Below are 288,358 nucleotides of genomic sequence, written 5' to 3'. Positions count from 1 at the left end.
TTCTGCTTTGGGTTAGTTTTTTTGGGGGGAAGCACTTTTTATCAGCTGAAGTTGTTTTGTTTTCTGTTTTCTCCTTATAATAGCTTTGTGTATATTTACTCTGTTTTCATCTATTCATTTCAAAGATTTTTGAATGGTTTATAAGATTTCAGGTTCAAGGGTGTCCTCTTCTGCAGTGAAATACTTTCTTAATGGATGATTCTTGTGCGTTTATGTGTATGTATGTATGTGTGTGTGTGAGTGATATGGGCTAAAGATTGCATATTTTCACAGCTTTGGATCTCGTTTTTCTTACTTGACCCTAAATTTCCTTTCACTTCTTTTCCTCTTCACCAAGTTCCAAAAGGTGCCTCTCCATTCCTTTTTTTCCCTTCGATACCAGAAGCAATGGTTTTCACACACTGTCACCTTGAATTATGTGCAGCTTTAATTTTTAAAAACACATAGTAAGTGCTTTGATCTACGAGGGTTCTTTACCAGTATTTTAGCACAAAAGCAGACTTTCTCTTTTTCGTGGTTATCTTAGATCAATCATAGGTCCACCAAGAGCCTTCTTCTTTTTTTGTGGCAGGAGAATGGGACACAGCTTGCCAAGATTTGGTTTTTATTTTTCTTCTTCCAGATAATTTGAAGTTTGGGCATTCTCTCTTAGTTATGCAGATGGCATGGGTTTTGTGCAGTTTTACTTGTTATCTATTCTGTATTCAGCTTTTTGGAGAATGATTTGGGAGATTCAGATTTACACTGTGATGGCTGCTATTATGTTAGCTACTCAGGAATTCCACCCCTAGTGTTATTTTGATGGAAAATAACACTCTGCAGAAGGAATTTTTAAAAGAAAAACAATGCAGCTCATCCAGGTTTTGTGAGTAAAGACGCAACCAAACACCTCATTCTCTTTCCAATACCTTGTCCTGGGTTGGAAGGAGGGGGCTGCTTATGGTTTGGGAATCTTTTCCTAAAGGATGAACATAAAGTTATTTACTCCTCCTCAATCATGACAAGTCTCTATCTTTCCCATTCCAGGAAGAACCAGAAGAGGAGGGTAGTCTTGAGTCTGATCAGGTCTATGACTCAGGCTCTGATTTATCTGGTGCTTCCTATCTCCCTTCCCCGCAAGCTCCTATGCATCAGAGTTAGGATTATCTTTTACTTCTGCGAGAGCTGGTGGAGGGAATAGTCACCCAAAGGCTTTCTTAATGCTTGGGTTCCTTATAAGACCTGTGCATTCACTCAGTTTACCATAGAATTGGGAGCAGCCAGAGGGTGAGGTGACCCGATACTACTGAGCTAAATACCTGGGTTTTGGCTTCAACTTTGCACTAATAGAACATTAGGACTGTTCTCATCATGGCTCGGATCCCTGTTTACCTTAATCACCCCAGTAGTTCCAAACCCTCAAGTTGTCCACTGTTATCTGGGGTCCTAGTCCCATATTGCCAGTATGTCTGCCCCTCTGAGCCAATCCCCCATTCTTCCTATTCCTCTCCAACACTTCCACTGAGCCCTTTAAAATTCCCTTTTTTAAATGTCCCATCTTTTTTTTAATGCACGTTCTCTGCTCCTAGAGGGCCTACTTACTTCCTCTGTAGTCTGTAGCCCCCTCAGGAAGTGACTACTTTTCCTTCCACTCCCCACATACTTCAGGGCCAGGGTTGGTGTCCTCTCTTCTCCCATCACTGTTAACAAACAATTTTTCCTCCTTCCTTTGTCTAAGCCCTAGCTGATCTGAACTGTAGCCATCTGGACACAGTATCTCTCTTTGTCTCCGCAATGTAGTCTGCTAAGATTCTTCTAATCATCCATTATTGATGACATTAGCTTCTGTTTCATCATCTTTCTCTCTACACCTGCTCCACTCTTGTGAACATTGCTATTTATGGGGAAACTCATCTAATAATAATCATTCCTTAAACTTCTCACCTCCATTAACTTTTCTTCCACCCCATCTCAGCCTGGAACCTTGGCATTATGGTCATTGAATGACCTCCAAAATCTTGAATTCAAGTGTGATATTCTTTGGCTACTGCCTCCAATTCTTCCAGCTCACTTACTCTTGTACTCCTATTTAAATAATTCCTCAATTTCTCTGAGTATCTCCAATCCATAAACTTCACTACTTTTTCACTATCCATCACCACTGTTATATAGTTATTTCCCTCCTTATCCAGCTTAGAGTCCATGGTCCTCCATGGGACTCAATCACTTACAAACATCCTCAACTCTCACCCCTCTCTCCTTGTATCACATCACTTGATTAAATCTCAACCTTAGCTGAGTCCAGTGATCTACTTCCTCAGCAGCACCTACACTGAAGCTGTTGAGTGTTGCTGGGTAAAAGTCACATAAATGGGATGACTAGTTTGCCATCCATGTATAATGATTACAATCTTCAAACAGGCTCTCATTCTCTCCGAGCAATCCTGTCATGTTTCTATAGAAAGTCTGCCCTTTCAATTTCTCAAGAAAAGTAATTCATACATTATCCTCCTTCCTCAAACCTCTTCCACCCCTCATCACCTTTACTCTTAGCCTCTGACCTTGCTTTAGACTTAATTGAGGAAGTAGAAGCCTTTCAATCAGAATTTCCTCATTTTCCCACTGTGAAATCTACCACTTTACCTGAACTGAAACCTATCTTGTCTGTTTTACCTCCTATCCCTGCTCTTGTCAAACAGAAATTCCTCATGCTCTGGCTCCAGGACGCTTTTGCCTTCTCAAGCATTTCATTCCCTCAGTTGTCCCCCCTTTTCCACTGCGTCACCAATCTCTACCTACCTATTGGATCATTTCCATCAGCATAGCCTGCTCTAGTGACTCTCATCCTAAAACTCCATCCCTTGACTTTGTCTCCCACCTCAACCACAGCCCTATTTCTCTCCTTCTCTTTCTTCTCTACAGAGTTATATCCAGTCTGCCATCTCACATTCACGCTTCAACCCACTTTCCTCTGGGCTTGCATCCTTATCACCGCACTGAAACTGCTCTTGTCAAGGTCACCAAGAACTCCTATATTATCATATCTGGTGGACTCTTGATCTCCTAGCAGCATTTGACATAAATGACACTTTACTTTCTTGGTTCCTGTAGCTTCATACTCTCCTGCTCTCTGGCTCTTTCTTCTAAGCCTGAAATCTAAGTATTGGAGTCAGTGTTCCATCCTATTTCTTCTTAATTACCTGCCCTTTATGTGGGTGACTTCATCCAGTTCCATGGCTTTAAATGCTGATGCCTTCCAAATTCACACCTTCAGCACCACCGTACTTCACTCCTGTGCTCCAGATTCATTCAATGGCTATTTGATCTCTTTGTAGGCCTGTTTAACATCTCAGTCTTTTTTTTTTTTTTTTCTTTTTTTAAAATATTTATTTATTTATTTATTTATGGCTGTGTTGGGTCTTCGTTTCTGTGCGAGGGCTTTCTCTAGTTGTGGCAAGTGGGGACCACTCTTCATCGCGGTGCGCAGGCCTCTCACTATCGCGGCCTCTCTTGTTGCGGAGCACAGGCTCCAGACGCGCAGGCTCAGTAATTGTGGCTCACGGGCCTAGTCGCTCCACGGCATGTGGAATCTTCCCAGACCAGGGCTCGAACCCGTGTCCCCTGCATTGGCAGGCAGATTCTCAACCACTGCGCCACCAGGGAAGCCCCTAACATCTCAGTCTTAATAGTCTAAAATACAGCTTCTGATCTCTCCCATAATTCACCATTTCAGTAAATGGCACCATCATTCAGCTGTTCAGCCAACAATTTACACGTAATCCTGCATTTCCCCTTTCCTTCATATGTGGCAGCCACGAAAACGTACCTCTCAGATGTCTGATTACAGGGAGCATTATTGACTGATGTACTCCACATACTGTGCTCTGAAATCTATCACCGTGTTCCAGGCTGCACTTCCCACTGACTGCTCCCAGCCAGTGACTGAGTGTGGCAGGGATACTAAGGCAGGCCTATTCCTAGGAGACATAAGACTCCTTTGATGAGGGACATTGGCTTGAAAACTCCTCATTGGCTTTCCTGAAACTTTCTTGAACTGCATCATATCCACTTTTCCTAATCTGCGTCTAGTCTAAAGGCTCTCTCAGTCCCCTTCAGATCCTTCCCTATTTTTTCCTCACAGGTGTCTCCCCCAATAAACTTTTTGCAGGTTTAATCTGATCTTCCTGTCCACTTCACAAAGAACCTGAACTAACACATCATAGTTGATCATCAGCAAATTTAATGTCGTTTCTATTTCCTAAATACATTTCTTGCACTCATCCACTTCTCTCTATCACCATCACCACTTGAGTAGAAGCTATGCCATTTGTCCCCTGGATTCCTGCAACAGCTGCCTACATTCATTTTATGCCTTTTCAATCCATTCTCATCACAGTAGCCAGAGTGAGTTTTTAAAAATATTAAATCGATCATGCCATTTCACTGCTTAAAACCTTTTAATGGTTTCCCATATGCTTAGAGTAAAATTTAAACTACTTATGCCACAAGGTGCTTTAAAAGCTGGTTCCTGCCTCTCTTCTCAGCTTCACCTCTTATCACCTTCCCCCTGGTTCCCATGCTCACCAAGCTCCAGATATACTAGTGTCCTTTCCCTTCCTACAAAATGTCAAGTCCTTTCCTGCCTCAGGGCCTTTCCACTTGGTCTCCCTTCTTCCTAAAATATGCTTCCCCCATCTCTTCGGAGGATAGGCTCATTCTCATCCTTAGTGCTCCACTTAAATGTCCCCTCATCAGTGAGAACTTCTCCCAAGCCATCATCTCCATCCAACATTATCCTATTTCCTCCCAAGTGGTTATCACTGTCTGTAACTATTTTGCTTAGTGTCTGTTTCTCCCACTTGAACAGGAGTAGGCAAATTATGATCCACGGGGGGCCCACGCTCTAAGAATGGTTTTTACATATTTAAGTGTTTGAAATATTTAAGAATATTTCATGACCCATGAAAATTATATGAAATTCAAATTTCAGTAATCCATAAATAAAGTTAGAACGTAGTCACTCTCATTCGTTTATGTATTATCTATGGCTGCTTTAACACTACAACAGCAAAGTTAAGTAGTTATGTATGGCCCACAAAGCCTAAAATATTTACAGACAAAGTCTTCTGACTGCTGCACTAGAATGGAAATGCCATGGGACATTAGGTCAGGGACATTGATTGTCTTGTTCAGTCCTCCACTCCCAGTGTCTGGTCCATAGCTAGTGCTCAATAATTGTAGGTTGAACAAACCTTCCTCCTCTCCTGGGTACTATCAATATCTGAGGGGGTAGGTGGGCTTACCTCTCATTGGCTTATTCCCTTCTAAGACACAGTGAGAAAAATTGGGAACCAATTATTATTGAGTCTGGGAGAGTACCTTGAGAATAGGACTGTGTTTTATTCATTTTGAAATACCTAGCAAAGTCTCTTGCACAAGGTAGGCTGCAGCTGGAAACCAAAAGAACTCTTGGGGTTACTGTTAAGAGGAAATTAGTGCACGCAAAGCATTTAGCAGAATCTCAGGGGTACAGAAGTATTCAATAAATGTTTGCTCCTGCCTCAATTTTCCCTGCTGTAACAGGAATGAAAATATAGGGCTGTCACACAGACTAAATAAAACGAGAATGCTCTGTGTGAAACAGCTTTGTAAGCCACAAACACTATCCAAATGCACAAACATTCAAGTGCAATATATGAATGACTCTTGGCATTGAGCAACCCAGTTTGGAGGGAAGGGTCCTCCCTCATCTAGAAGTGAAAAGACCTAACTGATCCTAACTCTTACCGCTTATTAACTGACCCTGGACGATCGCAACTTCGGTGTTGTTTTCTTCATGTGTAAAAGCCGCCTCTGAACGGACAAGACCGTCCCTCGGGGACCCAGCCTGCGTCTCTCTGCGTGACGTCTCCTTTCCCGGCATGGTACCGAGACTGCCAGACCTCGCGCCCTCCCCGAAGCAGGCGGCGGCGGCCGGAGGTGGGGGAACCAGCCCGTGGGCGGGGCTCTGGAGGGGCGTGTCCGAGGCGTGTCCGGGGTGGGGCCTTGCTCTCCCGGCTGTCGCCGCCAGCCTGAGACGCACGGGGGCGGTACTAGGGCCGCGCTGCTACACGAGTTGCCGAGCAGCCGGGGAAGCGCTCACTTCCGTGTCGGGCCCCGTGGCGTCCGGCGGCCTCGCCAAGGGCCGGGCGGGCCGCAGGTCAGTCGGGGAGGCCGCCTACCCCGCCCATCCCGTGCGGAGGAGTTGGGCGCTGGGTGGGCCGCGGGCCCGGGAGGCGGCAGGGCGCCCTGATGAAGGGCCCGGGCCGCGCTGATAACACGGGCGCCCGGGGCTGCAGGCTCGGGCTTCGGGCCGATTCGGGATCCCCGGACCGCGGGGAGACCCCCGCGGGGCTTTGTGGTGTCCCAGCCCCTCCCCTTTCGTCCCGCGTCGTGGGAGGAGGTCGAGTCCCTTGAGCGTTTCTCAAAGTAGGGCCCGCGGGGGGGACTCCCGACCCCACCTAAGACTTTCTGAATCGGAGTCTATGTCGTGGTCCGGGAATCTGCATTTTCAGCGAGTGTCCCTGATGGTTTTGATGCGGGTGGTCACGGAACCGCAGTCTGGGCACGCTACCTCAGAGGGCTGGGCACTTTCGACCCAGCAGGGAGTGCAAGTGGGTGCATTTGAAGGTGGGGCCCTGTGACGGGCCTTGAAATGGTGATGGTCCTCTGCCTTAGGGGTATCTCTTGAATCCTTGCGCCCAGGGTGCTGCTGTGTTCCTATTGCCATCCACAGGAGTCTTCAGACGGACAGACGCTTAGTGAGTGAAGTGCCCAGGTCAGGAGCCTCAGGAGAGAAACAGTGCTGAAGGAGTCGGTGTGGGGTGCAGCTGGAAGAACTTGGAGTTGGTCCTGCTGACCTGGATTGGGGCTGACTCCACCACTTACGGCAGGGCAGCCCTAGTGTAGACCCTGCACACATTACTATTTCTTTCTCCAGTGTCCTCACCTGTCAGTAGCTCCTACCCAGTAGGGCTTTTGTGTGAATGAGGTCATGTCTGTCAAGTGTCTCCTGCAGTGGCTGGCACGTAGCATTCAGTAAATGGGAATTGTTAAGGGGGATGCAGCTTATAGTCCCCCAACTAGGGATGAGTCAAGTGGAATAATATGTGGACAGGGGTACAAAGTATATCTGGGAGAACTGTGCAAGGATTCTAACTGGGGGTGCTTGGGAAGGTCACGTAAGCAGTGAGGTTTGCCTGCAGCTTTGAAGAATAGGTAGGATTCCAGGGAGCTGGTAACAGGGACAGCGTGAACCAGTTCCATTCCAGGCCTCAGAAGTGGTTCTTCCCCATGGTTCATTGTTGGGCTGCTCCTTGGACTTTTAGGCAGTGTAGGAAGTCACATGGATAAGTGGATGCTGAAGGCTGGACTGTTGGCCCATAATAGTTTCTGTCTACTGTGTTTCACACACATGGTGTTCCTCAGACTCTAATGGTCTCCTTCTCTTATTGGAAACTGGCTAAACTGAAGCATCTGTGAAAGGATGCTCAAAGTTGATGGCAAAGTGAATGGCCATGGATGTAGTTGAGCCTATTGGTAGCCATTTTACACTTGCTATGAAACGTGAAGATACATTGGGAGTACATTTTTCCTCAGGATATTGTCTTAGGTTCTGTAGCAGTGCCACAGTCAGCTGTGGTTCTTCTATCTCCAGAATGGATTAAGAAATAAAATCCTTAGAATGTCTCTAAAGTTTCAGCTATTTCAGAGGGAAGAAGCCAGATTATTTAGAGATGACATTTGTTGTTCTTCTGGACCAGTTTGGCTTTGGGTATACGTGGAATTCTGATCTCAGTTGATAAGTTATATATTCCTTAGTTACCTAACTTAAGAATTACAGTTACTGTTGTTAATAATTTCTGCTCTTATGTTTCCTTAAATCTCCAGAGCCAATATAAAGTCCTTCAGTATATACCCTCTTGTAAATTTTTATATTATTATAGGTAATATTTATCATTTATTGAGTACTTACTCTGAGCCAGAGACCGTTCTATATGCTTTTTATATTTTCTGTCAATTACTCCTCTGATAGTCCTTTGAGGTAGGCATCATCCTTCCCTCCAATTTAGAGATGGGGAAACAGGCAGAGGAGGATAAGTATTTGCCCAAGGTCCCAGGCTAGTAAGTGGTAGAGCCTAATAGCCTGATACCATGCTACATGCTGATCCCCTTTGCAAGTCTACACAGCTCCCTCAGACTTACTGTAGTTTAAAAAGATATGTGAATACTGAAGATCATAAGCACACCTCACCTTTGCTTTATATGTAACAGACAATGCATTATCTTGTTTAATTCTTTAAACAGTCATTTCAACAGCTCTGATTTGGTTGGTAATACTTCATTATCATTTACAAACCCTCTGAGCCAGAGTTTTCCAGCTTCTCAGCATATCTCAAACTTCTTTTGTGTTACATTAAATCCTTCGATTCAGTGTTGCCAGTGCTGAGGAATTTGTTTTAAGCCACTTTAGAATGTATTTATTTTTATTACCTATTTCATGTATTGTTGGAAATGTCAATGGTGATTGTCCTTTGTTTTTACAGAGGGGTACTGTGACCACCATTGTTTTGCAGTTTCTGAAAGTGTTTCAAGGCAAAACTTCAGGTGTTGGAGAGAACAATGGAAGGTCACAAGGCAGAAGAAGAGGTGTTGGATATTCTTCGACTGAACGTGGGTGGCTGTATTTACGCAGCCAGGCGGGAGTCCTTGTGCCGCTTTAAGGACTCAATGCTGGCATCCATGTTCAGTGGTCGTTTTCCTCTAAAAATAGATGAATCAGGTAAATATCTAAAGTCTGTAAGCATTATCATGAATATTCATTAAAATAGGAGTCTAGTTTAAATTCCCTTTCATTTTTCTAATTACAACAGAATGTATTAGCTTAGTATGTTAATTACTGAGATCATTGGGACTGTATGGAGATTCATTAAGTACATGGAGAAATTAAATACCAGTTTCTAGAACCTGTGATGCTGTCACTAAAAGTTGACAAAAAAGTGAATGTGTGTAAAGGCCAACCATCACCTAATTATGGGGATTAATCATATTTCGAAAGTTGTCCCATTCATACAACTCAATGGGTAAAGGTATTGAGCCTGATTAAAAATATTAGCTTCTCTCTGTGTTCTTCAAGTTAAAAAATGTATTTCTCTGGAGAAAGGAGCTGCCCTCATAGCTGACAGGGCAGGTACTGTCAGTGTAGAATTAGTGTTAAACTCACACCTAGTCCAGCTGCAGAGCCTTGTGTGGGCAGATGTGTATGCCTAAGAAAACATCAGTTGAGTGATACCGTCAGTCACCCAGGACTGAAAATTGGTGTTTCAGAAGAAACTGTAAAATACAAGGGTTAGGGTCCTGGGACCACTGTCTGCTTTGAGTGCTCTGGGGTTCACTGAACCTACTACTGGTGGTAAAGAAACTTCAGCAGAGCAAGTAAGGCTTTTTGTACATCTTAGGCGTTCTGGGGCTCGTAGAACCCACTCTTGCTTCTGTGTTAGAAAAAAGGGATTGAGGAGCTCAGAGCACGAGGGGCTGTTAGTAACCCCGGGTCTGGAGAGATTGCTTTGCCAGATGAATGGCAGTTGGAAGAATGGAAAACTCACTGATGTCTGGTGCCCAGGACTTGATGTCCATCTGGACAGAAAGTTTGTTGGTGTAAAGGTGGTAAGCAGGGACTGAGTTGTTTCCTCTGCCCCTAAGTTTTCACCTTCTTAATCCCTTCTTAAACTAATCAAGGGAGGAAGGAAATCATAGAGTAACCTCACACAGAAGTGTTTTTTTGTTTTTTTAATTCTGCTGAATTGTCTACAAAAAGTCTTTTATCATAAAGTAGTACCAGTATAGCATTTCTTTTCTAAAGTTTCATACAAAGGAACTAACCTAATATGTCTGAACAAATGGCATGCAGAGCTAGGAACCCAGGGTTTATTTGTTGGCAACACTACAGGTCGACTTGTAGGGTCACTGACATACAAATGCTGGACCCCATTATACCCTCATTAGGGAGGAACTCCATACACCTTTCCTGGCCCAGCTGGGTTGAGATTAAGGGTAAGCTTCTGTTTCTACCAGCAGTCTAAGGTGTCCATGGCTTTTGCAGAGGCCATAGTGGGAATATAGTCCTTGCATCCAAGATTTCTAATGGAACTCAGAATACGTTTTCCTTGTAGGTGAGAATACAGAGGCTCCCCAAATTTGACTAAACCTATTTGAACACTAGATATTAACTTTCTTTTGAGAAAGAAACATTTCTAATTGTAGAGGTCTTCAGTCTAATTCTAGTTTGACATGTTGAAATTTTACCGTGGTCATTTGTATCTATTCAATCATTTTTGAACTGAATATTTTCTAGGGGCTTGTGTTATTGACCGTGATGGACATCTATTTAAATACCTTTTGGATTATCTTCATGGAGAAGTTCACATTCCCACAGAGGAGCAAACCCTCATTGCTCTGCAGGAAGAGGCTGATTACTTTGGCATCCCTTATCCGTACAGCCTGTCTGACCACTTGGCCAATGAAATGGAGACATATTCTTTAAGGTCAAATATAGAACTTAAAAAGGTCTTGGCATTTTCTTAAGTTTTACAATATATGTATGAATGTTTATCTAATATTCATTTATTATACATTTATTATGCACAAAGCAATGTATGTTATTTTGTATAGCCCATGTTGTAACATAAACCAAAATGAGACAGTTTTACTTCTTACAATTTTTTTTAACGGTATTATATACCTTTATTTCTTTTGTTTTGTTTGTTTTGAATTTTTGAATTTTATTTTATTTTATTTTTTTATACAGCAGGTTCTTATTATTCATTTTATACATATTAGTGTATATATGTCAATCCCAATCTCCCAATTCATCCCACCACCACCACCACCCCCTGTCACTTTCCCCCCTTGGTGTCCATACGTTTGTTCTCTACATCTGTGTCTCTATTTCTGCCCTGCAGACCAGTTCATCTGTACCATTTTTCTAGGTTCCACGTATATGCGTTAATATATGATATTTGTTTTTCTCTTTCTGACTTACTTCACTCTGTATGACAGTCTCTAGATCCATCCACATCTCTACAAATGACTCAGTTTCGTTCCTTTTTATGGCTGAGTAATATTCCATTGTATATAAGTACCACATCTTCTTTATCCATTCGTCTGTCAATGGGCATTTCGGTTGCTTCCATGTCCTGGCTATTGTAAATAGTGCTGCAATGAACATTGGGGTGCATGTGTCTTTTTGAATTATGATTCTCTCTGGGTGTATGCCCAGTAGTGGATTGCTGGGTCATATGGTAGTTCTATTTTTAGTTCTTTAAGGAACCTCTATACTGCTCTCCATTGTGCCTGTATCAATTTACATTCCCACCAACAGTGCAAGAGGGTTCCCTTTTCTCCACACCCTCTCCAGCATCTGTTGTCTGTAGATTTTCTGATGATGCCCATTCTAACTGGTGTGAGGTGATACCTCATTGTATTTTTGATTTGCATTTCTCTAATAATTAGTGATGTTGAGCAGCTTTTCATGTGCTTCTTGGCCATCTGTATGTCTTCTCTGGAGAAATGTCTATTTAGGTCTTCTGCCATTTTTGGATTGGGTTGTTTGTTTTTATAATATTGAGCTGCACGAGCTGTTTGTATATTTTGGAGATTAATCCTTTGTCCGTTGATTCGTTTGCAAATACTCTCCCATTCTGAGGGTTGTCTTTTCGTCTTGTTTGTAGTTTCCTTTGTTGTGCAAAAGCTTTTAAGTTTCACTAGGTCCCATATGTTTGTTTTTGTTTTTATTTCCATTACTCTAGGAGGTGGATCAAAAAAGATCTTGCTGTGATTTATGTCAAAGAGTGTTCTTTCTATGTTTTCCTCTAAGGGTTTTATAGTCTTACATTTAGGTCTCTAATCCATTTTGAGTTTATTTTTGTGTATGATGTTAGGGAGTGTTCTAATTTCATTCTTTTACGTATAGCTGTCCAGTTTTCCCAGCACCACTTATTGAAGAGACTGTCTTTTCTCCATTGTATATCCTTGCCTCCTTTGTCATGGATGAGTTGACCATAGGTGCGTGGATTTATCTCTGGGCTTTCTATCCTGTTCCATTGATCTATATTTCCTTTTTTGTGTCAGTACCATATTGTCTTGATGACTGTAGCTTTGTAGTATAGTCTGAAGTCAGGGAGTCTGATTCCTCCAGCTCTGTTTTTTTCCCTCAAGACCGCTTTGGCTATTCGGGGTCTTTTGTGTCTCCATACAAATTTTAAGATTTTTTGTTCTAGTTCTATAAAAAATGCCATTGGTAATTTGATAGGGAATGCCTTGAGTCTGTAGATTGCTTTGGGTAATATAGTCATTTCCACAATATTGATTCTTCCAATCCAGGAACATGGTATATCTCTCCATCTGTTTATATCATCTTTAATTTCTTTTATCAGTGTCCCATAGTTTTCTGCATACAGGTCTTCGGCTCCCTAGGTAGGTTTATTCCTAGATATTTTATTCTTTCTGTTGCAGTGGTAAATGGGAGTGTTTCCTTAATTTCTCTTTCAGATTTTTCATCATTAGTGTATAGGAATGCAAGAGATTTCTGTGCATTAATATCGTATCCTGCAACATTACCAAATTCATTGATTAGCTCTAGTAGTTTTCTGGTGGCATCTTTAGGATTCTCTATGTATAGTATCATGTCATCTGTAAACAGTGACAGTTTTACTTCTTCTTTTCCAATTTGTATTCCTTTTATTTCTTTTTCTTCTCTGATTGCCATGGCTAGGACTTCCAAAACTATGTTGAATAATAGTGGTGAGCGTGGACATCCTTGTCTTGTTCCTGATCTTAGAGGAGATGCTTTCAGTTTTTCACCATTGAGAATGATGTTTGCTGTGGGTTTGTCGTATATGGCCTTTATTATGTTGAGGTAGGTTCCCTCTATGCCCACTTTCTGGAGAGTTTTTATCGTAAATGGGTGTTGAATTTTGTCAAAAGCTTTTTCTGCATCTATTGAGATGATCATATGGTTTTTATTCTTCAGTTTGTTAATATAGTGTATCACATTGATTGATTTACGTATATTGAAGAATCCTTGCATCCCTGGGATCAATCCCACTTGATCATGGTGTATGATCCTTTTAATGTGTTGTTGGATTCTGTTTGCTAGTATTTTGTTCAGGATTTTTGCATCTATATTCGTCGGTGATGTTGGTCTGTAGTTTTCTTTTTTTGTAGTATCTTTGTCTGGTTTTGGTATCAGGGTGATGGTGGCCTCATAGAATGAGTTTGGGAGTGTTCCTTCCTCCGCAATTGTTTGGAAGAGTTTGAGAAGGATGGGTGTTAGCTCTTCTCTAAATGTTTGATAGAATTCACCTGTGAAGCCATCTGGTCCTGGACTTTTGTTTGTTGGAAGATTTTTAATCACAGTTTCAATTTCATGACTTGTGATTGGTCTGTTCATATTTTCTATTTCTTCCTGGTTCAGTCTTGGAAGGTTATACCTTTCTAAGAATTTGTCCATTTCTTCCAGGTTATCCATTTTATTGGCATAAAGTTGCTTGTAGTAGTCTGTTAGGATGCTTTCTATTTCTGCAGTGTCTGTTGTAACTTCTTTTTCATTTCTAATTTTATTGATTTGAGTCCTCTCCCTCTTTTTCTTGATGAGTCTGGCTAAAGGTTTATCAATTTTGTTTATCTTCTCAAAGAACCAGCTTTTAGTTTTATTGATCTTTGCTATTGTTTTCTTTGTTTCTATTTCATTTATTTCTGCTCTGATCTTTATGATTTCTTTCCTTCTACTAACTTTGGGTTTTGTTTGTTCTTCTTTCTCTAGTTCCTTTAGGTGCAAGGTTAGATTGTTTATTTGAGATGTTTGTTGTTTCTTGATGTAGGATTGTACTGCTATAAATTCCCTCTTAGAACTGCTTTTGCTGCATCCCTAAGGTTTTGGATCATCATGTTTTCATTGTCATTTTTCTCTAGGTATTTTCTGATTTCCTCTTTGATTTCTTCAGTGATCTCTTGGTTACTTAGTAATGTGTTGTTACTTCTTACAGTTTTTGAAGACATGTTTCTTAATTACCACTACTCATTTTTTAAGGCCAAAATTCTATTCCAGGAAAGTGTATTACCATGCCACTCAAAAGTTTATGGAGTTTTTATTCCTCATTGAAGGTTTAATACTTTTTGATGGCTTTTTTAAATAGAACTCTTCTGCTCTTGAAGTTCTTCTTAAATTAAGAGTAGTACTGTAGTATGTGAGGGTATAGTGGGATTAATTCATTTACTGAAGTGATATTTTAAAAGGATGGTCATGATAAATAAAAGATTGTATAAAATCCCTTACCTGATTTAGTGAGTGTAGCAGTTTGTTACTAAGTTAAAACATCAGTTTGATTAGTTCACCTTGAGATCAGTAAATCTTTTTTTAAGATGCTTCTGTTTTAAATCACATTTGAAATGTCTGTACATGACTTGAACAGCTTCATCTGTTTTTGTCTTATTGATAAGTATATTTGCTATTAATTAGCACTTTTGAACATCTAAGAAAAATATTTTTCCTAGATAATTGTTCATAGTGAAAAGTGGTCTGAATTGGTTTGAATTCTTTGAGTTGGATGTCAGTGTTTAGGAGAGCAAGCTGACAGTATGGATATTAGGAGTGCAGCATGAAGAGAAAGTTGATTTGGTTCCAGATCCCCTTCGGGAATTCGCATGGTTGTATGGGTTCTGCTATTGGAATTATTTATAAACTGAGTTGTCAAACAGTCTTTTGGTGCTGTTTGCCGTATCTGCAGAGTGGGGCTAAAAAAGCCGAACTGGAAAGTTGGGACAGATTAACATTCACCTTTATAGTCTTTCATTCTTGGTTTGTATGCACGACAGACATAGCATGCAAACATTCATTCTGCCAGCCAACTCCTATTTATTTCAAATGTTTTTGACATACAGGACCCTGTTCTAGGGACTGTGTGGGACACAAAGAAATATGACATGCAGTTTTTGCCCTTGAATGGTTTATAATGTTGTTGGTGATTTTCATAGATGTGCAAGTGAAGATAAAAGCCAATACAGGAGTTAGATGGCAATATTAAATGAAAATGCAACACATGTTAGGGTCCTCTTTTCCTTCACTGAGTCAGTAAATATTAAGCATCTCCTTTGTATCAGGTACTTTTCTAGGCACTTAGGATACAAAACAAAACAGAAAAGAGTGCCTAGCCTCAGAGAGCTCACAGCAATAATGCCATTTCTCCCAGGGAAGGCCTGTACCACTCCACTGGGTGAAGCCCTCTTCCTCTGTGCCCCTTAGCACCTCGTAGGCTTACCTGGTACCACTTCTTACACTGTGTGCTGATGGCTTATTTAATGTCTGTCTTCTGCATCAGCTATAAACTCAAGGAGGGACTCTGTCTCCTGCTCACCATTATGTCTCCAAGGCCTTAGACAGTGCTTAGTATTCACACATAGGTACTTAGTATTCAAGTGATTGAGTGAATAGGTGGATAAATGCCAAATGAGTTCAGACTATATATATATATCGAGTTCATATATTCATATCTTTCAGTGTAAAAGAACAAGTTAAAAAAAAAAAAAGAACAAGTTAATCTGGTTAATCCATGATTGGATTTGGAGTTAAGAATAAGCATCAACCATGGGGCAAGTCATTAGGAGGTAAAAGGAAGATTGAGTCAAATGGAAAATCGGGGGGAAAAGAAAGAATTTTAACTTTTACTTATTATATGAAGATTTTAAAATGATGTTGGTAGTGAGTCTAAAGGAAGAGGAAGTAAAATATAATTTCCATGTGGAAAAAGATTCTCTAGCTGAAAAGGTTTTGGGTTTTTGGGTGGTGATTTGCCCCACCTCCCCCAATACCCCAAATTCAACAAATGGTTTGGTTTTTAAAGGCATAAACGGTAGGCTGAGATATATAATCTTTTTATTTCCCTTATGACTAACTGAAATTACAGCTTTACGTGAAAGTAATAGAGCAAATTCATTTTTACTTTACTCCAGAATTAAATTCAAATTTTATATATTTTTTTGCCCCAGGCTTTAACAGACTTCTGTGATTCGTATGGTTTAGTTTGCAATAAACCAACAGTTTGGGTTCTCCACTATCTTAACACATCTGGTGCAAGCTGTGAGAGTAGAATTATTGGTGTATATTCTACAAAAACTGATGGAACAGATGCAATTGATAAGCAGCTGGGAGGAAGAATTCACAGTAAAAGCATTTTTAAAAGGTATGTCTGTGTTTAAGTATGAAAAGGAACAACATAAAGTCTTGGTCTCTTCTAAGAGGTGTTATTGAATGGAATATGTGGTTGACTAGGAAAGAAGCCAGTACCTCTCAACAGACAGAGTGAATCTCATAGCTGTCGAGATAGGCCTGTTTCATGAGGAGGTTGTAATTCAGACCATTTCACATCTGTATAAGCAATAGGCCATCTACTTGGTCTAGTACAGTGGTTCTCAACTGGGAGTGGTCATCAGAATCCCCTGAGAGGCATTATAAAAAGAGAAAAGAAAGAAAGAAAAGAAAAGCCACATGCCTGGGTATCTCCCCTCCACTATAGTCCAGGGACAGAAGCCTGGCCTAGAAGTCAGCAGGCCCACTGAGGGACCCAGGACTGGCTTGTGTCTTGGTGTCCTGGTTTGAGAAATGCTGAAAGACTTTTCATCTGGTCCCTCCCAACTTTAAAATTCTATGCCTTGAACATGTTAAATTCTTAAGGGTTATTCTGTTAATATTTTCCCTGTAATCTCATTTATACTAGTCAATTCACTTAGCAAAATTTTTTTTGTAATTCTCTGAGAGATTGGATTGGGTCACATGTCAGTGACTAATGCACGACCACATGAGCTTGCTGTTTAGATAATTAATATGTTATCATTTTCTGAGTTCTTTACAGGCAGGGATGTTTGTATATGATATATAAGTGCCTGACAGTGCTAGGAAAGTTTTAGTCAAAGTTGAACCTTTTCTAACTTTACTGGAGTTAGGTGATTTTTTAAGAAAACTTATTTTAAAGATTTGTTGATTTGTCTGCACAGTTTATATTGTGGAATTAACAAATACTTTACCGCAGTAAAAAAGAGATCAAATGTAGGTTAGTACGTAAGTATAGTATATTACGCTCATCTAGTATGTCGTATATAGAATATATATATACATATATATATACATATATATACATATATATGCTTAAGGATCACAGAAGAACAACTACTCATTACCTACATATTTTTTTTCCTTAGTTAACAAGCACTTATTGAGTGTCTATTAGCTGTGTATATGTATACACATTCATACCTAGGTAGTATATTTTCATTACCTTTTGTAATATTTCTAGGGAGGCAGGAAATAATGTTCAGTATATTTGGAGCTATTATTCCGTAGCAGAATTGAAGAAAATGATGGATGCCTTTGATGCCTGGGAAGGAAAAGGTACAGTACAATTCTTTCATTTCATGGCGGAAGGTAGACTTTTCCTTAATAAGACAAAGCAAGTTCAAATACAGCATTTCTTTTTTTGAGAAAATGTTTTTGGTGTGGGTCCAGGTAGTTGTCACCTTATAGTAACACTGAGGCAGTTTACTAACAAATCTTTAACTCCATGAGTTGCTAGATATTATTAATAATCTATAATACAGTAACCTAAAATACACTGTTGTTAGTTATGCTTATTTAGTTCAATTTAAAAAGAGTTTCTGGGGCTTCCCTGGTGGCACAGTGGTTAAGAATCCGCCTGCCAATGCAGGGGACACGGGTTCGAGCCCTGGTCCAGGAAGATCCCACATGCCACAGAGCAACTAAGCCCGTGCGCCGCAACTACTGAGCCTGCGCTCTAGAGCCCGCGTGCCACAACTACTGAAGCCCACGAGCCTAGAGCCCGTGCTCTGCAACAAGAGAAGCCACTACAGTGAGAAACCCACGTACCACAACGAAGAGTAGCCCCCACTCGCTGCAACTAGAGAAAACCTGCGCGCAGCAACGAAGACCCAATGCAGCCAAAAATAATAAATAAATACAATAAATTTATTACAAAAAAAATAATAAAAAGAGTTTCTGTAGCACCTACTGTGTACCTAGCATTGTTCTAGGAAGTATACCTCTAAATTAAGCATAAAATGTGTAATCAAAAAAAAAAAGAGAGAGAAAATGAAAATAATACTGGGAAGATATCTAAAGAGCCCTTAGAAAACAAATATTCTTTAAATGCACACTTTGAAATTTGACTGTCTTTACCAAGCTGCTTATGTGAGTTGATAATAGTAATGCTGCTTGATATTCAGTGTGATATGTAGTTTACATTCAGTATCTCTTAGTCCTAAAACAACCCGGTATGCTGTTTACGATTTTATTGATGAGGAAAAGAAGTCTCAGAGAGACATGCCACTTGCTTAAAGATCACAGAGGGTTAACTGTTCTATGCCTAAGTATTTTTTTCTTAATTAACATGTATTGAGTGTCAATTAGGTGCAAGCACTATAATTAAGTCCTAAAATTGTCCAAAGAGAAATAAGACACATCTCAGTCTTCAAATGATCTTAAAAGCTGGTAGAGAGAGACATTGCAAGTCACGTAAGATTGAATAAGGAAAGGAAGAGGCTTTTTAAAACTCTCTATCAGCTGTTCCTCTTTCAGGCAGGATGCTAGTACCAATCCTTTTTTTCCTCAACTTTGCCCCACTCACTTTTCCTCCTTTTTCTTTTCATATCATGCCCCTCAAACAGATAGGATGAAGTGTGTTGAACAAAATGCTATTCTCTTTACGCTTATTACTTCAGATTTAATTGACTTCGAGACACTTGGGCTTAAGTTGAAGAACAACCCCCGTGGTGTTCTTGTCTCCTTCTGTGCCGCTGGACTAGCAGGCTGCCTGGGGAGCTTTGGGAGGGCCTGGCTGGGATTCTTCCTCCACTGACTCAGGAAGCTGGAGCAGAGAGCGGGGATCACTGACTTTAACAAAGCGTGTGACTGATTTTAACTTTTTAGAAAGCATGTAATAGAGTATCATTGTTATCTAACAAAGTTCTGGAAGGCCTGTGGAAAGCCATAATACAGGAAACAGAAGTAAGAGAAAGAACTATTGGGCTTCCCTGGTGGCGCAGTGGTTGAGAATCTGCCTGCCAATGCAGGGGACACGGGTTCGAGCCCTGGTCTGGGAAGATCCTACATGCTGCGGAGCGACTGGGCCCGTGAGCCACAACTACTGAGCCTGCGCGTCTGGAGCCTGTGCTCCGCAACAAGAGAGGCCACGATAGTGAGAGGCCCGCACACCTCGATGAAGAGTGGCCCCCACTTGCCGCAACTGGAGAGGGCCCTCGCACAGAAACGAAGACCCAACACAGTCAAAAATAAATAAATTAAAAAAAAAAAAAAAAAGAACTATTGACAGGAAGAAGACAGTTATAGTTATTTGTGGACAATATGTCTTTGTAGAAAACCCGAAAAGAATCAACTAAAGGTATTTCAAATGATGAGTTTAGTAGACTAAGCTACCTAGATACAATATAAAAAAAGATTAGCAGCTTACTTATGGTAAATTAATTAGAAATTATAGGAGAAAATCCCATTCACAATAGCAATAAACAAAATGAAATAACTAGGCTGCCCCACCAAGAAATGCTTGGGTCCTTTACGAATAAAACTGCTAAAATGTATTTATCTGTCCATCCATCCATCCATCCATCTATAAAAAAGAAGAGATGAAGATTACTGTGAGACATACCGTGATCCTGAAATCTGAATATTATAAAGATGTCAGTGTTTCTCAGATTAAATTATAGGTTTAACACAATTCCTACCAAAATACCAATGGACCTCTTTGAGAATCTTGAGGAGATGATTCTAAAATTCCTTTGAAAGAATAAACAGGTGAAATACCCAAAAACATTTTGGGAAGTAGAAGTCATTAGAGGGATGAGTTTAACTCTGTTTGATGGTAAAAATACTATATGTAGCTCTATACTAATAAAACCATGTCTTTCTGGTACAAGAATAGATGCAGAGATCAGGAGTAAAATCCATTAAATTTATAAGAATAAAATTACTATGTGATAAGAAAGCATTAAATACCAATAAAAAAAGATTATTTGAGAAATATGCTTGGGAGAAAAACAGAACTTGAACCTCACATCATTTATGAAAATAATCCCAGGTAGATTTATGAATGAAAAATGAAACTATTATAGACTATAATGAAATGTAAGCAAATAACTGATTTCTTAATAGGGAAAGAAATTATAAACTTAAATAAAACATAAAGACAAAGATAAATTTGATTACGTAATATTTAATGTATTAACTTTAAAACATAAAACATAAATAAAAATTAAAAACTAATAAAAAACTTGGATAAAAGTGTTGCATTAACTGGACAAAGATTATCCTTACAATAGAGAGTGTTTATTTAAATTGATTAGAAAACCAGCTCAGCCCTCCTACAAATAAATGTATAAGGTTCATGACCATAAAATTCCCAGAAAAGGAAATAAACGTGGCAGAGGTTCAAACTCATTATCAATGAACTATACATTAAATGAGAACTATTTTTTTATATACCACATTAGTAAAGATCTCATGCATTCTTGGCAGGAATAAAATTCATATTACTTTTTTTGGAAATAATTTATCAGTACGTATCAATAGCATCAAAATTGTTCATATTCTTTGAGCCAATAATTCTACTTCTAGAAATCTACCTTAAGGACATAATCAAATGCAGACAAAGGCTTATGAACAGAGATGTTCAACTAAACATTATTCATAATAGGGAAAAAATAAAAGCAATATAAATGTCTATAATACAGGGTTAAATACATATTGGCACATCCACAGGTTATAGATGAGATATAGCTATTAAAATTATTTTGAGGGAATTCCTGGGCAGTCTGTTGGTTAGGACTCCACGCAGCCACTGCAGGGGACACGGGTTCGATCCCTGGTTGGGGAACTAAGATCCCACATGCTGCGTGGCTGAAAAAATAATAATGATAAAATAAAATAAAATAAAATTATTTTGAATAACTTTTTATGTTGATGAGTGCCCATGATAAAGTAAGAAATGGTCAAAAGCAGGAAACAAAATTAAATATGTGTTTTCAATTATGTGCACATCATACGAATAGAAAAAAGACTGGAATGAGATACATCAAAATGTCATGAGCCATGATTCTTAGTTTTAGGATTAGAAGTGATTTTTATTTTTTTTTTATATATACTTTTCTATATTTTTCAAGTTTTGTACAATGAATGTGAATTATAGGCAGGAAAAAAATGAAAGTCTTAAAAACAAATTGCAGTATATCCATTTAATGGAATACTACTCAGAAATAAAAAGAGATGATTATTGATACATATATCAACATGGATGAATCTTCAAAACATCATGGTAAAGAAGCCAGACACAAAAGGCTATGTGGTGTATGATTCCATTTATATGATACTTTGGAAAAGGCAAAACTAAGGGATGGAGGGCAGGGCATCAACTGTAGAAGGGTAGGAGGGAACTTTTTGGGGATGATAGAAATGTTCTGTATCTTGATTGTGGCCATAGTTACATGACTGTATACATCTGTCAAAACTCAGTGTACTTAAAAAGAGTGAATTTTATTTTATGTAAATTATATCTCAATAAACCTGACTTAAAAATAAAAACTTAATGGATGAGATCTGGTGATGTTTTTGTAGCATAAGTAGGTTTGGGGGTATGATCAAGCAGTTCTAGAAACTTGTTATCTTAAAATGAGGTCCATAGACTTTGAGAATTTGGGCATGTCTATTATATATAATAATTTATGTGCCCAGCTTGCTAAGTTGGTTGTTATTACTAGCCCTTTAATGATTAAAAAAGAAGACACCAAGTTCCTTCTTGGGACTTAAAGGTTACTGTTGTTTTTAATACCAAGCAGTTTTTATTCAGCATCATTCTTTAAGCCTTTTTTAATGTGTCTATGTATAATTTTTATGGTTCTTTTTTTAAAAAATGAGGTGAAATTCACATAACATAGAATTAATTACAGTATACATTTCAGTGACATTTGCTACATTAACAGTGTGTGTAACCAGCACCTCTATTTAGTTCCAAAACATTTCTGTCACCCCAAAAGGAAACCCAGTATCCATTAAGCAGTTGCTCTGCATTCCCCTCTCCCCTCAGCCCCTGGCAACTACCAGTCTGCTCTCTGTCTCAGTGGATTTGTGTATTCTGGATATTTATATAAATGGAATCATACAATATATAACCTTTTGTGTCTGGCTTCTTTCACTTAGCATAAGGTTTTTAAGCTTCATAAGAATACATTTTCAGGGACTTCCCTGGTGGCGCAGTGGTTAAGAATCCGCCTGCCAATGCAGGGGACACAGGTTCGTTCCCCGGTCCGGGAAGATCCGACATGCCGCGGAGCAGCTAAGCCCGTGCGCCACAACTACTGAGCATGCGCTCTAGAGCCCGCGAGCCACAACTACTGAGCCCACGTGCCACAGATACTGCAGCCCGCGCGCCTAGAGCCCGTGCTCCACAACAAGAGAAGCCACCACACTGAGAAGCCTGCGCAGCACAACGAAGAGTAGCCCCCGCTCGCTGCAACCACAGAAAGCCTGCACACAGCAATGAAGACCCAACACAGCCAAAAATAAATAAATTTAAAAAAAAAAAGGAATACATTTTCAGCTTTCAATCAGAAACATATTAAACTATTATATATAGAATGGATAAACAACAAGGTCTTATTGTGTAGCACAGGGAACTGTATTCAGTATCCTGTGATAAACCATAATAGAAAAGAATATGAAAAAATATTTATATACACATACACATATGTATGTATGTATAACTGAATCACTTTGCTGTACAGCAGAAATTAACACAACATTGTAAGTCAACTATACTTCAATAGAATAAATTTAAAAAAAGAAACATATCAGATTTAAAAATTAAGTGAATTTGACTGGAATCTTGGCCTGCCACATGAACACAGATTATTCTCGTTTGAAAAGATGCCTATAAGGTATTGATACCTCATATTTGTATAGTGGTTGCCTCTTACAGAGTGGTTCACAAAATTTATCTGATTTGATGATTGCAGCAACCTGGTGAGGTAGACAGGGCAAGTGTTAGAACCCCTACTGTCCAATCCTTTCATATTACTACCAACACTATGACTTATAATAAAGGCACCTAACATCTCTTGAGTGCTAAGTCTGTGCCAGGCCCTGTTCTAGGCATTTTGTTTTTATTTTCTCATTTAATCATCACAGCAAGGTACTATTATTGTATTCTGTACTATTATGTATGTATTATGTATTATGTACTATTATTGTCATCATTTCACAGATGAGAACAATTTCCCAAGGTGATATGATTAGTGAATGACAGAAATGGGATCCAGGCCCAGGCAGTTTTGGCTCCAGTGCCTGTGCCCTTAATCAGCACACACTCAGTTGCCCAAGGTCTGTATAATGACCTGCTGGTTATCAGTGGCAGAGCTGGGGCGGCTGGTAGCCAGCTTTTTCTGGACCCGGGTCATGAGCTGTGCCACTATTGCCCTGGCTCTTCTTGGGAGCACTTCCTGCTTATACTTCTCTTCATCAAATGGGAGGCATGAACCTTAAACTGTTTCTGGCCGGTCTTATACAAAAGTGTTATTGAGCCTTTGGCAGTGGACAGTGGTTCTCTAAATTGTCTTTTTATCTTCCAGGTGTTAGCTACTGGCGGGTGCCTCATGAGCTGATAGAATGTTGGACTCTGGAAGAGCGGCCTTTACATGGAAGCCTGCGTCACATGGCCCCAATTCGAAAGAGGTTATCTGTCCTTTGTTGATTTTTTAAAAAATTAATCTATGACCTATATTTTTACTGCCTTTACTAGGGGAGTGAATAATGGTTCTTGACCTCATTGAGCTTATTAATTACCTAGGTGAATATTCTGCCTTACCATCAAAGTAAAAATCTTTATTTATTTATTTATTTTTGGCTGCATTGGGTCTTCATTGCTGAGTGCGGGCTTTCTCTAGTTGCAGTGAGCGGGGGCTACTCTTCGTTGTGGTGCACAGGCTTCTCTGCAGTGGCTTCTCTTGTTGCGGAGCACGGGCTCTAGGCGTGCGGGCTTCAGTAGTTGTGGCACACGGGCTCAGTAGCTGTGGCTCGCGGGCTCTAGAGCACAGGCTCAGTAGTTGTGGCACATGGGCCTAGTTGCTCCGCAGCATGTGGGATCTTCCCGGACCAGGGCTCGAACCTGTGTCCCCTGCATTGGCAGGTGGATTCTCAACCACTGCATCACCAGGGAAGCCCCAAAATGTAAATCTTGAGGGAATACCCTGGCAGTCAGTGGTTAGGACTCTGCGCTCTCACTGCCGAGGGCCCGGGTTCAATCCCTGGTGGGGGAACTAAAATCCCACAAGCCGTGTGGCATGGCCAAAAAAAAAAAAAAAAAAATGCAAAGTTACCAGAACTATGTAAAAAGTGGAAGTAATTCTTTAAAACTGAGTTATATGGTATGTTCTTTTTGGGAGAGTATGATTTTAAAAATACTACTGGACACAGTGGGAATGCTGTGGTAAGTATTTTTCCCCACTAAAGTGAAATCCCAGACTTTATTGGCAATAGTCAAGAAATCTATTAGACTTAATATTTGAAATTTCCTGTGACTTATTCTGAATCCCTTTCTCCTTCCTGTTACCACAAATAACATTTTTATTTAGTAGTATTATCTTGTGTTCTATGAAATCATTAGCACTGAATTCACTCCACATCTGTGTCTTTCACTGTGGTTTAAATACATTTAAAATTATATTTCCTTTTCATTATCTTGGGTAGTATTCATGACTTTCAGACATTCTGATTTCTTGATCATCTATTCTAGCATCTGATTCAGTGCCCGTATGAAATTTCAGACTGCTTTCTTACTTTTGCCCTCTGGACCTTTCACAGAGGTGCAGAGAATTTTATTCAGTTTTTAGTAGTAAATCATATGTTAAAACAGATCTTTTTGCTCATTTTATTATCATTATCTATTTTGGTGTTCGAACTTATAGTTAGCAAATATTATTTGGGTCTAGAGCAGTAGTTCTCCATTGGGGGTGGTTTTTTTCCCCAGGGGATATATATGGTAACGTTTGGGGACACTGTCGGGTGGGGGATGTTGCTGGCATCCAGAGGGTAGAGGCCAGGGTTGCTTCTAAACGTCCTAGAATGCAGAGGGCAGCCCCCCATGACAAAGAATTGTTGAACCCCAAATGGCAATAGTGCTCAGGTGGAGCAACCTTGGACTAGAGTCCAGTGGAAGATGTGTACAAAATATAAAGCAAGCAGAAATGGTTTCATGGAAACTCTCCTCTGTGTTAGTTGTCTTTTTCCTCTGGGATTTTATTAAGCATCATTTTTGATTCATGGACCAGGTAACGATGACTTAGAAGTACTTGTGAGATCCCAAAGAACCATTTCTCACCTACAAAATTTTAGTTATGTTCAGTAGAGTTTTGAGGTTGAATATATTATATTATATTGCAAATCACTACGCTATTATGATCCCATTTCCAAAAATCAGAGTTCAGTATCTTATATTTGCCTCTGAAGACACAACAGTGCTGAGTCAGAGGGAGAAGACTTGGAGGATTGCCATTACACATGTTCAGAAGGTGATCTTCATGAAGTGAAACTGATGGAAGCAGTGGAAGGAGCAGGCAGGCTTTTGACAGTGGTTGCTTGACAGTTTGACAGTTTTAAGGTCATTTAAAGTAATGTCCCCTGTGATTTTTTTCCTTCATTTTGTTGGTGTAGTGTATCATATTGACTGATTTGTGGATGTTGAACCATCTTTTCATCCCTGGAGTAAATCATCATGTGTGTTCCTTTTAATGTATTGTTGAATTCAGTTTGCTAGTATTTTTTTTGAGGACTTTTTGCATTTATGTTCATCAGGGATATTGGTGTGTAATTTTCCTGTGGCATCCTTGTCTGGTTTTGGTATCATGGTACTACTGGCCTTAATGAATTTGAAAGAGTTCCCTCCTCTTTTATTTTTTGGAAGTGTTTAAGAGGGACTGGTATTAATTCTTCGAAGAATTGGTTTGGTAGAATTCACCAGTGAAGCTGTCTGGTCCTGAACTTTTGTTTGTTAGGAGATTTCAATCTCCTTAGTAGTCATTGGTCTGTTCAGATTTTCTATTTCATCATGATTTAGTCTTGGTAGGTTGTATGTTTCTAGGAATTAATCCATTTCTTCTAGGTTGTCCAATTTGTTGGCATATAATTGTTCATAGTAGCCTCTTATGATCCTTTGTATGTCTATGGTATCAGTTTCAACATCTCCTCTTTCATTTCTGATTTTGAGTACTCTCTTTTTTTCTTGGTGAATCTAGCTAAAGGTTTGTCAGTTTTGTTTATCTTTTCAAAAAATCAGCTGTTAGTTTTATTGATCTTTCCTATTGTCTTTTTAGTCTCTATTTCATTCATTTCTATTCTAATCTTTGTTATTTCCTTCCTTCTACTAACTTTTGTTTGATCTTTTTCTAGTTCCTTGAGGTGTAAAGTTAGGTTGTTTATTTGAGATTTATCCTATTTCTTGAGGTAAACATTGCTATGAACTCTCTTAGAACTGCTTTCACTGCATCCCACAAATTTTGGTATGTTACATTTCCATTTTTATTTGTCTCAAGGTATTTTTTGATTTCTCTTTTGATTTCTTCTTTGACCCATTGGTTGTACAGTAACATGTTGTTTAATCTCTATGTATTTGTGAATTTTCCAGTTTTCTTTGTGTAATTAATTTCTAGTTTCATACCATTGTGATCAGAAAGGGAGCTTGATATGATTTCCGTTGTCTTAAACTTACTGAGACTCGTATTGTGGCCTAACACATGATCTATCATGGAAAATGTTCCCTGTGCACCTGAGAAGATTGTGTACTCTGTTATTTTTGGATGGAATGTTCTGTAAATATCTGTTAAGTCCATCTGGCCTAACATGTCATTTAAGGCCAATGTTTCCTGATTGATTTTCTATCTGTAGGATCTATCCATTGATGTAAGTGGGGTATTGAAGCTCCCCACTATTATCGTATTGCTCTCTGTTTCTTCCTTTAGTTCTGTTAATATTTGCTTTATTTTTTAGATGCTCCTATTTTGGGTGCATTAATATTTACAAATGTTATATCCTCTTGTTCGATTGACCTTTTTAAGATTATGTAATGCCCTTTTTTGTCTCTTATTACAGTCTTTGTTTTAAAGTCTATTTTATCTGATAAAAGTATAGCTACTCCAGCTTTCTTTTGGTTTCTTTTGGTTTGCATGGAATATCTTTTCCCATCCCTTCACTTTCAGTCTGTGTGTGTCCTTACGCTTAAGTGAGTCTTTTGTGGGCAGCATATAGATGGGTCTTATTTTTTGATCTATTCAGCCACTCTGTGAATTTAGTCCATTTGCATTTAAGGTAATTATTGATAGGTATGTACTTATTTCCATTTTGTTGATTGTTTTCTGATTGTTTTTATAGTTCCTCTCTGTTCCTTTCTTCTCCTGCTCTCTTCCTTTATGGTTTGATGACTTTTTTTAGTGGTATGATTATATTCCTTTCTCTTTATCTTTTGTGTATTTACTATAAGTTTTTGCTTTGTGGTTACCATGAGGCTTACATATAACAACTTATATCTATAACAGTCTGTTTTAAGTTGATAACAACTTAAGTTTGATTCCATTGTAAAGCTCAACATTATACTATCCCCTGCCACGTTTTAGGTTTTTGGTGTCATATTTTACATCATTTTATATTGTGTATTCCATAACTAATTATTGTAATCATAGTTATTTTTATTACTTTTTTCTTTTAACCTTTATACTAGCTTTATAAGTGATTAATATACTACCTTTACTATATATTTACCTTTCCAGTGAGATTTATTCTTTCATATGTGTTGTTACTAATTAGTGCCCTTTCTTTTCAGCTTAAAGAAGTCCCTTTAACATTTCTTGTAAGGCCAGTTTAGTGGTGATGAACTCCTTTAGCTTTTGTTTGTCTGGAAAACTCTTTATTATTCCTTCAATTCTGAATGGTAATTTTGCTGGGTAGAGTATTCTTGGTTGGATTTTTTTCTTTTACTACTTTGAATATATCATGCCACTCCTTTCTGGCCTGCAAAATTTCGCTGAAAATCTCCTGATAGTCTTATGGGGGTTCCTTTGTATATAACAAGTTATTTTTCTCTTGCTGTTTTTAAGATTTTCCCCTTGTCTTTCACTTTTGACATTTTAATTATAATGTGTCTTAGTGTGGGTCTCTTTGGGTTCATCTTTTTTGGAATTCTCTGGACTTCCTGTATCTGGATGTCTCTTTCCTTTCTCGGCTATAGTTTTCAGCTATTATTTATTCAAATAAGATTTCTTCTCCTTTCTCTCTCTCTTCTTCTGGGAGCCCTATAATGTGAATGTTAGTCCATTTGATGTTGTCCCATAAGTCCCTTAAATTATCTTCACTTTTTTTCCATTCTTTTTCTTTTTGCCTGCTCTGATTGGGTGAATTCCACTGCCCTGCCTTTGAGTTGACTGATCCTTTCTTCTGCTTCATCTGGTCTGCTGTTGAACCCCTCTAGTGTGTTTATCAGTTCAGTTATTGTATTCTACAGCTCTGTGACTTCTATTTGGTACTTTCTTATATTTTTCATCTCTTTGTTGAAGTTCTCACTGTGTTCATTCATTCTTCTCCCCAGTTTGGTGAGCATTTTTATGACCATTATTGAACTCCTTCTCAGCTAAATTACTTATCTATGTTTAATTAAGGTTTTTTCCTGAGATGTTATCTTGTTCTTTCATTTGGAACATATTCCTCAGTTTCTTCATTTTACTTGACTCTCTGTGTTGGTTTCTATACAGTAGATGAAACAACCACCTCACTCAGTTTTGAAAGAGTAGCCTTGTGCAGAGGATGAACCTTATTGTTTGGCCCTGCCCCAGCTCTTAGTTGACTCTCAAACCTTTGCGATTGTCCAAGCAGCCTATTATATGTTTAATAACTCCCAGTAGTTGAGGATGAGCCAAGACCTGTCAGTGTCCCAAAGGCGAGGATCTCATCACCTAGATTGAGGCTGCTTGGAAGCCAGATCCTCAGGCGGCAGCTTTTAGAGCTATACAAATATATACAGTCCTGTGGGACTGCAAGTGTAAGCTCTGCTGGCCAACAGAGCCAGGCAATCTGAAGGTGTCCCCTTGGTGGCAGCTGCAAAAATCGGGGCTCCAGCTGAGTGTATAAGCTCTTTTCAGAAAGATTCTGAGGAGCTGGAGCAAGGCAGAGAGAGAGAGCACCAAGATGGCATTCACAGCCTATGTTCCTTGAGAGCAGCTCTGTTTGGCAATACATGTGTGCCAAACCTGAGGCCTGCCCCTCAGGCCGAAGCACTAGGACAAGCAAAGAGGCCTCCTTTGCAGAAAGACTGGGGGATGTTCCTTAGTCTGTTGTCTGTGCAGTGTCCTGTAGATGTTAGCCTGCCAGGAACCATCTCTCTGATTGCCACAGTCCCATGGGACTCAGGAATGCAAGTCCCACCAGCCACCAGAGCCAGGGGATCAAGGGATCAAGGGGCATGCTGTGGGTGGCAAATACAAAAACCAGGGGACCAGATGCATGTAAATTTCCCCTTCAGGAGACACTGGCACTTTGGAGTGTGGCAGAAGGTGGGTGTGAAGATAGCACCCACCCTATGAGGTCTCTGGGAAAGATTATAGTCAGCCCCTAGATGCATGTTTAATTAGAAATCTGCCCCTCAGGCTGCAGTCATGATGATCAGCTAACAGACCTCCATCACGGAAAGACTGAGCTTCTGGGTCTGTTGCCTCTTGCTGCATCCTGGGGTGGTAGCTGTTTAAGAACTCTTTCTCCATTGGTTACAGTCCTGTGGGACCCACAAGCATAAGCCCTACTGGCCACCAGGGCCATGCAATGTAGAGGTGTCTCTTGGCAGCATTTGCAAAAATTGGGGTACCAGACAAGGCTATGAGCTCCTTTCTGGGTAACACCAATTGTTACAGTCCCATGGGACCAGGAATGCAAGCTCCACTGGCCTCCAGAACCAGGCAATCAGGAGGTGTCCCCTGGCTAAGAGCCATAAAAAGTGAGGGTTCCAGACGAGTATAAAAGCTCTCTTCCAGGAAATACTGGTGCTCTGGAGCACAGCAAAGGGAGAGCATGAAGATGGTACCTGCTAGTCTTCATTACCAGAGAGTGTTCCAGCAGGCTTCTAGATGTGTGTGTTAAATTAGACGCCTGCCCCTCAGGCCAGCACTTTTCTATCAGCAGGTGAGCTACTTTACTATTTAAGTCTGGGTGCAATTGGCCACCTTTGAACTGGGCCCTGGGGTGGGTGAATCTGAGCATGTGGACCCTGGAAGAGCTGTTTATCAGATTGCTATAGTTTGTGGGCCTTGGGACTTGAACCCTGTTGATTTTCAAAGTTAAATGTTTTGGGGGCTCATCTCTCAAGTGCATGTCTTAAAAACTGGGGAGCCCGATGTGGGGTTTGAATCTTTCCCTCCTCAGGGAGAAGATGCAGGTTTTGACTTTCTTCCTGGTTGCGGATTACTGCATTGGGGAACGGGTTTATGGCAAGATTGTGTTCCAGCTTCTCCTACCTGCTTCTATGTTGTTTTCTTCTCATTTGCCCAATATGTAGTTGTCACTCAGCCGGCCTTTAGGTTTTATTTAAGAGGAAATTGTTCCATATGTAGCTATAGACTCAGTGTGTCCATGGGAGGAGGTGAGTTCAGTATCTTCCTATGTTGTCATCTTGAACTGGAAACAATCTATCAAATGGTTTTTATATCATATAAAAAATCATATGATCATCTCAATAGACACAGAAGAGATATTTGACAAAATTCAGCATCCATTTATGATAAAAATTCTCAACAGAGCAGGTATAGTGAGGATGTACCTCAACATAATAAAGCCTTATATGACAAGCCTACAGCAAACATACTCAGTGGTGAGAAGCTCAAAGCATTTCCTCTAAGATCAGGAACAAGATAAGGACCCCCACTCTCACTACTTTTACTAAACATAGTATTGGAAGTCCCAGCCAGAGCAATTAGGCAAGAAAAATAAATTTAAAATATCCATATTGGAAAGGAAGAAGTAAAACTGTCACTATTTGCAGATGACATGATATTATATATAGAAAACCCTCAATACTCCATCAAAAAACTGTTAGAACTAATAAACAAAATCAATACACAAAAATCTGTTGCATTTCTATATGCTAGTAATGAACTATCAGAAAGAGAAATTAAGGAAATCCAGTTTATGGTTGCATCAAAAAGAATAAAATGCCTAGGAATAAATTTAACCAAGGAGATAATAAAAAACCTGTATGTTGAAAACTGTAAGTCGTTAATGAAAGCAATTGAAGAAGACACAAATAAATGGAAAGATAGTCCCTATTCATGAATTGGAAGAATTAATATTATTAAAATGCCTGTATTACCCAAAGCAATATACAGATTTAGTGCGATCCCTATCAAAATTCCCATGACATTGTTCACAGAAGTAGGACGAACAATCCTAAAATATGTATGGAACCACAAAAGACCCTAAATAGCCAAAGCAATCTTGAGAAAGAAGAACAAAGCTGAAGGCATCATGCTCCCTGATTTCAAACTATATTACAAAGCTATAGTAATTTAAATGGTATGGTATTGGCATAAAAACAGACACACAGATCAGTGGAACAGAAGAGAGAGACCAGAAATAAACCCATACATATAGGCCAACTGATTTACAACAAAGGAGCCAAAAATATACGATGGGGAAAGGTGTTTTCAATAAACAGTGTTGGGAAAATTGGATATCCACATGGTAAACTTTGGAGACGTTTTCATTAGTTATTAAACCAGTAGATGCTGGTTTACAGGACCAGCTGGTTGACAAGAACCTGCTTCTCTATTTACAGGCGACTGATAGCGCCCAATGAAGAGGAAGAAGAAGGCGTGAACTGTAAGACTGGTCCTAAGCCAGTCCGATTTTTGGGGCCTTCCACCAGCACCCAAATTAAAGTCAAGAACTCGGCTTCCGTCAGGGTGCCTCCGGCCAGTGCCCCGCAGCCCTGGTCCCGGGCATCCGTGAACCCGGCTGCAGGAGGAAGGGCAGCTCAGCGCTCTGCACCGTCGAAAGCCCCGTCCCCGGTGGGCACAGGGCTGCTCGGGCATCCCCAGGCTGCCCACGGGACCGGGGGTGCTGAGAACGGGGCCACGCACCCACCTCCAGCTAAGGTTCTGCTCTCCGACAAAAAGGCCACCCCGCACCGAGTGATAAAACTGAAGCGGACTCCCTTGTGTGCTGCGGGGCCTTCCCCGCCCGCCTGCCCCGCGGCCAGGCCGGCGGGGTCCCCAGAGCCGACCCCCGACGCCCCCAGCGCCCTGGGCGCGAGGACTGAGAACGGGCAGGGCCAGACCGATTGATGGAAACGGGGACTCAGGGTGTCCCGTTTGCCTCTCCGAGCTTACAGCCAGTTTAATACAAATAAGCGGCACTCTTTCCCGATGCAGTCGGGATGAAAGCTTGTTTCTTTCTATTTAGGGTGAATTGTGTGAAGTAGGAATGGAGGAGGGAGACTGTAAGTGGTTGGGCCTATATTTACTTCTCATTTTCCCAACGTTTAAATTATTTGTCTAGGGACGGTTTTTCAGGTTTTTTAATGTGTGTGGGCTTTTTTTTTTTAAATGTTTAATTGGTATTAAGGCAACAAAACAGTAGAGCAAAATCATCCCTAGCAAGTCCACTTTGTTGCTGAAATAATTATAGATTTTAGGCACTTATTTAATGTTACTCACAGCAGCCCAGGGGTAGGAGTGAGGTTTGGGCTTAGCTTTCAGTCTGGTGAAATAGAGAGGGTGATATTAGTGCTTCCCTGTGCTATGTCCCAGATGGGGGGAGATTTGAGAGAAATGTAGATCAAGGTGAACTCCCTGCAGGGCACGCTCAGTCTCAAAAGGTAGCATGAAAAGAAATGATGGGGAGGGGAAAAAAAAGACAGTAATTTGAGATCACACTTTGACTCTCACTTAATGGAACAATTTTCTTTCCTAGATTGGCTTTTCTTACTCTTTTCCGTTAACAGATTTATTTATACCTTGCCAGAAGATTTCTTGGAATAAGAACTATATAACATGTCATGGAATGAATTGTTAAAATATTTTATTTTTCATTTGAGTAGTGAAGTTTTGAAAGTACTTTGAAGAGAAATGTATTAACTTTTTAACTAAAGTTAATATTTTTTTTCAGAAATGACCATTAAAGAGTTATTCTGATTATACAATATGATTTTTTATGCATAAAATTTCCACATAACTTGAATTTAATATTTTAAAACAGAGTATTTTGATTAATCTATTTTTTCACAACTATTCAGTTGTATGTGTTTACACGTACATGTTATGTTTTATAATTGGATCACATATTTCTGTCTTCAGTGAGCAGTATGCCGTCAGTGTGTTAAAAATAAGTTCATAAAGCAGGGTACTTTTTACTCAGTGCTTATCATTGTACTTGTACTGGTTTAAAAGAGTAAAGTAAATATACTCAAAACATTACTTTTTACAAAATAAAAAAAACCTTTCCGTAAAAAGTGACATTTTTCTGTGACTGTACTTATTTTTAAGCCTTGGAGCCCTTTAGTAGTTTGAAAGCTTGTTCGTTTATATAGGTTATCTATTTCCGCTCACAAAATTGCTTTCTTGTCTAGTTAACGTATGAAATCGTTAAACCAATTTTGGATAGCTATCCAAATACCAGCAGCCTTTTTTAAATGAGTGGTTTATTTGGCTAGAAAAAGTGAATATTTAAAGCTAAAGATTCATGAATGATATTCCCCTGGGGAATATATAAAATATTCAGTCACCTTGAAAAATACTATTACATAGAATCCAGGTCTTCTGAAAATTAAAGATCATAGTGAGTTTGAGAACTTCCATTTAGGATATTATTGGCATTGCTTGATCTACAACATTTTGAATTGCTGATTCATGTAAGAAAATTTTATACTAATGTGTATTTTACACATAATAAACATTTGTCTGGAAAGGAAACATGTTGAAGGTTAATCATGGTTGATTCAGTCAACAGCCTGCATTTCTTTGCATCAAGTAGTTTAAGGGACATCTGTTGAGCACATTTGGCCTTTATAAGAGGAGAGTTTTTGGAATAACTATTGGGCCATGGTTCAGCTGAGGTGGAAAGGGACAAACCATCCCTTATGGGTATCAGGAGTCAAAATCAATTTCAGAATGCTCCAGTAACTTGAACATTACTTTATTTGGGTGTGGTTCCCTGGGGATTAGGTTCATTTTGCATGAAGACACATTTTTCCTAATACCAGACTCTGTGAACATTAAGAGTTGGTAACTCATCATAACCCATTGGTCTTCCTGGAAAATAAAAATTTTTTTAAAGGAAAGCATGCTTTATAAACAGTGATTCAGTGTCATTACTTTGGAAAAGTAGGTTTGTGCAGTTGTTGGATCAGAGGACGCAACAGAAATTCTGAATGGTGAGTAGAGTATTTAGGTATTGCTCATATAAAAAAAGATAACTGACTATGCCCTTCCAGGCAATCTGTGTTGAAAACTGGTTTGCCCTGGTTAAAACTGGTTAATTATAAGGTGGAGAGGCTAAGGCTGGCAGTAGGAATCTACTGAAGGATTTGTTTCATTTGTATTTTTAAATAATAAGTTTTTGTTTCAATATTGCTTTATGTTAGTTTATGAAGTATTTTCATATATTTTATTTCACTGTGTTCAGTTTGCTTTTTAGTTTCAGAACAACATAATGAAGGTAGTCTTTTCCAGTCCTTTAGAGGTCGAGAAAATGAGGTTCAGTAATGTAAAGGCTGTACAGTAATGACCGCTCCTCCACACACACACTTTAGCCACGTAATCTAATTTCACAGAATGCCACAGCAGCACTGATCAAAGGAAAAGCCAGAGGGAGGAAGTAGATGTCAAACTGTGGATTTGTTTAATATTTAAAGTTTTTGAACAGGAAGGTATTATGGTATTAGATCACATGTCTGCCTTCTACTAGAGAGCGACTCTGCCACCTCTGTACTTGCAATGCCTGGTATACAGTAGGCCTCCAGTAAATTGCTGACAGGGCAACGCCCCCTCCCCCAATCATTTTATAAACTGTATCTGGTAGCGGTCTTCGGGGGCGCAGAAACTGATTTCCAAGCTTGCAAAACTTATCCTGTCAGAACAAAGGAGATGCTGTCGGAAATCCCTTAATTTGGTGATTGTTGCTAATGACCACAATTACCGTTAGTAATGACCGTAACAGTTATATAACTTGTCAAGTTGTTTAAAGTAATTCAGAGACCTGGCTCATGAGACCCCAGAGAGGTCAGACAGATACTGCCTGACTTCTGAGAAAGGAAAAAAGCAGTCTGGCCCCTCTCCTCCTGCTTTACTGCCCCTGCTAGACTTGCTGATGCAATTTCTTTTTCATTCACAGACTGAATCCTATTGCTTCCTAAGCGAGTGCTAACATTGAAAAAACTGTTGATTCACTTCCCAATCTATGGTTAAATACAGTGTACTTATTATCAACTATACTTTGATTTCTAAAGAAGGAATTAATGTACAAGCATATTTGGCTTTCCCTGAGAAATTGTTCATAGAAGAATTTTTATTTAAATAGCATTTTGAATGTGCACAAAAATTTGTGGTAGTAAATTGTTCAGTAAAGGGAAAAATGCTAACATTTATATAAATATGAGGTGCCTTATAAAGGATTGCCTTATTTATACCTGCAATCCCTTTGAACAGCTTTAATCTACGTTTGGTAGGATGTTGGTTAGAAACTAAGTAGAAAATATGAACTTAATAAAATGAAGGGAAAGAGCTTTCACTATAGCAAATGAAAAATATTTTTAAATGATTTACATATGTGTATTCCTAAGTTGACCAGGAACTTTTTAATTATGGAAAATACTGTCATTTTCCCATATGCTGAAACTCTCCCTTGGAAACTGTCAACAAGTTGCTGAATTCCTCAGCCAGTGAGGAGTGGATGAGTGATTCTTTGTCGAGGGCTGCAGTTTTCACTCAGATGAAATCAAATGCAGGATTTGAAGCATGTAGTACAGCCAGAAAAGGAAACATCATGAATAACTAACAGAAAAAAAGATTGGTTTCCAGCTGTTTTCAGAATTTCATACCCACGGAATTTGGTTGGTGGAGCAGCCAAAGAACCGTTTTCACTTATAGTCCTGTCAGCCTCATGAGCTACACATGGTTTATATTGTTACAGAAAAGCTAATTTTTCTTTGTTCACATGTGTTGCCTCAGACAGCCCATACACATTTCATATTTTCTGGCTAGACACTTCCTGATGTAAGCTGTGGCTGAGACAAACAGAATTTTACAGTAACTGTCAATCAATATTCTGTCCTACTTGTTTATTTAGCAACTTTTCATTTTATAATGGTGCTTCTCATACTTTCTTTTACCCTAAAACCTTCATTACCTTAGTAAAATTGTGCTCAGCTACAGGAATGAATCTGAGGACCTGAAGCTTAGAAGAGAAACTTGTTTTAAACAGCACTTTATGGAAAGAAAGAGATTGGAAAAAGTTGGAAAGGTTGGCTAAAGTTGGAAAAAGACAAATATTGCTTCCTTCTGCCAAGATTTCTTAAAAATTTGGACATTCTGCTTCAATAGCAGCTCTTTCAAGAACTTATGCCCTAATTTCTTGGTTTGGAAGATGTGGGAACCCAGCTTCTATGTAGATGACATGAATAGCCCAAGGACATCAGAAATTGTACATTTAGACTCCAGCTGTGGGCCAGACAGTCTGGATTTGATGACATAGGCTGAACCAACCAGGAACCCAGCGTAGCTGGAGGAACAAGGCACAATGTCTCTGCTCATCCCCTGTTTCTGTTTTCTTTCTCCGAAGCCCCTGGACCCTCCAGATCAGGGTTTTTCAACTGTGACACTATTGGCAGTTTGGACTGGATAATTCTTTACTGAGGACGACTGTACTGTGCACTGTGGGATATCGAGCGACATCCCTGCCCCAGTTGTGACAATCAAAATGTCTCCAGACTTTTCCAAATGTCTCCTGGGGTTGTGGGGTGGACACAAAATCGATTACCCCCAGTTGAGAATCATTGCACTAGCTGGGTGACTTAACCTGAGCAAGATACTGGTAACTATTTCTCCTAACTGGGGGGTGTGGATGAGTAAGAGAACATTAGAGCTGTCAATCACAGGCAGGAGTGGAACCCTGGGAACTGAGGGGGAGGATGGTACTAAAGGAAGAATGTCTCAGGCCTGCCAATTAAAGAATTCGATCCTGTTAGCTCTCACTTACATTTCTGGTTTTGGTGTAATATTAGAAACATTTTTGTTTGCTGTTCTAACCAAGCAACTATCTAATAAAAACTAAGATGTACCCTTCTAAGCCCTTTATATGTTAACTTATTTAATACAGCAACCCTATAATGTAGGTATATTATTATTATCCCCATTTTGCAGATGGAGAAACTGAAGCACAGAGGGATTTGGTAAGCTGCCTTGCATCTAGTACGAGGCAAGGGCAGGATTCACGTGTATGTCATCTTCCTCGAGTCCAGGCCTTTAAGCACTATTTTAGGACCCTTCTTATAGGAGCTTTACATTCCTCCCAGAGATGAGCTAGCCAGGACTTAGAGCATTTGTGTGCCTCATAGCTATGACTTATTTATCAAATACTGTTCTAAGGGTATGCCAGATATCAACTCTTTGTCTCTTGGCTCCAAATCTACTCTCCACTGCCCTGCTGTGATCCTGGAGCTGGACCCCCTAAGCGCTTCCCTTTAGCCAGCTGGCTTTGTCACTGGAGGGACACTGCAGCAGGAGGGGGCTTTTTCCTGGTTCCGTGAGTGTCCCTGTGGTCTTGCTCCCGCAACGACTGCTTGGTTGGGGTGTGGGAACCCCAACGGGCCCAAGTTTCAGCAGCAGCAGCTCCCCGTCCCGTGGGTCTCCTGGCTGGCTCCCCAGATAATTCAACAACGCTCCTGCAGGAAGCTTCCTGGCAAGTTTTGCTGGCACCCCAGCAGGATTCCCAGTGGGTTCCGTGGCACCCCTGCAGGTGGCCCCCTGGTGAGTCGGTCAGCTCCTCCGGGGAAAGCTCCTCGGTTCTCCAGTGCCCTGGGGGACGGAGCTTCTCCCTTGCCAGTACTTCAGGGGGCTTCTTGGCCTCTACTGGGGCCACAGGGACACCCTCCCTCACAAGGTGAGAGTCTCAGCCTTGGGGGCAGGTGTGGGTGGGGGCAGGGAGTTCTCCCAAACTTGTTCTTTCCTCTACCTCAAGCTCTAGTAATAGCCATCCCAGTGCCTGTATTCCTGTTTTCTTTAGTAGCTAATCCCCTTACTAATTATTACTTCATATATACTTACATTTCTCTCTCTATAAAGCTTCCCCATATAAATTTATAAAGTGTCTCCACTCACATTACTCTGTGGCTACTATCTCCCTACAAAGTACCAGGCATTACTCCAAGTGCTTTGCAAAGATTAATTTATTCAATCCTTGTAACAATCCTTCAAGGTAGGTATGGTTATTTGTCCCATTTACCCATGGAGAAACGGAGGTATTGAGATGTTTAGAAACGCGTTTACACAGCCAGCAGGTGGTGAGGCCCATTGTGAATCCAGGCAGTCTGCACCAGGGTCGGAACTTTAGCTGCTGCTCTCTTCCCACCTTCTCTAGAATTGACGTACTGGATTATTTTTCATGAGCCACTTAGAGTCCAGAATTTTCTAGGGGTATTAGAGAAATACTAGGGGTCATTCTTTCATAGCTGCTCTCTCTTCCTTGTATTTACTGAGTACCTACTGTGTGTCAGGCATTAGCAGAGGGGTAATGACATTATTGGCCACCTTGATGACAATAATTTACAAAAAGTGTGTGTTCTCTCAAAAGGCTAGGAATACGTAAGTCTAACTCAAACTTGAGTGAAAAAAATAGAATAGTTTTCTGTTTTTGACAGGAAGTGCTTTTTTTTTGAAGCTGAAAAAGAATTTATTTAATTAATTGATTTATTTTTTTATTGGCAAAATTTTTTTTTATACAGCAGGTTCTTATTAGTCATCAATTTTATACACATCAGTGAATACATGTCAATCCCAATCGCCCAATTCATCACACCACCACCTCCACCCCCCTGCCACTTTCCCCCTTTGGTGTCCATACGTTTGTTCTCTACATTTGTGTCTCAATTTCTGCCCTGCACACCAGTTCATCTGTACCATTTTTCTAGGTTCCACATATATGCGTTAATATACGATATTTGTTTTTCTCTTTCTGACTTACTTCACTCTGTATGACAATCTCTAGATCCATCCACGTCTCAACAAATGACCCAATTTCGCTCCTTTTTATAGCTGAGTAATATTCCATTATATATATGTACCACATCTTCTTTATCCATTCGTCTGTCGATGGGCATTTAGGTTGCTTCCATGACCTAGCTATTGTAAATAGTGCTGCGATGAACATTGGGGTGCATGTGTCTTTTTGAATTATGGTTTTCCCTGGGTATATGCTCAGTAGTGGGATTGCTGGATCATATTGACAATTCTATTTTTAGTTTTTTAAGAAACCTCCATACTGTTCTCCACAGTGGCTGTATCAATTTACATTCTCACCAGCAGTGCAAGAGGGTTCCCTTTTCTCCACACCCTCTCCAGCATTTGTTGTCTGTAGATTTTCTGATGATGCCCATTCTAACTGGTGTGAGGTGATACCCTCATTGTAGTTTTGATTTTCATTTCTCTAATAATCAGTGATGTTGAGCAGCTTTTCATGTGCTTCTTGGCAATCTGTGTCTTCTCTGGAGAAATGTCTATTTAGGTCTTCTGCCATTTTTGGATTGGGTTGTTTGTTTTTTTAATATTGAGCTGCCTGAGCTGTTTATATATTTTGGAGATTAATCCTTTATCCGTTGATTCGTTTGCAAATACTTTCTCCCATTCTGAGGGTTGTCTTTTCGTCTTGTTTGTAGTTTCCTTTGCTGTGCTTTTAAGTTTCACTAGGTCCCATTTGTTTATTTTTGTTTTTATTTCCATTACTCTAGGAGGTGGATCAAAAAAGATCTTGCTGTGATTTATGTCAAAGAGTGTTCTTCCTATGTTTTCCTCTAAGAGTTTTATAGTGTCCAGTCTTACATTTAGGTCTCAAATCCATTTTGAGATTATTTTTGTGTATGGTGTTAGGGAGTGTTCTAATTTCATTCTTTTACATGTAGCTGTCCAGTTTTCCCAGCACCACTGATTGAAGAGACTGTCTTTTCTCCATTGTATATCCTTGCCTCCTTTGTCATAGATGAGTTGACCATAGGTGCGTGGGTTTATCTCTGGGCTTTCTATCCTGTTCCATTGATCTATATTTCTGTTTTTGTGCCAGTACCATATTGTCTTGATGACTGTAGCTTTGTAGTATAGTCTGAAGTCAGGGAGTCTGATTCCTCCAGCTCCGTTTTTTTCCCTCAAGACCGCTTTGGCTATTCGGGGTCTTTTGTGTCTCCATACAAATTTTAAGATTTTTTGTTCTACTTCTGTAAAAAATGCCATTGGTAATTTGATAGGGATTGCCTTGAATCTGTAGATTGCTTTGGGTAGTATAGTCATTTCCACAATATTGATTCTTCCAATCCAAGAGCATGGTATATCTCTCCATCTGTTTGTATCATCTTTAATTTCTTTCATCAGTGTCTTATAGTTTTCTGCATACAGGTCTTTTGTCTCCATAGGTAGGTCTATTCCTAGGTATTTTATTCTTTCTGTTGCAATGGTAAATGGGAGTGTTTCCTTAATTTCTCTTTCAGATTTTTCATCATTAGTGTATAGGAATGCAAGAGATTTCTGTGCATTAATTTTGTATCCTGCAACTTTACCAAATTCATTGATTAGTTCTAGTAGTTAAGGTGGCATCTTTAGGATTCTCTATTTATAGTATCATGTCATCTGCAAACAGTGACAGTTTTACTTCTTCTTTTCCAATTTGTATTCCTTTTATTTCTTTTTCTTCTCTGATTGCCATGGCTAGGACTTCCAAAACTATGTTGAATAAAAGTGGTGAGAGTGGACATCCTTGTCTTGTTCCTGATCTTAGAGGAGATGCTTTCAGTTTTTCACCATTGAGAATGATGTTTGCTGTGGGTTTGTTGTATATGGCCTTAATTATGTTGAGGTAGGTTCCCTCTATGCCCACTTTCTGGAGAGTTTTTATCATAAATGGCTGTTGAATTTTGTCAAAAGCTTTTTCTGCATCTATTGAGATGATCATTTGGTTTTTATCTTCAATTTGTTAATACGGTGTATCACATTGATTGATTTACGTATATTGAAGAATCCTTGCATCCCTGGGATCAATCCCGCTTGATCGTGGTGTATGATCCTTTTAATGTGTTGTTGGATTCTATTTGCTAGTATTTCGTCGAGGATTTTTGCATCTATATTCATCAGTGATACTGGTCTGTAATTTTCTTTTTTTACAGTATCTTTGTTTGGTTTTGGTATCAGGATGATGGTCGTCTCATAGAATGAGTTTGAGAGTGTTCCTTCCTCCGCAATTTTTTGGAAGAGTTTGAGATGGATGGGTGTTAGCTCTTTTCTAAATGTTTGATAGAATTCACCTGTGAAGCCATCTGGTCCTGGACTTTTGTTTGTTGGAAGATTTTTAACCACAGTTTCAATTTCATTACTTGTGATCGGTCTGTTCATATTTTCTATTTCTTCCTGGTTCAGTCTTAGAAGGTTATACCTTTCTAAGAATTTGTCCATTTCTTCCAGGTTATCCATTTTATTGGCATAGAGTTGCTTGTAGTAGTCTCTTAGGATGCTCTGTATTTCTGCAGTGTCTGTTGTAACTTCTCCTTTTTAATTTCTAATTTTATTGATTTGAGTCCTCTCCCTCTGTTTCTTGATGAGTCTGGCTAAAGGTTTATCAATTTTGTTTATCTTCTCAAAGAACCAGCTTTTAGTTTTATTGATCTTTGCTATTGTTTTCTTTGTTTCTATTTCATTTATTTCTGCTCTGATCTTTATGATTTCTTTCTTTCTACTAACTTTGGGTTTTGTTTGTTCTTCTTTCTCTAGTTTCTTTAGGTGTAAGTTTAGATTGTTTAGTTGAGATTTTTCTTGTTTCTTGAGGTAGGCTTGTATTGCTATAAACTTCCCTCTTAGAACTGCTTTTGCTGCATCCCATAGGTTTTGGATCATCGTGTTTTCATTGTCATTTGTCTCTAGGTATTTTTTGATTTCCTCTTTGATTTCTTCAGTGATCTCTTGGTTATTTAGTAATGTATTGTTTAGTCTCCATGTGTTTGTATTTTTTACGTTTTTTTCCCTGTAATTGATTTCTAATCTCATAGCATTGTGGTCAGAAAAGATGCTTGATATGATTTCAATTTTCTTAAATTTACTGAGGCTTGATTTGTGACCCAAGATGTGATCTATCCCGGAGAATGTTCTGTGCACACTTGAGAAGAAAGTGTAATCTGCTCTTTTTGGATGGCATGTCCTATAAATATCAATTAAATCTATCTGGTCTATTGTGTCATTTAAAGCTTGTGTTTTCTTATTAATTTTCTGTCTGGATGATCTGTCCATTGGTGTAAGTGAGGTGTTAAAGTCCCCTACTATTATTGTGTTACTGTCGATTTCCTCTTTTATAGCTGTTAGCAGTTGCCTTATGTTTTGAGGTGCTCCTGTGTTAGGTGCATATTTATAATTGTTATATCTTCTTCTTGGATTGATTCCTTGATCATTATGAAGTGCCCTCCTTGTCTCTTGTAACATTCTTTATTTTAAAGTCTATTTTGTCTGATATGAGTATTGCTACTCCAGCTTTCTTTTGATTTCCATTTGCATGGAATATCTTTCTCCATCCCCTCACTTTCAGTCTGTATGTGTCCCTAGGTCTGAAGTGGTTCTCTTGTAGACAGCATATATATGGGTCTTGTTTTTGTATCCATTCAGCAAGCCTGTGTCTTTTGGTTGGAGCATTTAATCCATTCACGTTTAAGGTAATTATCGATATGTATGTTCCTATGACCAGTTTCTTAATTGTTTTGGGTTTGTTTTTGTAGGTCCTTTTCTTCTCTTGTGTTTCCCACTTAGAGAAGTTCCTTTAGCATTTGTTGTAGAGCTCGTTTGGTGGTGATGAATTCTCTTAGCTTTTGCTTGTTTGTAAAGCTTTTGATTTCTCCAACGAATCTGAATGAGATCCTTGCTGGGTAGAGTAATCTTGGTTGTAGGTTCTTCCCTTTCATCACTTTAATTATATCATTCCACTCCCTTCTGGCTTGTAGAGTTTCTGCTGAGAAATCAGCTGTTAACCTTATGGGAGTTCCCTTGTATGTTATTTGTCGGTTTTCCCTGGATGCTTTCAATAATTTTTCTTTGTCTTTAATTTTTGTCAATTTGAATTCTATGTGTCTCAGCGTGTTTCTCCTTGGGTTTATCCTGTATGGGACTCTCTGCACTTCCTTGACTTGGGTGGCTACTTCCTTTCCCATGTTAGGGAAGTTTTGGACTATAATCTCTTCAAATATTTTCTCGGGTCCTTTCTCTCTCTCTTCTCCTTCTGGGACCCCTATAATGCGAATGTTGTTGTGTTTAATGTTGTCCCAGAGGTCTCTTAGGCTGTCTTCATTTCTTTTCTTTCTTTTTTCTTTATTCTGTTCCGCAGCAGTGAATTCCACCGTTCTGTCTTCCAGGTCACTTATCCGTTCTTCTGCCTCAGTTATTCTGCTATTGATTTCTTCTAGTGTATTTTTCATTTCAGTTATTGTATTGTTCATCTCTGTTAGTTTGTTCTCTAATTCTTCTAGGTCTTTGTTAAACATTTCTTGCATCTTCTTGATCTTTTCCTCCATTCTTTTTCCGAGGTCCTGGATCGTCTTCACTATCATTATTCTGAATTATTTTTCTGGAAGGTTTCCTATCTCCACATCATTTAGTTGTTTTTCTGGGGTTTTATCTTGTTCCTTCATCTGGTGCATAGCCCTCTGCCTTTTCATCTTGTCTATCTTTCTGTGAATGTGGTTTTTGTTCCACAGGCTGCAGGATTGTAGTTCTTGCTTCTGCTGTCTGCCTGGCCCGCGGTCCCCAGGACTGTCGTGGCTTTGGCTGCTGAGGCCCCTCCAGAGCCGGCAGCCTCAGTGAGGCTACCCTCCACTCAGGCTCCAGGGCAGTTCAGTGAAGAGACCCCGAGCCAGGAATTCCAACTCTGCGGAAACGCGGGCTCCATTCTGGGCGCAGGGGGTGGGACTGCTCCAGGAAGTGCTTTTTTACACTTACTTTCTGTACAGAGTCTTTGGTCCTGGTTGCAGTCATGGTTCTGAAATGTATATATATATATTTTTTGCCAGAATCTACATACTCTCTCAAGCAAATAAATTTGCCATTGAATTTATGTATTCTCTAAAAACTGTGTGCAGTAATTTCTCCTGTGAAACTTGAACTTAGTGGTAGCACTGAAAACTCTTCTGAGCTGTAGAGTTCACAAACAAGGGGGCTTCTGAAAATCCATCACCAAAAACAATTTGTGAGAAACTTGTGTGTTTCTCAGATAGCATGACTGGGTACAGATGGGAGTTCCTTTGCCTGAGGGGCTGCTGTAATGAGATTAAACTCTGGTTTGGGCTGATCTGCCTCCAAGGCTTGGGGACTTGGTTCTTGGAAACAAAGAACAGACAGAAAACTCCTTTAGGAGTTATAAAGGTTTGTTGGGAATAGGATGAAAAAAAAAATCCTTTTAACAGTTTGCAATGAATAGTATTAAAATTGTGCCTCAAATTCTTGAGCTAACAAGGGAAATCCTGGGACCTAGCCACTCTTCATATTTTTTCTCACCAAATTAGATCAGTTAAGATGGCTCAGTACTTTCAGGAAAATGTGAGAGCAATGTATTAATCTGTTGAATAATTATTATTTATTATTATTATCTTTTGCTATTTTATGGTTTGTTTAGGAAATTTGGGAGTGACTGTTTCTTTCTCCTTTGCTTCATTTTCTTGGCACCTGGGGGCAATCTGGAATCCTAGCCCACCTGTGCCTGAATTTTAGGTATAGGCTCTGAAGCAAGTGTGGTTAAAAAAAAGGTGCCATTACATATTTTATGGATGCTGCCACGAGAATGTCTGCTGAGAAATGAAAATGTTACCATCTCCAGACACAAGAGGGCACTCTAAACAGAGCGTAGGATACAGCATCAAAAGGGAGGGATGGAGGGAAGGAGGAAGCTTAGTCAGAGGTACTGTTGAATTCAGGCATCTCCCTAGCTGTCTCCATTGTTCTCCCTTCTCCCTGCCCCTCACCTCACCCCACCCCCGCCTTGCCCTAGGAAAAGAACTGTCCAGGCCTTGGATTCCCTCTTCTCATGGTTAAATCGAGATGGAGGCTTTCAGAGTCAGAATTCCCAAATCTCTGACTTCAGTAAAAATCTGCATGTCTAATCTGCATGTCTAAAAATCTGCAGCTATTCTGCAAAGCAGAGTTAGCTTTCCTCTGCTAACTTTCCCCACTAACCTCATTTGATGTTGCTTCCCTGATAATGTTAAATTAAAATCTCGTTTTCTGATGCCAGCAGAATTGAACTGAGCTCTAAATTGGATATAGTATGGGTTTCTTATTTCTTCCCCACAAACTCTTGTATGGCCTTTACTGTGGGTGAATTTTGCACCAACTTGTGTTTAACCTTCTGATCTTTGCTGGACTCAGCACCCCTAGAATAGGCTCAACGGCACAGAGCTGGAGTATGTAGAGATTCTCAAACGAAATGTAAATTTGGAATGTAATTGGGAACCCAACAGGGAGGTTTGCCTTTAACGGATGGAGTCTTGGTGGTACAATGTAGGTGAGTTTTGAAGTTATTCAATCTTCACAGGTCTCAAAATGGTTTAACCTCTACTAGAGAAGTGTTTAAGAGAAAAGAATCTATTCTTCTGGCTACTGTGCATTAAGTAGAGAGATTAGAGTGCCCATAGCCTGTGGATTTTTTTTTTGAAGAAGTTTAAAATATCTTAAAAGAATGGCAAAATTCAACCCAGATTTCTAGGATCACACCAATGATTCCATCAGAACAGATGAAGATATGTAATATAGTATTTCAATGGACTGACGCTGGCACTAAAACATTGAAATTACCTTTTCAAAGATGCACATTGTGAATGCTTACACGCCCAGGGTCTACAAGAAAGGCAAAAATCTAGGAAAAAAATGTAAACAGTTCTGAATATTTCTTAGCGTTCTTTTTTGTTTCTTTTCACTGACCCGGAGTGTTTGCTACGTGCTTAGGAATGTGGCTGAGCTTTCTTAACCCCAAGAACAGCATGATGGGTGCGTCAAGGTTGAGGGTGGAGGGTCCACCCTGACAAAGGCAGGTGTGCTCCTGACCTGGCAAACCCGTCATTTTCCTGTTGCAAGAATCATTTGACTCATCTTTAAAGCTGTTACATTTAAACTGACATTTTTCCGTGGTGAGCCAAATCTTGGTACACAAAATTTGTGCAAAGTCCTCCTGTCTTATAAAATATAAATCCAGGGCCTCAGATGGAATAAACGGAGATTGCAGTCGTGAACATTTATCTTTCTTATTTGAACGAACAAACCTTCCTTCCTTCCTGGAATGTGACTTAACATTTAAAATTCCTATTAAACCTAGAAAAATGGTACAGATGAACCGGTTTGCAGGGCAGAAATAGAGACACAGAAGTAGAGAACAAAGATATGGACACCAAGGGGGGAAAGTGGCCGGGGGGGTGGTGGTGTGATGAATTGGGAGATTGGGATTGACAGATATACACTAATATGTATAAAATAGATAACTAATAAGAACATGCTGTATAAAAAAAAATAAATTCAAAAATAAAATAGAATTCCTATTAAATCTCTGGGTACACCCAGAGACCTCAGAAGGTTCTCTCCAGAGACAGCAAACATCCTCCCTGCACTTGGCAAAAGAAGAAACGGACGCTTGCGTGGTGGGCAGGCTCAGGTGCTCGGGGCTGCTCTGTGGCAGAGAACCACTGAACCTGTAGCTGCCAGAAGAAATGTTAACTTTGAGTTGAAAATAAGCATTTGAACTTGAAAGAGGCCAACAAATCTGTAGGACACATGGAATTTCGATGGAAGCAGTGGCCAAACTGAGCTGCCTTGCCCTCCAAGACAGGGGACTTGGGGCTACTCGGGGTGTGGGCCCCCAGTATCCCTTCTCCCTTCCTCAGGTAACAGGAGCCCGGCTCCACACAGCCCCTTTGCTTCTGGGCAGCTGGCCATAAGCCAGCTTGGGGGTGGGCTCTGATTAGTCTATGCTAATTAGCACATGTCATTTGCTGATTGGTTGAGGGACAAGCCTACCAGCAGTCTGGGCCAATGATATGCAAGACCCTCGCTGGGACTTTTTTTTTTTTAATTAATTATTTATTTATTTATTTATTTATTTATGGCTGTGTTGGGTCTTCGTTTCTGTGCTAGGGCTTTCTCCAGTCGCGGCAAGCGGGGGCCACTCTTCATCGCGGTGCGCGGGCCTCTCACTATCGCGGCCTCTCTTGTTGCGGAGCACAGGCTCCAGACGCGCAGGCTCAGTAGTTGTGGCTCACGGGCCCATTTGCTCCGTGGCATGTGGGATCTTCCCAGACCAGGGCTCGAACCCGTGTACCCTGCATTGGCAGGCAGATTCTCAACCACTGCGCCACCAGGGAAGCCCCCGCTGGGACTTTTGAGAAAGACCCTTGCTCCACGTGGACGCTACCTGGAGAGCTTCTCTTTTCTTCCGGACAGTGTGGGGATGGACATGACTCTTAGGAGGCAGCTATTTGCCACCATTCTGAACACAGTGTCAGCCTAAGGAGGAAGGGAGAGCTGAGATAACCAGGAGAAAGGAGCTAGAGTCCTGATGCATTTGGACCCAAGGCATACTTTGATACTGGGCTTTTCAGCCACTAAACCAATACATTTGCTTTATTGTTTAAACGAGGCTAAGGTTTATATTACTTGCAACGAAGGTTTCCAAACTACCATGTTGTGTCTAAGATGATCGGGGTGCACATCCATCTATATGTGTGTAACGTACTGGCAGGGCCATTGTTTTTTCCAAAAGGTTACCCGTCCCGAGAGAAACAGTATTGTACAGAGCTCTGTGCCACAACTTCTAGTCTCTAAAGTTTTCTTGAAAGTACTACCTAGTACACTGGATGATAAAGTGGGCATAAATTAAAAAGAAGAAAAACAAGCCAGGTGTCAAATGCAGCATATTTTAATTTGTTTCAAATAAAGCAATATATGTATATATATTTTTTTCAGAAAAACACCAGATGTTAAACTCTAGAAAAGCGCATGTGTCTTCAGCAGATCATGTTTGTCTGATCAATAAGAACTTTGTTTTCAACATTAACTCTCTAAAGACGATCAATGGACTGACATCACTGCTACAACATAGGTTGCTACTGAGCCTCTGATCTTTAGCCACATCTTGATTTTCCTAACAAATGAGTAAATACCGCCTGGCTAAAATGCTGCAATGTCTGGATGAGAAAAAGCGCCAACAGATCAAGCAAAGCCATGAAAGTTATGAAGCAAGCTAGAGCTGATTACTAGAATTAGTAAAAATGATTAAGAGAGGATGACACAGCCGTACAGGGTTTGTATATTCGGATTGACTCTCTTTTGGCAGCGAATTGGGTCAGCACCTCGGGCAGGGAACCGAAACTGAATGAAAACAGCTTTTTTTTTTTTTTTTCTCTCCTAGCTCAGGCCACCAACGTCACAGCTGGGACGGAGAGAACCGCGGCATCTGTGGAAACTTCTATTCTCGTGGGGCAGAGATTGCACTGTGAAACCCTGGAGACGTTTCCCCGGAAAGGCCTGGCCTCCGAGTTGTCTGCAGCGTGCTGCCTTCGTCGGGGCTTTTCCGGATGGGCTGCGGCCTCGGGGGTCTTGGTTCCCAAAGAGGCCTCTTGGTTTTTGGCGCCGCCTTTGTTTTTGGGACGGAAGCCGTTGTGTGGCTGTCTTCTGTGTTCATGGCGGTTGTTGCCCTTCCCCATCGGATCCGCTTCGTTACCACTGCCCTGGGGCTTCGCAGACCCATTTAGCCTGTTGTTGTGATACTGCGGATTAAATCTTCGTCTTTGGCTAGAAGACCCATTCTACCAAAAAAAAAAAAAAAAAAAGAGGTAAGTATTAGATTCCAACAAACCTCAGATGACATCAGTAGACATCAGGGAAACCAAATCTCGAGGTCACAGGTAAGCTTTTTTACACCCCAGAAGAATGTGACAACATGCAAATGAGGTCAAGCTGCTAGAATCCTCGAGCTTAAAAGAACAGTGGACTGTCTTGTAAATGGAACTCCAAGAAAATAAAATCACTGATGTTAAAAGAGAGGTTACAGAAGTGTAAGAGAGACAATTCCAGAACCAGGCCAAATAAACCCCATAAAGTATGCCTGAAATAAAACAGAATGAAATGTAACACAGAGGCAGGGAAACGATGATTCTCTACCATAAACATTTCTGGGACATTCTCTATAGACTATGTATACGAATTCTCATGACATATATGAAGAAAAACATAAAATTCTGTTTGTCATTTTTCGTCTCTGAAGCAGCTTTTCTATTTCAAAACAAATACCATAGTTCAGAAATCTTATCTTGGGTAAATACAGGGATGGGGTGTCTCTGGTAGATCTTGGTGAGATGTAGAGGTGATGTGTATTTTCAAAGAGATAATTAGTTCTTTTTCTAAACTTTTTGCAGTTCTCAGCTAATGAATTTTGAAGCATCAGACTGCAAAACTGGCAACCCTCAACAAATCAGCAACAAAGAACATAAATGGATAAGTAAAAAGGAAGCAGTGGGTTAGCCTGTGTGTTTTCATACAAGGGAAAGATTTCTGAACTCCTTGAGGTCAATAACAGCCAACAGGTATGTAGTGCTTAAGTGTGCCAGGCACCAAACGAGGCACTTGACCTTGTGCCACCTCATCTGTCATTGCCACCACCTTTTAAGAGAGCTTCTATGATGCGCTTCATTTTATCAATGAAGATAAGGAGTTTAAGGGACTTGCCCAAGGTCTACAGTTAGAAAGTGGTGGAGCCATTCCCACTTCACATATTCCCTCCAGACAAGATTCATAAGCAGGTTGTTACATGAACACAGACCTTTTTTTGAAAATCAAACCTCTGTTACTAAAATGTGTAATTTTTTGAGTTACAAATATATCAAGTTCTTAATTTGTGCATTGTGACTGGACGGTATTGGTTTAGGGCAGACGGGCCCCTAGTAACTCAGGGCCCAGGGCAAGAGTACAAAGGCAGAGGCCCATGTACCATGTGTCTGAATATTGTCTCTTCCTACCTCTGGCTCCATCCCACATCGTGAGGGGCCGTGCCCACAGGAATGTGGACACTCCAGCCTGCTCACCTAAGCGGCGTCTCCACCTCCACAAATAATCGCCCTTTGGACCTAGGGGTGTGCAAACTGGTAGTGTGGTCAGCTCGGCCCTCAAGGTGACGCATCCAGGGAAGTAGTCCAAACAGACTCTGAGAGTAGGCTTGGGGCTATCTGGGAATGGAATTCCAGGATCTCGAGTATTTGGAGCACTTTCCAGAAGGGAGAGTGTAGATTCTGGGTAGTCACATCTTGGTAGGGAGGGCCGTGGGCCCCAGCCATGGCTGGGGTAGGGCCACGAGGGTTTACGCTAAAGCACAGGACCCAGCACAAGGGCCCTTCTCAGGCTCAGATATATGTTTAAGGTTAAACAGGCCATCACCTGAAATGCTTTGCTGAAAATGATGAAACAGTGAACTGAAGAAGTATCTATGTGGACAGCATTTAATCTGGCCCCCTTTGCTTTTAAAAAAATTGTGACAGAGAAATTCAGACTTAATTTTAGCAGGGGGTTTAATAACAAGCAAAGAAAAAAAGCTATGAAGCTGTATTTAGACAAGTGAAACAGATTTGATTATGATTTTGAATCTATGACTGTATGAAATACTCCTTGTCCAAGTGCTATTTTAAAGTTCATGAAGCCATCTGGGGCCAGAGAAATGCCTGTCAGAGTCACTAATGAGAATTCTAAAAGACCAAGACCACAAAATCCAACAGGGCACTTGTTAGAAAACCAGCATTTTGGAATGCTTAAAAAAAAAAAAGTCTCTTTATTCAAGCTCTCTTTCTGAGAGCTCATGAAAAATGTCTTTATAGCATTCCCAGCTTCTGAATCACCAAATCCCATTTCTTGGTCATTCTCTAATGATAAGGAGGAAATCACTTCTCAGGGATATAGTGGAGAAGCAGAAGGAGAGAAGACTGTCCTTTGGATACTTCTATTTTAAAGGGTCATAGTAGATAAGAATTAATAATGTCATTTTGAAATGTATTCTCTTTACTGAAAGCCCAAGAGAAGAAAGAGCAGTTTGAACTAACTTTGGCCTCTTACAGAAAAACTAGACATAAATGGGAGTTAAAGGATCATAAAAAACATGCTGGGGCTTCCCTGGTGGCGCAGTGGTTGAGAGTCTGCCTGCCAATGCAGGGGACACGGGTTCGAGCCCTGGTCTGGGAAGATCCCACATGCCGCGGAGCAACGAGGCCCGTGAGCCACAACTACTGAGCCTGCGCGTCTGGAGCCTGTGCTCCGCAACAAGAGAGGCCGCGATAGTGAGAGGCCCGCGCACCGCGATGAAGAGTGGCCCCGGCTCGCTGCAACTGGAGAAAGCCCTCGCACAGAAATGAAGACCCAACACAGCCATAAATAAATAAATAAATAAATAAATAAATAAATAAATAAAAATTAAAAACAAAAAACAAGCTGGATTTCTTCTCACTAATGGTGTCAGTGGCCAGGTTCTGAATCTTGTTCCCATGTCTGTGTGAGTCCCTTCCACATGCGGGCCAGTTACGAGGACCTGGGTGGCACTCAAGGCATGAGAAGCACCGGCTCATTTAGGTGGACTCTTTGCTGATGCTGTCAGGTGTGTGAAGACCACTTCCTCCACAGGGGACAGCGCCTATGAAATGGGGACCGGATGGACCGGGGGAGCTCTGGGAGGCCGGACAGGCAGATAGATGGAGGCTCTGGAGGTCGGGGTGCTGCTGGGGGCGGGCGGAGCCTGGGTGTGACCAGTGGTGGCTGTTTTCTTCCTCTGCAAGCGAGTGGTTTCTTGCCCAGGCAATGCACTAGGGTCTGCGGGACTCCTGGAAGCAGGGCAAGGTGGCATCCCTGGAGCAGTTTACCTGCTTATTAGCCGGCACAGCCTGGTGAGAGCTGTCAGCGGTGCTGGGAAGGTTGCTCGCCATTTTGGGGTTTGCTGCTTTACCCTCGGAGGGCTTGTTGTGATTGGATGATTTTCTGGTAAAGTTACTCTGTTTCCCAGAGGTGGTCGCGTGAGCGTTCAGCAGTGGCAGCAGGGAGCTGCAGGGAGTTCTTGAGGAATAGTTGTTCTTTGGATGTGTAACTGCAACAAGAAAGCACTTGGTGTTAGGGGCCGTGCCTCAGTAACCCATTAGAAGATGGAGAAGTTGGCAGGAGCTTCATAAAAACATTAAGTTTTTGGTTTTTTTTTTTTTGGAAAGGTATCGTTTGAAAAAGCACCTAGGTGCTTGGAGACCACCAGATGTCTTCTGTGAGAATCACTGAATAGCATAATCATTCAGGTTGGGAGACATTTGTAGGAAATGAGACAGATCTGAGCACCTCTAATATTATGCCTTAGGTCAAGAACCACCAAGGGAAGAGGGATAATGAAACCCCGAAGTGCCCTCTCAGCCCTGTCCACAAAGGTACTCTGCCTCTTGGGTTCCCCATTACCAAACCTGTTCTTGCCGTTCTTGTCATATCCCTAGACCAGCTGGTGTTGCAGAGATGCAGAAAAACCTAGAGGTACACGGACACTTGGCTGGTCAGAGCCACAATATTTTGAGAGCTTCAGAATGGGGTGATGCCAGGTGTCAGGAATTTTGTCACCCCGGGGTGGTATATATCCCCTGATCTTACGGCCAGGCCTGCCGGCCCAAAAGATGCCCCAAAGCATCTTCTATATTCCATTAGAGTTACATTATCTGGCCTTTTATCAACTCCATTTTCTACAGCCCCACTGCAAATCTGCAACAATTCCAGTGCTAAAGTCCACACAGGCTAATCAGACAGATCCCCGGCAGGGCTCGGACAGGTCTGTTCAATTTTTATTATCACCCTTCCCGCTGGTTTTGAAAGGGGTGGTTTTTGATGGGATGTTTCTGTGTGGTTATGCTGAATCAGGGCTGGAGGGAATCAACTGAAGGATATAATCATGACTTTCCTCTCATAGTTCACCAGAATTTGACTGCCAGTCTGGACAGCAAGACCTCTGAATCTTAAAAAATTGTCACCAGTTTTTAAAAGCAATTTTCTCTGCTACCTGTGTTGGATCAGACTTAATCCTAGCATTCTTCCTGAGGGTTTGGAGTGTGAGTAGGGATCACAGAACATTAGAAATGGAAAGGACAGGGATGTATCTCTAGTCCCTTCATTTTACAGGTAAGGTGTGATGGCACGTCGGGGACTGTCCAAACATGACGAGGGGATTTTAGTGGCTCTTTGCTAACTAGATTCACTTTCATAGGGGTCATTACTATTTCCAGTTCAGTAGCTGTGGGCTTTCCATGTGCTCTCAACAAAGCTGAGAAGAAAAGGGCCTTTCAAGGACTCTTGTCTCCAACAAGGGAGGCTGGCTTCCCATGTGGACACCTGGGATTTGGTAAGGGATGGTTCCTCCCACTAGATGGCACTGGAGTGCTCTGGAGGAGAGCAGGTGACGCTGCACCGCCCTCCCCTCCTCAGATGGTGGCAGAATCACTTGGCATCAGGGTCTTGCCCATTATCAGGCTGGAGTGGAAACTAGGATGGGCAGTTAAATTTCCAACTGTGAATCAGATAGTCTGGGTTTTTAGAGATGAGGCAAAATCTGGGGATGGAGAATGGCAAGTGGGGTAGATTCATAAGGGAGGGAGTGTACAGAAAAAAAATAATTTAAAAGAAATGCAGTCAAAAATTCAGATAATTGCCAAAGATATGTGAGCAAGGATGCTCACAGCAGTGTTATTTTAATGGTGAAAAACTGGAAGCAACCTAAATGTCCACAATCAAGGGACTGATTATGCCAATTATATTTAAATAAATTACGGGTTAAATATATTGACATGGAAAAATGTCAGCCCTATATTGTGAAATGATAAAAGCAAATTCTCTTACTATATATATGGTATAGTATAGTAAATGATGTAGTATAATTAAGTATACTATATAATTTACACAGTAGATTATATGTGCATAAAAAGTGTGATGGAGCCACAAAAGTAATGTCATGTTCTATTTTATATAGTTTGTAATTTTTAGACCAAGCTTATATTTTTTATACTCAGAAAAAAATGCAATTTCCACTTTGAAAAAAAAAAAAGTGAAGCCAAATCTCAATTTTTCAGCTCACTACGAGGCGGTAGATATTCCATGTCCTTCACCAGTCGTTCCTTCCTCCTTGTGGCATCCTTGAAGCCACTTTAGTGCTCATTCCCACCTCCCCTGGTGGGTGGGCTGGAGCAGGGGAAAAAGGACCAGCCAATTTTGTTGCATGTTAACTGCTCTAATTAAGGGAGAGGCTCAGTCAGGCACTGCTGGGCAGCGTGTGTGACACACACACACACACGCACACACACACACGCACGCGTGCACACACACACACACACACACACACACACACGACAGCTGGGCCCTTCACGACAGTAGCCCATTGTTCTCAGACTCGTTAGGGAGACTCCTATAACTCCTGTTACTCCTGTAACAGGTCTCTATAGAACCAGGCTGTTTGAAATCAGAGAGGCAGTTGATCTGGCAGTGCTTAAGAAAAGTGTGCAAAAGGTATAAACTAGTTGACCTGTTCTGTTCCGCTTAATAAATCCTGGGGATTTACTGATGGGCAGTGGCATTTGAAGACTCGAAGTTCAGATGTTGACATTTTTAGCGACTTGTGTCATGACCTTAGATCATTAAATCTCTTTAGACCTCACTTCAGCCCCCCTGGGGGACCGCACACCTGACATTTCTGATATCAACTCCAAATAGCACCAGGCTTATGCACACAGAATTATTTAGCAAGTATGCAAAACTCACTTTCTCCACAGAGCATGATTTGGGCCTTTAGCTGTTCAATGTCACAGGAGAACCGGGCAGCTTTCCCAAGCTCTTCATCATATTTGCGCTCGCTGACAAAGTGCTGTAGGGAAGAGACAGGAGCCCCATGATTACAGAGATGACTGAGGCACGCTGCTGACCCATTCTCTGCTCTCCCGCCACCACTGATGACGTGAAAGCATCCCCAGGTGGGGAAGCATGCCAGCTCTGTTCTGTCACTGGGAGGCTCTGTTAAAGCAGGCTTGGTTTTGACCTGCCTGGAGCACGATCACCTTCTTCTGGGAAACACGTGTGGGTCCTGTCTGTACAGGCAAAATGTGTGTCTGGACTCATCTACTTAAACCTTTTAGCACCCCACGCCCTCCTTCTAGCACTTTCTGTCCTATTGTAAGTTACGGGATTGCCTTCTGGCAGTCTTCCTAATCTGGCCAATGGCCTCCTAAGGTATCACTCCTCATGAGAAAGCATGTCATCCTTCCTAGACGTCCGTCTCCATTTTAATAGGGTACCAGGAAGTCCAAAAAGCCTTCAGTATCGTTAACTAGAAACCATTATCTTGAATGGTAGAACTTCAAGTGCTGTTAAAGGAAGTGGGAAAGAGATTATTATGCAGTTCATTTAAAATTAAGATCTATGGGTAGATGACAGAGTGAGCAATACAGAAATAACTATGAGTCAGTCCCTCTGTGATCTACCAGGGAGTTTACCACATGGCAAGAGAGACAGATACCACAAAATACAATATAACGTAGAATGTAGTAGGTGCTTTAGGAATATGAAAGCGGAAGAAATTATTTCCTACTGAGGGGAATGGGTAAAGAGTTATGTAAGAGGAAGCATTTGATCTGGAACATTAAAAAAATATTGAACACTTACCAGACATGGACCAAATTCTTAACAGATAATCTCATTTTCATCTGATCACATTATTATGAAGTCAGTACTATGATTAACTGTAATTTACAAAGGGGGAATCGAGGTTCTAAGAATCTAAGAGAATATGTAATTTATCCAAGGTTGCAAGAGCAGGACTGTTGCACTCCAAAGCCTGTGCTATCAACCATTTTACGAAGAGTGGGATTTTGCTAGGTAGAAGTGAAACTTGGAAGATGAGTGGATTTCAGTAGACCAGGAAGCTGGCAACTTCATATTTATCAAAACAAGTGTGTGTTTGTTTGTTTTGCTTTCCAGGATGTTTTTCTGGGTATCAAGATGGGTTCTGCCAACCAGCCCCATTCTCCATTCTAATCTCCTTTGGGACCAGGGAACATCTGTGACATCAGAAGTGCATCTGTGTCCACAAGATGAAGGGTTTTGTTCTACTGAAACTAATTAGCACTGGCCATAATAAATATATACTGGAGTCCAGTGGTGGATTTTAGTTTGAAGGGAAGAGGAGACCATAGTGGGGGAGACCAGACCTGCTCTAGTAACTCTGGTCTCAGGGTGAATGACCAGGCTGGAGGGAGACAGTGGATGCAGAAAGACTAGTCAGAAGGCCACTGCAATTGACTGGCTGGAGGCAACAAAGACCAGGAGAGCAGGTGAGAAGGGAAAGACCTCTAGAACTTCTCAGGACCTTCAGGGGAAGTCCTCATCCCCACGGGGCTCTCTTTTATGCCTAACCACAATGGAGGGGACCAAAGTCACTTGCCACTTTCTACCATACCCAACCAGTGTTATGCTGGGATGAGCAGACAATCCTACTTATAAAGCTAGCAACAAATATGACTTCAAAGTACGCTAGTTCCTTAGAAGTCGGTCAGAAGCTGGAGTGCGTGTGCATGTGTGTATGTTTAGTGTAGTGTATTGGGGAAAATGAGGAAAAGGGAAAATTTATAAACTGTAACTTCCTATTTTGTTGTAGATACTTGTTTTTGCCTTTTTGGTAACAATTTCTCCTTCTGGTAACTGTACCCCAATGCAGTTTCCAAGATTCACAGCGTTGGTGGGTCTTTCAATCAAGACCTCTCTTGGCCAAATGGTGGATGTGACCCAAGTGGAGGCCAATCAGAATCTCTCTGTTTGGGATTTGAATCCAGTGGGGTGGCCCAAGGGGTGATGACCTCTGGAGGTCACTCACTCTGATGGTGCCCTGAAGAGTGTCTGGTAATTACTGCTGCCAACATTTCTGCCCAATTATAACCTGGCGTCTTCAGAGCATACTCTGCTTTGGTGAGCTACCCTCATATCCTTTCCAATTCTCCTTGTTCTTGAGGTTAGCCAGGGTCAGCTTCTGTTGCGTGCAACTGAAGAAATCCACTAAATACGTATTTGTATGTGGTATTCTTAATAAAAGGGCAAGTAAGCTAGAAAAGGATATAGGAACGAAGTCTCCACATATTGTACATTCTTTAGAATCCCTACTGTTATACTAAGTTCATACTTAGTGTGTGTTCACATGTGTGTGTGTTTATATACATATGCATAAATTACATATGGTGAAAATAATGTCCCCCTTCCCAGCTATAATTTACGGTTGAATACATTTTATTTGGGTCAGTTCCACTGGCTAAAAAAAATAGCTTGTCCCTCTCCTCTGTAATGATATAGCCCTTCAACACATAGTATACTTAAATATAGTGATTAGGTGGTTCTTTAACCCTTCTGTATTCTCGATTTCAACCCTGTGAAAGACAGCTGGGTGTCTGATGTTAGGTCCTCAGAGAGCAGCGCTCTAAGGATGCAGAACAAACATAAAGGGGATCAGAACTCTGGCTCAGGGTTCAGGCTGTGATATTTTAGAACTGACCTTAATTTCTGCCCTGAGTTCGGCCAGCTGCATCTCTGCCATCTGACTGGCTAGATCAGTAAGTCTCTTTAGTTCTTCTGCTTTCTTTTGACGAGCAGTCAGGATTTCCACTGCCAGATAAGAAGGAATAATACATTAAGGCCAAAGATGTAAACATATTAAACGACCTAATTTCTTGGATCAGTTCTCTCTCCGCAGACTGATCGCTTCGTTGGGCCGTGGCTGTTTTCTGAGTTGGTCACTGAGGTGGGTTGGCCCTTGGTGCTCATCACCAACCACTCATTTCCTTATGTCTTTATCCACCAAGCCCCAAACCAAACACGGTCCTTTCTGAGTCACTGTACACCCACAATCTTCTTCATTTTCCCCACTGGCATCTGATCTCACTCACTTAGTTTGGACTTTTAGATTTGTGCATTACTCAGAGCAACTATCTCCAAGAAGAAAAAAAAAACATTAAAATCCTATCTGAATGATATTGCAAAGACACTGAGTCCACTAAGCAAAAACCATTATTCTGTATGTGCTGTACTATTAAATTCTAACAACATCAGACCCTCTGAACTTTAACACATATTCATTTAGGGCAACTAGCTGTGTTATTGAAAGGTGACATAAAAGTTTTCCTTTATTAGCTTTTTGTGAGCTAAAAAATGCCTGCTTTTGCTACTCTGCAGATATGTTTCCATTTTGCAACCAGAGAGAAGTTGTAGACCAGAGTTTTTGTTATAAGTGTCTACAATGGAAAAATTTCAAGGGTGAGTCAAAGCTTGCTTAAGCTGAATTCGTGTGCACTCTTTAGCATCTGCACATGCAGCGAAGTCACAAGGGAATTCTCGGCATCACATTTCACACACCTGTCAGATGAACTACTAAAGGTTCAAGTAGATGTAGGAGCCCACAGGTTAATTTGTGTGTGTGTGTGTGTGTGTGTGTGTTTCCCAAAAGACCATGGAGCTCAAAGGCAATGAATACAAATACATTGGGTGAGATTTAACCAAGAAGTTTGATTTTATAATAGATAAGATTTGTAGTTCTCTCATTCCAGTCACATATGAATTGCCTTCATTTCTTTTGGACAAAGATTTTGAGTTATAACAAAAGAAAAGTCCATCTAACTAATACGATATGCACATGGAATTCACATTCCATTCTTGGCTGAACAAGGGTCAACTGCTTTATTAGACCAGATTCACAGCACAATGCCCAAACAAGGTGCTTTCTGATTTTAAGAGTTCTTAATTTATAAATGTCAAAAATAGTCGCTTCAAAAGCCCCAAAAGAAGTTCAGCATCAATCAAGAGTTAAGATTTCCTGCAAACCATAAGCCATTCCTCAGACAGGATGAGAAATATCTTTCTGTGCTGATACCAATGTTGAGATGTCAATAAAATAACTAATCTATAACTCATAAAGCCTAACCATCTGCCAAACTACTCTAATCATGCTTTGATTATTTACCGGGACGCCCCTGCCTCCCATTTACAATTCCAGGTAGCTGGGCAGAGACTGAATTGTGCCTGGTAGCATTTCAGAGTACAGAGAAGCTAGTGAAAAACTTGTCCTGATGATGGGAGGGAAAGGAATTTTCATCTGAACATAGAAAATGTATTACTGAGTGATGTCCCAGGTTACCCAGTCAGACCAGAGGTCACATAAAGGTGGCCAGCTATCACTTTCAGTGACAGGGTACATATATTTTGTGTGGTCCACACATTACTTTTACAAATAATCACCCACACTTGAAAGTTAAGTGATTCCATTCAAAAGCCGGATTTCTGGTTACTCTTAAAATATTGTTACTTCTGGCTACAGCAGGCATCTCTAGTCCTGGCAAAAACTGCACATTTAATTCTTTGTGTCCAGGATACCTAGGGCCTGGTACACAGTGGGTGCCCAATATGTTTGCTGAATGAAGGATTCCAGCGAATGGATCAACGCATTACTTAAAAGGAATATGCAAAGAATGAATCAATGCATTACTGAAAAGGAATATGCAAAGAAAGGCAGAAGTTCCTTTTCTACAGGGGCCACTTGAGAATATCTAGGAGTCATACCTTTGACTGATTATTTATTTCCCATTATAATTCAATATATGGATGGGACTAAAGCCTGGAGAATGAGAACATGATTCTCGAGTAGGAAGATGAGATGAGGTACTTTCCTCTTGCAAAGTAAGATAAATAAGAATTCTGAGGGCCCGGCTTTGATGAGCAGCTAATCAAGGGGTCAACAGACCCTGAGTGATACATGGATAAACAGATCTGACTTTTCTTAACAGATCATTTGTGGGACTGGTGACAATTAGGGGTAATTGTTCTTTTTGATTAAGTAGAACTTGGGCATTCATACCAAACAAAAGATTTTGTAGAAACAGATATAAATGGGCCCTAAAATAGAAATGCAGGTGCAAGATCACCAATAAATTCTGAGTTTACAATCATGCAAATGTGCATGGGAATGAATACTTTGCATCAGCAAGTGTTGGGATGAGTTTTACATATAGTCTCATTAACATTTCAAAGACTTTCATTATGAAAAAGTCCTAAAACTTGAGATCAAAAGCCAATATTCTCTGGGGGGAAGCCAACATTTTCACCTCAGAAACATCAATCACAGAAACAGAAAGCAAAACCAAAACAGATCAGTTCCTAAAATTCATTGATCCTATAATTTAAAATAGAATAGTAAGTATGTTTTGAAAGCACCATCCTTTTGGAAATTTGTAGAGGGAGACAGTCCCATATGGCTTTAGATTTTCACTGCATTCAACACTCGATTAGTATTATTTATGTAGTTTTATAAACAGTATCTGGTATGCTGAAATCCATTCGCTCAGTAGGATTTATAATTTCCTTCAAGTTTCTGGAACACATTAGAAGCTTGCTCTTATTACTTGAACCATGGAAAATTTTAGGGCTTCTCGAATAATATGTCTTAGCAGAGGGTATACCTGAAATCCTGGGGGGTGGGGGGCCAGGAGCTGGGGCCCAAGTACCTCTTCAAGCACAAAGGTTCTTTAAAATCCTTTTAATTCCTTAAAAATTCTTGTGAATTTTGCATTTTACTTCATAATAGATCTATGTTCCTGTTAGTATAAAGTAATGTTTTTTTCCCACCTCTAGTAAATTTGACACTCCGAGAACACACCTGTCTAGGCCTCCCATTCCCTGGGCAGGCAAAGTTTGAGATCATAGCACGACAGCATCCTTACTTTCTTCATCTATAAAATGTAATAATCATATACCCCTCACAGGGTTATTGTGGAACAGAATGAAATAACCTATGTGAACTGTTTAGAATAGTACCCTAAAAAACCCTAACTACAAATACTATTATTTTTTTAAAATTAAAAAAAAAATTTATATATTTTATTTATTTTATTTTTGGCTGCACTGGGTCTTCGTTGCTGCGTGCGGGCCTTCTCTAGTTGCGACGAGCGGGGGCTACTCTTCCTTGCAGTGTGCGGGCTTCTCATCGTGGTGGCTTCTCTCGTTGTGGAGCACGGGCTCTAGGTGTGTGGGCTTCAGTAGTTGTGGCACGTGGACTCAGTAGTTGTGGCTCCCGGGCTCTAGAGCGCAGGCTCAGTAGTCGTGGCGCACAGACTTAGTTGCTCCGCGGCAGGTGGGATCTTCCCAGACCAGGGCTCGAACCCATGTCCCCCTGCATTGGCAGGTGGATTCTTAACCACTGCACCACCAGGGAAGCCCACAAATACTATTATTAAAGTGAGATATATTTATCTAGAATATACCTCCCTCTTGTTGCAATTACGTTCACGTTCACTAATATTGGATCCCACAGCCTGTAGATACTGAATTAATTACAATAATTCTTTTAAGAAATACAATGAAGTACCCACAATCTTCTCAGCTTTGTGTTAGGTGCCATGAGGGATATAGGAGCTTATGTTATAATTGGGGAAATATGGTTTATATCATGTGCAGGAAATGGAAAACGTGGAAAATACTATTGAGACCATAGATAAGGAAGCTCAAAATGGTGGTTGTAAAGACAGTTCAGCACTTTGTGGGGAGAAATTCAATGGTTCTTTCTATCGATGGAGAAGACTTATGGTTGACATAGGTGTGTCACCTGAGAGAGGCTGCATAACCCCTCTGACCTCTGTTTTCTGAGGGGTTGGACTAACCTCTCTACTCAGATGAGCTTTTCCCTTTTTATACACACCGTGTCAGGCACTGTGCTAATAAGTATTTGATATAGACACTCTTCTTATGCCCTCTTTGCTGATTAGGAACCTGACTTTGAGAAATTCACAAAATAGTTCAATGTCACACAGCCAGTAAATGGGTGGAACCTGGATTTGATTTCATTTCTGTTCACCTCCAAGGTAAGCAAATTGGTTTCCCCAGGGCACTGGGCAGTTCTAAACCAGGACCAATTCCTGAAGTTAGGGGAACCCTGTCAACCAAGCTAGCCGTTTCAGCTAGCCTGAAAGCTCCATGAGTGCAGGTCCCAGATTTATCTGTTTGCTGGTTTGTCCCTCTCTCTGCCAGTGCTTAGCACATAAGGAAGCACACAGTCAATGTTTACGGATTGAATGAGTTTTAAAAATGGGGATGCTCTCCAGAGATGCCCAAATTCCACAGGTCTTGGGACTGAATACTACTGTCCCAAGAAGGAAGAATGAGCACTTGAAATCTGAGGCCCTCTGTTAACCTCTGAGAAAGTGATGTGCTAGTAACTTTCTATTTGGTGCTAAAGAAACATTTGTGTTTGTGTTGGCTGTTAACATTTTTATCATTAGGATATGAAACTGAAAAGGGAAAATAAGCTGTACCTGAGAAACAGGGAAGATCCCAAGTCATGGGGTAATCTACTGCTACTGAAGAAATCAACAAATTTCAATAAAATAAAATAATTTCACAGTCAAAGGGATTGTGTTAACCATCTAAATATTCCACAGCTTAACCCTGGATCACATTTAGTTTTATTTAATAAAACCTGCTGTATTTTAGATTCTAAAACATTGTTTAAAATTATTTGGAAAAATTGTCTAACAAAAATAATGATAGGGCTTCCTTGGTGGAGCAGTGGTTGAGAGTCTGCCTGCTAATGCAGGGGACACGGGTTCGCGCCCTGGCCTGGGAAGATCCCACATGCCACGGAGCAACTAGGCCCGTGAGCCACAACTACTGAGCCTGCGCGTCTGGAGCCTGTGCTCTGCAACAAGAGAGGCCACAACAGTGAGAGGCCCGCGCACCGCGATGAAGAGTAGCCCCCGCTTGCCACAACTACAGGAAGCCCTAGCACAGAAACGAAGACCCAACATAGTAATCAATCAATCAATCAATAAATCTTTAAAAAAAAAAAAAATAATGATAGCTATTTTCCACAAAATAACTACTGAATTTATGGCCAAGGGCCAGGCAAGAACAATATTAAAAGAATGAAGAATCTGGTCTGATCCTTCACCGATAAAAAGGAAAGCACTGAAGTCAAAAGTAAAGGAATTTAGCTGAAACCTGGCTGGGGGTGCAGACTGCCATTTATCCAATTTATGAGATAAGATTTGGGTAAGGATGAAGAACTTAAAATGCCTAGGAGATACGGATTGTAAAACTAAATCCCAGCTGAAAAATATGCTCTTAGGGAAAAAAAAAGAAAAAAAAAAAAAAAGGTCTTAGGGCTCCCATTAACATAGCAAATGAGTTTAAAAATAAAAGAGGAATCAGCATGTACACTTGCGTTGAATCTGACTGAGCAATCGTGTCTCAGTTGAAATTTCCAACCCATGAACCTCAGCCTATGTGAGATGGCAAATCCACCCTAATGGCTGTTGGGTAACGTTACAGCAGTGGAAAGGTTTAGAAATAGGTATAAAAATAGTAAAATAAATCAAACCCAGAGTACTAATATTTTGTGTTAAATTCAGAAGAAGTTTTGCAATGATCAAGATTGTCTGCGTGTGTTCATTATTTAAATAGAGAGTATTCTGTATATTACGCAAGCTCACTTGTGATTTCAAACACGTAACTGGTTTTCTTCTGAGGTGTTAAGTTGGCAGGTGTTAGTGAATTTGGCAGAGTTTGTAAACAGAATTGGAGTGTTTTAAGAGAACTTCATTTAGTACATCTCTAAGTTTGAATTATTAATCTTATAAGAGTTGCTTAAGAGCTTGGAATACTTTGCTGGTTAGGTTTGTGAGTTTGCCTTGTCAGGTATCCGAAGTGCTTGAAAAAGATAAGATATATTAAATTTACAAATGTAATTCAAAATGTTAAGGGGAATTGAAGTAACTTTCAAATAGAACACATTTTTTCGGGGAACTTAATTTGGTAAACTTGAGTTAGTTGAAAGAACAAGTGAAAAGGATTGTATAAGTAGTATAGCAAGATTTGTAAGTTGCGAAGGCATAAAAACTTATGTTTTAAAATTTAATACTACATTCAATGTCATTTTAAACCCAATTAACTATAAGTAGTCCTCTATAGGCACAAAAGTCTCCCTGGACTTTAAATAAACTCAACTGGCACCTATTCTTTGCTGCATGCCTATTCTGCCCTCCGCTCAGTGGGTGCTACTACTCCATCCTTTTGGACCCCACTCAGAATCTATATCACTGTCAATCTGACCTATGGATTACTTCTGATTGGGAGGCTCCTAATCAAACAACCATGTGTCTACTTACTGGCTTCTTCTTTAACTTTATCCATTTCTGCCATTAATGAAACTTCTTTGTCAATGATGCTGGGGGAAAAAAACAAAAACAAAAGCAAAGAATGCTTAATCAAAGATAAACTTTTAATAAGCACTGGAAGTAAAAGAAAAATTATTTTCATTAAACAAAATACAAGATTACCATAAATATTTCTATGTTACATTGCCAGCAGCAGACTCTGCCTTTCCAAAAATGAGGCAACATGGAAGGGATGCTCTCAGTGTTACATAGTGACATCTGCTGATTAAATCATTGTCAGCAAATCTAAAAAAAAAAGGCTTTTCAGACTTTCAGAATTGCACTGCTTTGAATTTCAATTTGGGAGTATTTTTGCCCTATGAATTTTTGAAGTTCCAAAACAATGTAATAAGTATTTAAAAGGTGGCACCCAGGTTATCAAGGCCTGTAATTCTCAAATGTCTCTGTGCTTCACTCTCCCAGATTTGGGCTGGGAGGGAGAGAGGTGGGCCCAATGCTGATGCAGAGGGTCCTAGGACCCACTTTGAGAAATATGGTTCTGGGTCAATCCATCCACATGCTCTATAATGAGTCTATGCCTTCTCATTCCCCCAAATAAGCCTTTCAAGGTTAACTTTTTTCCCATTATATTTAATATATTTTTGGTTAGTCCTTTGAAAAGGTATTACCTGCAAAAGTAATAATTTTCTGTCCAAAAGTTCATTTCTCTCCCATCCTGACTCCTTGCTCCCCTTCCAGAATCAACACATAATCACAAATCCCTTATGTATCCTTTCACAGATTTTTATGTGTAAATAAGCACAGATGCCAGATTTTTAAAATTTTGATTTCAACCATAGTATTTCCATATAGGTATCTCAAAGATAAGGACTTTTGGGGAATATAACCATAGTATTACTATAATACCTAAAAAACATGAACAATAATTTAATGTTATCAGATATCTACTCAATATTCAAAATTTCCTAATTGCCCCATACATTTTTTTTAAACAGTTTGTTTGAACCAGGATCTAAATAAGGTCTGCTCGTGACAATTTGTTGACTGTCTCTTAAATCTGTTTTAATCTATACATTCCCTCCCATCTCTCTTTCTTCTTTTTCCTCCCTTGCAATTCCTTTGTTAAAGAAACCAGGTCCTGTAGAGTTGTCCAAGGTCTGAATTTTGCGACTCCACGGCCATGGTATTATTTAACCCATTCCTTTATATTTTCTATAAATTTGTTATGAGATACAGAAATTTGATTAAATTCAGATTTGTTTTTTATTTCAGGAGAAATTATGTTATGTACTTCCATCAGCAGACACATGACAGGACACACTTATAAATACTCCTCCTGAAAAAAAATTAAACCTGAAGGTACTCAACTTTATACATCTCAAAACACATGTACAGGAAATACAAAGAACATCTCTATTTTTCATGATATTAGCAGCTATGGTGATCACTGCCTAGATCAAGAGGGTTTGAGAAATGAGGATATTCAGATTCTCTCACTCCTTGGTTTATTTACTGAAAACTTCCATAAAAAGAAATTTTCCTTTATCAACTATTTGGTTATCATGAAGTACAGTTTGCATAGGCAGGGTAAATGCTTGGTTCTCTCTTTTTATTTATCAGTTTTCAAAACGATAGTTGGTTCCTCCAAAAGTAACCAATGAGATTTTTTTTTTGCTTGTTTGTATAGTTTAATTGTGAACTCATATTTAATGTGCTTCAATACACTGCAATTATTATCCTTAAAACATCCTTATTTATTACTACTCAGATTGTTCCAACAGATGTACATTTTTTTCTCCATCAGATGTATTCTTAAAATTTAAAGTGTGTTGAAAATCTATTTCCCCTTAAAAGGAAATATTTTGTAGTGTTTGTCAAGGTACGAAGTGGCTCCTGGGTGTATCTCTAGGAGTTTGGGCCTCCTCATCCAAATGATGTAACCTAAACGCTTGGAGAGTAAGGACTATGTGCTGAAGAGCTTGGCTCTTTCCAACCAGGAAATCCTAATGGAAAGAGCTGACGTGAACAAGGGACGGCAAATTCTCCAGAACTGGGCTCGAAGCCTAATCCATCAAGCAGAGACATCAGCTCTGCCCATGACGCATGTGGCTTTAGGTCACTGGCTATAACCACTTCGGTGTAACTGGCACATCAAGAGAATTGTACCTTATTTATTGACATTAAACACATATGATGTCAGTGTGTTTTAAACACAGGAAATACACGATACAGAAAGGTGTACAGCGAGAAGGAAGTCTTTATCCAAACTCTGTCCCAGTTTACTCAGTCCCCCTCCCTGGAGGTCTCCACTGTCACCAGCTTCTTGCGTTTTTTTCCAGAGATCATCTATTCATAAACCAGCATATATTCATTAATTGTACAAAACGCTGAGTTAAGTCAATAGGCTTGTGCTCCTGTGATTATGAGGTATACTTAGCTTTCCTGTCAAGTTCACAAACGTAGCCGCAAGCGATTGGAGAGGGCAGTTCTATGTTAGTTTAGAAAAACAAGTCTAATGGATAAGCTGGTGGGGAGATAAGGTGAGAACCTAGAGATTTGGAGTCAGGAGCCCAAATTATAACAACACGGCTAAGCTATTCTGCCTGAGAAAAATGTTTTGAATTTTTATTCCCTATAGAAAAGGAGGTGAAAAGAGAGAGAGTCAGCCAGAAGGCTGGGAGCCGTGTAGGGTGAAGAGGCTGGGAGAAATCACCAGTAGTGGGGTGAGCAAAGGAGCTTCCAGAAGCGGGAGGGCCACATATGCTACTGTGAGGTGTCCGCTGTCAGGCGTGTGATGTTGAGCCTTGCCTGGGACGTCCAGACCCTCACCACGCTTGGTGTGGACGGTCTGAATGTGTGTGGGTGCGCACACAGACACACACACACAGGGAGTGGCTGGGTTTCACGTCTGGGTCAGTGCAGGGCTGAGGAATGGGAAGAGCAACGGCCTGAAGGCAGAGTGAGCATGAGAATGCTGGGCGTCACCTGCCTCCCTGAACTGGCACAAATCTTAGAGAGGTCTTTTGACTTCCAGCGGACATGAAACGGGAGTCCAAGGGGCTGGGACTCCGCTGACTTATGGGCTACAGGTCAGGTGAGACTTGCTCCATTCTCTTAATCAACGGAGTGAAGCCGGGTTGCACAAGTGTGGGGTGACGGTACAGACTACGTCACGAAGAGCACTAGAAGACTCCAGTCTCTGGAGAGACTGACAAAACATTCATCCACTGGACAAATATTTGCTGAGTGCCTGCCACGTGCCAGGTGAGGGTGGAGCTGGGAATACAGCTGTGGATAAAAAAAAAAAAAAAAAGATTCCTGCCATCGGAGCCTCCATTCTTTTGGGTGAGCTGAGAGGAAGAGGGTGAGAGGACCTGCCGAACTTACTGGGGAAATAGTGTAAAACAGATGGAGAGGGAAGAAAATGATGACGGCAGGAGGAAGAAATTAGGATTCCCCACCCTCCATCAACCAGAAGGCTGTAATTAGAGTCTCCAGGATTTGAGAGCATGCAAGGTGCACAACCAAAGCAAACACATGCACGTGATACAAGATGGGGTATCTTTAGACTTCAGGGGGCAGGAGGGGACAGACCGCAGTGAGAGTGCCAAGACAGCCTCATGTAGTTCCCACGCCCTCAGTCCCCAAACAAGGCCACGGACCCTGCAGCCTGTGTGTGTGCTGGATGAGGAGGATGGTGTAGGAAGGGGCCTTTGCTCATTTCTTTACCAGCTACAAGATTATAGTGCATTTTTGTTGATTAAACTTGTTAATATAATTATGTGCCCAGAGAGTTTACAAGATGGACATTTGGGGTGCAATCCGTATCCCCAGGTCTAACACATTAAACATTGTGGCTATTCACACAATGGTTAGTTTCGGCCTCCTGGGCTAGCAACAGGAGGGATGAAGGCTATACACAATAAATTGTTAATCTGCTTAATGCCCACTGGAGGATGTGAAAAGCCTCTGAAGTTGGCATCAAACCATGCTTCCATTCCTCTGGGTATTTCAGCAAAAGACTGTCCTCAAGCATCTTAGTAATTCAAGCACTGCTATGTATGATTGCTTTCAAAACTGATGCATATAAGCAATCCAAGGGATCTCTGCTGAGTCAGGACCCTGCTCAGAACTCATGAACTGGATGCAAACCAGCATCAAGGTGCTAGCTCGAGGCAGTGCCCCAGGATCTCCCATGAGAATCTCAATAAGGTGCACCTCAGAGTTTCGCTGGATTTTTTTTTTTTCCTTTCAAGGCAGCAGGCTTGTGGAAGGGAATACTAAGGGAAGAGGATGTGGAAGATGAAGAGGATGAAGTAGCGGAGGCTGGCCGGTCCTCTGGCAGGCTGTCAGACAGTGAGGAACCAGCATCACAGCAAGCTGAGAGCCAGACCAAAGAAAGGTTCAAGAGGAAAGGCCGCATCTAACACCTTTTTGGGCCACACCGCGTGGCTTGCGAGATCTTAGTTCCCTGACCAAGGATCGAACATGTGCCCTCGGCAGTGAGAGCAGAGAGTCCTAACCTCTGTACCGCCAGGGAATTCCCTGTGTCTCACACCTTCTAAATGCCCACAGTGCCGGGGGTCACACCCAGCTTCCTGAGTAACTTCATCAGTGCCATTTACAAGTCCCACTGAATCTTCTTAAGAGACCCCAGGACAGAGATACGCACTGAAGTGCTGCCTGATGCAGAACAACTCTGCAGGCTGGATAAAAGAGGAGGGTGCTGGGCAAAACCCAGTAGGGAGTTAGCAGATATGGAGGGCAGGAGGGAGGAATGGCACAGAGGGAGGAGACGAGTCACAGAAAAATCACAGGCAGTGTCACTGTCCCCATTTCTACTGGAGAAGCAGAAAGGTCACATGCAGGCTTTTGAGATAGCACTGTGTAGACAGCCTCAAAATGAGAGCTGCTCGTAACTAACATCTCCTGAGTGCTTACTGTGCGAGGCCATCAGGGAGAGCACCAGTGCCTCACTGGAATGATCTCATTGAAGTTTCCCAACACCCCAGGAGGTATGAGCTCTAATTCCCCCTCACCACAGGGCCTTGGCACGTGCCCTTCCCACTGCTAGAGGGCAGCTCTCCTCCCCAGCCCTGCCTTTCTTCATCTCCTTCACTTTGAGGCTTCCTTCAGGTCTCTGCTTAATCATCCCTTCTTCAGAGAAGCTCTGACAGAGTTTTACAAAACTTCTGTTCAACGTTACGCTCTTCAACTATGGTGGGCTGCTCGACAAAAACTGCTTGACAGTGATGAATGGAAGGGAAGACAGCATATTTATTTTTCTGTGGCATAACAATAATGAAACTCCTTAATTGGTAAACTGTAGTGCTTGCATATAAATCATCTTTATGCAAAAATTTATATAACTTTTGTCACTGACAGAATCTAATCATTTGAGACATAAGCTTATGAATAAAAGTACAACGATATTCACTAAACCACACAGGGTTTGGCTCAGAATCAAGACACGTAGTTAACGATTCTGTTTGCAAATTGGGATGGTAATAAATTACTGAAATTTGTACTTTCCCCCACTAATCATCTGCAATTCAGGTTTGGGGCATTTTTGTTTTTCAACGGTGATCCTCTGTACTTGATAGAAACACAGAACTCTTTAATCGGCTTTTCGCTGACCACTGAAAGTTCTCTAAATGGCTGGATAAAGTCCTCAGGAGGGCAACAGACTGAAGACACATCAAACATGTTCTACATAAACTGAGCTCACATAAAACCCATGCTGACCTCACGTGTTTCAGATGTGCCCTTTATCCTTCCAAAAACACATCTTTTCATTTTATCTAAACTGCCTGGATAGTAAAATTTTATTCTCTTGCCATAAAAAAGCTTTTATTATTAAAGCAATAAGGTGCAAGGAGAGGGAGATGACCATGGCAGAGCCTTTACGGTTTATTATATTGTTAATCACAGAGATAAAGTGTCATTTTATAAAAATGTTTCCACTGTCTTGATTCCTTTCTATAGAGGACTAATAATAACAATAATCAGAAAGGCACTTTAGCAGGAATAGATTTATCATTTTCTGCTCTGTGAAAGACTCTTCTTTAAATGTGGAGACAAGACACTGAGAGACAAAATGGCTTCATTTGGCAGCTCGAAGGAGCCACGTCGAGTCTGGTGTGATTCATAAATAAAGATGCCGTGATGGGGAGCGGCCACAGGACTGTCAGTGGGTGAGAAGCTGGAGAGCAGAAGCTTCTGGCGGATACTGAGCAATGAAAGTAGGATTTCAATAGGAGCTGAACGAGATCAATCTGCAACAGCAGCCAGAGTCAGACGTTAGAGAGTTAAAACTAGGCTACATTTCATCTTCCTGAGCTGGCCTCGGGGAGGCCATAGTGAGAGAAACGGCCTGCGACTATCTGATCCCAGACGATTTTGCTTCAGGACCTTCTGGTGGACGAAGTGCTTCGGTGCGGAGCTTCCTTAACTCCTCGGCTGCCAAGCAGAACAAAGCAGGTGGAAAGCCTCAGGAAACAGACAGAGCCCCGCGCTTGCTGGCAGGACGATCACAGGGCAGAGCCTCCAGACCGCCGGCCCATTAGAGAGAAAGAGAATGTGGAGATTGCTGGGGAGGAAGGATTCTACCGAATGCCAAGGGGATGTTTCACCCCTCCTGGCCTGTAACAAACAGCTTAAAGCATGCGAATGAGGGCTTCCCTGGTGGCGCAGTGGTTAAGAAGCCGCTTGCCAATGCAGGGGACACGGGTTCGAGCCCTGGTCCGGGAAGATCCCACATGCCGCAGAGCAACTAAGCCCGTGCGCCACAACTACGGAGCCTGCACTCTAGAGCCCGTGAGCCACAACTACTGAGCCTGCGAGCCACAACTACTGAAGCCTGCATGCCTAGAGCCCGTGCTCTGCAACAAGAGAAGCCACCGCAATGAGAAGACTGCACACCGCAACGAAGAGAAGCCCCCACTCGTTGCAACTAGAGAAAGCCTGCGCACAGCAACGAAGACCCAACACAGCCAAAAATAAAAAAATTTAAAAAAAAAAGCATGCGAATGAGTGATAAGCCATAAAGCCAGACTTCCTGTTTAAAGAATTTCTATTTCTTTCACTAAAGAGAGAGGGTAATGTACAAACATTTCCCCCCACTGAGGGCTCTGCTCCTTACTACTGCATCAGGACTAAGAACTGTGACCATGGGAGGAATGCCAGCTGAACGCCTGGCAGCCTAGTAGCACCCAGGGGCCGCTATGTGGATCCTGAGCTGGGAGCGGGTACTGAAGGAAGAGGCCACTGGTACTGCCCAGGAGTTTAGGCATCTACATCCCTTGCCCTGGCTGAGAGGACTGTGCCCACCAGGTGGAGGGTAGAAAAACTCCCTTTATATACTTAGGGTGTACTCTACTGTTACCATGGGTACCATTTCTAGTCCAATCTCCCAAGTATTACCAGGAATTCTTGGGCCCAGGGCAAAACTAGTCAGGGGTTTCGGCCCACCCATTTCTCAACTATTGTTGCTGTCAACAAAGGTGTCCCTGGCATGACGGGCACAAATACATCAAGACTGTGTCTGGTTCTCTGTTCTTAGGGTCAGAAGGACAGGCAGCCCTAACACGACAGGTGCCTACAAATGGTGCCCATGCTCTTGCATGGCTGTCAATGCCCCGTTCCTCCTTTCTCTGTTCTGCTCCCTGAAGACTAGCAGAATACGCCACCCCAAATATGGCACTTTGGTATATTGATCATTGTGAGCTGTGGGCACGTGAAAAACAGCAAATGCAGGGACAGGCTTTCTCCGAACTCCCCTTTTCTGCTTAAAGACAGATTGTCTAAAAGGAACTCAGTTGTCATAAATTCCTTCTCCAGAAGTTTCACCAACCAGGGAGGATGTTGACTTTCGTCACAGGAGGGGAGACTAGAGAATGGACACCACACTCAGCCAACTCTGTCACAAGCTATCATACCTCCACCTGTTCTTCTAAGGACCCATTCATCTTTCCTAAAAGTCATTTACTCTCCCCTCAGAGGCCTACACCCCCTCTCCCCTTTCCCTATGAAGATGGTATTTAATCCTGAGTTCCAGGCCACCTTGGGGAGTTCTTCATTTTTCCCTGGGTCTCTCCCATGTGTACATGAGGCGTACATGTTAATCAACTTCTGTTTGTTTCTCTCTTGTTAACCTGTCTTTTATTACGGGGTCTCAGCCAAGAACCCAGAAGGGCAGAGGGAAAATATTCTTCCTCCCCCGTACGTCCATCCCGTCCCCACTCCTACGCCTGTCTGCTGGTTACTGCTCTCACTACCCACCAGTTTCCACGACTCCTCTTCCTTCACTTCCCACGTGATCACGTCCTCCCGAGTCTACCCCAGAAATCTCTCTCCTACCCAACTCCACTTGCCAATTTACCTCAGGCTCGTTATCAAGTAGCTGGCTATGCTCATTTATTTATGTTTTTTGCTGGGATTCCTGGGTCCGTTACCTTCTACTCTGTACACTTTTGCATTTCGGTTTCACAACAACTTGCGTTCTTCTTATAATTGGAATTCTTTTTCTGAATGCAGCAGTGATTGACAAATTGATCTAAAGATTTCTTGAATTCCATAGTGTTACGTGATAAACATATAAAACCCAACATACATGTCTACAGCCTGTCAGCTGGGGTTGGGACACAACTCTTTGAAGCTGCCTAGTAATCATGACTCTCAGGGTAACAGAGCGTCTCTAAGCATGAATCACCGTTAACATATACAGCAGAGTTACACCCCTCTGGCTGCCCGTGAATGTGGCAAGTGCACTCAATTTGCCAATCAGGTTGAGCCCATTTTCTCTCTATTTCTTTAATCAGAGGTAATATAACTTGTTAATGTTAATATCTCTTAGTCTGCATATTCTATATTGGAATTCGACATTGATTTAAATTACAGTTAATGAATATGTCATCACACTGTCCGAGGTGTGTTTCTGGAATGAGACACGAACAAATGTAGCATAAGGACTAACTCCCAACACTTGTAAAATCCTGGATTTCCTCACAGACGACACAGTTAATTGAAAAAACAAACAAACACAGACAGGGAGTCCTTTTTCTTCTTGGAATTTAAAAAAATGACATCACAGTTACAAAATCCTGCAAATTCTACAAATCCCACAACATCACATGTTCACCTGAAAAATCTGTATTCCTTGTATACCTCTATTTAGAATTTTACATATATTTTGCTTAATAATGTAATTTCTTATCTTTGCTGATTACTTTTTAGTTTTGTTTCTTTCCATGGAGATCACTATTCAGGGAAAGTAACTTACCTGTATTTCAGTTTCTATAGCTATAAAAGTGATATGACTTACCACCATCTCCTTTTTAAAAAAATAAAAAACCACCAAACTACATATACGGAAAGGAAAGCAAACTTCTACCTGTGGGTATTGACTGTCTTATAGCACAAGGGTACCAATGAAGGAAGTAACATTCTTCTCCATTTACCTCATTAAAAAACTGGGAAATGTAGAAATCAGGATAAAATAAAACAAATTTCAAAATAAAACAAGGCAAAATCTCTCTTTGTTTCATACCCAAAATAGAGACAACCACTCTGAACACTGTTGCCTTTCCCTCCAATTTTGGGTGATGGGGGGCGTCTATGCAGAAGCCATCATCGTGACTGAACCTGAATAACTTAGGAAAAGAAACTAGAGAAGACTGATGTGGCACAAAAAGTCATAGAAATGCCGGCCCACTTCCAACCCAAGGCAGCCAGGCCTAGCCTCCACTGCTCTGGCATCCTGGGGTCTCCTGAATTCCTTAGCTCTCCTGTGAAGAGGGGAGGGGAGAGAATGTGGACTTCTTGGTTTGGGCCAAAAGGCTCTCATCAGCCAGCATCTCCAGGCTCACTTGCTACCCCTCCTCTTTAGGACCTGACCTAGCCAGTGGCTTCCCAAATGGGGGGAACAAAGAAAACAGTAAACTGTATGTACTTACTTTTTTTTTTCTTTTGGCTGTGCCATGCGGCATGGGGGATCTTAGTTCCCCGACCAGGGATCGAACCCGTGCCCCCTGCATTGGGAGCGTGGAGTCTTAAATCACTGGACCACCAGGGAAGTCCCATGTACTTACTTTTTATTCTAAAAAGTAGACTTTCCTAATCTTTAGTACACAGATTAACCATAGCACACATATATGATTTATAAATAAGTTTTCTGGTTTGAGAGGGATGTGCTCAAAATTCATTTATTGATGGAGTAAGACCCAGGGAATGCACTCCTCCTAGAGCACGCTGTGGTCTGTCTTATTTCTGGTTCCTTGTGTTGTTTCTTCTGCATGGAATCCTTTCTCCTGTCTCAGGCTGACAAATTCCTAGTCTCCCTTCAAAGACCAGCTCAAATGTCACCTCTGCGGTGGACCCTTCCCTAACCAGCCAGCCAGTGTTGATTTCCCCTCCTCCACGCCCAGCTCCATTGCAGTATTTGCCATCGTGCATTACACACTTGTTTCTGTCTTCACCCACTAGCCCCAGGGCTCTATTGGGTGGATGAATGAAGAGAGGGGAAGGGAAGGTAGAGAGAAGGCATGGCAAGACGGGAAAGGGGAAAGAGGGCTGATGTGGTGACAACTGTGGCCATTCAGAATCAGGGGCCCCTTTGCCTTACTTCTCTCTTCATCAGGCAGTAAACAGTAAAAAGCTGTGATGAAATATCCATATCTTACAGCTGGCATCTACTGCATAACTAAATAAAAAGAAAGGTGGAACAGATTAACTTCCTCCCAGTGTCTTGGTAGAGAGGGAAAGACATTTACTAAATGCTTATCTGGAAGAGAAGAGAACCAGCCTAGATTGAACTTCTATCATGGGTCAGGCAAGAGATTTTCTAGAATAATCTGAGAAGTGCATATCTTGTCCATGAATCTTCACAAAACCCCTAGAAAGTGACAACAGTACACCTGTTTTGTAGCTGAGTAGAAGTTAAGAAACTCAACCATATTCAGAGCTAGAATACGTAGAGATGAGATTTAAACCCTATTCTGTCTAAATCTACACCCCATGCCTCCTAATTATGTTGTTAATAAACCTTGGAAAATGTCACTTTTGTCTGAATATGGCCTACTAAGAATCAAAGGTCACAGTCACTGGAAGGATAGTGTAACATACATATATGGAATTGGCTATTCTATTATATTGGCCTCAGGTACAGTTTTTGTACACTTTGTTTCTGTCCTAGCTGACAAATTGTCCAAAATTTCTCCTTGGTCTCACTCTAAGAGACTACAGAATCTCACACTGTACTAGTCTAATAAATAGAAATAAGCTCCAAGATCCATTCTGAAATTGTGATCTAGGATATTCTACTTTTCAAACTATAATGTATTTATATTTCTACTAATATATAGGAACAAATTTGTCTTATTTTCTCAGTGAAAATGGATTATACTGTAAATTCAAAACACACACACACAAATGATACATACTTTCCTTCTGGGATTGTGTAGTTAGAACAATTTGGTTAATTCCTTTTTATATTTCTGTTCTATGACGAAAACTAACAATTCCTATTCAGGAGCATGTTACAAAGCTGGTTTGACAGGTAGCCTTCATTTGCTGAAAAGATTCAGAAATCTTTTCAGATTTCAAGCTGAAATCAGAATCAACTTCTTATCCTCCAGCTCTTCTTGTGGGTTTATTACTCTGCAAGAAGGCTACAGTGAAGGAAAGCTGTCTCCCAACGCTAAGTGTACCACTGACATGACGTATACAGGTAATCACACATGGAGCTCAGAAAAGCTATTAATACAAGGCACTATTTATGCTAGTTTCCTGGGGACTGCACCAAACTGAAAAGGCCAGTTCTGTACTTTCTGTATTTATCAGCCTGCTCTTCCTTCATGTCGACTGATTCACTAGGTCCTTGCAGTGGCCCTGGGGGAACATCTAATGCAGAGAAAAACCTTGGGGAGGAAAGAAAATAGGAAAAGAGAAGCTTTCACCTCCAAAGAGCGAGTTACCCTTATTTAGAATGACACATAGTCACAAACAAGGCAAGATTTGAAATGCCCTGTACCATGGGGACTTGCCATAGACCCAAAGTCACAGGGACCTTGAGTTCCTCCTTGGCATAAGGTATTTACCCTTTTCATGATTTCAGAATGGGTCCTGGAGCTGATTTCTGTTTATTGGACTGGCGCAGAGTAAGGAAAAAGAGCCATTTTGGGTAGTTTGTCAGCTAGGACAGGGACCAAAACCCATACATATGGCTCTCTTGAGGCATAAATATATTTATTAGCCTCTTCTATTATTGTCTCTTGATATCCTTTGCAGGTGTATGTTCATTTCAATAATGTGTGTTCTTTTAATATGCTGGCATAATCTCCAATATTGGGTGTTGGGAGAAGGAATGGGTTTGTTTAATTTCTACTGTACAGTACAAGTCACTAGCAGGTGGGCACTTAGAAAAACCATCTGTTGAGAAGAAAAGAGATTAGTCAGAAAGTTCTGTTTGCAATAGGTTTTGATCAATGGGAAGTATGTATTCCTTTCCAGAGCAGAAGGACGTAGAGACCTTGTATTAAATTTCTTTTAAAAACCATAAAAAAGTGTAACGTTAAACTCTTGATTTTGCCTGCGTCTCGTGTATAGGCTAAGGAGCTGGCAAAATCTAGCAATCATTTAACACGTTGTTGATAATGTAATAGGGAACCGAAGTCCTGGTGAAGTTATCACATGACAATACTAAGTGGCTGCAAAGGTTCCTAACATCAGCTCTCCTACTGGTAATCCCGTGGTACACATCCCTTGTTGAATGGCACAGAGAAAAGCATCACTTTATTACTGGCCAACACACTGCTCCAGACACTCGATGCTCGTGGGCATGCTCAGAATGCTTATTGTTTCAGCCACGTGGTTTTACAAAGGAGGCTCAACTCATCACTCACGCTTACACCCACACCCTACACACACATGACTGAACTCAAAAACCCAGTTTGCTTGTTTTCACAGCACCTACTGTGTGACACAGATCTGATTCTAGGACCTGTTTCGCCTAATGCATATTTTCCCGGTACTTACCTATCAGAGTAGACAGACCGTCATAATTTCAATATTCTCCTAATTATGAGAGGGTAATTCAATGGTCAACAAGTATTTGCCCAACCACTACGGCCCCATAAGATTGCAAAAAGACCTTCTGTTGGGAACTCCCTGGCGGTCCAGTGGTTAGGACTCCACACTTCCACTGCAGGGGGCCTGGGTTCTATCTCTGGTCGGGGAACTAAGATCCTGCAAGTGGCACAGTATGGCCAAAACAAAATCAAAAACAGAAACAAAAACAAAAACCTTCTGTTGTCATTCAATTTAAATAGCACAAGGGCAGGCGCACCTGAAGATGTCACTGGCATCAGAGTAGGTGGATATATACCATGTATAGCCAGGAACACCAAGTAATACTGCTGCTTGACTAAAGCCCGAGGAAAATAATAATCCCCCAAAGAGACACTTAATGGAACAATTCCCCTCTGTATTTATCTTCACGTGCCTCAGATCTTCAACCTAATCCCAGTCCCCACTGTGATACCTGGTTTTATTGCAAAATGAGAAAAAAGACTCAGGTAGAGACAGAATGGTGAAGGAAAGTGATGGCCTATCACCAGCTATAGCCTTCAGTTCTTAATTTTTCCATTTTCTCCTAAGGACTGACTTGAATTCCATAATGAAAAATAGACAAAGAAGCAAAGCCCTCAATTTTCTACACTTCAGTGTAATTGTTTTTGCTGGTCTTAAGGAAACAAAAATGTAATTTGACCTTTAAAATGTGTAGCTAGAAGGTTTATGTTTCAGGAAGTATGGGAAAAAATATCTTGCGACTGCACTGATGTGAAAAGAGAAGACACTATGGCTGTGTTCTGGGGTACGTACCTGATCTGGGCATGTAAAGGAAATCTCCCCCCTCGGGTCTGCAGTGGTGCGTAGGAGGGCGGCTGGGGGAGGGGCAGAGAGGCACTCAGGTGTGTTGCAAAGGGAGGACTCTCCATCCTCTGCTCACGAGCTACAGCAGACCATGCAGAAGGGGCTGTGCAATCTTCCTCTCCCTTTCCTCTCACCCAGGCTTTCTCAGCCTTACCGATACCTTGGACCAGATCATTCTTTGTTGAGGGTGGTGGTGGAGCGGGGGATGCCGTCCTGTGCATACGAGGATAAGGAGTGGCACCCCTGGCCTCTGCCTACTATATGCCAGTAGCACTACCTCTCCACAGCTGTGATAACCCAAAATATTTCCAGACATGCCAACTGTCTCCTGGGGGGCAAATTCAGCTGGCTGCAAACACTGCTCTAGCTCCAGACATATCACCTCCTCTGCAGGATTCTCAATCCATGGTTTTCAACCGCAGATGCACAAGAGAATCACCTGGGGTTCTCTAAAAACAAAAAAACCCTCTTTCTGGGTTCACTTATGCCCAGTGAAATCAGCATCTCTCCGGGTGGTACCGAGGCAAAGGATGACCACAGAGCTCTGAGAGTGTGTAATTACAGTGCAGACACATACACTTTGGTATGGAGAGAAGTACATATTAATTTACAGACATCATCTTTCAGTCAACGTTCAGTTACTCATAAAGAGAACGAACAAAAAACCCAAAGAGCACAGAAAAACCAGGCTTTTAGCATTGTATGGAAAGCCAGGTATTAAAAAAAAAGCAGCTAAAGGTTTAGGGAATTTTGGGGGGAGGGAGGAAACAACCAACAAAGAAAGAATCCTGCTATGTGATCAATCTGCGAAAGTGAAGAAAAATGGTCTTATTTGGACTCAAACTGAAGTAGTTCCAAGGCTGCACGCTCCAAGAATTTGATATTATTTGGGTACCCAAGGAACAGTAAAGTGGGAATATGGGACAGATTGTTGCTTGGCTTGTTCTGAAATGCAAGAGCCCCACTGGCAATTTCTTCTTTGGGAGGTCTTCTCGAGTTTATATTCCAGAAAAAGACACAATATTTAAAATGTCACAGCAATGATATCTGGTCGGTGTGTGGCGCCACCCTGCTGACCACCCTGGTGGTCTGTGTGTGATTCTGCTTGGATACCAACAGGGCTTTAGTAGCAGATAAAGAGCCCTCCTCTGGAGTGGGATTTGAGGGATGCAGAAGAAGATATACTTATCTCAAAATTGCTTTTTCTTGAACCTGCAATTCTCACTTTTAGAGTTATTCTTTTGGCTGGTGGAGAGTCTCAACAGACTGTCAACTTTGGTTAACATGCAAATCTGTCACTTTGGGATGGATGACACATGGTCATCAAAAGGATGAGGTTACCATTACACGAAAACGAGTTTCAGTCGTTAAAAGGAAGGAAAGGAAAAGGATACAGGGAGTCTGCTACAAGGTCCTATGGCGTAGTGAGTGGGGTCACGGGGAGGAGCCCCTAGCCTGTAGGGGGCAGTAGGAGGCTCACCTGCCTTTGCTGGAAGGGAGGAAACTCCAAGATGGAGGGTAAGTCGGCAGAGAAAGGGGAGGTGGGGGAGGGCTTCGGGTCGGGAGAGCTGGGAAACTCCTGACCCACTTCCAATTTCCTGGCACTGCTTCAAGAGAAAATAAACACCGACCGGGTCCAGGAACACTTCTGGCCCCTTTTTTACAGAAGGCATGCTTTGACTGATGTCCCTTTCCTTTTTGAAAGCAAAGCAGCCTAAAAATATTATCCCCTCCAGCCCCCATTACCCCAGCACACACCCTAACCCTCTGGCTTGTTACCATCTTCTGTCTTCTTTAGGAGTGCTTTTAATTAGACGTTAAATTGACAATAGCACCTAACAATTTTTACAGCTCTATTTTGGAATCCTTTCTCCCCCAGCATATGGAAAAACTATCAAGTATTACTCTCCTTCCTCAATGTTTTTTGAATTTAATGTTTTATTGCTCATTTGAAGTCGTCAACATCAACTTGGCCATGCACACACACAGATTTGTGGTGAGAAGCTAGACTAGCTTGCACACAAAGCAATTAAACCTGGCAGCTATGATTCGAAAGGATGAATATTTTCCAGTTGTGGTAGGGGCCAATCATATAGGAAAGAAACCAGCTGTTTCATGTTAGTTCCTGATGTGACTTTTCACATAGACGCTCATGTTGCAAAATTTATTTTCTGTGAAGACATACTGTGAGGGCATTGTGTCATCTTTGTTCCCCTCTTAAATCCCCAGTTCTTTCTGGAAAAATGAGAAGGAGTCATCTAATGGTCATTTGGCCCTGTGTAACTGTGTCCTGGTTAAGTGCCAACTCTGATATTATAATTTAGCTACTTAATGGTTTTCTTCAGTAACATATTGAGCAAAATATTCTTCACAGCCAGATTAGGAAGGACAAGCATTTCCTTCATTTCACTCAGATATCCGCTCACTCAGTACTGAGCATATGCAAACAACGGCTTTCTCCCAACCTCACACAATCATCATTCCCATGAATTCCAGTGGGATCTGGGGGGAATTTAGTCACGCAGGATTCACCTCCTGAAGTTGGTGCTTTGGTAGCAAAGTGAATCTGGAGAATTTTTTTACCAAGAGTGTCTATATATCTAAACTACATGCACTGCCTATTGAGTGCTTAGGTGAGAGAATGGGGTGGCCCCGAGGAAAGGGAGGAGAACCTGCAGGGGGATGTATGCCACCTCCCTGTCGCCTGTGCACCAGATGAGTCAACATCTGCCTCAGAACCAGCACTCTTTCTGGAAATCTCCAGAGGACTCCACATCCTCCAAATCTGGATATACTTTACGATGTTACCCTGAGGTTTCCATTCTATTAAATGAATAGGGCTGTATTCAAAATTCTCTCTAGTGCCTAGAGTTTGTGATTTCACCACCACTGGGAAAGCTTCATTTTTTAAGCATTTAAGCTGCCTTCTTCGATTCCGTGACCCGCTCTTTTTCAAGAGCACCACAATCCCTAAAATCCATCCTTTGCTCCTCAGAAAATGAGAGAGAGGCTTAATTCAAGTACATCACGCTGTTGCCTGGGCTGCAGGCTTAATTGGAACAGAGGCAAAGTTTTTCCCTCTGGCATAAATGCATGTAAATGGTTGATAAAAAATAGTTTTATTTTTAAGTTAGCATTTATGTAATTATTTGGGGATCATTTTAATGAAGGGTTAGGTCAGAAAACAAGTGGTGGTGTTTTCTCATTTTGCAGCAATAGAATATAGCTGATCTAAATTTTTTCTTCTTCAGTTTGGAGGAAAAGTTCCATTCTGTCAAGTAGGTGACTTTTAAACAGCCGTATTGCTTGGCAGGGCTCATTCAGAAGTGATCCTTCACATCAGTTTAAAACACAAAATGAATTACAAGCAGAGACAAGATACACAACTTCCCTGGGTGCTGACCTTCCTGGCCTCACACTTCCAGCTCTTGAGGAGTAAAGCACTCAAAGAATCTGTTCTAAATCTCAAGATGTCTCGTGAGCCATGTGATGTTCATTTTACTAAGGAAATAAAATAAAATAAAAAAGTATTCAGAGCAGCTGGAGGAGAGAGGTAATTTGAGGTCATTGCTACACTTTGTCAATTAGTGTGTGAGTCACTCAGTTGGAAGGTATCATACAGGGGCCTCAGAGGAAGAGTTTATTCTAAAACGCCACACAGAAGGACAAGACAGAGTGGTCTTCTGTGAGCAGCTCACTAATGCCTCCAGACAGAGGCTGGCAAACTACGACCCCCATGAGCCAGAGATGGCCCACTGCCTCTCTGCACGATCTCTGGTTGCTACCATGCCACCACAGCAGGCCTGAGTAGGTGCACTCAGATCTTACCCCGTAAAGCTCAAGATTTTTGCGAGCTGGCCCTTTACAGGTGAAGTGGGCTGACTCTGGCTCTCGAGAACAGGCCTGGATGTTGAGTGTGCTTTTATATATTAGGGTAGCTTAAGGATAAATTGTAAAAGTCATGTAACGGTAAAATTTAAAAACCAATGATGATGATGATGATAATAACACCTTTTATTTGTATAGCATCTTTACCTTCTCCAAGTACTTTCAAACGCATTCTCGGAGTTTGCTTTGGACAATTAGTGAGGTTATAATCTGATCAAACAGAGAAGTGTTCCACGAAGGTTGAGATGGTGTGACTGGGTGGAGGGTAAATGATTCCTCACTGAATAACTGAAGGAGATGGCTTTCTTTCAAGTCCCTGGTGTCTTATGCACTCTTGGAATCTCACATTATATGTAGCAGATGGTTTAAAGTTCAAGAATTTTAGATTAGGTTAGCGCTCGGCGTAATCCTTAGTTTTACGCAACTCTACAATCAGCAAAAAAGCACATCAGTGTCAAGGAAAGGACTTAGAATGGGAAGAATATGCGGAAGATGTGATCAAATTCTAGAATCACAGGACGCCAGTATAGGGAACGTGTTATGTGAGCCTGGGCATTCTGGACATGTGTTTTCTTTGTTCTGTATTTTCTTCTTTAACACCATGTTTTCTCCCGGGAACCATGGCTCTTCAAGTCTCAGTTCATGGAGTTCATGAACTAACTAACTCTGTGGTAGGCACATGACTCCGGCCTGGCTAGTGGGAAACCTCTGTTGCTCTAGCCACAGGGATTGGTTTACTGACAGATACATGACCCAACCCAGCCAATGGGAATTAGGCCTTTTGGACTTTTTATTGGAACTACTGGAAACGAAGCCCTCTCTCAGATCACAGGGGCTAAAGATTATGAAAGCTTGGAGCTGCCAGCGTGTCATCTTGGCTGCTACATGGAGACAGTACCTAAGAATGAAGCCAAGAATAAGAAGAACCAGGAGATTGTGGGAGACATTGCAAGAGGAAAGGAGGCAGAGACAGAAAAATTGAATCCTGATAACATATTGGGCTTAGAACCAAATTTGCCTAAAGGAATCTCCTGGAATTTTCATGTACATCAGTCAATAAATCCTCTTTTCTCATTAACTAGTGTGACTTGAGTTTCTGTCACTTGAAAGTGAAAGCGTCCTGATGGATACACTGGTAACATTTTTCTGCTGATAATAACTTAACCTTTTTACTAAGAGGTGTTTCATTCCAGTTGTGGACATGAGCAAAAGCATAGGGCTGAAAGAAATGTCTCCCATCAAAATCCGTTGCAGAGCAGGGCAGGGCAGGACCAAAACCACACTGGTGTACCATTTCTTAATTCCAGTCTTAAAGATACCCAAGAATGGGGTTCTATCACTAAGCTTATGTAAGACGTTTCTCAGTTTTGTTAAGGGAGTTTTTCTTATTTTATGATGATATCAGGCTGGAAAGTATTTTCTTCTGAGTAGCATTCATGATGTTAACCTTCCAAAGATTTGTCAAAAATATCATTTTTGACGTTTTGTTCTTTGTTGAGGTTGTGTTCTACATCATTCATATACTTTTGGGCCAACTTCAAACTCCAATGAATTATGTCTATCGGGTGTCTCTTTACTCCAACATTTTCTCATCTTTTTTATTCCCAAGATATATGCATCTGTCTGCAGGGCTTAAGAAAATCTGCTGAAGTGTTGTTCTGTGATGTTTATGGATTAAATAAACAACATTTTCCATCTGATGTCTCTACCTATAGGAATAGCTGAAGTGCCATAAATTTATAGTTTCTAAGTCAAATTACTCACCAGTTGTGTAATTCGGCAAAGGCAGCTTTGATCTTCTTCACTGAACTATCCACTTCCTCCTTGATCATGACGCGATATCTAGTTAGAGACACAGTGCAGCGTTGCAAATCCTTCACCGATTTCTCAATATTTGGGCCTAAAATTAACGTCAAGAGAAAGCATGTTAAAGCGAGCACTTTATTTTTTCATTTTTGAGCTAAACAACAACAACAAAAGCAACTAACTCACCCCCTTCCAATAAAAAGAGAGAGATTTGTCTTTTGTTTTTCAATGGAAAGAAAAGTTCCTTTAAGAGAATGTTTATAACCCAGACTGGGTGGTGTGTGGCCCTTGAGACAGCTGGGATCTCACCAGTGGGCTCTCTGGATGGGCCATTTGGGGCACATGTGTCTCCTCTGCCCTTTGGAAAGAGGCTCTGATCATTATGTTCTATTGCAAACTGTAGTTTCGTAGAATCTGATACGTCTAAAGACCATTTGTGCTGCTGGCTCTCTCTATAGACACCACTCTGCGTGGTTTAAAGCCAGCAGGGCTTTTGGAAGAGGAAAATGACAGAGAGGTTGAGAGAGGTACAAATGAGCTAGAGAGAGGACAGAGCATCGCTGCCAGGTACCTGGCTCTGGCCCCATCAGTCCTGAGCCAGGCCTGTAATTATAGCAGCAGCACTTAAAGCAGCTCTGTGGGTGCCAATCTTGCCTGATTTCCTGAAACTGTCGCTAGGGTTTACAGACAGTGCAGAGCAAACAGGCAAATTGTACTTATCCCAACAAGGGCATGTTTCTTAGAAGAAAGAAATCTCTCTCAAGAAAAGTGAGAAGGTATAATCAAACCCAAGCCAAGGAAATCAGATGCAACTGAGGCTGAATGAGAAGAGTATTATTTAATCTTCTGGCAGTCAGAAAGGAAGTGATTTAGCCCCTTTCATTTTTAATACCAGTTATGTGTAAAGTATATCAAAGCTCAAAAAGTGATAAAAATATAATGTGTCAAATATAAAACCCTCTTTCAGTGTATACTGTCTGCAAGTCCTAATACAGAACTGAATTTACGTGAGGAAGGTCATATCAGAAGAAGACACAGCAGCCTCTAAACTCATCTTCATTCAGTGCAAGTTCAGCACTTACAAACTCACATATTGGGGAAACATTCAGCCTTCACATTGCTAAAAGAGTTCCTGCATTAACATTTGCTTTATAGGATGTAAGGGGAGAAAGTATTTGTGGTGCAAATTTATCCATGCCTACAAAGAGAAGAACGGCCACAGAGGGGCAGAAAAAGGGGACATAATTCCACTTAAACATTCAAGACCTTTAATTAACAATGAAGGAATCACATCTGGCTTTCAATCTATGTGGCTCACAGAAAGAAATGCAATTTCATGTGTATCTCTCTTCACTAAGCAGCATCTTTTGGAAAGTTCTGTCATTCGGGTACTCCTCTGTGTGTACAAAATATGTTGAATCATTTGTGCAAAAGAAATCACTTTACCTCTTTTCTTTGCCAACTCATCTGGCTTTATTTCAAGATGAGCTGCAGGGGCATTGGACTTAACAGGAGAAGTTTTTGCCTTAGGCTTGCTTGGGTTACAAGGCTGCTCAGCTGACCAGTGTAGGCCATCTGACCCCTCTGGTGTTCCATGTATAGGTTTGGGGTTCCCATCTAAGGATAGTTTCTGTTGCAGTGGTCTGTTGCCTTCTGTAAGAAAACACCAAATAATGACTGTGAAGTGATAAACTAAAAACACTGATGATAAAGTGATGGGGGATGCCGCGATTTTTGTTTTTGTTTACATGTTGGCAATAGTGCCTTTCACTGCAAAGTCAAGAAACTGTTTTAATAGATGCCCCAGGAGATGAAAGGATATACTGGAAAGAACCTTGTACTTGGAGTTACAAGAGCTGGGTGGGTGTTTTGGCTCCAGTAATTACTTGCAGAGTGACCCCAGACGAGCCACTTATCTCTGAGCCTTAGTTTCCTCACCCATAACCACCCAGGAAGGTCATTAGGAGCCTTACATGAGGTGAACAGTTTGTTTTCCCCCATTCAGTAAAGGCTTAGGCGTCTTTAAGTATGATTTCATATTGAGGCTATAAAAACATAGCCCTCCCATCTCCAAGTGCTACATCAATGTCTTGTGGTATTTTATTCAGAATTAATGAAGGCAGAAGAGTGACTGGAGATAGGGCAAGAATGTAGTGACAACAGGTTCTATGATCATTTCATCTAATTTATGGAAGGATTAAATCAGGAAACATCATCACAGTAACTCAACTATATTTAAAATCTAGGGAGTCAGATTCTCTCTGGAGCTTTAACAGATGTGGCAATAAATTAAGCAGCGCATTGCTTTCGGCGTCTTTTAAAGGTAGGTTCCTATTTAGTTATTGCTGGAGTGAATTAAATGGCACCTTAGTGGCCTGAAAAGGAAATGTATCACCATTAACATCTTACTCACAACCAAAGAGAGTTTTGGGTGTGAGAAAAGGGGAAGCCGGCATGCTTTTGCAGGTCAGGTTCTTAGAGAAAGCTGGGTGTAGTGGAAAGAGTGCAGGTTTGGGACCTTCTGATCTTCCCGATGTCTGGATGACCCTGTAGGAATGACTGCACTTCTCTAGCCAACTGCAGCTTATACCCAAACAGAGCACAATGTCATCTCTGTGACGCCCAGCCCCCTTTCAGATAGTCACCCTGCCTCACTTCTCTCTACTCCGTGGTGCCTCGTAAAAACTTAGTGCATTATACTCTAACACAGGGTTTCCATGTCTGTCCCTTCCTTGCAGAGGCTATGACACGCTTGAAGGCAGGTGCTAAAATCATATTCGTTTTTGAAGCTCCAGTACTTGTGTCTAGCTCAATAGCTATCTGTAGAATTGTGACTGAATTAAAGTACTCTTAAAATGATTTCATAGGAAAAAAACAAGAAACAAAGAATACCTTTCCTGACACTGTCACAAACATTACAGAGACTACACTTGGAAAGTACAAAAGAATACGATCTGGTCCTCTTCAATTTGATTTTAGACATTTGCCCATTTATGATGGGTAAATTTGACTTTAGTTGAATCCATCATTTACTACCTATATATCAAAAAGGCACAGCATATGTTTTTATGGGCTGAACACTGAGTGCCCTTTAAAATTTACTTAAAGGGACGTTACAGCATCCAATGAAATGTTCAGCCCAGGTGGTGAACAAAGTAAATAAGTACTGAAAACATCATTTCCTCCAGTAATAAAACATTTAAATGGTAGTATACAATTTTATCTTTAGTTATACTAAAGTTTGGAACTTCCCTGTAGAGCAGTAGTTGTCAAACTTTAGTGTGCATGAGTTTTCCCCTAGTACTTACTGCAAATGCAAATTCCCCAACACCTCCTCCAGAGATTTCGATTCAGAAGTAGATCCAGGATTCAACTTCCTAGGTATTTCTGTTGGGGTGGAGATGGGTGGTACCTAGGTAGTACCACCCACCAGGAGAAACTCTACTGTGAAAGATGAAAAAGTAATTTTTTTTTTTTTTTGGCCGTGCCCCGTGGCATGTGGAATCTTAGTTCCCTGACCAGGCATTGAAGCTGTGCCCCACTGCAGTGGAAACGTGCAGTCTTAACCACTGGACCATCAGGGAAGTCTCGAAAAACGAATTTTATGATGAATCTATAAATGTTTTGTTAAAAGTAATTAAGTATAGGCTGGTTCCACCTCACTCCCTCTCTAAATCATAGCTGAGATTCAGGCTTGATGAAATATTATAAATTGAGAATCTAAAATACAGCTCATTGTACATAGTATAGTAAATTACTGTTATTCTTGAAAGTAAGGGGATTTCTATTATAGCCTAGTGGAAATTATGACCTTAGAACAGAGGAAAATATTATTCTGTTGAATGCAAAAGCATTTTAAATGGAAGACAAGCACGCAAATGAGCTTGGGCTCATTAACCTAGAGCTGAAAATATTTTGTTTGTGTATCAGAGAACTGATATGTGGGTTACTGGTTCATTTCATCATTCATCCAAAAACTATTTATTGAGAAATTTGAGTAGTAGTATTTTTTTAGGTCCTGAAAAGCTGTCTCATTGGTGAGGTCATTGAATGCTGGAAAGATCTGACTTCTCAAAGACTACTTGGATATATTTGCACACTGGCTGTACAGATCGGTCTCCAAATACAGTAAAACTCTAGGACTCTTTCAGATGAAAATTGGTGGAGAGTTATAGAACCATAATAGAATTAGGTTCATCTTGACCACAAATCCGGATATTTCTAGCAACAGAATAACCAGCGTTCAGAGATATTTCTAGCAACAGAATAACCAGAGTTCTTTCCTGGATACAGTGATTTTCCTCTAACATTATGGGCTAGAAGTACCATCAGTTTTCTACCTTTCTGGAATCCACTTGTAAACTTCAATAGACTATAGTTGACTTGGAGTTGATTCATATCACTGTGCATTAAGGTAGCCACTAGCCACATGTGGCTGTTGAACACTCGAAATATGGCTTGTCTGAATCAAGTAAGTGTAAATTACACACTGAAATTTGAAGACTCAGTACAAAAAAAGAAGAATTAAAAATATTCCTTTGATAATTAAAAAAAAATTGATCACATGTCAAAATGATTTTGGGAATGTTGTTAGATAAGATATATTACTCAATTTAATTCACCTGCTTCTTTTTTACTTTTTTAATGTGTCTACTAGAAAATTTAAAATTACATATATAGCTCACATTATATTTCTATTGAAAAGCACTAATATATACCAAAAGAAGCACGAGATTGTTGGTCTCTCTAGACTAAGAGAGTATTGATTTTAGTGAAACCTTAAAATATCCTCTGCAATTTCTACATGAGAAAAGTAGAGACAGTGATGTATTATCTTGTTCATCATTACATGCTTGGTGCCTTGTGAGTATATGATGAATACTGAATGGATGCATGAATGATTGAATCAGCATTACTTTGGTACTGTGCATGCCTGGGGCCTTTCCAATTATAGGGAGCCTAGTTTGATATGAGTCTCTGGCTGTGTCTTTATCCTATAGTCATCAAATACTTGAACCAAAGTAGCTACATCTTGGAAAGAGAAGTTCTCTCTGGAAACACCCATCTGCCCAGATTTCAATAAAAATTGTATACATTCTAATTTAATCCTTGTCCATGTATTTAAAAAATTGCTCCTAGAAGCTTATGTGTTTTTGAATCTATTACCTAAGCCTTCCTTTTATTAAAAATACTTATCAAATCCCAATATTTATATAACTTCTTGAGTATGGTTCTGGTTTCTGATTCAATTTAACTCAACAGACCTGTATGGAGTGCCCACTCACTATGTGCTTGTCTTGGCTAATTCACAGGAGGTAAACGGGAGGAGGTAAACGGGACATAGTCTCTCTGCCCTTAACAACTATTATATAAAATTGAAAAAGTAATATAAGACTCCAGCATGATAAATCTGAGTTGACCTTTCCCCACTGTACTGTCTTGGCACCTTTGTTGAAAATCAATTGACCGTATATATGTATTCTATTTCTGAACTCTATTCTATTCCACTGATCTGTTTCTCCTCACCCCAATACCACACCACCTTATTTACTAGTTACTATATAATGAGTCTTAATATCAGGTAATGAATGTCCTCCAACTTTGCTCTTCTTTTTCAAGACTGTTTCAAGATCTTAGGCCCTTTGCATTTCAATATGTGTATTTCTACAAAAAAAATCTGATGAGATTTTGCATTGAATCTATAAATCAATTTAGAGGTAACTGGTATCTTAACAATCTTGCATCTTTTGATCACTGAACGTGATATATCTTCCCATTTTTTTAGGTTTTCTTTAATTTGTCTCAGCATTGTTTTAAAGTTTTTAGTGTCTTGTGCATCTTTAGTTAAATTTATTCCTAGGTATTTTAGATGACATGCAAAATGTCACTGCATATAATTTTTTTTAAATTTCATTTCCCAACTGCTGGTTGCTAGAATGCAGAAATACAAATTAACTTTTTATATATTTGAACTTGAACCTAAAACACCTTGCTACTTTCCTTATTCGTTTTTTGTTTTGTTTTGTTTTGTAGCTTTCTTAAAATTTTCTACATGGGCAATAATGACATCTGTAAATGAAGTTTAATTTCTTCCTTTCCAATCTTTCCTTGCCTTATTGGGCTGGGTAGGAATCCTAGTACATTGTCAAATAATCATCCTTGCATTGTTCTTGATCTTAGGAAAACTACATTCAATATTTTATTATCAAGTATTATATTAGCTGTATAGCATATTTTTCATATGTTTATCAGTAAATTCTCTTATATTCTGGGAGTTTTTATTTTGTCAAGTGATTTGAGATGATCATGCTGTTGTTCTCTTTGATTTGTTAATGCAGTAAATTACATTGATTGGTTTTTAAATGTTAAATCAATGTTGCATTCCTGGAAAAAAGTACCCTGGTCATGGTGTATTATCTTGGGTTTATATATTGCTTACTTCAGTTTGCTAATATTTTGTTGAGGATTTTGCTCTTTTACTCATGAGCAATATGGTTCCTAAATTTATCTTGTAATGATTTTTGTCAGGTTTTGATAAGGTTATGCTGGCCTCATTAAAAGAGCTGAAAAGTGCTCCCTTCCTTCTATTTCTAAACTATTTCAGAAAATAAAAATATGTTTAAGATTGCTATTATTGGGCTTCCCTGGTGGCGCAGTGGTTGAGAATCTGCCTGCCAATGCAGGGGACACGGGTTCGAGCCGTGGTCTGGGAAGATCCCACATGCCGCGGAGCAACTAGGCCCGTGAGCCACAACTACTGAGCCTGCGCGTCTGGAGCCTGTGCTCCGCAACAAGAGAGGCCGCGATAGTGAGAGGCCCGTGCACTGCGATGAAGAGTGGCCCCCACTTGCCACAACTAGAGAAAGCCCTCGCACAGAAACGAAGACCCAACACAGCCATAAATAAATAAATAAATAAATAAATAAATAAATAAAGACTAAAAAAAAAAAAAAAAAGATTGCTATTATTTCTTCCTTAAATGTTTTTAAGAGTTCACTGGTGAAGCAATCTGGGCCTGTAATTTTAATTACCAATTGCTTTGATAGGTTTCAGGTTATTCAAATTTTCTATTTCTTATGTACATTTTAGTAATTCGTATTTTTTTAAGAAATTTGTCCATTTCACTTTTTGGCATAAAGTTGCTTATAATATCCTGTTTGTTGTTAGTCTTTAAATGAATGAGGGGTCAGGGTCAATTTCATTACCGATATTGGTAATTGGGTTATTGTATTTTCATTATGATGTAGTTCAAAATATTTTCTAGTATCTCTTGTGAATTTTTTTCTTTGACCAATGGATTATTTATTTATTTTTATTTATTTATTTTGGCCGCACAGTGTAGCTTGAGGGATCTTAGTTCCCTGACCAGGGATTGAACCTGGGCCCTCAGCAATGAAAGCGGGAGTCCTAAGCACTGGACCGCCAAGGAATTCCTGACCAATGAATTATTTAGAAGGCTGATTAACTTCTGAATTTTTGGAAATTTTCTAGATATCTTATTGCTATTAATTGTTAATTTACTTCTATTTTTGGTCAAAGAGCATACTCTAAAGATTTCAATACTTAAATTTTGCTTTGAAACTTATTTTATGGTCCAGTGATTGGTCTATTTTGGTGAAAATGCCATGTACTCTTGAAGTTGTTGGGTGTAGTGTACTACAAATGTCAATTAGGTCAAGTTGGTTGATAATATTGTTCAAATCTTTTACACTCTTACTGATTTTTAATATACTTGCTCTATCAGTTGCGAAGAAAATGGTGATAAAACCCATAACTATTGTGGATTTCTCCCTTTCTTTAGTTCTATCAATTGCTGCTTCACGGGTCTGGAAGCTTTGTTGTTAGGTGCATGTAAAGTTAGGGTTGTATGTCTTACAAGGAATTGATCAATTTATTATTATGAAAAGATACTAATTATCTCTGGTAATATTCCTTGTATTGAAATCTTCTTTGGTGTTAATATAGCCTCACCAACTTTATTATGCTTACCTTTTGGATAGTATATCTTTTCCTTTCTCCTTTAACTTTTGGCCTGTCTCTCTTTCTATGTAAAGTGCATCTCTTGTAATCAGCATATAGTTGGGTCTTGCTATTTTATCCAGGCTGCCAATCTCTGCTTTTTAATTCGAGTTTTTAGTCCATCTCCATTTAATGTAATTTTTGGTATTACTGGGTTATGTTTACCATTTTGAGTTGTGTCTATTCTTTATTTCTTTGATCTTTTTCCTTACTTCTTTTGGGTGAATTTGTTTTCAAGTAATAGTTAGTCTTATCTTTTTTTGTGATACCTCTTCATTCTTTGTCTTTGGAGACTGTTCCAAGGATTACAGTATGTATCATTAATTTATTACAGTGTCCTTTGAATCAATATTATACTGCCTCATATGTAATGTAACAAACATACGATAGTATAATTCCACTTACCCACTCCTGTCAATTGTATATTTATAGTCATATATTTTACCTCTATATTTGTTGTAAACCTCACAATACATTGTTACTGTTTTTGCTTTACACAGTCAATTGTTTTTTTAAAAAAAAAAGAGGAAAAAAACCTTTTCTTTTTATCCATATATTTACCATTTTCAGTAGTTTTCATTTCTTCCAGCAGATCCAAATTTCAATCTGGTATCATTCACTTTCAGCCTGAAGAATATCTTTCAGCTTGTTTTGTAGTGCAAGTCTGCTGTTGATGAATTCTTTCAGCTTTTGTTTATCTGAAATTATCTTAGCTTTATCGTCCTTTTTGAAGGATATTTTCAGTAGATATACAATTCTGTATTGGCAGTTATTCCCATTACATTACAGATTTCATTCTAGAGTTTTCTGGCCCATATTGTTTCTGATGAGAAGTCAACCTTTATTCTTTTTGTTGTTTCCTGTTTGCAATGTGTCTTTTTTTCCCCTGGCTGCTTTTAAGATTTTTGTCTTCACTTTTGACTTTCAGCAGTTTGACTATGATATGCTTTGGTGTGATTTTCTATCATTTACTCTGCTTGGATTTTGCTGAGCTTTTTGGATATGTGGGTTGTTGTTTTATGCTGAGTTTGGAAAAACTGTGGCCATTGTTTCTTCATAAGCGGCCTCCCTCCATTCTCTTCTTTTTTTCTTCTGAGATTCCTATTGCATATCTGTGAGACTGCTTGATACTGTCCCTTCAGTCACCGAGGCTCTGCTTTTTGTTGCTGTTTTGTTTTTTCTTTTAATCTTTTTCTCTGTTCTTCCGTTTGTTTATTTTTATTTTTAATTAATTAATTAATTAATCTTAGTTCCCCGACCAGGGATCGAACCCATGTCCCATGCAGTGGAAGCGTGGAGTCTTAACCACTGGACCTCCAGGGAAGTCCCTGTTCTTCAGTTTGGATGATTTCTTCTGACTTGTCTTCAAGTTCACTGATCCTTTAGTCTTTATTGTCCAAATTGCTGCCAAAGGCATCTGATGACTTTCAAAAAAATTCAGTTATTGGGGCTTCCCTGGTGGCGCAGTGGTTGAGAGTCTGCCTGCTAATGCAGGGGACGCGGGTTCGAGCCCTGGTCTGGGAAGATCCCACATGCCACGGAGCGGCTGGGCCCGTGAGCCACAACTACTGAGCCTGCGCGTCTGGAGCCTGTGCCCCGCAACGGGAGGGGCCGCGATAGTGAAAGGCCCGCGCACCGCGATGAAGAGCGGTCCCCGCACCGCGATGAAGAGTGGCCCCCACTTGCCTCAACTAGAGAAAGCCCTCGCATGAACCGAAGACCCAACACAACCAAAAAAATAAAAAATAAAATAAATAAATAAAGTAGCTATAAAAAAGAAAAGTGCTTTAAAAAAAAAAAAAAATTCAGTTATTGTACTTTTTAGTTCTAGGATTTCCATTTTATTCTTTTTATCTCTCCTAAAATTCTCCTCTCTTCACCTTTTTTTGGTAAAATTTTAAAACATATTTATAATCCTTATCTGCTGATTCCAACATCTGGGTTGTCTATGGGTCTGCTTCTTATGACTAATCTTTTCCTTCACTATAGGTCACATTTTCTTCTTCCCATGTCTAGTAATTTTTTAAACTGGATACTGAATATTGTGGATGACACATTGAGAAACATTGGATTTTGTTATTTTCCTCTAAAGAGTTTTGTAGTTTGTTCTAATAAGTCATTAAAATACCAGCATATCACTCTCTGCTCCCCCCACCCTGCCTTTTGCCTTGAAGGCAAATGTTAGGCATCTTATAAAACAAGCTGGAATGGAAGTAGGTAAGGGGATAGTAGACTGTTCCTTAAAATACCTTTATTTAATTACCCTGTTTTATATTTCTTTTCTTAAGTTTGCCCCACATCCTATCTGCTGACTCCAAATCCAGAGTTTCCCCATTTTCTGACAGGCAGTCAGCCTCCTCCCTCCCAAAGCTCTCTCCCTCTGAATTCTATGCTGCAGCTTCCCATACTCTGCTTCATCAGTCAATCCTCTTCCACCTACTTTCCTTCCTCTAGAAATTGAGGCCCTCTTTTCCCTTTTCTTCATTATTGTGGATTTCTATATTTAAAAATCCTTTACTATAATTCAGTGGGGTTTATGATGAAGAAGATATAAATTCATGCCTTTCTTTTTCTTAAAAAATTCTTGATATGCTTTGCCAAATTATTTTCCAGTCACTTGGACCCACTGACATTCAGCTGTAATGCATGCAATTGTTCTCACACTTAACTCTTGCCAATACTGAGAACTATCAATTTTCCAGTTACTAAATCTCAGTATCAACTTACATATTGGACTTGTCCTTGCCTTGATTTATTTTGCAGAGCAAAACATGAACTGTGGTGGTTGTTTTTTGTTAACAGCACCAGAGAAAACAAATCTTCCTTTTGGGAGAAATACGTGAACTTAGATTCAAAGGTTTTCATAATATATGTACAGCCATGTATGTGTTCAATTTGAAAGTTTCTGAAAACTCCTTTTTCTCTTTAGCTTCTACTTTTTAGTGAAAGCCTCATGTACTTAAAAGTAGACTGAAGGAAGTATATGCAGAATTCAAATCTAAATTTAAAGGATGTCTTAAATACAGAGTAGTTCTAAAACAATTATTTTAACCCATTGAGTTAAGATGATTTCATAGTCTCCTATACAAATGTAATTTCAGTAAATCACATCATTTGATGACAATTAACTTAGTATTGTAAAGTAGTTCTATCTAGAAAAAACCGATAAACAAAAACTAATTTTGTTGTTATAAAATAATGCCTAAAATTGCTAATATCTGTGTTACTTAAAGCATTACCATTCTCTTAAAAGTATCAATACTTAAGTGAATTCAATAGTGTTTTATGATAACCAATAATAAAGTAATTGGTAGTTCTTTAATCATTGATCTTAGTGTTCTTAAATACTCACGAAAGAAGAAATGTAAATTAAACATCTTAAAAATGTTCCATCTTTCTACTAATCAGTTTTACAAATAAAAACAATGAGATTAGTGCAATCTTTCTGGACAGCAATATATTAAGCACTTAAAAAATATCCATATCCTTTGAGCTCAATAATTCCGCTTCTAAGAAAATATGCCAAGGAAATAATCATAATTGTTCATAAAGATTTATATACAAGAAATGTTTGCTACAGCATCGTTTATAATAGCAAACAAATGGAAACAATGCACATGGACAACATTTTGGGAATAATTAAAATAAACATGGCAAATTGCAGCCATTAAGGTCATGTTTTTAAAGAACATACAATGATGAGGTAATGTTTAGAATGTCATGTTAAGTAAAAAGCAGAATACAAAAGTTCACCCGCTATATAATATTTGTAAAAACAACCCCTATATATCTGTGCATTTAAAGCATTCTGAAATGGAATTTAACAGTATTTTTTTCTGGGAGGTAGAATATTTTTCCCCTTAAACCTTACTGCATTTTTCATATCTCTCCAATTAATATAAATGCCTTTTAAAACCAGAAATACAAAATCCATAATTATCTTTAAAAAGCAGCACAGCAACTTAAACTTTTTAATTAACCTACACTTATCCACATATTTTATCATTAATAATTCAATACAACCATGAAAAAGGCTTGTTTGAGTTCCTATCATGTCCAGTTATTGTTCTAGACGCCAAAAACACAACAGTGGTGAAAGACATTTGTGGTTCCAATCTTTATAGAACTTGCAGTCTCATAGGAAGACATATAAATCAAACCACCACACAAACAAATGTAGAATTACAGCTGTGTTAAGTGTTATGAAAGAAAAGTACACAGTATATGAAATCCTCAATTGGAGTATTTGACTTAGGGATATCAAGAATGAATTCTCCATGGAAGTAACAACTAAGCTCACCTGAAATTGCATGAAAAACTAATCAGATGAAGAGGGCAGGCAAGTACATTCCAGGCAGAGACAGTATTTGAGGCAGTTATCAAGTTATTGTCTCTCAACTCCAAATCCACTCTTCTTTGCCCTACTCTGTGATACTGGAGCTGGACCCTGTAAACAATTCTCTTTTGCCAACTGGCAGAATGTTAGCTTTGTCAGTAGAGGGCAACAAAGGGGCCCCGCAAGGCGATGAAGACAGAAATACACTTCCCGTCTAGGTTCTGGTCCTTCATTATTATTATTATTCACCACAGGAGCCAGCAGCCATGCAGAGGAGCTCCAGCTGCACTCTCATGCCATGTTCCCTGGCTCCCCCGCCCTGATGGTGGCTTTGCGCAGTTCCAGTCTATCTACACTCTATGGCAATGGTGGGCTTCTTCTACAGAACAGCTTGGGCCAGGCCCTATGCCAAGATTTCTTGCCACCGCAAGGCGGCATGTGTGTTCGTTCCTCTGGGTAGCCACACACCTTGTTTGATGAGGTCAGTCTCAGTTTTAGACTGGGGGACTCTCCCAGCCCTAGTTCCTTTATTGTCCAGCCTTCCTGGAGATAGTAACTGCTCTCTTGACACGTCTAGACCCCTGAGGGTCCTTACTTACCCCTTTTAGTAGTTAGCTACCTCCTACAGTTTTAGTTAGCAATTCTTCCTATTACATTCCTCCCATCCAAATAACCAGTGTGGCTTCTGTCTCCTGACTTGAACCTGACTGCTATACACGGCCAGTACATGGGACTCAGAGGAGACCAGTACGGCTGAAGCAGAGAGCAAGAATGAACATGCTGTGCAATGAGGCTGGAACGGGACACGGGGGCCAGAATACGCTGGGCTTGCAGGAGAGGGTAAGACTTTTGGTCTTTATCTTAAGAGTTCAAACATATGTTATCTGAAAAGATTACAGGATAGAGAATGATTTAGAGGGGAACAGAGTGAATGCCAGGAGATTAATGAGTGGACACCTAGGGCAGCAGAGGCCCCCAGGAAAACTCTTTTCACATTACAATTATTGTACACCTTAATTTGCATTTTTCATCATCCTTCTATCTCTACATGACAGGCTAATTAACAGCAATTCAGAGGAACCAATAACTTTGGAACAGAGACCAAAACAGGTTTATTCAGAAGACATAATGTCAGTCAGTTCTGCCTTTTCATAACTTCTTTATCAAATACAGATAGACTTTATTATTTTATTCACGTTCTATAAGACTTGATCAGCTCAGAGGGCATAAAAGCTGGAAACTTTCTAATTGGAAACCAATCTTTTAGTTTAATTTACATTGTCTTTACAAGGTCCCATACGTCATTAATACCTTTACAGGTTTATTTACATTAAAAGATAATAGATAACAAAGTCGATGGATTAATAAGCTGTCAATGACACAAGGTAGGCATGTTAACTTGATTTGTTTCGCAGACTTATTTCTCTGAAAAACAGGCTTAATTCTCATAGCATTTTGATAGAACAATTTAGATCTTTGTTCAAAATTAAGAAAAACAAAGGGAAGGCCTTTTATTCTTTGCAAGGAGTGCATTCCATTTAATTAAGTCTGTTTTTAACTGAAACTGCCGTAACAAGGTTTGAGTGGGAAGTTACGAAGGTATCAGCTATTCAGAGATGAGTAGGTTTGTGGTTTTGCTGTAAGGATGCAGCAAAAGTAGTTTTCAACTGAGAAAGAGAAGGGAGAGGGCTCTGGATTTCACCGTACCCAGGTAACAGAAAAACACCCGAGGGGTTTTAATATCCTGTGTCCTCGGGTCGATACATCCTATGTCTGTCTCCATCTCTTTCTGCTTTATCACACACACAGAAAGGAAGCAGAGGCCTAAGCCATTGAAAACACAATGTAAGGCCACCTCTAATACTACCTGAACAGTTCAGACACAGTGCTGCTGGAAGTAGATGTTGAGACTGAACAACACACAACTACAAACGAGAGTTAACACCAAGGATCTGATGCCAAAATAATAGAGTGAGAATAATGATAAATGTGCTCTAAAATATAAGCTTCAAAACGCCTGTTCACATGACAGTACTTAATGTCAGCTATATATACTAATAAAGTACTATATCTTTAATTAAAAACCAATGGTTATAACTCTACAAGGGCTTCAGCTAAAATAATCCTTAATTAAAGTTTAAATAAAACATTGGCTGTTCAGACCAAGATAGCGTGATGTGAGAGAATGTGAACAGGGGGCGTCCTCAGCCTCAATGTCTCAGCGTCCATGTCTCCTCTTCATTCACTCATGTCACGTATGGCCTTATCTGAAGTTGCTACCCACACTTCCCTTCCTGCCCCAGTCTTTCTCCTACTTGCTGCCTTCACAACATCTACTATAATCTATAATCATTCAGCTGTATTCTGCTTTACTATGCATCTCTCCATGAGGGCAAAAACTTTTAAATTTTGTTTACTTCCTCTAGAAGAATTCCTGGCGCATGTTAGATGCTTAAAATATTTCCTGGATAGATAAAGAAATGATTTGAGGGTTGACTTTGTGCCAGATGCTGTGCTGATCACTTTATGTATCTCATTTACTGCTCACCACAATCTTGTAAAGTAGAATATTTTGGAGGTGAAGATAGAGATGCAGAGTGGTCAGCTTGTCCAGGGTCACACACCTAGTAAGTGACAAGGCCAAGATTTGAATCCAAACATGTTTAATGCTAAAGCCCTGGTTCTTAGCTATGATATTATGTTGCTTCCATCTGAGAGCTGGCACGGCTGAAATCCTGGAATATACACGTTTGGCTTTTCTATTAATGTTCTCGGCAAGCTGCTTTCTTGTTGATCTTTTCTAATCCTCTGGTCCAATATAGGGTTTAGAAAAGCAGGGGAGATAATCTTGTAGCTAGGGCCAACAACAGCATTAAAAAATCTGCTTGGAAATCCTATAGGGAACCTCACACCATAAAAATATTGTAAAACAGTCTGTTGTTGTTGTTGCTTTTTAATAAGAAGCACAAATGAAGGACAAGCAGCCAACATTCTAAAATAACAGGACCCTTTCTCTCACATTTGGTTCAGTTCACCTAGAGAGTGAGAAAGCAGGTCTGTGCCAGAGGCGTGCCAAACACAGAATCTGCACTGCAAAGGTAAAACGATGGAGCTGCTCTTGTCCTCCAGTACAGGGCTGACGGCGAAGTCTGGTTTGTGGAGGTCAGTGAACACTGCCTGGGGCCTTCTGTTTGAGACAAGTAACAGGTAACAGAAGAGCTGGCTTCCCAGGACGCTTGACAAGATGAGAGGATATAAAGGAAGCCTGCTGGGAAGAGAAGCTGAAGACAAGGAAAGCCCCGCCCCCAAGTTTATCTCAACAGAGCCAGTTGGTGGCCCATAATCCTGCTCCTTTCCTATTGGATGGGAATTGTGTCCAGAGGGAGAAAGACAACACAGGAATCTGAATTCCTATTCTGGCCCGTACAGTGATAAGCACCTATACATTTCAGCAATCTGAGCCTTAAGAAAAATACAGCAGGGGCAATATTTAAGATGACTGAACCCTAAGGTTATAACGTGCTTTAGTCATTTAGATGGAGCCTTAGAAATAAAAATGATCCTTGGCATTACATTTGGTAAAACTAAATCTTGATCTACTCCTTGTCTGAGTTTGTACTTGGACGCAGATGATCTTGATTGGATTATGTAAAAGATCTAATTTGAGCTGTTATTAAAAATTCTGAAATACAGAAAAAACTACTCCAAGGCTTAAAAAAGTAATTTTGTACTAAGTTTAAATCAAACTCCCCAACTTCAAAGCTATATGCTGACATGCAGTGTTGTCCCACTCGACAGTACTATATATACAGCCTGAAACGATGATGCTTTGGGTGGTTATTTTTCATGTGGGAAGTCACACTAACACCCTGGAACCACCTGCATATATCTTAAAGCTAACTTTTCTCCTACCAGAAAATGATCCTTTTAAAACTTTTAAAAAGAGAGATCTTGAATGTCAAGGTGTTATAAAAAGATAAAACATGCATTCCACATGTTCACAGCCTGCTGCCCAGCTGGGCATTCAGAGCAGGCTTTCCTGAGGCAGTTTCATTATTGGAAAGCTTGATAAATGCTCCACCACTAGCAGACTGGAGATTTCTTTTAGGCTCATACTTCGAACTCACTCAAGTACAGAATATCATCTAGCTTTGTTATGATTACCTTTTCCTAATTTTTCAATTATACATCTTTTAGGAGTAAGGGAGCCTGTGGTTTTAGCAATAACTCTCGAACACGTGCATAAAATTGCATCGATTTGAGTCAGGCTTTTGCTAACCAAAGAGAGTTAGCCCCGGGTGTGGGTCTTCTCAGTTTCTCGACCCAAGGGCCTTGGTTTCCTCAGCTATAAAGTGAGGGGAGTAAGGAATCGTTCCCATCCTTTTCAGTTCCAAAGGTCTACTCAAAATGGGGTGTGGAATGCCCAAGGCCCAACACTCATCTGTGAAATGTCTAGCAGAGGTCTCAGGATTTCTGATAGACTGAATAAGCATTTCAGAGTCATTTGGCAGTTTTGGCATCAACTTCCTGATGAACCTTCATTATCTTTGGGAAGGAAACCTTGACTAGTTATAAACTCGTTTTAAAATTTATGATCACAGTAAGTGAGCTGCTGATGAATGGTCAACCAGGAGGATTCCCTTCCTTTTGCAAAAACATCTAATAATCTTCCATTATCATCATTTTATCCTTTAACAGAAAAATTTACATGAGTGATAGATTTGTATTATTAGTTATTAACAAACAATACTGACATACCTCGATGTCTTCATGCTAAGCTTATAAAACCAAAGGGATATTGGGATGGCTCTTTGTGCAATAAAGTATTCTTCACCAAAAGTTTCATGATAGGGTTCGCAAAAGCCCCCTGGTACAGAGAACTCGTCGGATGGGTACTTAACTTTCAAGGCAGCTATCCACTGTGAAGTGAAGCGGTTCAATACTGCATTTGCTCTAATGTCATATACTTGATAGAGTTAGTGAAGTTGTTTTAGGAAGAAGATATAAATTATAAGTAAATGAACAACTATATGTGCTGGGCTTTTAGTGTATGATTGATATCACAACAGCAACTTGAGTAATTAGATTTTGAAATAATTGGTGTGAAGGCAAATCACAAGCAAAGTTGGGAATGTGCCACTCGATTATTTAATTTCTTTCTCCTGCCCTGACTATAAATCAAAACATTCTCAAAATTGTGGCAGAGGAAAAGCTGAATTAAAAGATTACTGGAAAATCCAGATTCTAAATAGAAGTAGGTTATTTTCGTTGTTTGTTTTTAAGAAATCATTGTGTAGTAAGGATTATCTGAATTATAGCACTATTAATAGTGTTGTTAGGTAATGTGTTTATGGAAGAAAATTAGAGCTTTGTGAGCAATTAAAAAACTTCCTTGTGTGTCATATGGTGTCAGTTATTTAATGCTTCCTCATGGTATCCCTGATTCAATACTGGTTACCATGTGATTTTTCTGTTTGCACTTGTCTTTTCTGCTAGACTAAACTCTTCTCAAGTAGGGCCCCTGTCTTATTCATCCTTGGTTTTTCTTAGGAGGCATTTTGAAAAACAGGGCACTTTTAAAATTTATCTAAATGATTGTGTATAGGTGGGTGTTGGGGGCAGGATGCTAAATGACTCACAATCACAGGAATCCCACACAACGAAGAACTGCCCTGTGACCTGAACTTTCTCACATCCTCCTAGACACATGACATGTAAACCCAAGTATTTTTTGTACAGTTTTCCTATGTACTTCCAGGGTTTACTTGGATTTCTAGGGTTCAACTACTGTGGAAATTAAGAGAAAATTGTACTCTTTGGTGTTCAGAACTTTACCAAGAGTTTTTCACCATTTGGAAAATCCCGTGGCCAATCACATGGGCAGTCACATTATTTGAGTTGACAATCAGCACTTGTCAGTCTGTATTTGTAGCAGCTGAATTCACAGTGATCCCATGTCTACATAAAAATATACTTATTTAGTTCTTACTTCACATATCACATATAAAGAAACAGTGTTCATGTTACCCGGTTGACTACTGTTTCCCTTCTTTTAAGTGCAAAATGATTCATTATAATTGGGTGTGAACATCTGGTCACTTTATTAGGCCTTCTATTTTAGCTGTTCTTGAACTTCTTATGTTTTTATATTATTGACATTTTGTTTCTAGGTAGATTATATTATCTATGAATTTTATTTTAGTATTTGATATAAAAATGGAGCATTGGGTCAGACAGTACTGAAGACCACTGATTTAGTAGATTCCTGTACAGCTGTCTCATTTTGTAGAAAAGAAATGGGACACTAGAGATGAAATGATGCCCCCAAGGTCATACAGTTGATTAAGTAGTCTTTTGTTGAGTAATGAATATACAGCTATAGCACAAGTAATTAACATTCCAGATTCTAACACCCTGGGATATATATTCTATCACATAATACAAAATACCAGGAGTTAAAATAACTTGGCCTACACTTTAATAACATTTCCTTTGGTCACCAATTATCCCTCCCTTATCCCAGCAAAAGTGTCCACAAAGAAAATTTCTTTAAACTGGAATTTTCTTTTTCCTGATGATCCCAATACAGACTAGAACTATACTTTTTAGATAAAAAAAACCCTCTGACTTAGTGCAGGGCTAGATTGCACACTTCTTCTTTAGCCTTGTCACCTTCCTCCCCGCCCCCACCATCCTGCGAGAAGACCGCTTGAATCTGTGGACACCATAAAAGAACAATCTCTCCCTTCCAACAACATCAACAGTAGCAATGACTGTCCCAGTGGGTACCTTGGCATCCTTTTCTTCTATGTCTTCCTAAGCAACTTTACTTAAGAATAACTGACCTGTGACCCCGCGGAGTGCCTTTGAAGGTTCCTCGAGTATTGAGATCTTTTTCTCACGGGGGGCAAGGGCTGGTTTTTCACTGGCAGAATCAGTGGACGAGCTGTCCTTCTCACAGCCGTTCACGTGGCCGTTCTGTATCTCTGGCGGCGGTGGCGGCACTGGCCCTGCTTCGGGCCTCTCTGCCTTGTCTTTAGCATCTTTGTTGCCTTGATGCTGCTTCGACTTGCTTCTTTTTCTCTTATTGTTCTAGAATGAGAAACAAATGAGAAGATAAGATTATTCAGCTCACACCCTTGAAATAGAAGGTGAACCCAAGAGACCAAAATAAGATATGTTACCCCTTTTTTTGTTTTCTGGCTCTTCTAATAGAATGGGTGACAACACCTGTGTCTTTATTAACTGCCCAAGTTAATGTAAATATCTTCTTCCCTACAATGAGCTGTATAAACTTTTACCTCGTAAGCATAGTAAACAAAAAGTTTTCTTTAAAAGGAAAACAGCAGCAGGAAACGGCTTCAATAGCTGACACGTTATTTGAGCACCTTGAGTTGCTACATATCTGAATGGTCATACAGTAGAGTCTTGTGATAACTGCCCTGGAAGAACTTGAATTCAGTTATTGTGTTATTGGAGAAGAGGTCTCATTTCCTAAAGAGACGATGGCGGGGGGGCCTCAGGGAGGACACTAAGGTTCTGATCCTCTGGGGGGCGGGGAAGAGAGGCAGGGGGAGGCCTGGTACAAAAGAGGCAGGCAAGTCCCTGCAAAAGGAGGAAGTAGAGTCAGATCCCCAAAGTCCAGGTTGGGTCTAGGAAAAGGCACCAACCAACCAGGAGATCCCTGGCTTGCTGTCACTGTCCAGGAATCATCCCCATGAATACTTAAGCTGGAGTGGACAACTGCTACAAAGGAACGCCGAACCCACGTGGGTCCACCTGGATTCGCATCGTGCAGCTAGCTGTATCTGGATCTCTCGGCTGCTACCTGAACGGCATTACAAGACTTCAATTACATTTAGTTCAAAATAACACAACCCTGCATTCTAGATAATTGAAAATGTTTAGACCTTGGTGCAGGCCTCAGCCAATGAGAACAGACATGGGGCCCATCAGGGCAGACCCCGTCCCGCCTGTTGCATCAGTGTCCCACCAGCTAAACATCAGCCCGGCTTTGTTCTTCAACACATTTGGAAAAGAAGTAAAAAGAAACAGTTTTCTCTTGATTCTCCTCCCCACTCTCCTTCTTCTCCTTTGAAGCCACGATCATGCCCCTGAGTAAGGGCTCCTCCAGGGGAGAGAAGTGCACTGACTGAGTGAAGGAAGGCCCAGGGGCACTTATTCCCACACAAGCCCTGCGTCTCCCGGGCCGGGGAGAGTTTTCCCACTGAACCTCTAAGAGGGAGGCTTAGCAATGAGTTGGGTCTGCAGCTGCCATCTACTCTATTTTTCACATCAGAGAAATTTCATACCCAAACCACACATCTGAAATTCTTCCAGGTAAGTATAAATACTGCCTTTCAATCACCTGCAAATTGTCTTCATCTCACATAGAAGCCTGGGAAGCTATGATTAAAGACAAGCAGAGATTGTCAAAGACGGTGGCATACAAAGGTTAAAAAAATTTTTCATAATTCTTCCTATTCTCCATGAAGCTAGGAGGAGAAAAAGGAGGAAAGGATCATTCCAGTAATTTCAGTAATCTTGGGATTTTAGGAAAGCAGTACTGCTTTTTTGTGTTTGTTTAAACCCTGTGCCACAGGCCTGTGATCTTCCCTCAGTGGGAAGGGTATATCCTGGGATTCCCAAAACACAAGGCTTCTCTGGGAATAGTGGGAATGGGCGGGGCAGTTACTTTGAAAAGAGAAGCGGACTTTTTGTGAAAGTCACGAAACAGGTTACAGGCCAAGAACAAGAAGGAAGCAGCACCTCACTGGAGCTAGTGAGTGCCTGTAAACACTCACAAGACCAGAAAGGCATGTTCTGGAGACAGAGGCCAGTGTGTGTGCTGCATACCGCATGTGTGCCCAGAAGTCGAGACTGTGTGACTAGACAAGAAAGCAAAATAACTTCAGAGGGGCAGAGTAAAATCTCCGCTCTGTTCTCAAGGAGCAGTCAGTCTGTCAGGGTTCGAAAGAAGGGAAAACAGGTCCCTTACTTACTATGGCTTTAAGGCGCTTTCTTTTTTTCTTCCTCTATTAAATATCTAGCTTATTAGAACTCAGGAAAAAAGTATCTCGGGGCAGCCCTGGACAGATTCTCTCAGCTGGAAAAACATGTGACAATATATTTAGGGCTTTTCAAGTATCTTTAAAACACTCCTTAATTTTTTCCTTTGTGCTACAGGATACGTTCAGGCAAGTTAATGTCTAGAATCCTTTGAATTCTCCGGTTGGGCTCGCCTTAATACTTAAAAAGAAAACTCTGGGATTTCTAAAGCACACCTGGTGGTTAAAAACACTTGAACAGAAAACAAGGGCATTAGTAGGGAGGGTGGCTGGTAATGTAAGAGAGTCGTGAATCTGGAAGCTTCCTGGGTGTACATATTAACATATTCGAAAGAAGCACAAAATTGGCAGCCTTGTTAAAATGATAACAACCATGAAGGTTCTGATGGAAGATGTTACTAATGTACAATCAATATCAATCTTACCTTCTTTTTTCCTGTCATATTCCATTCTTTTAGAACTTGAATTGCACTGCCTAGACAAAGACAAAGAATCTTCAACATGCATTCACATAATAAAGCACCACACAAAATTCATCTCTGTCTTTCCATCTTGGTAGCGATTTTTTTTTCAGCTTTTTCATTTGTTTTGATACATCCTACCTTAATAAAAATGCCAGTTTCATTTTTTATTTCCAGATTTTCATTAAATTCACCGCATGACCTTGGTTTTATCAAAGTATTAAGCCCCACTACGTGAAGCTTACTTTGTTTTATCATTATGTTGTCTTAGAGAAAATGAAATATATCTTGAGAATTTTCTGATAGCTTCATTGCCATAGGTAGAATTAAAATTGTTCTTTTTGATATATGAATCAAAATACCTCTAATCTTCTGGGCTAAACATGAGATTTTGAATATTATTAACCATGTGAATCCTAACTTTTTGTTTGGCTATTCCTGCTCATTTTCTGCCTCTACTCATTATGTTCACAACCTGCAGGATGATAAGAAGGACAGATGATCTGATGTTAGCTTTGCTCTCATCACTGTGAATAGGGATGGGATGCAGTCTTTGCAAGGTTCCACTTTGAAACAAAAGAAGCTCATCAAATAAGTTGAGTCCTCGGTTCTGTCAATGCCATTCACATGCATACGTGGCATTGCTCAGATGCAGAGGAAAAGCCTAACTTGATTAAATTAGAAAACATTTTAAAAGAAATGCTTAACCACTGGTCAGCTACAATAAGTATCTTCATGTAGTCTAAGTAAGTTCTTCACTCATTCCAACTATGCTGGGGGTAATTTCAACAATAAGTTATTGGTAATGAGTAGACCAGTTGTTCTCATTTAAATAGGGGCTTCTAAAAGAGTGGCTCTTAAATGCATCCTTTTAACAATTTTAAGCATTCTCATACAGTCTCATTATACTAATAGTTCTCTACAATGAGTGTGTTGGCTAAACAAAGATAAACTTCAGGCCGGTCTTTATAACAAATTTCAAATTAGTAGGGCCCCAATTATTGAGTCTACTGTTACTGTTTGATAAGTAGAAGGCCATAGTGTTTGGACTAACGTTCAGAAAGGCTAATTATTCCTATCCATTCAGAATTTCCAGTTCAATGCCCCTCTTAGGCCTTTTGCGTTACATGTACTTGAAATAATAAGACTGCACTTAAAAGTAAGCTATAATTCAGTCTTTTTATTAACTGGGCTGGTCTTTTTCTAATTTGCCCAGAGAATTAATGTTTCACAGTATTTTCCTTTTGAAGAACTTTAGGAAGTCACTTTCACTAGGTTACTTCGTAAGTCACACCAGTGGCTAATAATCATTAGGGTAGTTCTTACTTATAGCTCAACTTCAGTTTTCCAGATAAAATTAAATTTAAAAAAATGTTAAATACTGTTCTTTTTAATCAGAGGAAGGAGGTGAGTTGCTTACTGCTTTCAACTGCAATATTCAATTATTCCTCTAATTTGCATAGTTTGACATAAATTCTATTTGCAATTTGCACAACAAGCTTTTACAGGGTAATTCTGAAGAAGAAATAACCATGTTTACAGACAGTTTTGGAATCGTTGTTATTAAACTTTAATTATACTGAAACTGCTTGAAGTTTTTAAAGCCGCTCAGAAAGAGTGCTTTTAGTGTGCCTCGTAAATGATTCTTAACAATTATTTCTGATTTTCAGTGATTTTTAAATAAGTTTTCTGAGTGGTCCCCATCCAAAGTGATATGAGGTTTCTCAGCAATCGATGAGTCTTTAAAAATGAGACCTCAATACCAACAAGGTGAAAATGTCAAGGACAAGCATGGTGCTCCATTTAAATATGATTGGATTTGATGACAGTCCCTCAGTTACTGAGTATCTGTGCAACTCATCAGGGGTCACTCTGTAATAAAAACTTTCACGATGGAGAATGTCGGGGCCTCAATCCAACTGAGGCTGGGGAGGCATGGGGATAATAACCTTTTTCCTTTCCTAAAGGTTTTTTCCATGTGAGTGATGTTGGCAAGTGAAACCTGAAAAGAGTTTATCTGAGCCAGGATATGCATGTTTCCCCCAATTTTTTCTTGAGACAAACTGCACTAAATGCTGCAAAGGTGGAGTAATAATCACATTCTCTGTATTTGTATCTGGTGAGTAAAGATTCTTGTACATGAAGCAGGAAAAACCGTCAGAAAAGTTATGCACCGTGGGTCTGCTTGCAGGTCTATTTTGAATGATAATCATTTTTAATTCAATTAGGACCCTAAACCCTGACTGCAGATATCAGAATATGAGTTTGTTGCCTGGTTCCAAGACCTTGCCTGAGATGCAACTGTACTATATGTAGGAACTTAGGAAGATTATTCTACTCCTAGGAAAGGAAGTACATCAAACTGTCCTTAACAAATAAAGTGTAACTAGGGTAAACCCAAGGAATGTGCTGATAGGTCTTCCCTGACCTTTCGGTCAGATTATGTTTAGTTAGTCCATACTGACAAAACAGAAACTAATGCTGGGACAGAAGACATATGATAACTAAGGACAGGTATGAGATCTCTGTTCATAAATGGAACTTTAATTTGAGTAGGAGAGAAGAATTTCCCATAATTTATAGGAAATCTAAAGCAGTAGGTTATACATTTATAGAATAAATACATTCCTGAGACTTTAGATTCTATACTGTCACTGGCAATGGGCTGTTCAAAAAAACAAATTTTTTTAGACAGCAAAAAGTTCTAGAGGTAGATAAGATGAACTGATATTCTGATTAATTAGGTAATCTCAAAATCATAAACTAAGGATATTAAAGACTAAACCAGTCCTCTCAGGCTACATAAGCATCAAGTTCAAGGATTCCAGTCGTAAGGCCAAGTAGAACTATGCTGGTTGAAGAGTTGAGAAGGCTTCCCAGATCAGGAGTAAAGTACATAATCCTCCATTAACAAGGGCACCATCAAATAAAGGACATGTTTAGTAACAAATTGGACAGACTGGTTGACAATTGAATTAGTAGCATTATAATAGGTATCCTTTGCAAACTCTCTACAGTCTGACTTTTTTTTTTTCCCCAATGAGGAAAAAAGAACTTCCAAATTCTGCTCTTAATATGTAGATGTGTTTTTAAAACCTAGCACATTTTAATGAAAATTAAAGTATTAGTGAATAATTGGTATTCAATGCATTCAAGGAAAAAGATACAGAATATATGGAATATCTAGTTCTAACATCTTCAGGTTCAGGGGACATGTATACTTACCATCCACGAAGGCCTGCACTGCTTTATCTACATTAAAATCAAACTGTTGTAGCACCAGAACTATTTCATTATTGCTTTTGTTGGGAACAACTGATCGAACCGCATAGATCTGCAAAGGAGAGGAAAAGAAAGAGAAAGGTAAACATTTTGAATATTTTTCATCCATATTATTCTCTCACTGGATAGAATAATAACTGTTAGAAAGGCCTTGAAAAGCCAACTAATCTACCTTCTTGCCATCAAGCATACTCAAGGCATTTCAGACCACTAAAAATTAATCCTGGTGATCACCTTGATAGCCTCGTTACCTGAATACACATTTCTACAGAGACGTCCTTGTTAGGACTGGAGTAGCACGTGGGAAAAGCCAACTCTGGTTTTGCAACCTACTCCCCCCACCAACCTACCCCCAAGACTCCAAATGCACCCAAGGTGTACTTTCAGTGAGGACACAGATAGTTTTCTGTCTCAGGCTCTCTTCTCCGTGGGCTCAGGGTGGATCTTTGGAAAATTTACAGAAATAGCCTCATGCCTCAGCTTCTCTGATCTGCACAGTGGAGACAGTCATAGTGAGGTTCACAGAAGCATGTTGTGAAACTCCATTAATTTTTATAGAGATATAAAACGTGGGGCATTGTATTTTTGAAATAGCAATCTTAGCCATAATACGGAAAACGTTCCCCAACACACTTCTGAAAATCAAACACTGAAAACAGTAAAAGTAAATACACATATGAGAGCTAAGGATTTCAACAGGTTAAGCTGATATTCAATTTTTAATGACCTATAAAATTCAAATTAATCAAATTTTGCACATGTTTGCACTCTTTCTTCTTGCCTAATAGAATTAATTGACCTTCATCTCACAGAACTTGCAATTACTACAGGACGCTCTATCCACTTCAGCAAAACCTGGCTCACCCAGCTTTCTCTCAAGGGGATGACTGCAGCCACTACTGACAAATATGAGAGTACTACATGGGGCCAAGGTGAGTAGCATCCATAACGACGACCACAAAAGCACTGCACAATCCTTACATGTTTTCATCAATGGTTAAATTGAGTTTTAGAGTTACATGCAATTTATTGTAATCAGATTCATGGACTATGGATATATGTGTATGATAATGTGTAATGTGATTCTATTGCCCAGAACACTCAATTAAGCAGCATAGCCTATTTCCTAATTATGTTAGAAAATAGACAGCCTACTCCATATCGATCTACATGTAAGAGTATTTAGATTATAATGAGAAAACAGCACAAGATATGGGTTTATAACTTGGAGAGGTTCTGACATTATAGAAAGCTGGCTTTGAATCTTGACATTCAGAAATGCTACATATGTAGGTATTGTCAAGGACTCCACACACACACACACACACACACACACACACACACACAGTTGTATATATGTGACAAGAGTCCTTTGATTTTTTTCTCTACTTTACGGTTCTTAGTTTTTCTAGCCTCTATTTTAAAAAATATTATTAACTTCTTCAAATCTAAGTTCTTTCTCACTTCTTCTCTTGCTCTGTTTAAAAATCCTTTCAGTGAATAATTTTTGAATGTCTATTGTGGCACCAAACTTCCTGTAACTTATAGACTAGAGGGGGATACACATATTGTTCAAATGATCACACAAATAAATACATACTTATATGCTGTGATAAATGCTATAAATCATAGGACAGGGAGACAACTATGTCAGGTATGCTGACATCTGAAGGATAGGGGAGAAGCGATGGGTGGGAGGTTAAGAGGAAATGCATCTTAGGCAGAAGGAACAGCATGAATGAGGAGCAAGTTACAGGTGAGGGAGTATAGAGGGAGGCAGAGGCTGAGGCTTCCAAAATACAAAGACGAGGCCAGAGGCGGGCAGGGACCAGATCACGCAGCCTACAAGGCTATGCAAAAGACTTAGGTCTTGTGAGCATCCCTCAACCATCCTTTTGTGTTGTCCTTTCTTATTCATTCATCATGTTAGAAAGATAGCTCTCTCTCTTTTCTCTCTCTCTCTCTAATTTATCCTTGTCATATACACATTTTATATGTAGATAAATGTATATTTATATATCATTATATTTAAGTTATATGTAAGTTAAGGTGTACAGTATGTTGATTTGATACATTTATATACTGCAAAATGATTACCACCATAGCATTAGCTAATACCTCCATCCCATTAGATAATTACCACTTCTTTTTTGTGGTGAGAACATTTAAGATCTACTCTCAAGTATATGATTCAGTATACAATCACCATACTGTGCATTAGATCCCCAGAACTTATTAATCTTGTAACTGAAAGTTTATACCCTTTGACCCAAATCTACCCATTTATCTTTTTTTTTTAAGAGAAGCCAAGATGGGGAGAAAAACAAGAACAAAAACACCTGCACTGACCCAGGAGAATCATTAACAGTGCATGTCCAAAACTAAATACAATTGGCCTAGCAGGCACCAGTGCGCTGGAGTTATGTATAAACATTACGTGTTGTCCTTCTAATGTAGTTCTTTTAAATAAAATTCTAGCATTTCAAGCCACTATGGTTGGTTAGTATTATATAAAATTTCTTAATAATAATTACCATCATTATTACCACATCAGTCATGCCCTTCTAAATATTAATTAACAGCAACATGGATGAACCTAGAGAATATTATGCTTAGTGAAACAAGTCAGACAGAGAACACATATGATATCACTTATATGTGGAATCTAAAAAATAAAACAAATGAATGTATATAGTAAAACAGAAACAGACTCACAGATATAGAAAACAAAATAGTGGTTACTGGTGGAGAGAGGGAAGCAGGGAGGGGCAAGATTGGGGCATGGAATTAAGAGATACAAACTACTATGAAAAAAATAGATAAGCAACAAGGATATATTGTACAGCACAGGGAATCATAGCCATTATCTTGTAATAACTTTTAATGGAGTATAATATGTAAAAATACTGAACACTATGCTGTGTATCTGAAACTAATATAACGCTGTAAATCAACTATATTTCAATTAAAAAAAAAAAAGTTTTCGATCCACCTACACAGTTGTGTGATCAGTAAAGACCTAGAAGTACGGAATAAACATAAAATAGCTGTTTGCCCTGTTTCCAGTCTCTCCTCTGCAAAACATAATTTATTTTATTATGTTAAGGCAAAATATAATATAAACCTGAGCTTACAGAGATACTTCTTCTTTAGATGTTTATACTACTCTTGCCTGTCCCTCTTTAAAAGAAAAAAAAAACAAAATCAACCACGGTAGGATATAGAAAACATCTATCCTTGTCACTTTATATACCCTAGCACTGAACATAATCCTTAGAAAATTGTCAATAACTGAGTTCTGATATCAAATATAACTATGAATATTGCATATAACTCCTGGAGGAAGACACAATTAAAACAGGAGTGTCGAGTTTTAAAGAAAAGAGAAAAAAAAAAGGAAAAAAATAATTTCTGCCTATTCTTAGATATTCCATACTAACGTTGAATTCTAGTGAATTTCTGGGCCAAGTTTCTGCTTTGATCACAGTACTTGGCTAATGTGAAGAGAGTAGTATTGTTTCTCCACCTTTTTATTTATAAATTCACTACATTTATTTTTCTATGAAAATGTGTTTGAGAAAGATGGAGAAACCCAGGCAATCATATGCACGCATAAAAATACAGGAACCTCACAGTGTCACTATTCAAGATGTAGCAGTCATAGGGGTCTAAGCATATAAATCTAAAAAAAACCTCCTTATGAAGGAGGTTTAAAATATAAGGAGTGGATGACAAAGGCAGTGTTATAGTGAGGTTGTGCTGAAAAGCTGCCTTTGCATTTGGAAATGAAGCTCCTGGAGCAATGGGATCAATCAATGCGTGACTAATGGTAGTTTGCATGCGGAGAACTCATAAAATTCACGCCTGCAGTGGCTGTTTTGCAGAGGCTGTCTTTGGTGGCGATGCTTCAGACACAAGGCCTTTACTTCACTGCCACAGCCCAAGCTGGTGAGTCTGTTGCTGCAGCTTCACCCCGAAGCCCACTTTTTGCAGCTGCACATGAGTGCATCCCTCAAGGGTTCTCATGCCATAAACAGGGCGTTCCAGTGGGGTCAACCAGGCAGTGGCGCAGGATGTCGGGTGACAATATGGCCCGCTAGTTAGTGGTTCATTTAGCAACTGCTTTACCTTTCCCAAATCACATTCCCCTGTTTTGCTTTTACTAATTTAAATCTAGTTTGGCAAATTCAATTTGCTATTGAGAAATCTTCCTTTTGCACATCAGAAGTTGTTTTGATTTTAAAAGTTTTTGCACAGCACAGGAAACCATTGATAAAATGAAAAGACAACCTACTGAATGGGAGAAAATATCAGCAAATGATATGACCAATAAGGGTTAATATTCAACATATATAAACAGCTTACACAACTCCAGAGAAAAACAAACAACCTGATTAAAAAATGGGCAGAAGAACTGAATAGACATTTTTCCAAAGAGGAAATGCAGATGGCCAACAGGCACATGAAGAGATGCTTAACATTCCTAATCATCAGGGAAATGCAAGTCAAAACCACAATGACATATCACCTCACACTTGTCAGAATGGCTATCATCAAAAAGAACACAAACAACAAATGTTGGCAAGGATGTGGAGAAAGGGGAACCCTCGTACACTGTTGGTGAGAATGTAAATTGGTGCATCCACTATGGAAAACAGTATGGAGGTTTCTCAAAAAACTAAAAACAGAATTATAATATGACCCAGTAATTCCACTCATGGGTATATATCCGAAAAAAACAAAAACACTAATTCGAAAAGAAAACATGTGCCCCAGTGTTCATAGAAGCATTTACAATTGCCAAGATATGGATACAACCTAAGTGTCCATCAGCAGATGAATGGATAAAGAAGATGTGAGATATACATATATACACATACACATATATATATAATGGGATACTACTGAGTCATAAAAAAGAATGTGATTTTGCCATTTGTAGCAACATGCATGGACTTGGAGGGTACAATGCCAAGTGAAATAAGTCAGACAGAGAAAGACAGATACTATATGATGTCACTTATATGTGGAATCTAAAAAATACAACAAATTAGTGAATATAACAAAAAAGAAGTGGACACAGATATAGAGAACAAACTAGTGGTTACCAGTGGGAAGAGGGAAGAGGGGAAGGGCAAGATAAGAGTAGGGGATTAAGAGGTACAAACCATTACGTATAAAATAAGCTACAAGGATATACTGTACAATGTGGGGAATATAGCCAATATTTTTTTAATAATTCTAAATGCAGTATAACCTTTAAAAATTGTGACTCACTGTATTTTACACCTGTAACTTATACTGTACATCAACTATACGTCAATAAAAAATAAACATTTAAAAAATTGTTTTGATTTAACGTCAGCATTCTAATCTCCCTTTCTCTCCTCTCTCTGGGGCTTTCTATCTGGCTTGGCAGGTTTTGCCCCATTCTGCCTCAGGCCCGCCCTGCTGGCATTTTGCCTGCACTAAGCAGCAAGGCAGTGTGGCTTTCACAGACGTTGTTTGATTTCAGCTTCCCACATTAACCTACCTCCCCTGGGCCTGACTTGTCTGGTTTAAGAGCTGTTAGATTTCCTCATTCACACTGCACATTTCTTGAGCCTGTCTATGATGACTCCTTAGAAATTCTTCTTGGCTTACTGATGAGTCACTTAGACTATGTCTGAGTTTCAAAAAATGGTTCTGACAGAAGTTTTCAATCCACCTACACAGCTGTGTGATCAGTAAAGACCCAGTATTATCAAATAAACAGAAAATAACAGCTCCCTCTGCTTCTGGTCTCTCCCCTGCAAATTCACCCCAAGGCTGTCGCCAGACTACTCTTCTTCAAGTATAATCATGACTATTTCCCCACCTTCCTTAAGAGTAAAGTTAAATGTCTACAACCTGGCATTCAAGGCCATCAACAACTGGGCACCCACTTGCTTTTCCAAGTGCCCCTCTTGCTCTGCCCTTTATACATAAGCACAAGCCCATTGTTGGCCCCCTACTTCTGTGTGAGCTTTGCCCTTGACCTGAGATGTGTGCACTTGCCCAAATCTTACACTCCAGCTGAAACGCCATGTGTTCCGTGAAGTCCGTCTCAACCATCCCTGCTGTAAGTCATCTCTGTCTCCTTTCAGTTCTCACAGACCTTATCAGTGGGTGTCTCCTAACCTTAGCATCTTCTACGTCACAGCCTAAGTGTCTGTGTAAGGTGTGTCTTCTAAATGGTGAGCAACATGTGGGCAAAACCCTCCTCTCAGTCATCTTTGCATTGTCACCATGCTCACCCCGAGTGACTAACAATGTGCACATAGTAGGTATTTAATAACTATTTGTTGAATGAGAGAATGCCAATTTGTACCTATACCAGGCTGCTCTTTATTTTTTGACATGTCATGCTAATATTTTTATTACTTTTCCATTAATTCATATGTGAAATTGTGCTACAGTGAGGTTTTGCTAATTGTATATAAATACGCTATAAAGCTCTCCTTCATTCTCTACCCTCTAAAACCATTTTTTTTTCATTGGAGTATAGTTGAGTTGATAACGTAGTGTTAGTTTCAGGTGTACAGCAAAGTGAATCAGTTATACATATATCCACTCTTTTTTAGATTCTTTTCCCATATATGCCATTACAGAGTATTGAGTAGAGTTCCCTGTGCTATACAGTAGGTCCTTATTCAGGCTGCTCTTTTGAGTCAAAGGAATATTCTGCCAGTGTTTGGACCATCCCATCACTCTGTATTTACCAACCACAATAACAGGCAGGTGAGTCTCTGTAGACTGTGATATGACCTAAACATTATATGGTTATGGAGAATAGACATATGTTCTTTAATTTTCAATAATAGAGATGGGAAGAATATTTATGAGACTTCTGTATAATAAGATACTCATGGTATTTTGTGGAGTTTTAAAAATACAAAATAGCATAGTAACTGCCTATCCTTCCAAAGCTCAGCCCAGCAGACAGGTATTGGTTGAGCCTCCACGAGGTAACAGGCACTGAGGACACAAAAGGGAGCCAGCTGCAGTCCCTGCCCTAAGACGGACAGTGTAGCAGTGGATCCAGAACTGTCTGTACCCGAAAGTATTTAAAACGCTGTGCTGCCTCTACGAAAAAGGCTGTAGTATCACAGAGAAGGGAGCAGTTAAGTTTGCCCAAGGAGGGGAGAATATAGAGGAAACAGCCAAATGTCGCAGAAGAAGCTTTGGAATTAAACAGACCTATTTTCTAATCTTGGTTCTGCTGTATGCTAGTTCTTTGACCTTGGATGAGCTGCTTAAATTGTTGAAACTTGGTTCTGTAGCTGTAAAATGAGGATTTGACCTGCTAGAGTCTCAGTAAAAATGAAAAGAGATGATGCATGTAAAGTGTCTGATATAGAATTTGGCATATATTAGCTGCTCAATAAATTTTAAAAAGGAAAGGGTGGGAGCATTTACATTGGGCCATGAAGGAGAAGGGTCTCTCTAGGTATAAAGGTTGGTGTGTCTTTGAAATGGAAAGAATGTATGTCTAGACTGTTGGCCAAGACTTATTTGGGGGAGATCCCCCATATACTTCCTCTCTTTAGAACCATCCTCCTCAGCCTTGCTGAGCAGTCAGTGGACCCAAGACTCTTTCTCTCCTGCAAGTTGAGTGGCACCACAAGGAAGCCCGTCACTAGGGTGGTTAACAGCACACGCTCCCAGACTCCCCCCACCCCACCCCCACCTCCTGCCCAAGTCTCATTCTTTCATTTATTTATTTACTAAATGCTTACTATGGTCAGGCACTGCACTAGTGCCTGGAGACAGCAGTAATAAAACAGACACAGTCACTACCAAACCTAGAGAGGAAAACAGATGTAAAATACACAAATGAAAAAAATATACAATTGCAACTCGTGCTAAGTGAGTGATATGAAGGAAGCAGAGTATAGTGACAATGATCGCAGCAGTCAGGTCTGAAAAGACAAAGTGGGCCAATCAGATTCTCTGCCTTGGCGTCTGGACTATTCCACACAAAGGGAGAGAAGCCAGAATGGAGATGAAGAGGGGCCATTTGGAGCTGCCTTACTTCCTGGCTTTCCTGCTTCTTTAACTTGTCCTGAAGTCCCGTGAGTCCCTACCACATCTTTAGAGTAACCTCTTTTTCACTTGCACTAGTCGGAGAGGTTTCATTTTCTAGAACAAGTAGCGAGTGCCTAGAGGCAACATTAGTAACTAAGGCTGAAAATAAAAGTAATAAAGCCAGATTACTAATCCAACTGGCAAAGGGGAAAAATGGGCGATTTTAAAGATAAATCCCGATAGAATGGGAATGACATTTCAGAGAAGAGAGGCCCACGAGCCTTGTTCACAGACCTCATCTAGCACTCATGTTGCCCTAATTATTTACTTATATGACTATCTGCCCCACTGGAATGTGAGCTTGTAAATGACAGGGATCATAGCTGTATATCCACGGGGCCTAGAACAATGGGTGGCATTCGGTAGATGATTCATAAATGTTCAGATAGATGAATGAACAAAAGGAAGTAGGGAGTCTAGTAAGATGATCATTGAAATATTACTTTTATTTATCCAGGGTTTTTTCCCAGTGCATCTCTGTAATGCAGCTTAACATATTATATGGTAGTAAAAAGTATTCAAGCCCAAATATGTATGAAGTGCCGCCTAGGTCCCAGGCACTGCTGGTCCCAGCCTTGAGGACCTTGTAATCTTGGAGGTGAGCTTAATCTTATCCCCTACAAGAAGGACAGCAGTCAAACAGCCTGCAACCTCCTTTTTGCACCAGTGAGAACCAGAGTTATTTATGGGTTGCCGTTCCTGCAGCTCTGAAAGGAATTTTATAATCAGCTTTGGTCACATTTCTCAAATGCTGAGCCGTTCAGAGATGCCTTAAAAACAGCTCATGTGTGTACGTTTCGCTTCGCTTGCTGGGCCACTAATATTATCTACACTCTAATGAAGGCAGTTCGCCTATGAATCTTCTTGGGGAAGAAAATATTCTTTGCAGACCAGTACCTTTGCATCATGGATAATTCTATAATTTAATTGCCTTTTCTAACATCTACTTTCTGCCAGTAAAAAATATGCAAGAAGTCTTGTCATGTTCTACTTGGCTGGCTTCTGGGGAATTAACACCAGGCATATAAATCAAAATTAACTTTTTTTTTTGGCAGGAAACCAGGATTAGAAGGAATAATGAAGATTTGAAGGTGGAAAAAAAATGCAGTTTTCACAGAATCGTGGGAAGTTTAAAGTTGAGAGAATCTTACAGATAGTCAAGTAGTGGCTCCTCAAACTTTAAAGTATATTCACCTGGGGATCTGATTAGAATGCAGATTCTGATTCAGAGGCTTGGGGTGGAGCCCGAGAGTGCATTTCTAATAAGTTACCAGGTGATGGAGACGTCGCTTGTCCAAGGATGTGGTGACAGAATAATAGCCCCCAAAGCCAACCACCCCCTAATCCCCAGGAACCTGTGAATATGTTAGGCTACTGGCAAATTAAGGCTGCAGATAGAATTAAGGTTGTTAATCAAATCACCTTGAGAAGGGGAGATTATCTGGATTATCTCAGTGGACCCAACATAATCATGAGGGTCCTTATAAGTAGAAGGAGGAAGAAGAGAGTGTCCGACTGACTCACTGTGAGAAAGACCTGACCAGCCATTGCTGGGTTTGAAGATGAAAGGGGGCCACGAGCCAAGAAATGCAGGCAGCTTCTAGAAGCTGGAAAAGGCAAGAAAACGAATTCTCCCCTAGAGCCTCCAGAAAGGAATGTAACCCTGCTGACACCTTGGTTTTAGCCCAATGAGACCCATTCAGACTTCTGATCTCCATAACTGTAAGATAGTAAATTTGTGGTATTTTAAGCCACTACGTTTGTGGCGATTTGTAATAGCAGATCCCATTTGTCACAGCAATGGGAAAATACTACAACAGACCACACATTGAGGAACAAAGTCTACTTTTTTCTTCCTCCTAATATGGAGCCATCTTTCCCTGTCTCAACAACTATCCTCTTTTTAAAAAAATATACCTTCCAGAGTGTGGCTCTCCCTCCCCCAAACTCCCCCTGACACACACATTTTGAGGGAATTCTAACCATTCATTCAAAGCCAGATTTCATGAGAGAAAGTGAGATGAATCTGTGAGATGAATCTGACACAGTATTTGCCCTCAAGGAGCTGACAAAACCATAGGAAAATAAGGCAACGTCATAAATAACAACTAACTCAAGGTCATTCTGACAACAAAATCCTCTCTGAGTCTCACCTGTTCTCTATTTTTTCTTTCACTACCCTGGACAGGTTCCCTTTGCCTTTCGCCTGGACTCTGGAAAAAGCCTTCTAATTGGACTCTCTGGCTTGGTTTCTGCTCTCTCCAATCCATCTTAAAACAATCATCACACAATTCGTCTCCACAAAGTGCCTGAGTGTGTTGACTGACGGGAGAATGGAGCTGGCAGTGAGAAAGAATTTGAAGAGAGGAAAGACAGGAGATAAATTATGAAACAAAGTCCCAGAGGAAATGAAAGAAAATGGTATCAAACTCCATGTGGAAAAGTAAGCTTTGGAAGGGAAGGCAGATTCTTTCTCTTTCTCAGAATTCTGAGGAAGGAAGAAAGGAGAGAAAGGAAGAGTGAAGATAGAGAAGAAATTTGAGATCGTGAGGAGGAAAATTGAAGGAAGGTATTTCCTCTGAGTGAGAGTTTTAGAGTTTGCCTTAGGGCTAAAATGTGGGAAAAGGTTTAGAGCTGCCTTATGGGAATGTGATAGGAAATGGCCTAGATGAATGAAAGAGGGCCGAGCTGGACTGAAGGGCCACTAATGCCGGATGGCACAGATTTGTCATGGAGCCAACTGGTGTGGCTTTCCTCAACAAGCCAGAGGTAGAAGCAGACAAAAGGAATGATCCAAGGTTATGAACTCTAAGAAACATTGTGGTAGATCCTAGGACTCGGGGATACGGCGGCTGAGAATCATAAGGTAGATGATCAAGGCATCTGTGGGCAAATGAAGGGGGATGATGAATTGGGAGACTAGGGAGAGACTAAGGGACGAGAGATCCTGTTGAGAACACAGAGCAGATGCTCAACAGAAGGAGAGAATAAGAGAGGTCAATGATAAGAAAGTGGCCAGAGAGAGGATGTTAGATGTTGCCAGTCCTTGGTCCTGGTTCTGCCTTCTGGTGTAATCTTTTCCCTAAAGACCAGCCCTTCATTTTTTGTTTTTTTCAAGGAACGAATGTGTTCCTCAAAATTCCATCTCCTACGGAGTAAAGTTATGCTCTTCTGTTTTTCATAAGCTGTGCTTCCCAAGCTTTCACCACCCTGGTCGAGCTCCTCTGAGTCCATCCTGGTGAAATGTGGTCCTATAAATGAAGTACATTGTTCCAGAGGTGTTTGGATCGGAGCAGAGGATTGTGGGACCTGCACCTGTTTTGGTGGGGCCCTACTTACCATTAAAGGAATCTAAGATGGCATTAGCACTTTCAGGGCCCTCATCAATTACCGGTTCAAACAGAGCTTACTATGTTAGTAACACACCCTGGATTGTTTCTGTGACAAGCGTCCCCCATCCTATACTTGTATAGTGACTAGAATGCAATGGTAGGATATTGCATTCACTTTTATTAAATTTCAGTCTGTAAGTTCTGACCTATCACTCCAGCCGCTGTTAGCTTTTAGAACCTTGCTTTCTGCCATCAAAAACAGGGAATGCATTAGTCATTCCTTCCAATTTTATATCATTTAAAACATTAGTTGCCATCATCGGTATCCTATCCAAATTGTTGATCTGAATTTAGATGGGCCAGAGGCCAGAGTATCACCACAAGAACTTCCCTCAGAGTTGGTACTGCTCTCTTAATCCACGTTCACTTGTTTATTCATTCATTCAGTCAGTCACAATGAACAGACTAGGCTAGAGGCTGGAGTGTAGCAGTGACAGATACATTCCCTGACCTGCTTTGGAGCTTATAGTCTAAGAAGGCAGATGTTTGATGAGTGTTACATAAGGGGAGGCAAAGATGAGTTGGTCACCTGTAACAGGGGGACCTATCCTAACCCAGAGAATCAGGGAAGCCCCATCTGAGGACGGAAGTTTGTTTACACTGAGAATGAAGGGTAATAAGACCAAGCCAGGAGAGGGAAAGGGGAGAGGAGATGGAGTATTCCAGGAAGAGTATACAGCATCTACTCACGGACAGGACTGAGTGACTGGAAGCACGTTCAAAGGAATGAAGACCCAGGATTGTTGGAGCATTAAATGTTAGAAGGAATGGGATTTCAGATGAAGCTCTATCAAAAAGGCATGAGGCAAAGTGTGCAAGGCTCTGCAAGCCATCTTATGATTCTGTGCCTTATCCTAAAGGTAGCCATTGGAGGGACCTACTCAGAGGAGGAGTGTGGTATTTGCGTATTTAAGAAGGTCACTGTGGTTTCTATGTGGATGAGTTGGAGGAGAGCGAATGGATGCCAGTTAGGATTCTAATACAGTATCGAGGGGAGAGAAAGTAGACCAAGATGGAGCAGTGGAGAGAATGACTCACAAATTACTTGGGGGGAAGTGACTGATTTGTGTTGCAAGGAATGAGGAAGATGGAAGATGAAGGAATCTGGATGACTCCCGGGTGTCTGGCTTGAGCATTTTTGTCGATAGTGGTGTCATTTCCTGAGAAAAGAAGTAGTGGTGAAAATGGAACCTTCTGCTTGAGGGGGCTGGGAGGCATCCACGTCCAGACATCTAGAGAACAGTCGAATCTATGAATCTGCAGCTCCAAGGAAGAACTGAGCCAGGGGTACAGAGTTGGGCATTGTCAGCATCTAACAGTGGTTCTCAGCCCTGGCTGCAAACTGGAAATCACCTGGTGAGTTTTAAAATGTACCTACATCCGGGTCCCACCTCAAACAATTAAATATGGGCCTGGACATTCACTATTTTTTCAAGTTTTCCTAGTGGTTCTAATGTCCACTCTGAATTGAAAACCGCAAGTGAGAGATATAAGGGAAGGCTTGGAAGCTAAGGGATAGTGTGGAAAGAAGAGAAAAGAAGGCGGCTACTAGGACAGACCTCTTTTTAGGTATAACTGCTCACCTATTAACTAATTTACCTGCATGTAAACATCCACGCCTCTGTATTATTTAGGCAACATCGTCATTTTAAAAATATCAGTTCTAGTTTGAACAGTTTTAATTTTTGAGAGGGTATTTCAGTTATTTATTGCTGCATAACAAGTCACCCCAAAACTCTGTGGCTTAAAACAACAATCAATTGTAATTTTTCAACGTTTCTGTGGGTCAGGAGTTCAAGAGGAGTTCGGCTGAGTGGGTTTACCTTGGGGTCTTTCATGCAGACAGAGAGAGCAGTTGGTATAGTGGGGGGGAGGTGCAGCTGAGGTCTGGCTGGCCATCTCTCTCTTCATGTACTATTCTCAGGTCTTCTCTATGTGGTCCTTATGGGCTAGTCTGGGCTTCCTCAAAGCATGGTGGCCTGAGAACAGTCAGATTGTTTACATGGCTGCCTAGAGTTCCAACACAAGTGTCCCAACTAGTGAAGAAGAAGCTCAATCACCCACTATGAAAGCCACAGAGAGTCACTTCCTTCCACTATCCTGGTCAACCAGTTCCAAAAGCCTACCCAATGTTAAGGGGAGGGGCTCAGACCCCACCTCTTAATGGGGGAGATATTTTATAGCCGTTGAAGAATACAATCTGGCTCAAAGGGTTAAAGCAACAACAACCCAGACTTCTTTCCATCAATTCAGAGTCTACACTTTCTCAAGTCACTGAGCATTTGAGGGCGGGAAAAAAAGCAAATTAATGTAACAGTTACACTACTAAATGAAAATTGATAGCTTAAAGAAGTTATATAACTTCTCTAATTCCTAGAAATAAGCCTGATAAATTGATTTGTTGAGTATCTGATACTTAAATGAATGTTTCTCCTATGTAAAGAAATAGTAAAATTAAAATCAGATAAAGTCTTAAATGTTTTAATTTAGTCCATGACACATTTTTCATATCAGAATTCTCATCTTTAATCTGGCACATGTGTAGGTTTGATGTATATCTCAAACAGTTGCTATTAGTAGCAGCTGCCCTTCTAATCTATATTGAGACAAACAATGGACTTAATACACATTTCATTCACTTAGCTACTAGCATGTATTCAGTGTATACCTGCACATTCTCCATAACTGTGCTTTATTCTTCTTCATATTTTCCCAGAACTACCAGTTAGACCTGCACATAATTTAGAATAGGGTGAGCCTCTGAGTCCATTGGAAGTCTATTTTCAGCCAGCCTTTTATACCCACACAGTATTAGGACTTAGGTAAATGTTCTGTTGAGCTGCTTTCTCTGATGAAATCCATATCTGGATTTATTAGTGAAGACAAAAAGAAAAAGGGAATTTTATTTTTACAAGGCATTTTGGTTTTGGCATTTTAATCAGAATAGTAAGATATTTTTAATTTATCTTCAGCTTCTAACTTAGAATATTCAGTAAAAATATTTCCTCACTTACTTTGGAACTTAAGGTCTTCACTTGAGGGGGGAAGCTAATTATTGACATCTGCTCTCCCTGTGGGTTTTTTCCCCCCCTGCTCATTCACAGAACTCTTCAGATAAAGAGTACCATGAAGGTACAAGTCACTATTACCCTTTAATCAATACCAAATAAGGGAGTTAGTTACCTCTTAGTCAGTACCAGAACAAAGGAGTTTGGTTAATCTCTAAATTATACCAATCTTGGGTATTTCTTCACTGTGGCATGAAGGAAGGAGGCCATCTCACCACCATGGAAACCAGGAACATGCTCTCTCCTTAGGGGAAGTGCTGTTCTTCACCCACATACCATTTTTTTATTTTAACAGGTCCGACCAATTTAAAAAACATGGTGATCTAAACATCAGTAAACATTATGATCTGTTTGACCGGATCTTGTTTTCCCAATGATTTTATGAGCTTGTTTGCTTTTACTCTAAAGGCAGTAAAAAGTGTTAAAACTAGTTTGTGGATTCAGCCTTAGTTGAATAGCTACAATTACAACTTGAGCCAATAAAAACATCAAACAAGCATGAACAAATGTCCATCGATGGATGAGTAGGTAAAGAAAATGTGGTATATACACACAATGGAATACTATTCAGCCTTAAAAAGAAGGAAATCCTCTCACATGCAACAGCACAGATAAACCTTGAGGACATTATGCTAAGTGAAATAAGCCAGACACAGGACAAATACTGCATGATTCCACTTATAGGAGGTATCTAACATAGTCAAACTCACAGAAGCAGAGAGTAAGAACAGTGGTTGTCAGGGGCTGGGGTAAAAGGAAATGGGGAGTTGTTGTTTAATGGTATAAAGTTTCAGTCATGCAGTTTAATTAAGTTCTAGACATCTGCTGGGCAACACTGTGCTAGAGTTAACAACACCACAGTGAACACTTAAAGAGAATAATCTCCTGTTAAACACTCTTACCACAATTACAAAAAGAAAAATGTTAACTTTAAAGTATATCATTGCTCCTCAATCATCATTTCAGTACATTTTTGTTGATAGTTATCTTCAAGAACTGAGAAGCAGAGTTCTGAAGGGTCTGTACACAGGGAGGCATCAGAAATGACATACCAGTGAACCATAAATGTACCTTATAAATAGTTTAATCAGATTTTTTTTTTTAAACAAGGAACTGAGTATGGAGAGGTTGTGTACCACATTCAAATTGAGGCAGTTGATTTGTATCAGGACTAAGGCTGCCCCCAGGTTCTCTGATCCGTGGTACAGTCGCCTTTTCAGTCTTTTATGGGGCCTGTGAGGTGGAAAAGACCATGGATTCATCCAATATTAGAGCTGGAAAGGATTCTGGAGATCCTCTACATAAAAGAGACCCCTCATTTGGCAGATAAGGAAGCTGAAGCCCGGTGAGGTTCCACATTGTACCAAAGGACACACAGTTTTTCAGTAAAATTAATGTGTCCCATTGTTTCCTTAAATGTGGTTAGAGAGTATACTTCTGATAGAAAATAAGACTCCTAAATTATCCTTTGCCCTAGAAGTTAAGACGACCCCCTATACTTGTGGCAGTATGGCTCATCTTGCTAAGGGAAGGGAAATTCTAGAGTTTGTATTTTAATTTATTAATTAACAGAGGTTCTTGAAATTTTTATTAAAAATTTTAAAAATCTCATGCTTTTCTCTTATATGATTGAATTCCAAAATAGATATTTCAATTTCCTTTTTAAACATAAAATTTTGTTATACTCTCAAATATTGCGGTGGCACAGAAATCTCCCTCTGTGGGAAACAGAGTTGACTGACAGCCTAGCTACCGCCCCTCTGGGTCCACCCAAGCCACACTCCACCCAGGATGTACCCAGTCAATGGCTCAGGTAGGGGGTGCTAGTGAAAGCTCATTTCTGAGGGATATGGGAGTTCCCCAGCCGGGGAATGAAGACTCCCCATTGACCTGCACGAACCTTCTTAGAACTGCACTGCCCAGGGAGACTCTTCTTACCCAATTTTTTTTCCTTCTCCTTCTTCTTTCAACTATGGCAGACCTGCATGCTTGGCAGTCTGTAGACTCTCCCTGCCTGCACATCCTTCCTCCCCTTTCTCTTTTACAAGCACCTGCCTCCACTGCTTCCCACCCCCAAGGCACCTCTTAATCATCTAATCCCACCTTGGCCTCTGCTCTTGGAGACTCAAAAGAACACAAATATGCTTTTTCTAATTACTCCCGTCTTTTCCCTACTGACATTCTAATGCTTGTCCCGACACAGGGAGGCATGCTCACTTCCTTCTCCTTTCTTCCTACTGGCTGAGAATCACCGTTATAGAATCTTGGCTCAGTTATTTGACTGAGTATTTTGGGGGCATAAATTCTATGATATTACTATTATAGGAGCTATTGAGTACACAAATAAATTAAAAATCTATTTGTGCTTATAAGGAGCTTGTAATCAAGTTGTGGATAAATCACAGAGAAAAAGTGGTTTTAATAATAATAATAATAATACAAGCAGTATACTGTTAAGTGGTGACTCAATCAATCTACCTAACTACCTATCTAATCCATCTGGACAGATTTTTAATGCTCAAGGTCAGAAGAGAAGAAACTATTGCAGCTTTATCATTTTTTAAAAAATTTGTAAAAATTGGATAATTTAATGTGAAGGATCATTGTGAAAAATAACTAGAATATTGGTAAAGTACACATAAATTCCAAGGGATTGCCAACAGAGGTAACTTTTTTCCTGTCGCCACAGGTTTTGATTTTGACATGCTCTTGTATTGTTTAGCATTAACCCTCTGCCTTGTATGTAACTCTCAGCCAGAGTGCAAAAGGGGCTATGATGAAAGGGTGGAAGCAGGGGCGGGTGGGAGGGCAGGAGAAGCAGAACAGAAACACTGTGAATTCCGATTGTGTAGCTTGGGAAGAAAAACAATGTGATGCTAATCCTACAATAGTAAATTTCTTCTTATCTGCAGAAACTGATGCTGACATTTCCATTTATTCATTCAGTTCCTTTAGACTCCTTGTCAGATCTCTTCTAGTTGCCAAGCAACAATAACAGCAGTTCTGTACATAAGCATTAGGCAATAACTATTGTCAACGTTTCTCCGTTCTTTGAAAGGGAAATTTAATGACCCTTTCCTATGAGAAAATGATGACAAGAACCTATTCATGGTGAAACCTAAAAGCTGTGTGTGTGGTTTGTGTTTTTGCTGTTTGAATCCAAGGGCTTGGCTAAACTGACCTAAACACTCATACAGAATTATGAAATTCAGATTCGCTCCAAAGCTTGCATGGTTTGGTCTTTAAAAACAACTGCATATCATTAAAACTTGTCCCACATCCCATAAAATGAGTTCACTATTAAATGGAGTTAATATTTTAAAGATGCTTGATGATGGGTTTCTTTTGTACTTTCTCTGATCCTGTTAAAAATCTCTTTCATCAAACTCTTGGGTTTTTCTGACAGTACTCCCCCACATAAAGATTTGAACCATATTTCGGTACTTTATAAAACATAAGTCAAGACAGTTACAGGAAAAAATAAAATAAAATGGGACATCTGTCCACCTGTTGAGGACAGACTCCAGGACACAGAGTCTATGTCAGTCACCTGCACAAATGTTGAGATGGCCCCTCCCTGTTCCCACTGTGGACAAAAGGCTCCTCTCCCCCTGTCTAGTCCTCCTCCTCCATTTTAATGAGTCTATATGATTATTGTTTACAACCCAATTTACCTCCATAACTTTAACAGCTCAAAAAGCTATTCATAATAAGTGGCACATTGCAGTGAGGATATTATAGACTAAGTGAGTCCCCATTTCCATATCATCATATTTTCTAATCCCACTTATTTTTTGTGAGGCTCAGCAATAGCTATAAAAGTTTGAGAAAGTCAAGTCCAGTTTTATGTTCTTTTTCTCATGTGGGCTTTTTATTGTGTTTTCTTTCTAATCTCAGTTCTATGTGAATTTATGTTTTGAGTTACTAACAAAAACATTAACTTGGGCTCCTTTTCCATTTTTTAACTGTAAAATACACAGATGAGCTCCCCCAGATCCTTTATAGTTTATAGGATTAAGAGCTCATAAAGCAGCTCTACTTTTATTACTATATTTGATGATTTTGTCAGATAAGTTTTGTTTTCATGTCCAATCTACAGATTAGAAAACTGAGGCCCAGAAAAGTTAAGTGACTTGCTCTAGGCTGCTCAACTAGTAATCAGGGAGCTACTTATCTCTGCTACTGTCTCCAAACTCCAAGCTCCTTCCATGACTTTACCTTGCTGGAGATCACTTCCCAAGCATACTTGGTTCCCTACAGTGGCTTAAGGATCACTTTTTGTTGGAATTAGTTATCAGACCATAACTAGACATTCAGCAAATATTATTTTGTAACTCCATTTGTAATCCCGTTTTACAAACAAGGATCCCCTTGGCTTTCCATCACCAAATTGTACTGCTGAATTGTATTCTATTTACACTGATTTATAATAATGCATGAAAATATCTGACTGAAAATGTGATTTTGTGCATGCCAGTTCCAATAATCCTTTCTTACTCAGTTGAGAATTACATCTAAAACTTTATAAGTCCATTTAGCTTGGTACCCTAGTGCTTCACATGAGAATAATGTAATAGTCACTACTGAGCCCTATCCTTAACTCATCTATGAGGTTCTAGTGTTAAATTTCTTTGAAAAAAAACACATTACTTAGAAAAGAGCTGTAGAAATTGAATTGGCCCTAAATATAGGATCCCTGATTAGCCTGAAGATTTTGTTCTGGTATCTTTCCTTAATAAAATGAGATATGGAGATTTTTTTCTCTTTTTTTTGGAGGGGGTACAGTGGGATATGACTGGTTACTCACCAAAGGACCTCATCTGTTATTGGCAAAACCTACCTGAGACCACCAGTATTTGATAACCATCTCATAAAGATGCTGCTTTTCTGCAGAACCACAGGTAGTCAACCTAAGTAACCTAAGCTTGTTTTTAGAAGCAATTTAAAACTTGCTTTATTTAATAGCAAAGAGAGTACTAAAATGAGATGACACTTCCATTAACCTACATTTCAGTTTTCAAGAAGGCTTGAGGTTTTGCAAAATATCGTGAATGGGAAATTTGTCCCTAAAGAACGTAACAATTCAAGCAGGTGTGCTCATTCATTCGTTATCCATTCATTTATCTAACTCGAACTGGGGTCAACTACGTGTCAAACCCAAGAGTACGAAGATGAGAAAGGCCCAGTGCCTGCCCCCAAGGAGCACACAATCTCCCTTGGGGAGACAGACCACTAACCATCATGGTATGGAGGCAGAAGGCAGAGAGCCTCACTGAAGCACAAAGGAGAACAGAGGAAGGGCCAATAATTCAGGAGGGGCAGGAGGGCAGAGAAAGGAGCCATCTGAAAGGCTTCCTAAAAGGGAGGTGAGTGAGGGTAGGGTCCCCGTGGAGGATGTCCCAGAGAGAGGAAACTACCTTTGCAAAGGCCTGGAGGCAGAAACATTCATAGTCAGGATGGCTGTGTTGAAGGGAGAGTAGAGAAGTGGCTACTGATAAAGGTGGAAATGTAAACAGGGTGAGCTCACACAGAGGATGGATGTCACACTCCTAAGGAGATCAAACTTTGACTTCAAGGATATTTCCAATTTAAATTCTCTCAGTTATATAGTCCAATAATATAGAGATACTTTAAAAGAGTCACAAAGAGTGTCAACTGTCAATTTCAGTTGTCTTGGATATGAGAGACCTTAAGTTAAGCTGCATGAGGACAGAAATGATTCTCTCACCAAAGCACCTCTTCCTTTCCAATTCATCCAATAGTGGACCCACTAGAGATAACTGATGAACTCACTTCACTGCAAGACTTTTACTAAATATTTAATTTCCCACAGTGCTTGACTGGCTAGTGTATAAAAACACCACACGGATCTGTTCTCACATCTCTAAAAGCTTATAATTTATAACTTAAGACATAACAGTTATTATTCTTAATTTTCAGAACTAAAATGTCATTGCTGTGTGACAGATTGGGAAACAAACTAATCATAAAAAGGCCATAAAAGCTAATCACTAAAGGAAATAAAAGTACGAAAATAAATCAATGTAAAATTACAAATGATCAGAATTTTCCGTTGTTTATTATGATTTATTTTATTGAGCTGAGAAATCTATTAACCTTTTGATACGGGAAGATGGAATTTACTAACTGAGTTAGAGGAGCTTTACTTCCATTGTCATGCAGATGGATAATATTTACAACTTAAACATCACCCTCTTTCAAAACGATGCCAACATTTTGATAAGTTACTGAAGTGCAATGGCAGAAACACCATCTCCTGTTACTCTCCCTACGTGTATGTGACACTGGTCAGGACAAGTGGATGAATGTGTCGCCTGAGCCCATGCACGGAGCATTCACCCTGAACCTCTGTGGTCTGTGAGATCACGGATCGGCCTCCTTCCCCATTTTGGCTCTAGGCCACCTCTGTTTTGAATAAGACACTCTATCTGCAGAGCCTACCATACTGGTCTGTCCACTGGCCATGTTTTGTAGGGAATCAATTACTATGACTCTGATTCTTTCAAATGCTTTTCCTTCCCATAACCCAACTTTAGCAGCTGTTCAACCCATCCATCAACAGATATTTGGAAAGGGGCCAATATTTGGTCAGCACTGTGGTGCCGGACACAGCTTCTCAAACTGGGAACACATAGTCTCACCCGAGTGTATGACTGTGAGTCACAGAGAATATGAAGCCACAATGTAAAAGGGCCCAGACTTCTGCTACTGTTTGCTCAATGGTCAATAAGTGAAAACAATTCTGTATTAATATAATATATGGAATATATTACGGAATACAATGGATAAAAAAATTGCATCCAGGGCTTCCCTGGTGGCGCAGTGGTTGAGAATCTGCCTGCTAATGCAGGGGACGCGGGTTCGAGCCCTGGTCTGGGAAGATCCCACATGCCACGGAGCAACTAGGCCCGTGAGCCACAATTACTGAGCCTGCACGTCTGGAGCCTGTGCTCCGCAACAAGAGAGGCCGCGATAATGAGAGGCCCGCGCACCGCGATGAAGAGTGGCCCCCACTTGCCACAACTAGAGAAAGCCCTCGCACAGAAACGAAGACCCAATACAGCCATAAATAAATAAATAATTAAATAAATAAACCCAAAGTTTAAAAAAAAAAGAAATTGCATCCATTTTTAAGATCACACAGAAGACTCCAAAGAAATTATATGTGGAAGTTGGTTTTGACCATGTCCCAAAGTAGCAAGTTTGTTCTTCTGAGCCCTGGGGTTATTTTGGTGGAAAACTCTGGAAGCAGTAATACAGTGGAAAGAGCGTGAGCTTTAGAACCAGACAGAGCTGAGTTTGAATCCTTGCTCTTTCATATTCCCTGAGAGTCTGACTTTGACCAAATCACTTTATCTCAAGCCTCTGTGTCTTCATCAAACAGAAAAGTTATTTAATATGAAGATCTATAAAATAAGTAGTACAGCAGCTGGCAAAGCTGGGGGAGGTTTTAAAAATATACCATACCAAGTCATGTTCCTGCTTAATTCCTTTCAACGGCTTCTTTTGCCCTTTGAATAAAACCCTACATGTTTCTGTCTCAGCTTCTAAACCTTTTGGGGCACAGACCCCCTTTGGCAGTCTGGTGAAGCCTCGGGGGTCCCTCTCAGAATAATGTTTAAATAAAACATACATGATTACAGAGGAAACCACTCATATTGAAATAACATTAAAATATTAATAAAAAATCTTATGCTACAGTAATGTACGTGCTTCTCTGTCAACATCAAATAACACAATATAGCGGCAGGTTCTGTAATTACAGTAATTTTGAAGTAGTGATGAACAAACAGCTTTTCAGGATATCTGCAACAAATGTAATTTGATATGAAGACACCTGTGATTTCTAGTTGTGAAAGTCACAGGTACTCCCGCTACTCCTGTGGGTTGTTTTTCTCCCTTGCCTATATTCATGATGGAAGGAAATGCTAAATTTCATTTAGATATGAGTAAAGATGAAAATTCATTTTTTTTTTTCATCTAACTTTGTGAAACCCTGGCTTCCACCCCTGGATGCTGTGGAGGTTGAGGAAACAGGTGAAGAGTCAGTATTCTACCAATTCTGGCGGCTGGCGTACTCTCTGCCCTCATCTCCCATCACCATCCCTCTGCCTACCACACTCTGGCCACACCGGCCACTCAACCACTTGCTCTTCAAACACGATGAACTTTAGTCTTCCTCAGGCACCTGCTTCTGCTTATCTACCTGGAATGCTCTGTCCTTGGACCACTGCATGGTGTTTCTTTCCTGTTTTCTCTATCTCAGCTCAAATATCACCTCCTCTGAGAGGGCTGCCCTGACCAACTCCATCTAAAGTAGCCACCTGCCCGTGTCGCCCTGCTGTATCTTCCTCATCGTAGACATCACTATATGAAATGATCGTGTTCATTTATACGTTCTTGTGTTTACTTTCTGTTTCCCTGCCTTAAAAAACAAGCTCCACGGGAGCAGGAAGCTCATCTACACGCTCAGTGCCGCATCGTCGGCATCCAGAACAGTGTTTGGGACGAAACAGGAGTCTGATACATCTTGGCTAAAGGAAAGAAAAATTACTGAGGGTTCCAGTAATGTTACTTCTCTCATCCTTCACTCAGGGTTTTAGGCACTGTGGGAATACAAAGAGATGAAAGACAAACTCCAGCCCTCAAGCAGTTAGCCTAATGGAGGTGGGAGGTGGCCCTGTGGAAGAATGGAGTGAGTTCCAGGTGAGGCTCTTTCACTTTGCTGTGCGACCGTGGACAAACCCCTTCTAGGGCCTCAGCTCCCCTGGTGCCAGACGAGTGGTCTGGACAAATTTAACTCCCTGGTCTCATGGGATCTACAGTGTATGATCATTTAAGAGCTAACAGTGCAAGGGAGCATATACGGCAAGGGAGGGGTTGTGACCCTAAGTGGAGAAAATTCACAGGGGAGGACAAGACTTGGAAGGGCTCTGAAGTACAATCAGCCTCCAACAAATAACGAGGAGGGGGGATTTTCAGAGTCATGAACCGTCAGCGTTGAAAGAAACTGTACAGGCTACCCAGCACGACCACTAGGGAACGCTTTGGATATCTCTACGAGGCTGTTTCTGGAGATGTAGCATAATACCCCCACTCTTAGATGGAACCCAGCATGGTGGTTAAGAGTATGAACTGTAGAATGGCACTGCTGGGTTCAAATCCCAGCTCTGTTGCCTCCTAGCTATGTGACCTCAGGCAAAGTACTTACCTTCTCTGTGTCTCAGTTCCATCCTCTGTAAAATGAAAATAACTACATGGCGTTATAGTCAAGACTAAATGAGAAAATGAATATAATATGCATAACACCCATTTAGTAAATGCTACTTATGATTCTGTGGAATGGTTTTCTCGTGTGTCAAGCTTACTATGTAGTCTCCCAAACCATTTTTCCCTTCTTCCATTATAACTGAGTTTTTACTAGCTAGAGACTACAGTATCCAGTTTGGATACTGCAAGCCAATATATAACTATATCTTACCTTTTCCTTGACATTCACATGAGTATTGAGTTCAGCCATCTTGCTTCTAGTGGAATAAGCTCTACCAAGAAGGGAAAAAAAAAAAGATTACCTTTAAAGTTTTAAAATTGATTTCTCAATGTGTTATTTTTATGCTCTCTTCCACTATAGTAAACAATTTCATTCAGCCATAATCATAAATACCAATTTAGAATATAAAAATACTTTCAAGCTAAGCACTTGTCTTAGATATGCTCTAAAAGCATGTTACGATAACTCCAGACGACAATGTAAAATATTTTGTTCATACTGTACCAACATGGAAAATGACAAACACAGATGGGTATGCACCTAAACTGTGTTTCTTATTACGTAAAAGAAAGGTGGTCAAAAACGGTGAGAGGAGGAAAAGTGTACCTATTTTAACTAAGCATTGTCATCACAATCTTTACTGTTTCAATGTTTTTATTAGTCTCTAGTCAATATAGCAAACATTGATTGAGTCTTTCCTGCATGTATGTAACTACACCAAAACACTCCAGGAAGAAACAAGAGAAATGGTTCCAGATTAAAACATAAGAAACACATAATAGTTTTTAAACTTGTGTTTTCACTTATCAATATATGAACATTCTTCCAGATCAACACATATATACCTGTATCATATTTTTAATGACCATAAATTCATGATCTGTAGTCTCAAATGTACTCTTAAAACTGCCCATAACCCTTCTGTTTTCCTAAATTCTTTAGGTTTTTGGCCTTTGGTGTCCAATCTTCTTTGAAAAGTAGCCCACTATGAGAAGATCTGTATTCTTAATATCAAGCTGTGGTGTTTTTCTTCTTCTCATCTGGTCTAAATCTTTTACCATTATTATAGAACCTACACCTTAAGTCTTTAATAGTTTCAATCTCTTTTTGAAATAGAGCATAAATGACTTACAATGGGCAAACAGATTGGTTCAGAAGTTAGCAGCTAGACAGGCCAAGATATCAATATATTACCTATTTGCATGTTTAATGCTTTTTGTCAATCAAGAACCACTGAAACTCTTTCTTATATCCTTTTTGACTTTGGCTACAAAGAGTGTATCTAGAATTGATACATTTCAGGGATAACTTGCAAAAATTCTCTGATTTCTCCCCACCGTTTTCTTTTAAGCCTAGGTCTTAAATAAAGCATAAATTCAGATCCATTACCTTTTGTTGATTTAGGATGACAGCTTGGCAATATGTAATCTTAACTCTATTACCACTCAAATAGGAGTCCATATACTATTATCTACTATATTATTAAATATTAGAAACAGTACAATTTTATTTTTACAAGTTTCCAAATGACATTGCCACTGATACATGCATTTGGGCACGGTGGCAGGGGAGACCCTGCATACTCAATCCCCAGTAGGACAGCACCTTCTCATATACTCTGCAAAGAGTGCCCATCCCACTGGATACACCTTCCATTTAAATAACTCTTCCCAATGGTAAATTCTATATCCTCTGCCTTGGCATAAGGGAGAAAGTAAATAATGCTAGCTGGCAAATAATGTCTGAATTTCATTCTCATTATTCTTGCCCCTGAGAGTTACTAGTAAAAGACATTAGGATTATTTTCTGATTATCCATAACAGTGACTAGAGACGGTATGTGAAGTATAAGGACAAATAATCAGGTGTTTTTGTTTACAAGCCATAGATGTGAAACCTTTGATCAGTCATCATAATGCCTGCAAGATAGTCTATAAGCATGATATCTGAAGACATTTGAATGGTTGATTTTATTCAAATGGAAGTTCTGGCATTATGTAAACATACACTGCATATACATAGATTTTTCTACATGTGATAGTGTATGTACGTGTGTGAGAGAATGAGGAGGGGGAAGACAGAGAAAGAGACACAGGCTGCAGCTATGGAGTGAGGAAGGCTCAAAGGAGACAGCAGCACTTGGGGCAATTTGTTAAGATGGATCTGAGCCACAATTCCTCTCATTAGACTGGATTAGCTACATCTTCTGGACACATCTACTCCTGCCATTATAGATGTGTGAAATCTGATAGAAAAAGCATTTTGTTTTTGTTTTGCTTTGATGTCTAGGATTTGGGTGTGCAGCATTTTCTAAAGCTGGAGTGTTATAATCTATAGAGAAATCAGGGAGGAATTCCACAGAGGACAGAAAATTTCTGAGATCTGAGTAAGTGGCAGTAACTGAATGGTGAGCTAGATTCATAGGAATATATATATTTCCTTGGCAACTCCCTTTCTCATTGCTTTGGCGTCTAAGTCAAGGAAGACTCTTCTTTGGTTGTGATGCCAGTAAGATTGATTACAATATTATTTTTTTTGTGGAAGGAAAAGGCTGGCTGTGAGAGTAGAATGGGGCTATTACAGGTTTCTCAGATGGGAAGATAAGATAAAAATAATTTGTAGGGAGCTCTTCTTTGTCCATTTTACTCTTTTTTTCCCCCCTGTGTGCTATCTCTACAGGCAATTCCTTCCAGCTGGATTCCTATGGCCTTTGCACATCAAGGCTTTCCGCTGGCTGGTATGTAACAGAGAGATTGGGAAATCAGCTACAGCTCCAGTTATGGAAACTAAATGAAAGATTTCAATATAAATAGAAAATAAATCTGATTTGCCTTAAGAATTAAGAATTTAAGTGGCTAGATAGTTAAATTGGGTTCTATTGATAAGGAGAAACAACAGGGACAAGGTTGACCTTCATTGTCAAAGGCCCTTCCTGAGTGTCCACACCTCAGATTGGCACTAGCCCTTCCAGAATATTCAGAAGCACACCTTGCCCTGGCATGGCATCACATGCCCATTACCTTTCCTCTGACTCCCTCGCCCCTAGGAAAATGAAACTGTGCTGTGCCCCTATTCTTCTGGGATTCTGTTCTCTGCTATGAACTATATCGGGACAGCCAGATCCACTTAATCTGAATCTTAACTGCTTAACTTAAATAGTTAAGGAACTTTTCCTCTAAGAAACAATATATTGTCACCTCCTCCTAAATGACAGGTCCAGAGTTCAGCAACTTGAAACTCCATCCCTCAAAGTTGCAGACCCCCTGGGTTAACCCGAGAAACCTCTGATGCTGTGAGTGAGTTGACATGTTTGGGGCCAACGGACCTCCTATTTCCTTCTCATCACGCTTGGTCACCATGCTTGATGGTCTATCTCTAACATAGCTTGATCTCGAGAGCTTTAAGTCCATAAGAAAGGTACAACGATCTCTGACTTCTTGGGGAAGAACCTGGTTTCTAATTCCTATTATCACTACAATTCTTCTTAGAATAGACCAATTACTGGGGCCTAACTATTCAAATCCACACATACATGTCCCATGCATATAAATAATCAATAGAAAATGAAGAAAGCCAGAAATACAAGTCCTGATATTGGTGCAACATTTTAATAGCTTAGGTATTGTTTGAAATTTTTTCCCTATAATTACACCTCAGTTTTCAGTAATAACATTACAAATATACACATACATCAACTAAGTTTTACATATATCCTAGAGAAAAATAAAGATCAAGGAAACTGTTGACTGAAATTTTATTTATGAAATCTCAGATTGATCTCTCACCTCAGTTTAGATATATGTTCCATAGTCAAAAACTTATTAGGAGAGATGTCCAGCCCAAAGAAAAGCATTTCACCATTTATCACCAATATATCATCTATACACATCTCCAGTGTAAAATTAATAATCCACAACTATAGTTACCATCAAACTGAACTTACTTATGCAAAGATCTTAATATGTATTAATGCTAGTCAGAAAATCTATTAGTTTGTAAAAAAGAGAAATATTCTTTATGAAAAATACACCTGAATAGTGCAAATTCCGGCACATACATTTGTTTCAGTATTTCTAATTAATACAATTCAGAGAAGTTTAATATGTACCACAATCTGATCAACTACCAAACTTGGAGTTTAAAAAAGATATGTATATGTTTATATTTCTCATGCAATCATATAAACTATAAAAAGTTAAAACAGTATATTGAAATGCCAGTTGCTTTCTGATTTACCAATCTCCGTTTTCCCTCCTGTTTCACTATGTAGACAGTAATAAAGTTTCACTTTTGTTTCTCTGAAACCTATTACTGCTCTTAGACTGCCTTTCCTGTTCTCAGGTGTCATATCACTTTTCTTGAAAAGAATTCAGAGAGCCAGAGGAAATACATAAGAAAAAATTTAAAATAATGATTTTAACAATTTTTTTCAAGGTCGTTTTCCCATGATATATAAAAAACATAAAAATAGAGAATGCCAGTTGGTATGGGGGGGGAGATGGAGGCCAGAAAAAAGAAACTTCCTCGGGTCATTTTCTTGCAAAGTCAGATTTGAATGCGGCTGGTCTGAACCAGAATGTCCTGGGAGCGTAAAATACATCCTGGATTTCAAAGGCTTGCTACAGAAAAGGAATGTAAACTGTCTCAATAGAGTTTTATGTCAATTGTGTGTTGAAATGATAATATTTGACATGTTGAGTTAAATAAAATATAACATTAAAATTAACTTCACCCATTTCTTTTTACTTTTTTAATGTTACTACTAGAAAATTTTAAATGGCCTATGTTGCTTACATCATACTTCTACTGGAAACTGCTGTGCTAGAGCAGTGGCTCTTAAAGTGGGATTCCCAGAGAAGCAGCAACAGCAGCATCTGGGAACTTGTAAGAAATGTAAATTCTCTGCCCCTCTCCAGAAGGACTGGATCAGAAGCTCTGGGAGGGGGGCACAGCAGTCAGTGCTCTAACCCGCCCTCCAGGGCATTCAGACCCACGCAAACCAAACTGTGAGAACCACTGCTTTATAGTCTCTGGCCTGGGAATATTAAGAATGGGCCACTTCCTTGATCCCAATCACCACACGCAACAAACAGATTCTCCAGATGCCTGGATAGATAAATGGGTGGGGAGCTAGTTTCTTTAGGGAATGGTCTTTTCACCAACATATTAATAACAATAATAATATGGAGCACTTAGATTGTGCCAGGCACTCTGCTAAGTGCTTGACACATATTTATCCATTTAACCCTCATATCCCCATAAAGTAGAAACTGTGATTATCTGCATTTCATACACGTGAAAGCTGAGGCACAGAGATTCAGTAACCAACCCAGGGTCCCACAGTAAGCGGCAGGGCCAGGACTCAACCCCAGGCAGTCTGAAGCTCTGGAGCCCAGAGCCATTGTGCTGATAACACCTCAAAAGCATCATAAACAAGTCATGGGGCTCACTGTATATGAATTGCAGTAAGAACTCTGCAAGGAGAATAAAACCGGTCCCAGGCGCTGCCTTCTCCAGCCGGGCAGGCATGTGATGTATGCTTTGTACATTCGCAGGGCACACAGACTGCAGAGCAAAGCACTAGACTCTCACAGGAATGGGAGGGAATGTACCTGTTATAAAGAGATGGCTGTTTTCCTGCGGCTTCTGCCTCAGATGAGAATGTTAGAAGCTTCATTTAGTGGGCCCTTGACCAACAAGCTGCTTTGCTGGTTCTGCAATGTTGCCCAGAGGCTCCACGACATTCCAGGGTCTAATGTTTAACTACTCCATCTTTCTAAGTTAAAGTAATTAAAGTGTCTCTGTATTTGATTTTGGTACAGCCTAGACAGTGTTGTGATCACATAGATCCTGAGACATTTTCTCACGGCTGCCTCAGAGAGGAAGAATCGGGACTGATCTTGCGGGGAGGAAGTCAATTATGCGATGTGATTGGAGAAGCAGCAAAAAGCCTCTCGGTCAAAACAGAGCGTCCCACAGTCTCCCAGAGAGCCAACTCCTAACCTGGGGAAACTTCTTAAGAGATGTGTACATTTTTACTCAGCTTATGGATTACTATCACCTCTGGAAGAAGGTGCAATTTCACACATTAATTTATTTCGTTCTCTACTGCCATCATTTGGCCCTTAGCAGAGAGTGGTGCTCTGAGAGAATGGGAAACGGGACAGGGAAATTTTGACAGAGAGCTTGGGGAAGCCTGCACATCTGTCTATGTGGGCCACCATTTGTCCTGATGCAACATCTGAGTAAAGGTTCTAGATTGTCAGAGTATAGCATGAGGGCCTCAGGTATTCAGTTGCAGGAAAAGAGATTGGAGTTGTAGGGGAAGAAAAATAAGTTTCCCTCTACCCTTTGAGTTCTTAGCTGGGACCCCTGTAATAAAAGATGAATACGTGAAAAACAAACAGATGTTTATTAACATGTATATCTCACATACACATGGGAGATACTCAGGGAAAAATGAAGAACTCCCCCGAGGTGGCCTAGAATTCAGGATTAAATACCATCTTAACAGGAAAAGCAGAGGGGAGAGTAAATGACTTTTAGGAAAGACGAATGAGCCCTTAGAAGAACAGATGGAGGTATGGTAGCTTGTGACAAAGTCTGCTGAGTGTGGTGTCCATTCTCTAGTCTCCTCTCCTGTGACGGAAGTCAACATCCTCCCTGGTTGGTGAAACTCCCGGGGAGGGAACTTATGACAACTGAGCTCCTTTTGGACGATCTGTCTTTAAGCAGAAAAGGGGAGTTCAGAGAAAGCCTCTTCCTGCATTTGCTGTTTTTCAAGTGCCCACACCTCATAATAATCAATACGCCAAAGAGGCATATTTGGGGTACCATGTCCTGAACCACCATTGCCGTATTTTGGGGTGGCATCTTCTCTAGCCGTCAGAGCACAGGACCTCTGTGGTCCTTTTCAGCTCTCAGGTATTCAAGTCTGTAAGGGCCCTGGGGGTGATGCAAGCACTTAGTAGCTAGGGTAGCTGAAAGCTGAAAATTCACCTTAAAAAAAAAAAAAAAAAGACGTGGGTGCTGTGTCCCATGTACTAGGCTATTTCTCTGTAAAGATCACCTTTATAATGGTCAAGGACTAACTGTCCAGTCCCCTAAGCACAGTCAAGGGCACTTACATGCCAGCTGGAGAGGGAAACAGTGCTCCTTCTATAAAACTGGGACTTTGCCTAAATGTATCAATAACGTCATATAGGTTTTCTGTTGCTTAACTCTTCCATTGCCTAATCTTCTCTGTCTTCCATTTTGTGTCCTCTTCCCTTTCACTCCTACCTTAGCTGTTCCTTACCTGGTCTTGTAATTACTGAGGTCTCTCGTAATCTAAGTACTTTACCTCTTTCTTCTGTGGTTTAATTCCCACAGTTTAATAAAGGTTCTTGTGCAGTGCCTTGCTCCTTGGAGGAAAGTTGCTTTAATTATTGGGAATGAAGACACATAAACAATGAAACAGAGAATAGTGACTGAAATATGAATTTCATATGAAGACTCTTACCTAAACTTTTTTGTTTAATTTGAAGGGGGAAAAAAAAATCTCAAGGTTGCATTTTTATTCAAAGACACTTCAGTGTACTAAACCCACTGTTAGAACAACTTCATTGAAAAGCATTTTAAGGGCAAATGTCAGGGGAAAAAATTTCACATTTAAAAGCCCTGTCTCTGCCCCTTTTGAAAAGCAGCGTTAGCCTTTGGTTTAGAAATGTCACTGCCTACTAAGTTCTTTGTGGGGGGAAGAAAGAAAATTGAATGTTTTCTTTAAACAGGTCATTAACAGTCAATACTTGCTTGAAAAATCCTGCTTCCAGAGGCAGATAAAAGCTTCCAATCACTTAGGATATCACTTGAGCACATCTAGGGCAAGATGTGCTGATGCAAGTTTCAGACCTTTATGAGAGAATGTCTTGACTCAACAGCCCGGAGTGCTTGTGTAGGAAGCAGAGTCATCCGGACTGTGCACCCTTGGACACGCTGCACACACAGAGTCGGCCGGGAAGAGCACACCGCACACTTTACGGCAGGCCCGGCTTTGCATTTTCCATTTTAGAACCGGCACACGAGTATGAATGAAGATTAACCATTTTTGCATAAAGTGCCAAACCACCTCCCCAAGGCAGCAGAATGCAAATGGGCGGAAAAGAGCAAAGGACAGCTAAAATAAACGTGCAGATCTCAGGCACCGCGAGCACAGGGGGAGGGCGCATGGCAGGCTCTATTAGCATTCATCTGCGGCCTGATTTCTCTATTTAATTTGAAATTATTTTATTGCATAGGTCTCTGACAGCTCGAGAATATAAATAAATGCCTTTTTCTAAAAGTGACCCGATGTTGGCTCCTGGAAGGCTCTGCTTCTGATTGCTGGGCTTTCAAGCAAACATGTGTTTCCATAGAGATGTGGGTGACCCGGGGCCGAGGCAAGTACCCACTTGTATCAGCAATTCAATTATGCTCAGTTCTTTTAAGATGCGATGATGTCAGCTCAAGTCTTTAAAACAGGCCTATCCTCAGAGATGCCTCGGGAAAGGTGAAGTGGCCAGCGTTACAAGGTTCGGAAGAATAAATTCCACTCTCTCCAAGCATGCCATAATAGGCTCTCTCCCCACAGATCATACCGCCTTGCCCACCATCCCCTACTGCCCGCCTGCAGAACAAATCCCAAACTCCAGAGGGGTTTAGACAAAAGACTAAGCACAGTTCTCCTTCACACCCCTGAGCACCAAACTACCTCACACCAACTCCCCAAATGTTGAAAAGGAAATACCATGCCTTCTTTCTTTTTTTTCTTTTCCCCCAGCTCTTCAACCAGCTATGGCAAATCCTACACAAAGGGCAATGTTTTTTATTAGTATGTGACAAACATTTACTAAACACCTACAATGTGCTGGGCTCTATGGGGAATGCTGGCAATGGTTACAAAATACCGCTTATGCAACTCTTGCTGTATACCCGGCACCTTCCATGTATGAACTCACTTAATTCTCATAAAGACCTTATGGAGTATATCAGCCCTCATTTTATAGAAAAAGAAATGCCAGCACAGAGAGGTGAGCTACTCAAGTCACACTGCCAGTAAGTGCCTGAGCTGAGATCTGAACTTGGACCTCCTGACTCCAGGGCTCCTGCCCCCAAAGGAGCTTAAACCCTCTGATGGAGACAGATATACAAGCAAAAACACAGAAAAGAGGAGGTGGGGAAGGAAATCAGTGTGTGGACTCAGGAAATTAGACTTGGAATTGACCTGCTTCAAGGCTCGGGGCAGAGCAATGCTGGTGCTGTGATCTGCCCGGCTAGCCAGTCTCACCCCAGAGACCGGGCTCACCAGAGGGTTAGAGGTGGGCTCGCAGTTAGAGGGGGTGGGCTGGAAGTGGAGGCTGTATATTTTTTTTAAAGTTTTTACAGCATATTTTGAAGGAAAACACTGATATTCATCTCCAAAGAAAACATGCACTGTGGTTCTGCACTATAGCTCTGGCCTGGCAAAGAGAAATCCTGACAAAACCTGGCAACCAAAAGCTCTACATTCACAGCCAACTCTGGGCAAGCGCGCTCATCTGTCATGGAATAAACACCTGGTAAAGGAAGCCACCGTCTCTCCTGAGGATATTCTGGTTTCAAAAACCTCTGTTCTAAGGAACTCACAATATTCCTGGTTCATTAAGCCAGAATCCTCCTAGTAAACATTTAATGGTTTTCTCAAAGTATTAGAGCAAGTCAGGTCCCTCCTACTTCCTTGAAACGTCCGTCACTGGCACTGGCTGAATCAAAACAGTCTGTGATGTTCTAACTTACAGGCGCTGGCGTTTGCTGGGAGAGCAGTGCCAGGCAACTGAGGCAGAAGAGAACTACAGGCAGCCAGCCCCTCTCACGCCTCCTCCCCCCACCCAGTACTACTGCTCCTAAGCCTTTCCAACAAAATCCACCTCGACTCACTTGGTAAGGTGTCCTGGAGTTCCAAATCAGGGCTTCCAGCGCACGTCTTGACTGCCTTTCTCGATAGACAGAATAGACAGATAAGCCCTGTCCCGGAACTGGCCACCTTTATCAACTTGCTTTTACTGCGTCCAGTTAAGTCATCTCAACAGCGAGGCAGGTGGAGTAGGGTAGGTGGGGTAGGTAGCAGGATCCTGGGTGTGGCCGAGGGGTGGGCTGGTGGCTGAGGCCACCTGAGGCTCGGAGGGACTCACCTACTTCGAAAATACTTGTTTCCTTTTTGTAAAACTGCCCTGTGCTTTTGCCTTCAGGCCCCTGGTAGCAAATGCCCAGTTCTTCATTCTTCTCCTCTTGGGGAACGCATAGCTGTAAGACTGAACTTGCGAACTTTACACGGACTGCCCCGGAGGCTAAGAGACAGTATGCGCTGGGACCGAAGTCATCGTTCCAAAGGTCAGTTCCTGAGAATGGGAGTCAGCTAAGGGCTTCTAATCTTCCAGTGACACCAGTACAGGCAGATCAATCAATTAGCAAACATTCCTAGCACTGCACCCTGAGCCTTAACTCTCTCCCCTCCCCATTCTAAAACCTGTTCCTGGTTCTAGACCTAACCAGAGGCATCTGCTGGCTAATTTTACACTAACTGAATAATGTACTACTGTGTCCAGGGGTATATACATTTTATTAGGGGTCATACCCTCACCCAAAGGAATGAAGTTTTCATGGTGAATTTCACCAGGGAAAAGCTAGTGTGAGGAGCATGGGAGTGGGGATAACCATTGGGGGGCAGAATGGAGAAGGCCTGTCAGGCCTATGCCACCTATAGGCACCTTAGTCCTATCTATGTTTGTTTGCTGGTTTGATACTTAAAAAAAATTAACTCGTAAATTCAACATGTTCTTAGAAAGGCACTATTTCTCTTTAGGGTCAGGCCTCTCACCCACCATCTCGCTAACCACCCACAGGCAGTTAGCCCGGGAGCCCCTATAGCCAGCCCTGTGGCAGAGACATCTGCATTAATTACTGTGCCTCCGTCACCACCACACAGGATCTTGGGCCCCCAAATGATGGCAAACAGGAACCACTGCCCATTTCTGCTATTCAGATTCTTCCTTATCCTCTTATGATAGAAAATAAGTAATTACAATTTGCCAAGTTTGAATCTCAACTCTGCCTCTTACTGGTCTGGGGATTTGAGCAAGTTATTCAACCTCTCTACATCTTCATTTCCTCATAGGTAAACTGAGAATGATTATAGTAACTACCTCATGGGGTAGTAATTTGGATGAAATGAGTTCATATTTGTAAAGCGATTAAAACAGTGCTTAGCACACATTACGTGCTATAAAATAAATATAAATAAATAATCTCATTCGATTCCTCCATAGCTTATGTGGTTGCTTTCCCCTCCATCCTCATTTTGCAGGTGAGAAACTAAGGCGGAAGAAGTTATGGTCATCTAGCCAGTGATGGAACTGGCCCTTGAAACACAACCTTCTGACCACAAGTTGCCCTCACCTGGATACACCTTTCCCTCACCATGGACACTGCCACCTTAAGGGAAGCCTAGGGCAATTCTAGAGAGGTGTGGATGGCAGTCCAAGGCTGAGGCCTGACTGCAGCACTGCTGAGAGGGATAGAGACTTCCAGGGCTCAGTGTCCTCAGGGCCATTTGTTTATCATGTTCTTCAAATTTCAGCACAGGCAAAAGTGAATCCAAGACTATAATACCTCTTCCTTGTAGAATGGCTCAGAAACCCATGCCACGTCACGGTTTCCTGCCTTATGGCTACCAGATGTGGTCAGTGCTCTAGTGACCAAGTTCACAGCTAAGGTACTTGTCTTTAGAAGACAATAAGCAGTTATAACATGGAAAGAACAAAGTTCAAATAAGGTTTTAGAGCTAATAACAGAACAGCCTAAAAATTACAAAATCTCCTTTCCTATGTGCTGATTTCAGGTAATTGTATCAAGATGGATAAAAAGAGAGAATTAACATGATTTTAATGCCCTTGAACTTATTCTAACGCAATCACAGATAAAAAAACTCATTTTGGCCATTTTATGATATGGTCAAAATTCTAGAGGTCATATTCACTGCCTTAGTGAATTTTATTTCAATTTCTAGCTATAATAAAAAAATAGAAATTCGTCAACTGAAATATATGCTGTTTTTGGGAAATTAATAACTGTTTTTAAAGTGCTTCAAATATATGAGATATTAATAGATTTAATGAATCACAAAAAGAATTTCTTCCTTTTAAAAAGCCTGTCTCTGATCAATTCCACTTCTCCTTTCCCTTTTCCAAAGTACCTAGGAGAGTGCCTTTGACCTTTTAAATGTTCAATAAAGACATGTGGAAAAAGAGGAGTGAATGTCCTCTCATTTTATTTTTCCTTTCTTGGTTTCAGTGAGTCTTCAATAATTTATTCCCCAGGTTTCAACATCTAGTACTGGAGTATCACTTTAAATGCCACCATTAAAACCAGCATTGTCAAATGCTGCTCTAGCCACATCACTTTACACACCCTCCAATCCACTCCTTCTCCTCCTCCCCCCATATGTCCAACCCAGCAGTGTTTCAGTCATTCTCAGAGTCAAGGTCGAATCATGAGCGCTGAAGCCCTCTACGTCCTCCTGTATTGGACCCCACGTAGCCCATGTCTTTAACCAGGTAACCTCCCCAACATCTCCTACTTATTTTATTTCTTAACTCAGAGCCTTGTATTCAGGATAATCAGGTCACTAGGCTAGCCCTCTAGTTCCCCTGCACCAAAGCCTATGCTCTGTCTGAAAGAGATAGGCCGAAAATTTATCTTTTCTGTGGAGTATGAGGGGAAAAAAGTGGTTTCCAACCCAAAGCTAAACACATTTAACCACTAACCTCACCAATATATACCCTGTAACTCCACCTATAGATAGGATTTTTATTGCTGTTGACACCCTTATGAACTCTATAGGTCCTTTGTAAACCTTCTCACGACCTGTCTGCTTATCCCTTTAGTTTACAGCAATCAAAGGCCTGCCTGAAAGCATACACCTTGCTCTGAGTCCCAGCCTGACCTATGGCTCAACTCACATTGGGGGAAGTTTGGAAGGTACCAAAGGCTTATGATGGTCTATAAGCCATAGCAATATGTAGTTTAATCTCTTCCAAATCATTTTTCTAAAGATTGAATGAATCGAAACTGGTTTTTGTACAGAAGTTCAAATATTGTACAGGTCTCTCAATTAAATATAATACCATATATTATTTCCCTTTGGAAGACTTTCTGTTAGTCATCCAATCTCCTTTAAAGCAATTTTGAGGTGTAAATGTATTAGGTTTTGATCACTTGTCTGATGAAAAAGATCCATCTCTCACAGCCTTGATTCCATTTATACCCATTCTTGGCAGACCGATAGAGACAAGCAATCAGGGTTGTCTGGTTTTGTACACTAATGTTAAAAATTTCATTACCTAGCTGTAGAACACGTCCTTTGAGTGTGCTTTCCATAGGTGGACACTGCATGTGCAGGGGTGTCCCTGTGTGTGTCCCTGTGGGAAATAAGACTCAATGCCTATTCTTGATGCGTGTATATTTGGGGAATGGGGGATGTCAGAGCCAAGAGAAATAAGAATCTTAAATCATTCTGAAATGACTACAACCATATTTATAAAAGGGGCTTCTCGATGGGTGAGATGGCTTTAGTTCAGGTGGGTTAATCAGAGAAGGCTTCTAGGAGGAGGTGTTCTTTTGCACTGCATTGAGGCAGTATTGCCAATGATGGTAATGGCATTTCCAGTAAGAGAAAGAGCAAAACTGAAACCTCTCCGGTGGAAACAAGTAAGTCATGCATGAGATCAGAAAGAAAACCCACCTGCATAGTGCACAGAAGTCATTCAACAAATATTTACTGGGCGTCCACTATGTGCCTTGACTAGGTGCAATGTGTTTAGCTAATTGCAACGCAGTGTAATTTTAAGATCGGCTCCTGAGGGAGATAAGGTTAGCAGGCAGTAGGTAATTAGATGACATCAGAAGGCAGTATGTGAAAAGGTGTTAATGGTTTGGTTTCAATTATACACTTGTCCTGTTCATAATACAGCAAAGAGTTAACATCCTTCTTTCGTTTTCCTTTTAGCGAATGCGAGGGTTCCTGCTCATCCAACACCACACCAACTCCCCATCCCACCACACTGTCATTTTTGGTTACAAGGTTCTGAAACCAGACCCTATATTCTCTGTTATTCTTGACATGCTGAATCAAACACTGAAGATTTTTTTTTGTTTGTTTTTTTAGCTATTTTAACATAATTCTTTGTCCTTACAGTTTTATAAAAACATAAGCTTTAATCTGACTAATATTAAAGGCCCCAAAACAAATAAAAGCTATGAAGCTGAGTTTCACTTAGCTCTAGGAGAGAAACTCATAAATTACATTAAAGACTTCATTTGGTTTTATTTTTTACCTGGAAGATGACCAACAGCTAATATTATGTAATTTACCAAACTCAGTCTTGAAAAAGAGATAACCAGACACTGAAAAGACATTCCTGTTGTTTTACTAAATGCTTCTTTAAAAACAAGGAAGTCTTAAAGAGGAAAAATGTCTTTGAAAATTAATCTACTTTAAAAAAAAAATCTATTTCTGAATGGCTGCCAGCCAGACTTAACTTGGTTTCATTTTTCATTTCAAGCTTTCAAACAATATCTGACTAGGCAGAATGAGACCTTTCTAGATACCTCACGGAAGAATGGTGTAAGGACTGAAGAAACACTACAAAGACGACCTAATGGTCACAGTTTTACTTTAGTTTTCAAAAAATCCTGAAGCTACGCTGCATGATGGGAAAAAGTAAATTTAGCTATGACAAAGCATTCCCCTTCTTCAAACCTGTGAATAATCAGTTTCTTGCTTTACAAAGACTTCTCACATCTGAAAACACTGCCATGCCTTTAGTAAGAACTATCCTCTGCTGAACACGTTCATTCACTCATTCATTCATTCATTCAGTATTCACTTAGCGAACACCTCTGAGCGCCTCCTCTGTGCCAGGCACTGGCCTACACGATGGGGCTACAACAGTGAACCAAATGAAACCCCCTCGGGCACCACGCTGGATGATTTTATCTCTTTATGTCTATTTCCCTGAGTCCTCAGGATGCTCCTGCAAGGTAGGCATTATTATCGCCATTTTCTAGATGAGGGAACTAGGCGTACAGACGTTAAGGCCAAGGTCCCAGAGTCAGTCAACAGCAAGGAGGGGACTCAGCCTCTGGGACTGACTCCCAAGCTTGTGCTTATTCCACTAGTCTGCTGCCATCATTTTGGTTCAATGAAAATAAAGGGAATCGTCTGAAAATTATTTAGCGGGTTCATTCTAAATTACAAACCTTAGTATTCCCTAGAATTAGAATAAAAAATGTAAAGCTGACTTGGTTAAAAAAAAAAAGTCAAATGGGGTGGAAAATTATTAATGGGAAGAAGAACAATGTTTTTAAATTTTGTGCTAAGATTGCATTTTGTTGATAATCACACTGTACATCGGTCATAATGAGCCTATATTAAATGAAACTCCAAAGACTTCCTCATTTGATCTATTTGTAAGTCCCATCTCCCCAATCTTTACTTTTGCAGTTGATTTATTTGGAACTTAAGTGTATGAGTTTATATTTGACTCAATTTTATCTTTATTCATTTGGCTAATTTTTCCAGTCTATTAGAGTTTCTTATTTCTTTTTCTGGATACCAAATCTATAACTTTACAATTTTAGCTACACATTTCACTCTGGTCATCCACAATTTGATGGATATCATTTATGTAACTTATGCCACTAATTAAACAGTCTGGGCTTGAATGTCAGCTCTGCCACCTAAGAACGGTGTGACCTTGAGGAAGTTACTTCAACCCTCTGTGTTACTCATTTGTAAAGTGTAGATAAATATAGCAACTGCATAGGGATTGTTGTAAGGATTAGGTCCCATTTGTTTCTTTTATTTTTATTTCCATTACTCTAGGAGGTGGATCAAAAAAGATCTTGCTGTGATTTATGTCAAAGAGTGTTCTTCCTATGTTTTCCTCTAAGAGTTTTATAGTGTCTGGTCTTACATTTAGGTCTTTAATCCATTTTGAGTTTATTTTTGTGTATGGTGTTAGGGAGTGTTCTAACTGCATTCTTTTACATGTAGCTGTCCAGTTTTCCCAGCACCACTTATTGAAGAGACTGTCTTTTCTCCATTGTATATCCTTGCCTCCTTTGTCATAGATTAGTTGACCATAGGTGTGGGGGTTTATCTCTGGGCTTCCTATCCTGTTCCATTGATCTGTATTTCTGTTTTTGTGCCAGTACCATATTGTCTTGATGACTGTAGCTTTATAGTATAGTCTGAAATCAGGGAGTCTGATTCTTCGAGCTCCATTTTTTCCCCTCAAGATTGCTTTGGCTATTCGGGGTCTTTTGTGTCTCCATACAAATTTTAAGATTTTTTTGTTCTAGTTCTGTAAAAAATGCCATTGGCAATTTGATAGGTATTGATTGAATCTGTAGATTACTTTGGGTAGTATAGTCAATTTTCACAATATCGATTCTTCCAATCCAAGAACATGGTGTATCTCTCCATCTGCTTGTGTCATCTTTGATTTCTTTCATCAGTGCCTTATAGTTTTCTGCATACAGGTCTTTTGTCTCCATAGGTAGGTTTATTCCTAGGTATTTTATTCTTTTTGTTGCAATAGTGAATGGGATTGTTTCCTTAATTTCCCTTTCTGATCTTTCGTTATTAGTATACAGGAATGCAAGAGATTGCTGTGCATTGATTTTGTATCCTGCAACTTTAACAAATTCATTGATTAGCCCTAGTAGTTTTCTGGTGGCATCTTTAGGATTCTTTATGTATAGTATCATGTCATCTGCAAAGAGTGACAGTTTTACTTCTTCTTTTCCAATTTGTATTCCTTTTATTTCTTTTCTTCTCTGATTGCCATGGCTAGGACTTCCAAAACTATGTTGAATAATAGTGGCGAGAGTGCACATCCTTGTCTTGTTCCTGACCTTAGAGGAAATGCTTTCAGTTTTTCACCATTGAGAATGATGTTTGCTGTGGGTCTGTCGTATATGGCCTTTACTATGTTGAGGTAGGTTCCCTCTATGCCCACTTTCTGGAGAGTTTTTACCATAAATGGCTGTTAAATTTTGTCAAAAGCTTTTTCTGCATCTATTGAGATGATCATATGGTTTTTATTCTTCAATTTGTTAATATGGTGTATCACATTGACTGATTAGCGTATATTGAAGAATCCTTGCATCCCTGGGATCAATCCCACTTGATCATGGTGTATGATCCTTTTAATGTGTTGTTGGATTCTGTTTGCTAGTATTTTCTTGAGGATTTTTGCATCTATATTCATCAGTCATATTGGTCTGTAATTTTCTTTGTTTACAGTATCTTTGTCTGGTTTTGATATTAGGGTGATGGTGGCCTCATACAATGAGTTTCGGAGTGTTCCTTCCTCTGCAATTTTTTGGAAGAGTTTGAAAAGGATAGGTGTTAGCTCTTCTCTAAATGTTTGATAGAATTCACCTGTGAAGCCATCTGGTCCTGGACTTTTGTTTGTTGGAAGATTTTTAATCACAGTTTCAATTTCATGACTTGTGATTGGTCTGTTCATATTTTCTATTTCTTCCTGGTTCAGTCTTGGAAGGTTATACCTTTCTAAGAATTTGTCCATTTCTTCCAGGTTGTCCATTTTATTGGCATAGAGTTGCTTGTAGTAGTCTCTTAGGATCCTTTGTATTTCTGCGGTGTCTGTTGTAACTTCTCCTTTTTCATTTCTAATTTTATTGATTTGATTCCTCTCCCTCTTTTTCTTGATGAATCTAGCTAAAGGTTTATCAATTTTGTTTATCTTCTCAAAGATCCAGCTTTTAGTTTTATTGATCTTTGCTACTGTTTTCTTTGTTTCTATTTCATTTATTTCTGCTCTGATCTTTATGATTTCTTTCCTTCTACTAACTTTGGGTTTTGTTTGTTCTTTCTCTAGTTCCTTTAGGTGTAAGGTTAGATTGTTTATTTGAGATTTTTCTTGTTTCTTGAGGTAGGCATGTACTGTTATAAACTTTCCTCTTAGAACTGCTTTTGCTTCATCCCATAGGTTTTGGATCGTCATGTTTTCATTGTCATTTGTCTCTAGGTATTTTTTGATTTCCTCTTTGATTTCTTCAGTGATCTCTTGGTTATTTAGTAATGTATTGTTTAGTCTCCATGTGTTTGTGTTTTTTACGTTTTTTTCCCCCATAATTGGTTTCTAATCTCATAACATTGTGGTCGGAAAAGATGCTTGATATGATTTCAATTTCCTTAAATTTACTGAGGCTTGATTTGTGACCCAAGATATGATCTATCATGGAGAATGTTCCATGTGCACTTGAGAAGACAGGCTGCTGTTTTTGGATGGAATGTCCCATAAATATCAATTAAATCTATCTGGTCTATTGTGTCATTTAAAGCTTGTGTTTCCTTATTAATTTTCTGTCTGGATGATCTGTCCATTGGTGTAAGTGAGGTATTAAAGTCCCCCACTATTATTGTGTTACTGTCGATTTCCTCTTTTACAGCTGTTAGCAGTTGCCTTATGTATTGAGGTGCTCCTATGTTGGGTGCATATATATTTATAATTTTTATATCTTCTTCTTGGATTGATCCCTTGATCATTACATAGTGTCTTTCCTTGTCTCTTGTAACATTCTTTATTTTAAAGTCTATTTTATCTGATATGAGTATTGCTACTCCAGCTTTCTTGTGATTTCCATTTGCATGGAATATCTTTTTCCATCCCCTCACTTTCAGTCTGTATGTGTCCCTAGGTCTGAAGTGGGTCTCCTGTAGACAGCATATATATGGGTCTTGTTTTTGTATCCATTCAGCAAGCCTGTGTCTTTTGGTTGGAGCATTTAATCCATTCACGTTTAAGGTAATTATCGATATGTATGTTCCTATTACCATTTTCTTAATTGTTATGGGTTCGTTTTTGTAGGTCTTTTTCTTCTCTTGTGTTTCCCACTTAGAGAAGTTCCTTTAGCATTTGTTGTAGAGCTGGTTTGGTGGTACTGAATTCTCTTAGCTTTTGCTTGTCTGTAAAAATTTTGATTTCTCCATCAAATCTGAATGAGATCCTTGCCTGGTAGAGTAATCTTGGTTGTAGGTTCTTCCCTTTCATCACTTTAATTATATCATCCCACTCCCTTCTGGCTTGTAGAGTTTCTACTGAGAAATCAGCTGTTAACCTTATGGGAGTTCCCTTGTATGTTATTTGTCATTTTTCCCTTGTTGCTTTCAATAATTTTTCTTTGGCTTTAATTTTTGCCTATTTGATTACTATGTGTCTCGGCGTGTTTCTCCTTGGGTTTATCCTGCCTGGGGCTCTCTGCGCTTCCTGGACTTGGGTGGCTAGTTCCTTTCCTGTGTTAGGGAAGTTTTCAACTATAATCTCTTCAAATATTTTCTTGGGTCCTTTCTTTCTCTCTTCTCCTTCTGGGACCCCCTATAATGTGAATGTTGTTGCGTTTAATGTTTTCCCAGAGGTCTCTTAGGCTGTCTTCATTTCTTTTCATTCTTTTTTCTTTATTCTGTTCCGCGGCAGTGAATTCCACCATTCTGTCTTCCAGGTCTCTCATCCGTTCTTCTGCCTCAGTTATTCTGCTATTGATTCCTTCTAGTGTATTTTTCATTTCAGTTATTGTTCATCTCTGTTTGTTTGTTCTTTAATTCTTCTAGGTGTTTGTTCTTTAATTCTTCTAGGTCTTTGTTAAACATTTCTTCCATCTTCTTGATCTTTACCTCCATTCTTTTTCTGAGGTCCTGGATCATCTTCACTATCATTATTCTGAATTCTTTTTCTGGAAGGTTGCCTATATCCACTTCATTTAGTTGTTTTTCTGGGGTTTTCTCTTGTTCCTTCATCTGGTACAAAGTCCTCTGCCTTTTCATTTTGTCTATCTTTCTGTGAATGTGGTTTTCCTTCCACAGGCTGCAGACCTGTAGTTCTTCTTGCTGGTGGATGAGGCTATCTAAGAGGCTGTGCAGCTTCCTTGTTGTAAGGATTAAATAAACGAATACACATAGAGTAATAGAAAAGTGTTTGACACTTAAGAATTCAAAAGATGTCTCTTATTTGTATTATCTCCATCAGATTCATCATCATTCACATCGCTGATACAGAGAGATCTAGAGAAAAACACAAGTAGATGTCTATAGATCACCCCTGAGATCACATGGACCCATTCTTTAGCACTCCTTGGGTTTGGTTATGCAAACCTAGCTGTGAATCCACTTGACTATTCTGTTATTCAGTTCATATTTCTCCATCAAATCCTAATAGAATCATAAGATATTGTGAAAACTGCCTTGATGAAATTTATACACACTGAATCTACCACATTTTCTTCATCCTGCATTCTAGTTATTCTACTGAAGAGGAAAATCATTTAGTCCTGCTTCACTTCCTTTTGGTGCCTAATGATTACCTCTTTCTTTTCTGAGTGTTCTCAAAAAGTTTCAGAATAAATTTTAGAATTCTGCTGGGATTTTATATTTTCTCTTTTTTGTCAGTCTCCAGGCTTTTGGGGACTTTTCCATTCGTTGAAATGCCTCCACTGTGGCTGGCTGGAGTGGGACAGTCACAGGCATGAGTGTTCTCAGGCTTGTGGATACAGTCTGGGCCAGGAGACCCCAATCCATGCCAAACAGCTAAGGATCTAGTGTTATGCTGCTGTGGGCCTCAATTCCCTCTTGTTCACATTTTGTTCTACCCTACCAGGTGGGAAATCATGATCCTCAATTAAAAGGCAAAAATAAGAAGAGATGAATAGTCTTTTGTTTTTCTCATCAGAGGTCCTATCCCTTTCTTGTTCTTTTTTCTACAAGAGTAAAACAAAAAGTCTACAATAAAAATAGTATTCTAGTCTTGACAGAAATTATAACTATGTCATTAGCAAAAATGGGCACAATACTGAACATCACAAGCATTCCAGTTTTCTATGTCTGGCTTATTTTGTCACCGTCATTTTCTGTAGAATTGTTCCTTGCCAGCTTTTTAAGTCTCTTTTGTTGTTTTTAGAATTTTTTACATACTTCAGCTCACTCTGGACTTTAGGCCTCCTGACACTATTCTAATGGGATTATCTCTCTCTGTGGTATTCTCAGTTATTTGCCTCTCCTTGCGTTCTTCTTGAAATGGTCTTTTATATTTTGAGTTAATTTGAGCATGCCCTTTGCAGCCACAGCCATTTATTTTCCTCATTATTTAGAACTTTCAAACCTCTAATTCAAATCATTCAAAAAATTGTGAATTGTTAGACTTGGAATGTGTGTGTGGGTGTATATATTATCTTTGATAATTTGGGAAAATATTCATGATTATATTATCAGAATTTCATCACTATTTATTGCTTAATTCATTATATATATAATGAATTGTGGGTGTGTATGTATACATAATTTATTGGGCATATGTAAGCTATGTGTCAGGGACTGTCCTATTTGCTGGGATACAAAGATAAACATGATAGATGCAGCCCCGCTGTCTTGAAGCTTAAAGCTTCAGACTAAATAGAGATGAGCGCAGGGGAATTATGACCCAGCCTGATACTGGATTTGAGAAGAGAGTTTTGAGGAGTCTCGGGAACACATAGAAAGGGCCCTAATCTGAACTTAAGGATTGGGTTTCTCATCTCCTTTGTCATCTCCTCTTTTAGGGTCTCAGACTATGGAATCACATCTACTTCTTTGACTATTTGAAATTTCCCTCCTAAAGTCTGCTGTATGTACATAACCTGCTCCTTGGTTATCACAAAAGCTAAGATGACATCACGGCTATAGTCTTCCGAGTGCTTGGCACATAGCAGACATCCAGTAAATATTTGTTGAATAAATGGATACACATTCCTTCCACTTCTATTTCACCAAGCAATCTCTTCTTGGTTAAAATTTGATCCCTAAATAGAAGTTTCCTTCATTTTCTTTACCTTTCTAAAAATGAAAATGTCAGTTAGGTAAATTGGTATCTGAGATTTGTCTTCATTTAAACATGAATAAGACTTCTAGCGATGCCCAAAGAGTTTAAGTCTCTCCTCACTCCTACTAACTACCTTTGTGTCACTTTTGTATGCTATATCAGAAGTAAATTAGATCATTGCTTCATATGGTTGGGTGGTCTAAGTTCATTTATTCACTCAAAACTACTTACTGAGTGCTTACTATGTACAAAGGACTCTTCTGGGCACTGTATTCCTTCTTTCTTCCTTTTAACTTCTCCAACTGTGTGTCCTTTCTTGGGTCTTTAGATATGTACCCTTCTGCCTGCCCAAGAATGTCTGGATTTCTGCTCAGTGAGAACAACTCATTTTCCTTCTGTTTCTTGCCTGTCAAAAATTATGCCATGGACCAACCTTTTCTTAACTGCACATCAGTTAAAATGGGTTTCTCAATCTTTTGATAATGAAAACCTTTCTTATTTTCCTATAATGCTATTGGAAATATCAAATTAAGGATAGTAGTTTAAAAAATCAGAGCTACGAGAAAAAGTACTACATTGTTTATAAAATAGACCCTTACCACCCACCATTAAGAATCACTGACCTTAACGATGGAAATAATTAACATTTTAAAAGAATATGGCCAAATTTATAATATTCAGTTGATTATCAACATAATGAGTAACTTTCAGGATTTGAACTTTAATTTACTTATCCGTATACCCCATGTTTAGCATAAAAATTGGAATTCACTTCCAATACTAGGACATGTAAATATGAGCATTACTTTCTTAATTTCTTTAACCTACTTTTTGCAAAGTAGTTTAAGTAGTCTATAATAAAATGCAAAAGCTGTCCCAAATAAACCACCACAATTTATCTTCCATATGAAATAAAGATATACTCTTATTTTCTTGAAAAGTATAGATTTTCATCAAGGTTTCTGTACCAAGTATTTGAGTCTTTAAATCATTTTTACCGGTTATGATTTGAGCTCAGAGTTAACTTGTCAGTAAAGAAACAACAAATCCATTTGTCTTTGGTGTTTTCTTGATGTGCTGCTAACAGACTGTGCTCTGTCCACACAAGGTCATGGCCACCTGACTGGAAGCAGGCTTTGCTGAGTCAGGAGGTCAAAGATCATCATGGATTGCTAAATAAGCAACAATACATAAAAGTAATGGAGAGAGAGGAAAAGAACCCTAATGGTAATTAGCCTATAACCTAAGCCAAATACAGTTTTGTCCAAAGATAAAAGAAATTCTGCATTGGGCAAGATAACTTTCAGTTAAAAACAGAAAATAAAATCCATTTGTAGTGAGTTTACTTAGAATACTGATGATACTGCTGTTTTAACCCAGCAGGTATATCATTTCAATAACATTGAATTGTGCAAGACTTCGTAGTAAGGTTAAGAAGTAATTTTTGAAAAAAATTCAGTCTATTTTTAAGTCTTGAATTAGTCATAATTACCAGGAAACAGAGCAAATTTTAGGAAAAATTAATTGCACCTATAGAAACTCTTAGTAAATTACTACTTCAGATTATTACATGTAATATATTAACGAAATATCTAAGCATGTTTAATTTAGTAGCAAGAAGTACTTGAGACATGGTAAGATTCTGATACGTATGATAATAAGCGTTAGGAATGTAGAAGGAAGCAACCTCCAAAATCTGTAATCTCAGATGCAATCTTGTAGTTTGGTGTGGATTCCCTCTTCAGGGATAACCTAGCAGACATCATGTGTGAGCTATTATAATGATTTATATTTCACATTCGTACTCTTACTGCTGGCATGTTAGTAGTTCTCTTTTTTCCTTTTATTTTCATATCAAATATTCCACACCATTAATATACGGTATTATATCCATTACCAACTCAATTTCATGAATAATCAGCAAAATTTGCAGTTTTTTTCTTATTTGATACCGCTGTTCTCATATAATGGTTTATTTAATTACCTTCAATTGAAATTATTAGTACGGCAGAAGATTTCATTAAGTCCCTCTCTAGGTAAAAACAGATGGGCATAAGAACAAAAAAGTAGACATAAACAAAATTTATCATTTTCTCAGGCTTAAAAGGCTCCTTTTGGATGTGCTTATCGGCATAAATGAAGAGTATCCGGCAGAAAATAAACCCTTGAGTTAAGGGGGTAAATATCAACACAAGTAGAGGTATGAATCTATTGACCATTAATGTATATAAGTAGATGAAGTGAAATAATCAATCCACGTTAAAGAAATGAATTCCATGGCAATGCTCCCAACTTATCATTTGCAAGATACGACTGACTGTTGATTTATGTTTTCTGGATGGCTAATGAGTTGCATTAGAATCCCAATATGTTCATGTTTGGAAAGAACTTCATATCATCTCAATGAAATTTCTCTTTTTAAAAATGAGGCAACTGAGGCCCTAAGCATGTAAAGAACTTGTCAAAAGTGGCACACTAGAAAGTGGCAAGGCCAAGACTTCAACATAGGTCTTCCATTCTCTATTCATTCAAGAAAATTTTATTGAGCACTTCCTGTATACATAGGCTTGTGCCAAGTACTAGGTAGAAGAGTAATAGTGAGTGAAATATGGACCCTGGCCTCAGAGAACTGAGTAGATGTGGTCACTCAGATTCTGGTGAGGGTTACCAGACAAATAAACAGGACACAAGTCAACACAAGCTATTATAGAGGAAGTACAAGGTTTTATTAGATCACTTTGACTTGGGGGTAGAGGGTGGGAGCAAATTACCGAGATTAGGAGGATCAAGGGAAGCTTCCAGTTGGATGTTAGAGCTAAGCTGACCCCTGAATTAGCCAGATGAATGGGGTACAGTGAAGAGGAAAAAAAGGGGAAGAACATGATCTCAGCAGAGGGACCAAAATACACCAAAGCACAGATACAAAAAAGATTCAGGGCTGATGGAGGTGTTCAGTATCCCTAACACTGAGTGAAGGGAGGAGTGATGAATCCAAAGGGAGAGAGGCCTGTGACATAAGTAATGCAGCCTCAACTTTATCCTGAGGGGAGCAAGGAGTCCCTGAAGGGTCACAGCAAGGGAGTGAAATGGCCGGATGCATATTTCATAAAGAACTCGGGGGCACTGAGGGGATCAGATTGGCGTTAAGGGCAAGAGAAGACTGTGAGCCCTTGATTTTGCAAAGAGGATGTCCTGGTCCTTAGAAAGAACAAATGCCCTAATGATAAAGACATAAGCTTTCTGCTTGATCCATCGTCCATAGAAAAACTGTGTTAGCCTGAGTATATCACTATAGAGTCTGAGCATCTCTGAGCTCACAGAAAAAAGTCCAATGTGTGGACCTCCAAGGCTAAAAACTAGGCTTTGAAACATGGCCTCAATGGAAAGGTCCCGCCTAGGCAACCAGCTCGCAGCAGCCCCACATCGCTGTCCCAGCCAAACCAGTACAGCCGTCACCCTCCCTGAGCCCCTGGGGCCTCAGCTGGAATTGGGGGTCATGATATCTATTTATCTATTTCATAGTGATATTGTGAGGATACTCGCCCTTCCTCAGCGGGGAGTGAGAGTAATAATATCTATTTCACAGTGATGCTATGAGGATTGAAAGATAACATATGTAAACACACATAGTTTTAGCACTTTAAGTAGTAGGAATACAATTCCATTGGTTTCTTTTCCTGTGATAATGCAAAAGCTGTTCTCTGTGAAAATAATCGACTCAACAAAGAGAGAAAAATCTGTGGCCTTCACTTCATTTACACCAGGCTCAACCCAACTGACTTAATGAAGCAGGTCAGTGAATGCTACACTGTGAAGATTCTCATTTTCAGCGGAATTTTCTGTCATTAAAAAAAACAAGAATGAACACACACACACACACACACACACACACACACACACACACACACACACACTGTCCTTAAGTTAAAAAAAGAAAACAATGCATCTGAGTTCATTCTTCTCAGCCCAGGCAGGCTCTAACTTGGCGTGCCCCTCTGGAATGGCAGCCCACTTGGGGCTCCCCCTCCCTCACTGGGGTGCTTGGCAGCTGGCCCTTTCCTCCTCCCTGCTATTGCTGGAAATTTCCTTCTCCATACACCCCACCAAGGTTTCAGACAGAGCAGAAGAGGGGAAGAGAATGGGGGGAGAATTGCCTAGAGGAAGGATCTAAGAGTTGGTGGTACCTGGAAGGCACTGAAAGAAACATCCCACGGTTGAAATATAAAATAAATACATGATGGTTTTCTTAGGTCAGTCTCCCAGGGCAATAGAAATAAAAGCAAAAACAAACAAACGGGACCTAATCAAACTTACAAGCTTCTGTACAGCAAAGGAAGTCATAAACAAAATGAAAAAATAACCTGTGGACTAGGAGAAAATATTTGAAAATTATGAGACTGACATGGGCTTAATTTCCAAAATACACAAACAGCCCATACAACTCAATAACAAAAAAACAAACAACCCAATCAAAAAATGGGCAGAAGACCTAAAGAGACATTTCTCCAAAGAAGACATACAGACGGCCAAGAGGCACATGGAAGGATGCTCATCACTGCTAATTACTAGAGACATGCAAATCAAAACTGCAACGAGGTACCATTTCACACCGGTCAGAATGGCCATCATTAAAAAGTCTACAAATAATAAATGTTTGAGAGGGTGTGGAGAAAAGGGAACCGTCTTGCACTGTTGGTGGGAATGTAAATTGGTGCAGCCATTATGGAAAACAATATGGAGATTCCTCAAAAACCTAAAAATTGAGTTGCCATATGCTCCAGCAATCCCACTCCTGGGCATATACCCAGACAAAACTATAATTTGAAAAGATAATGCACCCCTATGTTCATAGCAGCACTATTTTCAAGAGCAAAGACATGGGAACAATCTAAATGTCCACTGACAGATGAATGGATAAAGAAGATGTGGTACATACATACAATGGAATATTACTCAGCCATAAAAAAGAATGAAATAATGCCATTTGCAGCAACATGGATAGAACAAGAGGTTATCCTACTAAGTGAAGTAAGTCAGAGAGACAAATACCATATGATATCACTTATATGTGGAATCTAAAATACGACACAAATGAACCTATCTACAAAACAGAAACAGACCCACAGAGTACAGACTTGTGGTTGCCGAGGGGAAGGGGGGTGGAGGAAGGAAGGTTTGGGAGTTTGGGATTAGCAGATGCAAACTAGTGTATATAGGATGGATAAGCAACAAGGTCCTACTGTATAGCACAGGGAACTATATTCAATATCTTGTGATAAACCAAAATAGAAAGGAATATGAAAAAGTATATTGGGTTGGCCAAAAAGTTCATTCAGTTTTTCCATAAGATCATACACAAAACCCGAACGAACTTTTTGGCCAACCAAATACACACACACACACACACACACACACACACACACACACACATATATATAACTGAGTTACTTTGCTATACAGCAGAAATCACCACAACACTGTAAATCAACTATACTTGAATAAAAGTTAAAAACATAAAATAAAATCAATACATGATGAATCTGAGAAGTCTACAAAGTCTCCTTAAAATAATAGGGCCAGTCTGAGGCTTGACTGTTGTCACTGAAATAATCAGAGAAAGAAATCTCTCGGCAACCTCAACATGGGAAAGTGCACTGAGGGTGCAAACCTTGCCTGTCTGAGTACTGTCAAAGCCAGCACATGTCACTATGTTCCCTATGCTAAGTACCACTCACAAATGATTTTATTTAGTGCTTACAACAAACCTGTGACATAGATCATTCTATTCTTCTCAGTGAACAGGAGAGGAAACTGAGCGTATTGATTTTCTACTGCAGCTGGAACAAATTAGCACAAACTCAGTGGCTTCAAACAACACACATTTATTATCCTACAGTTCTGTAGCTGCAGAGGAGGATCTGTTTCCCTGCCTTTTCCAGATTCTGTAGTCTCTCCACATTCCAGAGCTCATGTCCCCTCCCTCCGTCTTCAAAGCCAGCATGGTAGCAACTCTCTGACTATCCCATAGTCACATCTCCCTCACACTACGACTTCAGCCATAATATCTGATTTTTTTAAGCCCCAAGAACCAATTTTCCCCCTCATGAGGGAAATACAGCTCCTGTTGAGAATGCACCACCTATACAAACAGGAATAATAATACTGAAGTAGAACCTATTGTTTATCTTCCACCCGAAGCTGCCCAGTATCCCTTACCTCTGCTGTGTAGCGGCCAAGCAGTTTGGGTGGGACCGATTCAAGGCTTAAGCTTTGACCACAGAAATTGGCACAGGGCAGATACACACTAAACACTCAACAAATGAGAGTTTTTATTATTACTATATTATTATTTCTACAATAAGCGATGAAGATGTTAAGATTCGTATACCGAATACATCATCAGCTGAGAAACACATTTTAAACGCAATTTTTAACATCCGCTGTATACTTAAATTAATCCAATACTTAGGTAGAGCCGTATATTTCTTTTTTGTTCCTGGTTAAAATAATGGATGGCCCTGATCTAATTCCGCCTCGGTTTTTATTACTTTTCTTAATAACAAAAGCCAGGGACAAAAATCAGATTTTGCTTCTAGCAGTTTAAATAGATAAAAATCCGTGTGACTGTCAAAATCCAGGTTGGTCTTGTCAGGTTGAGATGAAAATCAGGGTTACATTTGAAAAAGATGAATGTGAACACTAACAGGAAAAAGCGCCTGGCTAATCAAGTAAGCAAATATGACATGCGAGTCCCAGATGGAACATGTATAGCACTGTAGTCAGCAAAGTGTCTTTTCACCATTATTTTCCTAGAACATTCTTAAAATAATGCAGATCTTACAGTGGGGTGGTAGCAGTAGTACAATTTTTTTAACTTAAAATTTTCATTTACTAGGATTTTAAAAGTTTTATTTTTACCACGACAGGGCTCAAGTATATGGTACTGCCCCTTTCGGAGAAGTGTAGCACTATCTTAGACTGATAGGATGATTTGGATCGAGGGGCGATAGGGCAGCATGGCTTTTGGAGCCTGAAATCACAGTAAGGAAGCAATGTGTGATCTGGGTTTTATATTGAAGCTATTTAGTCTGGAAACTTCACCTAGATAATCTATTTTAATTCAACCTAGATAATCTATTTTAATTCAGTTATACAGTAGTAAGAGACATTTCTGGAAATTAGCTTCAATTTCTTTCCTAGTAGCTGGAGAGGTATGCCTTATTGTTACCCCCAGGCCTGAAATCCATAAGGTTGCAACACCAGGTTTATCCAAGAGTTTGGGCTTCTACTGCAGAGCAAGATTCTCTCCTTCTTTATATCCTTAGGTATTTTCTACGTTGCTTACAAGTTCCCTAGTTGACATCATGGTCAAAGCACGTTTCTCTAGGCTAGCTCTACCAAACCAGAGGCAGAGCTAACTGTTGTCTCCCACATCCATTCTCTCCTTCTTCCTCTAGTAATAGAACTTCTAAGTCCTACTTAGGAATATGACCAACCAGCTCAAGGAAACAATTTCCAGCCTCCCTTGCAGCTCAGTGTGTTCATGTAGCTACGTTCTGGCCAACGGGATGTGAATGGAAGGGACACACACAACTTCTGGGCTGTACTCTTAAAAAGAAGGGCTGTGCTTTCCACTTCCTCTTGTCCCCTTCTTGCTGGCTAAAGTGTACAAGATCTTGAAATGGAAGCCACAAAGACAGGAGGACAGCGTAACAATATAGTAAGACTGGTCCCCATCACTGTGAAGCCTCCACTTCAGCCTGTACACTTAGACTGTTCATAAAGGAGAAATCAACTTTCAAGTTTTTTAAGTCACTGTCGTTTGGTGTTTATCGCAGCAGCCAAGTCGGAACCCTAACTAATATTTAGTCAAAAAATTTCCTGAACTGACCTTCCTGAAATTTCCAGCATTCATATTTTTGGATTAAAAAGGTTTCCATAGCCTAAAGACGTAGGTATAAATGTCCTAACACCACAAAGAAATCCGAAGGGACAGGTAAAGAGCTGGTTCTGAATTAGCATTGTGTTTTTAAAGCTGAATACTTGGGAGAAACACATGGAAGCACACAGAAAACATCATATCATCCTTATATTTAGTTTCCACAACTAAAGTGAAATACAGAAAACTGGAAAGGATACCGAGAGGTACCACATAGATGACTCAAGGTAAACAAAAGTAGGTCTATGATTGGCTTATTCAGTCATCAATCTAGTGGTCAGCTGAATATCACTGCATCAGACAGAGGATGGTGATAAACTGTCCCTTCCACTATGAAAAGGAAACCATTTTAAATTGAAGCAAGAAAGCCTTGAAGTTTTGAGGGAGGTGTTCTCTGAGCCTATGGTTAATCATCTCAATTAGTTATTGAGGGCAGTTGTGAAATCTTTCTCTGTAGATGTTTAAAAACTGGACAGATTTTAATCTTCTAGAATGTCATGTTAGAGTTCTGCCCTATGAGGGCAGGCAAGAAGGAGTGCAGATGGACTCAATGACCTCAACAAAGTCCCTCAGCCAGGGACCAGATGTGCTTCCAAGGCATCTCTCTCTCTCTCGAGAATGACACCAAATTGTTTTCTGCTTATGAGCAATGAGAAGCAACAAGCTTTTGTTTCTCTTTGCTTTGTTTCTCATGACCACATGCCTTGACCTATGTCTTCCCTTCCACAATGTGCCAGAGACTGCAAAATTTAATAGTAGGAACAGCTTGGGTCGGGGCGGCATGCTGTGTGCATGGTGGGGAATGGGCGAGTGGAGCTCGGAAAGGAGTTGTATGATGTATCTAGATGAGACTGACAGCCACACATTCTTTTCAAAGAAACACACACACACACACACACACAGCACTCTTTTCTGTGTAATGAACTCTGGGGCAGGGCCACATAATGGCATATCTTAGGCCTTCAAGTACACAATTCAAAATCTGGTCAGCAGGTTTATGTGTTTTGCTTGTTCTTTTGGTAAAAGAGACGAGTGCTCTTTTTTAGGGAGATACATTTGAAAGAACAGGAAATCTTACTTATTAGGAGATCATAAAAGCTGAAGCAACAGTGGCATATTTATGAGGAGAGACCTTTCTCCACCTGCTACCTCCTTTCCTTCCCCCAAGAAGGAGTGGCCTATCTCATAGGCATATTTGAAAGAATAAACTGAGCCTGCCCCACTCCATCCCTCCCCCTCTCCTCTGTTAGGAGCCTCTGGCCTTCTCACCTGCTCTTGGGTGCAGCCCCTGGCTGGGGAGGAGGGAGGTAGAAACGGGGCTATAATTGCCCACCCACTTTACCTGTGACTTGCTTGCTAACCCCAGGGGTGAAATATTAGCAAACAATCCTGGCCCTGATCTAAAGCCACATTTTCCAGTGAGCTTTTTTCAGAAATACAGCTGACATTTTGATCTTGCCTGATTTCTCTCTCCAACTGCCTGGCACGCTGTAGGGGATGAGTAAACAATTTTTGAATGAGAGAATGAATGGACCTGGGTGGGCCAGTTTGCTGACCTCCTAAAACCCCGATGAAATTGTCCTGAATTTGAGGCTTTATATATTTTTTGATCATTCACTCTATTAGTAAAATGGACCCCAACATACGTATATTATTGATTTGTAAATGTTACACATGTATCTTTGTACTAAATATACTTTATAAAAACACTCTAAAATAGGCATTTTTAGAGATATGAAAAAATGTAAATATAAGTTCCAAGAGATTCTTCCTGTACCATGGGGTTATTTTGAGCACTCCACTCCGTTGCCTTCTGGTCTAGACTTTAAGTACTTAGAAGTTCAGAAGAGAAGGATGTGGAGGTCTGGAGCAGTCCAGACAGACTCAAGCAGTACAGTGCGACCCTGTTTCACACAGCCTTGTACTCCTCACCATGCACTCACTGTAAGGTGATTTTCAACTTTATGGCAGGTGCTCAGTCAGTATGTGTTCAAATGAATGGGGAGGAGATAGTGAGTGGGTGTTTATCAAGCTAGAAGGAGAAAGGGAGGGGTATCCCAAGTGAGACTTATCTTGGAATACCTTATTCCAAGAACAGACATCACAGAAATGGGATAGAGCTCTGAACAGTCTAGAATGAGAGACCGTGAGAGTCTGACTAGAGGAATGAAGGTAATAATGGAAAAAAAGTATGAAACTAAAAGTCCATTAGAAGGAATAGGAATCAAGCATTGGTAACCAATGAGATACGGAGGAAGAAAGAGAAGAAACTAAATATGCCTAGAGATGATCCCACCATTTGGAAAATGAACGACCTTAATTGATTTCTTGAAATTTTTCTCTAACCTGAATTGTTATGGTCTAAGTAATCCCAGTGTGAGTTGATGTTTTTTTGCTTCTATTTAAAAGCTTGGGGCTCACCCTACAACCTCAAAGTAAAATTCTTAAACACAGAACATGAACTAAATCTTCATGAGTCCAAGGTACCTAGTTTGCTGGAAGATGCAATTTAGAAATGGCACTCTGCCTCAAAAAGAAAGGAAGCATCATGTTTGTGTGTATGCAGTTGAGAACTGCTGGTTTTCTGCACTTGGGTGAACAATCTAGTCAAAGACAACACTAGTAATAAGTCCATGACCTTTTCAGCCACATTTTTCCTTTATGTGAACTCCACAGTATTGTAAGCTACGGAGTTTAGCTCTGGAGTAATTTAGCCTGCTGAATAGTAAAAAAGATAGGATAGAGGAGTAGGTCATAACAATGCTGGAAGAGAAAGAAATCCAAGCATTTTCACCAAATAGCTATAATTCTGTGGACAGGTTATATGACATGCCTATGTCTGTGCAGCTCATTTTTTCAAAACCTGTGTGCTTTATCCCTCAATGACTCATTCTGAAAGTGGTCTCCTAAGATGGTAAGAAATGACCAAAAATTACATAAAGCTCACTTTCCAAATAGAGTTCTGCAGAAAATACAGCTGCCATCTGGCCTTCTGGCTAACTTCACTTCTTTCCTTTCAGGCAGATATTATTTAATCCAGACCACATAGTTTGTGTGTCTAGTTGGTTCATGAACATTTCAGAACATGAATCTTTAGCAGGAATGTCTGGCAAGTGACAGAACATTAGCTGCTTGACACGAGGGCAGTTTCCTTGTCTCAGTGGTTAAGCAAGTCTCTCCCAGGCTCTGTGTGCTCAGGTGCCTTAAGCTATGAAGACAAACTGATTATCCTTGTCATTTCTCAAAGATGATGTCTGCAGTGCACTTTGAGACAGGTACTGCTCCTGTACATATATTGATGCCTTCAAATTAACTACAAAGACTTTAAAACCCAGTGCTAGTTCACGGTTAACGTGATGATGGTCTACTTGAATGTAAATGGATCCAAACCAAGTCACCGTACTTGTCATTTCACGCGAAATAGGAATAAAGTTTCCCTATTCTTATTATATAAAATACAACCTGTGCTTTAAAATTTATCCAGGGTGTATTAAAGTATGGAAAAAGTAATTCGGTCTGGGTTGGCTTTTCAAATCCTATTTAAACGAAGAAAAGAGGCATTTAATAAAATAACTCACATCAGTTACATAGTTGCTTTTCCTCCTTGCCAGGTTTTTAGGCAGAAACTGCTGGTGTCCGTAACTGCCTCCCTGCCTCCAAAGAAAGTGAGAGGGTAAGGGAGTCACAGCCTGCAAACTCCTGCCCTGTTCAGACAGGGCAAGTCTTTTCAACACACTCTAGGCTTGGCTTCATTTTTCAGTGGTCTCACTTAAGTAGCAGCGCTAAAGACTGCGGCAGAGCCCAAAGCATAATTCTATAGATTCTGCCAATGAAATCGCCATCAGGAATAGTAGTAACCCATCACAGTGAGGCAGATTACAAGGGTCAACATACGTCAAAAAAAAAAAAAAGAAAAAAAAAACCTGGCCATACAATAAAAGTGAATGGAAAAACTTACAACATCTGTCAAGAATGTTAGAAGATGATACATTATAGTTTTCAAGAAATATTCAGGTAGAACTTTACACAATTCTAATCAAGAACAAGATTCTAGCAAAAAATAATTCCATGATCCTTAAGGTTTTATTAGATATTTACCAAGTTTGTTTTCAGATTTTCATTTCCTATTAAATCTAATTGGTACATTTATCTTTCATTTGTATAATTCCATTTCCTTCATCATTTCTTATTCAGAGCATGACATCATGAAGGCAGAGAAGGGAAACTGTTTGTATACTTTGGGAGGAAAAATAGCAATGTTTGTGATAAACCAATTTTTTTCCCTCCTTCTAAGCTAAACTCTTAGAATTCTTAACACATGGTTTTTTCTTGGAACCATTTTTACTTCTGGTTTTATGTAAAATGTGAGAATTTTCTATCTCAGGAAGTGGCATTAGTTCATCTCTTATGACGCTCCCATTGTATGTTCACTGCTAGTGAGACAATTTGTTTAGAGCCAACATTATTACTACTATAAATTGACCTGTATAGTGTACTTTTATGCATGTTTATCATTTTCAGTTTCAGAATTGTGTTACTTAGGCCCTGATCAGAAAGGTTATCACATGAAAATATCTAATGAACCTGGCTCTAGGGTATGGAATTCAAATATACTTTGTAGCTACAAATAATACCCATTTACTGAGAGTGGACTGACTTACTATAAGTAATTCAAAACCACAGATGTAAATATACTATCAGGGTTGGAATTAGGCCTGTAAACAGAGATATAATTCATGAGTTTTATTATTTAATCAACCATTACATAGATATTTCTAAGTCAAGTTGTAAAATCTTAACACTCAGCTGTAAGTGTGTTTTATAGGTACACGCTGTACTCTCAATCTCTAATGCTTATGAAATAAAACCCTGTCATCTAATTTTCGCCCTCCAGGTATAAGGATCTCATAAAATAGCAGAATATCGAGGTCAGAGATGGTTTGAGCTTCTCTGAATTGTTTGCTGATCATCTGCAAATGTGTCTGCTTCACTATTTAAAAAGGCAGAGATGTGATCATGTGTGTGTACATACAAAACCCAGACATGTATAGAAATACTCACACACACAACGGGATATGGAAGGCAAGGAGAACTCAATTCTGAATTTAAATTTGCAGTTTCTAAAGTCCTGCTTGCAGCACCTCAAATATTTCAAGCTCTCTGAGTCCCAGTCTCACCATTTGCAAAGCGGCTGTGAAGAACAGATGCGTGTGGGGAAACCCTTTGTAAACAGTGAGATATAAAGCACTAAGCATACGTGAGAGCTGTGTGTTTGTGTGTGTGGCCACTGTAGCTTGACCCAGTTCACACAAACATACAAATGAACGAAGGTTATTTTCTTCATCTCTCTCACAGACATCTGGACATTTTTTTTTAAAAAAAAAGGATACTTGTAAGTCCAAATGAATAAAAGTAAATGGTATTTAAAAGACTCCTACCGGGACTTCCCTGGTGGCGCAGTGGTTGAGAGTCCGCCTGCCAGTGCAGGGGACACGGCTTCGAGCCCTGGTCTGGGAGGATCCCACATGCCGCGGAGCAACTAGGCCCGTGAGCCACAACTGCTGAGCCTGCGCGTCTGGAGCCTGTGCTCCGCAACAAGAGAGGCCGCGATAACGAGAGGCCCGCGCACCGCGATGAAGAGTGGCCCCCGCTTGCTACAACTAGAGAAGGCCCTCGCACAGAAACGAGGACCCAACACAGCCATAAATAAATAAATAAATTAATTAAATTAAAAAAAAAATAAAATAAAATAAAAAATAAAAGACTCCTACCACATTAGAAAAAATATTGGGGTGTCCACCTGGTCCTGCCCAGGAGTTGTCTCTGGGGTCAAGCCCAACTGTGCCCATTGTGTTCAGCTTCTTCTTCCACTTTAGAAATGACAGTTTTTGCAGAGGAGCCAAGTTTTTCCACGGGCAGTTTCCATGGCAGTGCTGAAATAGCTCTGGCATTGAGGGGACGGGAGGGAGGGAGTGGAAGGGCAAAGAGGAGAAATGAAAGGGATCCTGAGAGGGGAGAGGTGGAGGAGGGGCAGCCTTTTATGTCTCCTGGAAACTTGTTTGTCAAGTTCTTGTAAATCAGGGATTGTACGTATATCCAACCATACTTTACTACAGTTTTTTAAAAAGCCATTCACGGCTGACATTTCCTAAATGTCATGTTTAGCTACAAAACACAACCCTGGCAAGACGTCAAAGGTGCTGCCTTTGTTGCTGAAATCTGGTTTCTTCAGTCACAGCAAATAACTAACAAACTTATGGCTATTTTCTCTTAAACACAAAAGCATCTTCTTGTGTATACCAGAAAGTGCATTAAAATACATGTACAGACAGTTAAAAGCTATTTGTATTTTCTACAAACTACCCCCCCAAGATGCGAAGAAAGGACATTAACAAGAATCCTTGGCACTACAATGTTCATTGCAGCACTATTTACAATAGCCAGGACATGGAAGCAACCTAAGTGTCCATTGACAGGTGAATGGATAAAGAAGATGTGGTACATATATACAATGGAATATTACTCAGCCATAAAAAGAAACGAAATTCAGTTATTTGTAGTGAGGTGGATGGACCTAGAGTCTGTCATACAGAGTGAAGTTAAGTCAGAAAGAGAAAAACAAATACCGTATGCTAACACATATATATGGAATCTAAAAAAAAAAAAGGTCCTGAAGAACCTAGGGGCAGGACAGGAATAAAGACACAGACGTAGAGAATGGACTTGAGGACGCGGGGAGGGGGAAGGGTAAGCTGGGACAAAGTGAGAGAGTGGCATGGACATATATACACTACCAAATGTAAAATAGATAGATAGCTAGTGGGAAGCAGCCGCATAACACAGGGAGATCAGCTTGGTGCTTTGTGACCACCTAGAGGGGTGGGATGGGGAGGGTGGGAGGGAGACGCAAGAGGGAGGAGATATGGAGATATAAGTATAAGGAGGAGATATGGAGATATAAGTATACGTATAGCTGATTCACTTTGTTATACAGCAGAAACTAACACAACAATGTAAAGCAATTATACTCCAATAAAGATGTTAAAAAAAAAAAAAAAAGAACCCTTGGCACTAAATAGCCTCCCACTTTGGTGAGGATCTCAGAGGCACGGCAGTGAGGCAGGTAAGCAAGAGGGAGGTGGCCACATGCAACTCTACTGGGGCTGGTTAACTGCACCAGCCCTATAGCTCCATTGCCAGTGTCTCGAGCTAAAGCTGAAGTCATCTCATTGCATGAAGGTGAGGAACATCAATATCCGTTTCTACTAAGAACAAAGAGCCTTCACTAAAGTGCACGGTGTTGGCCAGTGCATCTTTTCCTCTTTGGGATAAAAGAGGGGGTCTGAGCTAATGATTCACAGTGTTTATAAAATGACAGACGTAGGCAAACACTTATTCACGGTCAGCTAAGCTTCGGTCTGCTCCAACATGCCTTCCTGAAGCGACTCCTCTCAAAAACAAACTCACTTGGCAAATGTTTAACTTCATTAAGTCTGAATGACATCAAGAGGGTACATTTCCAACGGATTCAGACATGCAAAATGTGGATCGGGCGTCTTTACCAAAGGCCCATTTTGATATTTGTGGAATGTTCTCAAATGGAGACAAAACCAGAGCGTGGCCAAGAAAATGTAAAAGCTGCCGTTTCCTACAATAGTGTGGTACATTTCTGTTTTAGACTCTAGCAGGGTACTTGTAAAAGTCACTGCTTCCATAACAGTTGATTACGTGTTTATTTCTCAAGAACAATGTGTCTGAGTGGCAAACACCTTCCGAATTATTTCTTTAGGGATAAGCTAAACTAAGTCAGATTTCTTTGTTAAAGAAGGGATGCAGTAAGACAAAGGGTGTTGAGATTTAAAGTCTGAAAATTTGGGGTCTGGCAGCTGTTGGGGGTGGGGGATGGTGAAGGCCTCTTGGAAGAGGATAAGAAGATCCAGGGACCACAGCCATGTGCTCTGGTTTTCCTCTTTAGGGGCAGTGACTTCTTTTGAAAAATGAGAGGTTTATTTTCCTAACAGGCAGTGAGGAAAAGCTAGGCAGATGTGTGTGGGCTGGTTCTGGCCCTTGATGAGCAGACAGAAATGATGCTGCCTTTACGTCTCACCAAATATATCCATCCAAACACATATGAGGGACCTCCACTTGAGTTGCACACTCAAGATCCTAAATTTCAATGCAGTGCTGGTGCTGTTTTAGGAAAGTTGACATGGCCAAATTTCCATTAGCAGAACCGTTCTCAGATGTGGTTAGCAAATGACATGGACATTTCCTCCCCCCACCCCCACCCCACCCCCCGCTCCTCTAGATTGAAAAGTCTGAAATCAAGGTATTTTGAAAATGTTTCTGCGATTTGATCAAGGAGGTAGTTGATAGGGGCCAGATGTAATTCTTAGGGCAAAGCGAAGACTACGACCAAACAATCCCCTTCCTTTGAACAAGAATGCTCCCAGCATTTTAAAGACTGTCCCTGTCATGTACAACATGTAGATGCTTTTGTCAGTGTAGCTCAGGTTTTTGACAGCTAAAATTGGAATGTGGCTTTGAGCACTCACTAAAAAGCTCCCTGTGCAGCTATGTTTGTGTGTCAGTGTGGGTGTTCCCCCCCAACCCCGCTTTTTCCGTGTTTTTTTTTCCTCCTAGAATAGGGGTTTTTGTGCTGTTAATCCTCTTGGAATGTAGCTCTTATCACCACCTAGATGAATTCATTACCCTTTTGCCCTCAATGCTCCCCAGGCCCAGGAGACTTGGGAACAAGAGAGCAATTGTCTCGGGAGCTGCCCCCTGAATTCAGGTGTGCCGGCACTGAGTTACCGTGCACCCGATTTTTCCTATAATCAAAAGGGAAGGGGAGAAATTAATCATGCTTCCCTCTCCAAGGGAGTGGGAGGAAAAGAGCCTTCAGGAACAGAGGCTGAGGCCCCCTGCCATGAAATCCAGCTATTCTAAAGCTAAAGGCTTAAAAAAAAAAAAAGGCAGCAGGTTCGCAAGAGCGTTCTGTAGCTGTATCTGCACAAGGCCAGAGCAACTGATCAATATAGTGCGGGAAAATACTAGTTAAACCTGTTATCTGGGAGGATGTCTAAGAGAGAGAGAGGGAAACATTGCTTGCTTGTGTTTATTTTTCTTAAACTTCTGCTGGTTATACAGTGGCGTCAAAACCAAAATGTTCTGTACTTTATATAGACCTTGCAAAACTTATTTTACATCTTTAAGTGTACGTCCTTCTCTATCATCTTTAAATCCTGAGTTTTGCTCACACAAGAAAACAAACTCAGAATACAGATGCAGCGTGCACCTCTTTCGGTTGTAAACCGTGAGGCATTGTAATGTCATCTAGGCAAGAGGTGCAGACACAGGAGTGCCTCCGTCTCTGGTTCTTCCTTCAAGCACATAAACATGAAACTGAGATGTACACTGAAATGGGCAATGACCCAAACCAAAAAGGTGGCCAAATAGACTGGAGAAGAGATATGAACATTCTTAATCCATTATAAGGCAATAGAAAGCAACCATTAATTGAACAACACTGAACTAGATCCCCCCTCTTAAAGAACTCTGTCAAAGGGCAGGGATTTCTAACCAAACTCCTCAGATATTTCTAGAATACAGTACTCCCTGAATGAAGTCCACAGGACCACTTTACACTAAGGTCTACATTCTTTTTTTTTTTTTTGAATTCTTACAGCCATTTATTACTTTTTTTTTACATCTTTATTGGAGTATAATTGCTTTACAACGTTGTGTTAATTTCTGCTGTACAACAAAGTGAATCAGCTATATGTATATATATATCCCCATATCTCCTCCCTCTTGTGTCTCCCTCCCACCCTCCCTATCCCACCCCTCGAGGTGGTCACAAAGCACCCAGCTGATCTCCCTGTGCTATGCGGCTGCTTCCCACTAGTTATTTTACATTTGGTAGTGTATATATGTCAGTGCTACTCTCTCACTTTGTCCCAGCTTACCCTTCCCCCTCCCCGCGTCCTCAAGTCCATTCTATACATCTGCGTCTTTAATCCTGTCCTGCCCCTAGGTTCATCAGAACCTTTTTTTTTTTTTTAGATTCCATATATATGTGTTAGCATACGGTATTTGTTTTTCTCTTTCTGACTTAACTTCACTCTGTATGACAGACTCTAGGTCCATCCACCTCACTACAAATAACTCAGTTTTGTTCCTTTTTATGGCTGAGTAATATTCCATTGTATATATGTGCCACATCTTCTTGATCCATTCATCTGTTGATGGACACTTAGGTTGCTTCCATGTCCTGGCTATTGTAAATAGTGCTGCCATGAACATTGGGGTGCATGTGTCTTTTTGAATTATGGTTTTCTCAGGGTATATGCCCAGTAGTGGGACTGCTGGGTCATATGGTAGTTCTATTTTTAGATTTTTAAGGAACCTCCATACTGTTCTCCATAGTGGCTGTATCAATTCACATTCCCACCAACAGTGCAAGAGGGTTCCCTTTTCTCCACACCCTCTCCAGCATTTGCTGTTTGTAGATTTTTTGATGATGGCCATTCTGAAGGTCTACATTCTTGTTGGCTATGTTTTCACAAGGCTGAAATGTCTTGTATCAAAATAAAACTCAATTTATAATCCCTCACTACAGGGATGGTGTGGGGAGGAGTGAATACAAAACTTTTCATGCCTCCTCTTTCAGTTTAAGGCTATGTAAATCCATCATGGATTCTGAATACAATATTAGAGAATCCCTTTGGTAACAATTATGCATGTCAGAACACCAGGAATAATGGAATACTAACTAAAATACATCAGGTGTTGGATAAAAGTTACTGACAGGCTAATATATTTATTTTTTAATGGAAAATTTTAGTCCCTGGTAAAATAAAATATGTGCCATTCATTTAATTTTCTCAGGATCTTGAAAAGCGTCTTGCCTTCACTGTTTTTATTGCAAACACGTTCTGTAGTCACAAAATCGTCTACCATACATTAAGTTTATTCACTTAACAAACACTTCTTCCTCTGCATTGCAGGTATGTACACAGTCGGATGAAAGCTTCCCATTGCTGGTTGGTGCATCTAAAAACACAAACACCGAGAGATGTTCTGCGCTTCCTCCTAGCAAGTGTTCAGCTACAGAAGAAATATACAAACAAGCCTCTCCCTCGGCAGTTCTCATTGATTTCTAGCCATTGACTTCATAGTGGCGCATTTCATTTTCAAAACACTTTCATAAATGTGATTGGGAACCATGCTGGGAGATTAACTTTTGGTGATAACACAAAACCTGATAAGATTTGTTTTTCGGAAGGTTCTCGGCAGTGAAGGAACATATGGTGCACTCTTTGCTGAGCATAACTCCTTACACCCGAGAACTGAGATTTCCTTAACTCATTCTATGTATTGCTGAAGGCCAAGGTCCTCAAAGCTCCAAAAAAAAAAAAATTAACTGCACTCAGCCCTGGTCAGTCACTATCCACTTGGCTTTGGGTCCACATTAAAACCTTGTATTAAGAGAGAAAGAAATAATCAAGGTATAAGCCCCAAAGGACAGCAAATGGGAGAGGAGACAAAAATGGCTGAGACACAACAATTCTGAAAGATAGAAAGCAAACAGAGGAGTGGTACCTGACTCAGCAGAGGCAAGTGAGAAGAATACAAAGGAGAAGCCAGCTAGTTGGGCCCCAAAGAACCCCCAGGAAGGCTAAGGGGGACAGATCCACCCCACTCAGAGCAGCCCAGCAACCATCCCTCCCCAGCCCTGTGGGACTGAACCCAAGAGGCTGGAGACCAGACGTTACAGAGGACAGTGTGAGGCACCGGGCTGAAAAGAAGGGGCTGAGGAGGAAGCCTGGACAGCACATATGAGGCCTCCAGCCCTGCTTCCATTCAAAGCTGAGGATGGGGGCTACCCTTAGACCCCTAGGCAGGAGGTGTGGCTCCATCAGTGGCAGATTGAGTGGCCACAATAGGAAGATCTACAGATGTTGACATTTGCAGAGGGAGTAAGGTTGCTTCTAACAAACTGAACTGGCTGAAAGGAATGGATTCCTGTCCTTCAGCAGTTGGATGAGACTAGCAATTAGCAAAAGACCAGAAGGAGAGGTTTTGAGGATACCCAGGAAAGTCTAGGGACTACTGTCATCATTTCCTTGACCTGGACATCAGGAACCTTGGGTTTAAGGTCCTGCCTGTGTCCCTGACTCTTCCTGTAGCCTTTGAGTTACTTTTCCTTTCCAGGCTACAGTTCCCTCATTGTAAAATGAAGCGTTAACAGTCCTAGGGTCCTGTTATTCTGAGATGCTCGCTCTTCCCAGCAGATCCAAAATGACAGACAGAGTCTCAGGGGTCTCTGACATGGTGCCATGCAGCCTGAGGCTTCACTGACTTCTCGGGGTCCTTGCAGCTCCCACAGCAGGTGGTTGCCATTCCTGGATGTGATGCAATGACATCATCCTTCCAGAAAGGCTGTTTTCAACAAACTTGCATCAAAAGTACAGGACAGGACTCTAAGGCACTTACGATATGCCCGTATCCACTCTCCATTTTTCCATATAACAAAGTAAAAGCATTGTCAGGTGCAGCTAACCCAAACTCAACTGCTTTACTGTCACACTTTTCTTCTTTTCTTAATGAAACTCAAGAGAAAAGAAAAGAGTGAAAAACTCAACACTCCTCCCTCTTTTCAAGGGGCAACTCTGAAAACAGAAAAATAGTTAACATTCATTGAACACTTAGGACAGGTCTGAGGTACTGGGCTAGAAGCTTTACATGTCTTTTCTCACTAGATTCTCAAATACCCCCATTTTACAGATGAGGAAATCGAGGCTCCAAGAGCTTAAGTCATCTACTGGTACACGTGGAGGGGCCAATGTCAAACCAAGGTCTCTAAACTACAGGGGCCACACTCTTGTTCCTACTATCTTCGGCCCAGGTAGCCAGTCCCCTGGACACTGCAAGAGAGCATTCTGCAATCCAGCCTCCAGTGATGTTTCCAGTAGCTTCAAAGGATTGACATGATTGGCCCTTCTGCTGAAAAGTTAGGAGGCATTCTGAAAAATTAATACTGGCTTCTGCAAGAAGCAGCCTTGTCCAAAGCTAATTGAAAGCCATCTCAACATTTTCAGAACTGTGGCCATAGTCATCTGTCTTGTGGCATACCGTGTCCCATCATGCAGTAAATCACTTCCAAATCACATCTACATGTTCACTCATACAAAACAGCAGACCACGATATTTTTTGTCATTGCCCGGTAACTCCTCCACCTAAACTCAGAGCGCTGGTATTATGGTTTACATAATAGGCAGCTTGCTGACATTACTATTTTAAAGTACCACTTTTTCAGGGTTTATCACAAGTCATTTTAAATTTCATTTAGCTCTAACTTGTTATATAACTTTATGTTTGGAGACAATGTCCTCTGCTGCTTCAACGAGCTGTGTTGGAAAATACAATTATTTGGGGTCTAAAAATTTTTTTGGCAAACTTTGATTCTACCCTTTTAGAAGGCCATAAATAGGGTGGTAATGAAAAAGGGGAGTTAATATGGCTTATTGTAAGACATTAATCTGGAAAACTAAAAGATATATATTTTGATATTTAATCTGGATTTATGGTATGGCCTTGAGACTTCAATTTCATTTACCATAAGTGAACCCAAAGACCAAATCATTATTCAGTGTAACTCTGCAAACCAAATGATCATCTACCTCATTATTAGAGACCAGAACTCAGAGAAGAAACTGGCAAATTTGGTGGGGTGGATATTTGTGGTTTGGTCATCATCCAGTATCTACTCACTCCCACTTCTCCTGGCCACGAAAGCTCCATTTTGCTACCTCCAGAAAGGGTGGGGAGTGAGGTATATGACCCAGGATGAACCCATCAGCACATCATTCCATATGTCTCAGTTATGGGTTCGACAAAACCCCAAATGGGCACTCAGGCCAAAGAGAAGCCAATCCAGGGCTTTGCTTAAGGCTGTTAGGAAATTGGACTTTCTTTCTGCTAGGCTTGAATGGAAGAGGATGATGGAACTAAAGCTGCCTCAGCCATCTTGTGAACACGAGCTCAGAGAGGAGAGTACACAAAAGAACACAGAGGAAGCAAGAGTCAAGAATACACAGCCCAGTCAACCCCCGCCAAAGAGGTTTCCTGAAAGTCCCATCTAACGACTTCTCCATTGGCTACCCCTAACTGCAAGGGAGGCTAGGAAATGCAGTCTTTTGGCTGGGCACGTTATGCCCTTGAATAAAACCAGGGTGTGCTACTAAGGAAGAAGGAAAGAAAGGGTATCGGAGAGGCAATTGGTAGTCTCCTCTGTGGCCTGTTTCGGTTGGGTTTTCTGTGCTCACTATAGAAAACAGAGATTCTATATATGTAAAGGAGTCTACAAATTAGAGAGAAAGTAAAAACACACAAGTGTTTGATTTATAAAATCTTTCATTAGGGTAACCTGATTCTCCTTTTATAGTAGATTCATTTGAAATCATTACTCAATCTTAAAATATGGTATCTACAATTAAAAGTGCAGGATCAGCAAACATGTGCAGCAGCCCAATTTTGCATATTCAGTGTAGTTACTGAAAAAAAAAATGTTGCTAAAAATGTTAAATATCCTAATCTCTTCTTAAATTATAGGGATAAATCATACTACATATTTATGAGTTCACTGTCTCAAGGCAGGAATTTTTCTGTTCCAAATTATGCCTTAGAATTCTATAGGTTAGGTTAGAAATGATAACAAATATGGGAATCTTTGAATTGACATTTAGTTCTCAGGCAATAGCTTTAAAAACTAGAGAAGCAGCTGCTATTAAGAATTTTTTTTCACTAGTCACAAAGACACATCCTACATTAGAGGATATACAGCATGTCAAAATGAGATGCTCTCTGAAATTATTTAGTGTGGCACAAGAAAAGCAAGATAAACAAGAAAACAGCGTTTATTGCACCGAGGGAGATAAGAGACTGAGGAGTCACAAGGCTGGATTGTTAACAGACACCCTGCCTTTGGTCTAGAGTCATGTAGGCAACAATAAATGGCCTCTGTAAATCATTTTCATATAATTTCACAACTGGAAGGAAGCTTGAAAATCACTGAATTCAGCCCTCTCACTCTACAGAGGAGAAAAACTTGGACCTAAAAAAACTCTGAGGTTCTACAAGTTCATGGAAGAGCCGGGATCAAAATACAGTTTTCTTTCCTAACTCGTGGCACAATATTCTTTCCACCAACTTCCATTCAGAAGTTACAGAATTAAGAAGTCAACCTGCCAGATGTGTACTGTAATTTACCTCTATGTTGACTGTGAACTCATTCTGAAATTGTATTTTTACACGTAGGAGGAACTGATTGTAATACCATGACGTCAATCTGCCAAGAGTGATTAATGAGAAAAATATATGACATCTCGCCTCACTGAGCTAAACCAGGCCCAGGGTGTATGGACATACAGAGGCCTTCCTTGATACCAAAGGAAGAGGCTGAGGGGTTGTAAGGGTTAACAGTTGGCGGGACTTTTATTTTCTAGTGGAAGTTAATTCTCTGTCACTCTTTCCTTCAACTGCTTCCCACCTACTGCTGAAGTTCCCCTGAAACACTGAGCAGTTCCCTGCAATGTGACCCTCACCGTAAGCTCTCCCCAAACATTCAAAACTAGGGTAATCAACAAGTGATGGAAAAACTAGATCATTTGAAGGTCTCTCTGCAAAGCATCAGAAGACAGAATCAAGAAAAATCTTTCAGAGTGGGTTGGTTTGAATGTACTACAAATAATAAGATGAATCCTTCTTATTAATACACTTTCATCACATGGCAGCTTGTAATTATGAGAAATGCAGGAAGTCCCCCACTCAGCAGTTTCTCTGAATAAACCAAGAAGGTATAGACCTAGCATTTGGGAGTAGGAAGAAACCCCAAAGATGGTCTAATAAGTTGAGTTCCTTCATTTTGCAGAGATTAGGAAGAAAGCTAATAATCTCTGCTAAATCAGGTGCAGGAAACAGCAGTTACTGTTCTCAAATCATGGCATATTCAGCTGAAGTATGTTTACAAATATATTCTCCTGAAAAGCATCACATGAGGTCTCTAGAACCCAGCATTTTCATATGGCTTGACTCATATTTTCCTTTTTTCAATTAAAAATAAACTTTGTTGGTTCTTTCTTATTAGAAAAGCAGTATATGTTTAGAGAAGGAAATTAAAGACACACAAAAAAGAAGAACATTTGAAATGCTCATGGATCTTACAACCCAGAGAACCACTTTAAAAACCCTTAAATATATTTCCAGGTCATCTTCTAAGAATATATCCATATATTACCAAAATGTGATCATTCTGTGCATACTTTGTTTTTTTAATAATAGGATTTTATCACTTAACAATATATGATGAACATATTTTCATTATCAATATTTATCTATATCATCTATAGTAGCTGAACAGTATTTCACTATTTGTAACATAATATATTTAACTAATCTGTTATTGTTGTACATGTAAGCAATTTCCTATTTACCCTATTATGAGCAATGGTGTGATTAACACCTTTGTGGCCAAAACCTTTGCACGTATCTTTAATTATTTCCTTAGCATAAATTCCTAGAAATAAACCTTCTGTGATAAAACAGTGAACACATTTTAAAAGGTTTTTTAAAAATACATATTGCCTCCACAAATTGAGTCAATAATTTACTTGAGTTACATGCATATCAAGTGTTCTGATCAGTTCAGCACTTCATGAAGAGAAACCATATAGGCTTGGGTTGGTGAAGTGTAATAGATGTGCTATTATCTATAATTCTGATGAGTGTTAACTGCAAACACCTTAATCAATTAGATAATTGTTTTTACTAGAAGCTCTCTCTTTATATACCTCCAGTCATGGCTGACTTATACACTCCATTTTGACTCTTTCTTTGGAATTTGATGCTTTTTTTCCCCTCCTGTGTAAGTACTCTTTTTACACACTTACCAATATTCTTAAAGAAATTCTAGATGTTTAGTCCCTGGCAACATTCTTGTGGTGCACTGATTACATGCATCAGCTAGAAAATCTATCATCCAAGTTATGCTCCCAATTAGATGGCAGAACCAGTTTGCAGTTTGACATTTTAAGGAAATGATAAAAATAATCCCTGAAGTTCAGGCAAAATTGACAAGTACCTACAAGACTAAAGAGAGGAAGTCGAATGTGTTGTCAGACTGCACACTGTACTTTAAATTTTTTATTTATTCATTTTTATTCTACCTGGTTCCAAAAAGGACTTAAAGCAGCTTTTCTTTTTAAAAGTATCTTCTAAATTGGACATTTTCACATCACTGAGGCTGCCAACTTCTTTCCTAACATAAGGATATTCTTCTACCATGACTGCTTGCTATATTTGAAAACTGAATGGCAAGGATATTGTTCTTATACAGAAAAGAGGAAAAAATAACTCATTATGATCATGACTCCTGCCTGGAAGACCCTCCAAACAGCATGCCCTAGGTATGAAATGCAAGTCTCATAAGAAACCAGGAAGAACTACATTTCTAGGATGTATGAGAGCTCCAACAAATCACAAAAATTCAGGCCTTTGGGTATTCACTTCTCCCAAGGGACTGTAAATACACAGATCTCCAGCATCTTGACTTGTGAGAACACTATGAGACCCAAAAACACACAGTGGGGCCTGAGAGCAGGGAAAGCCAGGCCAGGCATCACGGGGAGGAGGGAAGCTTCCATCTCCCCTGGACCAGCTGCAGGAAACATCCGTCTCCTGCTTGGCTTGTCCTTCTGAGTCTCCTCTTTCTGCTTCTTCCCAAGTCCTCCTTCTCTTCCAGCACCACCCATCAGACCTCTCGGGGGTCTGGCTCTGGTGTCCTGTCCCACATTTTGAAACATGGGGTTTTTCAGCCCGTGGTCTTTCTATTTTTTTTTTAATAAGGAAATGGAGATCCATTGTTTTTTTTTTTTTTAATAAATTTATTTAGTTTATTTATTTATTTTTGGCTGTGTTGGGTCTTCATTGCTGCATGTGGGCTTTCTCTAGTTGTGGTGAGCGGGGGCTACTCTTTATTGCAGTGCGCGGGCTTCTCACTGCAGTGACTTCTCTTGTTGCAGAGTATGGCCTCTAGGCGCGCAGGCTTCAGTAGTAGTGGCATGCAGTCTCCGTAGTTGTGGCTCACAGGCTCTAGAGCGCAGGCTCAGTAGTTGTGGTGCACGGGCTTAGTTGCTCCGTGGCATGTGGGATCTTCCTGGACCAGGGCTCAAACCCGTGTCCCCTGCATTAGCAGGCAGATTCTTAACCACTGCGCCACCAGGGAAGTCCCAGCCCATGGTCTTTCTAAATCCTCATCTTTAGACTCGATTTCCACCTCTCTTCCATTGGCCTAAATCTTGCCTGATATCTCCTATTTCAGGGCTGCGTGCTGAAAAGCATGGTCCCAGACCCCATGCTATACACTGAAGGACCCTTCATGACAAGTACTCGGTATGTAGTAAACAGAAGACTTGGAAGAAAATTAATTTTGCGTGATTTAGAAAAAAAGGGAGGGGTGTTAAGTGCTACATTAATGTTAAAGGGGTTAAAGGGAACGAATGTCATTGAACTTACTTGGCATGTTAAAAGGGTTACGCTGAGTTTTGCCTATGCTCTAAATACTCCCAGATGCTACCATTTAGGAATAAAAGGATCATTTTCATTGTGAAACCTGGGGTTTTCTGAAATTTCAAAAAAAACCTCAAAACAAACACGCAGTGTTTCATCTGAACCAGCAGTATATCCAAGGAGCAAGGGCCAGATTCAACAATAAGACCCACCTAATAGAAAATATCTTATCGACAGCCCAAAATTAACCCTGATGTTTTAGCATTTCACAATCTACACTGGGCCCTTTCAAATAATCATTTCATTTGATCCTCCCCACAATTTAGTAAGGTAGGTGTAACTAGTACCACCGCAGAGATGACGAATCAGGCTCCCAGGGGTTACATGATGCACTCAAGGCATTTAGGCAGCTAGTTCAGTAGTTGAGAACGTGGGCACTGAGGCAGACCCCCGAGGTTCAAGTCCAGGCCCTGCCCATGCTAACTGTGTGAACTTGGGCAACTAACTTGTTTTCACTATGCCTCAGTGTCTACATCCTAAAACACAGACAAATAACAATACTACCCGCCTCACAAGGCCGCTGTGAGGATTAGTTGAAATAGTACATTAACGCGGTTACAGAATTAGTCAGTCAGTCTGCGGGTGCCTGCCACACAGTCAGCACTTAAGAAATGTTCACAAGACTCAATTCCCAGAGCTAAGTGTTTTAAGGCCAGATGAGGAATCCTTATCTTTACATTGCTTCTATGATTCACAATTCTATCAGTAGAGAAATTAGCAATTTCTCACCAAAGGAAAAGACATGCTAAAAGGAAACCTTGAACTGGATACAATGACTCAAAAAGGAAGAAAAGGGCAAAAGTTCAAGTGTGTCTTCTTAAAAGAACCCCATTTATTTTTGTTTCCGGAAACACACTGCGTACCATTTAAGTATTTTCAGTCATTTTGGAGCACAATGAAAGGTCAGGCTAAATGGAAGTAATATTTGTATAGCCCATGGTGACTGTCGGGGTGTCTGTTTCCCATGGCCTGGTCCTGGGTGCACTTCCAGAGCCGCGGAGAAAGGGGCTGTGCCCCCCCCCGCCAGCCCTCCCCCCACCCCTGCGCCCACGCCACACGAGCTCTTGGGCAAGAGAGGAGAACAAAGATGCAGCTGGCAATGCTGGAGTGCTGGAGAAAAGAGCAATTTCACCCAGGGAAGAGGCCAGTGGGAAATGGGCAGAGGAATACTACCAGGACACATTTTCTTGTTTCTAGTTTCTTGCAGCCATGGGGGCAAAAAAGAAGGCTGAAGCACAGAGAAGGTGGTGTTGGGAAGACAGAGAGGAACAGAGAGACTGACCAAGACACGGGGATGGCAGAAAGAAAACGCAGGTGGCTGGAATAACTACCGAAAAAGGACCAGCCTGCAGAAGATACCAAAGCAGCAGAGTGTCATGGCAGAGAAGTTCTGGAAAAGTAGGCACGTCAGAGGCCCATAAAGGGGGCCATATAAGGCCAGGAATGAGTGATTTCTCAGTCCTATTCCAGTGCCCAGGAGGGACTGGGAGATGACCACGGTGGGGCTCTTAGCCGTCATCTACAGATTGCAGTTGTGATGCAGGTTGAGGTTCCTTCCTAGAAATCACACCACCTTCTAAAGCATCATATGAAGCATGCTTCTCCTGGCACAAGTGTGGTCTGGAGGGTTCAAAAGTCAAGTACAATGTGAAGGAACCCAATTAAGGAACTCAGGGAGTCTCTGACACAAGGGTTACATGCGAAAAAGGAAATCTCACTTGAAACAGGAACATATTCAGCATGAAAACACAAACTTATGGACTGTCATTCAGCCCAGAAGTTCTGCATGTCACAAATGTAAAAATAATGATTACATTTGTATAGCATTTTAAAGTTTACAAAGAATTTTTATAAAAGTCTGTCCCACATGGATGCTTTTCATGCCCCAACATGACATGTTCTTCACATTATTATGAGTCCCTAAGAACTGGCTTTATGCTACTGCAAATACTTTTTTTAATCTATAAATACTACTCACAGAATTTTATCTAAAGTACTATACATAATAGGCAAACAGTGGGTTCTAGGTACTGAATCTATTCTAAAATATCTACTACTTTCCCAGAATGACTAATTAAATATAATTTACATTACCTGAACTAGGTGTAAATATTGCAGTACTCTGCACAGACCATTAAGCATGTTTCATTAAGAGAAGTTTCTATATTTCCAAACTCTCAGATATTCTAAAGGGGTACTATAGGTGAAAGACCCCTCAAGGGTCTTTAAAAACAGCTCTTGATAGCATAAACAGGAAGCCTGCTATAAGGTAATGAAGAATGATGGAATAAAAATGATCGTGGCCTATTTCCACAAAGAAGCATGGAAAAAAGAAAACAAGCTAATATTACTCCCAGCTTGCTGAGTTAAAATGAACTGTTTTGTCATTAGGCAAGTGTCTTATTTACTCCTTGCCCTATATACAATAATAACGTGTTGTTGAGAGTCAAGAGTTCACATTAGCATTTTTTAATTTAGGAAAAAGGGGTAATTGTAAACCCTAAAGAATCGTTTTCCGGTTGACACAGTTGAGCATGCCTGGAGGGTGATGTGTACTTTGTACCCAAATCTATATTAAATGTTCTATCCTTGAGGGACTTCCCTGGTGGCGCAGTGGTTAAGACTCCGCCTGCCAACGCAGGGGACACGGGTTTGAGCCCTGGTCCGGGAAGATCCCACATGCCACGGAACAACTAAGCCCGTGCGCCACAACTACTGAGCCTGCGCTCTAGAGCCCGCAAGCCACAACTACTGAGCCCACAGGCCACGACTATTGAAGCCCGTGTGCCTAGAGCCGCTCCGCAACAAGAGAAGCCACCACACAGAAGAGTAGCCCCTGCTCACCGCAGCTAGAGAAAGCCCGCGCGCAGCAATGAAGACCCAACACAGCCAAAAAAACAAAAACGTCCTGTCCTTGAGATACAAAGATAACATTTCTGACCCACAGTCAGCAGAGCATTCATTTTGAGGTTCTTTCTCTCAGCTCTGATGATAAATTTGTGCTGATTTACCCTCTTTCGGTCATCTGGTTTCCTACATTACTGACAGCATACATTTGGGAGACAGCTGCCTGGCGTTGCGAGAGAAGTTGCAGCTTGGAGGAAGGAAGTGAAGCAGCGAGCTAACCCTTGGTCTTGGCACTGGGTGCTTGCCAACTGATGTATTAAAAGCAAAATTCTATAAAGTTGAAACTGATACTGTCAGTATGGTAAGAACTCTGCAAACCTATTTACATTAAGAAAAACTGTGATAATTTAAAACTTTTCACTGGATATGCTAACTTCTGGAGTAAATTAAGCCTCCTGGAAGGTTGTATCAGTTCCTTTTATATTGCTGAGTATTCAGGTTGTTCCAAGTTTTGCTTTCTCCAAGCCCTTATTCTCCATCATACTGGAAGGTCCCAGTCTACTAAATTTGGATACTGATTCCTTGATCAGAAGTAATGTGGCCCAGAGTATATCTGGCCCAATATATAAATCACCAATATACAGATCACAGAAAGACCTACCTGAATATATTCCTTCATTCAACAAATACTAATGGAACATTTCTTATGTATCAAGCAGTAGTCACAGCACTGGGAATACTAGTGAACAGAACTTACAGTCAGCCGGTGGTCTACCATGGGGCTACCTGAATATATCATGCACCATTTTGCTAAATCTTTGAGCAGACCATAGAGAAAGAAGAAGAAAAGAGAACATCAGCTCCTTAGCAGAGAGCAAGCTTAGAGAACAAAGCCACATCTCTCCTACTTGTTTTTCTTTTTTTTTTTAAATGAACTTGCTAAATTCTGAACTCTTTTTTTAAATTTTATTTATTTATTTATTTGTTTGTTTATGGCTGTGTTGGGTCTTCGTTTGTGTGCCAGGGCTTTCTCTAGTTGTGGCGAGCGGGGGCCACTCTTCATCGCGGTGCGCGGGCCTCTCACCATCGCCGCCTCTCCTGTTGCAGAGCACAGGCTCCAGACGCGCAGGCTCAGTAACTGTGGCTCACGGGCCTAGTTGCTCCGCGGCATGTGGGATCCTCCCAGACCAGGGCTCGAACCCGTGTCCCCTGCATTAGCAGGCAGATTCTCAACCACTGCGCCACCAGGGAAGCCCTCTCCTACTTGTTGATTTCCTCTCCCTAACTCTTTGTCGCTCTAGGTGAGCAACTGCACGCCTCTTAACTGGCTGCCAGAGCCCTCTTCAAGCTCTCTTCTCAGAAAGCTTTGCAGAAGTCTTATAAACAATTTTGCTATTCCAGAAAATGTTCATGCTCAAGGTACTCCTTTGAAAGAAAAGGAAAATTCCTTTGAGATTTTTGTCTCAGTAACTAGGAATGCAATTAGGCCTATGCTTGGCACTTCGTTAGTTCCCAGAGCCAAGAGATCTCAGGGTTAGGAGAACAAAGCTACCAAGATGCTTTAGCTATTGACTATGGCTGGCCCAAAATTCAAGAGTTAAAGCCTGAGAATGTTTTACCCCTTTACTTTAATTTCCCATTTAAGTAACTTCCAAATACCAAAGCTTAGAGGACCTAGAAGGCAAAATCCTTTCCACTACTTTATTGAAAAATTATGTATGCTGTGATTTATTGCTAATGCTGGTCTTTCAAAACATTAGTCAGGACACCTGGAAACCTTTGGACAACAGCTGCCAATACAAGTTTAACATTTCATGGGTCAGCACTTAAAATCTGACAAATAATAAATCATCCTTATAACCTAACCAGTGTGAGGCACTAGGTTGGCAATCTATTGAGAGTTGGTTTAAAAAGTATAAACCACAGATTACATTATAACTCAGCACTTGGGAAAATGGAGACTGGGTAAAATAATGATTGTTGTTACCACTTCTCTTTCTTTGGTGGTACTCTTTCTCTAAGAAAGAACTTTTCTTTTTACATAAAGATACTTCACTGTCTGTTAACAACATAAAATTTGGTTATCACATTATGTGTATGTGCTTTAAAAACAAAGAATTTCTGCACTCGTTATAGCTATATAGTGAATGTTCCAAAGGGGACGATACTCTATTTAGGACTTGCCAGGCCAATATTTGACAGCAATATTTAACTTGTTTTGGAAGATATGCATCGATTTTTCAGGGATATAAACATTTTCATCATTTCCATTATTAAAATATTATAAGTAATTGCTTGAGCCCTGGTAGAACAAATGCTATGTATCAAATACCCGCTGGTGTGAGGAACAGCTGGATACGTCTGTCTAGAAATGGCTGTGATATATTCAAATATACTTTAATAGGGTCACAAGAGAAAATTAAGGTCCTTTAGTGGTATGATGACTTGCCTGTGGTACACAGTCTCTGTGTACCTCTCTTACCTTCTTTCCACATTGGCATAAAATTTTAGGTCAAGTCAGGCTGTCAGTGAAGAGAGCATTGGCATTAGGAATCCTAAAATTCATTTAATGCCTTCTTTCTAACCAGAGGTAAAGCAATAGCTAAAGGCAGAAGTGGAGTCAAACCTTAGAGAAGCAGCCTGGGCAGAAGGACCCCTTAGGACCTACAGAGAATTTTCAACATCTAATGAAAGTGATTTCAACTTCAGTGTTCACCTCAAGAAAACTATGAGAAGCCCAGACTCAGTTAGGTGCATTGACATTTACTGAAGAAAATGCTCATATATACTTCCGTGTTTAAATTTCTTTGATTCCTTTTATTCAAACCCCTTAAAGAGAGTTGAGTCATTAGCAACTATAGAAACATTAATACCAGCGGTAGGCAGAAGCTCACAGGGATGCCTGATTTCCTGAGATGGCCCAGACATGCAGGGCTAGAGCTCCCAGGAAGCTTGTCTATCCTATGTGACCTTTTCCCCTCACCTGAGGCTGACTGGTCAAAAGGCGGTCATCAACCTAAGTTGGATAAATTAGGTTCCCTCTTCTTGGAGCCTCAGACTTTGAACTATGAACCCCAGCAGGTAGACATCATCAGCGCTCCATCACACTGACAGCAATGCCTTAGAGAAGAGACCACAATGCCCTATGTCGAGTCTGCAAGGCCTTCCCTGGTGGTGGCCCTTCGTGCAGTTTGAAGGTTCTACCATCCCTTCAATGCTATAGATGCCCCAGGATCCTGCCAATAAAACAATTCAAAAATAATTCTGTTTTGGTTTAAGCTAGCCAGTCAGTTTCTGTAGCTTCCAATCAAAAGAGCCTTGTAGGTTAAGGACGTTAGTACTTTAATAAGAAGCTACGTTTTGTTAAAGGTGAAGTAGAAGGGACAGGACCTTAATTCCTTCTGTTTGTAGGAAACTCCATTTTACAGATGCTCTCCCATGTGATCACTGTCAGGGTCAGGGAAGGGTTGCTATTATCCCCTCAGGAGAGAGAAAAGGCAAGGACAGCTCAGAGAGGGTGCTGCCTCTGTGCTGTGGCCTGATTGCTGGCAAGTGGCAGAGCTAGGCTTAGAACCAGGTCTCCTGAATGCTGGTCAAGCACCCTTCCCACTGCACCTCGGTGTGTATGTATATATGTAATCATAAAGGAATCTTACAGGGAATATAAGCAAAACAGAAAAACAGAGCTATTCTGAGTATATACATCTTTTCATTTTTTCCTACCCAACTCCAAACGAAGGGCTTGGGGAAAGCCTTAACAAAGTAAAAAATATAAACTATTGCCTTATGATGATATTTGGCAATAAAAACATTAAGACAAAGAAGTGCCTCTTTTTGACATGGATAGTAAGTTTACCTTCTACACATTTTAACTATTAGCAGGGAGTAGCCTTTGAACTACAAGGCAGTGGTGTCCAAGGTATTTTCATCTTACATGTTTGAACAAAAAAAGTTTGGCTGTTTACGATTCATATATATGTATTATTGTACTAACTATATATAATCGTTTGTTACGATTCATATACATGTATTATTGTATACACATTATAGAACATAAAAAGATAGAAAAGAATGACAGAATTGATGTACTATTTTGCTAACCATGATGTCTCAAGTCAAATACACCCAGGACGAGATTCATGACTAATTAACCACAGTGGATATAAATCTGTACGTCTTCCAGATAATTTAGAATTTTGGTGGCCAGCTTCTTGCAAGATCGGATTAGATGAGCACTGTCATTACCTCATAACAGGGCTGACAGAGTTCATGTTAAACTTCGACATTTTCTTGTTGCTTGCAATATTAAAATTATCTTCAATTTATGGGAATTCTTTGTAGAATCTTTTTAAGACTGTGAGGGTTTGTTAAAACTAAAACATGGAATTTGTAAATACAGTTGACCAGGCATGATATATTCCACAAAATAACCAAAGCAGATGAGCCAGAGGGGAAGCCACTGTGAAGAGGAGGCCTCACCTCCCTCCCTCCAGGTGATACTCGACCATTTGACACGTGGACCCAGGAATGATGCCAGTGCCAATATAGTCACCATCTGTTATCATAATGTTTCATGATAATAAAATGAATGTAAATGAAAATTCTAATCAATGTCTTTCTCAACCAAATGAATCTTCTCAAGAGCTCCCTGTGGGTGCACATCCTATTTTGGAGGCCACTTTGCCAGGCAGTGAGGCAGTAGTTTATTTCTAGAGCCACTTATAATCACAGGAATCTCTTGGCCTAAAACTATGCAGGACAAGGATAAACCAACCTGGGTTGGAACGAGTTTATTTTGCCTTTTTAAAAACTTTTAAAATTATGAACTCTAACCCACAACCAGAAAAGCACATGAAACATTAATGTTTGATGTATATACTGTGTATTACCCATGCAACTGCCAGCCCCTGTCAAAAACCAAACATTGCCAGCACTCGCAGGAGCCCCGCAACTCCTCTCTCTCCCCCAGCATGCCCCTTAGAGGGAACCACTATCCTGATTCTTTTAGTAATAAATTCCTGGCCACTTATGTCTGTAACCCTTAGCAACAGAGTTTAGTTTTGTCTGTTTTCACACTTTACATAAATGAAATAAGATTACTATGTATACTTTGTATCTTCTTTCTTTTAACATTATGTCTTAAGATGTATCCTTCTTCTTGTGTGTAGCACTAATTTATTCTTTTTTCATTGCTGTATAATATTCCACTCTATAGTTATAGAAATCATAATTCCTTATGATTACACCACAGTTCATTCATCCATTCTACTATTGATGGATATTCTGTGTTTCTAATTTGAGATGAATACAAATAATGCTGCTAAGAACAATTTACACATCTCTGGATGTACACAAGTGTATATTTCTCTAGAATACACAGACAAGTGCACACCTGTGCACGCATGAGAGTGGAATTGCTGGATCGGACCTTAGTTTCTAAAAAAAAAAAAAAAGTTAAGAAAGGTAATTCTAGTGAATCACTTGGAAATCAATTTTAATATAAACTAACTCTTATGTAGCCATGAGGAAAGTTCATTAAGTTACTAGATTTATCTTTCCCTAGACTTTCACTCCTGCACACTGACTAAATTTGAACCAAGACATTAAATGCATTTAACTCTGTTAAAAAATAGTTTGAAAATTTCCAATGAATTAACTGAAGCCAATACCCCCAAATCTCCTCTCCCCGCCACATATATATTTTTTACATACTGTAATTGCATTTTTCCTTTTAATGAGGGCCAATATTGTGTCTACTGAGAGAACAAAATGTTCATTCAAATTTTAAAGCAACTTTGCGCCAAAAGGTTTCAAGTTAGCACTCATATTGATCAAGCATGGAAAGCCAAAAATGTTAATCCTGAGCTAAACTGAGGAGTACAAATACAAACAATAGAGATTAATTCCAACCTCAGAGTCTCCAATGTTTCACTACCATCATGAGTGACCTCCAAATGGGCTACATAAATGGGACATACTTAGATGACAACACTGTGGCACCAGCAAATCTGCTCCTCAGTCTCCCACTGTCTTATTGACAAAAAACATAACAACTAGCATCTATTATAATGCCAGGCACTGTCTGCATATTAGTTCTTACATGCAATGCCTTTTTAATCCTTAAAACAACCCTATGAGATAGGTACTATTATCCTTCCCATTTTACAAAAGGAAACTGAAGCCCAGAGAGGGAAAGTAACTTGACCCAGGTTCCATGGCTGTAAGTAGTTGAGTTGGGAATCAAACCGGTTCCTGGTGCCTCAGTTCACACTCTACTGCCTGGCAACATGTTAGTTTTGTTGTTGTCGTTGTTATAATTTTGATAACAAGAAGAATAGTTCTTTAAGACCAGGGCAAATGTGTGAACCAAAGGGGGAAAAAATCTACGTACGTTTGTTTTTATTGGAAAATTTTGTGGAAATGATTGTAACCAAGCAACTCTAATTCTGGGAGAACTAATTAAGAAATGAATTAAGGGATTCAATGGATACCCAAATTAGTCATTAGAGCTTGAAGATCTGGAGTTCTGGTCTAAATCCAGCTTTGGCACTTGCATCCAAAATAAACATGACCAGATAAGTACCACAGCTCACAATTAAAATGGATTTATGTGGCTTATGCGTCCACATGGGAGAGGTCTCTTCCTAATTGAATTCGGACACCTCTTCAGTTACTGTGGGTTTCATTTGCCATCTCCCTGTTCTTTTGTGACTGCCGGCAATAGGATTATGCTGAGGGAGAAATCATTTCAATCAGTGATGTCTGCAGAATGAGCATAAAAAGATAAAAGTAAAGCCTTTGAACTATAATTAGAAAATTCCTTAAGTGTGCTCATGTGACATGTGTTTGAGACTACGACTGACTGGCAAGATGAGTTACAGAATGGACGTCCAATGTCACTGTTCTGGGATAAGCAGCCAGTAAAACTGGTGTTCCAGCATGAGACAACCATAATCTTTCGCAGGCCAAAACATTCCTGCTTTCTACCTCTAATATAATTAGTGACAGACAGCTGGAGGCATCTCATTCTCCTGACAAAAATATGATCAGAATTGTTTTCAGTTGGTACATCTTTCCATCAAGCTGTTTGTTGCCTTCCAGCAGAATAATCAGAGTTTCTGATTATCTGGTACGTTCCAAGAAAACAGGAATTGATTGTGCCCTTGCTTGTCTGATGGGGAGAAGGCTGCCAGAATTTACATAGTAACTCTTCAGTTGCCTAATGGAAAGAAAAACTAAGCTGTGTGTGTGTGTGTGTGTGTGAAAGAAAAACTAAGGGGTGTGTGTGTGTGTGTGAGAGAGAGAGAGACAGAGAGAGAGACAGAGAGAGGAGGAATCCACCAGTAGTTGCCATAATAATTCTCTTTGAACAACAATAAAGAAAATGTTTTCGTGGTGATTCAGATTTCAGATATGAGGAAGTAAAGTATTCTATTGCATTCACGGAAAACAACCAACTCCCACCAACGTTAATGGCTCTTTTCAAAAAGTTACAGTCATCTTACTGCTGAAGTTTCAGGGTTATGTAAAAAGAATCAAGTTTAAACATTCATGGAAACATCCAGGTGCAATAAGACCTCATTATTTTGGACTACTTCAATTTGGAATTTACAATCATTTGACAGGATCTAGACCAGAGATGATCTTTTCACAGTGAAAAATGGCTTGCTAAGCAAATGACTTTAAACAAGCAAGGCTGCTGGGGGGAAAAAATAAAAATAAAAATATTTTTGTAAAGTATGAGGAACGAAAAAGAACAACATGCTTCCCCTCCAACAAATACTTGTGATGAACCCAGTCAAATACCAATAACTGATAAGAATAATAATTACCATTTAACTGAATGTCAATCTTACATAGTCCACTTTACATACATGAGCTAGAAATATCCCAACAACTCTGCAAGATGGGTATAATCATCCCCATACTAAAGGGAAGGAAACTGAGGCTCAGAGAGGCAGGTGACATGCAGAGACCGTACAATTACTAGGCAGCAGAAGCAAGATGCAAAGCCAGGCTGTCTGGCTCAAAAGTCTGTGTCCTTCCACTCCCACTCAACGCTGAGTGAGCACTGACGACTGCGAGCCAGACTTCCAGATTCACTGGCCCAAGTTCTTCAACAGCAGCAAAAATGGTTATCACTTCAAGGAGGGAAAGCCAAGTAGTCTGGCCCCAGAGCCCACCACTCTTAACCATAATTCCTTTCTACAACACAACGATCTCTATAAATAAAGACTTTTTTCCCCTGGTACTTTGAGGTATTTCGCATGCATGAAACTACAGAAATCCATAGAAACGTCGATGTAGGTGATGTAGGTGGAGAAGGCACAGGTGGGTGGGGGAGGATTGCTTTCAGTCCTCTGCTCCTTGCCTCCATCCCCCATCCCTCATCCCCCATCCCTCATCCCCCATCCCCCACCCCATCATGAGCGACTTGTCTCTTCGGTCTGTACACCTATACAGGAGCACTCTGGCGCTACAATCCTGAAAGGCTGACAGACTGTGACAAGACCCGTGGGAGTCAGCTGCAGGTGCAGGGGCAGCAAGCCATGTGGGCAGCAGGAGGACACAGAGAAGGGAGGGATCATCTCTACTTACCTGGGAATCCGCGGAGATATTCCTGACAGTGGTCAGGGTCTGGAGTGCTCTAGGGAAAAAAAGAAATTTGGGAAGTCAGATCTCACATTTCAAAGCCACACCACTCATCTCCCTCACACCCACACCCAAGCACAGGCTCTGGAGTCAGGCAGACAAGGAATTGGGTCTTACCTGTGACTTAAAGCCTCAGTTTACTCAACTGTAAAATGGGGGACAATATCAATAATAGTAGCTTCCTCACAGAGATGTTGGGAAGACTGGATAGTATATAATTTGTGCAATGAATTTGGCACACACAGTAGTGATATTTTAATAACCACAACAGCTAACATTTATTACTTTCTTACAAAGTGCTTGGCGTTGTTCTAGGGCTTCAATGGGTTAACTCTTCGATACTCTGAGGTAGGCACTATTACCACTGGCATTTTGCAGATATAGAAAATGAGGCACCAAAAGGCGAAAGCACCTGTCTCATAAAAATATACGAGGCAAGTGATGGAGCTGGGATTCTGTGACCATCTGACCACAGGGCCTAGACTCTAAAACCACAGGGATATCCTGCCTAATTTATCATAAATAAATGTTAGTTACTGTTATTATTATTATTATTGTTTCTGTAATGATCTCCTTTCCAAAACATAGCCTGTAATATCCACACAAGCCCAGGGAACTCACCATTCAGCTAGTAACCACTTAGGCACAGAGACAGATGCTGGGCTCCTAAGTCAACCAGGCAATCACTCACTAAGTCAACAATCTCTTCAAGTGTTCCCTGAGAATCCCTCTGCATCCGTTGCTCTGTTAAACACCGCGTGGGGCTTCAAATGCTCTGGTCACTGATCCTGCAAAGTCAGCTCAACCTCCAGGAAACAACCGGGGAACGAGGGAAGGAGGGAGCACCGGGAAGGACGGGACAGGACCTCAGGACGCTGAACGCTGTGCCTGGCTTGGCGCCACCTCTCTAGGTGACCTTTTCCAAGTCAGCTGACCTCTCCGGTTTTCATCTTTAAGTGAGAGGACTGACCTAGAGGCTCTTAAGCCCTGAGATTCGAATCCACCATTCTATTCTGACTCTCTTGTAATCAGACTACCTTTCCTCTGAACAGTCCATTTCTGCGAGAATATATTGTAACCCTTCATTTCTCTAACACACTGACTGAACACAATGCCAGGCACTGTGAATAGTGCCCAGGATTAAAACACAAGACAAAGCCTACACTTTGTAATGAGCTCTGAGAGCACGATGAGGTCTTACCACAGGAAATCTCGGCAATCGGAAGACCAGGGAAGAGGGCAGCCCTTAGGACACCTGCGCATGCGCGGTGGGCCGCCATCGGAGCCCTGGGTGTGGCCCCGAAGAACTCTGCACCAATCTTAGGACCCAGGGTCCCGATGTCCCAGGTGCCCAGCAATCTGGGAAGGGGGTGCTATGCTAACCTTATGGGACAGATAAGAATGTTTGTGAAAAATAAGGCAGAAGCCAGACAACCAGGGAGATGCTTCAGCTGAGGGTTAGGTTTGTTTTCTGAAAGTAATAGTGTCGTGTGCAATAAACCAAAGAGACGAGAACTCAGCTGGCACTTAATTACTTGACTTTCTTCACTTTGATAAAGTATACCAATGGCCATTTTGATAGCGATCTTTTATGTATGTGTGTGTGAGTGCGCATGCGTGCCTGCTTCTTTGTGAAGCACTTCGACAAAAGATGCTACCGACTTTACATCACACTTAAGATATATTTGCTTTTACAGAAACTCCTTGGAGGGAAATAATTCACTGAGTATAATACTTCCATTAAAAAGAAATTGATTTTAAAATGTGCTTTTCAAACTTTTGACAAAAACAATTCTTTGATTTTCTGTATGTACCACAAAAGGCAAACATTGTTGTGTGGACAATGTAACAAATAACATGAGTTGTCAAATGAGACATTAAACATTTATTGATTTAATTTTTAATAAAGACTTTTAAACATAACCCAAAATGTCCATCAATCTTTTTTTTTTTTAATTATTTATTTATTTTTTTTTATTTTTGGCTGTGTTGGGTCTTCGCTTCTGTGCGAGGGCCTTCTCCAGTTGCGGCAAGTGGAGGCCACTCTTCATCGCGGTGCGCGGGCCTCTCACTATCGCGGCCTCTCTTGTTGCGGAGCACAGGCTCCAGACGCGCAGGCTCAGTAATCGTGGCTCACGGGCCCAGTTGCTCCGCAGCATGTGGGATCTTCCCAGACCAGGGCTTGAACCCGTGTCCCCTGCATTGGCAGGCAGATTCTCAACCACTGCGCCACCAGGGAAGCCCTCCATCAATCTTTGACATGGGAGGAAGTAGCATTTTGGTAAATTCCATCTCCTACCACAATTGAAGTCGCAGAAAATGTTTATGGTTCTTGGAGAGGGCAATGACGGTATTCTTTACAGGATGGTCAACTATTTGCAGCATATAATTTTAGAAGGCACAAAAAGGTAGAACATAAAAATGTATTATTTTGACAGGTATTTAGGTAACGGATACACCCTCTTTGCTATGTCTCTACCAAAGTACCCAGTGCATGGGAGTCTACAGAGAATTTAGTTCCTAAATTGGCTCCAAAAATGTTTTAAGCAATGGCAACATTGTTAGAAAACATGAATAAACTTCAAGGATGACCACTCTGAGGAACTCTTGGATATATAAATTATAAATTATAGCTTTCTTAAGCCTAGAAAGAAAAATAAAATAAAATTTTAGTAGCGATCATCGCCGGGGTGAAGAATTATGAGTGATTTTTTTCTTCTTTATAATTCTCTCTGCTTTCCAAACTTCCTATAATGAGAACGTGTAACTTTAACAATTTGAAAAAAAAAATCTTTTGACACTCTCAAGATACCTGATGTAAAAAGTGAAAAGGCTTTGGAATCAGACAAACTTGGGTTCAAATCCCTGCTTATACCCTTTCTAGCTTGGTGCCCTCAGATAAGTTACTCAGCAGCCGAAGTTGAACATGAAATGGAAATAATAATACATGCTTAAAGCATCATTTTGACTACTAGAGGTGAGATATTGTAAATGCTTAGCACAGAGTAGGAGCCCAATAAATGACAGTCACTCTTCCATTTATAGTACACAGTCAAGAGAAGTTAGGCTCTTCTGATAACAGTAAATAAATTTGTTGGTGTTTATAAATTGATGCTTCAGGCCATTTGTTTATGGAAACACTGAGGTTTTACTACGTAATTTTCAGAAATTTTCTAACAATTAAAAGTTCAGAAAAAGAGTAAGTAAGAGGCTTCCACCTCACTCTCCCTTTCATCCATTGATTAGATTCCTATAGTCTGAGACTCTTGGGTTTACTGGTATTTGCCACTTTGCGGCTGTGTTCAGAAATCCTCTGGTTGGCATGGGAGTTGGGAGAATGGGTTACAGTGAACCCTTTAGAGAAAACAGAAAGAAACCACAGCTACCACAATCAAGATCTTTTCCATATTGTCATTCCTTATGATGAAAGTGAGCAAAATAAATTATGGGATTGCTTAAAGGAAGGGCAAGGGACTAGATCAGAGATTCTCTGGCTTTTCTTTTTTTTTAATGGTAGTTATGTTGATATTTTCATCCTATTCATGTGCAAGTAGTTCAGTCAAGTAGGTTTATGATAAAATACATGTACTTAACAAAATATGGCTGGTGGGGGTATGTTGCCCTTGGTTATATGTTGCTGTACCTGACTACAGCAAGAAATATGGATTTAACTGGCTTTAATATCAAGGCAAGTATTTGTTGACACATGGAAATGAAAAATATCAAGGAAAAGCTTGATATATAGGTCAAATTCCATTTCAACTCACTCCAAGGGACTGTCCAAAGTCTTCTGCTGCCCTGAAATTGTGTTCTAAATGATGCTTGTCCCAGTCATAGATAACAGGACTTCTCATTACAATGGGATTTGCTACATAAATGAATACTGGTATAGATTTTTAGGCAGTACAATTTATTGTAGAAAGTACAGCTCAAAAAAAAAAAAAATCATTACGTACTTAACCTCTCCCTCTCTCTCAACCCTGGAGGCATATCTTGCTTTCTACCTGAGGTGTGAACTGTTCTCTCCTTTTCAACGTTTGATTGCTTTTTGTTCCTCTCACTTGGCCTAGTACAGAGCAGATGCTCAAAAAATAGCTGATGAAGAAATGAGCTGGGCTTCCCTGGTGGCGCAGTGGTTGAGAATCTGCCTGCCAATGCAGGGGACACGGGTTCCAGCCCTGGTCTGGGAAGATCCCACATGCCACGGAGCAACTGGGCCCATGAGCCACAATTACTGAGCCTGCGCGTCTGGAGCCTGTGCTCCGCAACAAGAGAGGCCGCGATGGTGAGAGGCCCGCGCACCGCGATGAAGAGTGGTCCCCACTTGCCGCAACTAGAGAAAGCCCTCGCACAGAAACGAAGACTCAACACAGTCATAAATAAATAAATAAATAAATAAAAGAACGTGAATTTCTTAAAAAAAAAAAAAAAGAAATGAGCTGAATGAAATGCGGTACCAAAGCAAATAAGGGAAATTCAGAATAGTTTCCTGCACAGAAGGAGAAACAAAATTTAGAAATTGATTCAAGATGAGTATGGCAAGCAGGGTTAGTATTCCCAGCTAGCCAGCTCAAGGAGTCCGGGGCTCCACGGGCCCTCTGTTGGCTCCCTACTGCTAAGTGTTCATGGGGGTTTGTATAAAACATCCAGCACTTGGTTTACCCACACCCCGCCAATCTCCGAGGAATGCCACGGAGACATTTCAGTCATTAAGTACCTGAAGCACCTTCATAAGGGTCCCACAGTGAGCCCAAGCTGGGGTGGCCAATGAACAAATCCTGTCCTTTTAAAGGACAGAGAGAAAGGGCCACCACGACCACCTGGGAGGCAAGAAAGGGCAGGAAGGTTAGCCGGCAGCAGCCCCGGGGGAAAGGGAATGAGCACAGCCCCTGGGGTGGGATTGACTCTCTGGCAGCCAGACTTAAAAGCAGTTTCTGAGCCCTTGCCTACATTACCAGGGCTGGGGGGAAACCACAGGAGACTTCAGAAAAGTATGCGTGATGTCCAGTGTCAAAATTCCTAACTTCTTCTCTTTCATTCTCCCTTTTGGCAAAATGATTGCTTTAATAATCAAAGAGTTTCCTGTAATTGTTTATAATGCAACCCTGTTGGAATATGCTTTGCTATCTGATAGTCTTTTATTGTGAGCCTTTTTTTAGTTGAAAGCTAAAATAATGCATCAAATATACAAGTTTTGCTTCTATCTTGGAACAACAAAATAGACCTAAATGGCTATTTTTATAAAGGTCTGTACTGTGTTCAAAGGAACCACCTACTGATGCCAAGGACTTCCTTCCCTCATCGAGGGATGTGCCACGGGAGTGAGTAGTTAAGCTCTGAGAGATGCCAAGCTCGCTGGGCACTGGGGGCTTCCTGGGCAGAGAAAGGGCCTGTCCCTTTATTATTGGATAGAGTATAAGCAAAGAGTTAGGAGGGAGGGTCTGGTGAGGTTAGCCCCAGGAGTGGTGTCTTTTTACATATATTTTACAAATATTCCCATTATTCATTTGAAAATATTTTAAATGGTAAATCGGCTTCTCCTTGGGAGGCATGACCTGTGGCCATTAATTAATAACTTGGGAGCTAACCATGAAAGCACTTTTGAGTTCACCCACCAGTTTGCTCAATGCATTTAATCCTCCCTATGACCTTTGTGCAGGAGTCATTATCTCTGTGTGAGAGCAGAGCGAGCCGAGGCTCAGAGACAGTAAAGCACTTTGCCCAGCGTTAGACAGCTACGGAGCGAGCGCTGGATGGAGCCACATCTCGGATTCAATCCACAGATTCACAGCCCATCGTCTTGTGCACAGTTCTAACTACTCACTAGCTGTGCAGCAAGCCCAAACTGAACTCGCTCGGCCCTTCCCACCTGCAAACCACGATGGGGCACATACTCTCCACGGGCCAAGCTGGTGGGCATGCTGTGTCGATACAAACCTTCTTAGTCATTGGGCTACGACGGACACCGTTTCTCCCTTGTAAGAACTAAAATGACTGAAGGAAAATTGGGACACTTCTAAGGCAAATGTGTAAGCTCAAGGGCTATGAAAATTCAAGAACTCAAAAACCAAAGATAACTTTCTTGACTAGACAAGAGTTGGGTATAAGCTCTGCAACAAAGTAGCTCTTGGATACGAAATATTACTACTAGGGGTTTTTTTTCTTTCATTTTTACTAAGAACTGAAACCTACAAAATGACAAACCAGGATTACCCTATTAAAAGACAACTTCAATTGCTCCTTTGTTCTAAGAAACTGTGTGTTGGGTACTGACTGGCAATACCTTATACCTTGATTTTCATATTAATTATGCGTTTTTCCTTCAAAAATTGACTGCCACACTACACGCTGTGAGTCAGATTTGAGAGCTGCCAAGATAAATGTTCCGAATGGCTGACTTATTAAAGACAACCTGTCAGTTCACCAAATAATTCTTTGGGGGTTTGTCCCAGTAAATGTTATGTCTCCCCTATACCTATACTTATACCTACAGCAATTGTTACAGCCCTTTCCTGATGTAGCATCTTACAACTAAGGCTAAAGATTTTTCCTTTCAACCCCTAATATACAAGTAATGAAACTTATAATCCCTTTTGACAGCATCAATTTACTTTGGCTGTTATTGTTTAATTCCTATACTGATTTGTGTGAAATACTCTGATTCCTAGGGAGATAAGTAATTCTGGCCTAGTCCCTCCAACTAAAACAAAGATGACTTTTGTGTTTTTGACTAAATAAATGTTTTCTTCCCTGAGGTTTGCTTTCATTAAATAATCATACCAATGTTTGATTTCCTTTAGTTAGCACCTTATTTTAATGAGGCTTGATTCCAAAACATATAAGAACATACGCACACAAGAGGTACTATATTGAGTAAGCCAAGAGTTCCAGCCAAGTGTCCTATCTTTTATGTGGCACCAAGTGACATTTTGTGAAAAGCACAATGGTAACTATTCATTCCACCAGCCTTAAAAAGATAGGCATGAACTGCCTGCCAGAATGGAAAAGCTTAAGCTTTGAAATCAGACAGCTGGTTTCAAATACCATCTCTACCACCACTATCTCTGTGACCTTGGGCAAACTACTTGTCTCCCCTCAGAGCTTTTTCATCCAAAAATAGGGGTAACAGATGTACCTCAACGGGGTTGTGGAAGAGTTAAATGAGAATTTTGAGATTAAAAAACCAAGCATATAACCTGGCATATTAAGGAGATACTAAAGAATTGATTATTTTTTTCTGCCTCTCTGTAAAATGCTATTAGTAATTCATTTTGTTGTCTATGCACAAAAAAAATGTAAAGGATATTAACTGTGGTGCTCTTTATGACAGCAAAGAACTGGAAATGGTCTAAGCATAGGGAAATGATTACATTAAGGTATATTCATATATTGAAATGTATGCACTCATTCCAAATTTTTCTCAAATAATGTTTTTTGACAAGAGAAATTGCTACCCTAGAATTTAAGTGAGGAAAACAGACAAGAAAACCTGTATAATAACAATAATAGCTCACATTTACTGAGCATTTACTATGAGGCATGCGCCATGCTATGTACTTTACATTCATTATTTTATTAATTCTTACAATAAACCTACTAGATACATACTATTATTATCCCTATTTTATAGAAGTAGAAATTGCAGTTTTGATAGTTTAAGCAATTTACAGTCACTACATGAGTAGCATAGCCAGGACTGAAATCTCCAAGTGTCTGATTCCAAAGCACTTTTAACTACTATGTCACACTGATTGCTCAGTACAAACTGCCTAGGTCCACCATGAAGCTAGTTTAAACACACACACACACACACGTATGCACATACTCACAACCGCACATACATCCATGTCTGGAAGGAAAACACACCAGATACTAACAATGACAATCTCTGGGTGGTGAAATTTTAGCTGACTTTTAATTCTCTTTTATCCATTTCAGTATTTTTTCCAAATTCGAAGAGTATGCAATTATTTTTACAGTCAGCAAAAACTTTTTTCAAAAAAAAAAACTTGTGAGAGTATTTTGTAAAATCTAAAGCACTACCAAATAGTAGTATTTTCATGAAGCAAGAGTTTATTCCTTGACTCATTACAGATTTGAGTTCCTCGTGATACTATTCTTTCAAATTATTTTTTCTTTCCATCGAGTCCAAGGTAAAAAGCGTGTAAAAGACTATTTTGTACACGAGTAAAACAAACATAGTACACAAACACCATATGTATAAGTTACAGACATTTGATATTAATATAAAAGTCAAAGAGTTTGTGTGAGAAGGAAAAAAACCCTCTTTGAATAATACAGGATTTTCCATTTAGAGAAAACACATCCATTAGTGACATGATGCCATCAGTGCATTCTCTGTCATGGTCACAGTTAGTGAAACTGTCATGGAGCCATTTACATAGACTCCAGCATGCTATTTGGACATGATTCAGCCTGATTACTGTCTGTCCCAGGAGATGTGAGTATAATGATGTGCTGGAGTGACACCTAGTATCTCCTAAGGAGTGATTTCCTGTCCCACCACCAATTAGTTTCCAAAGCAATGATTCCATAAAGAGAACTGAATGATACACAAAAAAGCAATTCCTTTGAACCAAACAAGTTCATGTGAATTGAAATTATAGGTGAAGTATGAATTTACTTTACAAAATTATTTTTTAATAAATTAAAAATATTTACATATGTTTTTTAGTAAACTTTTCAAAAGAAAAATGAATGCAATCTAAAAGTTACTCCAATTCATCTCGTTTCATTTCGTAATATAGTTCTATGACTGGCAATAAGTGGATCAATAAGGATAGTGTCACTAAGGCATCTGACTAAGTCTTTCCTAACTGTATCCTCTTAGACAGCTTGGGGGCAAGAAAGTAAACACGAGTGCGAGATGATCAAACTAGTTCAAACAAAGAAACAAAAAACAGCTAACAAAATTCATGTATGGATGTCAAAAAGTCTCTTGTAGAAAGTCACAGGGCTCTCTCTTTGGCCTGTCTTGGTCCACATTTTATCAATGACAGAGGAAGTATCTTTCTCAAAAAGTGTAATTGACAAATAAGTGAAAAATGTACCACTGAGAGATTGAACTTTTAGAAATTAGAACTCAAAATTGTCTTGATGGAGAGGAAAAATGATTTACCGAAAAGGGACAAAATGTAACGAGAATAAAGGTAAAGTCCCCTACGTGTGTTCCCAAGGTTAACTGCACGGATACAGAATACGGGAGAGCTGGCTTTGTAGGGGTTGTCCAGAAAGAGACTGGGAAGTTTTATTTGACTTTGGATATAAACTAACAACGTGCTGCCCCTCATTTAAAATGGAGGCCAACACAGGATCTGACTAGATCAGCAAAAGAAGGTGCCCTGGACGGGGAGTTAGCTGTAGCCGTGTGTCCTCCGCTACTCAGAGAACTCAGGAGCAGGGTGTTGAGTTCAAGATGCCTCGCTTTTAAAATGGCACAGGCAGAGTGGCGGGCGACCAGAGTGTTAACAGGATGGCGAATCTCAGCCAAAAGAACTGGGACCACGTAAGCCTGAAAAGAGAAGACTTCGAACAAGAGATACAATAGCGATGGTCAAATATGTGAAGACCTACCACACTCAGGTGCATGACTATCCTGTGGCACTCCGAAGGGCGATAGGAGATGAACAGGGAAGCTACAGGGAGGCAGATTTCACTATCTGATGTGCGTGATAATGAGTATTGGTCCAACCACAAATGAGACAAGGTCCAAATCTAAAGGGGCTCAAGATCTAGGAGCACTGCAGGCTACCATGGGCAGCGGTCCTCAGTGTAACAAAACTGTGACCACCTCATTCCTGGCAGGGTTCGAACGGCAACTGGCTGACTGGGATACTGTGGAAGGGATTCCTGCTTCTGGGGGGACTGTCAGACCACAGCATCCACTCTCTCTTTCCAGTCCCCACCTTCTATGCTTCTAATTTCACATCAGTAAATTTCATGAAGATACTCAGTGCATTTATGTAAGCAATAGCTAAATATGCCTCGCCTTAATAAGTGAGAAATAACTATAAATTTAAAGACAATCCAGGAGATTCAGAAGGTGAAATCCTACCAAAGTTTGGAAGTGATAAATTAATGTTGTCATGACAACCTTAGTTGATATCACCCATTGCAACTGCAACACTTCTTGCTCTGGGACTACCAGAACAATAAATGAGTTTATATATTCAGTGCCACAAACCAGCACTAAATACTATTTTTAATGCTTTTATTTTTAATTTTAGAGGTAGTAGGTTTATACTCTCTCCTTGAGTATTCTCAGGTTGAATATGACACTATACTGAGGCTGTGGTATTGCAGTGGGGCGATCGAGATCACATCAAGAGCCCAGGGAGTCACTGGCAGCCCCCTGAATGTACTGAATCCAGTCCACCATTCAGACGTCACAGGAGAAATGAATGAGAAAGGACAAAGACCTTCTAGATCAGGACAGTAGCAGTCACAGTAGCCAGCATAACATCTTCCACTTTCCCCTTTAAAAATTATAGGACTGCCCACGTTCCTGTAATAAACACAGGTCGATCATAAGTGGCAGTATGTCAGATCAGACTATCTTACTGCTGTTTATGGGTTTTCTCGGTTATGTATTAGCAAGCACTACAATATAGGAAAGTGAGCCCTCACTGAGAACAACACTGCCTCCAATGAAAACCATTCTCTCCTGAGTATACTAAAGCTTTTCCCCCCTTCTTGTAAGCAACAAAGGCTACAATAAAAGAACTTCCCAAACACCCACAGTTAAGGAAAGAATGGCTCCTACAAAGTAAGTGTGAAATCTGTCCCTGGTATCTAATTTGTATATGAATCTTCCTTTTCAGGGTATTTTAGTGGCTTCCTTTATCTATAATTTATCAGCAAAGAATAGAAATAAAAGTTTATTTTGATGGCAGTGCACCTGACTATTCAGAGACTCAAAAACTTGCTTTGTTTATTCTTATATTACCCTGGAGAGGATGTAAACATGCCTTTTTTTCCATGGCTTCGTGTTGTATTCATAATCCCAGACGAATATTTTCACAAATGCAAACCATTAGGCAGGACGGGCCTTAAGCAGAATGTGGAGGCAACTTCCTTCTGGTCCTTTTTCACCCAGGGATGGCTGAATTCTGGCCCTCCTGGCCCAGGTTTCTTATCTCCTTCTTATCAGTCTCAGGGAAGGGTCTATAAAATCATTCAGTCTAAGGAGCACATGTCTGACCAGTTTAAGTTACCACTTTCATAGCATTGCATTTTAGGCCCTGATGCTGGGCACTTTATACCTTGTTTTATTTAGTTGCAAAAAATCATAACAGGGCTTCCCTGGTGGCGCAGTGGTTAAGAATCTGCCTGCCAATGCAGGGAACACGGGTTCGAGCCCTGGTCCGGGAAGATCCCACATGCCGCGGAGCAACTAAGCCCGTGAGCCACAACTACTGAGCCTGTGCTCTAGAGCCCGCAAGCCACAACTACTGAACCCGCAAGCCACAGCTACTGATCCCACGTGCCACAACTACTGAAGCCCGCACGCCTAGAGCCCGTGCTCGGCAACAAGAGAAGCCACCGCAACGGGAAGCCCACGCCCTGCAACGAAGAGTAGCCCCCGCTCGCCGCAACTAGAGAAAAGCCCGCGCGCAGCAACGAAGACCCAATGCAGCCAAAAATAAATAAATAAAACAAATTAAAAAAAAAAATCATAACAAGGCAAGTAGGTATTATTAATTTCACTCCATAAATGAGAAAACTGAGGTTCAGGAAGATTAAATAATTGGCTCAAGTTCATTACAGCCAGCCAATTACATGAGTCAGAACCAGGCTTTTCAACTATCAAATCAAATCTGTTCTCCTTCTCTTCTAACCCATACTGGTCTTAGGAAAGAGAATAGAGTTCTTATCATGTAGGCTTTTGCATATTAGAGAGCAGGAAAGAGAGAGTGTTGATATATGAAAAGCCCTTTTGAGTAGAATGGATTCTGAAATCACACCATAAGGCAGCCACCTTTCTTGCCCACACTTAAGACCAGCCTTCTCACAGGGAACAAAGAAGCAGATGTACCATAATTTAGGAAAATCAGCCCTATACTTGCCTTCCCCTTCCCCTCCCAAGGTGCACATGTGGTACAAATGGGACCCAGAGACCAGTGGGGCAGCCAAACAGTGTCTGGTGTCAGGGGTCTGGAATCAGGGAACAGCCAGTATCCAGGCAAGCTCTTCAATTCCACAAATACCTATTAAACTAGCTGAGTTTCCTGCCCATTGCTGGCAGGTGTTAGTAGAAGCTTGAAAGGGACCAGCAAGCGCTTACTCTAGGGCTTGTAGCTCAGAGGCAAGACTACTGGCTTAAGAAGGCTTGGAGATATGTGATGGGATCCTTACCCAAGGCAATCTGAGATTCCTACACAAGACCTCAAATCAGGGACTTGGAAATGTGAGAGAGAACCTGGGGCACAAAGTGAAAATGTGGTACCCAAGAATGAGACAGTTCTGGCTTCCCAGGTAAGGCCAGACAGACTGCATGGTCAACCCAATGGAGAGTCACTCGGGTGCAGGTGGAAAGGAGTTGTAGCTCCTGCCAAGCGCCCGAACTGGTCCCAGATCCTGCAACTGGGGAAGCCATCACCACACCAGGGTGGTCACCACTTTCTCAGGCCAGTCTCTGTACAGGTATGACTTTCAAACTTTTATTTTTAGCATAAGAACCTTTCCTCCTACCAGAATCTTATACTAATGCCTAATATGTAAAAGCAAATCAAAACAACTGCCCAGGGGCATTCTTCTCAGAACCAAAGGGCTCAACAGGACACAGCACACAAACCACCAGGAGAGAGGCGCTGAGTCCCACTGCCTATCAGAGTCACCGGCACCTGATTCCGCTGAATTTTTCCCGTGATAGTCATGGTTTCTTCCCATCACCTCCAGGTTTCTCCCTCCTGCTCCATCCTGGTAAGCTCTGCTTTCCCATCACTGGTTGGCTTTTCCACTTGAAAACAAAGGTCTGCATATCTCTTAGGACATATTATCTTCTGGGTCCTTGTGACAGCCCGTGTACCTTCCTCAAGCCTTCTGGGCCAAATGATCCACAGACTGCTGTCCTCAGTGTCTTAAGGCATAACTGAGGAGTACTAGTTGTTGGGCACGTCATTTTGTTTGATGCACAATGGCTTTATCATGTACATATTATTGAGGCTCAAGACAGTGGAGGACCTGGGACTTCTCCCACTGGGAAAGGGTCCATGGCAGGATGGGGGAATCTCAGAGACCTAGGCGTGGCTCTTGGTGTTTTGTCCGTACCTCACAAGCAAGAGCCTTCCCGGGACTCCACTCGCCCTGCCCTTGCTCCTCCTGTCTACCTCAAATCCTCCCTGTAGCACACGGTATCCCTGTTTCCCTCTCCTGATGGTGACTGGGTGGGCCTGGCGAGACAGATGTGCCAGACTCGTGATTTTAGCCCCATGCACACTGTATGAAGGACTCCTGGCTGTAGTTTTCACAATCTGTCTCTCTGATTCTGAATCTTTTCTAAAGCACTTTAATATCTGTGGATTTAAGAAACTGAGCAACTGCTGCTTCTCTATACCTGTAGGGCTGACTTAATCGTTCAAAAAGCTCCTGGGCTTGGCTCACACAGGATGCATCTACTGGGAACAAGGAGATGTTCTATAACGATGCTGTCCAATACGACTATTATGCGAGCCACACAGGTAGTTCAAAATTTCCTAGTAGCCATGTTAAAAAAAAATAAGATAAAGAGAAACGTGAAATTAATTGTAATAATATATCTTATTTAACCCATTATATCCAAAATGTTACTGTCTCAGCATGTAATCAATAAAATTTGTTCGCGAGCTATTCTGCATTCCTCTTTGCATACCAAGTCTGAACCCGTGGTGTATTTCACACTCATAACACATCTCAGTTTGGACTAGGTGCATTTCAAGTGCTTGGCAGCCACAGGCAGCTAGTGGCCACGGTACTGGACAGCACAGTTCTTCAATCTCTTCTCTGTTCCCATCCCTCCTCTCGTTTCTCTCCTGTAACAACTCATTTCCTTTAGTAGGGATGCTGTGGGCAGGGGTAGTCAGTGGGGACCAGGATCATCAGAGAAGACTTTGATTACACACCCGAAGGGAGAGCCCACATCACAAAGGAGCTTTTGTGCCAGGCTAGGGAGCTTAGATTTTATCCTGGAGAAACAGTGACTCCGCTGAAAGATTTGAAGCAGCAGAGAGTCCATGATCAAATTTGCCTTTTAGAAAGGCGGCAGTGTGGGGAAGGGGTTGGAAGCAGGCCAGGCAGAAGGCAGGGAGACCAGTTACAAGGCTACTGCAGTAACCCTCAAGAGAGTGATGAGGGCCTGAACCTAGGCAGTCGTGGTGGTAATGGCCTAGAGAGGTGAGCGCAGATTCAAGGGTTTGAGAAGACAGTTTTTACACAGCTTAGTCATCAATGAAAAGTAAGGGTTGAGAAAGAGTGAGGATCCTAGAACAGCTCCCGGAGTTTAAACTTGGTCAAGTGGGTTTCATCAATTGAGGTAGAGAACCCAGAAGGAATATGCTGGCTGCAGAAGTAGAGTTCTGAACTCCCTGAGTTTAAGACACCTGCAGCAGATGTCAGAAGAGTTCAGAGTTGCAGATTTAGGAATCGATGGCATATAGGTGGTAGCAGAAGAAAAGAAGAGGTGAGCAGAGTGTTGAAGGGGGAACCCTAGAGGGTACTGAGGTCTGGGAGGAGGAGAGGAACCAGCAGAGAAGTCTAATGCAGAGCAGTTGGGCAACAGGAAAGACATCAGGAAAGGAATGACTCAGAAAACAGGTGAGCAAGGTTTCAAGGAGTAGTGGTCAGTAACACCAGAGACTCCTGGCCAATGAATCTGGCGGTCTGCAGGACAGACGTGGCCATTACGAGAGGACAGGGCTGTAGAGGGCTGGGGAGGTGGGGGTGTAGCGTGAGGACGTGTTCTTCAAGGAGCTGCCTTCTCAGCCCAGGAGGGAGATGCAACGTGACCAGACCGACAGGGAAGGGGCCGCAGGGGTTTTGTTTGACTTCTCTTGTTATTAAAGAACGAAAAGGCTTATGAATGCTTATGCGACGAGGGAGAAGGCTGGTTGAGACCCTGAAGGAAAGCGAGATCATGGAGCAAGATCCCTGAGGAAGCAAGAGGGGATGGTGTCCAGACAGATGAGCCTCTGACTGGAGGAAAGTAAAAGGTAGAAAAGGAATGAGGAAGAAGGCCCTGCCATTTATAAGGAAGATACAACGTGACCATTGCAAAACTACTTTTCTTTATTTAGAAATATATGTGAAATATAATTACAGGTGAAGGCTTTTTTTCTTTAATAGTACTACACATCATGTATAAAATCAGATAAACACTGAACATAGAAAAAAGTCACTAGTTTTCTGGAGCTCCAGACGTGTGGTCTTGGTATATTACCAAATCTTTCACATCCCTTTGGACTTGGCCTCAACATCACCTCAGGGGACGTTCATCACTGGGAAGAGCCACAGCGTGGTATATAGCTGGTGGCCTCTCTGATTGGTCGGTGTCTGTGCCGAACTGATAGGTAAATATTTCCCGTATCACCACGAATTACCTGGTGTAAGAAAAAAAGCCACCGATCAACTCTGCAGATTGATCAAGCTATGTAACTTCCTAGAGCCCCCTCCTTAAAAGGATACATAATCCCTACCTTGCAAGATAGCTGTTAGGTTTAAATGAGATGATCACTAAGTGGTGGCCATCATGATGATGACGATGATTGTATTCACTTTGTTCTGAATTTCTAGGAATTGGGTGCTGCTGTTAATGAATTAGTGCTTGGCAACAATTAGCATCTTGATCCCGAAAGGAGAATTAAAGACTCAATCCTAGCGTTAGGAAGGGCCCTTAAAAATCCTAATGGCCATCTGACGTTTGCATCCTTTCTTCATCCAGTACATATTCAGTCGCTGCCCTCAAACTGCCTGGGCTGACACCTGCTGTACAATGTACTCACTACTCAACCTTCCTAGGCTTCAGTATTGCCTGTCGGTAAAATGGGGGGAAGGGGGGGGGCAGTAGCACTGCTTTGAGAAAGAACAGAGATGACGCATGCATTGAGACATTGCCTGGTATATGGTACAGCTCATGCTTAAATACATTTAATCATGGGGTCTTACCACCTCGTGAACTAGCACAATCCATAACAGGACCACCTTCCTTATACTGACCCCAAATCTGTCTCCCTGAAACTCACACCCATCAGTCCTAGTTTTACAATCCATGGAGTAGTTACAAAGAATCAGAATCTGGGAACTATAACAGTATGTTTACTCATTTACTGAGCTCTGCTAGGATCATTGGGCAGTGTCCCACAGATGGCTGGCTACTTGGGACCACAATCAGTGCTGACCTCTTCCTATTTACATTACTATGAAAGTTTCCATCTTCAGTGGTGTTTCCATACTGCAGGAGACCTCTTCAAGCATTCTAAGCCAGTTGGATGCTACCCAGAAACGCACCAGTTATACTGCTTACAAGACTTATTTTGCACTTTATGTCATGGTCAGTTCAGCACTTGGCACCAAAGTACCTATTTCAGGTCTCCGTATCTCCTCTAAGTTTCATTACTGAACATTGCAGACCACCAGTACCCAGGAGAGTCCTAGTGGTATTTCAGCTTTTGAAGCAGTGGTAGTATATTAGAGGACTGATGTTAGAGTCAAAACACCCTGGAATGCCTCGCCTGTGTTCCTCCCAACCCTGCTGCCCTTCCCTCATCTCTATATTCCCAATAATAGCTATTGAAATCTGACCCAAAGCCTTTCAATAATCAGCTCAAATAACTGTCACTCTAGGAAGGTCCCCATCGCCCTCCAACCTGAAGGAAATTTTCCCTTCTGAGCTCTCTTAGACCTTTGTTTCTGAGATACATGTGTTATTTCTCCTGCTGGACTATAAACTCCTTCCCGGCAGAAACAGTGCCTTGTACAAAGTGAGACTTATTAAAAGTTGAAAGAACTGAATTTTGTCCTGAATACAATATGATGGGTGTGGCAATTTTTCCCTACCTCACTTTTCATCCCTAGATGGATCCCCAGATGATTTATTTTTTTAATGTACAAGAAGCTTTTAAATGAAAAAGTTGGGTAGCTCTGCAATACAGTCTTGGATTTTGGAGCCGATTAGCTGAATATTTATAAAACTGATAACTCTAATTGTTTTATGTATAAAATACTGGCATAAGGCCTCAATCCTTTCACTTTTGCTAACTAATGGGACCCATCACTCCACCTTAAAATAATGACAGCCTCCTTAATTCTAACTCACAACTGCCAGCCTCCATCAGTACCTCAACTCTGGAAAATGCCAAGGCCTCAGAATCCTCACAGCTGATGAATGGAGAGGCTCATTAGAACCACTGAAGAAAAATGGGGAAAAAACTCCTTGACAGACGCCTCCTTCAAACTCTTGTCCCTTTTATTCAATGTCAACATTAATTTCTCTGTTAACAAATATTTATTGAGGTCATGACTAGGTGTCAAGCTGCAAGCTAGGCTCTGAGGACATGAGGATGAGCAGTACACAGGCAATATCAAAGCCCATCTTTAAAAAAACAAATTCACCTTTCTAGTTTATTGATTCTATAGGTCTACTTATCAAGGGCTTGCTATGCCCAAAGCTTGTAGATGGTTCAAAGATAGCATACAAAGTACATCAGTGCCCTCCAGGGACTTGCAATCTCGTTGGGAAAGCAAGAATTGTGAACACAATCGTATAAGAGAGTATCTATTGGTCTAAAGAATGATGTAGACAAAAGGGCAGAAGAGGAAGAATCCAATGAGAGTAACATGATTAGGGCAAGCAGACTTAACTTGGAGATTGTGCTTAGGTCAGAGGAAAAAGGAAAAGACATTCTAAAAGGGAGAGCATGAACAAAAGGGTACAAAGTCATCTTAGAAGGACAGTGAGATCCAATTAGTAGGAATAGAAGGTTCACGTTAGAAAAGTAGAAAATAAGGTTGGTAAGTAAAATTTGGGCAAGAGTGAGGTATATTCAAACCAGGTTGAGGGGCTTCCCTGGTGGCACTGTGGTTAAGAATCCGCCTGCCAATGCAGGGGACACAGGTTCGAGCCCTGGCCCGGGAAGATCCCACATGTCGCAGAGCAACTAAGCTCGTGCACCCCAACTACTGAGCCTGTGCTCTAGAGGCCGCGAGCCACAACTACTGAGCCTGTGCACCACAACTACTGAAGCCTGTGCGCCTAGAGCCCATGCTTCACAACAGGAGAAGCCACCGCAATGAGAAGCCCGCACACAGCAATGCAGAGTAGCCCCCACTCACTGCAACTAGAGAAAGCCCGCACGCAGCAACGAAGACCCAACGCAGCCAAAAATAAATTAATTAATTAATTAAAAAAAAATAAAAACCAGGTTGAGTACGTTGGACCAAAGGTGGTGGGAGGGGGAGGGGGCATAAAAAGAATTTGAACTAGTGGAAAGAGCACTAGCTTTGGAATCAGACAAATCTGAGTACAACTCAGACTTCCTGTGAGACAATCCTTGGATAAGAATTCTAAGGAGAAGAGACTTTAGGAAGGTTGATATGATGAAGTGCGAAGCATGGGGAGAACTCAATTACAGAGAGACGGGATGTAGCAGATTATAATCATCCTAGAATAGGGAGGGCCGAGGGCCTGGGCTATCGGGGTGTGGGGAGTGAGGAATGCCAAGGAAATGTGGGAGCTGGCTCGGAAAAACTCTTACAAAGGAAGAGTTAACAGGACTTGGTGCCCGATTTTACTAATGGAATGAACGAGAGAGAGAAGAGTCAGGGATGGTTCCTAGGTCTCCAGTCTGGGTGATGAAGAGAACGTTAACAGTATGAAGGAAAGAAAAGTCTTTTCAGTGTGAAAGGAAGAGGTTTAGCAGAGGATATAAAAAGTTAATAGGCATGCAGCTGCTGGCCTAACAACAGGACATCAACCGTGAAAACTATTAAACAGGTGCATAAATGAGAATAGAGTTTGTGTCAGGACTAGAGAGAAAGATTTGTATGTATAAGGGTAAATAACACCATCACATTTAAGAATATTTTTATTAGAAAATAAAAACTCTAGCTGTTAAACAAAAATAATGGGAAGGATATAAATAGTAGACAGAAACGCATCCTCACAGATTATTTTTCTTAGTTATGGTACTTAGGGAATCCTATCCATTATCACAACACTGAACGAATAAACCTCTATAGAAATTCAACATATGGCCTATTTACATAACAAGCATCACGACTCCAAATTAGCCATTTTGATGTGTCAAGGAAATAACACCTTCATAGCAGACTACTTCAAAAAAATGGAAGAAAAAAGAAAAGTTTGTTTTTCTTCTATAATTATGTGTACTGGGTTTTTAACTGTTTCTATCGTGAAAATCACATTCTAATTGTGTAATTACACTCTAAGACAGAACAGTGATGGAATGAATTGATTGGCTGAATTATGCACGATCATTCAGAGATCAATAAATAGACTCCATCACTTAAATCTGCCCATATTATGTATCTGCCCTCATGTCCTATGTCATGCTTGTGAAAGCAACTGTTCTGTGTACAAAAATTATAACAGCCATCTGATTCAATTATCACAGTCAAATAACAGTAAAGGGTCTACAGAAGATGACTGGGAAAGAAGCACAAGGGAGCAGTGAGTAAGCAGTATCTGTCTAATACAAAACCCACTCCACTCTAATCATATGGCGAGACAGGTGGTAGCAGCTTAGATCTTACCATGAGCAACCTCAACTTCTTCCATTTATCAAACTGTAACCAAAAGTTATTGTCCTGCCTCATAAGACACTGATTAAAGCTGTGTAAAGGTAAACAGGATGAAGACCACCTAGGTGCCTTCAACACAAAAGCCATAAATGAATGTTCATTGAAAACAACAGCACAACTCTATGATCAGAGGCTGAGAAACTGATAAAACTTAGAACCAAAAATGAAACATTTCTAAAGCTTAACTTCTGATGGAAAGTATTTCCATTTGCACGGCAAAGCAGGTCTTTGAGATGCTTCCTATTGGCAGCGCATCAAAGACTGAAATGGTGTGGCCTAAGCATTTTCTTTTCCTGATCAGTACAGAGGTTGCCCAAGCAGCCTCACAAGCCCACAGACACCTATCCCCACAAAGGCCACTTGAAAATAAGTGCAAGCACAGAAACAGTCAACTGAAGGCTTTCATTAGGGGGCTCCCTAAAACAAAATGAATACAAAAGGAGTCTTGATCATTTTGCCTAAGTAAGTACTTTAAACTAAGTTGATTCCTAGAAAATTATTTAATATTTTCAGAGGCAAGGATTAAAGAAAGAAAGAAAATTTCCAATTAATGTACTCCTTCCCCAGATGTTGAGTTTTTTTTACTATCCTCTTAAATATTCCCTGCATTCAAGTGATTGTATTTTTATGCAAATTATCCTTTGGAGCTAGCCGTGTGTGTGTGTGTGTGTGTGTGTGTGTGTGTGTGTGTGTGTGTGTGTGTGTTGTGTGTATTTTTAAAGCCACACAAAGAATCGGACATATTTTTTGTTCTGCTGCCCCATAAAATAGATTTTAACAAAGCTTGAGTTTAATCCAAAACTCTAATTAGAGACTGCAGCAGTATTTGCCTTGTCCAAATAGAAAATCATTCCCAAAGTTGATTCTTCCCCACTTAGAGCTCCAACAAATATTTTCATACACAGATTTTTTAAAAACACTACAATTACTTGATAAAAACTGCCCCCACCCATACAACACACTGCTTTCTGGTTGATACAATTTTATAAGGCCAATCAAATACTTTATCCAGAAAGCAACTGTAGACTTCACTTTCAGAGTATCTTTCAAAGTCACTGTATTTGTTACTTGAATATTCTTTATTTCTTTTCCAGAATGAAGCAATTTCTGACTTCCTGTCCCTTCTTTTCCCTGCCATATTGCACATCTGCTTTATCTCTAGATAACAAAATCAATCATAATGGCAATGAATCGTTCCTTGAAGACAAACTAAACCAGTCATAAAGGTTACACGACCTTACTCTTTTAAATACTGGCATAAAGCCTCTTCCTCTGCATAGGTTCTAAAATTTCAGAGTCGTTCTTTTCTTACTTGCAAGAGGACTGGTAAAAGTTTTTAATGTAACATTTTTTTAAATGTAAATAAGCAAGTGAAAAATATTACACATAATATTTTATGTAAAGAAAGAGACTGTGTTTGAAGTTCAAGGTTTTTCACTAGCTCTAAAGCTACAGATTCTGTAATACACTCAAAGGAAAATGATGCTCAGAAAGAATCTTTACATGTCAGGTCTCCAAAACCTTGGCATCTGCTAAAACCCGGACTGCTGGGAATTGAAGGCTCAGGAAGTTCACAAACACACACACCAAACCCCCAAGAGGTGGAAACCTCCAGTTGATAAGATGGGAGGTTTCAGTCGCATCCCCGTCCAGGTAAAGTCTCAGCCCTTCACCTCCTACGTCTGCAGTAAGTATTAACTGCCGAACAGAGTGGGAGAGAGCGGGGCCGATCTTCCAAGACTCGGAAAAGTCGAGCGTGTGGAGAGAGCGGGAAGACCCTCTCGCATCTCCGGAGCCACCGCTGTCTTGGGCTCGGGCCGCTGTCGGCCGACTCCGGGTCCGCCCGCCCAGACGCGGCAGCGCGACCGCTTCGTCCCGCGGCCGGGTCGCTCGGCATCTACTCCTGTCACGCCGCGGGCAACTGCAGCGACTTTGCCGGCACCGGGGGTCGCCGCATCCTGCTCCCGCCTGGCGCCCAAGGGGAGCGGGTTTCCCCGGACCCGCGGCCCCCGGGCCGGGCGGCGATTGAGGGCGAGACGCTGCTGGCGGAGGCGGCTCGGAGCGGGAGGGCGGCGGGAAGGGGTGGGTCTCCGTCCGCCAGGCGGGTGGAAGGGGACGCTCGCGCGGGGGAGGGAAGGCGAGGGACCGCGGCCGATTCAGATCCGGGGCGGGCGGGTCCACGTCGGAGCGCGGCGGCCACACGCTCGCTCCGGGCGCGCGAATGTGCGCCGCACCCGGCGCCTCCTCCCGCCCGCCGGCTAGCTCGCCCGCGCCGGCCCGAGAAAGGAAGGACGGCGACCTCCGCGTCCGGTCCGCGCGGCCAGCCCGCGTCGGCGCCGAGCGGGGGGCCACACCCAGCGCCCCGGGAGGCGGCTGGGGCTGGGCGGCCCAGGCTGCGGATCGCGCGGCCCGGGCTCAGCCACCGTCCCGGCCGCGCAGGCCCCGCCGCGTCCGCCCGAGCCCCGCGTCCCGGCCCGGGCCCGGCGGGCTGGCGGGGAGGGTGTCCCAGGCGGCGGCGGCGGCGGCCGGGGATCCCGGGCTTACCTCTGTGCCGAGCGCCGGCCGCTCCGTCCCGGGCCGGGGAACAGGGATCGGGGGCGCGGTCGCCGGTGGAGGCGCGGCGACGGTGGCGGCCCCTGCGGCGCGGAGGGCGGGCGGAGCAGGAGCCGCTGCCTGGGCCGCGCGCCGGCCGGAGCTCGCCCCGCGCAGCCGGCGCTCGCGGCGGAGGGCGCAGCCGGTTCGGCCCCCGGGCTAGATTCCTTCACTGACACAACTCCGGGTCGGCCCGCTCCACGCAGGGACACTCCCGCCCCTCGTAGGCTGCCCCCGCCCGCCGGCCGGCCGGCCAGCCCGCCCCTCGGTGTCACTCACCCAGGCGCACACACCCCGAGCCGGCGCCCCTCGCTCCCGCTCGCACACACAGCGCTGCTCACGCCTCTCTCGGGTTTTGTATCCGCTCACACGCACGTTCTGACACAGATCCCTTCCCTCCACACGCCCTCCCTAGCTCCTTTCCCACCCCACTTTCTAGAAGAATCCCCGTACAGCTTCCGCGCTTTGCTTGCCCCACACCAACCTCCTCGCCTTTCCCCGAACCCCCGCCTCACTTAAACGGCCCCTGTTATTCAAAGGTTTTGCCACACCCCGCACGTGTTACAGGGGAGGCGTCCTCCCGTACCCAGGAGAATGAACTTTGCTCCCCCCAGCACCGTCTACAAATGCAAGATGCTTCTATTTTTAGAAAGCACGGATGCTTTCTGGTGCTGAGCCAAGCTCAAAATGTAAACAAAGGTAGCCGATTCCGAAATGACCTGAAGAACCAGACGCGGAAAAAGTACTGGGTTTGGTTGGGTCTGACCTTAGAAACGCGGCTAACCGGGAGTATTCCGGCTCCTCCCTTTCGCTGCCTTTCAGGCTGCAGGACGGGTTGCTCTAAACGTGTGTGATAACCAAGTTCCAGATAGACACCGTGGGCACCAGCCCATGGATTTCTGCCTGGGAGTACAGTAGTCGGGAGAGTAAAGGCAGTTTCTCAATCATTATTCATGATGGAAGCACTTTAGATAACACACCTCTTCCAGAGGCAGTAGAGTGAAATGCAGGCAGCTCTCCAGTTTTGTTTTTTTTTTTCAGGGTGACTTAACCTCCCTTTTTCTCAATACCAGTAACTGTTTCTCAGCGGCTCCTTGGATGTCAAAGCCCCTTGCAAATACGCAGGACGGAGTTACTTAACGCTTCTCACTCTCCAAACTCTAAGGGGCCCCTGAGTGTATAGCAGAATGGTATATCATCCGATGTTCAGGAATTCATAATTTGAAGTTAGATACAAACACCTTTCTGGTAAAGTTCAAATGTTCTAACATAGTGTGCCTCTGTGGACAAAGCACAGCCCTAATAAGGGATAAAGGAGCCGAAAGCCAGGGAACCTATTTTCTTTTGTGACTTGTGGTGGCGGTTCTTGTTGCACTGGATGGGTGTATGGATCATATAATTTATTTTAAAATATTTGTAAGTGCTTTATAAGTATTAACTTATTTAATCCTTTAAACAGTCCAATCAGGTAGGTAGTATTTTTGAACTTTTTTTACAGATAAAGAAACTGAGGCACGCAGAGGAGAAATGTTAGAGGGAGGGTTTGAACCTACACAATCTGTAACAAACTTATAACAATTTGACTTGGAATTTGATGTACTGTTTAGGTCCTCTGGCAAAATAATTCACTTAAGTTTTGGGGAGTTTCTCCTCATAATCAGAATTCCAAAATGAGTAATAAATTATTGTTTTCCTAGGAAGGGCTTTGGAAAGAACATGGAACTCATTCTTCATTCCTTTCTTCTACCACTTCATTACTTCCTAGGACTCCAAATCTAATTTGTTTAGTAAAGACTGAAAGAAGAAAGCCTTCAAGACCTGAATATGCCCAGAGGGAAGAAAGGGTTTTCAGAAGCCCATACATGGCCTTTTACCTTTAAGGGCTACTTCCCAGTAAGTAGGTAGTAACCACAAGAATAACTGGTGTGTACATTGAGAGTGAAAATATTAAAGCATTGAATTTGATGAAAAATAAATAAATGGAGAATGGATGTATAGTAGTAGCCACTGTACCACAAACTAGACTAAAACTAATTTTCTACTGGGAATGGAGTGGAGGCCTAGTCCAGGAAAAGACAATTATAAAGTAACTAAAGAAAATAATTACAACTTTCAAGGGTTATTAAGGGACCTAGCAAAAGAAATCAGACTTTTAAAAGTTTATACACAGTGAGTTTCAAATAAAACTTAAACCTTTTGCTGTTCAAATTAATTTACTCTTAGGGAAAAAAAAGTGAAAACTTTCTTGGAGAGAGGGTTTATTCAATAAGCATGTAAAAATTTCTTGGACATCAAATAACTAACAAAGCAGTATTTTGATGCATTAAGCATAAAGGATTTTTAAAATATATGAATTACATTCCTATAATTACATGGAGATATAAAAATCCAAAGAAATAAAATATGAAAAAAATATGTATTGGTGCTGGCACCAGATATTGAGAATTTATTCAAAAAATTACGTTATTTGAAATTTTGATCAGAAGGTTATCTGTATAATGCTAATGTGACTCTTTTTCAAAATGCTTCTCTATGGTTATAATCCGTGAATCTCATTTTACTATTTTCTAAGCTAAATGGAAAAGTGAAAGTCTTTTCTTCAGCAAACAAACAAGAATCGTAAGAGTAGACATTTTCTGAGAGATGAAAAAAGTATGTTAGTTTGTATATTATAATATTTCCATATAGGTATTTTTAATCTGTGTCTACTGCTTTCCTCCATATTGTCACTTACACCCTTTATCTGATGTGCTTAATTGTAAGCATGGGGGAACAATGCATATCCTGCAATGAGGCTGACCTCTTCCTTGAAAGATTTCAGCAAAATGCCATATTTCCTATTTTCCATCTCCTAGATTGTCCTGATTCTCTAGCCATGGCCATTCAGAGCAGGGTTCACATTCATGGAAGCAGCTCAGATCCCAGAAGCCAGTTTTAGGCCATGGTCAATTGTCTTCATCAGAATTTTGGCATCCGAATAAGTATGGAGACAGAGAGTGATTTTTAGTTGCTAGGCTCCAGACCACTGACCGCTGGGCTCCAGGCCGCTATCCAGACCTACTGGAAGGCCTTTCATCTAGAGGTCCTTGACTTTGGCTAGGTGCAGGGACTGGGTACAATCTGGGGGATCTCCCTTTGGGAGGAGTTGAATGTGTTCTGTGTGTGTGAGTGTGGTGTTCATTAGAGCTGTTTACAAATATTCCAGCTCTGCTTTCTTGAAAGCATATGGTAGGATTGCGTGTCCCCAGCATACTGAAGTACAGGGTAGCTCTGCGACTTGCTTCAGCCAATGAAGTCAGCTCTGGGCAGAAGTTAACAGCTAGTGTGTGTATCACCACGTTCTATTTTCCCCTGTAGCACTGCAATCAGCAAGGTGCCGGGTAGTGGCTGCACCACTGGACTGCAGTGCGTGACGATAATGAGCAATGCCACCCCTGCTGACCTTCCCTTCCTGGACAGGAGTACGAGTGAGAAATAAACCTTGTTGTTTTAAGCCATTGAGATTTAGGGGTTGTTTGTTTCTGCAGCATAATCTAGCCTATTCTGATAACAAGTAGGGAGGAAAAAAGAAACAAATAATTGCAGGGCATACTGTGGCAGAGAATGGCTAATAATTCCACAACTCTGTTTCTCTTTTCTCCCTGGTGTACAACTCATTCACATTTCTCAACCTCCTATGTAGTGAGGTGAGGCCGTGAGACTGAATTGAGCCCAGTGTAATGCAGATGAAAGTTTTGTGCTCCACCTTCAGTCCCCAACCATGGAAAACCTCCTGCATGATCTCTCAGTCTCCGTCTGCCATATGGAAACGAAGGGTTCTGAGACTCCAGAGCAGGAGTCAGCAAACTTTTTCTATAAAGGGCCATATGGTGAATATTTTAGGTTTTGTGGATCATGAGGTCTCTGTCATAACTATCTGCTGTTTTAAAGTAGTCATAAGCACTTTGTAAACAAATGGACATGGTTGTGTCCCAATAACACTTTATTTACAAAAACAGGCAGTGGGTGTACGTGTCCTGGGGGTGGTAATTTGCTGACTCCTTACCTAGAGGAGGGTAGAAACACAGGATGGAGGGAGCCTGAATCTCTGAGTCACTCTATGGTATTTACTTGCTGAACACACACATTGAAATGTTATCTGAGTGAAAAAAGCAGCTTTCTGATGAGTTAAGCATAACTAATATGCTATCTTATTCCAGATTCCAGAAAACATTCCGGATGGATTAATAACCTAAACAAAGAAAACTATAAAATACTAGAAGAAAATGTAGGAAACTCTTTTACAGTATTGGTTATCTTAATAAAACTAGTTAGAAATATCATGATAAAAACCCCAGAAACTATAACAGAAAAGATTAAACAGATTTGACTACAAAACAAATAACCCAAACATTTCTATACAGTGACGGGTACCATAAACAATATTAACTAATGGGAGAAAATATATGCAACATATATACACAATAGGAAAGAGTTAATTTGCAAAATAACAAATAGCTTCTAGAAATCAATACAAAAAAGAGAAGCAGCAAAATAAGAAAACGAACACAGGATATGAAGAGGTAATTTTTCAAAAGAAGGAATATGTGCCAATAAGTATATGGAAACATATTCAACCTCATCAATGATCAGAGTGTAAATAAGAACAAGACAGCGGTTTTTACTTGTTAGATTGGCAAAGAAGTGTTTTACTATAAGGTGTTTGTGAGTGTGTATAAAAAAATAACAACTTTCATACTCAACTGACTATAGTATGAATTGATAAACATTTCTGGAAAGCAATTTGCAGTATCTGTAAATATTAAAAATGCATATATATTCTGACCATGCATTTCCACTACAAGTAGTCTATCCTACAGAAATACTAAGTGTGCAGAAATATATTTACATGTATGTCTATATACATGTAAATACTATAATACAAATATTATAGTATTATTTGCAGGAGGAAAAAAAGTTAGACTCCACCTCAACATTTATGAATAGAGGAATTGTTAAAAAAATGGAGTGTATGTACACTGTGGAATAATAAATAACTTAAAAACCAGGGAGCTATGCATGTGTTGACATGGAATAATGTTCATGATATATTTTTGCGTGATAACAGCAAGTCAGAACAATATGTACAGTACGTACTCTAAAAAGAGGGGAAGGAGGGTGGAAATCTACATATCTTAAAGGATATGCACACTGTTGACATTGGTAACCGCTGGGGTAGGGCTCTTCCATTTTTAACTTTGTATACTTCTCTTTTTCCCTTTGTATATCATTTTTATAATTACAATTTCTTTAAAAAGTACAAGGACAGAAGTCAAGAGAGACTGAAAAAAAGCCCATTGTGGACGCTGGCCAACGCCGAGAGGTTGAGAGATGGATGGGCAGAGGAACAAAGACTTGTTGAAGACTTGCTGAGGCAAATCCAAAGGCATGAGTCACTCCCGTGGAGTTCCAATGGCAGCAGATTGAGTGGTTATGATCTGGAACCAGGGTTCTGCTTGGAAATTTTCCAGCAAAGAGGAAAACTTGGGGTGAGAAGAGAAAGGGTAACCTTGCCAGCCTGAGGGCAAAACATATTGGAAACACAAAAAACAAATAATGTCCCTTGGCTGAACTTTCTTAGTCTATACAGGCGCTAAATATTAGGTAATCTTTTCACTTCTTCAGATTTTTTTTTAGGTTAAAAACCTTCTCTTCTCAGAAGCTGAAATGAATATATACCTAATAGAAGGGGTTCTTTTTTTTTTTTTTTTTTTTGGTTTTAAAGGTTACATGTCACTGTGTATTCTAGGAAGATAATTTGAGGTTCATTCAACCTTAGTTGTGCCAGCAGGAAGACAAATGGCCCCAGTGTGTGTTATAGGTGTACAGGCTGTCACTAATTCCGGATGCCTTCATTCATTCGTTCTCTGATGTGTATTAGCATTTTCTGTTGACCAAGAGTAGTTCTGTCACAAGTCTGATTAGTAGTGATGGAACATCTTGTATGTCTATTAACTATTTATTTTAAGTAATGCCTTGTTGATGTGTTACTTAAAAGAAAGTTTTATTTTATTTCTTGGATATAGCTTGTACTCTAAAATTCCCCATATTATTGTATATTACTTACCTTATAAACAAAAGCCCACCAGTGCCGCTTTTGGATACCACACCAGAGAGGACAAAGGAAACTTGTTGTAAACCCAAACCCACTATTTAAAGAAATCTCGCGATTCCTCTGGGTCACAGCATAGGAATGAGCCAAAGGCAGATTCAGGCATTTTTCTTGTTGGTTGTACTCTGAGCACTTTTGCCCAGATCTTCACACATGTGGGACTGGCCTTGCCTGGCGTGGAACCTGAGACGTGGGGGTATGCTGGTAACAAGGAAATGGTGCATTAGTTTGCTAGGACTTCCATAACAAAGTAGCACAGACGAGGTGGGTGGCTTACAACAGGAATTTATTGTCTCACACTCCAGAGGCTAAAAGTCTGAAATCATGGTGTCAGCAGCGTGGATTCCTCCGAGGGCTGTGAGGGAAGGATCTGTTCCAGGCCTTTCTCTTTGGCTTATAGATGGCTGACTTCTCCCTGTGTCTCTTCACATTGGCTTCCCTCCATATGCATCTGTCTTTATGTCCAAATTTCCCCTTTTTATAAGGACACCAACCATACTGGATTAGGACTCACCCTACTGACCTCATATTAAAGACCCTATCTCCAAATGAGATCACATTCTGAGCTACTGGGGCTTAGGACCCCAACATATCTTTTTTCCCTTCTTTCTTTCTTTTTTTTTTTCAGGGCAGGGCAGCAAGGACAATTCAACAACAACTGATGGCATAATAATGAAGTTAATAGTAAAAGTGGGGTCAGAGCCTAGCTCTCTGACTAGTTACCCAGGATTTTTTTAATCAGACCCCGCACCTCTGCATTCCATGCCGTCTTCCTGCCCTTTTCCCTGGGTTCCTGTTGATTCCTGTGCATTTCTCTAATGTAATAATTAGGTAATTGGGCATTTATCTCCCTGATGAGACTTCAGCACTAGCTGTGAGCAGGGACCGTGTCTTTTGTTCCTGTGTCTAGCACAGTGCCTGACCCAGACAAGGTGATTGAATGAATAACAACATCTATCTTGTAAAGAGCGCCGGTCCACACTGCCATTCGTCTTCCTGATTGCACAACTAAGTATAAGTGAATCTAGACTCAGCCCTGTGAAACAAAGTGACATGAAAACTTGAAACATTTAAAAATCCTTATTAAGTATATTGTGGTACATTGTGGATAGAAGCTTCTAGATGGGATGGTGGAATAAGGAAGTCCAAAATGGGGGAGTCCTTACATGCAGCTACTTCATGAGTGAAGCAAGTTCAGCCAAAGGATACTGCGCCCTACTTACATTAATAATGAACTTTAGATTTAAAGTCTAAGTTAAAAATTACAGTTAGAGAAAATGGAAATACTTCTGTGGAGATTATTCTATGGTTAATAAATAGAGTTCATGAGGAAGGCCTATGGGAGTTGTGTGTTTTTAAAACCAAGAGAACACAGAACCAAGTCAGAAGGGCAACTTAGTAACAGTCTTCAAGTGGAAACACAGGGTTGTTGATGAACTTTCCTGCCTCTGCTGAAGACAGAACCAGAATAGTTTATGCCACAGCATGCAAGGGTTTGGTTGACTATAAAGGAAGCATTTCCCAATAGAATACTAAACATCCGGGTGGCTTGGATTCCAATACAAGCTGTGGTTTTACATCTTTCTATCATTTAAATGAAAACTCCTAAAATACATCAAGCCAAGGTCTTTCACTTACTGGCCACGAGACCTTGGAAAAGTTACATCATTTCGCTGAGAGTCTGCTTCCTTACTCATAAAATGGGTTTAATTTTTACCTCAAAGGGTTATAGGAGATTGAATATGAAGCATGTAGTACAGCTCCTGGCACATTGTAAGCACTCCAGAAATAGCATAAATAATGAACACGGAGCAAATATTAATTAATTAATTAATTACTACATGTCAGACACCATTCTAAGCACCTTATGTGCTATTTCATTTTGGTTTCACAACGATCATGTGAGGTAGGTGGTTTTATTTCCATTTTACAGGTGAGAAACTTGAGGCACAAAGATATTAAGTAACTTGCCCCAAATCATATAGTAAGTGACAAAGCTCCAATTCAAATCCAGGCAGTCTGTCTCCAGAGCCTGTGTGTCTAGCCACTAAACTAGCAACCTCTCTGTGTTTATAGCAACTAAATATTAGCTCTTTTAAAATAAAAAATTGGCATGCTCTTTAAAAATTCATAGTCTAGTGGTCCCCAGCCTTTCAACATCCTTTTTATTATTGTTTTCCTCCCGTGTTTTGAATGGTTTTATTTACTACAATACTGCAATGATAAGTAATAATTTATTTTTCATTGCTATTAATGGAAGAAATATGTAACAGAACTCCAGATCAATATGAAGTAACAGCATGATCTTACAAGAATCTTGTCAAAGGCAAACAACTTGATATTTTGGTTGGCTCATGCAGTTTTATCACCGCACAGTTTGTACCAGCCTCTCTGAAATAACTGTAATAATTAACTGGTCCTCTTTCTTCCACTATGAAGTTCATAGACGTTAATATTCTGTGATGAGTCATCTATGATACTGATATATGAATTCCCTATACTGAAACATCATAGTAGGTAGGTTCCCCCCCACAAATGACTCCTCCATGTGATTAAATGCATTCTGAAGACACAGATGTACTACATTAGCATTCTCAAATAGTGTGGTCAGTAGTTTTGGATACGTCTAGTTAAGGTCCCGAAGGTATTTTCAAAATATATATTCCATTATTAAATGTTAAAAGTGAATGTTTTAAAGTAGGAAACAAAATGTCAATTCCCTGGATGTAGGTGGGTATGAAAGGGTTCTCTGCAGCTGGAGGCTAAGGTAGACTGAAATCTGGCGGATCTGGAACTAGAGCTGTCCACTACGTGCATGCGTGTGTGCATACGCGTGCGCAATTCTGCAGGGGCAATTATGGGGAGAAACAAGCAATGGTGTGCTAGTAAACCACCTTTAAGAAGGGGAAAAGGCCCCAATTGTAGCATTTGCCAATTTCCATATTACAAATGCTCGTACCGTGGCCAATTTCAAGGTACCAACAGTTTGACAACATTATATATTTATATTTGTGTTTATTTTATCTTAATATATATTTATATTTTACAGTTGGCTCTATCAAGCCAGCATAAGCTTGCTCCATCAAATCCCTGGAGATAAACAAGCTTGTTTATGAGTAGTCTCAGGATGGAGCCTGCAGATGCTACTAATGAGAATGAGTGCCTGACAGGGCAGGTGAAGGAGAAAGTCAAGAAAACAGATTTTCTAAGATGAAGTCTAAGACTGAAGACTTATAGCCAGAAATGATTCTGAGCCAAGGAGTCCACAAAGAAGAGAAGTTCTGGAAGGTAGCAATCTAGTTAACCAAACTGGGGATGAAAGGCTTGGATACAGGGGCATATCCCAGAGATGATGACTGGTTGGACAAGGAGGAGAAGGGGGGAAGATGCTGCAGTATAAGTAGGGTGACGATCCGCTCACCTCAGACCAGATGTGTTTCTGTACCGATTGAAATTCTTGTCTGATATAGCCAGGTAATAAGCCAGGTACTCAGGAATAGGAAGCAGAGGGGATTTTGTTCCAAAAATTCTAGTACAAGGTGAGGAAGAAGGAGGAAGCACAGTTCCTGAGACTAGGACATAAGATAAAACCTAAACTAATGGGACTTCCCTGGTGGCTCAGTGGTTAGGAATACGCCTGCCAGTGCAGGGGACACGGGTTCAATCTCTGGTCCGGGAAGATCCCACATGCCGTGGAGCAACTAAGCCCGTGTGCCACAACTACTGAGCCCATGTGCCACAACTACTGAACCCCACGCGCCTAGAGCCTGTGCTCTGCAACAAGAGAAGCCACCGCAATGAGAAGCCCGTGTGCAGCAATGAAGACCCTACGCAGCCAAAAATAAACTAATTAATTAATTAATTAATTAATTTTAAAAAAAACCAAAAACCTAAACTAACAACCCTACTCAAAGTCAACTTCTCTGAAAGAGAGCTACTTAAATCCAAATCTGAAAGGCTTCCACCAAGGATCCCCTTTTGCCCGTAAGCCACGAGCAGGAGAACAGATGGTCTACAGATAGTGATCAAGTGCTTGCAGCTGTGAGCAGAAAAGGGCCATCTCAGGGCAAGGGAACAGGTAGGTCATTGTACTAAAGAGTAAAGAGCATTGGTTGTGAAGAGTTCAGACATTTCAGTATAGTTCTCGGCTGGAAAATCAAACCACATTTAGATTCTCACAGCTTGGCGACCAAACTCTCTAGGCTACCCCTGATCTGACAGGACAACCCTTTCCCTGCCCACCCCCCATCATATCAGAACCAAATTTCTGGATGCCTGAAGATGTGAGAAGCAGAGGGAGTGTGAGGAAGTGGCAATGGTGGACATGAACCACTGTTTCTAACAGCATGAAGTAGAGAGACGGAACTAGAAAGAAATAAGTGACCTAGGGGTTTGAGTGAAGGGCAAAAAGAATAATGAAGTGATGACTGCCATGAATTCTGATCAAAATTAGGAGTATGATTGTGTTTATCTGGGGAAAAGAAAAAGCAGAGAAATAAAAGCTAGAAGTCTAGACATACAGACGTCATCTTTTCAGTGCTCCAGTGCCCCAGTGTGCTGTAACATCCTGAGAAGGGACGATTCAAATGTCCAACTGCTTCTTTTCTGCCTCCTTTATAATAACCAAACTGAAAGGTGAGACTATTACAGCACTGGTGTCTGGCTTCTTCTCTGCAATGACACACGGAGTGTCTCTCTCCAGCAAGGTCACTAGAGACTTTCTATTGCCAAAATCAGTTGACAGTGTCTACTCCTTATCTTCCCTGGCCTCCTCGAGTGATCTGACACTGTCCTCCTTGTGCAAACACTCTACTTCCCTGTGCTATCACTCTGAGCTCATTCAAGCTCTGGGATGGTCTCTGTCCGGTCTCACACTAGGGCATCTTCCTTCTCCTGCCTCTTAAATGTTGGTACTCCCAGTGTTCTGTCCTCAGTATTTTCACTCCTGAGTCTCTACTCTATTTCTAGATGACCTCCTCCATATAAGTAATTTCATTTGCTCTGTACAAATGATAACTCCAGTATCTCTATCTTCGGCTCACAGCTCTGTCCTTGGCTCTAGACTTCTAGATCCTAAATCTATGTAATTATGTCCCACAAACAATTCCATTCCACAAGTCCAAAATTAGAACTCTCCAACAACTTCAAAAGCCTTTAGAGTATAGGAGTTACAACTCATGCCTTTTTTTATAGCCTCAGTGCATGGAGGGTTCAGCAAATATTGTCAAATGACAATATGGCTGGATATTTTCAACAAACGTATATTTAAATTTCATTTATTCATTTAATATATTACTGAGGTACAATTGGTATACAGTAAATTGCACATATTTAAAGTGTACAATTTGATGTTTTAACATGTGTATACTTTTTACCAGTCAAGATGCAGAACAAAGGCATAACCCCCAAAATTTTCTTCTTTGTGCCCCTCTGTGAACCCTCCTTCTGTCTTCCCTACCCCTTCCCACTGCCAGACAACCAGTGATCCAATTTCTGTCACTATACTAGTTTCCATTTTCTATAATTTTATGTAAATTATCTCATACATTATATGCTCTGTTTTTGGCCTGGCTTATTTTGCTCAGCATAATTATTTTAATTGTTCTTATGCCTCATGTATCAATAGTTCATACGCTTTTATTGCTAAATAGTATTCTGTTATGTTGGTATATCACCATTTGTTTATTACCTGTTGATGGACCTTTGTGTTGTTTCTATTTTTAGCTATTACAAATAAAGCTGCTATGAATCATTTGTGGGAAAGTCTTCGTATGGCATATCCTTTCATTTCCTTTGGGTAAATAAATAAGAATGGAATAACTATATTATATAGTAGGTATATGTTTGACTTTATAAGAAACTGCCAAACTTTTCCTAATGTTTTGTACTATTTTACTTTCCCACTAGCAGTCTGAGATGTTCTAATTCTTCCACATCCTCAGTAACATTTGGTATGGTCAGTGGCTTTAATTTTAGCCATTCTGATAAATGTGAAGTGGTATCTCACCATGGTCTTAATTTGCATTTTCCTATTGACTAATGATGTTGAATATCTTTTCATGAGCTTATTTGCCATCCGTATATCTTCTTTGGTAAAGTGTTCACTTCTTTTGCCCATTTGAAAAATGTGTTATTGTGAGTTCTTTATATATTCTGAATATAAGTTCTTTATCATATATATACAGTTTGCAAATATTTTCTCCCAGTCCGTGGCTTGTCTGTTTATTCCTTTAACTGTGTCTTTTGAAGAGCAGAAATTTTTAATTTTGGTGAAGTTCATTTTGTTCTTTTATGGAGTGGGCTTTTGGTATCACATTCAAGAAATCTTTGCCTAAACAGTAGTCACAAAAATAGCTTATATTCTCTTCCAGAAATTTTATAATTTTAGATTTTATAATTAGGTCTATGATCCATCTTGAGTTAATTTTTGGATATGGTGGGAGCTATGAATTGAAGTTCATTTTTTTCCATGTGGATATTTAATTTGTTGAAACACATATACATTTAAACAAACTATAAGGGAGTCTGTCCTTATTGTAAATCAGTGGAAGCCTATACTTTAAAATTTTTAAATCAAAAATAATGTGCCAGGGACTTCCCTGGTGTTGCAGTGGTTAGGAAATCTGCCTTCCAGTGCGGGAGACGGGGGGTCGACCCCTGCTCAGGGAACTAGATCCCACATGCAGGCCGAGACTAGGAGTTCTCATGCCACGACTAAGGAGCACATGAGCCACAACTAAGGAGCCCACAAGCTGCAACTAAGACCCCCTGCAACCAAAAAAATAATAATAATAATAATAATAATAATAATAATAATAATAATAATAATAATGTGCCAACAGCCCACACTGTTTGCCTAGTTTTTAAAAACATACTCTTTACTTATTCTATTTTCAAGGTATCTCAACTTTTAAATTTTTAAAAATTTATTTTATTGAAGTATAGTTGATTTACAATGTGGTGCTAATTTCTACTGTACAGCAAAGTGATTCAGTTATACATTTATATATATATATATATATATATATACATATATATACACACTCTTTTTCATATTCTTTTCCATTATGGTTTATCACAGGATATTGAATAGAGTTCCCTGTGCTATACAGTAGGACCAACTTTTAAATTTTTTTTTTTTATTAATTTTTTATTTATTATATTTTTATATTATATATATATTTATATATATATTTTATATTTATTATATTTTTTAATTTAATTTTTTATTTATTTATTTATTTTTATTTTTGGCTGTGTTGGGTCTTCGTTTCTGTGCGAGGGCTTTCTCTAGTTGCGGTGAGCGGGGGCCACTCTTCATCGCGGTGCGCGGGCCTCTCACTATCGCGGCCTCTCTTGTTGCGGGGCACAGGCTCCAGACGCGCAGGCTCAGTAGTTGTGGCTCACGGGCCTAGCTGCTCCGCGGCATGTGGGATCCTCCCAGACCAGGGCTCGAACCCGTGTCTCCTGCATTGGCAGACAGATTCTCAACCACTGCGCCACCAGGGAAGCCCCCAACTTTTAAATTTTTATAGTGAAGGAATAAGTTGACATTTATATCTTGTGTCCTATTGGCTTATCAGCTTATCAAGTTTAAGTTCTATTAGCTTGCTTTGATCCAGATTGTTCCTAGGCCTTTCAGGGTGGGAGAAGAGTAATGGGAAGCAGGGTAGGCATGAACTAGGGATAAATATACCTCATTGATGCCTCATTAAAATGCTCATAACTCTGAACTGGCACATTAGGGGGCCTCCAGGATTATTGCATGAAGCATCTTTTCTGTATGGATTTTGACCCAGGAGAGAATGGAATACTTTTAACAGTATGTGTATGTCTGTGTATTTTATTAGGCGGCAGGAAGAAGATGGCTGATTACAGATCTTGTCTATTTCAGTTTAGTAGAGAGAAGTCCTGGGACAAACCCATCTTCCTTCTTTGGAATGGCCCACCAGAATTTAATAAAAAATGACTCAAATATCTAGAGTGGTCTGTGAATTCCTAAAGCCATTCTCGGGCTGGAGATGACAAATGGACATCCTCAACCTGCTCAGTGCAGCTGCGAGGAACCTTATTGTGGGTATTGGGAAATAATTTTGACCATTAAAAAAGTATCCACTTTTAAAAAATGAGACACAATTTGTCATTAGCATCCTAAGTCTCTTCTTCACTTCTCTTTCTGGTAGTTTCTTCTCCTTTTTAGGTATTGAAGCCTCTCATGCTTTCAAGTGCTCTCTCCCTTCCACAAATCTAAACCTGCTCATGATTGATGATTATGCCTGAATGTATTATGTTAACAGGGATACTTGCACATTAGCAGAGGACCAAGCCTTAACCAAAGGACTTTTTAAGCTTGGAATGCTAGGGCTCAATAAGCCAATAGAAGAGGTATATATTTGGGTAGCCATTTAAGCTAGGTAGTGGACATATGTAGATATTGTGTTACTTCCAAGCATTCATTTTCTGCTATCCCATTCTTCATAGCCCCCAGTATCTTTGGGAAGTCATGAAGTTCCATAAAAACTGAGCCCACCTCTAACTTCAGCTGTGGAACATTGACCAATTAGCTCTTTCAATGCTCCTGGCCCTTGAGATTGGTTCACAGATGGGAATATTGCATGAGTTGGTTCAGTGAGAGTGACTCTCAAGACATGTGTGGAAACTACCAGAAGTTTCTTCTCTATTCCTCCAAGCACTGGATTGTAAAATTGTAAGGGCTGAACTTGCTGCCACCAGGAGAGGAAAACTTCTATCTGAAACTTGGAAATGAAGCCAACACTGTAGATGGCCAAAGGGATATTCAATGAGAAAAGTTCTTGGTGATGTAATTGAGCTGCTGGACCAAACTTCACTTGATTACTTCAAGACTGTTCCACTGTGTGAGGCAATACGTTTCCTTTTTCTTTTATGGCTGTCACTTAACTGAAAGAAAGATACAAAGGGGTAGCTTAAGGCTGCAAGGAACTGAGATCTGCTCAGGTTTCCTCAGGGTTATGAGGATAAAGCACAACGCCTCAGCAGGTCTCCTGAAAAACTAAAAATTGGTTCAAGAAACAGATGACCTTGAGCAAATCTAATTTTTTAAAATGTCCTCAGAAATTAGTATCTAACCTTATTCTGATGCTCTATTATGTTGGTGATTTAGCTGCTTTCCGGTCCAAATACTACCAGTTACCTGATTCTCTTCTACTCTATTTCACATTCATATTTGAGTCCAGTCAGTTGGTTACAATTCCAGAACCCCTCTCAAACATCACTGGCGAACATGGGTATCTGCTTGGTCCACTCCACCCTGGCGGATAATCAGGTGGAGGGTTAAAAAGCATGGTGAGGAGGGGTAAGGAAATCTTCAGCTGTAGGCTGTGGGTGTGGAAGTCACTCCAAGCTTTCTCAGGAGGGAGTCTTGTTAGGCACCGTGCATGGGCTGTGCCAGACAGTGTGCTTTCTGGAATCCCTACACTTGTGATGGGTACTGTGAGAGAGCTGAAGGAGCCAGGGAGGTGAGAGTTGCCAGGGATCTGACCGTGTGTGTAGGAACTTCTGGAATGGTCTTGTTGGCAATTCCTATGTAATCATATGATAAAAATGATGAAATGTGATTTTGACAAAAATCACATGGGACTGTAGATGCCAAGGTGATGTGGGCGGGGTCCTGACAGTGTCTCATATGATTCTATCAACCAGCTTTCCTGTCCTTGTCTTCTGATTGGGTTCGGTCAAGAAGGAACCATCGTGAAAGGTGGAAGAGATGGAGGAGAGTAATATTAGGCTATTTATGCCCCTGGCTCCCATCCTATGGGATTGCCTTAGGCTGGCTGTGTCCCTCGACCAAAGGTCACTGCTCTGCATTCTGAAGATCACAGCTCCTCTCAAGGCGACCTTTTCTATATGAGTCTCTTTTTGTGGTTTCTGGTAACTGTCCCCTGCCCTCTGTTGTTACCAGCTCTGGTCTGGCACTATCTCTCTTGGTTCCTCTATATCCTTATTACACCCTTATAAATAGTCCTCTGCTAAATAAATTTCAGTTTTGTCCTAGTTTGTGGCTTATCTATTCTTTTCCTTAACACTGTCTTCTAATGAGCAGAAGTCTTTGTTTTTGGTGAAGTCTAATTTATCATTTTTCCAAAGCAGTGATTGTTTTTGCATCCTAAGAAAATGTTGCCTCTCCCCAAATCATGGATCCAGTTTCCTGGATTCTCTTCTAAAGCATTATGATTTTAGCTTATATATTTACATCTCTGATACATTGCAAATTAATAATTGTGTACAGTGTGAGCTAAGGGTCAATTTTTTCCGCATATGGATAATGCAGTTATTCCAGTGTCTTTTATTGAAAAGACTCCTTTCTCCATTGAATTGCTTATATTGATATGGTTGGATTTATGCTACCATTTTGTTATTCATTTTATGTTTGTTCTTGTGGTTGATTTGTTCCTCCATTTGTCCTTTTATGCCTTCTTTTGGATGAATCACATATATTTTAGAATTCCATTTTAATCTATCTACTGGCTGTTTCGCTATACTTCTTTGCATTAAATGTTTTAACTAATTTCTCTAGCAATTACAATATCATTCTTAACTTTTTATGACCCTCTTAGGTTATTCTTTATTATTTTATGTAAAATGAGGAAACCGTGCAATCATAGAGCTTGCATTTACCCCCTTTTTCCTTATGCCATAATGGCCCTATTTATTGCATCTCCATATAGTATAAGTCCCGCAAGACAGTGTTGTAACTTTTGCTCTAAACTGTATGAATTCTTAAAGGTTGAAGAAAAAATAGGATTTTATAATTACCCAGCTCTTTGCTATTTCCAATGCTCTTTATTCCTTCCTGAGGATCCAAGTTTCCATCTAGTATCATTTCCTTCAGCCTGAAGAATGTTCTTTGTATTTCTTGTAGTACAGGACTTCTGATGATGAATCGTTTTAGCTTCCTTTTCTTAAATCTGAAAATGTTTTGATTTCATCTTTATTCTTGAAGGATATTTCCACTGGATATAAATTTTTTTTCAGCACCTTAAATATGTCACTCCACTGTTTTCTGTCCTGCATTGTTTCAGATACAAAGTTAGCAATAATCTAGATGAAATGTGGTAATTATCTCAGGCTGCTTTTGAGACTTTTATTTTCTACTTTTTAGCAGTTTGATTATCATGTGCTGGGTGTGGGTTTTCTCATCTGGGTATGGTTTTCCTTATATTTATTTTGCTTGACTTTGCTGAGCTTCTTCAATCTGTAAATAGTTTAATCGCTGCTTTAAAACTCTCGTCTCCTAATTCTAATTTCTGAATCATTTTGGGTTTGGTCTGTATTGATTGTTGTTTCTCTTGAGACTGAGTCACAATTTCCTGGTTTTTATATGTTGGGTGTATTTGGCTGTATCCTAGACATTGTGAGTATTACATTGTAGAGACTAGATTGTAATAATTCTTCTGAAGAGTGTTGACTTTTTTGTTTTTGCTCATCTGGGTTTGGTTTATCAGGCAATTGACTTGGCGAGACTCAAAGTTCAAACTCTGTTCCTTCGGTGGCAGTTCAAATCTCAGTTCAGTTCTTTTATTGTTATCTAGACTTGAGGGGCCTGGCAGAGATGTGTGTAGAGTATTAACTCCATCTATCTAAACACTTTCTGGGATAATTCTGTTATTTTCTTGCAGCTGTATTTCTCTACACTCTGTCTTCTGGTTCTTTAGGGCAGAATAACTTTGAGTTTCCTATCAGAGTCCTAGCTGCTCTGCAAGGTGCCAACTGCAGCCTATCCCTGGGCTAAAAGCCATAACAATGGAAAATTCACCGTATTCCATTCTCTTCTTCCAAGCATCTTCTCCCTTCCAAAATCTATCTTCTTTTATTCACTCTCTAACCTCCAGATTGTTATTTATTATATTTTTCCTGGAGTTTATAATTATCATCTATGGTCTCATAGGAGCTTACTCACCTATTTCTAGAAGCAGAACCTCTTACTTCTTGAATTTTTGGAATGTGTTCTCTCATAAAACAGGCAGTTTCTGGATTCATGCTGCGATAACTGGATCACTGTGAAATTCACCTACCTAACAATGTTTTGTATATTCTATGTTGATTTTCTCACACATTTTCTCTCCAAGTTGTCCAAGTTTTCTGTTACCACTTGGTAGAGCCATTTCATTCTCCAAGGGGTACTTCCCAGTTTGCATTTTTATGGGCATCCTATTTATGGCTTTAAGGGAATGCTGTTCAGTACTTCTTGCATCTGAATTCTCTCAAGGAATGCCATTCTAGTTTGCTCCCTGAAATCTTGAATCTTTATCTTTCACATTTCTTTTGGATCCCATCAGCCTCTCAAGGGCTAGCCATGACTAAAACATCACCTTGTTTTATACTCCCATATTTATAACAGGTTAGACTTTCCATACTTTATAGATTGTCTGGCCTCTAGTGTATTATTTTTCTCTTCATATCTTTCTAGCCTGACTACTAAGATCCCATTTTTCCCAAGGAAATTTCTTTCTTCCTCCAGCTTAATCAGCCTATATTTCTTTATTTTTCTTTTACTCCCCTGCTGCTCTATTCAGATAGTAAGTCAAAAGCATGTTTTAATATTATCTTTTATCTTCATAAAAGAGATACTTGTACATGTATCAAATAGTCAAATAATATTACAAAGTTTTAACAAACACCAGCTGTTTCTTACCCACCTGTTTCCCAAGCCTTTTCCCAAAACCCCTCCCCAGAGCAATCACTTTGAATTGTTTTACTTCTTTCTTCTGGTGCTGTCCTCTATGTTTCTAAATAATATGCTTAGACTCCCATAGTCAGTTATTTATTGATTCTTTTCACCCTGTATGTACTACTGGTGTAGTTTGGGTGCACCCAGAGCAGACCTGAATCAAAGACTTGAGTAAAATAGTTTATTGGGAGGTAATCCTTAGAAGTACAGGTAGAACAATGGGGAAATGAGACAAGGAAGGGCAAGGAGCCTAATAAAGTGTGTACTATCAAGCATATTGCCATCGTGGACACCTAGGACTCAATCCTACTGGGGAACTCTGGGAGATAGTGTAGAAGATGCCTTGGAATTATTCCTGAGGAGCAAGGGGCTGAGACAGTTGTCCTTCAACTCTATCAGTCATTGACTGAGGGGTTCAAGCAGAACCCACTATCTGTCTGCACTTTCAGCGACTCAGTATGCAAGTCAAGTAGATTCTATTGGTCTGAGAAATCCACCAAAGAGTTGCAATTGCTTTCAGTTAGATGCCATTGAGTAGCACGCCTTGAAATGGGCAGCACCAAAATGGCAAGATGATGTGAGTGGGACTCCCCTAGCATATTTGTATCAGTCGGAATTCTCTAAAGAGACAAAACCAATAGATGGGGGGTGGGGGTGGGATTTATTATAAGGTATGGTCTCATGTGATTATGGAGCCTGAGAAATCCCACAATCTGCTGTCTGCAAGCTGGAGAACCAGGAAAGCCAGTGGTGTTGTTTTAAGGCCTGAGAGCTGGAGAACCAATGTGGTAGATTCCAGTCTGGGTCTGAAGGCCTGAGAACCAGGAACACCAAGGGCAAGAGAAGACCAATGTTCAGCCCATGCAGAGAGCAAATTCAACATTTTGTCTTATTGTTCTCTTCAGCCCCTCAACAGATTGGAGGATGGCCACCCACGTTGGGGAGCTCTGTGCTGGCACAATCCCTTGCACTTTTCCTATACTCTGCTCCCATCTTTGTACATTGTCCCTTTGTAAATATACCCTCTTCAAATTATCCTCATTTGACTGTGCCATCTGTTTTTTTGTTTTGGGACCCCGATGGGAGAATGTGGTTTGAAACAGCAGCTGAGCGGTTTTGAACTAGACTACCTACTCAGCTCCCCGACACAAGTATAAGATTCTCCCCCATGGAAGGCAAGCCCCTTCTTGGCAGAAGAGGATAATTTGTTTTTCCTGCGAACTCACCATACCAAAAGCAGAAAGAACTAAGCTAAGAACAGTTCTGTTCCTTTCCCCAAATTCATCAGTTAGATACATCACTCCTCCTTCCTTGAGGTGAAATGAAGACAGACACTCTCTTCCCATTACTTTCAAAGAAGTGGACTTTATGGGCCAAGGAATGAATGCTGGGAGGAGGAAGAAAGGATGGTTTCGACAAGTCAGTGAATTTGAGTTCAGCAAAACCTGCTCATCTGATGCTTTCATACTCAGAGTTGTGGGTTTGTATCCGGTGTCAAAACCTGGTAGCAAAGGGAAGTGGTAGTTGAATTGCCAGTTTACATGCAGCAGAGATCAATTAGAAAAGCGAATTACTCATGGTGTGTGACTAATAGTAAAATAATAAAGTTACTCCCATCACAAGAGGGAATGCTTGTGATCTGTATTCTTACGATTACTGTAATTTTTAAATTTCTTTCCTTTGAATGTCCTTGGAACTCACTAGCCTGTGAGCACGAAGGAAATTGCATTTATTAATAATATTTGTCAAGCTTTTGAGTCCCCACTTGCACTGCTCCCAGATCTCAGCCCCATCCTCCAATGGAATCTCCCTGAACTCCCCCTGCCCCTTCCTGGGAGTCCTTGGGTGGTATCTCAGAGTTGCTCAGTTCTTCTGACCCTGCCTTTGTGAGGTTGGTGAGGGAGGCATTTGTTTGCCAGCCACTTGGAGGAGGCAGGTTTTCACTGCTTCTGCTGCTGGTGTCCTTGCTGACGGCGCCTTGATACTGTCTCCCAATGCTTTCAGGGTCCCCGTGCCACCGAAGTAACCAGGTGCTCCGGGGGAAAAAAAATGGGTTGAATGATCTTCTTCCCATCTTTTTGATGGCTTTTGTCCCCTGGACTCCAAATAGTACTACATGAACTTCAAGACTCCCCAGATTCTTTGGCCACTAAACAAAATATCATAGACTGAGTGGCTGATAAACAACAGAAATTTATTTCTCATAGTTTCTGGAGGCTGGAAGTCTAAGATCAATGTGCCAGCAGATTTGATGTCTGATGAGAGCCTGCTTTCTGGTTCATAGATGGCTGTCTTTTTGCTATGTCTTCACATAGCAGAAGGGGCTAGGGAGCTCTTACAAGTCACTTCTTATAAGGGCACAAATCCCATTCATGAGAGCTCCACCCTCATGACCTAAGCATCTCCCAAAAGCTCCACCACCTAATACCATCACATTGGGAACTAGGTTTCAACATATGAGTTTGTGGGGGGACACAAACATTTAATGTCTAGTACCTGGCTTCCAAAGCTGATCCAAGATTTTCTCCTTAGATAAACTTTCTGCCCCTGAAGCAGCCTGATTGGACAGGTTATGATAATATTCCTGGATCTGGGAGATTGCAAAAACCCAATGGTCAAAACAATACTATTTCTTTCCTTCCTCTTCCATTCCCACTCTTCCTTCTAGAACACATACATTTAGTACTTAAGGATGAGGTTGACAGTTGTACAGATTGTAGCCTGTGTAAGTCACACACTTTAGAGTTGTGCAGCTCACACTCACACCAAATGGCCCTGTTAGCATTAAAGCCATTATTGCTGACCTGTTGGATATCTCCTTATGGCTCTAGCAATCTATTCCTTTATTAGGCACTACATTAAATAAAACCAGTAGCATATAACAGTATAACTCAAAGAGTGGACCATGGGAAAAGGGAACCCTCCTGCACTGTTGGTGGGAACATAAATTGGTACAGTCTCTATGAAAAACAGTATGGCCATTCCTTAAAAAACTAAGATTAGAATTGCCATATGATCCAGCAATCCCATTTCTGGGCATATATCTGGAGAAAACTATAATTCAAAAAGATACATACACCACAATGTTCATAGCAGCACTATTTACAATAGCCAAGATATGGAAGCAACCTAAATGTCCATCAGTAGATGAATGAATAAAGAAGATGTGGTACATATATACAATGGAATACTATTCGGCCATAAAAAAGAATGAAATAATGCCATTTGCAGCAACATGGTTGGACCTAGAGATTATCATACTAAGTGAAGTAAGTCAGAAAGAGAAAGACAAATACAATGATATCACTTACATGTGGAATCTAAAGTATGACACAGATTAACTTATTTACAAAACAGAAACAGACTCACAGACATAGAAAACAAACTTATGGTTACCAAAGGGGAAAGGGAGTCGGAGGTGATAAATTAGGAGTTTGGGATTAGTAGATACAAACTACTATGTATAAAATAGATAAGCAACAGGGTCCTACTGTATAGCACAGGGGACTATATTCAATATCCTATAATAAACCATAATGGAAAAGAATATGAAAAAGTATATATATATATATAACTGAATCACTTTGCTGTACACCAGAAACTAACACAACATTGTAAATCAACTATACTTCAAAAAAAAAAAAAATAGTGGACCATGGACTGACAGCAAGAGCGTCACCTGAGAACTTGTTAAAATGTAGGTTCTCAGGTCTCACCTAGACCTACTGAATCAGAATCTTTGGAGTTTGGGCCTGAGAGTCTGTGTTTTAGCAAGCTTTCTAGGTGATTTTTATGTGGATTAAAGTTTGAGAAGCACTGGCCTATAATCTACACAATTTCTTCAGTTTGGTTAAGCTAACAGGAGTTGAATGTAGGTGAGATATAACAAAAGTATATAATCGTGTCCATCTGATGCCCCCAATTAAACCTCTTGGAAAATGGGGCCAACAGGGAGTTTAAAATCAGTTACCAGCCACTCTTTTCTTGGCCTGCCTCTAACATCAGTATCAACTGTAAAAAGGGAATGGTGATGATGATAGAGAACTTACTGGGGTCTTGCGAAAATCAAATGAGAAACTAATGTGATGGTTCTTTCCTCCCAAATGTCAATAACTGTTATTAATAACATAAATCTTATGAGTCACTTGAATCCCATTTATTAAATTTCCACTTTAGTAAACTAAACGGTATGCATCAATTTCTCATAATGCCAACTTTCAATCAATAAAAAAGCCACTGACATTGCTATTGTAAATTTTAATATTTGAAAATATTTATTCATCTTTTATCCATGTTTTTCTATTTACGGATAATTAAAGAATATCTTCTTATACTATACCTTCCACAAATTGCTCCTAGAAGGGGCAGGGTTTGTTTTGTTTTTTCCTTACAAGGAAGGATTTTTAAAAGTCTTTTATCTCGGGCTTCCCTGGTGGCGCAGTGGTTGAGAATCTGCCTGCCAATGCAGGGGACACGGGTTCGAGCCCTGGTCTGGGAAGATCCCACATACCGCGGAGCAACTGGGCCCGTGAGCCACAATTACTGAGCCTGCGCGTCTGGAGCCTGTGCTCCGCAACAAGAGAGGCCGCAATAGTGAGAGGCCCGCGCACCGCAATGAAGAGTGGCCCCCGCTTGCTGCAACTAGAGAAAGCCCTCGCACAGAAACGAAGACCCAACATAGCCATAAATAAATACATAAATAAATAAAAATTTAAAAAAAAAAAAAGTCTTTTATCTTGGTAACTATTCATTGCCAATCAGGATAAAAGAGGTTTTAACCCACTAATAATTTCTATTTTATGGTGACATGCTTGGTCAATTTCAGCACAATTTTAAGGTACAAATGGATCTACTTAAGTGCTATTACTTTTTTTTTTTACAGTAAGAGAACATTTTATTAATAAAACAAAAGTATTCTCTATGTATCTAATCATAGAAAAAAGATATTTGCCAAGAGGTTAACAGATGATTTTTGTTTTCTCCTCTTGGCTTATCTGTGTTTTCTATTTTTGGGGGGGAACATCAGTTACACAGATAATTTTATTTTATTTTATTTTTTTGAGTTTCAAATTCTGATGATCAATTTTTTTTTTATTGGAGTATAATTGCTTTACAATGTTGTGTTCGTTTCTGCTGTACAATGAAGTGAATCAGCTATATGTATACCTATATCCCCTCCCTCTTGGACCCCCCTCCTACCCTCCCATCCCACTCATCTAAGTCATCACAGAGCACAGAGCTGAGCTCCCTGTACTGTACAACAGGTTCTCACTAGCTATCTATTTTACACATGGTAGTGTATTTATGTCAAACCTAATCTCCCAATTCGTCCCATCCTCCCCGTCCCCCCCGTGCTGTGTGCACATGTCCATTCTCTACATCTATGTCTCTATTCCTGCCCTGCAAATAGGTTCATCTGTACCATTTTTCTAGATTCCACATATATGCATTAATATATGATATTTGTTTTTCTCTTTCTGGCTTACTTCACTCTGTATGACAGACTCTAGGTCCATCCACATCTCTACAAATGACCCAATTTTGTTACTTTTTATGGCTGAGTAATATTCCATTGTATATATGTACCACATCTTCTTTATCCATTTGTCTGTCATTGGACATTTCGGCTGTTTCCATGTCCTGGCTATTGTAAATAGTGCTGCAATGAACATTGTGGTGCATGTGTCCTTTTGAATTATGGTTTTCTCAGGGTATATGCCCAGTAGTGGGATTGCTGGGTCATATGGTAGTTCTATTTTTAGTTTTTTAAGGAACCTCCATAGTGTTCTCTATAGTGGCTGTATCAATTTACATTCCCACCAACAGTGCAAGAGCGTTCCCTTTTCTCCACACCTCTCCAGCATTTATTGTTTGTAGATTTTTTGATAATGGCCATTCTGACCAGTGTGAGGTGATACCTCATTGTAGTTTTGATTTATATTTCTCTAATAATTAGTGATGCTGAGCATCTTTTCATGTGCCTCTTGGCCATCCATATGTCTTCTTTGGTGAAATGTCTATTTAGGTCTTCCGCCCATTTTTTAATTGGGTTTTTTTTTTTTGATATTGAGCTCCATGAGCTGTTCGTATATTTTGGAGATTAATACTTTGTCCATTGCTTCATTTGCAAATATTTTCTCCCATTCTGAGGGTTGTGTTTTCATCTCATTTACGGTTTCCTTTGCTATGCAAAAGCTTTTAAGTTTAATCAGGTCCCATTTGTTTATTTTTGTTTTTATTTTCAAAGTGCTATTACTTTTTTAATTGCTATTTTTGCTACAGACTCGTTAAGAATTCAAAACTTGAATTGGAAGGAACCTAAAAATGTCTTACTTTATGTCAATGGAGTCTATTAGATATCAATGAAATGAAATCCATTTTTGTAACACTCAAAGAAGAACATATCACACCTAATGCAAATCTGTTCTCAGATTTCCTAGAAAATAAGCTGAACAAAGGGAGGACTAAATAAAATGTAATTTTAATATTGAATTAACATGACAGAATAGGAGAAATAGAGAGTCAAAATGCTGAACACATTTTTAGTTATCCAGGGTAGCCCAGGAGGTTTTATTTTAATTATACACTAGAGGTAATGTTTTTAGGGAGTTCAAATAAATACTCATCATTCAACTTGACCTTTAATTAGGCATTGAAAACCTTCTGCAAAGGGAAGGAAACCATCCAACAAAATGAAAAGGTAGCCTACTGAATGGGAAAAGATATTTGCAAATTATATATTCCATACAGGGTTAATATCTAAAATGTGTAAGGAACTCATAGAACTCAATATCAAAAAACCAAATAATTCCAATTAGAAAGTGGGTAGACGACCTGAATAGACTTTTTCCAAAGAAGACATAAAGATAGCTAACAGACACATGAGAAGATGCTCAACTTCACTAATCGTCAAGGAAATGCAAATCAAAACCATAGTGAGATATCACCTCACACCTGTCAGAATTGCTATTATCGAAAAGACAACAGGGCTTCCCTGGTGGCACAGTGGTTAAGAATCTGCCTGCCAATGCAGGGGACACAGGTTCGAGCCCTGGTCCGCGAAGATCCCACATGCCGCGGAGCAACTAGGCCCGTGAGCCACAACTACTGAGCCTGTGCTCTAGAGCCTGCAAGCCACAACTACTGAAGTCCACGTGCCTAGAACCCGTGCTCCGCAACAAGAGAAGCCACAACAATGAGAAGCCCGCACACCACAACAAAGACCCAATGCAGACAAAAATAAATAAATTGATTAATTAATTAAAAAAAAAAAGACAACAAATAACAAGTGTTGGCAAGGATGTGGAGAAAAGGAACCCTTGTGCACTCTTGGTGAGAATGTATATTGGTGCAGCCACTGTGGAAAGCAGTATGGAGATTCCTCAAAAAATTAAAAATAGAACCACCATACAATCTAGCAATTCCACTTCTGGGTATTTACTCAAAGAAAACAAAAACACTAATTTGAAAAGACTTATGCATTCCTATGTTCATTGCAATATTGTTTATCATAGCCAAGATATGGAAGCAACATGTCTATTGACAGATGAATGGATAAAGAAGATCTGATATATATAATATATATAGTATATAGAGTGTGTGTGTGTATATATATATATATATATAGTGTGTGTATATATATATAGTTTGTATACAGACACACAATAGAATATTACTCAGTCATAAAAAGGAATGAAATCTTGTCATTTGCAACAACATGGATGGATCTAGAGTATATTATGCTAAGTGAAAAGAGGCAGAAAAAGACAAATACCATATGATTTCCCTTATATGTGGTATCTAAAAAACAAAACAAATGAACAAACAAAACAAAACAGAAACAGACTCATAGATAAAGAGAGTAATTTGGTGTTTGCCAGAGAGAACTTGAGAGGGGAGAAATAGATGAGAAAGATTAAGAGGTGCAAACTTCCAGTTACAAAATGAATGAGTCACAGGGATGTAATATTGAGCATGAAGAATACAGTCGATAATACTGTAATAACTTTGTATGGTGACCAATGGTTACTAGACTTACGGTGATCATTTTGTAATATATTTAAGTGTCAAATCATTATGTTATACACCTGAAACTAACATAATATTGTACAACTATACTTCAATTATAAATAAATAAGTGAATAAGGCATTAAAAAAATCTTCATGGGGGCTTCCCTGGTGACGCAGTGGTTGAGAGTCTGCCTGCCAATGCAGGGGACACGGGTTCGAGCCCTGGTCTGGGAAGATCCCACATGCCGCGGAGCAACTGGGCCCGTGAGCCACAACTACTGAGCCTGCGCGTCTGGAGCTTGTGCTCCGCAACAAGAGAGGCCACGATAGTGAGAGGCCCGCGCACCGTGATGAAGAGTGGCCCCCGCTTGCCGCAACTGGAGAAGGCCCTTGCGCAGAAACGAAGACCCAACACAGTCATAGATAAATAAATTAAAAAAAAAAAAAATGCAAACCTTTAAAAAAAAAAAAAAACTTCATGAATTCATGAAGAATCATCAGACTTCTGTTATATCCTCAAAGTTCATTACTTTTCCTTTGTTTTACTATAAGCTTTTATCTATAATTAAAAGAGAGAAAATGTATGAAAGTACCTAGCATAAAAGTTAGTGTATATACACATAATAAATGTTTGTTTCCTTTCTTTCCCTGTTGTATAATAAACTTAAAGAAACTTATTAAATTTCTGGTCACATATTTATCTTGGCTTTCTCTAGCCATTTTTAAAAGAGTAAGTAAATATGCTTGGAAAACGGAATTAAAACTCAAGGGAAAATTAGAGCTATATGAAGACAAAATCTTTTAAGTGCTATTAAGTGCTTAAAATATTACATAATCACATGCATTAATGGTAGGCATTTTAACTTGAGCATAGTTGTGTGTATGTTGTTGATATTCACAATTTTAACTACTACTATTTTCAGGCATTGCAAATCCATGCATAGAATTCAATTCAGAGAGAAGCTAGGAGCCTTAGATGACAGATGATTAAGTCAAAAGGAATTCATATTTAAAATAAAAGTAAAAGAACTTCTTTAACTATTTTTAGATCATTGGCAGAAATTCTAACCAAAAGAATATTATTAAAAGGATTAACCTTGCAGTCTTGGAATTATGAATATTTGCTTCTTCCAATTAAAAATGTTAGACTCATACAAAATGGTATAAAGATTCAATTGCATAAACCTACAAGTTAAAAAAAATCAAAGTTATTACTACGCAGAACAGCTGTTACATATTAATGAAATTGGACTTTATGGGTGTTTGTGTGTGAACATGTTTATGACACAAATGGATCATAGAATGTTCAGCTTTTCTAAGTTCAGAAATGTTGGGCCAGTTTTACTCCCTTCCAAAGTGAAATTAGGGCTCTCAAAGAGTCCAGACTTGAATACAGGAAATGAAAGTTCCTGAAATGCCCACAGAATAGGTACCAGATGGAGATGAGGGTTACCAAGTATTTGGGGCAAGGCAGTGCAGAAGATTATATCCAAGTAAGTGACAAAATGAAAGTTAACTGAACCATTCAGTAAATGCTGTAGTTCATCATGCAGTCTAACGTACCAGTACTGTCTCGTCATCTTCTCTCTTTAATCATTTAGGTTGGAGTCTTCACTAGGGCCATAAGGGATTTTAGATCAATCTAGTTTGATCTCTTTATTATACAAATGAGGCTCAGAAAGATTAAGTGACTAGTTCAAATCACAAAGGCAATAATAGGAAGAATAGGGTCTTGAACTCTGCTCTCTCTGTTCTCAGCCCAGAGCTTTCCCCATTCTTTCCCAAGGCCTTTTTCCAATATTATCAGCATCACAAGTGCTGCCTGAGGGCTGAAGTCAAAGCTTGTCTCTCCCTTTGGTGTTGCAAACAGGGAGGGATTCCAGTCCTGCCCATACCCGCCTGGAGGTTGAGACTGGTCCAAGTGAGAAGTCCTAAGGAATCCTTGGAACGTGGAAAATAATGTCTTTGAGGGTGAGTGTGTGGTATGTGAAGATACACCTGAAAAGGAGGCTGGAACCACACTGTAGGGCCCTCAACTGCCAGGCTACTGAACTTGAAATTTATTTGACCTGTCAAGGAGTACCTCTCCTGGTGTCTAGCACAGTGTAGGTATTAATGTATATTTGTTATATGAATGAATGAGTCGTTAGTAATCTGTGAGCTGATTCTGGGACATGTTCTTATCAGAGGTGCACTTCAGGCTGTGTTAGAGCTGCAGTGAGATTTGACTGAGTTTCAAGGAGACTGGCAGTTGGGAGAGTAGATTCAATCACAAAGATGAGAAAGAGACTACAGCGAGTTATACGATATGTATATATATAATTTTAATAGCCTTGTTGGTGCATAATTAGGTTTTTTAAAAAAGATTGCTCATGGGTGAATCAGCATATATAATGTTAAGTGAAAGAAGCCAGACACAAAAACGTGTCAGTTCAGGTCCTCTAGGAAGCAGATGTCAAAATGGAATCAAAGTCCAAGAGATACAATGTGTGAAATAAAGGGAAGAGGGGGTGGAAATATAGGCAGGGTGAGCTGTCATGGTACAATGACACCTGTGACACCTGTGAAAGGAGAGGGGAAGGAAGGAGGATTGGTAAGAAGAGACTCAGACTGTAAGACTGCCAGGCGGATAGGGCTCCCTAGAGCACAGCTTGCCATGAGAGGGTCCTGCTTTGAGCAGAAATAGCTTGGCTCTGGTACTCCCACCCTGCTAAGTCATTGGCTGGGTGCAGCCTAGGGAAAGCATGGTCTTGGTGTAAATTCGGCTCACTGCACTCCTCCCTGCAGGTTCTCTCCTAAAGGGAGATCTGAGTGGCACATGTCCATGGCCATTGTAATATTATTTGAGTCTGTTTACATACAATTAAAAAAACAGACAAGCCAAGATAGTGGTTACTTTTAGGGAGAGGTAATGACTGGAATAGGATACAAGGGGGACTTCTTCTGGGGTGCTGATAATGCTTTATCTTTTAATCTGGGTGCTGGCTACACACCAGATATGTTCACTTTTTGAAAATTCATTGAGCTAACACTTATGATTGGGTATTTTTCTATATTGTGTAATATTAACGTCAAAGGATGAAATAAAAAGATTGCTCGCTAAGCTGAAAAGAAAAATAATATTGAAGATTTTAATACAGTAGACAATAACAAAGAATTTGCTGGAAAATCAAATATTTACTTCAAATATAATAAAAAGAAAACAGTTGGCCTAGCTTCTTGTCAGGGCTTGAAATTGAATTAAAATGGAACAGTGTAGACTAGGACAGGGAACAAGCCGGCAGAATCTGGCAAATCTGTAAAGCTTCTCAGCTGGGGGCGTAGGCAGGGTGGGTGGGAAGCGGGACCTATAAATGGAGACCAGTGGTGATGGGTGAGGGCAAAGGTCACCACGAAGAATGACCAGGCAAGGTGTGGGATCCCAGAGGACAGAAAGGCATTAGCACCCAGAGAGCCAAGTTGGGCGGGAGAACAAAGATGTATTTTGTGGTCTACTCATGGCATGCAAGCGTTTAACACATACTTTGTCAACTATGGGACTGAAAAATGTCAATATGTAGACTTGAGGCATCAGCTCAGTTGTTTGAATTATGAGATTGGATTTTGGGTCCAAGGCTGTTTATCAGGTAAATGGATGAAACTGTTGACCCATTAATTATACTAGTCCTCTGCTCATCGCCGATTATCTTACGTCCCTGGTAAAAGGAGCAAACATATAACAAACACAGCAATTGCTTCCATGCATAAGGAAAAAATGACCACCTTATAAAAGATATTAAGCTTGAAGTTGAAAAAGTGGTTTACTTGTGGTGTGAAAATATTGGGAGGTTCTATGTGACCCTGATCAAAAAAAAAAAAAAAAAACGAAGCTATAAAGGCATTTCCATTTTCTCGATTTTAGGAATATGAGATGAGAATGTCTCAGGTCATCTCCCTCTGACATTGTTTTAGACAGGGATCTTGTCTTCATCATCTTTGGACGCTCAGTGTGTGGCACATGATGGATTTTCTATAAAGCCTTGTTGGAGGAATAGGTTTTTAAAAAAATGAATGAACAAGGAGGTCACTGTGTCATCAGTCTGGTCTTAGTGAGTAAAGTGTACCTGAAATCAGAGGTCACCTGGAAAACTTCTGTGTACCCTGGTAAAGCGAGTGGGGACCTGTTAGAGACAAGTTAAGACCACCCTCCCACTAAGAACTGGGTTAATGACACAGGGAGAACAACCTTGACATTCACCTTAAAACAGCACCACTTTTTCTGAGGCCCTTGAGGCCATACTTGGGTCAGACTTGTCTGAGTCCACTGGTGGAGACCTGATCCAAGGTTAGAAATTCATGCAAGGGCTGTTTGCAGAAGAAATTTCTGGTGCTCATCTTTAAGTAAATTGCTGATTTACTATAAATTCTTGAGTTCAAGGTGTACTGAAAAAAATCCTGTGTTTGTTCAGTGCTTTATTTATTTCAAATCTCTTTTGCACATATTATTTCTTTAGCTCATCATAGCAGCCATAATATCTGTAGAATGGACTCAATTTTTTCCATAATGTAAAATGGAAAAAAAAAAAGGGTTGTATTAGTCAGTGTTCTCCAGAGAAACAGAACCAATAAACTTAAAAAGAGAGAGAGAGAGAGAGAGGGCGTGTGCGCGAGAGAGATTAAGGACATGAGTATAGAGGCTGGCAAGTCCCAGCAGACTGGAGACCCAGATATGAGCTGATGTTGCATTTCAAGTCTAAAGGCTGTCTGTCTGCAGCAGAACTCTTTCTTGCTCCAGGGAGCAAGTCTTTTTGCTCTATTCAGGCCTTCAACTGATTGGATGAGGCCCACCTACACTACAGAGGGCAATCTGCTTTATACAAAGTCCACAAGTCCACAAGTACAAAGTCCACAAGTACAAAGTGCAAAAGCACTTTCACAGAAGCATCCAGAGTAACATTTGACCACCTATCTGGACATTGTGGCCCAGCCAAGTTGATACATAAAATTAACCATCACAAGAGTCCTAGACTCCAGGACTTGCTCAAGCCTATGGATTTAATTAGTCAGGATTGTTTCTAAAATTCTGGGCTTCTGACATTTAGTCCCCATGAGAGACTTACTGAACACTAGAATTAGGTGACGGTTTTTCATTAATTCTGATGTGGGAAGCAAGAATGGGAAGGAGCTAGCTGGTAGTCAGAAATATTAGTTACTCAGTAACTGCTGAAAGCAAGAATCAGACCTCAGGACGTCAGGAACCATGAAAAACCTCAGTCTTCCTCAAATAATGTTATGTGGAACAGTATAAAATCACAGAATCATAAACAAACTCAAAGCAAGAGAAAAGAAACGAAACCATCTGCTAAATTTAGAAAGACACGCATAGAGACACAAGTCTAGGTCTGGAGTGAGGATTTCATTATGATGATGTCTAGTACAGATGTGAATAACCACGGCCTAGGGCAGGGGTGGGCTGACAAGGAACTGGGCTCAGCTGGGAGGCTAGTCTATTCCGGGAAGGCTGGTCTACATTGGGGCGCAAGTTTAGGCTTCTAGACTACCAGACAAGTGAAGAAAGCAGGATATCAAGTAGCACACAGTTCTTTCCCTTCCACATATGACTCCCCAGCCCTCCTCATGTTGGCAGGGGTCTCTGTGTCTCACACAGCTCAGCCAGAGGAACTCCCCATCACGATGAGTGTGTGATCTGTGGCAAAAATTCATATTCAAACCCCATACACCTATGAATTGATGATTCTGGAGGTTTTCCTGTCACAGTGCTGGGCAGTAAATTCTTATGCACTGCACATTCTCTCCTATGACCTGTGATAATGAAGAATACAATTTGTATGAATATTTGAAGACCTCAGATAATCCCCAAACCTAATTTTAAGTTAAAATCTTTTTAAGTTTTCAACTTCCTATTTCAAGAAACGGCTGTTCTTTTGGTCAGTTCTTCCTTCTAGCCCTTCCTTCACAAATCCAAACGGAAGCAAAATGGCCCACACAAATGTGTGCCCTGTTTCTTACATCCTCAAAGTATCACTGAAAAGTTGTATATGAACTGTGCATTTTAAATGCACCCCAAAAGAGGCAACTTTCAGTTTAAAATCATCCTGCAGTAAAGAGTCCTTTGATTTTACAGTATTCGTGTCCTAATTTAGCAGCCTATGAGGTTCTGATTTTCACAAATCATATTTACATAAAGTAGACAGTATTAATGGAAAACTGGGGGGAAAATACAAATTATTAAGCACACACTAAGTGCCAGGTAATATGCTGGACATGGCACACTCAGTGAGAACGAGGTGTGTTGATGACTCTGCTTCCAAGAAGTATTTTGCAGCCTGACACCAATGCTGAGGATGGACATGTTTCTAATGAAAGGCAAACTACAATATTTAGCACGGTTATGGAACAGTAAACGTGCGACTGCTTAAGACAGAACAATGAATCACGTTTCATTTCCCTGCCTGAACAAGAGAAGCAACTCTTTGTCCTGCCTTTCCTTCAAGCTCAGCAGATGCTGGCTCCCCCCAAAGATAAAGCATTCTTTGTGTGCTGTGCCCTCAGCTTCCCTGGGTATTGGATGGCAGCTTCTGTATGCAGATGCTGAAAAATCTTTCTGGGAGTGTTGACATAGTATTTGTCTCTTGAGCACATGTTTATTTTTAGCGGTAAATTATCAGAGCTTGTGAGGCTGAAACCTCAGCTACTTTTTGCATGCGTTTTCAGTAGCTGAATTCCAGACCAGGGCACCACAGACCGCCTATCAGCCATGACGATGATTTCCAGACCTCATCCTCCCATCTTGCCAGGTGACTGAAATTGATTAATCACTTACCAATTTAACAATGGTCAGTGAGGGCCCGTAAAATGCTTTTTTCCAGATTATTCATAGTTGGAAGTCTATTTATTCATCACAAAGAGGAATGAGAAAATATTTCTCTTTGTGGAGGTAGAAACCTTAGATCAGTGATCTCAATTCATTGCTCAGCACCTGCAGGGAGTCAGAGCAAAGAAAAATGGTCAAGTCCCAAGACCTGAGGGCAAACCGTTCAAATTGCTAATAGGGAGGGGAAGGCTGCCTTGGTTGCTTAGGATTCCAAGATGCTGCTTTCAGTAACATCCTTGATACTGAAGGAGAGTGGCAGGGATTGCTCCAGATCTGTTTGGAAGAGACCTGGGAAACACAGTGAACTCATACCCAAGAGAGGTGTTCTTCTGGGCACAGCAAAGGAAGAGCAGGGCATCTACACCAGGCCTTCTACTTTGCATCTCATTACCCTCAGAGATTTAAGTCTGCAGCGCCACTCACTGCAGGGTTTAAGGATATTATAGATTTTTTCTCTTTTTAAAGTCAGGACTCTTGGGTCCAAGAAACAGATACTCAATCTAACTTCTTATACTTTCAACCTAACTTCTCATACTGCTTCTTAAACTTGCAGTTACATCAAACAAACAAAACCCTGAAAAAATGAGTACCTACAATATGTTTTGCTTATGTCTATGTGTGTTTGTTTCCTATAACTGAAAGTTTAAGAAATATATCCAAGAGTTCAAATGATGTCATCAGGGTCCTGTTACTCTCTCCATGTCTTCGCACTGCTTGTCTTTGCCTGGCTTTGTGCCACTTGTACACTCTTTCCATATGGTGGGCAATTTCAGTCTGTGGTTAGAAATCACAGTGGAAAAAATAGCTTCTCCTGCTGTCCATGTATCAATCCCCAAAAATGGATTCTGATAGGCTCTACTTGGGGCACAGGCACATCTCTGGACCAATCACAATGCCTTAAGGGACATGATTGGATGATCTGAGGAGTCATGCACTTATTCCTATGGGCAATGGAGACAGGGCTGTGTTGAGATTAATAACTCCATTGGGATCTCACCGTGTAAGGAATGGGTAGATTCTTCAAGGAAGGGATGACGATAAATTTTAAAAATGTCTACTACAACAGATAAATGATCCATAAAACTCTAATGGTCTTAAAAATAAATAGGAGATTGCCAACTGTTCCTCCTTCTCACTCATGCTCTTCCTCTGCCATTCAAGGCAGTCCTTGATGCTATGTTAAATGTATAGACTTGGAATAGGTCCAAACAAGTCCTGCGCTATGTATTAGCCTACAACTGATAAACCATAGGTTGTTGCTACTTTCATTAAACCTAATTCTTCTGTTACGATAGCATGTCATCCAGTGATGTTTGATAGACCAAGATAGAGAGAAATATGAGCTTCTTGGGAGATAGAACTTGGTTTCATTTTATCTTTGTTTCTCCTATAACAATGAGCACTGTGTCTAGCACATAGAGGCCTCACATCACTGTTTGCTGAATTGAATCAAGTAGGCAAACATGTTGTCTGGGGGTTTAATAGGTCCAATAGCTAAAGAACCTACATCCTCTGAGAACTTCTAGTTCCCCCAAACTCTTCCATATCAAAAATTTGATTTTTTTCAAAAAGATTCCCTTTAGCTAAAGACCTTCGAAGAGCCTAAGCAGATAACATATGAGGTCAGCATATTGCAATTGCTGAATTTTTAGAGTTAGACCTGGTTTTAAAATTTCCAATGTCTTGGAGTATAGAGGTTTCTCAAAACATTAAAAATAGAACTATCATATGACTCAGCATTACACTTCTGGATATTTATTTGAAGAAAACACAATTTGAAATTTTGTTTGAAAAGATATATGCACCCACCCCCCATGTTCATTGGAGCATTATTTCCAATAACCAACACATGGAAACAACCTAAATGTCCATCGATGGATGAATGGATAAAGAGAATGTGATATGTACACACAATGGAATATATTCAGCTGTAAAAAGAATGAAATCCTGTCATTTGTGACAACATGGATGGACCTTGAGGGCATTATGCTAAGTGAAATAAGTCAGACAGAGAGAGAGACAAATACTGTATGATTGCACTTATATGTGGAATCTAAAACAAAATAAAAAATATAAAAGGCACTGAGCTCATAGATATATTCCGAGAACAGGCTGGTGGTTGTTAGACGCAGGGAGAGGGGAGGTGGGAAAAATGGATAAAGGGGGTCAAAACATACAAATTTCCAGTTATAAAGTAAAATAAATCCTGAGAATGTAATGTACAGCATGGAGACTATAGTTAATAACACTGTATTGCATATTTGAAGTTGCTGAGAGAATAGATCTTAAAAGTTTTCATCACAAGAAAAAGTTTTTCTAAGTATGTATGGTGATGGATGTTAATTAGATTTATTATAGTGATCATTTTGCAATATATACAAATATCAAATCAAATTATGTTATATACCTGAAACTGATATGTCAATTATACCTCAATAAAAAATTTCCAATTTTAATAAAATTTCCAGTAAGTTGGACTACCATGAGCAAGTTATTTAATCTCTTGGATCCTCAGTTTCCCCTCATTATTATCATCAGTGAAAGGGTAATAACAATACTTACCTCACAGATTGATATGTGGAATAATGGAAATAATATTTGAGAAATCTGGTACCTAACAAATGGACAGATATTGTGGTTGCTGTTGAGGGAACAGAGACAGGTACTGATAGATGGGCCAGAAGATGGAAGAAGTACTTAGGGTGGTAAAAGGTTGGATGAGAAAGTTGAAGGTCCAGAAGAAAAAATTCATTCACTTAAGACTTGCCCACAACAGTGTATTTGTGTTGTGGTGACTACAAAAGCTAAAATCACTGGTGGAGAGGATGTGTCTCTTAATCAATTAATTTCCTGCCCATCTTGCATCCTTGGGGTGCAGCCCCTACCTTTGGTCACAATATTATTTTTATCACCATCTGGTGGTATCGTAACAAAATTGCAGGGATAGCTATCAAAGTGAAATACCATCACCTGAGAGTAGATGACGAAAAACTAATCCCAGAGGTGAGAACAGCTCTGAGGAGGCAACACCATTCAGTGACATTTTTATTAAACCCAAAGACACATTAAAAACTTTACTAGAATATGAAAATTTCAGAGAAATAGCTTAGTATTAAACTTTTTTTTTTTAATGTGTTACTGGAATATAAAAAGTCTCTCCAGAGAAACCTCCCACCACTAATGACTTGTGTTGAATTAAGTAGTGTTATACTTGAGAAAGTTTTACCTTTCTCCCAATGCAAATCTATTTAAAGGTAAGCTAAGCTCAACTAAAAAAAAAAAAAAAAAAAAAAAAAAAAAATCCCAGTGTAGGCCTGCTGCTAATGCTTTATACATCCCATTTATAAAAGGACTGGTTGGTATGATGTTGTATATTGATAACTGGTAGGCCTGTTGTTATATGTTGATTATTTCTGTATCGGCCCAACTGGAAATTATGGGTTGTGTGGTTTTCAGTACATAATCATTTGTTTTTAGTATGAGCTATGTGATAAAAACTTATAAAAATTTGGAATTTTCCTAATTTTGAAAGTGTTTTGTACTATGATTTTAAAAAGAATAAAGTCTAAAATAGTATGGAAAAAATTCAGTCCCATATTAGACCTCTATGGACCTGCACATGGTACTAGGATTGGCTTAGGGCTGCTTCTAGCTCAGGCTACCTGTATGGCTGTCTATTCTTCCTTCCTACAGGTCTAAGAGATCTGTCTGGTTTCCTCTAGGGAAATAAGAAAGGCATAACTCAGGTAATGGCAGAGAAAAATTTTTTAAAGGGTTAAAAAAATCTTACATTCCTTTGGCAAATGTCCTTGCTTGATAATTCCTGTTGGCTCTTCCTCTATGCCTGATAGACTTCTCACAATCAATATGGCTAAAACTCGAGTTAATCTTTTCCTTGCCAAACCTATCAATTCATCATTGATTACCAAACTGTGCTGATGGCACTATTTCCACCCAGTCCACCTGACTAGAAGCTTGAGTCACCTTTGACTAGTCCTTGTCCTTTATCTCTATATCAAATTGACCACCAAGTACTTCCCCAGGATATATCCAAATGGTTTCTTGGTTCCACTATCACTGTCACCGTCTGATTTAGACACAACTGTTTTTCACTTTGACTTTGGTAAGGGTTCTCCATGGCTTCTCTCCTTCCTTCCCTACACTCTTCTTTCCCATTTATTATCCATGGAACAGAAAGGTTATTTTTACAAAACATAGATATAATCATTTACCCCCTTGCCTAAAAAACAAAAGACAGTTATCCAAGATTTTTGTTGATAACTTTGGTCCATGCAAAATCTTTTCAATATTTAAGAACGAATTGAGAATCATTACATTAATATTGCAACAAAGTTTATAGATAGGTGAAACTTAGTGAAGCAAGATCAGCACAATTTATTAGAACTTAGCCTAGGAAACTGTCCTTTATTACATTGAGAGTTATATCAGAATCCTGTTAAGATCATGACTTCTTATAGAAATATATCAATCTCTATCTGTACCTCAAAATGGAGACTTAAAACATTAATAAGTTAAAAGCTAAGCAGACTATATTATTAAAAGTTGAGTCATTTTTCTATTCAAATTAATTACCAAAATTACATTAAAAAGTGACAAAGATAATGAACTACCACTATTCTTAGTTAATTCCAACAAACCATATATACTTTGAACAACAACAGAATAACACATATACTGTTTTAAAGTGTTTGGAAGCCTAAAAGAAAAATTTTAAATACAGTAATGTTTTTTCATAATTTTCTAATTATGGTAGCATGACATGTTATGCAATATAAACAATTAATAAGCAATGCATTTTTTGCCTTCTTACCATTAAAAAATGTTGTTAGATATACCCAAAAGGTTGTATGTGAATATATGTAAATTACCAGATAATACGATAAACAACAGAAATCTGCCACCCACCCAAGAACAGGAATACTAGCTATAATTTCCATATATCTGTTTGTTCCTTTCCTATATAGCTTCCATTTCTCCTGCAAAGGTAACCCAATCTGAGACAGCTGTGGTACCAGGAGTGGTTGGAGAAAATGGGTAATAAGATGAGATTTTGAAGCTGGATCATAACCTACTTACTGGCGATGAGGTCCTCATCACTGAGGTAGGAGGAGTAAATACAGTACGTGGCCCAAGGTGGCGAGCCATGGTTAACATTCTCACCAGAGGTGAATTGGGATGGTGTACTGGTGGGGTGTAGAACATTAGCTGGTGTGACATAACAGGCAGCTGAGAAGTATGTGGGGAAATGGTAACTTTAAGGGCAATGAGATTGGATGGCTATTGCTACTGTTGATGCCCTAGAAAAAAATGATGAAACACTGTAAGTGATGAACAAGTAATTTGAAAAGCTTGGTATGAAAACAGAGGGCTTCCCTGGTAGCTGACGAAGGGCTCTCATAAAAGAAGCCAGATGGACACAATTATTGTAATGACTGGCTAGACTGGAGGGACAGCCAAAGGAGACTACCCTACAAAGACTTACAGAGAAGGGTAATAGAACATGGCATTCTTAGACGCGAAATAGATGGGCAGCTGACAAGGGTACTACTCAGTTTTTACTGTCAGAAAATAAACAAAGATAAAGGAACAAAAGACTAAGGGTAGTAGCCCCAGTAAAAAGTCATAATCTTTTGCTTAATTTCTGTACGTGCACCAGTTTTCAAACTTAGAACCTAGAAAGTGAAGAGAAGACCAGGTCTCCAGGAGGAAGAACTAAGTACGCCATGGCGAGTATACGTGGTAGTGACTAGCCCAGAGCTTCCCCACAGGGACCTATGGCCATTTACTCTGGCAACTGTATATTTGGGGAAGGGCAGTACCCAAATATTCCCAGGACTATTGGATAGGTGTCATCATGGCCTATTAGCGTGGAGAACAGTGAGGCCAGGTAATGAATGAAGCCCTGGCCAAAGTCAACTTACAGTGGGTCTCCTGGGTCCACGGACTCACCTGGTCCATAGTCATTTCTTTGGTCTCGGAATGTATAGTTAGAATTCCTATGCATGGCAATTACAATACATCCCATATTGGATCTTCTGCCTGTGGGGAAGGCAAAGTGGAGCCCTCTGAAACTACTTCTCTGGGGGTGGTAGTAGAGACTGATGTCACGTTTAAGGATCTAAAGCAGCTTGGGAAACTTTCTCTTGAAGGGCCAGATGACAAATGTTTAAGGTTTTGTGGGCTTAATGGTCTCTGTTGTAACTATTGAAAGTTGCTCTTGTAGCAAAAAGTAGCCACAGGCAATATATAAACAAATGGGCATGGCTGTGTTTCCCCAGATATGGTTCACTTCTGCTGGTGGCCTCGGGCTCTGTGCAGGGGACCACTTCAGCCTCCCTGGGGGTCTTGGCTAGCACAAGGAGTCTCAAGTTCCTTTTACTGTTGCCACAGTGGGCCATGTTTTGTCCAACCAGTCTCAGTAACCCTGTCCCTTCCAGCTGCCCCAGATCGTGCTACTTCTACTCTCAGGTGATCTGGGGGGAGAAAGATCTCTGAACATATCCCCTGTCTCTTGTGAAGCCAGTCATGTCTCAGTGTGCCTTCAAGAGGATTTAGCAGCAAGAGGGTCCCTCAGAGCATCTAGTTAGCCATAGTGATGAAAGTGATGACCTTTGTTTTAAAAATACAATAGACAGGGCTTCCCTGGTGGCGCAGTGGTTGAGAATCTGCCTGCCAATGCAGGGGACATGGGTTCGAGCCCTGGTCTGGGAAGATCCCACATGCCACGGAGCAACTGGGCCCGTGAGCCACAATTACTGAGCCTGTGCGTCTGGAGCCTGTGCTCCGCAACAAGAGAGGCCGCGATGGTGAGAGGCCCGCGCACCGCGATGAAGAGTGGTCCCCACTTGCCGCAACTAGAGAAAGCCCTCGCACAGAAACGAAGACTCAACACAGTCATAAATAAATAAATAAAAGAACGTGAATTTCTTTAAAAAAAAAAAAAAAGCAAACTGGGCTATTCATTTAAAAAAAAAAAATACAATAGACAAGGATTTATTAGGCCAAATGTGCGAGACCCTGTTCTTTTACTCCATACATGTTTACACACATGTAATCGAGCATGACTCTGATAAAAGTTTTTTGAAGCTAACTGTGTGCTTTAGATAAATATTTTCTGGAAAATATTTTATCTTTTAAGTATGGAAAATTTGAAATGTCTACAAAAGGAGAGATCATGGTAGAATAAGCCTTTATGTACTTTTTCATCCAACTTCAACAATTTTCAGTTCATGGCCAGGCTTATTTCATCTATGCCCTCCTCCTTCTTCTTGATTATTCTGAAGCAAATCCAAGACAGCCTATAATTTATCCATAAATATTTGAATAAGTATCTCTAAACAATAAAGACTATTTTTCAAAAACATAACCACCTAGAGATTTGACAATGATTCCTTTATGTCATCAAATGTAGTGGGGATATTAACCCTTTGTGATATCAAATTTTTTTCCAACTTTGTCAATTGTCTTCATACTTCGCTTATAGTGTATTTTTGCCATTTAAAAGTTATTTTTGTTTTATATAGTCAAATACATCAATCTTTCCCCTACTGCTCTGGGTATTTGAGTTCCAGTTAAGAAAGTTTTCCCCATTCCCAGATTTTAAATTCACTCATGTTGTTTTCTTCTAGTTATTATACGGCTTTACTTTTTAAAATAAATTTTACCATTTAAAAAAATTTATTTATTTTGGCTGTGTGGCACGGCTTGCAGGATCTTAGTTCCCCGACTAGGGACTGAACCCGGGCCATGGCAGTGAAACTGCTGAGTCCTAACCACTGGACTGTCAGGGAACTCTCTTTACTTTTTTACATTTAAGTCTCCTATCCATCTGAAAGTTATCCTGGTGTTTGGTATGAGGAATGGATCCAATTTTACATTATTCCTTGTAATTCTCCAATTATTCCTAACCATTGACTAAAACATACATTTTCCCCTCACTGATTTAAGACGTCAAGTTTATCATACATTATAATCTCATACGCAATTGATTCTACTTCTGCATTTTCTATTCCTTTCCATGGGTCTTTCCCTCTTTTCATGTGCCAATACCACGCAATTTTAATTATAGAGGCTTGGTAACATATTTTAATAACTGATTCAACTACAGCTCCCCTACAACTGATCCTTTTTAAAAGATTTTCCCGCTATTCTTGCTTGTTTTTTTACAAATGAACTTTAAAATCAGCTTAAAGCCCTCATTCTTAATAGATATGGTTTTTACTAAAACAGAAGTATTTTGCTAGTTAAGTTATATTTACTATCTTACTTGCCTATACATAAATCAATATTTCTCAACCCACTGCAGTGATATTTATAAAAACCATGTATTACATAATATTGTATCCCTTATTTTGAACAATTTCTAGTATTTGTCTTTGCACTAAGCTGGAGAAGACACTAACAGAAGCTGAAGGTAGCTCACTAATGGCCTCTATGCAAAATATCTGGTTGCCCCAGGTATAAGTAACTCTCATTTCTCTAACGTTTAAATAAATCCCTCCTTGTTGGAGATCATGTCCTTTCAGAGGGATAGCACAGTGCTGGTTACTTAGTAGCTGCTTAGTAAGTGTTAGTTGGCTTTTGCATGGCAAATACACATTCTCATTATATTGTTTATATTTATAAAGAACTTACCAGAAGCAAAGTGGGGTGCTGAGCACTGTGCAAGGCATAAAGATGAGATGAGACTGAAGAGTTTACCTTCAGTAACTATCCCACAAGGCCCACAACCCAGAAGAGATGTGTAGACGAATGCTACGGAAAAAGAAAAGAAATGAGTTCCAGCTGGAGGACTGAGCAACAAGTTAGTATGCCAGAGTCTTGTTTGTTATGAGAATTAACCAACTAAGAACTCTTACCTATTGGGGAATCAGGGTAGAACTATCAGTTTGTCTAATTGGTTTGCATGGAGAGAAATTAATGCACATTTCCATGTAAAGCAGTCAATTTTTTCCTTCCACATTTACTTACTGTCCTGTAACTATGCCCCAGAGAAGTACATATTTTTGGCTGGTGAGAAGGTAATGAGTTACTTGTAAGTCATTATTATAAAGAAGCTATTACTCCAGAATCATATTCAGGAAGGATTCCTCATCTGGATGCAAGGCACACCATTGCCTGATTAAGCCTTGGGAAGAGTTGGTGCACCCTGATGTAGGAGGGAGGGTGCGGCTCAGATATGGCTTTAGACTGCAATGTATTTCTGACTGCAAAACAAAATGACATGAGCTGTGAAGGACCAAGCGAAGCAGAGAAATCGGCTCTCTAGGGCTGACCCGTGAGCCCAGCCAACAACCAGCCATGAGCTCCCTTTTGCTTTGTCTTTGAACAACCTCATCATTCCCTTAGCTGTGTGTCCAACAAAGGTTGTCCAGCTCTTGAACCTCTGGTGTGGAGGTGTGAGGTCTGGGACGTTTCATGCGGGAAGAAGTGGCTTCTGTGGACGTGCTCTAGGGAGGCACCCAGGTAGAAGCCTCTTCGGGCATCCCACTGAGCCCCTAGAGGCTCTTACCGTGCCCCCTACCCACCCTGCTCTCAGCCTGCTGCTGATTCTGCATTTGCCATCCATTCACTTCAACTCGTGGGAAGGTGGGCCCTTCAGAAGAGATGCCGAAAGTAGGAGAACAGCTGTGAGGGGAATCCCTCAATGTTGGGCATGCCCTTGCCCCAGAAGATGAATTCCTGGATGGTTGTCAGGCAAACAGGCAGAGACACATCTCATACTACACTCTTTCGAATAAAAATATCGTTTTATTTAAAATTTTATAAACCCAGCTGTGGTTAATTTTATGTGTCATCTTGACTGCGCCATGGGGTGCCTGGGACCCTGACTAACGTACCAGCCTTGTGATAGCATTGCTCATTTTGTTGAAATGTTCAGTATGACACAAATGGTACAGACACAAATGATAACCTGATTCATTCTCTTACTACATCCTTGGGAGTGTTATAAAGAGTCAGAGAGGATGACTTCGCCAAAGCAAAAAAAATCTGCGGTTGTAACTGGAAATAGATGATAAGACACGTGACTCACATGTTAATTTCTAGTAAACCATATTGCATCCTGAGAAACACTCACTTTCATGTAAAACAGAATCTTTTGCTTTCTGTATCTTTGTGGAGATCTGAAAGAGTTTCTAGTTGTCATTTCGAGAATTTTTTGAGGCACATGAGGTAGGTGTCATTACTAAAATCTCACTAGATTTCTCATTTGAGTTTTGTCAGTGATACGTTATCATTCAGACAATATATATGCCATCAAAAGATACTATGGGGCTTCCCTGGTGGCGCAGTGGTTAAGAATCCACCTGCCAATGCAGGGGACAGGGGTTCGAGCCCTGGTCCGGGAAGACCCCACATGCCGCGTAGCAACTAAGCCCCGGGCACCACAACTACTGAAGCCCGCGCACCTAGAGCCCGTGCTCCGCAAAAAGAGAAGTCACCGCAATGAGAAGCCCACACACCGCAGTGAAGAGTGGCCCCACCTCGCCGCAACGAGAGAAAGCCTGCGCACAGCAATGAAGACCCAACGCTGGCAAAAATAAATTAAAAAAAAAAATACTATGGCCAGAGTGACTTAATAAAAACTACAGCATCCCGTGGCCCAATGTTACTTAGTGTATTATCCAAAAAACCCCACAGCCTAGCATCCAAAGGTAATTAAAGAGCCATTCACATCTTTAATTGTGTTTTTCAAAGAACTTTTATCATCCACTTATTGAATGGTTTTACTTTATGATCTAGTTCACAACATTTAGAAACCTTCCTGAGGGTCTTTCTTCCTCTCCAGTTTTCTCAAACACCAAGAAATGAGGAGAGTCTCATTCTTTTAACTTACTCCTCACCTTCTCACCAGCTCTCTTCTCTGTCTGTGTCTCAGCCCCCATGGCCCTGGTCTCCTCCCCACTTCCTCGTACATTTCTGGTCCTATTTTTCTCCTGTTCATTTACCCAATTCTGACTCTTAGAACCTGGAACCTGGGCTGGCCAAGAAAGAAGACTATTTGTAAAGTAGGGGAGAGGAAGAAGTTGAGAAGACAAAACTGTATGTCTTTTTCAAGATGAAATCTTAAAATGCTGATCTTTATTTTCTCTCATTGTCACACTTAGAGGTAGCACTTCACGTCAGCCAGGGACAAGAGCCATATTAGCTGTCGCTTCAAGATCCTGGGTATGTTTCTTTTTTTCCTTTTTCTTCTTTAATTGAAGTATAGTTGACTTACAATGTTGCATTAGTTTCAGGTGTACAACATAGTGATTCAATATTTTGCTAGATTATACTCCATTTAAAGTTATTACAAAATAATGGCTACATTTCCCTGTTATACAATATATCCTTGTTGCTTATCTATTTTATACATAGTAGTTTGTATCTGCTAATCCCCTACCACTATCTTACCCCTCCCCTTTCCCTCTCCCCACTGGTAACCACTAGTTTGTTCTCTATATTTGTGAGTTTGTTTCTGTTTTGTTATATTCACTCATTTGTTTTACTTTTTAGATTTCACGTGTAAATAATAACATAAAGTATTTGTGTTTCTCTGTCTGACTTATTTCACTAAGTACAATAACCCTCTATGGTACATGTTGCTGCAAATGGCAGAATTTCATTCTTTTTTATGGCTGAGTAATAGTCCACTGTACGTGTGTGTGTGTGTGTGTGTGTGTGTGTGTGTGTGTGTGTGTGTGTCTCCCCACATCCTCTTTATCCATTCATCTTTTGATGGACACTTAGGTTGCTTCTATATCTTGGCTATTGTAAATAATGCTGCTCTGAACATTGAAACATTGGGGTGTGAGGTATGTTTCTTTTATCCATAGTTGCCTGCACAGTAGCCCTGGATTGCCCATCAGAAGAAAGCTGGCACATCTCTGAGACTTTGCCAAGCTCCATCCAAACTCTCTTGTGTGTTTGCTCATCCTTTTCAGTGATCCAAGACACTTGGACCCCTCCTCCTATATACAGATGGTGTCAGGCATTGACAACCAGAGGCTGTGTGACAGAATGGAAAAAAAGCCTCTGTGCTGGTGCAGGGTTGGACCCCTGTTGTACATACTACTGGCTCATTTTATCTCCCAGGACAACCCTGTGGTATGGGCAGGGGCAAGTATGAATATTACTCTTCTCATTTAATAGCCCAGCAGGCTTGGCATTTCTGTTAAATGTTGGTGAGTGCTTCAAAGCAGTAGGGAGAGTTGTTCAGACTAACTGTAATTTTATTAACTCACATTAAGCATCCTGGATAGTTTTTCCATTTTTATACTAAAAAAAGTCTATATTTAGATATGAAGTAAACATCTCTTTTTTTCCACTAGAAATCACACACTGCATCTTTTACAAAGAAAAATATTGAATTTATAAGCATACTTATACTGTAATCATTTCCTGTGATTACTTTTCATTTTTATGCTAATATAACTAGAATTTATGTAGTGCATTATTTTTCCATAGTGTGTGTATTCTGATAGATACAGAAAAAGGAAAAGCACCCAAAAACATATTCTGAGAAGAGCCATAAATATACATTTTCATCATCCTTATTAGAAAAACATTCTTTATTCTCTCTTCTCTCTCTTGCCTCATTAGAAACAATCCGTAATATTTATATACATTACATAGATTTATAAATAGATTTATTTATAGAAATAAAGTAGATATGGACCTCAGTACACTAAAGAACAAGTCATTCATAGATTTCTGTGACTCTCCTAAATTTACAGCCTGTTCAGATACATGACCTGACGTTTCCTTGGTCTGTGAGGTTTTGGGAGACCATTATGCAGATTACGAACTCACCTCTTGGTGAACTGATTGCTCTGATTGACACAAATTATCTTTGGGCAACAATACGTGTATAAGGGGGGTGCTTAAAGGCATGACCCTTGACAGCCCAAGGAATATACCTGAGATGAAAAAGGAAGAGACCTGGTCATAACAGCTCAGATGTCCATACTATGAACATTGGCCAAACAAGGTTTCTAGAGACACCCCATGTCTTATGAGATGGTGGCGGGGTGGGGGTAGGGGAAGGACAAACTAAATGGTAGGTCTGCGTCACACTGAGGAGGTGGGATTTAACACCCAGTTGCTTGGCATTGTTTTCTCCACTTAAAGTTTTAATTTAATAATCAGCTTTGAGTTTCTTTTTCTGAACAGGAAAAACAAATCAAGCTTGAAATCTGTGGAAGTGTTTGCTTTCCTCATGACAGAAGCCCAGCAGCCTTCCTGTTCTAGGTACATTTATGGAGAGCAGCCACCTCAGGGAGCTGAGTTTGTCTCCATTTTTTAAGGGACTGAGTAAAGATAGATATGATAGAGAAAAAGAAAATGATTATTTTGGGTTATTAAAACCCAGTGAATTTTGAAAATTGTGTGTCAGTGGCTATCAGTCAGAATTTTTTAAAAAAATCTGAATTATGCAGAGCAATATTTCCTGAAATGTGTTCCCTAGGATAATGATCTGATAAAATATTCTGGGCAAATAAAACCTTCCATATTTTCTCCCTCTCTTAGAGATTCACAAAAAATTACATTAATACATTAAATGCTAAGAAAACTTCTTGGAAAAGAAGAACAAAGTTGGAGGTCTCATACTTCCTGAGTTCAAAACATACTACAAAGCAACAACAATCAAGACAGTTGTGGTACTAGCATAAAGACAGACGTCTGTACCAACAGAACAGAAGAGAGAGCTCAGAAATAAACCCTTGCGTATAAATGGGCAAATAGTGTTTGACAGTGGTACCAGGACCATTCAGTGGGGGAAAGGACAGTCTTTTCAACATACGGTATTGGGAAAACTAGACATCCACATGTGAAGAATGAAGTTGGACTCTTAACTTACATCATACACAAAAATTAACTCAAAATACATTAATGACCTAAATATAGAACCTAAAACTATAACACTCTTAGAAGAAAATATATGGGAAAATCTTCGTAACATTGGATTTGACAATGATTTCTGAGTTTGTCTCCATTTTTTAAGGGACTGAATAAAGATAGATATGATAGATATGATAGAGAATCAGACAAAGACTGATAACGATTTCTGAAAAGAGAACTCAGATTGTGCCGTGTTTGAGACACCAGGAGGGTCACCCCTGCCATTGTTCCAGTCATGGGCGTTGGCCTTCCCTGGACTCTTCTGATCTCATGGGCCTGTGTCCATCCTGAAGCCCCCCAGGACAGAAGCCCATGCTGCAGGGCTGCTGCCTAATTGCTTGCTTTCTTGCATTGTTCCCCAAAGCTCATGCCAGTTTCCTTTCTTGAGGGGTCCATCCCCCTGCATCTCCCGGTCTTTGCACAGTGTTGATTCACAGCAAAGTGCTTCAGCATCTGGAAGGCGGATCATATTTGAAAGTATTAAGCAACATGCATGTCATTTTTCTCCCTTGTAAATTGTGTCCTCTGACAGCCACGGTAGCTCCAGGGAAGGGATGGGAAATGCCCTCAGAGAAGACAGATCTGACCGGAGCTGCTGAGAGCACTTATAGTGCTTTTGTGAAAAGTAGAAAAAGGACCTTCTTGCTCTAGACACAGCCCAGTGCCAGGTCGCCTGCTGGGTGAGCAGAGGACAGCCTGGATTTCGAATCCTGCCACATTCTGTGTGACTGCCCATGGTGGCCCCTGATGGAACATAGGGCTAAACTCTGCTCAACTGGAAGAAGGAAAAAAATAGCTCATCCTTCTGGTCCTTAGGGGGCTGGGGGGAGGAGAAAGACAGAAGTAAAAGAAGCATCAGCCATGAGTCCTGATCGTTCCTTGTCAGAGAGAAATCCCAGAGGGTGAGGCATTTTGGATACGTTCAGGGGATAGCCCAAAGAAGGGGATATTTACCCCCGTTCCTATTTGGGACTCTAGGAGGATACCCCCTTGCACTCGCTGTACTTGTACTTTGTACTTGGTACCTTGTACTCGCTGTAAAGTGATGGCACAGTGTGGCTGGGCAGAGGAAGACTGTGCTAGCATTGCGCTGCCTTTGTGCGGCGTTGCAGAGACCTGCATGGTCTGTCAGAGCACCTGGGGACTGAGAGTTTGGCTGGGCAACCTGCCAGAGCGAGTCACCACAGCAGGGACATGGTGACCTATACAGAGCGCCACCCAGGGTGGCCATCAAATGGAAGTCACAGCCAAACTTCAGGATGTCTTAATGCCAGGGAGATACTTGGGGTGTGTAGACAGCAGAGGAGTGGGTTATCCCCTGATTGAGCCGAGGCAGCCACTGCCCATTCCCGAGTCCTAGATCAACACCCAATGCCAGCCGGGTGCCCTGCAGCCAGTGGACAAGGGCTAAGAGACCGGGCAGCAGGCAGACAGGTCTGAGCCCTTGACGCCCAGCTCTGAGGTCCTCCTTTCTCCTGCCACTCGGAGGTAACACACCCTCCTTCTGTTCTCCCGGACCAGGAGTAGGACATCTGAAAGAATAGCACTTGCCTGATAAAGACTGATTTATCTAAAGAGTCTAAATATTTAAATGATTGGATGAGACAGTGTTGACTAGGCTGGAATTTCATGTCGTCCTCCTTATACAGTGGGACAGGGGCTTATAAGAGAGACTGACTCAGCTCTAGGAGATTAAAAAAACCATTTTTTCCTTACCTGCGTTTGTGGAATTGGTCCCAACTTCACCCTCATTCCATATCCTCCCTCTAGCCATCATGTAGCATGAGTGGAAACTGGAAAAGCTGAGGGTTGGGGGACTTGGCCGAGAGCAAGCATCTGGTTGGTGGTGAAGCTTGGACTTGAACCCAGTTCCTCTCATCCAAGTCTAGTCTCTGGAGGTTCCCTCAAAGGCCATGAACATGCTGACGCTGATCTGGGAAGAAATGTTCACCCAAGTGTCAAGTTCCTCAGAAGCTACCCTGCGGGTTTACAGGCAAGTGAAATATTAAGGAATGGCTCCCAGGAGAAAGCAGGAAAGGAGCAGGGGAAACAGGGTGGGATGGGAGGGAAGCCAAGCAGGGCCATGACTTCAGAGGCAAGCCCAGCCTCAGCCTGATCATATGTAAATTACCCCTCAGACGTTGTCCACCTCTAAGGAAGGGATCTAGGCTTTCACACTCAAGCAGCAGTCAGGCATGCCCAGGCACTTCTGGTTTTCTGTACATGAACCCAAAGAAACTCCAGAAGCCCAAGGGCAGTCCCCTGAAGAAGGCTGCTGGTGGACGTGGTCAGAAGCCAAGCCCAGAAGGGGTGGTGTTGGTAAAGAACAAATAAGAGGGGGCTGAGGAGATCTGGGATGACCATGGGAGCCCCCGACAGTGTTCTCTGTCTCTCTCTCTCTCTCTTTGTTGTTTAAGGCTACCAGCCATTCTTTCTTGGGAAGAATAGTCCTTTATTCCAAGGTTACATTCTTCCTGCTTTTTTGTTATTAGTGTTGTTCCTTTTAGGAAAACCTAGTGATTGTGGATAATAAGACACTGTATTATTGTTTTAATGTCTTACTTGGGCAATAAAAGTTGGCCACTGTCTCTTGGTTTCCCAACTTATTTTTGACATATTACTGGTCCATGAAACCCCAGAGTCTGGGAACCACTGCAATAGTCCAGGTCACTTTTCTTTTTCAGTTGGTTTCCAAAGTACTTCCTAATCATCTCTGTGTGATTCAAAACAGGCAACTAAAACAATAAAGAGTTTGGAATCCAGCTCAGTAATAATTGTGTAAACACTGCTTTTCCTCCCAGGAGGGCCTCTGCAATCATCAGCAGTATGCGCTTTCCCATGTAACTTGAAGGCAGGGGGGTGAGGGGAAACCTGACCCCGAAGGAGTGTCACAAAAGCCACCTTTGCCTCACCTCTCCATGAATCCTAGGCTGCACAAGTCTGGCTGAGGTCATAGGTGGGAGAGAATCCTGCAATCTCATCAAGAAATCCCTAGAAAATTCCCAGATGTGAGTGTGTGTGTGGGTAGCCATGTGCTGTAGGAGACTCCGGAGAACGGTGAGGAAGGATAATTGTGATCAGAATGCAGTTAAATGTGAAAATTAGGAGTCAGTCAGTCTGTGCCTGTTCCTGCTCAAAGAAATAGGTTGCATCACCTAATATTCTTCCCAGTGACAAATTCTAAGAGCTGAAAGGTTTTTTTTTTCTTTCCCCCTACTTTACCAAGAATGACTGAGTTTTCCATTTGGATAAAGCTTCATGCGTTTCTCATCTGCCAGCTGAAAATTGCAAACAAGAAAATTCTGTTCTTTGGAGCAGTTCCTGGAGCAGAGGAATAGTTTCAGTTGATCAAAAGAATTTATAGTGTCTGATGCTTTTTACTTTGAACTTTAAGAATCAAAGATTTATTTTTGTAAAAGAGTTTGGCTGATTTTTCAGTTCAATTATATACTACTGACTCTTGAAAAATGCATGACAATCAATAAAGGTATTCTAATGGTCTCATTTTAATGAGTAATAATCAATATTTCTATTTTGATTCCATATGATCTTATAAAAATTTTTATTTTAAAACTATGGTTTGGGATATAATTATATGTCGAAGATTGATTTAATGAATTATTATTATATTCAACTAATATTTATTTGTACCAAGTATGTGCTGGGCACAGTTCTAGGTGCTGAGATGCAGCAGTGAACAAAACCGTTAAAGCCGTAGTATAGTAATTGCCAAAGAGTTAAGCTGGCATTTCCTGTGAAATTGCCTTTGAAATAAAGTATTTTCATGGGGGGCAATCCAATGTTATATAATGCAGGAATTGAAAGTTACCAACAAATATAGAATTGCTATTATTTTGTCCCTAGAGTAAAAAAGAAAGTTCCCCCCAAGGCAGAAAAGATCACATTTTAATACAGGTGAAATCTTCTCTCAAAATAAGTAATGCATTTAAATAGAAAATAATTTTTGAAGTTCAGAAGTTCCCACATCTTTAAGATTTAAATATCTTAGGAGTCAGGAAAAAACCTGGATTTCATTAGCCAGATGAGGACAGGGAAATCATGGCGAGAAAAGCCCGGGTTTCCTTCCCGGAGACCAAGGTGACTTGTGGATTATCTAGATAATTGTCTTAATTCTCAACCTTGAAAGATGACCTGAGAGATAAGCTAGATCACGTGAAACGTATTTAGTGTCATTCAGTTCTCTGGATTTGTTAACAATGTAAGGAGATTTACCCTTAACTGCATCAAATCACCAAACCAGGGGTTGTGAATCTGTTGAAGTATGTCGTGCTGAAATCTACAAAATCCCCAAAGAATTCCTTGTCAAGGATTCTGGGTGGACAAGTGATCAAGAGAGAACAGGCAGGCTCCTTTCAATGAATGACACTCTGGAATATGATCTATAGCTTGCTACATCACACTGATGATGCCTCTTTTTCCTCTCTAAATATATATTTAATCTGTTGTACTATTTTGCCACATGATGCCAGTAAAGGGTCTTTCCATTACATTTTGGAGAGGGCCAAATTCAGTCTATAGAGGCCTTTCTAAATAAATATGGAGTTTTATAAGAATAATAATGCTTCTCTAACCTAAAGGGATCTGCTCATGAGTGATTAAAAAAAAAGCCTCACAGTTATTTGTTATTTGTTAAATTCCTTCTTGGGTTCTAAAATTTAACTTAACGATAGTATTCGCTGTACATTTTCCATATACCAGACATTTCCCCAAGTACTTTACATGCATTATCTCATTTAATCTCCATAAAATCCTATAATGTAGGTACTCCTGTTTTACAGAATTAATGGAGGATTCGGAGAGGTTAAACAAATTGCCCAAAGTCACCTAGATAGTAAGGAGAAGAGTCAGGACTGGAACACGTCCACTTGATACCACACTGATGCTACCAGGAAATGATGTCAAATTCCAGGATCGTAAGCCAATTCCTGGTAACTTGGAGAAAGTGATGGGAATCTCTTCTCCTAGAGTCGTTTCCCCCTTCCATCCCACCCATGTAGCATTACGATGCTATTGTGCCTACAGTGTGAATTTCTCAGTTGAGTAAACACTCACCTAGCCAGCTGGATCCCACACCTAGCAGCTTCCTCGAAGGAATAAACACTCGCTATTTATAACATTAATTACCCTGTGCAGTACAATTCTTTGAGGAAAATGTATGATGTGTGCTCAGAAAAGCATTTTTTCCCCACACAATCTTGTTAATCAAAAGAGTTGGCAAGAGATCATAAGAACATCATAAGCCTTGCACAGAATGTAAGAAAAATAAAAATACAACTGAATTTAAAGAGGGTGTGTTCATTTCAGAGATTGTTTTTGCTTCTTAATGATCATTCTTCCTTCAAGATCAAGAGGCTGTGTGTCTGATGAGGATAGTCCTATTCTGTCTCCAAAGGTTACTCTTTAGTTCAACTTTCCAGTGACCCTATAATTAGAAAATAACATTGTGAGACAAGAAAGAAGCACACATATCATTTTAAAGTTTTGCATACCTGTGTGTTTAGAAGGGTTTTTTTTTTCTTTTAAGAGTAGAGATTCAGAAGTAAACTTAGAATTTCTGAGGCAAGACGTTTTTAGAATTTAAATATTTTTGAGAGAAAATTGAGTTCAGTATTAAGACAGATTCATAAAAGAGAAAGCAAAATTGAATCCTTGTTTTTCAACTCACTCAAGATTCAAAATACCTAAATATTTATAAACTACAGCTGATATTTCTATAGGCAGTCATCTTCAAATTTTAAAAATATGTAGATTTAGAGAATAATATATTATTCAATAATAACTTGCAGGTAAGCACTTGCCTACTTCAAATACATTCAAATTTTCCAGCAAAGATACTTGTATCTAAAATTTAAACCAGTAAATGTATACTGTTTTAAAAAAATAATCCCTGGGCTAATGATTAGTGCTCACAAGTGTGAGCACAAAGTGGCTGCCAACTACCTGCGACCTCAGCTGTATCACTTAACTCCTCAGAGCTTCATATGTGTCATTTCTAAAGTGATGAGCTAGATTTAGTGGGTCACAATCCACTATTAGGCTGAGAAATCAAGTTATGTGTCAAAAGTAGTGATAAAAAAACATTAAAATCAAAGAGTAGAAAGTATCTGCATCATGCAAAGGAGGAAAAAGTATTATTTTATGTAACTTTTGTTTCAGATACACACACATGTGTTGTGTACTGGGTTATGATGTAAAATGTATTTTATTCTGTATGTCACCGTCAAAAAAGTTTGAGAAATGCTGAGGGAGATAACTTCCAGGGTGCCCTCTAGTTCTGACATTCTTGACATTCTTTAGGCTTGTTGTGTAAGTGATAGGGTGGCAGAGATTGCAAACAAATTGTCAACCCTAATTAATGCTCCCTTCCATATCACAAAGTTGTGGCTGTGCACCCAGGGACTATAATTCCTAGCTCCTGTTCCAACCAGGTGAGACCACACGACTTGTTCTTGCCAGTGAAATGTAAACAGAGTTATACATCACTTCCAGGTTGAAGGCGAAGGAGCCCGTGAGTTTTCTCACGCTTTTCTTCCCTTTCTGCTTTGGCTCAACACAAACATATCAACCTAGGGAACGCTGTGTTGAATGAAGATGGTGGAGCCAGAAGATGGAAGGAGGCTGGTGCTTCAAACACTGCTTGGAGAACAGCCCTTACCTTTCAGGGACACCTGTTTCAGTCTTCACATGAGCAAGGAATAAAATTCTATTGATTTGAGGGCCGTTATGCATGTTGAGCGTCTGCTTGTCAGGAGAATGTTACTCTCACTAATCCAGAGACATCCAGCGGCTGGAGGTACTGAATTACTGGTATAGTTTCCTTATGCTGCACGTCAAAGGCCTAGTAGAATATGTGTTCAGTCATTTTGTGTTTTCATAACCCTTTTGACCAAAACTGTCTGGACACAGTTTCCTCTAACCATCAGAAAGTTAGAGGATAGACAGAATAGCCTTCTTCTGCTGAGACAGCCTCTTAACAGCAATTAGAAAAATAATTAGGAAAATAAAAGATAATATATTCCATCATCTAAAGAAAATCATAGTAGGTTTAGTTGAAAACAACATTTCGTTGGTCTTTTTTTAAAGTAATGTTTTCTGTTTCTTTGATCCTTCATAGTTTACAAAGCACTTGTATGTATAAGATACATCACTTGATTCTGTCAACGATCCTGGTGGTAGGAAAGCAAGAATGAATTGCCCCATTTTACAGATGAGAAAATAAAGGCTTTGTGAAATTAAGCGATTTAAGGTTTGTACCAAGAGTAGCGGAGCCAGCACCTCAATGCCACAACTTTAAAGTCCAAATCCTTTTCTCCTCTGAGGTCATAAAGGTCTGGGTCTTGTTTGTTTCCTGCGCCAGCCTGGAACGTAATAAAGATCTCATACTGCTTCCCCTGGTTTGGTCTCAAATACCTCCTGTCTTTGCAGTAGGAAGAAGCCTCTTTTTTTTTTACATCCAACAAGGGGCATTGACAGCAGACCTGAGAGCTGAGTCATTTAAGGTCGTGTTAGAAAGCAAAAAGTGGAGTGGTGCACATTTTGCTGATTAATAAGAGTAGTTTTTGGATTTAATGACATTTAAACATTTTTGCACAGTTTTCCAGGGAATTCAAAACTCCTTTGGAATTACAAAATTTGTTTTAAGCCGCATAATGACAATATACACAGCATTGTTAAGCATTAAATGAAATAAAAAATATCCACAACTATTTTTCCATGTTTAAATATAGGATGGTGTAAAACAGAACAAAATGCGCCCGGATTTTCTGGGGAAAAAAAAGTTCTTATCAATGAAGCGCCAAGTCGTAAGCAGATGAACGGGCTCTGTTTTACTTGCTTTCTGTAGCCTTGTTTACACTTACTGAGGTAGCTGTTGAGGAAAAACAGAAGAGCTTTTGATTTTACCAGTTGAAAGAACTTTTCCAGAAATCACAAAAATATTAAACACTCAGCCCCACATAACTATTTCAGAAATGGTATTTTTGTAGCTATGTATAAATAAAACCATTTCCAAAGCAGAGGTCTCTGTAGGAAATTTCAGACCAGTGTTTCCATTATTAAATATGTCTATGAGCTGAAAAGTTTCCTAGATCCAAACCTGGCCTGTCTAGTTATTTTTGGACACAGTGGAGTCTCAAGCTTGCAGGGAAACGTCTGCAGTGTTCTGCTGTGTCACAGGGTGACTGTAGCACAACCCAGAGACCATCTTCTGAGGAGTGGGGAGCGGCACAACCGGGCTTCCACTTGGGGCACGTCTTGTTGGGGAAGAACCAGAACAGTCTCTGGATCCATTCTTGAGAGTGTGATCCGAAGTTCACCTGAAAATGTAACAGCTAGAGTTGGAGGTAACTCAGCCCACTGCCACAGGAGAGTCTGAGGCGTCTGAAAATGGTGGCTGGGAGCTTGGCACTTATTGCAAATGTTTTATAACTGGGACGTCTCTCAAACTGGTTCATAAGGAAACATGCCTTTCATTGTAGAGCAATCTAGTTTGGTGATCAGTGCAATACATGTAAAAACCAAATGTTCTGCTCTGTTTTTAGATTAGCTCAACTGATAAAGCATTCTAAAAATCAGTTATTTTGTGTGTGTGTCTGCGTGTATGCATGTCTGTGCACGTTAATAGTTTCTTCCAAAGATCAGGGTGGGAGAGGCACATTCTTTGGTTTAATGCCTTGATGTCTACAATGTTTCCATTTTGGAGACTGAGTTCATGTGGGCTGGGCATCCTCTAAGAGACTCCTTCTTGAATCCCGAATTAAAAGAAATTACCAATCCAATAAACGTATGTTAATTACCTTCACATTCAATAATTAAGGAGGTGGAAAATACCACTACTCTGAAACCATCCTATACGCACCGATAAAAGATTCAGACTCCTGGTCATAGCACATGCAAAATACAGCTCCCAGCATGGTGCACAGTTTTAATGAACACCTCGGCTGGAGCTGACTACATCAGGAAAGGCTCACATCAGACAGCAGTGTTTACCAGAGTACATTACATGTTCATTGCAGTGATTAGAGGAAAATGGTTTTCTAGACATGCATTTGCTACAGGAAAAAAAAAAAAAAGCCAACATGAGCTTCTCCCTCTGTACCAGCCTTTATATTTTCCTATTAACGTGAGCAGGAAAAAGAAGTCTTATCAGTAATTTTGAGGGGAGAAGGAAAAACATATTCTATTCAGCAAGGATTCTGAACTTAAGAGAACCATGATGGATGTAGTATGCAGACGGGTTGATTGTTCGTTCACTAAAAACAATTATGGAATGCGTCCCAGGCCAAAGGCAACATGAGAGGGGCTAAAGAGATCTAAACATAAATTTCTAAATTCCTGCCCTTCAAGAATTTACAATTTAGAAAATGAAACAGAAGAGACCACGAACATCTCTAAAATCAGGCCCAATGTGAGATGCTTGGTGTTATAGGAGCAAAAAAAGAGGGAGGAATAATTCTGGGGATGGGGGAGATTTTAAGACAGATGTAGCAGCTGAGCTGGGCTTGGAAGGATGTGTGGGATTTCAGCTGGAGAATTACAGGGAGGGCAGAAAGACGTTCTGTCTACAGAGGAAGAAGGGAACAAAAGCACTGTAGGGGAGGAGGTGGGGTGTGCTGGGGACCGGTGGGTAACATCATGAATGGAATCTGTGCCTGGGGAGGTGCAGTGGGAGACAGGCGTGGCAGGGAACAGGAACAATGATAAAATTCCTTTAAAAGTACTTTATAGAGTCAGGGTGTTGCCACTGCCTCCAGGGAAATTGCATTCTGCACCTTACACACCAGCCGAATTGAGGACATAATTGGTTGTTTTAAGTCCAATTATATTTAACTCAGTTGAAGGTAAGGATTATGGATTTTGATATTACTTATGATGGGGTGTGCATAATAAGGCCTTTGATAGAGGCTAAAACAATGATGTAAAGCAGAGTGTTCTGCCCCTCGGTTAGGCAACAAGAAAGAGATGACAAAAAATGAGAAATGAGCCAATTAAATTACGCAAAAACATCATGCTTGCAAAGAAACCGAAAAAATAAAATCAGTCTTTGGGGTTGTACTTCAAAGTCTAATTTTCTTTCCCCTTTAACTTCCTCTTACTTCATTAGGATTTTTTTTCTAAACCATTTAGTAATTGGATTATGCTCAGAAAAAAAAAAAAAGGGAAAATGAATCCAATGACTAAACTTAGGAAGGAATTGGGGTGACAGATTTGATTCAGTATTTGTTATTTCTAATATCAGTTTCTTTGCTGGGAGAGGGTGATTCTTGTGTCCCTCCCTCTCAGAAGATAATTCTAAAGATTACATTCTGTTCCTGATAAATAAAGATAACAAACACAGATCTAACCATATGCAGCCCAAGTGAAAGAAGAGAGGGGTAAATTATCTCATATTCTTAAGAGGTGTAAACAAATGTCTTAGAAGATTCAGTTTCAAGTGATACTTTTTTTTTAAAGCCAGGGTATTTTAACAAAGGAAGCAACCCCAGACTCATTGATTGAAACCTGTACACAAGAGTCAATCCTGTAAAAATTACTTTCCCAATTTTTCTTATGTGATACCTCATTGAATATTATGTTGAAGGTGGTGGATACATGTTTCTTAAATAAATGAAGAGATTTCACTTAAAGAAATGGCGTATAATTTGGATAAGTTATCTAAAGTTTAATTGGGTTTGACTTATGACCTAAAAATTGGAGCTCTTAGAGAGATCTTAGAAGGGAAAGAAGTATAAAATGAAAAGAAAACAGTGGTGGTGGTATTTTACCTGTCTTCTTCAGTCATTCTTATTTTACAAAATAGCTTTATTATTTATTTTCCTCATTATTTAAGTATGCATGCTCAATGCAGCCCTTCAATAAAGTTCATTCCATTCTAGAAGCATTTCACTCACCCTGCATTGCAAGAGCATCTTTTTCCACTTTGCAGGAGGCTTCTTAATGACACACCACCACCCATATAATGGAAATTTCGGTCCTTTGCTGTGACTCAATAAATTCACTGATGATTAATTTTAGCCCAGAGAGAGCTAATTTTTCATTGAAACAAAATTTCAAATCAATATATTAAATTTCTTTCTTAAGAACCACATGGATTAAAAATTAAAAGGCAAATTAATGATCTTTGTTGACCCACCTCCTAGAGTAACAAATAAAAACAAAAATAAACAAATGGGACTTAATTAAACTTAAAAGCTTTTGCACAGCAAAGGAAACCATAAATGAGACAAAAAGACAACCCTGAGAATGGGAGAAAATATTTGCAAATGAAACAACAGACAAAGGATTAATCTCCAAAATATACAAACAGTTCATGGAGCTCAGTATCAAAAAAACAAATAATCCAATTAAAAAATGGGTAGAAGACCTAAATAGACATTTCAGCAAGGTAGACATACAGGTGGCCAAGAGGCACATGAAAAGATGCTCAATAGCACTAATTATTAGAGGAATGCAAATCAAAACTATAACTGGGCATATACCCTGAGAAAACCATAATTCAAAAGGAGACATGCACCACAATGTTCATTGCAGCACTATTTACAATAGCCAGGACATGGAACCAACCTAAATGTCCATCGACAGATGAATGGATAAAGAAGATGTGGCACATATATACAATGGAATATTACTCAGCCGTAAAAAGAAAAGAAATTATGTTATTTGTAGTGGATGAACTACTATAGTAGTGGATGGACCTAGAGTCTGTCATACAGAGTGAAGTAAGTCAGAAAGAGAAAAACAAATACCGTATGCTAACACATATATATGGAATCTAAAAAAAAAAAAAGGTACTGATGAACCTAGTTGCAGGGCAGGAGTAAAGAGGTAGACGTAGAGAATGGACTTGATGACATGGGGTGGGAGGGGGAAGCTGGGGCGAAGTGAGAGTAGCATCAACATATATACGCTACCGAATGTAAAATAGTTGGCTGGTGGGAAGCAGCCGCATAGCACAGGGAGATCAGCTCGGTGCTTTGCGATGACCTAGAGGGGTGGGATAGGGAGGGTGGGAGGGAGACTTAAGAGGGAGGGGATATGGGGACATGTGTATGCATATGGCTGATTCGCTTTGTTGTGCAACAGAAACTAACACAGTATTGTGACGCAATTATGCTCCAATAAAGATCTATTAAAAAAAAAAGCCCACTCCTTGCTAGCATGTATCAATCCTCAAGATTCTTAAATATTGAGGCATGCGATAAAACCAATTGAGTTTATCGAAACGGAAAATTAATAGCCTCTCAACCACAAGCATTTAAAATTTTCTGAGTGGTTTAAAATGATGTACATGTTTAAAAATTCTCATAATAAATATGTTCAGAGACCGTCACCTCATCTGGTCTCTGCCATCCCTCATGGTTGAAGGAGGCAGGTGACGGTGTCTTTGGAACTTTAGAATAGCGGAGAGCATGTGAATGGCAGTGGCACAGCCGCAGCAGGCAGCGTGCTTGTGAAGGTCTCTCTGTCTGAACCATCTGCCTAAGTGGTTTCCTACAGTCCACAAAATGCATACATGCGTGGTGTCTACATCAGATAATTTTATATCTTGTGGCTTACATGAGGTCTGGAAATGGTGGGCAATCTGGAAAAGCGACAAATCGTTCAAATGCTGGAAGAAAGATGGCAAAGGCAGAGCTATTGCACAGTCTGTTGGTTTTAGAAATGAGGGTGAGTGTCTCTACAGGGTGAGGTTGTAGGAGTGTCTGCTTAAAGGCTGGAGCCTCAGGAAATCCAAGTCACATTTCTTTCTCCTGCTCTTTTTAATCCCTTCCTGACCCTTCCTAGACAAACGTTCGTGATGTGAACATTTTCCCGTGACCATTATTTCACCCACATTTTGAGTGCTCTCCACTAAGAATTAGCTACCCTCTCTGCTAGGGAACAATGGAAGCCAATGAACTGTGGTCATATCCTTGTAAAGCTCTGAAAAGATGCGGATGCCTGATGTGCAGAGAACTCTCATGTATAACATGTTCTTTTCTTCCTCTAGCAATCCTATGAAACAATTAGGGTAGGAATTATTTTTCCTTGGTAATTACTTTGTCAGTAAATGTTGGAGCTGAGACCCAAACCCAGGTCTTCTGATTACACGCTCATTGTTATACTAACAGGGAACTCTGCTGCTCACACCCCCCTCCACCCTAGCGCCTACTATCATGTCAGGCACATCAGTAAACTTGTTCATTTATTTCAAGTTAGTTCTTTAAAGGAAATTATCTTGTTTCTTCTCTTTAATAATAGTAAGAGATCTTGAGGATAGGTACTATTTTATTTAGATTCCCAGAAAGAACAAGAAGGTCCACTCAAGAGGCTTAAGGATAGATTTTAACAAAATTCTCTTTACAGAGATGTGGGCAGGGTAAAAAAACTCCAACAGGGGATGGTGAGGCACCCAGGAATTAGCAGGAATCCACATCCTCCCTAAGCCTGAAGGGGAAGGGGCGTGCTCTTACTGGAACAGAGTGCAAAGAGAGTCCTTGAGAAGGAACCATCTAAGAGAAGCTGAGGACATAAAGGAAGGAGCCTGGAGGAACCTGGGGGAAAGCAACCACTGCCTACACCCTTGGACTGACAGAGGCTTGGGAGTGTGGGGCAGGAAATAAATACTCCAGCATCTGTCTCCTCCTGCCCATTGACCTACTATTATTGCCTCTAATTGGATGAATCTACCAAGGCCAGGGGCCGAGTGAAACTGTCCAAGAAGTCAGCCTCCTGGGACTCAGAACGGGGAAGAGATAGTAGACAGTAGATCTGGAGAGGCAAACAGAGTCCTAGCACAGGAAGATAAATAAATTCTTGGCGACTGGAATGTTTTCTTTATTCCCTTCACTTTTATACCATAATTTACCATAGACCTCCTTCCTCCTTCTTTTCCTTACAATCAAGATGCCCATTACTTACTTTTGTGTTTTTCTGTAGGAAACACAACTCCGCACAATGTATATATGTACATGTACACGTGCGTGCACGCACACACAATTAAAAGGCATAAAGCATATTTTTCTCTTTTGCTCAGTAGAGCCAATTTAATGAATGGGTAGGGTCTGTGGAATGGTCTTGTGAAACAGCTTTATTTTCTTACACCACAATATTCTAAAACTGCTCTACTTGCTCTCCTTTTTCCATCAATCAAAAATACCTAAGGCAGACACCATCATTTTTTCCAGTCACTTCCACATGTTAATAAACAGTGCTATTCTCAGGTATTAAAAAGTCCAGCTTCATCTAGATCAAAATCTCTCATGTCTCATGCAATCTAAAGCTTTGTCTCTGCTGCCAATACCTTCACCTGATCCATGATTGAATCCCTGCAGAGGAATGGAGGACACAGGGGTCCTCTTTTGTCTTTTTGGTCTGAGTTATCTGGCTCTGTGTGGCAGAGGTCTAAGTGATGGTTTTCTGTCCTGGGGTTCTTTGGTGACCTTCTTCTCTCAGAGCCTTCCACTATACCCTTCCTGGTTGCCCATGGCTTACCCTCCAGCACCACCGTATCTCACATGGAGGGGTGCAGTGCAGTGACTCACAGTTTCTGCTTCTGGCAGTACACTTCTCACAGGTTCAGGGATGAGGTCATCCCAGGACAGACCATACTGGGCTATCTGTTGTGATGGCCACTCTTCTCCATGTGAAGCACCAGGAATATTTGCCTTGACACACTCTGGAAGTGTAGTCTACTTCTACTGTAGCCCTCCATGCTCACAATCCTCACTTCAGACTTAAATTTAAGTGAAAAGGGGGTGTGGGTCTATGCCCTTCAAACCTCATGGACCCACATCAAGCCCCCTGAGAGGTATTCTTAAATCCCCTTCTCCTTTGAAGTGGCTGGGGAAAGCACAGCCCTCTGACAAATCTCTCCTAAAATACTTCTTTACTAACCTTCTCCTCACTCTTACCTTTGAGACTGAGGCAGAAGAGCCTAGAAGTCATACACACATGGTTTGGAATCTTCATGAGGATATGTGAGCACTTAACAGCTATTGCTCTCAGCCTCAGTTTATACACTAGAAAAGCTGAATTTAGAGTCCTGTTACAATCTTAGTATTGTGTAAATAGGAGAAAGTAAATTCCATAATCTCGCCCCTACAGGGACGTTATCAACTTAAGTATTCTATTCCTACTCATTTTCCTACTCCAGGCCTATTTTATGTAGTTGTAAACTCAATATTGTGACCTTTTCCCTAGGTTTTATTACCTTTTTGATTACAAGCACTTTTCATATACCTATATGGCTCATCTAATAATTTAACAATCCTTAATTGAGTACCAATCATGTAAAGGCACTGTGCAGCCACCAAGAATATGGTAGGGAAGAAAACAGACATTACAGGTTGGTTACATTCTATAAGGGCAGTTAGGCATTAAAGAGATAATCACAAAAAAGTATGATGAGTTGTATGATCATTTAACATGTATAACTAATATTTTATCAAGTGGATAGGCCACATTTTACTTAATTATTTCCCTATTGTTTCATTTTCTGAGCAATGTCATAATAATGTAAATAGTATTTTCCATATTCTGAATCATTGTATTAGGCCAGATTCCAACAAAGATTAGGCACAGTGTATTTTTTACTTAGCTTGAATTGAAATGCTTGTGTTTTGAGGCTCCTCAGGCAATTTGACAACATCCACATAAAGCACTTAGAACAACGTTGGGCATATGGTAATCACCCAATACACACTAGATACTATTACTATCATTACTATTCTTTGAGATAATTAGAATTATCTTGAGACGTTGCGACTCTTTTTATGAAGAAAATATATCTCATGGTTCCCTTAAATATAGCATGGGCTATATATGCACATATCCCATGAAAACAGAGCAAAAATTGCAGGAAATAGAAGTAAAATCAGACATTTCATTTAAATCTCTTTGGTATCCTTAGACTTCTAGGCTAGTGCTTTTCCCCCTGACTACTCTAATTTCTCTTTGCTCCAGAGCTAAGCTGATGGCATTCTAGAGTTAAAGATAAGGATCAGAAAATTAAGTTCTTCAGTTCATGATCCCATCATCATCTGAATTTCTACCAGTTCCTTCTATGTTATCTACCACTTCTTTATGAGGTTTATGAGAGAATATTTGTAAAGCACAAAATATAAAAACATGCCTGCCACTGGAAGCAATATCCATAGTTTTGTACATAACTCATTCACGCTTGCATCATTTATTATTGAGTTTATACTCTGCATATGGATGATCTGAAAATGTGAGCTATAAAATATATCTCTCTCTTATCTCAGCTTCTCCACTGAAGCCACAGTGCTCTTTTAAAAATACAAATTTGACCACTTCAATCCCATGATTAAAACTCTTCAATGACACACTTCAGGTGAAATTCAAATGCAGTCCAAGATTTAATGTGCTAAGTTGTCTGATAAAAACCTAGGAACTGGGAATAGGAGGGCATAAGAGAGAAGTAAAAATATTCTAAAAGTCATATTCTACTGAAGCAGGAGAGAAACAGAAGGGAAAGAGAATTTATCAATGAGGAAACAGTGTACCATGTTGGTGAAAAGAGTATTTTGTTTTCAAATAAAAAAATAATTAGGTGAGTAATGATGAGAAAAGGATAAAAGAAGTAGCAATTAAATGGAGTAGAAAAATATTGTGAACTCACCAGGGAAAAAATGTAATGAAAAGCAATTTGATCAAATCAGAAAAACAGGAGAAAAAGGAAAAGAGATAATATAAAATAAATATAAGATGGAATAAAATCAATTACATTAGTGATGACAGTACATGGGCAATAAACCTAATTCTCCCATAAAAGACAGAGACTATTAAATTAGGGCTAAAACAAAACTCAGTGATGTACTGATTACAAGAGAATCACTTACAATGAAGGATAAAAATAAAGGACTAGGGGAAGAAATACCAGGCAATTGCAAAAGAAAAGAAAACAAAAGAAAAGATAAAAAACCCAGAAAAGATAAAAAGGAAAGCAAGAAAGTACAAGGATAATATTAATATCAGACGAGCTGGAATTTAAGGTTAAAAGTGCTAAACAGGACAAAGATGCAAATTATACAATGATAAAAGTCACAATCTGTGAAGAATTTAAGATACTTATAAACTCATATGCACCAAACAACCTAAAAAATAGATAAAGGAAAATCCATTGGGAATTCAATGAAAACAATAAAAATTATAACAGGAGATTTTAAACATTTCTTTCAAAATTGGATGTATCTAGGACAAAGTCCTCAGATTTTGCTCATATTTCTTCTTCTGTCCAGAATGTCTTTATCCTAACTCATCACCGGGAGATTGATGCTCACCTTTTAAATTTTATTTTGGAATCATATTTTCCATGAAACTTTTCAATTACTCCTCTCTCCTGATAGACTTTACCATTCTCCTTTGGATTCCAATGAATTCCTTACATACATGTACCTAATACAGTTCTCTGAGAGAATTCATTGGGGTATTGTTTTGATTTACTAATAAAGGGGTTTCCACCCCCACCATGGACTTCACTGAATTTCTTCCTCTGAACCCTGATCTTCCTCTGGCCAAGTCACCAAACATGGCCCCACCACACCCAAGGGGTGGGAAAGAGCAATTGGGAAAAATAATCCAATTTACCACAGTGTAGTACCAATAAAGTAGAAACGTTCATCATAGTATGTGCTCACTGAGAGGCTGAAGACTGCCTCCAAAGGCATAAGAAAGCTTCTGAAAGTTCTTCTGCTCCAAGAGGATCAAGCAAGTGATTGACAGGCTTGTAACACCTGGATGAGGAGGACCCAACAGAGTGTGGACTGAAGACATAACTTGTCTTATTAATGCCAGATGGAGGTGTGGCCATGCCTGAGAAACCAAGCAATTGATTAGTCACCTTGGCAGATGCTAGCACAGAGTAGAGAGTGGCTGCCAATCAGATCCCTCTTCCTCCTCCCACTATACCAGCTATGTTAGTTCATGAGAAATCAGAACCTCATGACCTGGAGAAGAAAAAGAGGGAAAGGGAAAATCTGGAAGTAGACCTTGAAACAACTGATTTTATCTGGAGATGACTAAATTAAGGAACATGCCATCAGACAGACAGAAGCTGAATCCAGTTAGCCAAAAATAAATTGCATTTGTTCTCATCCAAGTTAGTGACGTGAAAATATCACACCTGCCACACAAGTTTATACCCTTGGCATGGTGCCTGGTAGGTAGTAGATGCTCAAGGAATGATTATTTATTTGAATGAAAGATCAAATTATAATTGAATAATTAAATTCTAAAGGTTATTTGTTATTGGAATTTGGATAAATCATTTGTCTTTTTAGACTTTAAAGATTTGCTTTTATTTGTTTATTTTTTTGCTTTTCACTTTAAAGAGAATGGCTTGAGACAGTATATTCATCTAGATGTTTGATGTGATTGAGATATGGTTATTTTGAAACTAATGCATGTAAAAGAGAGACCAGAGGACTATTTCCTCAGTGAAATCCATATCCGTTGATGACCGTCTTAGATCTGTTCTCAAGACTCATTCATTGTTACTCGGGATAGAGCCTTAGTACCTTGGAATCCATTTTATTCTTCTCTATGAAGTTAAGAATGAAGTAAAATAGAAACAGTAAAACAATCTCCTACCACATCTTCAGAGGCTTAGTTATACACATGAGCAAACACAGAAGTACTTATCTTTGAAGTTGAACTAACAATTTAAATTTCCTGATGACTTGTGAGGTTGAACACCATTTCATATGTTTATTGGCCATTTGGATATCTTTGTTTGTGAAGTCAATAACCAGTGTTTATACTGAGTTTTCTGTTTTCTTTCTTCTTGATTTGTAGGATCAAATTTGTTTTGTAGATTTGTAGATTTGTTTTTTCTTTGTCTTTTTAAATGTTCTAGATTCAAGTTCTTTATGTTAATGATACTTTCAGAAGTTCTATATCTTGTTCTATAAACAGAAGTTCTATATTTTAATAAAGTCTAATTTATCCATCTGTCTTTTATGCTCAGCACAATTTTTGTGCCCTGTTTAAGAAATTTTGCCTACTCCAAGGACACAAAGTGTTCTCCTATGTTTTTTGTACTCTCCTTTTAAAGTTAATTTTCAAATACTTAATTTTCCACACTGGTCCTGTTGTCACCTTTTCTCCTTCTTGTACTCTTGTGGTGCAAGAAAGATGGCTCTATTACACTTCCAGTTTTATAAGCTTGGAATCTGTGTGTATTCTAAATCAACACCATCACTAAATATTGAATCTCTATGTGTAGAGTGTTGCACAAGAGTGACATTTGACTTTAAATTTTGGGTGTGAGTTTAAATTTTTCTCTTCTTTCAGAAAAACCCTTGAATTCTTAGCAATTCTCTTCCCTCCCAGTGTGCCGAGATTTTTATGTGCTTTTATAATTTATTGTTCATCCAGAATGCCTATCCAAATCCAAAGAACACAAAACCACACTGAGCCGAAGCCATGTTTTCCTTAAGGTAACTGAGGAAGCAAAAGTACAGAAGGATACTAACTCCAACCCAATGAAACTAGGCTCCAGGCCGATTTTAGCTCTGAATGTGCCTTTCCTCATAACCATAAAAAAAAAAAAAAAAGTAACAATCTTGTTACTGTTAAAAAAGAACAGGAACATCAAATTTGTTATTCTGTAAGATATCACCTGGTATAAGCTCCATCAAGGGCTTAAAGTGTTATCTTTACTTCGACTTCATGGTTTTAGATATAAGCTATATTTTAGGGTTTTTAAAAATTATTTTATACTTGGGAGAAGATATTATGAATGCTGGTCTCTGGGATGAATCCTTATGGGGGACAAAAATAAGTAGTTTCTCTGTGAAACTCTTCCAGAGTTTCATTTTGTTTCAACAATTTGACCAAATATTATATCAGAAAAATAAAGCCATTATTTAAGCATCATTTTGAAACTGCTATAAGATTAATGGGCAAATTTTATGTCCTCTGCCAAACTTCATTTTCTCTACAAAATGGAAAACTCTAGGAAACTAGAGTATAAAAAGAAATATAACTGGCATTAAACTTGAGAAGGCCTGCAAATCAAGCAAAGTCTGTTTAGAAAGCTTTTACTCTCTCATTTTGGTCTGTTATTATAGGAGCCCGACACTAGTTCCACAAATGGCATTACAGTCTCAGTGTACTAAATAGCCATAACTATGAAATATGCCTACTTACAAAAAAACACACACACAACTAATGCTTTCTTCCTACTACAACATTCTGATTTAGAATGAATTTTGTTCCTTGATGTCTAGGAATAAAAACCCAGATTCTCTTTTCAGATTCAGCATGTCACTTCTGTCAATCAATTATTCATCCTCTGCACATTGAGCGCTTACTTTGTGTCAGGAACTGTACTAAGTATTGAGATTATTAAGATGAATGAGCTATGGTCTCTGTCCTTCAGGATTTTACAGTGGGGAGAAAGATAAGTAAATTGACAACTATATTACATGATGCAAAGTGTTATGGAGAGGAATCACAGGGTATAAGTACCATCAAAATTCAACATGGCATTCAGAGAAGACTTCTCAAAGGAGGTGGTATGTGCGGTGACAATTGGTAGATGAGTTTGATTTTGCTAATTGAAGATGAGAGTAAACTAAAAATAAAATACACAAAAAGAGCCACACATAAATGGTATTACACTTCAAATAATGATAAAGAAGAATCCTTGTGGGGAATGGTAGGAAGGAAGCTACAAAGTTAGGTGAGGAAGAGATCATAAGGCTGTGTTTAAGCTTAAGGACTTAAACTTCTGGAAATAAAGTGTAGAGAATAAAACGCTGCAGAGAAGAAGAAAAGTGGAAGAGGACAAAAATGTTATTGGATTTGGTAGCACTGAGATCATTGGAGAGTAAATCAAGGTCATTTCAGTTGGATAATGGATAAGGTTAATGGATTGCCATGGGCAAGAATCAATGAGAAGTGCAGACACTGCAGGATACCTCCTTCTAGAACCTTGATTGGAGGACCAGAAATGAAACGAAGTTTGGTTGGCTTGTTGTGGTTGTTAGTTTGTTGCTTTTTTTTTTTTTAACTTTATATTGGACAGAATTTTAGACTTCAGAGAATTTCCAATAGTGCAAATAATTCCTGTATACTCCTCACCTATGTTTCCTAAATGCTAATATTTGATCACATTTGCTCTCTCTCTCTCTCTTCCTCCCTCTCATTATATTTTTTATTGAACTGGTTGGGAGTGAATCACAGACATGGTGCTACTTTACATCTCATTCTTCAGTGTATTTACTAAAAAACAAGGATATTCTTTTACCTAACTACAACACAGTGATCAAAATCAGGAAATTAATGTGTATGCAGTATTATTGCCTAATCTATAGACCTTATTTAGATTTCGACAATTGTTCTAATAATGTCTTCTATTGCTAAAGAAAATCACAGCTCATGTGTTGCATTTAGTTGTCATGTCTCTTAGTCTCCTTTAATCTGGAATAGTTCATCAGTCTTTCTTCATACTTCATGAAGAATTTGCATTTTTGGAGAGAAAAGGCCAGTTATTTTGTAGGATGTCTCTTGATTTGGCTCAGTCTATGTTTCCTCCTGAATATATTCTGGTAATGCGTTTATGGCAGGAATTCTGTAGAAATGATGCTGTGTCTTTCTCAGTGCATCATATCTGGAGGTGTATGTTGTTGATTGGTCCTAGTACTTTTCAATCATTTGGCCAATTCAATCATTTGGTCAATGTGATGGTATTTGCTAGATTTCTTCACTGTAAACTTACTGTTTTTCTCTTGTAATTCTTGTAATTAATAAGAATCTTCTGGGCGATATTTTGAGACTGTGTAAATGTCTCATTTTTCTTCAATGTTTTTACCCCAGCTATAGCATCTGTTGGTGATTTCCTGACTCAATTATTGTTATATTGGTTGCAAGATGCTAATTTTCTAAATTCATCATTCCTTCTGCATTCATTAACTGGCTTCATAGTCTAAGTAAGAACTTTCCCTTCTCCATTTTTTAAATTTCTTATTCATTCATGTCACTGTGGACCCGTGGATTCTTACTCATTCAAAGAGTTAAAATAATTTACTACGGTTTGTTTTTAAAGACACATGAGCATGTTCATGGGCATAGGAAAAAGAGCCAGGGGAGATATAGGAGAGAGAGTGCATGATTGATGTAGCAAAGCAAATGATTCACTTTTATTCTGCAACTCTGTTAGACTAGGCTGGGTACTAAGGATGCAGAGATGAGTAAAATAGGGCCACATCCCAAAAGGAGGTCATATATTGGAAGAGGGGGTTAGGGAGGGGCAGCTCACTGTGAAAGGGAACAGAATCATTTACCAGTGTGATTTGTAAGAGCTGCAGACATGAAAGCAGAGCTGTGGGTGTCACTAAGGGGAGAATAATTAATTTGGGTGGGTTGGTGAAGACTTCCCAAAGAAATGACCTTTGAGACAGATTTCAGCAGATCAGTTGGATGGGGGGAGCAGGGAAGGAATAATAAAGAAGAGTGGAAAAGACATTCCAGACAGAAGTGACAGCCATGGAAATGTGGAAATGGCTTGTTAATTTCATCTAAAAGTTTGAGAAAATAAAAATTTTACAGTGAGCTGACACCAAAGGCTGCAAGGTTATGTGGTCACTTCAGGTTTAGGCTAAACTTGTTCAATTTGTGGATTGAGAGTCAGAGGATGTAAACACTTTGGTTCAGAACAGATCTTGACTTTTAAGAGAAATCTCTCAAGGACCAAGCCTCAGAGAAAAATACCTTCTGTCAACCTCCAACATGACCACAATTATCAAAACGAACTCTAAGCCCACTTTGAGGAGTTAGTTGCCAGATCTGTGTTGGTTCGTTCAGGGAATCCCATGGGAATGTAGTGTATTCCTTAAAACATTTGCTTTTAACTTCCGAAAATGCACTCACAAACCTTTTCCATGAGCAGAAAATGAATCTGACTGCGATGTTAATGATTTAGCTTTATTTATTTCATCCACACTAACAAGAAGCAAATGTAAATCAGAATGCCGAAAGTTTGGTTTATTTCAGATTTTACCTTAATTCCAAAAATGCAGAAATATCGTTAAATTTTTAATAGATTAATATTTGGTATCTGAAAAAGCCGCTGTGAGAGTTTTTGTGTTTTGTTTTTATTTTTGTTTTTAAATAATGCAGAGACAGATTAACATGGTTTTAAAAACCTGGAAGCAAAAAAAAAAAAAAAAGGAATGCATCCATTACCCCATTATCCAGGACACATAATACTCCCAAAGAAATTTAAACTAAAAGATTCTAAATCTTAGATTTCATTTTAGCAAAGGCCGTCTAGCTGCAAATGTAGGTCACATAGTTTTGGCGTCCTGTGTGGGTTTCCAGCTGTCTGCTGAACACAGAAAACAGAAGAATACGTGTTCCACTGCACAGCACACTTGAGAGAGGATTTCACGTTAAAGCCTAAAGTTACTCAGTTATTGAAATTTATTTTTCTTCAACATTCTCACTTCTGGTTTTTCCTTCTTTCTCAGGTCAGGATTTTTAGGTGGTAAAGAAAGTATAACATTTTCTTTCTTTCTTTGCCATCTGTGGACTTCAGTTTTCTACTACATTGAATTATAAATAAACTCAATCATGGTATTAACCTAATTAGCACAACAAAAACTGGTCTGTGATAGTTCAGGCTATTCCCAATGCAAATACAGAAAAGCTAACATGCCAATGGATTCATTCAACTTTTTGGGAAGGAGGATAAGTAAGGTAGAGCCATGCCCACTATGGTTTATGAGCTAGATTTATACGTGGAGACTGACCAAATATGGCAGAAAATGATAAATGTCAAGTGGGTGCCACAGACAACAAATATCACAGAAAGCCAAAAGAGGACACAATTTGGGAAAGAAAAAGAAGTGTGTGAAATTCTTAACCCATGTCATTGTTCCACCAAATTGCTATAGCTGAAGAGCTCCCTCGCTCTGTCAGTAAACAATCTGTGATCATCTATCAGGTCAGTGAAATAAAATGCCACCGATATATATTGACCTTTTTATTTTAAGGAACAAAATCTAGCTAGAATTAGCTTAAATTAAAAGTGGACAAGTTATAAAAATCAAAGGTGTCTCATAGAACTCAAGTGCCAGAATGCATCCTGACCTCTGGAAGGGTTGGGCCAAGCAGCTGGAAGGTCATCACAACCTCTCTCCGTCTCTCATCCATCTTTTTATCATACTGCAGACTGACATTTACCACTTCTCCAGGCTTTGTGGTAAAATATGGCTGCCCACAGCTCTCAAGGTTACATGCTGCCTTGGAATTCTACTTCCATTTCTCAGAAGAGAGACTCTGACTAGGTCAGCTAGGAGAAAGGTATCCATCAGCCAGAGCCATGGGCAGTCACAGAGTAAGACAAGATGGTGGTGGCCATGGGAGTGGGTGTGGGGCAGTGGCAGTTCTCAAAGAAGGAAGAGTCTCTGTGAGCTGGAACAGTACCCAAAATGTGTCTCGACAAACACCTAGTCTGCGTATGTGGCTATCTGCCCTCACGTAGAAGAGGAGGCTGCTGGGGTAAGATTAGTTTAGAGATGACCCCTGTGAGGGAAGACACTGCAGAAGGGAATTAAAAGTGCTGGAGGAATCTAAGGAGTGGGAGAATCTAATGACTGGAGGTTTAGAAAAGTCCTCCTAGAGATGGAGATGGGCCTTGACATGGGTAGACTGCAAAGGCAGAGATACGCATAGCAGAGGGGGATGAGAACAAAAAGAGGTGGGTACCATGAGCAGAGGGAACACTGAGAACAGAGAGGCCTGGAGGCAAGAGCACCATGTTCTGCGAGAATGAGAGGGAAACCCTGGTAATCCTCATGGTTAGGTGTGCCTGCAAATGATAAAACAAAGCAAAAGAACAGACAGCAAAATAACTGTGGCTTAAGCAAGATAGAAGTTTATTTTTCTCTCATATAAAGGAGTCCAGGGACTTCCCTGGTGGCGCAGTGGTTAATAATCCGCCTGCCAATGCAGGGGACACGGGTTCAAGCCCTGGTCCGGGAAGATCCCACATGCCGCGGAGCAA

The 288,358-nt window shown here is 40.2% G+C and overlaps 3 protein-coding genes and 1 long non-coding RNA gene across 10 annotated transcripts; 2 read left to right on the top strand and 2 right to left on the bottom strand.

The window, feature by feature from the left end:
• Positions 1 to 6,048: 6,048 nt before the first annotated feature.
• On the top strand, positions 6,049 to 33,997 carry KCTD18 (potassium channel tetramerization domain containing 18). 2 transcript variants are annotated; one of them, XM_036856905.1, is made up of 7 exons: positions 6,049 to 6,178; positions 8,565 to 8,800; positions 10,373 to 10,584; positions 16,063 to 16,256; positions 17,367 to 17,461; positions 23,719 to 23,821; positions 31,953 to 33,630. In XM_036856905.1, the coding sequence occupies exons 2-7, from the start codon at positions 8,641 to 8,643 to the stop codon at positions 32,458 to 32,460; spliced, it is 1,272 nt and encodes a 423-aa protein (XP_036712800.1). In that variant the 5' UTR covers positions 6,049 to 6,178; positions 8,565 to 8,640; the 3' UTR covers positions 32,461 to 33,630. The 2 variants fall into 2 exon arrangements, with proteins under 2 accessions (XP_036712800.1, XP_036712801.1); XM_036856906.1 differs by lacking the exons at positions 6,049 to 6,178; positions 8,565 to 8,800 and having other exon boundaries at positions 10,459 to 10,562; positions 31,953 to 33,997.
• A 14,288-nt stretch (positions 33,998 to 48,285) lies between these two features.
• SPATS2L (spermatogenesis associated serine rich 2 like) lies at positions 48,286 to 216,184 on the bottom strand. Of its 6 annotated transcripts, none has more exons than XM_036856993.1 (13): positions 215,956 to 216,184; positions 193,219 to 193,267; positions 133,483 to 133,543; positions 109,358 to 109,466; positions 106,097 to 106,146; positions 103,449 to 103,695; positions 85,695 to 85,901; positions 84,207 to 84,342; positions 64,617 to 64,675; positions 57,965 to 58,074; positions 55,192 to 55,294; positions 52,281 to 52,501; positions 48,286 to 49,190 (listed from the first exon to the last, which is right to left on the bottom strand). In XM_036856993.1, the coding sequence occupies exons 3-13, from the start codon at positions 133,519 to 133,521 to the stop codon at positions 48,795 to 48,797; spliced, it is 1,677 nt and encodes a 558-aa protein (XP_036712888.1). In that variant the 5' UTR covers positions 133,522 to 133,543; positions 193,219 to 193,267; positions 215,956 to 216,184; the 3' UTR covers positions 48,286 to 48,794. The 6 variants fall into 6 exon arrangements, with proteins under 6 accessions (XP_036712888.1, XP_036712887.1, XP_036712891.1 ...); XM_036856992.1 differs by lacking the exon at positions 215,956 to 216,184 and adding an exon at positions 215,629 to 215,873; XM_036856996.1 differs by lacking the exons at positions 85,695 to 85,901; positions 215,956 to 216,184 and adding an exon at positions 215,629 to 215,883.
• Positions 142,900 to 145,496, top strand: LOC118897722. The gene is made up of 3 exons (XR_005020537.1): positions 142,900 to 143,207; positions 143,516 to 143,657; positions 144,631 to 145,496. It is a non-coding gene; the product is annotated as an uncharacterized LOC118897722 (long non-coding RNA).
• Positions 208,550 to 264,447, bottom strand: LOC118897971 (atherin-like). Its single transcript, XM_036857660.1, has 3 exons — positions 264,312 to 264,447; positions 214,588 to 215,498; positions 208,550 to 208,865 (listed from the first exon to the last, which is right to left on the bottom strand). The coding sequence occupies exons 1-2, from the start codon at positions 264,445 to 264,447 to the stop codon at positions 214,591 to 214,593; spliced, it is 1,044 nt and encodes a 347-aa protein (XP_036713555.1). The 3' UTR covers positions 208,550 to 208,865; positions 214,588 to 214,590.
• Between the last annotated feature and the right edge of the window lie 23,911 nt (positions 264,448 to 288,358).

Source organism: Balaenoptera musculus, chromosome 7, assembly GCF_009873245.2.
Source record: "Balaenoptera musculus isolate JJ_BM4_2016_0621 chromosome 7, mBalMus1.pri.v3, whole genome shotgun sequence".
Lineage (NCBI taxonomy): Eukaryota > Metazoa > Chordata > Mammalia > Artiodactyla > Balaenopteridae > Balaenoptera > Balaenoptera musculus.
This window is presented reverse-complemented; position numbering and strand designations above follow the sequence as displayed.

Excerpts from the sequence above, each read along its gene's own strand:
- LOC118897971 (XM_036857660.1), bottom strand. The coding sequence starts at position 264,447 with ATGCAGGTCTCTGCAACGCCGCACAAAGGCAGCGCAATGCTAGCACAG. Across the intron at positions 215,499-264,311 it reads AGTACAGCGAGTGCAAGGGG|CCCGGGCCGCGCGATCCGCA; the intron begins GTATCCTCCTAG and ends ACGGTGGCTGAG.
- KCTD18 (XM_036856905.1), top strand. The coding sequence starts at position 8,641 with ATGGAAGGTCACAAGGCAGAAGAAGAGGTGTTGGATATTCTTCGACTG. Across the intron at positions 10,585-16,062 it reads CAAATATAGAACTTAAAAAG|GCTTTAACAGACTTCTGTGA; the intron begins GTCTTGGCATTT and ends TTTTTGCCCCAG. Across the intron at positions 23,822-31,952 it reads ATGGCCCCAATTCGAAAGAG|GCGACTGATAGCGCCCAATG; the intron begins GTTATCTGTCCT and ends CTCTATTTACAG.
- SPATS2L (XM_036856993.1), bottom strand. The coding sequence starts at position 133,521 with ATGGCTGAACTCAATACTCATGTGAATGTCAAGGAAAAG. Across the intron at positions 103,696-106,096 it reads ATATGACAGGAAAAAAGAAG|AACAATAAGAGAAAAAGAAG; the intron begins GTAAGATTGATA and ends TTCTCATTCTAG. Across the intron at positions 55,295-57,964 it reads AACTCAGGGCAGAAATTAAG|CACTTTGTCAGCGAGCGCAA; the intron begins GTCAGTTCTAAA and ends TCTTCCCTACAG.